The following is a 248,751-nucleotide window of genomic DNA, read 5'->3' as shown; positions in this document are numbered from 1 at the left end:
AAAAAAAAAAAAGAAAGAAAGAAAAGGAAGAAAAAGGATTAAGTGAAGCCCTGTCCTGTGGGATCCAGGAAACAATCTTGATGTGTAAATGCTACTAACAATGGTTCTAACATTTTGTTTTCAGTGGCAGGGTCTCACTGGGTAATTTTACCATATCAGTACACCTTTTCATTAAGACAAAAAGAAACTGCACTACTAGAATGATCCCTTGGTATCATAGCATCTCCCAAGTGCTGCCAAGGCTAAAAAGCTCACCCTAAACTAACATCCTAAATAGGTTATACCTAGTGACCTATCTCTTGATCTACTTTTACTTTAATTGGTGAAAGAAAAGACACATGATGGAGGAAGCAGAAAAATACTCCATTTTTCTTCTTCTGAGTGTGAGTCTTCCAAGGTGCCATATTTTTTATTTGTTTTCTTTTGTTTTTGTTGTCAGTGGGACTTTGCTACTCTAAGCCAACTTTTTTATTTAGAAAGAAAGAAACAGAGATAGGGAGACAGAAAGACATGGGGTGAAGGCAACCTGCATCATATACATAAGAATAGGCACACTATCCAAGTGAGCTGTCATTCTAGCCTGGTGCTATGTTCTAATATTAGCGCTCTGAAATTTATGTTTTCTTTATCCTCTTTTTTTTTTTTTTTTTTTGCCTCCAGGGTTATTTCTGGGGCTTGGTGCCTGCACTACAAATCCACTGCTCCTGGAGGTCATTTTTCCCCATTTATTATTGCCCTTGTTGTTGTTATTGTTGTTGCTATTATTATTATTGTTATTGCTGTTGTTGTATAGGACAGAGAGAAATCGAGAGAGGAGGGAAAGACAGAGGGGGAAGAGAAAGACACCTGTAGGCTGCGTCACCACTTGTGAAGCGACCCCCCTGCAGATGGAGAGCCTTGAGCTCAAACCTGTATCATTGCTCCAGTCCTTGCACTTCGTGCCATGTGATTTTAAACCACTGCGCTGCCGCCCAGCCCCCAATAATTTCTTTTTTATTTTTATTGAATAGAAACAGATAAATTGAGAAGGAAGAGGAGGGATAAAGAGAGAAGGTGAGAGAAAGAAAGACACCTACAGCACTACTTCAGTATTTGTGAAGCTTTCCTCCACAGATGGGAACCAGGGACTTGAACCCATGTCCCTAAGCAATGTAACATGTGCGCTTAGCTTAATCTGGTGTGCTACCACCCAACCCCCAAAGACTATAGACTATATATATATATATATATATATATATTATTTTTTCCCTTTTGTTGCCCTTGTTTTTTATTGTTGTTGTAGTTATTAATTGTTGTTGTTACTGATGTCATTGTTGTTGGATAGGACAGAGAAATGGAGCGAGGAGGGGAAGACAGAGGGGGGGAGAGAAAGATAGGTACCTGAAGACCTTTTTCACCTCCTGTGAAGCGACTCCCCTACAGGTGGGGAGCCTAAGGCTCAAACCGGGATCCTTAAGCTGGTCCTTGCACTTTGCGCCACTTGCACTTAACCCGCTGTGCCACTGCCCGACTCCCTGAGGATATATATATATATATATTTTAACACTGTTTTGGATTCTTATTGGTTTACAGTATAGTTATTGATACATGGGTACAACCTCTCATCTCCTTGTGGTAAGTGTCTGCAAAACACACAGCCCACATGTTTTCTTTTCTCTGGTTCCTTCTTCACAGTTTTCTTCCTCATACTTGATTCTTTCCATGAAGCACAAGTAAAACAGAATCTGTTACTTTAAGGGTGTCCAGCTAAGATTGATGGTGACTAGAATATGTTTGTTACCTCTATATAATTTTCCACCTGATAAAAATGTAAACTAAATTCAGTATGGTGTAACTTTGATGTTTGTGGACCCACATAAAGGGCACTGAGATCAACATGCATGTGAAATGTAAAAGAAATTAAAAAAAAAAAAAAAAACCTAACAGCTCAAGTAAGTTAAAATATGGAAAAATTTAAGAGTTAACAAAAGCTAGAAAACGTCAGCAGAAGTGCACCAAAAAATTATTATAACACATATTGCAAAGAACTTGATTAAAATATCTTTCTAGAGCTCTCATTTTCATTACTGCTAAAATGACGGTCATAATAATGCCTTCCCCACTATATTTAGTGAAACAGATGAAGGAAAACAAGAAAAGGATTTTGGGGAAATGTCTAACAAATAGCAAGTTTTCCTTCCCAACTTCTTTCAGTACCTAGTAAATTTTTAAAATATTTCTTTCAAAGAAATACTCTGAGATTGCAATCCTATCAAGTTTTTCCATCTCTGGACAAATTGGATAACATGTTAATAACTTGAACTATTTTAATATGCATTTTCATTTAAAACTGCCTAGTAGACATCTGTTGAACTGCCTAGAAAATGATGTTTGGAAAATAAACTACTGATTTAATTTAATAATGTGCAGGAAGTTATCTTACTATCAAATCTCAAACTTGACATAAATAATATTTTTGACGTGTATTTTTCCACTGTTACATTTTTAGTGAAAGGATCTATATTTGTGCTTTATGGAACACAACAAGAATTAGTAATATTGCAATTTCTTCTCTGAAAGTTTTATCTCAAATTATCTTCCCCATGTATTTTTGGTTTGATTTTTAAGAGTCAAAATTGCCACACATATACACACACACAAAAGTTTGTTTTTCTTTTCTTCTTGCTTTGCCCATCAGTCCTGAGATAGAAAACATAGCTTTCCCCAGTGCAGTGAAGGTTGAGATAAAGCCTGGATTGTGAGCACAGCAAATCAGGCCACTTCTCAGGTGAGCAACCTTGCAGGTTCTGTTTTTCTTTTTTAGCTGATGCCTTTTCTGGTTAAGATAGAAACTGTTCAATAAATTATGCATGTACTTGTTTTTGCTTTTTTTTTTTTTTTTTTTTTTTGCTTAAGTGTGTAACATCACACACTTTCTTTTCTTTTCTTTTTTGCTTCCAGGGTTATTGCTTGGGCTCAGTGCCTGCACCATGAATCCACTGCTCCTGGAGGTTATTTTTCCCCCTTTTGTTGACCTTGTTGTTGTATCCTTGTTGTGGTTATTATTGTTATTGTTGATGTCGTTCATTGTTGGATAGGACAGAGAGAAATGAAAAGAGGAAGGGAAGACAGAGGGGGGGGGAGAAAGACAGACACCTGCAGACCTGCTTCACCGCATGTGAAGCGACTCCCCTGCAAGTGCAGGGCGGGGGCTCTAACCGGCATCCTTATGCGGGTCCTTGCAAGTGGCACCACGTGCGCTTAATTCGCTGGGCTACCACCCGACCCCCTATCACACAATTTCTAAGGTTTATGTTAGCTAAATAATGTTTGTGTTTTCACTACTTCATTCTACTAATAGTAATTGCTGGTATCAGGAGCAAGTGTCCTATTCTGTTTTGTTTTTACACTGTACATGCTTCTACATTCATTAAATTCCTATGGTTTAAAAAAGAAGGGTTGTCTAGGTGAGTTAAATAACAAACAGAATGTGACATAACGTAATATCACAAATAACTAGACTTTATAAGTTTAGCATGGAATCTTACAGACTGAAGTGAAGGAAGGTGCTATATGAAACATGGGTAACATAAACATAGTTGCAAAGATCTTTTAACCTCAAATTGAAAACCCATATACCCTATGAAATGAATATTCCCTAAATCTGGAAGAGTTTCTGAAACATTAATATAGTAATATAATTTTTTACATATATTTATGGTTTAATCTCAAGCACATTGGTAATATGTGTAAATTAACTGCTAATGGAACTAAGAACATTCCAGTAAAATAAAAAGTAAGTAATCTACACTCTATACATTCTATTACTGCTGAGCCAGGGGTGGGGAGAATAGCATACAGGTTATGCAAAAAGACTTCAGTGCTTGAGGCTCCTATTTAGATAGATATTTACTCCCCAGCACCACCAACATAAGCCAGAGCTGATCAATGCTCTAGTGACAGCAAAAAAAAAAAAAGTAGCACATACTTAAATAAGTAGGAGAGTAGAGCTGGTAGGAAGGAAATTAATTTTATATAACATAAACATTTGGTTCCATGTTTATCTATCTCCTCTATTCCTTATAAACATTTTTATAATGTGATTATAAAAAGCACAAAATTTTTTTTTTTAATTCATAGGTGTCTGATGCAAACTCTGAGTAATCTTGATGTAGTTTCTCCATGCATGAATAAATGGTAATGAATCTTGCAGATGTTTTTTCCTCACATCCCTATCTCTATTAGTAATCACAAGTAATCTCACAAGTTTACTCCCAAGTTGTGATATCTGACTTCTATAATTATAGTTTACTAAGAAAAAAATCAAATGTTTTCACCCCACTGAAACTTAAAATCTAAATATTCTACCATTACCTATATTAAACAGATATTATTGTTATTATTATTATTCTTATTATTGGGTTAATTCTTTACAGAGCAGTCATTGATTGTATACAATTTAACTATATACCAGATGCCCAGAATTTTCGTTGTCTCCTTCCTCCCATTACATGCCCAGAGTCCTTTGTTTTGGTGTAACACACCGTGTCTAGTGCAAGTTTTACTCTGTGCTCTCCCTCCCCATCCCTGCTTTATTAAATCACACTAATAAGTGGGATCATGTAATATTTATCTTTCTCTTTTTGGATTATCTCACTCAACATGATGTCCTCAAGTTTCATCCAAGAGGATGCAAAGGAGACTACCTCATTACTTTCAACAGCTGAGTAGTATTTGTTCAAGTACATATACCACAAGCTTTTTAGATACTCATCTGATGTTGGATATCTGGGTTGCTTCCAGGTCTGACAATTACAAACTGTGTTACTATGAACAGTGTCCTATAGAGGTCTACAAGAGGGTTCATGATGTTGTTCCTGACAGAGGTGACTAGTGTTGGTGGAGAGAGGGATTTGTTAGAGGTCTAGGCCCATTATATCTATATATCCAAGGATTCCCTGACTAGAACCCCAGATGATAGGGTGGCCTTCTACCAGATCTCTAAGCCTATTCAGTCTAGGTCTAATCACTGAGGCCTAGTAAGCACTTTTAAGTATAGAATTGCCCCTAACTGGGAAAATATATACCTTAAAGCAAAAGTGTACAATAATTTTCAGTGACCCAATAAGTGCAGCAAGTAGAAAGACCTAAAAAAGAAATCATAAAGTACCTAATCGAATAGTTTCTACTTAGACCTAGATACCCTCCTTACCTACTTCCTATTTCACTTCCCTCAGTCACTCCAAGGCTATCTTTGTAAGACAAAGTAAGGAATACAAAAGGTGGATAAGAGCAAGAGACTGGCATACTGTAATAAAGTCTTTTTTGGTCACTACCAGGCTACCCCATCACCAAGGGCCTTAGTCAGGGAGTCCTGAGATTGCCACACAGACATGATAGGTCTAGACCTCTAATAGATCCCTCTCTCCACTGTCACTGATCATCTCCATCAGGAGCAACATAATAAACCCCTTTGTGGGCCCCTACAGGACCTTGCCTACAATGTGATAGCCCCATTCTCTGAAGAGAAGTTGGGCCAGAATACTCTATCACTCAAGGAAGAAGAGTCCAGCAGTGGTTGCAGCCTAGAATGTTTCTAGCCATGACCACTGAATGCAAGCTCAGACCTACAGAGATACAGAGGTTATATAGGTAGCTGCAAATATAAGCCCCAGATCATATCAATGGGGCTTACAGTTAATGGTATTTATATACTTTTCCCAGATTTGGGAGCTACTCTTTTCCCTAATCCAGCTTTCTAGTCCTATTTCGAACTCTGACACCATCTCCCTAGACAATACTGTAGGTCCACCTGAATGTTAATGTTGGGCTCAGGCAAAGGCAAGTAAAGTCATGGGCCCCTTGGAATATACCTAAAATAGACCTACTAGCTTTTTTCAAAATGGAGACCTCAAGTTGCATCTTCTATATTCTTGCTTTTAGGTTTCTGATTATTAAACAAGTTGTTCTGCTTTATATCTTAATGCTTTTCCAGCCACCAAGTTGCAGGTGCTACTATGATGCCAACCTGACTTCCCTGGGCAGATGACCTCACCAATGTGTCCTGGAACCCCACCTCCCAAGATCCCTGCCCCACTAGGGAAAAATAGAAACAGGCTGGGGTATGGATCGACCTGCCAATGCCCTTGTTTAGCAGGGAAGCAATTACAGAAGCCAGACCTTCCATCTTCTGCACCCTATAATGATCCTGGGCCCATGGTCCCAGAGGGATAAAGAATAGGAAAGCTTTCAAGGAAGGGGTTGGGATAAAGAACTCTGGTAGTGGAAATTGTGTGGAATTGTACTCCTTTTATCCTATGGTCTTGTCAATACTTTTTATTTTATAAGTAAATAAAAAAATATCCCCAACTTAAACCATATTATTTTTCCTTGACTTAGAAATCATTGAAGCATTAAGCTGATTTACTTTAAACCTAATAAAAAATTGAAAGGTCTTTCATTTACATTAGTAGTTCTATATCTCACCTTTAAGGTCTATATATAATTCTATATTTGTAATTTTACATGCTGTTTCTTAAAATTAGCATTGAAAATTATATAAGCCTCACATCCCACAAATCCTGATACTGCTCTAGAAGCACATGAGATAACATGTGTTTGCTTCTGCCTAATTCCCTGATATACAACAGCTAGCTATCCCTGATGATATACATGTGAACAGGAAATGAGTCTTCGTTGTTTCAAGGCACTTAAATCAGAAGTTGTTGCAGTAGATGACCTGGATTATCCTAACTGACACAATTAGTTAAATAACTCCCTACAAAGGTTAAATGTACTAGTTTATGAGAAAACATCTTAATTTCTTGAGAATTAAATTTCATATTATAATTTACTCAGAATTTGCATTTATAAATTAATTGTTTCAAAACTTAAATAACTTTGAGTGAGTACATCGATATTTAAATACCTAGGAGCTGGACAAAATCATGATTGTAACATACAGTGTGATAGACTGGATCTTGGAAACTACTTCACTTTAGTGATTGAAAGAGTCTATTGAGTTTTGATAGAAACACTGGCAAATGTAACTTAGGTGTCTGACAACAGATGAGTTGCTGAGTAAATTATAATATATATACACAGTGGAATACTACTCAGTCATTAAAATGGTAAATTCACCTTCTTCACCTCATCTTAGATGGAGCTTGAAGAAATCATGTTAAGTGAGATAAGCCAGAAATAGAAGGATGGATAAAGCTTTGGACTCTTAAGCAGTGGGTCTTGAGTTCAATCCCCTGAAGCACATGTACCAGAGAGATGTCTGGTTCTTTCTCTCTCCTGTCTTTCTCATCAATCAACAAATAAAAACCTTAAAAAATAAAATATTTAAAAATAATAATAATGGATGACCCCACTCATAGATAGTTGAAAATAAGAACAGATGAGAAAGCACAAAGTGTAACTTGTACTGGGTTTAGTGTATTGCACCAAAGTAAAAGACCCTGGGGGTGGGGTAGAGAGGAAGGGGAGTGTTCAGGTCCTGAAACATAATGAGGAAGGAGAACGTAGGTGGAGGGGTTAGAATGTTATGCAGAAAACTGAGAAATGTTACACATGTAACAAGTCCTCTAATTTAATCTCTACTGTAAACCAATAATCCCCCAAATAAATAAAAAAAAGGTCAGGCAGTCTGTCCTCATTAATAAAGCCTAAACTCAATCTATTAATATTTACCAGTTGCAATACTTCTTTCTATTTGCTTGTCCATTTTGTGCATTATTAAGTGTAACCAGTGAGTAATTAAATATTAACTCAATCACTTGTTAGTAATATAGTATATAATCATTTTCTTAACCCCCTAGTTCTCTATTTTGTCACCTGAAAATGAGATCAATAGCATAATTCCTTACAATTTTGTGATGATAATTAAGTGAAATCATATTAGTAAATAGAAAATTAATAAAGCCTATTACAAATAAAGAAAACTGGGGTCTGCCCCACACCTATGGACATCTAATCTTTGATAAGGGGGCCCAACGTATTAAATGGAAGAAGGAGGCTCTTTTCAATAAATGGTGCTGGGAAAACTGGGTTGTAACATGCAGAAGAATAAAACTGAACCACCTTATCTCACCAGAAACAAAAATCAACTCCAAATGGATCAAGGACCTGGATGTTAGACCAGAAACTATCAAATACTTAGAGGAAAACATTGGTGGAACACTTTCCCACCTAAACCTCAAGGACATCTTTGATGAATCAAACGCAATTGCAAGGAAGACTAAAGCAGAAACAAACCAATGGGACTACATCAAATTGAAAAGCTTCTGCACAGCCAAAGAAACTATCACACAAAGATATCTCCCTCACAGAATGGGAGATCTTCACATGCCATACATCAGACAAGAAACTAATCACCAAAATATACAAAGAGCTCAGCAAACTTAGCAACAACAAAGCAAATTACCCCATTCAAAAATGGGCAGAGGATATGAACAAAACCTTCACTTCAGAGGAGATCCAAAAGGCTAACGAACATATGAAAAATTGCTCCAGGTCACTCACTGGTTGTCAGAGAAATGCAAATAAAGACCACATTCAGATACCACCTCACTCTTGTGAGAATGGCATACATCAAAAAGGACAGCAGCAACAAATACTGGAGAGGCTGTGGGGACAAAGGAACCCTTCTGCACTGCTGGTGGGAATGTAAATTGGTCCAGCCTTTGTGGAGAGCAGTCTGGAGAACTCTCACAAGGCTAGATATGGACCTTCCATATGACCCAGTAATTCCTCTCCTGGGGATATACCCCAAGGACTCCATAACACCCAACCAAAAAGATATGTGTACAGCTATGTTCATAGCAGCACAATTCGTAATAGGTAAAACCTGGAAGGAACCCAGGTGCGCAACAACAGATGAGTGGCTGAGAAAGCTGTGGTCCATATACACAATGGAATACTATGCAGCTATTAAGAACAAGGAACCCACCTTCTCTGACCCATCTTGGATGGAGCTAGAAGAAATTATGTTAAGTGAGCTATGTCAGAAAGATAAAGACTAGTATGAGATTATGCCACTCAGCAACAGAAGTTGAGAAAGAACAGAAAGGGAAACTCAAAGCAGGATCTGATTAAATGTGTAGTAGGGCACCAAAGTAAAAACCTGGGTGGAGGGTGAGGGTGGATGTTCAACTTCATGGGGTGGGGGGAGGGGAAGGGGGGGGAGGAGAATGGGACATAGTCTTTTGGTGGTGGGGATGGTGTTTATGTATACTCCTATCAATTTGTTGCCATTTAAATCACTATTTAATTAATATGAGAGGGGAAAATTGATTGAATGTCTCAAAAATAAAAATAATAATTAAAAAAAGAAAACTGGGGTCTGGGAGCCAGCTCAGCAATATAAACAACACTTGCTCTTATGAGGTCCTGCGTTTTATCCTGGCACTATATATGCCAAATCTGAATGGTGCTCTGGTTTCTCTCTCTCTCTCCTTCATTCTCTCCTTCATGAAAGACAAATACATAGTAAAAAACAAAAAGAATGCTTTTAAAATGTACCACAATTTTTAAAAAGAAAACTGAAGATAATAGGTAATCATTTTTCAGCCCTCTGTTCAACAGTGTTTACAGTTAATCTTTAGCATTTGTGAGAAGACAAAATCCCAAATAGCACCATTTTCTGGTATTCACACCCTTATGTAATCCTCTTCCTCAAAGTATGAGAATGATACTCTTGACAGCAAACTATTGAAGAAATAACCGTACATGACCTCTAAGACCTAGTTAAAAGGAGAATCTTACTATTATCTTGTCTTTCCGATGGTTTATTGTGAGGAAAGTCATCAGGCATGTCATTAGGACACTCAAGAAGTATAAGAAGGAATTGAGGCTTGCTAAGAGCAAGCTCCACCTTGCTAGGCATGTGTGTTATTCATCTAAAAAGTGGTTCCTTCAGACCCAGGTAAGTCTTCACATAATTTCTTTCCCCAACCAGGCTTTTCAGTCAGCATCAGAGACCCTAAATATTGGTGCAACTATTGAGTTGCTCTCAAATTATTGACTTGTAAAAAACAGTTAACAAATGTTGACTTGAAGTATTAGGATAATTTGTTATATAGCTGTGAATAACATACATATATGTTCAATTTATTTTTCCTTAAGTAATAGTAGCATAACCAACTATTAAAATAACACTAAATGTGTATGCTCAGAGAAGAGATGAATGAAATTAAACAATGCTTCATAATTCTTCAATACAGTGCTTTGTTGAAAACTATAGTACTGCCTAGATCTCTGTTTGAAATTAAAGATCCAAAGCTCTCAGCCTCCCTATGGCATCATCTTTGTTTCTATTTTCTTGTCTTTGTTACATTAGCTGGCCCTTTCTATTTCAAACACAAGACTGTACAAAAGCATATCACTCTGGACTTTGGTTTTTCGATCACACTATTTCACTACCTAACTTGTAAATTGACACTTTTTTTCTCAGAATAAAAGCTTTTTGACAACAGAAGTTCCTGTAAATTGTCTACTATGGAGTTCTTTCAGGATAAAATTTAAATGGGAGAGGATTGGGATTCTTATCTGTTTCAAATTCCAGTCTTGGCATGGTTACCACAGGTTTATATGCCTATTTAATTCTCCATTCACTAACCACTAATTGAATGACTTTATGTACCAGGCAATATACTAGGTTCTAACATCTTGAAACCCTGACATCTTAAAGTTCTTTGATTTTTGCATTTATCCCTTTTTCAAAATTTAAGAGACAGGAGAAAGAAAATAAAAATGTTTTTTTCCCCCAAAGGAACATATAAAGAAAAAAATTCATGACTTTTTATAACATGTTTTATTTATTGTTCACTTCATAGTAGAACCTCTTTGGTATTAATGTAGGTGAATTACTATTACAACCTGAATGCAAATTGCAATTAATGTCAAAAGGAATTCTATTAGGAAACTATTAGTAAAGCTGGGTTATTTATGAAAAAAAAAAGAGAAGAAAAAGAAAGAAGGAAAGAAAGAAAGAAAGAAAGAAAGAAAAGAAGAATCACCATTATATGACCAATAAAAATGTCAATGAGGTGAGTACAATGGAAACTAACAGAAGTATATGAAAGTGAAAGAGTCCAAATGCCAACAGGGAGATGAGTGGTGGCTTACCCTGTAGAGCTCACACATTAACATGTGTGGCAACCTGGGTTCAAGCTTCTAACCCCCTAATTGCAGAGGATAAACTTTATAAGCAGTAGAGCAGTGCTGTGGACATCCCTCCTTTGTCTTCCCCCCCCCTTTTGTTTATCTTTGTCTCCTACCCTCTATGAAACAGAATGAAAGGGAGGGTACATGAAGGAGAAAAGAACATGCTGTTGTGATAATTTCCATACGAATAAAGAATAATCGGGGCCAGGTGGTGGCACACCTGGTTGAGCGCACATGTTACAGTATGCAAGGACCCAGGTTCAAGCCCCTGGTCCCCACCTGCAGGGGGAAAGCTTTGCAAGTGTTGAAGTAGTGCTGCATAAGTCTCTCTGTCTCTCTTCCTCACTATCTCCCACTACGCTCTTGATTTCTGTCTCTTCCCAAGAAATAAATAAAGATACGTTAAAAAAGAAGAAGAATCAAAAGACAGTCTACTGGGTACAATGGAATCATACTGACATCAAGTCCCAATGACAACCCTGGTGACAAAAAAGAAAAAACAAAACAAAGCCTTATTTATTGAAGGGGTGTAGTCATAGTCATATAACTTCATTATGCACCCAGCCCCCACAGTTCTCCTCCACCCTTCCCCTAGAGTTCCTTGCTTTAATGCAATACACCCTGTCCAATTTATGTTTCTCTTTGTTTTCTTCCTCCGTGTTCCTAATTATTAAGTCCTATTTATAAGTGAGATCATTCAGTATTCATCCTTCTCTTTTGGGCATATCTCATAGCAGGTCTATTTCTAGTGTTCTGAGAAACCTCCATACTGTCTTCCCCAAGGGTTGGACCAGTTTATACTCCCACCAGTAATGCAGGAGTGTCCCTTTTTCTCCACATCCTCTTCAACATTTGTTACTATCTTTCATAATATGTCATGCTCATAGGTGTAAAGTGGTACTCGTTGTTGTCTTTATCTGCGTTTCTCTGCTAATAAATGGGCATCGAAAGACTTGCTTCACCAAGAGAAGCTATACTATCTAGCTTTCCAATACTGAGACTATGTGAGTCTCATATAATAAAAATGTATCACTTTAGAAGCATAGTAACAGTATGGGAAGCAGAAGAACATTTAAACATTTAACGTTGTAGGTAACATTTAACATTTTAGGTAACATTTAACGAGGAGGGAAAATTCTGGAAGTTTCCTAAATGCAGAGTACTAGTCCAGGAAAATTATATTCCTGGCTTGGTGTAAGCAGAAGACATTTTTGAGTACTGTGTATACATGAAAGAAAGGTAAAAGGGAGCAAAATTCAGCAAGACATATAATATTTCCCTGTCATAGCAAAGCATCATTTAAGGTTTAACATGAGGTGCCAAACATTGCATTTTTGTTAACAATTAGAAAGCAATAAGGGAAACAGGGAACTTCCGTTATCATATCTTCACACCTAGTGTCTCCAGCTTGCATTGAGCACACGTTCACTATTATTCTTCTTATAATTAAAAAAACATTCTTTCCTACAAAAGCACTAAGAGGCAGATTCTTATTAGATCCAAATACACTGTTTTTGAGTACTCATTCATGTGTACACATATGATTTTATTTAGCAAATATTTATTGTGTGCCTACTTGACAATTTTTCCATTTTCAGGCACTTAGCATTGTGGATACAACAGAAGAAAAAAAGAAATCTTCATCTAGGCAGTGCACACACACACACACACACACACACATACCAACAATGATCTCTCTTCATTGAGTGTGCTCACTAAAGCAGGAAACCACAAGCAAAAAAATTAATGCAAACTTTAAAATTTAATGTGTGATAAATAGTCATTAGTGTTAAGGAAACAAACAAAATCAAGAAAGAAAAATAGGAACTTAAAAAGTAGAGAGAATTGTTAAGGACACTGATATAGAAAGATGAAGAAAAAACAATGTGTTGTGAGAATTCTTGTAGATTTAAAGCTTGTGCTTATGAGTCACAAATGTTGTGAAAGGTTTTGTGGCAAAGTTAAAAGGACAGTGGCATATCACTTCCCTTGTCTCATCCTCATTTCCTTATCTTTAAATGGAAGTACTAACCCTGGCCTACAATATGCATTATGTTTCAAAATGTAAAGCAATGTATATATGTACTTTTATTACAGAAAAGTTATCTATATTTTTGAAAACACCCCTCCTCATCTGTGTGTATAGATGAATTTACACACACATAGATGAAGACAGAATTTTTCTTTCTTTCCTTTTTAAAGATTTTATTTATTTATGAGAAAGATAGGAGGAGAAAGAAAGAACCAGACTTCACTCTGGCACATGTGCTGCCGGGGATCGAACTTGGGACCTCATGCTTGAGAGTCCAAAGCTTTTTCACTGCACCACCTCCCAGACCACAAGAGAGAATTTTTTCTATTGGAAGTGAGGGCACACGTATACAAACAAGAAAACATAAATATACACACTTGTCCAGTGCATCTATATACACTAATAATAATAATTCACAAACAAGGATTATAAGCATATCTGTTATGGAAGCATCTCTTGGGGCACCCAGGCAGGGCCTCTTCAAGACTCAGGACAACACATTCCTGTTCCATCCATGTCTCCTTGAGTTACTGAACTTTTTACAGAGCTTTTTTAATCACTTCCTGAAATGCTGGTTTCCTTCCTCTATCTAAGGTAACTTAACAAAATGGAACTTGTCAGCTATACTTATGGTAATAAATCTCCTTTCTAGCATTTCTCCTGACATTCTAATACCTTCCTGAACATAATTTAAAAAAAAAAAAAGGTCATTTTCCACCTTAATTCATCTTCTCCAAGCTACCTTATATTTCTGCAAATCCAAGTTTCAACATGTTCGATCTCACTCCTTCCACAGTATTTTGTTTGCTTTAACCAAGAGTCCCAACTGCAACACCAAACTCTTCTCTAATTGCTTGAGTGGGGATTACATTTTATTGGCTGACTGTATAATGTAGATACATTTTGAAAGCTGAACTATTCCTTTTTTTTTTCTTGAATGACAAGAACTAAATGCTTTCTTTCTGATATTGCCACAAAGATTTCTTATAATTTTGTTTCCGACACCAATTCAATAACTTTCTACATTTCATGCCAAGATAAACAGTCTCACCTAAATATTAAGCAATCCCCCAGAACCCCTCCAGACAGAAACACTTCTTTTACTTTGTGCAACCAACTCCAGCTATATGTATTGTCAGATATTTCACAACCCTATCTCCTATTTCCAGTGGAGCAGTGCTAGTAGGTTTCTAGAAATTACACATTCTTAGCTGCTGAAAACTTCCTTCTGAGGAAAATAGTTTTTATCCATAGTAGACCCAGGTGTTGATTTATGAGTGTGGTCATGATTTCATCGCAACATACTCTGGAAGATGGTGTAATTTATAGTGAAAGCTTATAGAAGGAGTGAGACTCCTCAGAATGCTCCCAAGCACAAATTTGAGCAAACCTTGAATTTCTTTTCAGTGCTAATGACAAGACATAAGATGCTTATTTAATGTTGTAGAACATATTTGTAGAATTCCTCTAATGCACAGGTCAATTGGTACAGAATTGCAATTAATGAAGCAACCGCCTTTAACCAATTGGGCAAGCTGTGTGTGACTCTTCCTGGAGGGACAGAATACTAGGAGAAACCTGGGGAACTAAACTTTCAAGTGGAAGGAAGCAGTGCTGGGAACTGCCGGACTTTATGCTGTTGGGTTTCTCAAAGACTGACCCTCAGCAGTTCATGGACTTTGCAGCCAGCTGTCTTGGGGCCCTTTGCTTGGTAGGTCACACACACCTGCCCCTTGCCTGCAGGCCCTCCCCCCAGAGGCAGGAAACACCTCCTCTCACCTGCAGACTCTGTCCCCAGAAGTAGGAAACATCCTTTGATGCAGGAAACGCCCTTTGAGGCAAGAAACGCCCCTTTTGGCCCACCAGGCCTCCCCTTGACATCACACTGGCTCTAACTGCTCTCTTACATGTCCCTCCCTGTCTTGTGCCAGTTCTTTTAAAAAAACCGCCTGCACGGTATCATTTAGATTTATGTCCAACAGTTTTCTGTTCACCCCTACACTGCTATTTTCCTGACAGAAATGGAGTCTTTTACAGACATTGACCCATTTATATATGGCCATTTAGAAAGAGGGAGATGTCAGGGAAATTATGAGGATGTGGTTGAGCTTGGCAGGGCTTGAACCTCAGGGGTGCATCCAATCCTGTTAGTCTCTCTCTCTACCGAGAGGTTGAACAAGGAGGGACAGTAGTACCCCAAAGGTGTGCAACTATCAGACTCCCTGCCTCACAAAGCACCCCACATTCCTGATACTATGGGCATTAGATAAAAAGAAAGGGGGCGATGTTGGGCATTAAACCAGCTCCCCCCCTGCTGCATTGCTGATAGTGTGGTCTATTTACATAACCATTGTTTTGCCTGAGACTCACCCTGCCAGCAGGGTATTGGTTAATCCCATTAGTTAGAACCTTCACAACAGCTGCTATGGAAGCTTTCTACCTTCACACTCTTTTCTCCACCCCCTCTCCTAGCCATTTCCTTTTCCCACTTGTCACTTCCGGCTTTTAAGATATAAAAAGCATTGTCTCTGATCAATAAAGGCATTGCATTACATTCCTGCTCTGCCACGAGTTCCTGGTCTCTCTCTCGCGTCACTGAGTAGGCAGTAGCCCAGGTTGGCTCCGGTTGAGTTCTCTCTAACCCAGAGAGCATGTGCCTGGGAAGAAATACCTGCAACACTAGCCCAGCAGAGGGGCGAGATAGAGAAGGAAAGAGACAGAGAGATACCTTCAACCCTACTTCACCACTTGTGAAGCTTTCCTCCTGAAGATTGGGACCAGGGGCTTGAACCTGGGACCTTGAACACTGCAATGTATACACTTAACCAGGTGTGCCACCACCTGGCCCCAAGTCTTACTTTTAATGTCCTGTGTGATCAAGTTTTCTCTATGTAAATGACTTCAGAGTACCTTTTTTTTGTTTATTTGGACTATCACTCCCAATGTTTCAGTCCTTCCTAGTTCAAGGGTTTCATTACTTTGAGCCCCTCCTCGCTCCCAGCTGGAACACACATTTTCATTATAAGCAACTTGCATTCCAACCCCTTGCTGGATTGCTGCTTTGCCCTGGGGCTCCCAGAACCATCAAAGGCCTTAGCTTTGACTGCCCTTAGACCTTGACACAGTGCTTACCAGTGAGGCTTCTCTCAAGACTGAAAATCTTCACCTTCTCTCCCTCACCCCACCCCCCCTACACACACACAGCAAGCCTTCTGCAATTCCTGATTTAAAAGAAGAAGAAGAAGAGAAATCTTTGGGCAAAGCTATAATGTAGGGTAATTTGACCTGTACTGTGAACTCCCAACACAATATTTTCCCCTTTTCTCTGTCCTTACTTCAGTTCCCTCCTCTACTGTCAATCAGCACCTCAGTTTCTGACAACCCAAAAGTTAATTCAACATCATGAACTCAGATATGAGAAGAAATGATATCTGTCATTTTAGCTGTGCTATAAAAATAGCAACCTTTCATTCAACAAGCATGTCTGGAGCAATTTCTGGGCTGCTGATTCTGGGAACTGAGCTAGTTTCTCTTCTCCTGCTCTCCTACCTCATCAAACACCATCATCAAGATCATCTTGTATAATATTCATTAAGCCTCTTAATATGGCAGACATAGGGGTGAAGGTTTTACAGCCATATATGTCTTTTAATCTTTATAAGGAACTTTACAGTGGACTGTACTATTTGCATTTTATAGATGAGAACATTAAGGATTAAAGAAGTTGTGTAGCTTCCTCAAGCTCACACATTTTATATGTGTTGATGCACAGCTTTGTAAACCAGACAGTCTGACTACAGACCAGTAGTACATCACTACTAAGGAGTCACTGTTTCTGTGGAGGAACTAGACTTGTAAACAGATAAATATCATTCAAAAAGGTAAGTGTGAGCACTATAGAAATTCAGAGGCAGCATGACTAACACTGCCTTGGGGACTTAGGAAAGGCTTAAAAGATAACTTGACAAGTGAAGTGGGTCTTGAAATATGAGTAGGAGTATCCTGGGAAAACAAAGGGATGGAGGTGGGTGGAGCATTTCAGACAGAAGAAACTAGACTATATAATGCACAAGTTGAGAAATACTGCCATGCTTTGTTTAGGAAACAGTGAGGTCAATCTCACTGAAGCATAGGTTCCTGAGAAAGTGTTGTGATATGAAACTAAGAAGGGAAAATTGAAACTAGAGGTCAGAAAGTCAAGGACTTCAGAGATCTAGCAAAGGTTAGCTTGCATCTGGTAGGTAAAATGATTCTAGCAGAGATTTTAAAGAAAGGGAGAGACCATCAAATTTGTGTTTCAGTCACTCTGTCTATGTATCTTAAGATGGCCAGGGGAAAGGACAATGAAGAATAAAGCTGGATAATAGGTAACTGAAAAAAACAAACAAACAAACAAAAACCTTGTTGGCAGGAAGGAGAAAGACCAGGAACAATGAGGGGTTTTGTTTGCTAAAGAACATTGGCACAAAAACTTCTGGTATGACACCAGAGAGCTGGCTCATCAGTTATGGTGCATGGTTTGCTATGTGGGTACCTCCAGGTTTAATCTGTGCATGTGGCACATGGCACATGGGAGATGCTATGGGGGGGAGTGATTGAGTACAGTGGTATTGTTTCCTCTTTCTGTTTCTCTATCTGATTGAAAAAGTGGTCCAGGAGTGATGAAATCACAATGTGCAAATCTCTCAACTCCAGATCTGAAGTCAAATTCAGGTTTCTATAGTGGTTCGTGGAGACTTAGTTCCATGAATGGTAGTGTGCTCATCGATGTTTAACAATCAGTATTTAAAAAAAAAAAAAGCATTCTTATTTGTAGTGTTTGACAATCAATTTCTGCAGAGTACAAATAATCTTAGAAAGGTAGCTTTCAAGTTGTTGATTGTTGAGCTAGCATGGGGGTGCTTCTTCCCAGGCATGTACTCTCTGGGTTGGAGAGAACTAGACTGGAGCCAGCCTGGGCTGCTACTCACTCAGCGATGCAGGACATAGAGATGACCCAGGAACCAAGCTTGTGTCAGTAGAAATACAATCTTTATTCATGCGGGTGCCCCAGAGTCTGGTGTCAACACACCTGGTTAAGCCACGTGTTGCCAACCGCAATAATTAAGCCACGTGGTGCCAACTGCAATGGCCTGTCCTCTTCCCAGTCTGCCCGCCTGCCCTTCTCCCTGTAGGGACATGGAAGAGACAAGACAGAAACGAAGTGGCTTTACAATCCATACATAGGAGAGGGGGCGGAGAAAAATGGGAGGAGATGGAAAGGCAGAACCTCCCTAGCAATGGTTGCTAGGGATTAAACTGGTGGAAACTAGCAATACCCTGCGGGGATTTAGGAAGGAGACCTTTAGTCATTTGTAAGACAAAGCAGAAGGCCCTGTATGTAGATAATAAAGGGACAGGCCATACTAGCATGGAAATAGGATGGTTTAGGGGGCAGGGAAAGGATGGATGTCCCCTCAAGTCAAGCCCTACCAAGCTCAATCACATGCTCACAATTTTCCAACAGCTGATGTGACATAACTGAAGGCCACATCAGGCAGCTTTGCAAAGCCTGCAGCATACAACTGTGCAGAGGGGGAAGAGATGTTTGGAATATGAGCTAAGAGAAGTGAAAGGGATTTGGATTAATTCTTGGAGAGTGAAGGTATGATGACTGGGAATGAGTGGATATTAAGTTATAATTAAAGAAGGCTGTGACATGGGAGGTGATTCAGCAGGTAGAACACCAGACTTGCATGCATGAGCTTCTGTGCTTGACCTCTAGCAGCACATGTGTCACAGTAACACTCTAATCTCTCTCTCTCTCTCTTCCTCTCTCTCTCTCTGTCTCTCTCTCTCTCTCTCTCTCTATATATATATATATATACATATATATATATATATATTACTTTAAAAGAAGGTAGATAGATTGTATGCATTGTGGTTAGATGAATTAGAAAGTATAATCTAGGATTAGATTGGGAGCAGCTAGTCATTTCCATTCCAAAGGGGTGGAAATGTGCTTGGGGGAAAAAGAAAGAAAGAAAGAAAGAAAGAAAGAAAGAAAGAAAGAAAGAAAGAAAGAACCTAAACATTGATTTGTTTTATTTGAAAATTTCAGTAGCATTTGTATTAATGCTTGCCAAAAAATCAAAACATACTTATGAGATTAAAATCAGTCTAACTGACTCAGTGGTAGACCACAGGCTTTGCAGTCATGAATTCCTGGATTCAGTTCTGGGAACTATACATGCTGGAGTTGAGTGATATTCTGGTCTTTCTTTTGTAAACAAATAAATAAATATGTCTTCAAAGCTGGGGCTAAGTGAATTAAGAAATTCGATAATATGAATGTCTTTCTCAGCTACTGAAAGTGAGTGGTAAGAACTGCAGCAGACTGACAAAGGGGATAGATTATTAGAAAATAACCTTTAACAAAAGTACAGAAAATACATTGGGAAAAGTGTTACTTTCTTTTAAAATTTCTTTTACTATCTTTGTTTATTTATTGGATAGAGACAGCCAGAAATGGAGGGAGCAAGGGGGAGATAGAGAGGGAGAAAGACAGAGAGACATGTGCAGCCTTGCTTCACCACTCTCAAAGCTTCCCCCTGCAGGTGGGAGCCAGGGGGTTGAACCCAGGTCCTAGTGCATTGCAACATGTGTGCTCAACCAGGTGCATCACCACCCAGCCCCTGGAAAAGTGTTACTTTCAAAAGCAGTGCATAGGAGATACCTCCTTGTTCTATCATACTGTCTCATTTTACATTATACTGATCTTGTATCCAGGGGAGATAAAAATATTTGCCAACACTTCATATTTATTTTGCCATTTTATTTCACTTTTTTTCTAAGAACAAAATAATAGCAATATTTCTTATTCCCCACATAATCATATAGTCCATATAAGAATAAGGAGAAAAAAAACTTTAGCTAATGCCTATGAATAATCCCTGTTTTCCCTCTTTGACAATAATGTAGACATTTAAAGGAAGGAAAAATAAATAACAATAGTTTGTATATGTGAGAGAACATATTTATTCCCTACACTGAACTCATAGTCAAAATCTCATGTTACAATCTGTAGAGAAATATAGACACAAAGGAATATATCTTTAAAGATTTATTTATTCCCTTTTGTTGCCCTTGTTTTATTGTTGTAGTTATGATTGTTGTTGTTATTGATGTCATCGTTGTTGGATAGAACAGAGAGAAATGAAAAGAGGAGGGGAAGGCAGAGAAGGGGAGAGAAAGACACCTGCAGACCGGATTCACCGCTTGTGAAGCAGGTGGGGGAGCTGGGGGCTCGAAGCGGCATCCTTACAATGGTTCTTGCACTTTGCACCAAATGAACCAGCTGCGCTACTGCCGGACTCCCACAAAGGAATAATTTTTTTTAAAAAAATCAGTATAGACACTCAGAAACTGACAAAGTGAGTAGAATGTTGGACCTAAGACCATGATGTCATGATGTCATAAGGTTGATTCCCAGCACCACATTTACTTGAATGATGCTTTTATTCTCTCTCTCTGGTTAATAAACATGTTTTTAAAAATAACATAAAGGAAACAAAGTAGATGTTTGCTGTTTTTGTCAGTTTTTGAGGAATGACTGTCATTTTTTAATATTTATTTTATTTTATTTAATATATTATTTTAATATTTTGTCTTTTTAAAATATTTATTTATTACCTTTTGTTGTTCTTATTGTTTTATTGCTGTAGTTATTATTGATGTTGTTGTTGTTGGATAGGACAGAGAGAAATGGAGAGAGGAGGGGAAGACAGAGAGGGGGAGAGAAAGATAAACACCTGCAGACCTGCTTCACCACCTGTGAAGCGACTCCCCTGCAGGTGGGGAGCCGGGGGCTCCAACCCAGATCCTTAAGCCGGTCCTTGGGCTTTGTGCCACGTGCACTTAACTCGCTGCGCTACCGCCTGACTCCCCAAATTTGAAGTCCTAATAGCTGCCACCTGTCCTCTTGTTTAAAAAATAGATATATAACTCAGATCTGCCCAATCACTGTCCTGAATCCTTCTAGTTTTATAGGAAATTTCCCAAGTGATATGTCCATCCAAACAAACCTTCTCATGAGTGAAATCATAGTTCTTCTTTAAGGATTTCAATATCTCTGGATATAGACACAAGTCTTAAAATAATCACACTTTCACTATGGAGGCAATTAAACTAGGGCTGAAATAAACGAGAAAATGGGAAAAAGCCAAGCGAAGGCATATAGAACTAAGATATGAGCAGAAGGACAAAAGCCTGGAGATGTCCTAATGATTCTTTACCCAAACATATACATGCGTACTTTTAGGCTTTTCAATAAAAAATATTAGGCCTGGGGCCAGGTGATGGCACACATGATTGAGTGTATATGCTATAATGTGCAAGGAAGGACCTGGGTTCAAGCCTCCACCGCCACCTGCAGGGAGAAAGCTTCATGAGTGGTATAGCAGTGCTGCAGGTGTCTCTATGTCTCTCTCCCTCTCTATCATCCCCTTCTCTCTCAATCTCTGGCTGTCTCTATCCAAGAAAGAAACAAAGAAAGTAAAAAGATATTAGGGGAGTCAGGCGTAGCACAGCGGGTTAAGCACACTTGCACAAACCACAGAGCAGGGACTGGCTAAGGATCCCAGTTGGAGCCCCCAGCTCCCCACCTGCAGGGGAGTGGCTTCACAGGTGAAGCAGGTCTGCAGGTGTCTGTCTTTCCCTTTTTGTCTGCCCCTCCTCTCTCCATTTCTCTCTGTCCTGCCTAACAACAACGACATCAATAACAACAATAATAATTATGACAACAACAATAAAAAACAACAAGGGCAACAAAAGGGAAAAATAAATTAAAAATATATTGGGCCCTCCCCACTTTGGTTAATTGAATGAGCTTCTGTTTTCATCACTTTCAGTTGAATTTTCCCTAACCATTACAAAACAATAATAAAAATTTCTAGACCTGATAAAAACTCCTGTTGTCTGACTAGGAATATATATATATGATATCCTCTTAGTCAGAGATAAGGGAGATAGGAACATATCAAGAACTAAAACTAAACTTTTCTTCTTAGGTTACATTCTAAAAATTCGCTAATTTAATTTGTTTCTAGGATCTTTGTCTTCTCTTTAGCTAGATCAGTTTTTCATTGGCATACAAACTACAGTAAATGTATTCCTTCATTCACAAATCATCATGGATGTACTATTCCAATTGAAATAATGAATCATAATAGAACAGGGAAAAGATAATTTATTAAGATGGGGGAAAGAATGATTAAAGGAGATAGTAATCATTTTAGAACTAGAAAGACATGTAGGCATTAGAGGAAGTTGTTGTCATCTTAAATTTCACAGTAGATATAGAATCGCCTCAAGATAGAGTAATCTGGGAGTTTTTCTTCATCTTTCTGGGAAGATTCCAGAAGCTAAAGAAGAAGAGAAGTGAGAACAAAAGATGACTCTTGGTGGTGTGGGGGAAAATATCTGAGTAACTAAAACCTTCTCAATCAGGTTAAGTAAATATGCTACTTTCTCTAGAGATACCCTTCAAATTTCTTTGTCTTTAGAGGTTAAATTTATGATCATTTAATCATGATCTCAGGATTTGTTTTATGCATCAAAACCTGAAGGAATGAACCTGGACCTTGAATTATTTTGAAATGTACTTGAGTTTAGGAAAAGTAATTGAGAGTTATATTCTCCTCTAATTTAATATGCTAGCCACTCGTTGACAAACTGTTTCACCCTATAACTTAGATGTTATTCTTTATAAGAAAGGAAACTAGCAGTTGGGGAGGTTGATTAGTGGGTATAAGGCAGGACTTACATACATGAAGTCCTAGGTTCAAACCCCCACATATATGTAGAACTTAGTGGTCCTCTGATCTATCTATCTGTTTCTCTCTCTTTTTCTCCCTCTCTGTCATAAAGTATTTTTAAAGTAATATAACTCCTTTTAGAGATTTATTAACAGGTTTTAGCAGAATTTCAAGACTGGAAGCAATAGTTATAACTCACTCCACTTCTTGACAGCTAGAAAACATCACAGATTCTGGTGATTTCAATTTAAAAATATGTTATGTTATATTATGCAATATATAATATTTTATCACATGTTTTTAATCGTGAGGTACAAATATTAAGTGAATGCCCTTACAAATAAAAGTAAATATATTGGACATTCTTATGTGATGTTTAGGTGCTGGACATTAAGTTAATTTAAAATATATGTCCTATAGCACTGTTAGCTCAGTGGTTATGAATCATCTATGTTTGTGGAAAACATTGTTTCACATTATGATTTAGCCAAATTCATCCTACAGGATGAATAAATTATAAACAGAACAAGTATAAAGAACAGTGAGATTTAAAACCTTGAGTGCTGAACCAACCACCTTAGCAGACTTTTCAATGTTGATACTGCATCCATAATCATGCCTTAGTGAAATGTTATACAGGACATTATTCAGAATGTATGTCCTAAAAATAGTTTAGATAAATGCACTGCACTTGAAGTTGATTAATACTGTCTAATATACATACAAAATTGTATTACTCTCAGAATTTGATTTAAAAGTTACAAGGTATCATTGTATTTACTCCTGGAAAGTAGCTCTATGAATTTTGGTTAAGTCTGGGGACCTCTATTTCCTAATCTGTCACATAATACAGTTAATCAGCCATTGAATTTCCTAGACAGGGAAACCTTAACATTTTTCAGTTCCTCCTATGAAGTAACAAGTTGTTAAACAAACTTTGGCAAGAAGATGCTTACCTGTATCAATTTATTAATTTTCCTTGTATACTGATTTATGAATTCTTGTATTGATGAATTGACACATTTATGGATCAAAAAGTACAGAATGCCTATAGGATGTCTGTCTGTTCTAGACATGTAACAGAGAATAAAACTGATTAAAAAACACTTCCACCTTGAGTTTTATTCTAATAAAGAGACAGGGAGTCGGGCAGTAGCACAGCAGGTTAAGCGCACGTGGTGCAAAGGGCAAGGATAGGTTGGGATCCCGCTTGAAGCCCCCCCCCCTCCACACCTGCAGGGGAGTGGCTTCATAGGCGGTTGAAGCAGGTCTGCAGGTGTCTCTCTGTCTCTCTTCCTCTCTGTCTCCCCCTTCTCTCTCAATTTCTGTCTCTATCCAATAACAAATAAATTTAAAAATTTAAAAAAGAGAATAATTCATATGTAAATAAATATTATGTGATGTTGTGATAGAGTCTATGAAGAAAGCCAGAAAGGAGCAGAAGGACCATTAACTTGAAAATGAAATTTTAAGGGAGTAGGCGGTAGCAGCAGGTTTAGCGCAGGTGGTGGTGCCAAGTGCAAGGACGTGTGTAAGGATCCTGGTTCGAGCACCCCCCCCTCCCCACCTGCAAGATAGTTGCTTCACAGGCGGTGAAGCAGGTCTGCCGGTGTCTGTCTTTCTCTCCCCCTCTGTCTTCTCCTCCTTTCTCCATTTCTCTCTGTCGTATCTAACAACGACGACATCAGTAACAACAACAATCATAACTACAACAATAAAACAAGAGCAACAAAAGAGAAAATAAATATTTTAAAAAAGAAAGAAAATGAAATTTTAAAAGTTGTTTATGAAAAATGTTCTTATAAGAAGAGAACATTTGAGCACTTGATGGAGTAAACTACTCAGACTCACAGAAAAAGGAATTTCAAGTATTAGAAATAGTGAGTGCAAAGACCTTCATGTGGAACTATACTTGTTATATTTAGGAATAATCAGGATACCACTATCATTTAAATACATCAAAAGAGAGGTAAAAGGAAATTGGACTTTAGAATAAGTCTACATTGGAAGAGATAGGTTTGTAGTAGAAAAAAATTTTAAATTCTTCTAATTTACTTGTCATGAAAATCAATGACATTTCTAAAGTTCTTATATTAGTGAATGAACTTACAGTGTTATTAATCCATTTTTTGCTGGTTAATATCATTCCATAGAGATTATATATGTTTTCAGATATAGCAATGCAATTTTTCTGTAAATGTGTTTACCTTATTTATTTTGGGAGGAAACAGTAGGGATAACTTGGGCCTAGTATTTAAATGAATTTAACTTTCCAGAATGTCATTAAATCCATTATGATTTGTTTTAGAAAATCAAATGTGGTGGGGCTGAGTGGTGGTGCACCTGGTTAAGCGCACACATTACAGTGTGCAAGAACCCAGGTTTGATCCCCTGGTCCTAACCTGCAAGGGGTAAAGCTTCATGAGTGGTGAAGCAGTGCTGCAGGTGTCTCTCTGTCTCCCTCCTTCTCTATCACCCCCTTCCCTCTCAATTGCTGGCTATTTCTATCCAATAAATATATAAAGACAATAAAAAATTTTAAATAAAAAAGAAAATCAAATATGTATTTTTGCACATACCAAGTCATCTGTCCACCTCAAATTCTTGAATTAAATTATCATAGATTATAATGGTATATAACAGAACAAGTAGTGATAACTTGGGAGAAGTTTCTGAGAATGCTTAATCAAGTTGAAATTTCTTTTACGCTATTTGAATAACCATACTATGACTCACTTCTGATTCTAAACTGAAAGAACTGTTTGTATAATTGAAAAGTGAGAACACTGAAAAGAAACTCTCAAGTTGTACCCTAAACCAAAACTGTTAACACTTTGAGTAAATGTCATGCACATATTGATAACATGAAAGAACAAACTATGGTTATACTGTAAGATTCATAGTTCAAATTTTAGTTACGCCCTTTCTCTGTTTCTTATAAAATGAGAAGGAAATGACTAAGTGGATTTTCCAGCAACTGAAGCACTAAGCATCTTTTTGTACCTAAACACTAAACAAGGTACAGTCTGAAATAAGAATATGATATTTATCTTAAGATTTTAAAGCTTTACCCTTGTGAGTTCAAAATAACTTACATATCTTTATAGTGCTACCATTGAGGATATAAGCTGCATAATTTTATTAATACAGTGACTGATATTACTATTAATAAACAAAGTGATTCAAGAGACAACTTCTCAGCAGGATGGATACCCCTCAGTTTATATCTGGTGTGATTTTAATAATCACTGATAAAAAAAAAATCTTGGATTTTTTTTTGGATAAATGAAATCTTGGATAAATGAAAGTTTTGATATATATATCCTATCCCTCTTCAAAATAGCTGTGTCTTTCTAGGCTTAAAACAAATTCCAATTAATCTGTTCTTTTAGTTTTTGTCACCAGGCACTAGGTTAGGTCCTTGCCCATATGCTGCTTGCACATCACTTAGAAATTTTACTATGCAGCTATTAAGAACAATGAACCCATCTTCTCTGAACCATCTTGGATGGAGCTAGAAGGAATTATGTTAAGTGAACTAAGTCAGAAAGATAAAGATAAGTATGGGATGATCCCACTCATAAACAAGAGTTGAGAAAGAATAATAGAAAGGGAAACTCAAAATTGATGGGGTTTATAGTGAACAGTATTTATACTCCTTTCCCATTTTGGGGAGCTACTCTCTTCCCTGATCCAACTTACTGGTCCTTCTGCCAGCCATGACACTACCTCCCCAGACAATAATTAGGATCCACCTGCATATCAGATTTCTGGCTAGGGCAAAAATAAATAAATAAATAAATAACATAAAACACTAGTATAGCCACAGGCCCTTTGGACTGTAACTAAAATATGCCTACTAGCTATCTACAAAATGGAGGGTCCCCCAACTCTTCATCAGCACTATTCCAGCCTTTAGTTCCATGATTGGTCAACAATTTATTTGGCTTTGTATGTTAACTCTCTTTTCAACCACCAGGTTCCAGATACTAGCATGATGCCTACCAGACTTCCCTGGACAGACAAACCCACCAATGTGTCCTGGAGCTCTGCTTCCCCAGAGCTCTTCCCCACTAGGGAAAGAGAGAGACAGGTTGGGAGTATGGATCAACCTGTCAACGCCCATGTTCAGCAGGGAAGCAATTACACAAGCCAGACCTTCCACCTTCTGCATCCCACAATAACCTTGTGTCCATACTCCCAGAGGGTTAAAGAATAGGAAAGCTATCAGGGGAGGGGATGAGATACAGAGTTCTGGTAATGGGAATTGTGTGATGTTGTACCCCCCTTATCCTATGGTTTACTTAATGTTTTCTTTTTTAAAAAAAGAATTTATTTATTTATTTATTCATGAGAAAGATAGGAGAGAAAGAACCAGCCATCACTCTAGTACATGTGAATGTTTTCTTTTTATAAATAAAAATTAAATTAAAAATTGAGAATGAATAACAAAAAGAAATTTTACTAATCAGACTTCTTTATTCTCAACATGGCCCCTGCTGTTTTATTCTCATTGATGGCAAATTGTTTCCACCAGTCTTGTCCTCCTGTAGATTACTCCCTTTCTTTATATTTTAGAGCATTCCTAAGATGACTAGCACTTGGTTTATTCTCTTTTCTTTTCCAAAATCTTAGTATGCCTAGTTGTGATATGGTGCTTGTCATCAGTAATCTCAGGAGCTGCCAAGCAGAAAAGAGAGAGTTTATTGGTGTGAAGACAACTAATGAGATGGTAAACTTATAGGCAGTACAGGTTATAAAGCGAGCTTCAAAAAAAACTAAAAGTTAGGACCTCATTTTAAACTAAGTAGTGTTACAGTGACCTAATAGTCTGTACTAATTAAGGGGTTTTTCAGGGGAAGATTTATGCTTATTTATGAAGAGGAAAACTTAGACATACTCAGAAAGGAATATACAATGACCATACAATGCTTATCCAGAAACTACCAGATGAACCCAGGAGGTTTTACAGCAGATAGAGTGCCAGACTTGTATGCTTAGATCATCAGCAACTCATATATACCAAAGGGTTTATCTTTCTCTCATTGGGCTGGAGGGATAGCATAATGGTTATGTAAAAAAACTTTCATACCTGAGGCTCCTAGGTCTCAGGATCAGTCCCCAGCACCACCAAAAGCCAGAACTAATCAATGAGCAAATCTTTCTTTTTCTCTTTGTCTTTCTTTCTGTATCTCTTTCTCTCATTAAAACAAAATATTTTTAATAAATAAATACGTATTTAAAAAGAAAATATTTGAGAGGAATCTCATCAAGGAAATACATTGGACCATATTGTACAGTTGCCACTGTCCAGTTATTCTTGTCAGTACCTGGAGTCTCTATAAGTTAAGACCCTAGTTTAATTCAGCCAAAGCCAGGAACTAAAAAAAAAAAAAAATCTGAGTGGAATGGTTGTCACATCTTCAAACTGTGAACCTCAGGTCAGTTTCTTCTTGTTTTTAACTCCAGAGACTTTATCTCAGTTTTAATGAAGAAGAGGCAAAGTTACAAAACGTTTTGATTATTTGATGGCATGATTTATAATAACAAGTACATATTTGATCTTTGGCCCTATTTCTGGCACAGATCTCCTTTAGGAATTCCCTAAATGAGGAGATAAAGGTGTTTTTTGCTACATTAATTAGATAAATTTTGGAAAGTCCCATAGAAAACGTAAAGAAGGAGGCTAATTGCCAGGGGATCTAAACCTGTGATTAATGGGTTGGAAAGTTTTTATTTCCTTTTTTTTTTTTTTTTGGATTGATTTAAAATAGATTTATAGGGATGGATCATTTTACTTGCATCCTTAACATGCTAGAAGAGAAGGCAGATGATTGAGTCCAGTTAAAACTTGTAAATACTAGTAAATTATTTAATCGCCCTTTCTTATGTATTGATATCCCTATACAATCCTAAATGATAGGACTGAGGGGACTTCCTTGTTGGTAAAAATATGGGGATTCCAGGACAGTGGCAAATTCAAAGACAACAATTACAGAATCCTTTCCCATATCCATTGCCCTATGCATCCTTTCTATCTGACTGATCCTATCTCTAGTTTGAGAGTGCTTAATTAATTTGAATTATGGAATGCCCAACTGGTGTTCCATAATTGCTTTATGGTAGAAAGGAAAGCCCCACACATCAAAATTGGTGCCAGAATCATATTAAACTAATACCTGAGGGCTCAATAGAAACTCTTTTCATCTTACATTACGCTCTCTGATAAATTTGTTTCTATAATTTACATTCTAATTATTGATTTGCTATTTATGTCTTATTTTATAAAGAAGAGCATCTTTGTTTTGTTTCAATTTTTTAATTATCTTTATTTATTTATTGGATAGAGATAGCCAGAAATCGAGAGGGAAGGGTGATAGAGAGGGAGAGAGACAGAGAGACACCTGCAGCCCTGCTTCACCACATATGAAGCTTACCGACTGCAGGTGGGGACCTGGGGCTCAATCCCAGGTCCTTATACATTGTGACATGTGAACCCAACCAGGTAAGCCACCATCTAGCCCTGAACATCCTTCTTTATGAAGAACTTTTTCTCCCTACCTATTCATTCATAACTATTGATGTTGGAGTCCCCAGTATATTTGCAAAATTGTAATCATCGAAGAAAGTGTGGTTCATTATCAGGGTTACCAGGAACCCCTTTGGACTTTCTGGCTTTTTGCCTGTGCCTTGGGAAAGAATTTCAGATCACAGAACCTTCAGCATATTGACATAAAGTTTACTGGGAAAAAAATGATGAAGATATTCTTAGCAGATGAGTGTCAGAACACTGCACCCAGGTCTGTGGTCTTCTGGGTCTTCCCTTAGTTCCATCCACATCCATAAATTGTCATGGATTAAAACAGCTCAGGTGACTGTGAATAGGCATAGTTTGCCATTTGGGATTTGCTCAGCATGAAAAAAAAATACATATGGCAGTGCAGTGTCCCAATTGACTTGACCCAAAATTGCATGCATCTGAGGGCTTCCCATCTTTTTCACATTCTTATGACAGAGGGATTTTTCTGTAGCTTGATGCCATTTGGAGTCCCTTCAAGCAAAATTCCTATATAGCATGAATTTAGCCATCTCCGAGTTTTCTTGCCATTCTCTATCCCTCCACTTTTAACAGGAGGAAGAAAGTGAATCAGACATGTTGCATGCCCTTGAATTGCACACTGGCTTTGCAGAACTGGAACAACACACAAAATACTATGATGTACTAAGGAATGCATATCATCAGTCTCTAAAGCTATCTTTGGTGAAATTTCATTTCCAAAGAGAAATTTTTAACATTAATTCAAAGAGGGTGAAAAAAAAATCAACTCTTCAAGTGTTTATTTACCTGGTCTAGTTATGTTGTCATATACTGATGGCTTTAGTACAAGACAGACAGTCCTGACCTGAGCCTCTGGGGCCTTGAGTGCTGTGCTGCTGTGTTACGGATGTCAGGCGAACGTGATAACCACTACACTACAGAAACCTGCACTGCTGTGTTACTGATGTAAAGCGTACTGTCCTGATTGATGACAAATTGTTTTGTATTTAAGATGCAAAGCTGTTCTCGTGTTTCAAGTAACATGAAATGTTTTCCCTGCCTGAACATTATTAATTTTAGATCTTGCAATAAGAAATACCTATCCTGATGCTCCAATGCATGATGAAACTGTCTAAAAAAAATACCAGTTTAATACTACTTTTCTCAGTCATAGAAAAAAATTGTTATCCAAATACATCTGCTAATGCTCTTCCTCTTAAAAGCAAACTAAAATGGATTTAATCTTTCCCAGATTTTGAATGACAAATACTTTATTCCCTACACTATATTTATTTCAGACTGTTAACTTAGGGCCAGAGAGATAGTTTACTAGTTTGGGCACTTGCCTTGTCATTTGTTCAGTTCAGGTTTAAAAAAAAAAAAAAAACCCATGCTATGGAATCAGAGGAAGCTCTGGTGCTGTGGTAATTCTCATTCTCTCTCTCTCTCTCTCTCTCTTCCTTTCTAAATGAAAAAGTGATTTAGAGTGATGAATTGTGCATGTGTGAGGCTTCCCCCTTCACAAATAAATATTTAAGCCCCTGGTTCTACCTGCAAGGTGGGAAGCTTCACTTGTGGTAAAACAGTATAGCAAGTGTTTTTCTCTCTTTTCCTCTCTCTTTCAATCTCAATTCTCAGTTTCAGTCCTTCTCAATTTCTCTATGTCTCTATCAAGAATTTTTTTTTTTTTCCTCTTCCAGGTGCCTGCACCATGAATCCACCGCTCCTGGAGGCCATTTTTTTCCCCCTTTTGTTGCCCTTGTTGTAGCTTCGTTGTGGCTATTATTATTGCCCTTGTTGATGCAATTCGTTGTTGAATAGGACAGAGAGAAATGGAGAGAGGAGGGGAAGATAGAGAAGGGGAGAGAAAAATAGACACCTGCAGACCTGCTTCACCGGCTGTGAAGCGGCTCCCCTGCAGGTGGGGAGCCGGGGGCTCGAACGGGGATCCTTACGCCGGTCCCTACGCTTTGCGCCACATGCGCTTAACCCACTGCGCCACCGCCCGACCCCCCTCTATCAAGAAATTTTTAAAAATCAAATATTTAAAAATAAAATAAACAAAAGAAAAATACTATCCTTATTAATTAGTTCAGACTAGAAATAGTCTCATATGTACCGTACCTGATTTATAAAGATAGAATGAAATGCCTCATTAGTTAATGTCCTCAAGGAAAATGTTTTTGAAGATGAAGACTTTATTAACATATTGGGAGGGTAGCAAATTAATGTTTAAGTCAAGCTACTCTCCCAATAAAAAAAAACATTTACTTATTATTTGACATATCTTACAAGCAGAGTGTATTATAATGAGTCCTGTGGATGGTGTGGATAAGAAAAAGAAATGTGATGCTGGAGTTGGGTAGCAGCACACCAGGATAAGCACATACAGTACCATATGCAAGGACCCAGGTTCAAGCCCTCAGTCCTCCACTGCTTTAATGAAAACTTCCTAAGTGGAAAAGCAGTGCTGTAGGTGTCAGTCACCATTTCTCTTTCCCTCTGTATCTTCCTCTCCCCTCTCAATTTCCCTCTGCTCTGTCAAAATAAAAGGATTTTAAAAAATAAATTATAAAAGAAGAAACAAAAGAAATGTGGTGCTCCTTTAGGTTCTTCAAGTCTAGGCAAATAAAGTAATCATAAAATTGGTTAATCGGGGGGAAAGAAAGAGAAATTTGTTCACGATATGTGTGCTATCATTTCACATGAGAGTCTCATGTATTCTCATTCTCCTCTTCTTCTCCTCCTCCCTCTTCCCCTTCCTTTCCCCCCTCTCCCCTCGCCCTCAAGAAAAGATGTTAATTTAAAAAAAGGTGTCAGTAACATAAAGCCTGCAAGAGAACTCAGTTGGATGGTGTACTTACTTGGTTATAGGTATGACCCAGGTTTGAGCCTGTCTCCTACTGCACTGAAGGAAGCTTTTTTTGGTGCTGTGGTGTTTTCCTCTGTCTCTCTATCTCAGTCTCTGTCTTTCTATCCAAAAAAGTTGGCCTGGTGTGGTAAAGTCTCAATAATGGAGGAGGAGGAGGAAGAAGAGGAGGAAGAGGAAAAGGAGGAGGAGAAGGAAGAGGAGAAAGAAAAAGACTAGTAATGTTTAGATTCCCCTAGAAGATGAAAGGTGTCTGGGGGCAGGTGAGGGCCCAGGATATTTGATCTCCAAGGTTCAAAATGGGAATTAGGGAGGGATGGCCTGGACTTCTGACTATCCTCCCCACATTTCTGCAGCTTCCACCCTGGGTCAGGCCCCTCCTCCCACCCTCCCACAGTGACTCCAGTCCCAGGGTGACCTCCCCAGGGTCCCTAAGAGGCTCAAGGTCAGTTCCTTCTCTCTTTACCAGGAGGGGTGGCAGCACAGATGGAAGCTGCCTTGGAGGAGTGGGGTGGTACAGGTACAGGTACAGGTACAGGTACAGGTACAGGTACAGGTACAGGTACAGGTACAGGTACAGGTACAGGTAAAGGTATGTTTTGTGGATTTTTTTTTTTTTGCCTCCAGGGTTATTGCTGGGGCTCAATGCCAGCACTGTGAATACACTGCTCCTGGTGGCCATTATTTTCCATTTTATTGAATAGGACAGAAAGAAATTGAGAGAGAAGAGGAGACAGAGAGGGAAAGAGAAAGACTGACACCTGCAGACCTACTTACCATTCATTCATGAAGCATTACCCCTGCAGGTGGAGAATGGGCTCGAACCTGGGTCTTTGTGCATGGTGATATGAGTGTGCCACAGCCTGGCCCCCATAGTGCTTTTTTTTTTTTTTTTGCTTTTATTTATTTATTTATTTATTTATTTTTATTTTTTTATTTAAGAAAGGAGACATTAGCAAAACCATAGGATGGGAGGTGTACAACTCCACACAATTCCCACCACCCTATTTCCATAACCCATCCCCTCCCTGATAGCTTTCCCATTCTCTATCCCTCTGGGAGTATGGACCCAGGGTCCTTGTGGGTTGCAGAAGGTGGAAGGTCTGGCTTCTGTAATTGCTTCCCCGCTGAACATGGATGTTGACTGGTTGGTCCATACACCCAGTCTACCTCTCTCTTTCCCTAGTAGGGTGTGTCTCTGGAGAAGCAGAGCTCCAGGGCATATTGGTGGGGGTCGTCAGTCCAGGGAAGTCTGGTCAGCATTATGCTGGCATTTGGGACCTGGTGGCTGAAAAGAGAGTTAACATACAAAGCCAAACAAATTGTTGAACAATCATGGACCTAAAGGCTGGAATAGTGCAGATGAAGTGTTGGGGGCGGGGTACTCTCTGCAGACTCTTTTGTACTTCTGCTTTCAGGTATATATTTTTCCCTGGTTTATGGACACGTGTGAACATATGCTCTATGCTCTACCTCAGGGGACCTAGTCTATATCTAGGTTTGGGGACTTTATTGGAGAGTGGACCACCTGGAATGGAATTAGAGAATACTGTGAAAGGAAAGGTCTCACCTGAGTGATGAAGCTGAAGGGTTGTCATTCCTCTCCTGAAGTCTCTGGACGCAGTCTGAAGTGAAGCATGCTGGGGTGGCACTCGTTGTGTTGACTAGGTTGCGATCGGTGGGTGCAATATCACTTGGTATGAATTGAGAGAAGCATACAGGAAAGTGAGACCCACCCTAAGTTTCCAGAACTGGGGGAGATATGGCTCTATAGTGGAAATGTGAGGTTCCTGCTGTCTTAGGGTTCAAGAAGACAATGGATAGTTATAGTTATCATCTCATTATTTGGTAATTGCGTTAACTTTGAAAAGTCCCTTTGCCAGAGTTTGCTGTATAATACCCAGAATCTTGTACATAGCGGTGCCACCGGTTGCTTCTGTTCTCCCTCTCTAGGCTTCTGAAAGAGTCAACATATCAAATACTCAGCCTGTGTATTAAAAAGACTCAGTCTGTGTTTTAAAAAGTTCCAGACATATGATCAGTTTTCCCCTCATATTAATTGAATAGTGGTTTATATGACTACACTTCAATAGGAGTGTACATAAACACCATTCCCACCACCAAAAGACTGTGTCCCATCCCACCCACCCACCCCCAACCCCAATCCCTGCTGCCTCAGGAAGCAGAATGTCTACCCTCCCCCTCACCACAGGGTTTTTAGTTTGGTGCCCTACTCTCAATTTAATCAGATCCTGTTTTAGTTTCCCTTTCTGTTCTTCTTTCTCAACTTCTGTTGATGAGTTGGATCATCCCATACTCATCTTTGTCTTTCACTTAGGTCTCTTAACATAATTCCTTCTAGCTCCATCCAAGATGGGTCAGAGAAGGTGGGTTCATTGTTCTTAATAGCTGCATAGTATTCCATTGTGTATATATACCACAGCTTTCTCAGCCACTCATCTGTTGTTGGGCACCCGGGTTCCTTCCAGGTTTTAGCTATTATGAATTGTGCTGCTATGAACATAAGTGTACACATCTATCTTTTTGATTGGGCATTATGGAATCCTTGGGGTATATCCCGAGGAGAGGAATTACTGGGTCATATGGAAGGTCCATGTCTAGCCTTGTGAGAGTTCTCCAGACTGCTCTCCATAGGGGCTAGACCAATTTACATTCCCACAAGCAGTGCAGAAGGGTTCCTCTGTCTCCACAGCATCTCCAACATTTGTTGCTGCTATTCTTTTTTTTTTCCCTCCAGGGTTATTGCTGGGCTCGGTGCCTGCACCATGAATCCACCGCTCTTGGAGGCCATTTTTTCCCCTTTTTTGTTGCCCTTGTTGTTGTAGCCTCGTTGTGGTTATTATTGTTGCCATTGTTGATGTTGTTTATTGTTGGATAGGACAGAGAGAAATGGATAGAGGAGGGGAAGACAGAGAGGGGGAGAGAAAGATAGACACCTGCAGACCTGCTCCACTGCCTGTGAAGTGACTCCCCTGCAGGTGGGGAGCTGAGGGCTCGAACCGGAATCCTTATGCTGGTCCCTGCGCTTTGTGCCACTGTGCCACTGCCCGACCCCCAGCTGCTGTCCTTTTTGATGTATGCCATTCTCACAGGGGTGAGGTGGTATCTCAGTGTTGTCTTAATTTGCATTTCTCTGACAATCAGAGACCTGGAGCAGTTTTTCATATGTTTGTTAGCCTTTTGTATCTCCTCTGAAGTGATTGTCTTGTTCATATACTCTGTCCATTTATGGATGGGGTCATTTGCTTTTTTGCTGCTAAGTTTGCTGAGCTCTTTGTATATTTTGGTTATTAGTCTCTTGTCTGATGTATGGCATGTGAAGATCTTCTCCCATTCTGTAAGGGGTCCCTTTGTTTGTGTGATAGTTTCTTTGGCTGTGCAGAAGCTTTTCAATTTGATGTAGTCCCATTGGTTTGTTTCTGCTTTAGTCTTCCTTGCAATTGGGTTTGTTTCATTAAAGATGCCCTTGATTTTTAGGTGGGAAAATGTTCCACCAATGTTTTCCTCTAGGTATTTGATAGTTTCCAGTCTCACATCCAGGTCCTTGATCCATTTGGAGTTGACTTGTTTCTGGTGAGATAAGGCAGTTCAATTTCATTTTCTGCATGTTACAACCCAGTTTTCCCAGCACCATTTAATACTCTGGGCTCCCTTATCAAAGATTAGATGTCCATAGGTGTGGGGGTTTAGATCTGGGCTTTCAGTTCTGTTCCACTGGTCTGTGTGCCTATTTTTGTTCCAGTAGCAGGCTATTTTGATGATGATGGCCTTATAATATAGCTTGAGATCTGGCAGGGTGATGCCTCCATTTCTGTTTCTTTTCCTCAAGATGGTTTTGGCAATTCTAGGTGTTTTCTGGTTCCAGATAAATGATTGTAGTTTTTGTTGTATTCTCTTAAAGAAGCTTGGTGATACTTTGATGGGTATTGCATTAAATTTGTATATGGCTCTGGGGAGAATATTCATTTTGATGATATTTATTCTTCCGATCCATGAGCATGGGATGTCTTTCCATTTCTTGGTATCAGTTTCTATTTCCTTGAATAATGACTCATAGTTTTCAGTATACAAGTCTCACTTCTTTGGTCAGCTTTATTCCTAGGTATTTTATTGATTTTGTTGCAACAGTGAATGGGAGTGATTTCTGGATGTCTTGGTCTTCAGATTTAGTGTTTGCATAGAGAAATGCCACTGATTTTTCTACATTGATTTTGTAGCCTGACACCTTGCTATATTGCCTAATAACTTCTAGTAGTTTTCTGCTGGATTCTTGAGGTTTTTTTTATGTATACTATCATATCATCTGCAAATAGTGAGAGCTTGACTTCTTCCCTTCCAATCTGTATTCCTTTGATTCCTTTCTCTTGCCTGATTTCTATGGCAAGAACTTCCAACACTATGTTGAAGAGTAATGGAGATAGTGGACAGCCCTGTCTAGTCCCTGATCTAAGGGGAAATGCTTTCAGCTTCTTTTTGTTTAATATGATGTTGGCTGTAGGTCTGCTGTATATGGACTCCACTATCTTGAGGAATTTCCTGTCTATTCCCATTTTTTGTAAAGTTTTGAGCGCGAATGGGTGTTGGATTTTGTCAAAGGCTTTCTCTGCATCTATTGAGATAATCATGTGGTTTTTGGCTTTGCTTTTATTGATGTGGTGAATGACATTGACTGACTTGCATATGCTGAACCAGCCTTGCATTCCTGGGATAAATCCCACTTGGTCATGATGAACAATCTTTTTGATATACTGCTGTATCCGGTTGGCCAAGATCTTGTTTAATATTTTGGCATCTATGTTCATCAGAGATATTGGTCTGTAGTTTTCCTTTTTTGTTGTGTCTCTATCTGCTTTTGGTATCAGAGTGATGTTGGCTTCATAGAAGGTGGAAGGGAGTGTTCCTGTTTCTTTGATCTTATGGAAAAGCTTTAGAAGTATAGGTATTAACTGTTTCCTGAAGGTTTTGTAGAATTCATTTGTGCAGCCATCTGGTCCAGGACTTTTGTTGTTGGGGAGATTCTTAATAACGGTTTCGATTTCTTTGTCTGTGATTGGTGCATTTAGGTTTTGTAGGTCTTCTTGGTTCAGTTTTGGTAGGGCATATGTTTCTAAGAATTCTTCCATTTCTTCCAGATTTTCTAGCTTGGTGGCATATAGTTCTTCATAGAAGTTTCACATGATTTTCTGGATTTCTGTGGTGTCAGTTATAGTGCTTTTTCAAATTGAACTCATTTTAATTTTTCCATGCACTTTTGAGTGTCAGTAAGCTCTCCTTACATTGGAAATACGTGCGCCTTCTGTGACAATTCTAAGGGTGGAGATTATATTGTCCCTCACAGAGATTTCTTGCTCATTTCGCATTATTATGTAAATCAACCATATTGATTGCTGAGATGAGGAATAAAACCAGGAAATAATGACAGAGAATCCAGGAGAATATGCCTGTTAGTCAAAGCTTTCATAGTCTCCTACCAGTTCATTGGCGTGTTAGATGTAGACTACTGGAGCACCTTGGATATGACACAGTTCATGACTGCTACATCCAGTAAAGGACAGTGACATAAAGCATTGGGAATACATGAAAGGATGGCTCTAGAAATCACAGAGCCCAGTAAATCACAATAACATCTTCTAAGTGACCCTCCTCCTATGTAACTAAACTAACTAAACTGTGGACCCCACCCCCAAGCCCCTCTCTCCCCTCTTCCTCCTCTCCCCCCCCCCCATGTGGGACATGCTGTTGACTTTTCATTTTTAATGTCAATACTAGTATTGACATTAAATATTGACATTTTTAATGTCAATACTTTTAAGTACATCTCTCTAAGAGAGATGTACTTAAAAGTCAGTCCAAAACATCACATTAGTAAGGGCATATTACAAAAGTCTCTGTGTGTGTCTGAACATGTGCGGTTTATTAAGCTTCGGACAACTGCCCTCACCCACCTCTAGTCCCTGATTCCAAGACATCAGATGAAAGCGTGAGGATGACTAGAGCGCATTCTCTGCTGGAGATCTGTCTCACACAGGGGTGATCCTAGGATACCCGAAAAGCTATTTAATGCCTTTGGGAATTTGTTCAGGGACCAATACTTTACTAAGCTTCGGGATGAGGAATCGAGGATGTGGTCCAGCATCCTAGATTTACAGCAATTTAGGACTTCGTCAGCACCCCCTTCGTCTTCTAGAAGAAAATCCTCCTTCACTCTGTCTGATCTAAACAGACACCGCTTCCTGATGTTCTGCACTGGACTGAGAAGCTGTTCCAAATCTACCGAGATACCTCACTTTCTGGGACTGGGAGGGGCTTGACTTTTAATCTGAGTAATTTGAGGATTTTCTGAATTTAAAATCATCATTTAATTCAAAGTAAGAGGTATGCATTCCGTCCTCTCTTGTTAGACACTGGGAAAATCCGTGTGATGAAGTATGGTCGAGAAATTCCTGATTTAATTTCCCCGGGGAAAGAGTAAATATTTTCGATTTGTTACCCAGCAGTCGGTGGATTCAAGTGATCTTATCTCCAAAGCAGTGTCCTAGAGGGTAGTGTTGGGGTGGGGGGAGGGAAGGTAGAGGTTGTGGCACTGGATTAGGAGTCAGTCCAGTCCCATCCTTCTGCTCCATTCCTGCCTTTAGACCCCTAGGTGCGCGTGCCCGGTGAGCGCCCCCCTCTTTCGCCCTGTGAGAAAGCTGCAGCTTTAAGGTCAAGAACATCCCAGAGGAGCCTGCCAAAGGGATGGACATCTGGGCAATTTGGCTTTTTGGCCCGCGGCCAGGTCGGCTGGGAAAGAGTGCAGTGGAAAGCCGCAGTAGCGCCTCAGCGCGCGCAAGGTTCAGGGAAGCGAAGCTGCGGCAACACACGCGGCGGGCGCGCGCGGCTCCAGTTCCCTCTCGGCGGGCGTGGCCACGGGCGGTGCGCCGACAAGTCCCCGCCCACCCGGGGCTCGCGTCCCGCCTCGCGCGGTTCCCCAGCGGAGTTCCAGAACCGCGCTCCGATTCGGACTCGGTCCTGCAGCGCCTCTAGGCTGCAGAGCCGCGCTCCAACCACCTGCTCGGCTCTGCGTCCAGGGAAGCGGGGAGGAGAGAGGAGGGAAGAAGGAGGCGGGTGGGGGAGGAGGAGAGAGGCAGCTTACACACACGCCTTCCAGTCGTCCCACTCAGCAGCTCCGAGACCGCCGCTGCCTCCGCTGCTGTCACTGCCACTGCCGTCCCTGCCACCGCTGCTGCCTCCTGAGGAGACCGCCGAGACCCGCCGCCCCTCAATTACCACCACCACCACCCCCTGTCGATTCCTTCCTAGCATTGGGCTTTTTTTCTTTCTTTTTTTTAATGCACACACTACCTTGACTATTCTTCTTCCGAGACACGGAACATAACAGATCAACCTAAAAGAAACACGTACACCTCTGCGAATTACTCAAGTGTCTTCTTCCCAGGAAGAAGGGAGTCGCTGGTCCCAGGAGGAGCTGCTTCCTAGGGCGCCTAGGGCGGGTTTGTGGAAAGGGAGAGGGGAGGAGTTGGGTCTCACTTGCACGGTGGAAAGTTGCGTGCAGCGGAGACCCGAAGGTGCAGCGCTCCAGCCCCGGGGGCTCAGTGTGCGGGGGAAGCCGCTACCCGCCGCGTCCCGACCCGCGAGCGCGCGGGCAGCTTGGGGCCCGGGACGACGCCCCCTCCTGCGGCGAGGACTCAGTCGGAGGTCCCGGAGGAGGAGGAATATGGCTTCGAAGGCGGCCCCCTCCAGCCGTCTGGTCTTCTGCCTCTTGATCTCTGCCGCTGTCCTCAGGCCAGGTAAGTGGGGGCCCTCGGAGTAGCCCCGGCTGCATTCGGGTGGGGGTGAGGGTGCTGGGGTGGGGTTTCGGGGCAATTTCAGGACTTCCTAGTCTGGGCCTTGCTCCCCACCCCCAGCGGTGCACCCCGGGGCGTCGGGTGACCGGAGCGCTGGCTGGGGTTTAGCCACCTGGGCCGCGTACTTGGACTCGGTGCGTGGAGCTCAAGTTTGCGGGGGGGCGCTGGAACTTTGGGTGCGGCCGGAGATCCGGCTGCCCGAGCACTGGGGTAGGATTTCTCTGGGTCTCTCCTCTCCCGCCGTGCGAGACCACCTCCTAGGAGACGAGCTCCTGGGGTCTGGGAGTCAGTCCCCCGGTTGCTGGCTCTCAAAGTCCACGTCACTGCGCTCCGGGCAGTTTTCCTTTCGCTTAGCTCTCGGAGGCTACAGAGCTGCCCGCTCTTGATCATGATCAACCTTCTGCTAACTTCCCCTTATGTTTGAGATGAGGGTTGAGAGGGGGGTAGAAGAGCGAGGGGGTAAAAGAGCGGAAAAAAGACTTGCATTACTCTCTCCAACAGCAACCCCTAAAGCTCACATCGTGCTTTAATGTCGCCCCCCCCACCCCCATCTACTCCCACCATTTTGTGGGTGAGTGGTGGGTGACAGCAGGCAGGCGACTCAGCCTGTATTGGAATTTGCAGTCAGATTTGTGAGACCTTAGTGAGGGGTTGGTAACATTTCCAGGGGCGCTTCAGTTCTCAGTCGTGTGTGTGTGTGTGTGTGTGTGTGTGTGTGTGTGTGTGTGTGTGTGTGTGTGTGTGTGTGTGTGTTTTGAGAGGGAGCTGGGAGCAAAACCCCCGACAACTAAAATATCTCGCTGAGAATCCCTATCCTCAAGCAGAGGGACATCCCCAGGTGCTGTCATTTGAGACCCACCGCGCGACTGACACCAGCTGGTCCTAACGGGGTTTTCTCCGGGCTCGCCTTCTCTGGATGGCATAGGCAGGCTCATTTCCCCACTACAGAGGAAGAAATATTGGGGAGGGGAGTTCCCCCCTCTTTCTTTGAAGTTTTGTTTCGTAGCCACACACACAGTGGCAAGTAAAACTCCGACTTCCTGTTACTTCAACTCCCATTTGGTCTCTTACCCTTTATTATTATTTTTTTTAAGTCAAAGAAGGAACTCTTTTTGTTGTTGGTGGTGATGGTTTGCTGCTTAATTTCCTGCATATCCCTTGGTTGTTGGCAAGCTAAAGGCAGAGGTTTAAAGTTTCTAGGTTTCTCCCAGGAAAAGGGAGGGGCAGGGTTGATTGGGGGCTTAGAGCCAGAGCTGATCGCACCTGCTTGCTGCCGTTGTATGTTCGTGTTTGGGGGTGGTGGGGGTGCGCTCCCCGGATCTCTGTATTCAAGTTACAGTTCTGGATGAAGTAATGAGCTCACCTGCTGTTCTAAGACTGGGGAAAGAGGTGCCTGTGACAATTCACTGGCTCCCGGGAGGAGACTGAAACTGGCGGTTGAACCCGGCTTAAAGCAGGTGGAGTGGAGTGAGCACACCAGGGAGGCGGGAAAAGGTGACCGTGACCCCTTGTGTTTGCCACTGCGCTACTGGCAATTTTTCACCATCCCAAACCTCCCAAGGGGGAGGGACGACACTCACTTTGGAGCTGAGAGGGAAGAAGGTAGGACTGGGGGCAGGGGATAGTTTGTAAAATGTAAAGATCCTTACGCCCACAAGATGCCTTTCTGTTGAACGCTCTGGCCACATTGAGCTGTAATCTCACCTACACCCCCTCTCTTCCACCCCAGACCACAAACACACCCAGTTTCCTTTCCATGCGGTGGCGCTGGAATTTATTTTCGGTTGGGCTACCTCGGAGGACAGGTTTTTCTGCACATTTAACTGCTCAAAGGGGAATGGTTTTGCTTTTAGTTCTACTTCATTGTCAAGTCCTCGGTGGTCCCAACAGACGCTGCTCATCTGCACCTGGCTGAGCGCATTCTGCGCGAGGGTAGCAGTCTCGCAGCCCAGCCAGCTGCTGCACATCTGGGATAGAGAAAGCCCTAGACCTCCAGATCAGATCCGTAGTTTTATTGGAGCCACGGAGCTGACGTTGGCGCGAAATTGTCGGCACGAAGGCAGGGTGTTTTAAAAATAAAGGATTATGGCACCCTTGGCGCTGTGTCTAGATTTAGGACATGTGCCCCCGGCCGCCAGTGGGCTTGGTTCCGAGCCCGCGGCCTGGTAGAGTTCGGTGGCTGCTGTGCCAGTTGGTGTTAATAGTGAAAGAGGCTGAGCCGCGTCGGTGCCCTTCATTTCCGGGGCACTTTTAATAGTGTGTGTGTCCAGACCTAGAAGATAGAGATTACAGTTTGTGAAAGTGCTCCTGCAGTTCTTTGGGTCTGTAAGCACTACCGAACCACTGATTTACAGGGGGTGGGGTGTGGGGGGTGGCATATCATGTAACCTATTTAGAAGGGAGGAGGAGGAAACTTTATCAGCCATGGGAACTGATTTCGGAGATAAAGGCAGTGAACTATGTGCTCAGCATCCATGGGGAGGTTGTAGAAAGAGCGTCAGCCTGTGGTGACATTTTGTATTGCTAAAAAAGAAAAAAAAAAAGGCTTCCATTGATTATTTACAGGGAAGTGGGATAGTGAGATCCTTCAATTAACTCTTTATTTGGTTAGGTCATCTGTGTGCACTCTACTAGGACTTTTAAAATTTTGTTCACTGAACATGTTCATTCTAAGTACAAGCCTCACCACCTTGACCACCACCACCACCACTACTACCACCCTGCCGAGTCATGCTTGGAATATTTCCATTTACCTCAACAGGCTTTGAGAAGGACCTTGAGAAAAACGAGAGTAATAACCATTTAGAATACCTTGTGTGGGACTATTAAAATTATTAATTAAAAAAACTGCTTGCTTACTAGTCAGTAAACATTGCTTTCCCCTCAGTTATTTAATTCAACACTACTTTACAATTTAAATGAGGTACAACTTTCAGAAAAACTGCTTTTCTAGGTTTGGCTCAAAACCATTGCCTTCAGGCACTTAAGCAAGTCATTTCTCCTTTGGGGTCATCAGTTTTCTTAAGGATGGACTGAAGCTACTCTGAGATTTCTGTCATTTGGAAGCACTGTTTCTTTTTTCTTTTTTTTTTTTAATTTTTCATTTATAAAAAGGAAACACTGACAGAAACCATAGGGTAAGAGGGGTACAACTCCACACATTCCCACCACCAGAACTCCTTATCCCATATGGCAAACTCCTTATCCCATCCCCTCCCCGATAGCTTTCCTATTCTTTTTTTTCTTATTATTAATTTTTTTATTTATAAAAAGGAAACATTAAGTAAGCCATAGTATAAGAGAGGTACAACTCCACACAATTCCCACCACCAGAACTCTATATCCCATCCCCTCCCCTGATAGCTTTCCTATTCTTTATACCTCGGATCCAGGGTCATTATGGGGTGCAGAAGGTGGAAGGTCTGGCTTCTGTAATTGCTTCCCGCTGAACATGGGTGTTGACAGGTCGATCCATACTCCCAGCCTGTCTCTCTCTTTCCCTAGTGGGAAAGGGCTCTGGGTAAGCAGAGCTCCAGGACACATTGGTGGGGTTGTCTGTCTAGAGAAGTCTGGTTGGCATCATACTAGCATCTGGAACCTAGTGGTTGAAAAGAGAGTTAACATACAAAGCCAAACAAATTGTTGACCAAGAAGCACTGTTTCTATTGCCTTCTGTAAACGTACTTGGGCAAGGAAGAGTAATTTTCTGATTGCAGTTTTCCTAATACATTCAGTCTGAATGAACTCAAGTTATATAAATGTATTCCTAAACTTGTCAGTGGACCCTGATTACGAACTATCCACCTCCCCACTTTTCCCCCCTTATGGTTATTGTTAACTCATTATAATATATGTGCTTTCTTCTCCAGACCTAAGTAAATCTACTTAAAAAAATTTTGATGGAGAGGAAGTGGGTCTCCCACAGTCTTGAGAAAAGGGAACTTCAATAGTGGGAGATATTTTGAGGCCTAAACATTGCATTTGTGTAGTCCTTTTCTCTTGGCAGATGGTTTCTAATGAAACTTCATATCTCATTTCTATAGTGAAATGTGATGGTTGTTGCCAAGATGTTCATGTGACAAAGTCTTATATTTGCATTCTAAAAATGCTTCTAAACAAAGAATTAGACACCATGGTTGTAAGTATAAGAAGAAAATAGAGCACCAGTAATTGTATGATGCTTAAAAACTCACAGAAATACAAAATATTTTCATGACCAGATTCCAAACCTTTTATAAAATACTTATTATTATTTTTTTTTAGTGTGGGGGAGGAGAGAAAGATCAGACCAGAGTATTGCTTAGTTCTGGTTTATGATGGTATTGGTGATTGAACCAGGGATCTTGGAATCTCAGGCATGAGAGTCTTTTGCATAACCAGTTTTCTCTCTCCCCAGCCCCAGATTTCAATTTTTTTTAAAAAAATTATTTATTTATTTATTCCCTTTTTGTTGCCCTTGTTGCTTTATGGCTGTAATTCTTATTGCTGTCGTTGTTGGATAGGACAGAGAGAAATGGAGAGAGGAGGGGAAGACAGAGAGGAGGAGAGAAAGACACCTGCAGACCTACCTCACTGCTTGTGAAGCGACTCCCTTGCATGTGGGGAGCTGGGGCTCGAACCAGGATCCTTTCTCCGGTCCTTGCACTTTGTGCCACTTGCGCTTAACTTGCTGCGCTACTGTCCAACTCCCAGATTTCAAATTTTTATGGTGTTTTAGAAAATTCAGCCTAAGAGGGCCAGTTGGTAGAACACTAAAAGAGCACATATGCATAAGAACCTAGGTTCAATCCCCTAGTCTCTACCTGTAGGGGGAAAGTCTCTCTGTTGGTGAAACGGTGCAGTAGGTCTCTTTCTATTTGCCCCTTCTCTCTCAATTTCTTTCTGTCTCTATCCAAATAAGTTTAAAAATATTTTTAAAAAGAGAAAATTTGGAGAAGCTTGTCTATTTAAACTGAAATTTGGATGCAAATGTTTATTTGCTATTGATATTAAAAATAAGAAAATCAGTTAAAACATGTAGTAGAAATACATATTACCAGAAAAGTCTTGACATTGGAATCAATACTTATGTTTTCAGTATTTAGGTATGCTGTACAAGAATGTGTGACTTTGCTTGGGAAAACCATTTTTCTGCTCTTTTTTAATTTCCCACCTGTAAAATTTTCATCTTGTAAAATACACTACTCTGTTTCTAATGAAGCTAGCAGTTCCTTTCCTCAGAAGTAAGAAAAATTTCAAGCAAAACATGCTATGTTAATTAAGACCTTTATTATATAATAAATAAAATGATGCTCTATAATCCAGTTAATTATCACTTTCATCATTTTATTTGAAGCAGACACAAGTGTTTCTTTTTGATTTCTATACTTTTTCTTCCTCAAGTTTTCATGTTAATAAACATAGGCCTTTGTAAAAATTGAGCACCAGATAAATTGTCAGCACTATTTGATGCAAGACAGCAGCATTTTGTTGGATGGTGTTTTAAGTGCTTTATATGATCACCTTGTCTTATCTACCCAAGCATGCCTCTTTCTGTAGTGGTCATTTATTCAGCATAAGACATCATCAAAGAGTTCAAGTTCCCTGAAGCTATTAACTCCAGTATACACATGCATTATATATGTTCTAAAAATGCAGAGGAATAATGCAGGTGTAGCTAGGAAACAAAAGAATTTTGGGGTTCAGTGTACACAGAAACTTAGATTTAACTGCTCTTAGTTTTAACTTTATTTTTCAGTGTTAGTTTACACTATCATCCATCTCATTTCTTGCACGGGAATGTATATTGGCATGTTAAATAAATTTATTGGAATACTAAAGAAAGTTTTCCTGGGGGTGGTGAATAATGAATAATATTTTTGAATATCAGTTTTAATTTATATTAAAAATGAAAAATGAACATATTTCCACTTCTGATTTTCATTTTTATTCGCATTAGGGATTTTTTTTTTTTACTTCTATGGAGAGCAAAGTCAACACTAAAATTTGTCTTCTGTGTTTAGTTAGGGAATATGATAGACTTTGATAAGGTTAAATGTTACAGCTACTATAAACATCTGGATGGTGTGCACAGTATATTTGGAGTTTATTATATTTCCTTCCAACTAATTTCTCTGCTTAAATATTAACATTTATATGCTTCCTGACTTTTCATTATTATTAGAGGAATACCATATATATTTCAGCTAGGGTTAGTTCCAAATATACTGTGATATTTGGTAATTGTTTTATGGTGGCCTAGTATCATAGCTCATTATTGTACTGTATGTTCCAGAAATGAAATTAGCTTTTAGTGCTTCTTCTGTTTCTCTTGTTTATCCAATCAATTCTCAATTATCCATTTTATTCAAGGGGGGATAAATGTTATGAACAATTAAAAGTTATTAATCTAAAGATTACTTAATTTGACTTTCAGTTGACGGTTCAGTGAACATGCTCTGTGTCTGATATGAGAATTTATAATACTGCAACATAATGAAGCTAAACTGGGGGCTAGGCGGTGGTGCACCTGGTTAAGGGCACACATTACAGTGTGCAAGGACCCAGGTTCAAGCCCCTGGTCTCCATCTTTAGGGGGAAAGGTTCACAAGTGATGAAGCACGGCTGGAGTTGTCTCTCTGTCTCTTTCCTTCTTTAGATCTTCTTCTTCTCTCAATTTCTCCATTTATAGCCAATAATCAAATAAATAAATGAATAAATACATAAATATAAGCTAAACTGAATAAAAATAAATTATTCTGAAGTCAGGCAGTTGCCCAACTTCCTAGCTTACCTTCTCTGACTTACCTTCTGCTTTATTTCTTCCTAAGGTTTTCTCCTTTACCACTGCTTGAATCATACATCCTGGTATATTCAAGACAATCTTGGTTTATGCTCGATGCTCTAATTCATTTGTAAATGGTACCCTATTTCATTCTCTAAAGTGCAGTTTGAAGGACAGGTTATATAGTTAACATAATCATTTATTATATTTGCCTTGGAATATTCTACTAGGAGAAATACATTTCTGATCCTAACAAAGTGTATATTTTTCACGTTTTAGTTTATGTATCAGCTAGTGAAGTATTAAGGTGTTATAGTTCTGGGTGGTGGCGCACATGTTACAATGCACAAGAACCCCAATTGGAGCCCCTATCACTACCTGCAGAGGGAAAACTTCGCAAGTGGTGAGGCAATGCTGCAGGTATCTCTCTTTCTCTTTCCCTCTCTGTCTCCCCTTACCTTCTCAATTTCTGTCTGTCTCTATCTAATAAATAAAGACAATAAAATAATTTAAATAATGAAAAAAGGAGTTATATGTCTCAACACCAGGTATAAAATTAATACTAGAGTATGTAGCCTGGACTCCCAGAACATTATAGTGGCATGGAGCATTAAGGGTCCTTTGATTTGAAATGGAAACCAAATTGACCTGAGATATGAAGATAATCATGGAGCTTGAAATTTCACTAGAATGTTGAGTATGGAATTATCTAAGACCCCGTTTCAGTCTGATCCTGAAATTTCTTCAGTTGCACAATTAACACCTTTTTTTTTCCTTCTACAACACTTCTTAGTTAATTCTACTATTCATATAAATTTAAAAGATAAATTACCAGGAGTGTTTATGAAACTGAACAACTAGCTCAAGTCTTTTCACACATACATGATATAGTTATATCAGTTAGAATTGGTGACTTGACTTGACTTGATATACAGCCTGATGGTATAGATGGGACAATTAATATCAAGGTTGAGACTTCATAGGTAGGAATCTGTGCATTATTTGATTCAGCTTTCCCTGAATTTCTTGAGTTCTCAGAAAGCTCCCCAAATCTGTGAAAGTAGGGAAGGTGAGAGAGTATAATCTAAGCAAAGAAGGTCCAAGATACTATAGTCTTGGCCTTGTTCAATGGGCAGAAGAAAGAAGAGGGCATTGGCCATTGTAGTTGTTTTCACCCTAAACTCAAGAAAAATCTTGTTAGCATATTTCCAAATTCTCCCTCCTTGGTAGCTGAAAAAAAAATTGAATATGAATTGACCCACCTCTAAAAAACATTTAGAAAGAGCTATCATTTACTCTATTAAATGTGTCAGTTCACTATAGTGAATAATAAAGAACTCCAAAACACAGTGATTTAAAACAGCAGCAGTTATTTTTCAGGTTGGCAAATTATTCTACACATTTGCTTCTCTGATTTTAGCTACATATCTTTATTGTAGTTTTCTGTAGGTTAGCCTAGGTAGCTTAGCTCTGCTGTTAACTTGTTTAGGGTAAATTTATTTCCCTCCATGGTCTTTTATTCTACACATGCTTCTAGACTTTTTCTCTTGGTGAAAGCATAATACTCAGAGCAAGCATTTTCTCTCTCTCTCTCTCTCTCTCTCTCTTTCTTTCTTTCTTTTCCCTTCTGGCTAGTCATCATTCTTGCCTCATCCTGTTGGTAGGACAATTCACAAGCCCGGCTAAGATTCAGAGGTGGAGAAAGTGCTGCAAAAGATGTGGAGACAAACACTGAGGGAGAAGGATGAATACTTTTGCAGTTAGTTCATTTTCACAATAATAGATGGGGGATGTGACAGCAGCAAGATCCATAGGGAAGAAATATAGCAGATTATAGATACTCAAGAAGTGTCTAGCAAGAATATTCTACTGCTTGGGCGTCCAGTGGTAGCACAGCGGGCTAAGTGCATGTGGGGCTGAGCATTGAGGACTGGCTTAAGTCCCCAGCTCCCCACCTGCAGGGGAGTTGTTTCACAAGCAGTGAAGCAGGTCTGCAGGTGTCTTTCTCTCCCCCTCTCTGTCATCCCCTCCTCCTTCGATTTCTCTTTGTCCTATCCAACAAGGACGACATCAATAACAACAATAACTACAACAACAATGAAACTCTTAAGGGCAACAATGAAACACTAAGGGCAACAAAAGGGGGGGGGAGCAAGCAGTTAACAAGCAGTGAAGCAGGTCTGTAGGTGTATTTCTTCCCCCCCTCTGTCTTCCCCTCCTCTATCAGTTTCTTTCTGTCCTATCCAACAACGACAACATCAACAACAGCAGCAATAATAAATACAACAACGAAACAACAAGGGCAACAAAAGGAGGAAAGAAAAAAAAAAGAATATTCTACTGCTCAAACCTTTTCTTCTACGATAAATTTTGAACAGTTCAAATGTGTATATGGGGGGAAGGTGGGAGGAAGAAGTTAATTTTGAAAATTTTGAAAGGCGAAAGGATACAGTTCATGTTCAGCGGTTAAAATTGATAAAAGATGGTTTGTTAGTAAAAATGATCATCTTACTTGTTCTTTTTTTTTTAACTGACAACTGGGACAGATGAAGCCACAAGTTTGGAAATTACCTGAAATTCAGCTGGAAGGTTTTTAAATAAAATGTGCTTAGTTTCATTTATGAATAGGATTCATAGAACCGAGTGTTTATCACTATGAAGAACCTTAAAATTACTAAGCTACCTGCCTGAGGTCTTATTGTGGATTAATCCAAGATTAAAACACATGTGAATTGACTATTCAATATACATAACAGTAGTCAACAACATATATTCAGAACTCAGTATGTACAAAGCACTCTGCTTGATAATAGCTATATTGCAATAAGCTAGTTATTTCAGTCAAGCCACTATGTTTTCAGGAAATTCTGTTCTCTCTGGGAACAGACATCGATGAATTAATTATATAGTTAAGTATTTGCTAGAAATTCTTCAAGCTCTATGAGAGTCAACAAATAACGTTTTATATATCAGATTGGCCAGCTTGGATTTGAAGTATAGGAAAAAGTCAGAAAGTTCTTAAAGTGTTTCTGTAAGTGGTATCTGTGTAAGGCATTTGCTAAATATTAATCAAACAAAAGGTGTGCATTGAGAAAATGACATTAGTCATGGTGTTTAAGGTAGAAAGAAACATGAGTTCTTTTTTAATTTATTTATAAAATAAAAATATCGGGGTACAATTCCATACAATTCCCACTACCAGAGTTACATATCCCATACCCTCCTTTGAAAGCTTTCCTATTCCTTATTTCTCTGGGAGCATGGACCCAGGATCATTATGGGATGCAGAAGGTGAAGGTCTGGCTTCTGTAATTGCTTATCTGCTGGACATGGCAAGTCAATCCATACCCCCAACCTGTTTCTGTCTTTCCATAGTGGGATAGGGGTCTGGAGAGATGGGGTTCCAAGGTACATTGGTGAGGTCTTCTACCAGGGAAGTCAGGGTGGCATCATGGTAGCATCTTCAACTTGGTGTCTGAAAAAACATTAAGATACAAAGCAGAACAAACTGTTTAATAATAAGGAACCTAAAGGGAAGAATAGAGCAGATGAGATTTGGGGGTCTCCATTTTGGAAAAAAGCTATTGGGTCTATTGTAGGTATATTCTAAGGGGCCTATGACCTTACTAATTTTTGCCTGATCCCAACAGTTCAGGCTGGTGATACTAAAGCTATTATGTGGGGAGATGCAGGTGGACGAAAGCTATTGTGTGGGGAGATGGTATCAGAGTTGAAAACAGGACCAAAAAGCTGAATCAGGGAAGAGAGTAGCTCCCAAATATGGGAGAAGTATATAAATATTGTTAACTGTAAACCCCATTAATTTGATCTGGGACCTATATTCAGTGCTCTGCATGCCTGTAGCTCTGAGCTCACATTCAGTGGTCATGAGTAGGAACATTCTATCCTGTACCCATTGCCGGACCCATCTTCCTAAAGTGATAGAGTGTTTTGACCTAACCTCCCTTCAGAGAATGGGGCTATACCTACCATTGTTGACTCACACTGAGAGCAAGGTACTGGAGGGACCCACAAAGGGGCCCATTATGATGTTCCTGATGGAGATGACCAGTGACAGTGGAGAGAGGGAGGTCTAGGCTCACCATGTCTGTGTGGGGATCCCAGGATTCCAGAAACATGACTTCTTATTCTTAGAGGTGCCCAGGAATTTACTGGAGTGGTTCAACTACTTTCTTGCAAGTTTCATAATTTACTTACCAGTTGTGAGATTCAGAGGAGACTTTCTTTGATCTAATTCAAATACATATATACTAGCACATATTTGCATTGCAGTCCCTCTCTTTAAACAAACAGAGTGGGAATAGACTTTTCACACCATAATGCATATTTTCTTTTTTTCACCTGGCAAAATAATTTGGAGATTAAGTGACTGCATCATGTCATCATATAAATAAATATATATTTCATTTTTAAAACAATCTTATTAAATGTACCACATTTAATTTAACTACCAGTAATTTAAACAGTAAAGTGTTTCTAACTTTCATTATGAACAACACAACAGTGAACATGCTCTTGCCTATGTGTGATCCTGTGATTCTGTTCATGGAGAAATAACCTGGAAGTAAAATTTCCTATTCAGAGAATATATATGTTTTAATTATTAGAAAGAAATTATGAAATAACCACTAAAGGAGTATTTTGCATTTCAAAGTGATATAAAAATAGTATATCTTCTGTTTGTAACTGAACCTTGTAACTACAGTTTTCTAACCTATTATGAACCACAAATTTCAAAATTAACCATTCAAAAAATGATGAAGTCAAGAAAAAATAATAAAAGAGTAGATCTTAAAAGTTCTCATAGTGTTCAGAAGACAGCATAATGATTATATAGAAAACAATTCATTCCAGCTTCTTTTTTTTTATATTTACTTATCCCCTTTTGTTGTCCTTGTTTTATTGTTGTAGTTATTAATGTCGTCATTGTTAGATAGGACAGAGAAAAATTGAGAAAGGAGGGGAAGACACGGGGAGAGAAAGACACCAGCAGACCTGCTTCACCACCTGTGAAGCGACTCCCCCTGCAGGTGGGGTGTCCGGTGCTCAATGCTCAAACTGGGATCCTTATGCTGGTCCTTGCACTTTGCGTCACAGGTGCTTAACCTGCTGCGCTACTGGTCATTCTAACTTATGCCTATGAGTGGGATCCTTCCATATTCATCCTTCTCTTGCTAGCTTATCTCAATACGATTCCTTCAAGCTCTATCCAAGATGCTGTGAAGAAGGTGAATTAGCTACTTTTAGTAGTTGTGTAGTGTTCCATTGTGTATATATACCACAACTTATTCAGCCACTCATCTGTTGGACACCTAGGTTGCTTCCAGTTTTGGGCATTACAAATTGAAAGTTGAAAAATAAGAACAAAAGGGAAAACATAAAGCAGAACTTGGACTGGATTTGGTGTATTGCACCCAAGTAAAGGACTCTGGCTGGGATGGCCATGGGGGTTGTTCAGGTCTTGGAACATGATGGTGGAAGAGGACCTGGGTGGGGTTAGGACCTGAGAGGGGGTTAGAGTCTTATGTGGAAAACTGAGAAATGTTACACATGTATCAACTACTGTATTTTACTGTTGACTGTAAACCATTAATCTCCCCCAATAAATAAAAAAAAAAATTTATTCCTGAGGTTTTAAGGTCTCAGGTTCAATTTTAGCACAACTCTAAGCTAGACCTGAAAAGTGCTCTAGTTGTTCTCTGTGCCTCTTTGTATATATATCTCTGTCATTAAAATAAAATATTGTTAAAAGCTTTAATGACAAAAAATCATAACTGTGTGTTGATGAGTATTAACTAAATTTATTAAGCATTTCATTATTTATGTATATATATGTGTACACATGAATACATATAGAATCATTATGTTGTACTACTAATACAGTGTTTTACATCAGTTATATCTTAAGAGAGTGTCTACCTATGTATGTTTACAATTCTCAACAAAAGTGTATGAAATTGTCCTTCCTTCTGTGTCCTCTTGTCACTATACAACGTAATTGTAACTTTTCAGACAAGTAAAATAGGTTGGTGGCTCTTTAGTTATGATTTATGAGAAGATGAGAACTGTAAGAATAATGTGCACATACTTTCACATGTAAGGCAAAGATTAAACATAGATTGGTGACTAATATTGTTATGCATGAGGTAGGACCAAAGATGGGAAAAATAAATGCATTTATCATTAATTACTCTCATTTTTTCTTCCTACTTGCCCTTGTAGTATCCTCATATGTGCTGAAATGGACAACAGGTTTATTAATATTTCACCTTGTATTTTCTCTTGCCTTGTTTTTTAATTAATTTGTTTTCCTTTCTCCCCTTTTTCTACTTGTTGGACAGAGACAGAAGTTGAGAGGGAAGGAGGAGATAAAGAGGGAGAAAGAAACAGAGACAGCTGCAGCACTGCTTGATTGCTTGAGAAGCTTTCCCCCTGAAAGTGGGGAGAGCAGGGCCTTGAACCTGGTTCTTTGTGCATTTAATTTGTGTTCTCAATCTGGTGTTCCACCACTCAGTCCTGTTTCTTAAATCTCACTTTATGAACGAGATATTTTAGTATTTCTCTTCCCTCAGACTTATTTTACTTAACAAATGTTTTTGAGGGTTTTTTTTTTTTTAATAGATACTGGGAGAAGAATTGTCAGACCATATGGTTGGCCTATTTATTTATTTTTTAACATTTTGAAGAATTTCTGTGTTGTTTTCCATAGGAGCTGAATGAATTTATGTTCATAATGTAGCTGGGTTTCTTTTTTCTCTTCCTCCTTTCCAGCACTTGTTTACATATTCTCAGGCATGTGAGGTAGTATTTTATTGTTGACTTGATTTTCATTTCTCTGGTAATAATTTATATTGACTATTTTATTTGGTGAAGAGCCTGTTCAGATCTTCTCTCCATTTTTTATGGGGCGTCTTTTCTTGTTGCTGGTGAGTTTTGTGAGCTTTTAACATATCTGATGGATGGTATGTGAGTATCTTTTCTCATTCCGTAGGGCATCCTTTTAGTTTTAGTGATGACTTCTTTTGCTGTGCAGAAACTTCTCAGTTGGATGTAACTCCACTTGTTTGTTTTTGGTTTTGTTTCTCCTGCTGTTAAATTTGAATCTCCAAAGGGACCATTGAGGTCAATATCAAGGAATGCTTTTCTTTTTTTCCTATGTATTTTATGGTTTCTGGTAAAATATATATATATATATCTTTAATTCACTTTGAGTTCATGTTTATTGGTGTTGAGATATAGCAATTTTGTTTCATCTTTCTGCATACAGCTGTCCAATTTTCCCAACACCATTTATTGAGAAGACTCTCCTTTCTTCATTTTGCTCCTAGCTTCTTGCTATAAATTAAATGCCCATATATTTGATGATTTCTTTCTGAATTCTCTTCCATTGATCTGTATATCTGCTTAATTCCAGTATAGCTTTGTCCTATAGCCACTTTTATATAGAAAATGTATGCATATAAAAAGTTTGTAACTAGTATGTATTAAATGAATGTATTTTAAATAAGTCAACAGGTAATCATAATGAATTAGCATTAGTATGCACCTGTTGCAATTTTATGAGTAAAACAGTTCCTGCCTGACATTTAGTTTTGAATATTTATCCTGTAATCATCTCTGCCTATCTTCTTGTGCCTCTACCTGGTGATAGGCATAACACTTTGCAAGAAAAATGTCTATGCTGGTTTTATATTTTGCAGAGGTGAGCATGACTCTAAATGTGAATAATGCTTTTGCTATCAGATCGCAGAGTGAAATGTAATTGTTGGATTTACCCCTTTAGACTAATCCCTCACTCATCCCAACCTCAGTGGTGGATGGTAATACAGATCTCAAATAGAAATTTTCTCTTGGAAATGACTGTTTAGTATAAAATTTCTTTTCTTTTCATACTCAGTGGTAAATAAGTATTTGTTTATTAAAACAAATCCTGCATCTGCTCAGCTTTTTTTTCTGTTTGCTGACAAGCAGTATGTCTCTATAAAATAAATGATAAAATAATAAAAAGAGTAAAGTTTCAAGATATAGGTTTGAATACTATCCTCTATCTTTTCTTATTTTTTGGAATTGATCCAAAATGGTGAGAAAGGATTTGAACTGAGTAGCGTTTATGTTTTTGTATATGATCCGTCTATATTCATGATATTTAAAAATAATTCTCATCCTAATTTTATAGAGTATAATGCATTTTACATACTACAACACCTAGCAGCTGAGGAACTTGAACAACAAATTAGAGCATTATTTATTTATTTATTTTTAATATTTTATTTATTTATTCCCTTTTGTTGCCCTTGTTTTATTGTTGTAGTTATTATTGTTGTTGTCGTCGTTGTTGGATAGGACAGAGAGAAATGGAGAGAGGAGGGGAAGACAGAGAGGAGGAGAGAAAGATAGACACCTGCAGACCTGCTTCACCGCCTGTGAAGCGACTCCCCTGCAGGTGGGGAGCCGGGTTTGAACCGGGATCCTTATGCTGGTCCTTGTGCTTTGCGCCACCTGCGCTTAACCCGCTGCGCTACAGCCCGACTCCCGATATGAATATATTCTAAGTGTTTTTCTCAGTATATGGTATCTACTTGTCTTTCAGGTAGAAATCACATGAGTCATTTTTCTAGTAGTCATATTATGCCAATTTATTTATGTCAGAAAATATGTGAACTGGCCTGGCAGGTGCCACAGTGGATAAGTCATTGATCTCTTAAGCAAGAAGTCTGGAGTTCAATCCTTTTTTAAAGAATGATGCTTTGATTCTTTTTTTCCCTGTCATTAATAAGTCTAAAAAACAAAGACATATTTTTCCAAATTACTTTATGGGGGTGGGAGGTTAATGATTTACAGTATAGTTGTTGACAGATGGGAATAATTTCTCACATCACTCTAAGTATTTGATTGTTTCTGGACTAACATCCAAATCTTGATCCATTTGGAGTTTACTTTTGTATGTGGTGAGATGTGGTGACCCAGTTTCATTCTTATGCACTTTTCAACCCAATTTTCCCCAACATCACTTCTTGAAGAGATTCTCTTTTCTCCATTTAATGCTTTGGGTCCCACTGTCAAAAATTAGATGACCGTAGAGGTATGAGAATAAATAAATCTATTTTTTTTAAAAAGAAATTATGTGAAATATTTCATTTTACTGACACGTTTAAGCTCCATCTATATATATTTTTAGATTAACAAAACAAAATTAAAGTTAGCATTTTTAGGCAGTTTCATAGATTTACTATCTGTCAAATAATATTTCTTTTATCAAGTTGAGGGAAATGAGAAAAACAACAAATTGAAAGTTATAGCTTTAAAATGCAATTTCTCTCAAACAGTGCTATCAATATTAAGAAAAAATAGCATATGTTCTACAATAATGACATATAACTACCAATAATATTCTCAGAAATTGATATCATATGTATATATGATTTTTTAAAAAGATAACAGACTGGAGAAAAATTGCAATATATCTATGTTTATATTAAAATTATTATTTAAAAAAAGGGTATATTTTCCCAATTATAATTCAATAGTGGGAACTCCACTAATTTACTTTCATGATTGTTATGGGGTGCTTCTTTTTACTATGATCTACTGGTGACCTCTCATTTAATGGTGTATTATTAATTTTAACTTTAGTGTATTGGAAACTAAATTGTAGCTTACTCTGATTAATAGGATCAAGAAAAATGCATCTACAAATAACGTATGTTTAAAACTCTAATTCTTATGTCTTCATACCCTTTGGGAAATGAGTCACTAGAAGAAATTAAAATGTGTATACTTTGAGAATATTTCACTCTTAATATAACAAAGCATCAAATGAGAACAAAAATCATTTCCCAGATAAAGTAAAGAGGATGCTATTTTTTAAGTAAGGAAAACAAGTAGAACGCTTTATTAAAAAGAAAAAGAAAAAAAATCACTGGCCAGTGAGGAGAATGGAGATACAATTCTAAAGTCATTTCTCTCTACCTCTCTTGTCTTTCTCATTCACATTTTTTCCCTTTTGTCTCTGTATATGACTCCAAATTCTTATATATATATAAAAGGTGAAGCCAGGTGTTTTAATAGTTAACTATTATTTTCTTCCAAAAGATATTCAGATTACTATAAACAATAATAGATATTCAAACTACAATAAACAGAAATAAATATTCCAACAGTCGTAAGTGCCTATAGATATATAGATCAAAATTCCTTCCCACTACTATGCCAACAGGTGTAAATTAAAATCTCTTTCTTAAGAGCAAAGTTCTATTCTTAACAATGTGAACATTAATTAGTTTCCCTCTCCACATCTGTGCTTGCTTTACTAAAATCTCTACTTCTCTTATTTTACCTTTATTCTTTTTTATGATTATTTTTATGTGTGATAAGAGTGGGTAACAAGATAGTAAGATCACAATGCATGAGTTCCACACCACACACACCACCCAAGTTCTGTGCTCCCACTCTCCCACCTTCCAAAGATAACCACCATAGCTCTCATAAGTCTTAGAAACAGTTTGCTTGCTTCTGGGTTTTGGTTTTCTTTGCAAGTTCATGTGTATCAGTTCTCCAGGTTCCACAGATGAGTAAAACTACTGGATATGTGTCTTTCATCTTTTTACTTATTTAATTAAGCATAATCACCTCCAGTTTCATACATTTTGTCCCAAAGGACAACATAAGTTTAATATTATTTATTTTTAAAAAACCTTAAAAAAATTTTTTTAATTATTTGTTTTTTTTGGATAGAGACAGAGAGAAATCCAGAGGAAGGGGAGATAGGGAGAGAGGAAGAGACAGACACTTGCAGCTCTGCTTCACCACCTGTGAGGGTTTCCCCCTTCAGGTGAGGGCTTGGTGGTTCGAACAAGCACATGCATTCTTGCGCATTGTAACATGTGCTCAGCCAGGTGTGCCACCACCTAGCCCTAAGTTTAATATTATTTTCATGAGACATATTAAATAGTTATATATTTGGATAGGAGAGGAAAAATTGCTGGCATTTTTCTCTATTACTCTTGTCTATATATATTTTACCATAAAATCATTCATTTCTTTTTTATTTTTTGGCCCCCAGGGGGTTATCACTGGGGCTCAATGCCTGCACTATGAATCCACTGCTCCTTCTGGCCAGTTTTTACATGTGTTGTTGTTATTGTTGTTGGGTAGGACATAGAGAAATCAAGGGAACAGGGGAAGACAGAGAAGGGGAGAGAAATATAGACACCCGCTTCACCACTTGTGATGCGACTCCACTGCAGGTGGGGAGCCGGGTGCTTGAACGGGGATCCTTGAACGGGGATCCTTGAGCTGGACCTTGCACTTTGCAATCTGTGCACTTAACCCAGTGTACCACCACTCAGCCCTCAAATCATTGATTTAAAATTTTAAAAAAATATTTATTTATTCATTTTCCCTTTTTTTGCCCTTATTGTTTTATTGTTGTAGTTATTATTGCTGTTGTTATTGATGCCGTCATTGTTCGATAGAACAGAGAGAAATGGAGAGAGGAGGGGAAGACAGGGGGAAAGAGAGACACCTGCAGACCTGCTTCACTGCTTGTGAAGCGACTCCCCTGCAGGTGGGGAGCCGGGGGCTCAATAAATCATTGATTTTTATGTGCAACAGTCTACACTTATATCCTTTCCCTCTTTTTTATTTTCCTAAATTAAATTTCCCCTTGATTTAATTACTCCCATCTATATTTTAATTTAAATTGATATCCATTTATTAAAATGATATCCATGGTGTGACCCATACAATATGTTCTGTTCATGAGATTTGCTTTTGTCAGATTTATATGAGTTTGATTCTTTTATTTGAGGCTTGATTACGAAATTAATATTTCTATACTCATAGATTCATGCATGTATATAGAGTTGATAGATATGGATCTTAATGTGTTACAAGAATGTATTTCAGGGCAGGAGAGATAGCATAATGATTATGCAAAGAGACTTTCATGCCTGATGCTCCAAAGTCCCAGGTTCAATCCCCTGCACTGCCATAAACCATAGCAAAGCAGTGCTCTAGGGAAAAAAAAAACAAAAACTTAACTGTAGAAAGGGTGAACTATTGAATTTGAATATACATTTATAACAAGTTATTGGACACTTGAAAATAAGAAATTTTAAATGATGCTTTTCATTTTTTTAAGTTTCAAAGTTAAGGTCCACAGAAAAATGCATTACCCCACACATTAAACCTCCTCATTTATTTAATATAAGATGCTTTCAGATAAAGAAATGGCGAAGTTCTCCAACATTTTTATATATTGCTATCACAAAGACAGCTTTTATAAATTCCATATTGAAATTAATTATCTGGGGAATCTTGTCCTTTGAGGCCTGTATCTTATTCATTGCGCCTTGAAAGTAAGTGCTCATTTTAATGTGTTTACTTGCCAGTACAGATTTAGAATTGGTTTCTGCAGTCAAGTCATATGCTTTTAAAACTTGTCACTCCACTTTCCACCTTCCTAGTCAAGTGATACTGGGTAAATTGGTCTATTCTGTATTATAGGATAGTAGTACCTGCATATGGGGTGGTTATGAAGGCTAAGTTAATGTACATAAAACTCACTAATAATGTCATTGTTAATTATTAAGTGCAATCTATTAGTGTTATTCAGATATTTAATTTCAGTTGATTTTTTTCCACTTTCATAAAAATGTGATTAAAGCTCAGTTTACTCCTCCAAGTACATAAAGTAGGGAGATATTCCACATTGTTCAAAATTATGAAATTGTCAACTTTAGTTCTTCCCCGCCTTACCTCCCCCCCAATTCCAGAAGTGGATATAAACAAGATTAATGTCATACTACCTACTGGGCATAAACTTGGATACATTTACTTTATAAAACAGGTAAGTCACAAGCTCTCAAAATTTATTCATTATTCTATCAGTGTTTATAAGAAATCTTATTTGGGAGCCAATAAGTAGCTCTCTTAGCAGAGTGCATACTTCACTATATTCGAGGACCCTGGTTTGAACTTTCTACACCAAATGGGAGCACCAAGTATGGCCCCCCATGGAATCTTCATGAATGATTGGGACAGTGCTATGATGTCTTTCTTTCTCTCACTGCCTCTATGTCTCTTCACTGTCTCTATCTGGAATTAAAAAAAAATTAAGACAGGTCCCATTTGATAACTAGACATCATTGCATTGCAACTTTGTGGTTGCAATCTAAATCTAATAGTAAATTTAAAGCTAAAAATGAGACCTTATGCAGACTATATTTCACATGTTTGAGAATCCATTGTGGTTTTAGGTCACTGGTGTCAGTAACTGGTGACACTCAGGCGTAAAAAGGATGTGCATTTAAAAGACAAATATACATAAGTTATACATTCAAAATAAAAATAGAGCACAATTATTTTAAGGAAGTGACAAAATATGCAGTCTAATGGATTTTCTAGAATTTATTCAGTCTAGCTCTTTTCCAATTTCTTCTCTTCTCTGCCATCAAAATAATTTGTGTATGAGTACACTATTATTCTTAAACTATTTCAACTGATCATTACTAGAATACAGATAAAATATACATTTCTTAGCATTGTATTTGAGGTTCTTCTTATATTTCTCAGCACTGTCTCAAATTCCATACTCTAGTCATGCTTCTATTTGTGCCATGGCCTTCTTACTCTCTGGGTTTTTATTCATATTTCTGTCTTATTCTGAAGCACTGCCTCTTTCACAGCCTCTTCCATATTCCTGACAACTTCCAGATGACAATATGGGTGAACATAAAGTTAAAGCTAGATTAAGTGTTTTCTTCTAAAACTTCCATGGACTTAAAACATTAACTGTAAGATACCCAGGACATAAAGAAATTGATCTAAATGTTTTCGATTTTCAGAATTATGTTACTTTTAGAGATTATTTCTGTTTATAGAGGAAAAAATAGATTCAGAGAAGCCAGAGCATATTTCTTCTATCATAGGAGGTGCTAAAAAATAAATCCAGGGCCTCCTTCATACAAATTCTTCACTTTACCCAGTGAGCCATCTCCCTGGTCACTGAACAGTATAGGTTATTGAAGATACTAAATCATTATTAAAAATTTTTGATAATCATAAGAACACATTGTCAGTAAATAAATGACTTGCTATTTTTATTTCCCTTTTTAAGAGTTACTTATTTTTATATGAGAAAGAGAGATAGATAGATAGATAGAGAGAGAGAGAGATGGAGAGAGAGTGTGTATGTGAGAAGCAGGCATGCAAAACAATACTAAGCTCTAGCATATATAAGTGCTAGGGACCTAAGTCCTCCAGCGTGTAAATCCCGTGCTCTTATATACATAGAATGTGCTGTACTGCTAAGCCATGTCCTAGACTTCATGCAGACAGTATTTGATATATATATATATATATATATATATATATGTAGATAGATAGATATGTACCAGACAAAATACAGAACATGCTGTTTTTAGTGAAATATTAAAGATGATTTAGAGATAATTGTGTTATTTTTGTAAAAGTATTTTCAGGTACATTAAGTATATGCTAACCAAAGAAAAATTCTTCAAAAATGAACAATTTCATCTTTACTGAAAAATAAAACTTGTGCACTTAAAAATAACATAATTTTGGGCCCAGGTGGTGGAGCACTTACATTACAGTGCTCAAGGATCCAGGTTCAAGTCCCTGGTCCTCCCTGCAGAGGGAAGGCTTCAGGAGTGGTGAAGCTGCAGATGTCTCTCTTTCCCGCTCCCTTTTTATCTCCCCCCTCTCAATTTCTCTCTGTCTCTATCCAATAATAAAAACAGAAGTTTTAAAAAATAACACCATTTTAATAAAAGATTATTCCTCATAAAAAGTGCAGAATTGGATGTATCATAGTATCATAGTTGGTGGCATTTGATAATTGAACATCTAATAGTATTAAGTCTGCATGATGTCTCTTCTCTAGGCAAAATTATCTTAACTTCTATTATCTTAAAGCTTTTGTTCTAGATTTTGATTTATCTCTTTGCTTAGGATCCATCACAGTCTGAATTTTAAATTTCATATTATGATTTTATTATATTTTTCCCTTAGATAACCTTGCTAGTAATTTTTTATTTCTATGGTCCAACAGTTGTTTCCTGAATTCTAATTTTTTTCAATATGCTATTTTATACTTGTCCAAATAAAACAATATAAATCCAATAATTTGTCGCTGATAGTTCTCACATACTGAATACCTGCTGTGCTCTTTACCACAGTAGCACTTTAAAAAAGAATGGCTTATATCTTTGTATTACTATTTCTAAGTTTAAAAAGCTGAACTTTTTATTATTATTTTTTTAATTTTTAGAATCTATTTTTCTGTGTGTGTGTATGTGTGTGTGTGTGTGTGTGTGTATGTGTGTGTGTTTGGAGGGTGGGGGTAAGGGAGGATTAAACCTGGGACTTTGGAGCCTCAGGCATGAGGGTCTCTTTGTATAACTGATATGCTATCTCCCCTACCCCAGAATGTAAATTTAAGAGTCTGTCACAGATTAGGAACTCTGATGGTATTAATTTGCTTAACTCTAGAGATAAGCTAACATGAAATTAAATAACACTATATAATATCATTTATTGTAAAAAAAAAATACACAAGAATACAATGTACTGATTGATTTCTAAGGGACTGTAGCTTATTATATTCAGATCAGTGGTAAATGCAGAAGACTTGTCTATGTAGGTTTAATTCCATCTCTGAACCAATAAGAATATAAAAAGGAGTGTTTCTAAAACTACTCTTCCACAGATGGATGCAACATGTACCTTTACATAGTAAATTTGCTATGATATACTAGAATAATCAGCTCTACACCCAGGAACCAGTGGGCCTGAGACCGAGTTTTTGAATCTCTTCAAATATGTACCTCCCAAGTTTTTTGAGAAAGTTGAAGTTAAAAAAATAAACCAAAAAACAAAATGAAAGTTAAAGTAAAGAAAGTAGTATAACAGAGAGGTTTGTGGGTGATTCCTCACATTCTGAAAAGGAATATTTAACAAGTGTAAAATCTGAATAACAAAAAATGGGTATTAGGGACAGGGTAGGGGGTAGATAGCATAATGGTTATGCAAAGAAACTCACCTGCCCAAGGCTCCAAAGTCCCAGATTCAGTCTCCCAAACCACCATAAATAAACCAGAGCTGAGCAGTGGTCTGGTAAAAAAAGAAAGGATATTAGAAAAGAACTGCCAAAAAGGCAAAAACAAAGCAGTTACATTTCTATCTTGGACTGGGTAGTTTAATGGTTATGCAAAAAGCCTTCCATGCCTGAGGCTCTGAGGTCCCACATTCAATCTCCAGCACCACCGTAAACCAGAGCTGAGCAGAACTGTGGGGAAAAAAAAGGGTGTCTCAGCATCTATTTCATATTAACTGTACACTGAGTCATGTCTGTGTCAAACTCAATTGAGACATTTCATTGCAAGCACTAACTTAGGCTTTCCCCCCATCTCAATGAAAGGCTTTCTCCTTTAATTTATTTACAAATACAGCCCAGTTAAAATTCATTGGCATTGATTTTACTCTTCATGTTTAGATTTGGTAAGACTTTAACCCCCTTCCGTATATATATTGTCCTGTGCTCCTTCCTACTGATATTAGACCCTGCTTCCAGACAGTTAGGTTAGTCTAGATTAGGGAAATACCTATATTAGCATATGTATTTAGTTGCTATTTTACTGGTTCATGGATATTTTTTCCTTTTAAAGTTTATATTGTGCAGAAAAAAAAAGTTATATTCTTTTGTATTAAATTAGGCAGATTTAAAGAAGGATTACTGTTTGCATACAAAGTCCTCCTTCTGGAACCACCAACTAACTATTGGGTTATCAGAAAAAGTTATGATGTATTTTTCAAAACAAAAATGCATCATGATTTTTCCAAAACCCCAATAATATCATTACATTTCTTTTTTTTAGCACCAGTGTCCAAGGTATGGATGGAATGCTGTCCTTCTGAAGTTAATCTATTAATGTGAAAACAAATATTAATGATGGTAAGAGCAAGTTGTTCAACTAACAGTATTTCCCCTCTAGTTTCAATCTCACTTGGATTAGTATATCGTGCAGATGATAATCCAGATTTTAAAACTTTTGAGTTTCATCCCATTTTTACCCAAGGTTAGAAATTTAGAGATATCTCTACAGAATATAATAACCAAGGAGTTATTTTCCACAGCAGTATGTTGTAGTCAGACAAGCCGAGCGTACAAATGAGTTTTCTATAGAAATGGAAAGAGGAAATAAAAAAAAAAGTAACCTTCCCCACCCATACACACACAAAAATGCATGAAACCATCAGGCAAAGCAGCCTAGAAACACTTCAACCATAAGATCAACTCTTACTTTTTTGTTCATTATTTACTTTGCCTTCTGGAAACATTGCACAATCTATTAGCTTTTTCTCTTTAGAGCTTTGCAGGATACCAAATGTTCTCCTAACTTAAGATAGTGTAGAATGAAAACAAAGTTAAGAAAACAGGCTCCATGCAGTCACTATTATTTAGTGATTAAACTAAAATACATGTAATAGTGTTGGCTTATCATTATTAAATGGATCATTGTTAATAACAGTGATGAGAAAATTTCCTCTCAGTGAGGACAGCCACCAATGGCAGAGTGATGTAAGATGTAGAGAAGGAATCAGATAAGGTTTCAGTTATGTTTTTTGTCAGGACTCCTGGAGTTTTGATTAGTCACTTCATATTTGTGTTCTCTCTTTCTTTGCATATTTAGTGACAATGTAACGTGTAACGGTAGAACAAAGTGACTCCCTTTCACATGATTATGAGTGTTGTGTGATTTTTATTCCACTGACAAAAAAATGAAAAAGAACTTTGCTATGACTCCTTTTTTATTCTTAAAAGTATGCATAGTTACAGAGCTTACCATGTCAGAGGAGGACCTAGTGAGGGTTGTATTGTTATGTGGAAATGTTACACAAACTATTATATTTTACTGTTGACTGTAAACCTCTAATCCCCCAATAAATAAATAAATAAATAAATAAAAAAGAACTTGCTGTGTAACATGTACTGAGATTTTTCAGTCACACTAGATCACAAAATAATTGAGACATACCGACATAAATGCAATATAGTCAAGCATTAATAAAGTGTGAACACACATAAAAGACAGATACAACTTTTTATTTAAAACTTTTAATAAATTATTTATTCATTTATTTATTTATTTATTTATTTATTTATTTTTGCCTCCAGGGTTATCACTGGGGCTCTGTGCCTACACTATGAATCCACTGCTCCTGGAGGCCATTTCCCCTATTTTCTTGCCCTTGTTGTGCTTGTTGTAGTTGTTACTGTTATTGTCATCATAGCTGTTGTTGTTGGATAGGACAGAGAGAAATTGAGAGAGGAGGGGAAGACAGAGAAGAGCAGAGAAAGATAGACCCCTGCAGACCTGCTTAACACTTGCAAAGAGACCCCCTGCAGGTGGGGAGCCAGGGATCCTTATGCTAGCTCTTGGCTGCCCTACTGCCCAGTTCCAAAGATTTTATTTATTTACTAATGAGAAAGGAGGGAGGGAGGGAGGGAGGAAGAGAGAGAGAGAGAGAGAGAGAGAGAGAGAGAGAGAACACCAGACATCACTCTGGTACATGTGCTGCCAGAGATTGAACTCAGGAACGCATACTTGAGAGACCAATGCTTTATCTACTGCACCATCTCCCAAAACACTTTTTAACAGATTTCATGAGTGATAGTGTTATATTTTATTTCAGTCTACAGTGCCCATAGTGTATTTTTTTTTTTTAGATTTATAAAGATTTATTTACTAACACAAGAGAATGAGGAGAGAACTCTAGATTATCTCTAGGGCATGCAGTGCCAGCGATTGAACTCAGGAGACTGTTTTTGAAGTCCAACACTCTAGCTATTATGCCTCAGGCTTGAAAATCTTCTGCATACAACATTATGCTGTTTCTCTAGTGCAACTTTTCTGCTTCTTTGTTGTCATTTATATTTACTTAATCCATAGGAATTTCTTTTCACTTCTTCAACCTGGGCTGATTTTGTAAAACCTATCTTTGCCTCAGATTTTGATTAGTTATCTCTACTTTTAAGAAGATTTATGATATAACACATACTTCACAAAGTACCCCTCAAATTAGTTTCCTTCTTTCAGAGTTAACACTGTGAATACAAGTCCATTATGTATACCATAAAAATGCAGTAAGTAATAAATATTGCTATTGTAAAGTTAATAACTGTGTTTTAAATCAAACTTAACTTATTAATCACAGATAGACAGGTAACTCAAGGGGCTGGGTGGTTGTGCACCTGGTTGAGCACACATGTTACAATGCACAAGAACCTGGGTTCGAGCCCTCAGTCCCCACCTACAGGGGGAAAGCTTTGCAAGTGGTGAAGAAATGTTGCAGGTGTCTCTCTCTGTCTTTCTCTTTCTCTGTCTTCTCCTTTCTTCTTGATTTCTAGCTGTCTCTAGCCAATAAATAAATAAATATAATTTTAAAAAATCATTTCAAAACCCCCAGATAACTCCATATCAGCCTGATTCTGGCATACGTGTTACTTAGGATATTTTATTATAGTGTCAGGAGTCTAAAGGATTTAAATTGAGCAATATTGGAGATACAATAATGGCATTACAACAGTAGGAGGTGGTGCAAATAAAGCATAAAAGTAATTAGAATCAAGGACATGGGCATTGCCATTTTTGTCTCTATCACTTTTGTTTTTGTGTGCTTTCTTTTCTCTTCCTACAGACTATCATATTTTGGTTTCCATGCCATATGGCAGTCTGTAGCTCCTGGATTTAGTTTGCCTCCATTCAATAAACTGACTGGTCTACTATGCCGAGTTCCAATTCTGAATTCACAAAGGATTCTGATGGGCTTAGATAGTTTTAGTTGTACTGATTCAGGACAAAATCAACTCTGACTGAAGGAGAGGAAGTTAGAAGCAATCTGTGCAATCTCATGAAAATTAGGAATGCAGTAAAGAAAGAAAAAGATAAAGAAAAAAAGAAAGAAAAAAGGAGAAAAAGAAAATTAGGAATGTAGTAACATAGGGATTGAATGGAAAATAGTACTTGATTTTTTTGTTATTTTATTTATTTATTATTATTTTAAAAATTTTCCCTTTTGTTGCCCTTGTTTTTTATTGTTGTTGTAGTTATTATCGTTGTTGTTGTTGCTGTCGCCATTGTTAGATAGGACAGAGAGAAATGCAGAGAGGAGGGGAAGACAGAGAGGGAGAGAAACATAGACACCTGCAGACCTGCTTCACTGCCTGTGAAGCGACTCCCCTGCAGGTGGGGAGCCAGAGGCTGAAACCGGGATACTTACTCAGGTCCTTGCACTTTGCTCCATGTGCGCTTAACCTGCTGCGCTACCGCCCATCCCCCAAAATAGTACTTAATTATAGGACTCTTACTTAATTTAATCAATCTATTATGTATTAGATGTCCATTATGAACAAGCCATGTATAGATGGCTGTTTTGCTTGTTAGAGCTAAGTAAGATTCAGTATATGCATTCAAAAAGTGTAAAATAACAGAAGCACAGCAGAAATCATTAGACAATACAGACAATAGATTTTTGGTCATTTTTCATAAGGAGAAAAAAATAAAGGTCAGGTAATAAAATATTTGATTATACAGAGAATGTTTGAAATAGAAAAGATATAACTATGTGTGTGAGTATGACTGTGTAGAACATCAGGAAGAAAAAAAAAGCAAATAAAGGGACAGAAGTCAACTTGGTAACAGATGCCATTGACTGGACAATATTAAAGCTTTAGGAGGAGGAGGAATCAAGAAGTGAACCAGAGCTTTCAGAACATGTCAAGCTTTTGCTCTCCTAAAATTAAAAGGTGGATAAAGGCCTTAGTCCCTGTTGAGGTTCTAAGTAAACTTGCACTAGATTTAATAATTTTGTGGATATTCTTTAGCCATGTTAACTTCCTAGCAGTTGAAATACAATGGATGCTTATTGCCTGACCATCTCTTTATCTCTTGAGTTCTTCTTCCTTGTCTATGATGCTCCTGTTGTCAGCAATATTGGCCTGGTTGATTCTATGAGTGGATTCAGGAAACAGATTGCTACTTTATGGGCTATCATAACTTTCCAAAGATCATGACTTCTGTCTACATTTTTAAAATAAGTTTTATGATTCTCTTGCTATAGATTAGCATATGAGGAGTTGACATTCCACGCCTGACATCTCTGGACACAGTCTGAAGTGAAGCATGCTGAGGTAGTACTCATTGTGTTGATTAGGTTGGGATCCGTGGATGCAATATCATTTGGTATGAACTGAGAGAAGCATGCAGAAAAGTGAGCCCCACCCTAGAGGTTCCAGGACTGGGGGAAATATAGGCTCTATAGAGGAAGCAGGAAGTTCCTGCTGTCTTAGGGTTTAAGAAGGCAATAGTTATTGCTATAATCACATTATTTGGCAATTGGGTTAACTTTGAAAAATCCCTTTGTTAGGATTTGCTGTATCATAGACAACATCACCATGATTTATGTGCTTTGACTTTATTTGTATATAGCTGTGCCACCCGTTGCTTCTGTTCTCCCTGGTCTAAGCTTTTAAGAGAATCAACATATCAAAGACTCAGCCTATGGTCTGTGCATTAAAAAGCTGGAGACATTCAATCAATTTTTCCTCTCTCATATTAATTAAATAGTGATTTATATGACTACAGATTAATAGGAGTGTACATTAACACCATTCTCACCACTAAAAAACTGTGTCCCATCCTCCCCCCCCCCCACCCTGACCCATGAAGCCAAACATCCACCCTCACCTTCAACCCAGGGTTTTTACTTTGGTGCCTACTCCAAATTAAGTTGAATCCTGCTTTGAGTTTCCCTTTCTGTTAATTCTTTCTCAACTTCTGTTTATGAGTTGGATCATCCCATACTCGTCTGTATCTTTCTGACATAACTCATTTAACAAAATTCCTTCTAGCTCCATCCAAGATGGTTCAGAGAAGGTGGGTTCATTGTTCTTAAGAGCTGAGTAGTATTCCATTATGTATATATACCATAGCTTTCTCAGTCACTCATCTGTTGTTGGGTTGCTTCCAGGTTTTAGCTATTACAAATTGTGATTCTATGAACATAGGTGTATACATATCTCTTTGGTTGGGTGTTAGAGAATTCTTGGGGTACATATGGATATATATATATCCATCCCTAGGAGAGGAATTACTGGGTCATATGGAAGGTCCATGTCTAGCCTGTGAGAGTTCTCCAGACTGCTCTCCACAGAAGTTGGACCAATTTACATTCCTACCAGCAGTGCAGAAGGGTTCCTTTGTCCCCACAACCTCTCCAGCATTTGTTGCTGTTGTCCTTTTTGATGTATGCCATTCTCACAGAATTGAGGTGGTACCTGAATGTGGTCTTTATTTGCATTTCTCTGACAATCAGTGACCTGGAGCAATTTTTCATCTATTTGTAGTCTTTTGGAGCTCTTCTGTAGTGAATGTTTTATTCATATTCTCTGCCCATTTTTGGATGTGGTTGTTTGCTTTTTTGTTGCTAAGTTTGCTGAGCTCTTTGTATATTTCGGGTGAGACCTTTCCTTTCATAGGATTCTCTAATTTCATTCCAGGCGGTTCACTTCCTAACAAAGTCCCAAAACCTAGATATAGACCAAGTCCCATGAGATAGAGCATGTGTTCACATGTATCCATAAATTAGGGCAAACTATATACCTGAAAGCAAAAGTACACAAAAGTATTCCGTGAGTCAGTATCAAGTTCATAATGAAATAGTGTCTACTTAGATTTAGATACCCTTCTCACCTACTTCCTATTACACTTCCCTCACTCACTCCAAAGCTAACCTTATCAAAGCAAGGACTGTAAAAGCTAAATAAGGGCAAGAGACTGGCATACTTTAATGATGACTCCCTAGTCACTATCAGGCCACCCCATCAGCTGGAGCCCTATTCAGGGAGTCCTGAGATCCCAAACAGACATGATGGACGTAGACCTCAAATAAATCCCTATCTCCATTGTCACCAGTCATCTCTATCAGGAACAACAAAATAGACCCCTTAGTGGGCCCTCATAGGACCTTGCCCTCAACTTGGACCTACAACGGTAGAGAATGTTCCATCCTCCGAAGGGAGGATGGACAATGTACTCTATGCTACACCTGAGGATGATGGATCCTGATATTGAGGCATCTTGGAACGTTCCTACTTATGACCACAGAATGTGAGCTCAGATCTACAGGGATGTAGAGGCCACATAGGCTCCTAAGCTGAATATGGGCCCCAGATCATATCAAATTGATGGGGTTTACAGTCAATAATATTTATACACCTTTCCCATACTTGAGAGCTAATCTCTTCTTTGATGCAGCTTTCTGGTCCTTTTTCCAGCCATGACATCATCTCCCCAGACAATAACTTGGATCCACCTGCATATCAGATTTCAGGCTCAGGGGAAAAAAAAAAGAAAACAAACACAAAAACTAGTATAGCCACAGGCCCTTTGGAATATAAATAAAATATGCCTATTAGCTGTCAACAAAACGAACCCCACCACCCAAACTCTTCATCTGCACTATTCTAGCCTTTAGGTTCATGATTAGTCAACAATTTGTTTGTCTTTATATATTAACTCTCTTTTCAGCCACCAGTTTCCAGATGCTAACATGATGCCAACCAGACTTCCCTGGACAGACAACCCCACCAGTATGTCCTGGAGCTCTGCTTCCCCCGAACCCTTCCCCACTAGGGAAAGAGAAAGACAGGCTGGGAGTATGGAGGCTGGGAGTATGGATTGACCTGTCAATGCCCATGTTCAGCGGGGAAGCAATGCAGAAGCCAGACCTTCAACCTTCTGCATTCCACAATGACCTTGGGTCTATACTCCCAAAGGGTTAAAGAATAGAAAAGCTATGAAGGGAGGGGATGGGATATGGAGTTTTGGTGGAGGGAATTGTATGCAGTTGAACCCCTCCTATTCTATGGTTCTGAAGTGTTTTCTTTTTATAAGTAAAACAAAATAAAAATTAAAAAGATTAGCATACGAAATAATACTTTTACTTGTTTATGGAGCTGAGACCTTGCAAATGCATGATTTTCCTGCTAGGATAACTTTTCATTTAGACAGATAAACAATGAGAGAGAGATAGAAATGGAGACAGAAAGAGACAGCCAGGGCACTGAAGTTTTCCTCTAGTGCTACAAAACTTTCATGTGGTGCTAAGATTTGAAGATGGGCTTTTCTGACCCTGTAAGCTTCCTCAGCTCCTGAGAAGCTACTTCTAATAAAAATGATTAGAATTGATACATCTTTAGGTAGCATTAAAGTATTTGTTAGCTTTCTCTTCAATGGCTTTTAGCCAATTTTAAGATTGTGGAGACAGGTTTCTTACTGCAGATAAATTGAATTAATTTTTAAATTATCTTTTGTGAGTCTATGTCAAATAATGTGCTAGTGAGAATATATATTACTTTGCCCAATTTCTCATGTACTATTAAAGCTTATAATTGAAACAACAACAATAAAAGCATGTCTCCTAAAATTGTACTTTTAAAATGATGATAGCCATTATTTTGCCCCTCGAGACTCATAATTTTTCTTCTTGGCATTTGTTCCTTTATTTAACAAATAATGTAAGTTTGAGTTTACAGATACAAATTCTATTAACTGTTCAAAGGCTTTTTATTGTTGTTGTTGTTCTTTCTCTTTAAGCAGTGATTTTTGAGAAATAAAGTCCATCTTTTGTAGGCTGATACTTGTGCATATGAATAGAACCAATCCAAAATTTTAGAGTTGTTTTGTGATAATTTATGAAAATATTATATTGAATGAAAATAATAGCTAAAAATTAAACTGAATTACTAAGTTAAAAGTCTCTGGTATAGAAATTAGTACATAATAGGTTGCATTTCTAAAACCAATCCCTTTTCAAATAATCATTCCCCATAAATATCAGCAAATAAACTATCCATCAATTCAATTTTTTGGTGTATGTGCAGTAATTGTTAAAGTATCATTTTAAGATTTATTTTGATTTTCAAAAATTATCAACTCTAAATCTGAATAACAATTTACACCTTTTAGTGAAGCTACTTAAAAGTTTAACTTTTATTCTAATAGTGAAATTATTACCTACTGATAATGTAAATTCTTAACATGAAATTTTGGGATGTCTTTATAAAAATTGTAAGAAAAAAAGAATTACTTTTAATTAATTAATGAATTCAGCAAATATTTATCGAGTACATACTGTGTCTAGTTAGGTTGAGTTGTGAAGGTATAGTAGTGATTGTATTATGGGTCCAGCAACTTTTATTTCAATTGTTTTCAAACTTTTCTGTTTGAATCAGAATTTGTAAAATTGGGTCCTGTCCCTTGAGCTTTCCATTCAGTACTTCTGATGGGGAGTGGGAGAGTCTAAAATTTACATTGTAACAAGTCTCCATCTGTTGTTGTTGCTGGTCCTAGGACCACACTTTGAGAACAGCTGTGTTAGAGGAAGACAATATTGTCTGTCCATCAAGTCTGCAATTAGCATATCCTTTACTAGTTCAAACCCACTTTGTAGTTATCTCCAGTAATAAAAAATGTATTCTATAAATCCCATGTGGTGAGGGGACAGCAAACAATTTTGTAGTTGTCTACTAGATTTTAAAGAAATTTACAAGGTCAGATAGATGTAAATCTCAAAGACAAAGCTTCTTTGTTTATCCTTGTAAAGATGTATCATCAGCATTATGGCCTGACTTCCAATTTAATCATCACTTTATTTTAACATAAAGCTTTTCTTTCTGATCTTTTGGTAACCCTCCAGTTTTTCATAGTCTTTTAAAAGTGATGGCCAGCAGTTCATTTATTGCAATAATTAAGATGGATCGCAGCATGCCAGCTGGAATGACTACAGTTGTGTTTGTTGTATAAATTATTTTCCTAGTATAAAAGCCTCTTTATGGCTTCTGCTTTGGCCATATCTTTTGTAACGCAAAACCATTAGCATTTATTAGAAATAGCGTGGTCAGGAGAGCTATTTAAAACGAAGCAAGTAATACTTACCAATTTTTAAACACCATTAATTCACATCTGCATTTTTCTTAGCACTTGAAATTGTTTGTTCTGCCAAAGCAGCTCCCCCCCCCCCCGCCCCTAAAGAAAACCTTCTAGCTCTTATAAGCATTTTTACTTTTGTACCTCCTGTATTTTGTTCTCTCAACCTTTTTAATTTTTTTTCTGAGTTCTAAGTGACTTTGGGCAGTTGACTCAAACAGACATACAAACCTAAATGTGAATTTTTTATAAATCATATTTGAAATTTCATTAGAGCATTTATATATACATATGCTTTAAATGTGTGTGTATATATATTTATATTTTATTTGAGTTTGATAAGTATTTTTTGTATATTTATTTTCCCTTTTGTTACCCTTTTTTTGTTGTTGTTATAGTTATTATTGTTGTTATTGATGTCATCATTGTTAGATAGGACAGAGAGAAATGGAGAGAGGAGGGGAAGACATAAGGGGAGAAAAAGACAGACACCTGCAGACTTGCTTCACCGACTGTGAAGTAACCCCCTGCAGGTGGGGAGCCTGGTGCTGGAACCGGGATCCTTACGCAGGTTCTTGCGTTTTGCGCCACGTGCGCTTAAACCGTTGCACTACCGCCCGACTCCCTGAGTTTGATAGTCTTTAGCATTTCAAAAATAAATGTTCTTCAGACTCAACAGAACTTATTTAGATAAAGTTTGCACTCCAGTTGTTTTATTTCGGCGTCCTTCATAATACCTAACAAATTTCAGCAAGCATATGCTGTCATGACTATTTTTGTTCTTTATATTTTAGCTCCCAAGGAAATTGCTTGTTTTCTGTCTTTGAGAGGCATAGGATAGTCACTGTAGATGCATTTAACTACTATTCTATTTATTTATTTTTTTTTTAGAGAAAGTGAGAGCAGTGTGCTGCTTAGCTGTGATGCATGGTTATGCTGGGAATGAAAGGTGGGTCTCCAGGCATGCAAGTCTTGTGCTTTAATATGCTGAACAATCTCCCCAGTCCCTTCATCTTCTCCATTTCAACCTTTTAAGCCTGGGACCAGACAATGACACACCTGAGTGAGAGTACAGCTTGCCATGTGTAATGGCCTGGGTTCAAGCTCTAGGTCCTCACCTGGAGGGAGAAAGCTTCACAAACAGGGAAGCAATGCTACAGGTGTCTCTCAGTCTCTCCCTCTGCCTCCCTCCCTCTCTAAATTACTCTCCCTCCCTCTTTCAATTACTCACTTTTACATTAAATAAAAGAAAAAAAAAGGAAAAAAATTACTGCTGGGAACAGTGGATTCATTGGGGGGGGGGTCGAACCTGGGTCCTTGCATATTATAATATGTGTGCTCAACCAGGTGCACCATCATCTAGCCCCACTGGTTTTATTTTCCAACAAACTAGTTAAATGATTCAGAGTAACTGGCAAGAACTGTCACACTACATTTATTTTTATTTTTAAACAATTGATTTATTTATTTTAGATAGAAACAAAAAAGTTGAGGATATATTGGGAGATAGAGAAGGAGAGAATGAGAGAGACTCCTGCAGCCTTGCTTCACTACTTGTGAAGCTTCCAGCCTGAAGGTGGCAGCTAAGGTCTTGAACTCTGGTCTTTGTGCATGGTGATCCGTGCACTCAACTGGGTTGAGTGCACCACTAAGCCCAATTTATTTTTACTTTATGATTTATTTATTTAATAATTTAATATTGTATGAGAACGAGAATGAGTGAAGAAGGAAGGGGCCAATCACCGCTCAACTATGAATTAAGATGATACTGGGGACTAAATTTGCGACCTCAGGAGTCTCAGGCATGAAAACACATGTTCTAACAAGATAAGCTATCTCCTCAGCTCACAATAAATATATGTTTTGGCCCATATGTACATTAGTTCTAAGTAGATTTATGGTATGCAACTTTAATAAATCTAAATAGATTTATGGTATGCAAGGAAATTTAAAATTTCCTTACCAGATTTGAATATAAAGAATAGTGAATAAAATCTATGAGACTATACCCATTGTCATCACTTTAATGCTACATTGTGATTCTTTTATGCTTTTGGTTCAGTCTTGCAGGTTAGACTTTTATGACTACCCCAAATTGTAAAAGCCTGCCCTTCCTGAAAAACCCAAGAGTTGTTCAGTACAAAGACAACAAGGGTCACTCTGTTTAGAAAACTGGCTCTTTCAACAGAGTTGCAATTGCCTTGAGAATACAGAGTATTCTTACCCGCTGGCTAAAATTAACTCAATTTAACAGACAGCCTGAATCTCTTTAAACAAAGATTTATAAAAAAAAAAGTAGCAAACATTGTCCTAAATTCCTTTACTCCTAACTCCACTGTCATAAACCACTTTCTGGTCATTGACTTTTTAACACCTTTGTTTCTATAAAGAGATTTTATGTTGTCACTTTGTCTGCTTTCAGATAATTGAAATTAAAGCCAGTTACTAGAAGGAGTAAATATGCTGTCCTGTGAATGCTGATAAAGTTAACTCAGATGAATTTAAACACAAAAAAGGAAGATAAAAAATAGTTAATGTCTCTACTTTGGATGATGAATGAGATAAACATTTAACTTTACAGAATGTTTGGAGATATTTGAAAGTTTCTAATTTGTCACTGAGAAATCAGGCATTTACTTATTGCATATTAGATTTCAAATGCAAATTTGACATCTGTAATGTGATTTAATGTCTAAGTAACAAACAAATCATTGATCTTATATGTAAAATACTTGTGTAAAATTTTATGTGTAAAATCTCAAAATACAAATTCAATTCAATTCATTACTAGTGTCAAAGTCAGGTTTTTGAGTAATAATAGGCCAATTAAGTAGACTATTTCTTTTCCCCCTGGTTTTATTAAGATGTAACTGACAGACAACATGCTATAAATTTAAGATACGCAACAGGTGGATTTGTTGATGTGATACACTTACAAGTTGCAAAATATTTACCTCCATACTGTTAACTACTACGTCTATTCTGCTACAAAGATACTTTTGGGGGTTCATCTTCAGAGATTCACTGCTCTGGACTCTTTTTCTTTCAGACAGAGGCAAAGAAGGAAGGAGATGAGAGAAACAGAGAGATCTCACAGTATCGAAGCACCCTTCAGCGTGGTGGGACCTGGGCTCAAATCTCGGTTGCACACATAGCCAGACAGTATACTGTCCAAGTCAAGTATTTTGCCAGTTCACCATTTTTTTATGGCACAAATATTTGAGCCCTATTCACAGCAACTTTTAAGCACAGGATACAGTATTATTAGCTGCAATCATGTTTTATATTATATCCACAAACTTGTTAATATTACAATTGGAGTTTATAGACTTTGAGCCAGATTTCTCCATTTTCCCCATATCTAGTAGTGTCTGCCAACTCCCACTCTATTCCATGTTTCTCTGACTTTGCCTTTTTTAGATAAGCTAAAGTGATATGAAAACAATTGTCTTTCTCAGCTTGACTTATTACTTAGCATGTCTTCAGTGTCCATTCTGTTGCTGTGAAACCATGAGAATGATAGAAATAATAGTTCTGAAGCTTACTAAACCTCCCCCTCATGTACTGACTTATATATAAAACAAAACAACTTCTTCGTAGATAAGCTACTGATCTCCTTTATACTTAAAAAATTTCTGTTGAGAACTGGGCCAGTTCTAGACAGTGTGTGTGTGTGTGTGTGTGTGTGTGTGTGTGTGTGTGTGTGTGTGTGTGTTGAGAGGAATTCTTAACCTTCATAATGAATACGTTACTGTGACATTCTGTGCCAGCAGGAGCTCTTTGATTAAGATAAATTTAGGCCAGAGTGATGTATATGTTTAAAGTAATAGTATCAGCACCTTCAGCTTTAAACGAGTAGCCCTAGTTTATCCTCACACTCACCTTTGCTATTCTAACAGGGCCATCTGAGCAGCTGCAGTCTCAGTCTCCAAGATTGCCAATTTGGGTGACCCAGAATTAGCACAATGGGAAAGGCCGGCTTGACAGGCTGTTTTAGAAATCACAAAGACGAGTTTATTTAGATTGAAGGATGAAGGTACTGTGTACTGTGCTATCTGCTGTGAAGTTCATCAGAGAATTAGAGTTAGGTGCAAAGAAAACCTGGGTAAAAGAACTAATATACATTCCTCTGTGTGTGTGTGTGTGTGTGTGCGCGTGTGCGTGTGCGTGTGCGTGTGTGTGTGTGTGTTGTGTCTTTGTGTACTCCATATTGCTTGTACCGCCATAGAAATTGGCTTTTTACTGACTTGGTTTATTTGTAAATCTAAGTACTAATTCATTTGTCTGTTTACCTTTCTAAGCAAACAGGTTTCAATTGACTTAACAGCATGCTAGCAACCCAGCAACTCAGAGTCTGTGAAATCTAATCACATTTTGACCCATCTTTATACACGTCATATCTATTTAAACTCTTCATCAAAGCGTTTGATGGTACTTTGTTTTAGGAGTAATTATTAAAATGATTGTTGGGAACACTGAAAATACAAGTTACTGTGAAAAGTTCATTATTTTCTAAGTTTCTTTCAGCATCAACTTTTAGAATGTATTTCCTTACTATGTAGACCTTCTAAAAACATTTAAAATTTATTATCCTTAAATTTTTACATTCTTGTATACAATATTTTTGATCCATTAGTGAAGATAGTAAATGTCAAACAGTATTTAAAGATATTTATATTAGAAGAAATTCCAATTGTTCATTTTAATGGAAGAACATTCATGCAGATTTTATGAAATGATAAGACTGTTGAAAGATCTAAGGAAAGATGAAGTACTAGAAAACCTTGATCTGTATAATTTTGCTGCAGCATCTTTGTCAACTGTGGATAATATTTGTCAGAGACCATACTGATCAGGGTTAAGTATAACTCAGCTTTTTAGTTAAGAAAAGGTGTGAATTGGGCAAAGGTTAGCCACAACCCCAGGAGGCATTTTTAGTTCACTCTGAATTCCTCTCCACAGAAGAAAGTGCAAATGTTAGGGTAAAATTTCAGTAGAAGTTAACAGTGGGAATAACAAGTGTAACAGTTTTAGTAGTATTGTGAAAGAGCAGTAGATGGTAGATACAGTGGCAGTGATGGTAGTAGCAGCAGCAAGAGTAATGGGCATAACAGAAATAGTATCAGTGATAGCAAAATCAATAACTAACTTTCATTGACTGTTTACTAGGCACTACTGTTCTGAACTCTTTACATATATTAACTCATTTAATTTCTCAATAGCCCTTATAACACAAGCTGTGTCCCATTTTATGGGCTATTGTCTATGAGATCATTATTCATCAATATCGGCAAAGAACCAAAGGACAAAATTGATATGCAGTGCTCAAAGCTTAGATGTGCTTCTTGCTCATCAGGGTAGCAGAATTGATCTGGGCCTTTTTAGCTTTGCTTTAAGGCATCAGTAGTCCTTGCGTGATTCTCTCTCTCTGAATTCTTGCAGGCATCGATAAAAATTCTGATACTATAGAGCAAAACATATAGAAAACTGCAGGTTTTTTTGTTGTTGTTTTTGGGATCTCATATCCTAGCTTAGACGTGTATATAACACATTTACCCTAAATACAAAAAATATAAAAAGCAATGTAATCATATATAATTATTTTGTAAACTGGAGTAAAGGAACAAAATCTCATGATAAAGACACTTTACAAACTGTGATAGATTATTGGAGGATATGAAATTGTTTCCCAGAGATGCTTTATTTCATAACAGCATCAATATGAATGGTATGAGAAGATCTGGAGAAAGAACAAATAAACCACTTGAGCTCTTTTCTGGCATATTTTAAAAATAATTCTTAAATTTTTAATATTTTAGAATTGTATTCATAATAGGAGGGAGAGAAATGTGTCTAACTTGGGTTTCAGTTTCCTTCAACATTCCCCCTTAACAGCCTTAAAGACTGTGGTGAAAGAAAAGATCAGGAAGGGCAAAAAGCGTTAGAAGCAAATTTAATTCATTGTGAAACTGATATAGTAAATAACATATGAATTAGATAATTATGATTAAATTGAAATATGATGCTCCAGATTTAAATATCTCAGTATCATAGAGGTAAAAGAAAGCTAAGTGATTTTATACTTAAAACTAGTAAAATTAAGGATTCACATGAACTATTTCATGCAAGTTATTGATCTTACATTGTTTTGTGTTTGGGAAATACTTGAATTTTAATTCAAAGTCATATTTTGAAAGTGGCATATTGTTTCTTTTACAAATGAGATGATCTACAATGTAAAATGTCATATTCTTCTGTAAAAAAAAGTCACCTAGCATACCAAATTCAACATAAATTGAAAACAAATGATATTTTTTGTCTTGTTTAAGAAAAAATTAACCTAGGGCCAAGTGGTGGTGCAGTTTTGTAAGGACCTGAGTTCGAGCCCTGGTCCCCACCTGCAGGGAAAAAGTTTCATGAGTAGTGAAACAGTGCTACAGATGTGTATGTGTCTCTCCCCACTCCATCTCCCTCTTCGCTCTCACTTTCTGTCTCTATTCAGAATAAGTAATAATAATAACAAAAATAATAAGTAATAAAAACAAAACTATGAAAAGTAAGATATAAAAAGAACAAAAATATCCTAGCTTTCTAATTTTGGAGAATACTAGGAGAATATGCTAATATAAATATGAAACATATATGAATTAATGTTTTATATTAGATATTAATTAAGAAAAATGGGTGCATTAGTAGATATGTTAATTTGAATTTATCCAAGGGAGCACTTTAAGGTAAAAAGATCATAAATATCATGCATATACACTCTTTATTATAAGCAATAATAAAATATTTAAATTAAATATATTCAGATGTATAAATTTTACTTGGGTTATATTAATTTATTTCTCTAGCTAAAAAATATATTTTACCATTCAGACAGGACTGGCATTATTTATTTATTTTTATTTTATGAAAGAGACTAGAACACTATTCAACTCTGCCATATGTGGTGTTGGGGTCAAACCTAGAACCTTACAAATACAAGTCCTGTGCTCTCCCTGGTTGGTTAGTCAATAATATTTTTACATGTTTTATTTTTTATCTGTAAAATATATTTAATCATATTATTTGCTTTAGTGTTCTTATGAGAATAAAGTCAATAAAATAACGAGAATAAAGTTAATGAATTAAATGCTTTGCATAGTGACATGTCAGTGAAAAATTGATATATCTATCTGTATCTATTTTTATCTACCTACCCATCTGTCTGTAGATATAGATACAGATATATAGACATATATAGTTGTCATTGGGCTTTACTTCTCCAGCTGTCTTTCAGAAAGAAAGACAGAGGGAAAAGGAGGGAGAATGGTACCACAGCACCTAAGTTTCTTACAGTACGCTGGGTGCCAATCTGGAGCCTGTATCAAGTCACATGACAAAGCAAGACACTAACCTTAGAAGCTGTCTTGCTGGTTCAAAGATAATACTATGTAAGTACTACATGACTAAAATGTGTTTGATAATAATGCCATCTATTTTTTTTTTTGACTGAGCTATTTGGGTTTTACTCATTTTAATTAACTAGCAAGTTAACTAATTAATTAATTAATTTTGGAGAGAGAGGCAGAAAAATGGAGATTGAAAGAGACCACAGCACAAAAAACTTTCTTCAATGTAGTGGAGGCCTGGCTTGAACCTGGGTCTTGCACATGGCAAAGTAGTACATTATCCAACTGAGGTCTTTCCTTTTGAGTATCCTTCAGTAAGTGCTGTCATCCTTCCTAGGATGACAAAAACTAAAAGTTGTCCAAACCAAAAGTTTCCCAAGCCATGGCGAATACGAAAGAAATGGCTCATAGTTCACAGCAATCTTCTAGAGAATTAATGATCAGTTATTTAGTTAATTTCCTTATAGCTGCTTATTCTTTTATGCTGCCTTTACCAAACTTACCCAATGGATGCCAAATTTGACACAAAAATTACATGAATTATAGTAATGTTACTGTTGACTTTATTGAACTGACAGATAATTATTTTCTCCAACAGCTGGTTCTTTTATTTTGAAACACTTTGCATTTGAGGAGATAGAAGAGCAAGGCACAGAATTGAACCCACATCAACTGTAGAATTTTGGGAATGTCTGCCAGTGGAACACATGACAGTGTTCCAAGAGCAACAGTATTGTTTCACACTTGAGCTTACAAAGCACAATACAAAGTTCAGTTTCAAATATGTATTCAAATATTTGGGAACTGATACCTACCATTTTGTTTTTGGAATATAACATACTTTATCAAAGTGGAAAAGAACAATTGTGATAATTTAAAAAGTGTACTTCTAGCAGGTCTGCAGGTGTCTATCTTTCTCTCCTCCTCTCTGTCTTCCCCTCCTCTCTCCATTTCTCTCTGTCCTATCCAACAATGACGACAACAACAACAATAACTACAACAATAAAACAACAAGGGCAACAAAAGGGAATAAATAAATAAAATAAATATTTAAAAAAAAAAGTGTACTTCTATTTTGATTTTGCTATGTAAATTCCAAATCATATGAGAGAACAATGATGTATGGAATATAAAGAATTGAAACACACGAACTTGCAAAAAAAAAAAAGTATTCAAATGGCAAAATATCTTTAAGATTTTCTGAGAACTATGGGGGTTATTGGCACATGTGTGGAGGTGGGTGGGCACAGAACTTTGTGGTGGTGAGTGTGGTATGGAACTATACCCATCTATTTTTATAATTGTGTGAGCTACTATTAAATCATTAATAAAAATAAATTTAAAATCAAGAATGCATAAATGTTGCCTTAGAACCCTTGGACTCTAGATGATTCATATTTACTTTTTCTTAAATTAATCAATGAAAAATTAGTGAAAATGAAAAAAAAATAATGTTATTAAAATTTCATATTTGACTGCATATTTTTAAATTAAATTCTGTTCAGTTTCTTTTAAAATGTTCCTACAAAGTTATGTCAAAAGATATATCCTTTTTGTAATTTCATCAATGATAAAGAAAATAAACAGATTTTGTAGAGAATATTCACTCTGTAGATTTAACTGTTATTGTGTAGGTTGTATAGTTAAAATATAGTCAGAATAACTCATGTATTTTGGAGCTTAAAGTAAGGATATGTTTCATTTTGCTCTTGGTATACTTTTAAGATTTTATTTATTTACTTATTTATTTATGATAGAGACATAAACTGAGAGGGAAGAGGGGTATAGAAAAAAAGAGAGAGAGACCTAAGGTACTGTTTCACCACTTGTGAAGCTTCTTCCTTGCAGGTAAGGCCCAGGGCCTTGAACTTGGGGCCTTGCACCCTGTAATGTGTAGACTCAGCCAGGTGCACCACTGCCTGGCGTGTGGCATTCTTCTCTATTGATAATGTTTTATAGCTTTTTTAAAGACAAAATGTTCTCATGTATTATTTACTGGCCAAAGATCAAGGGAGATGTTCTGGATCATGATCCTTGGGATAGTCCTCCAACTTTTCTGCTTGTCCTCTGCTTAGTTCTAAATTCAGTCCATTTCTCTAAGTTTTGACCTGGCATCTAATTCTTTGTTTCATTCTCAGTTTGCTAGTATCTGTTTCAAAAATGTAGTGTAGACTTTCCTGACCAGCGATTTGCATTGCATAATAAATTCATTAGGATATTCCAGGGACTTGGATTACTAAAATCAACCATGTAAGAATCTTTCTTTTTCCAAATGTAGCATTTAATCTTTCTTAAATGCATTCTTCCTATCTCCTTTTTGACTGACATGACACATATTAGCTGCATAAGTTACTAAACTTTTCAGTTCTGAAGTTTCCCACTTTTCCATTTATTAGGAGATAATAAGAATAACTAATTTAGATCAATATTATGAGAAAATGAGGTAACTAACAGTAATAAGCACAGTTTCTGGGATATATAGTTAAACCCTAACAATTGGTTATTATTAATGATAATTGTAACTATGTCATTTCTTTTTTTTTTCTTTAAGAAAGGAGACATTAACAAAATCATAGGATGGGGGGGTACAGTTCCACATAATTCCCACCACCCGATCTCCATATCCCATCCTCTCCCCTCCCCTGATAGCTTTCCCATTCTCTATCCCTCTGGGAGCATGGACCCAGGATCGTTGTGGGTTGCAGAAGGTGGAAGGTCTGGCTTCTGTAATTGCTTCCCAACTATGTCATTTCTATGAAATTGACTCATATTGTTCTTTTTCCCCCTGATGTTGATAGATGTTATCTTCATTTAGTCAATTCCTAACTAGTTTCTAAATTATCATTAGCCTATCTCCATTTGTCTTATTTCACAATCAGCTTCACTTTCTGTTGATTCTTAAGTATCTGTCATGTTCCAATACATTTCCTAAATGTTTATTCATACCCATACTCTAAGTTCAAGTTACAATAATTTCTTCCTTAAGTTACTGCAATAGCTTCTTTTTAAAATAATAGTCAATAATACTATAGAATAAGAGGGTTATAATTCCACACAATTCCCACTACCAGAGTTCCATATCCCACTCCCTCCATTGGAGACTTTCCTATTTTTTATCCCTCTGGGAGTATGGCTCCAGAATCCACTTTAAAAAAATATTTATTTTTAATTTGTGTATACTTTTATATTACAGAATTACATGTCGACAGGGGGTTGAATCCACACCATTCCTACCACCAGAGTTCTTAATCCTCACTCTCCCCACTGCAATCCCCCATAATCCTCCTAAGGTTGTAGACATGGGCCACCCATCTTCTCTACAACTATCTGTCCACATTTATACATAGTTGCCCCTTCTTTTTCTGATTCAATCCTTGCTTACCCTTTAAGCCACACATAGCATCTTAGCTACCTCCATATGTCTTTTCTTCCTCCCTCTCTCTCTGGTTGCTGATGGAGCTGGAGTCCTCTTATCTTCATGCTGTCACTTCTTCCCCGCTGGCAGTATGGATCAAGGTTGTTTAAGGGGGAGCAGAAGGTAGGAGTTCTGGCTTCTGTAGCTGCTTCTCTGCTGAGCATGGGTGTTGACAGGTCGACAGGATCCACTTCTTAATCCACTCATCTCACATTTTCTTGTAAACCCTACAGGTTTTTTTTTTTTTTTAAATATATAGCTGAAAGATTTTCAGAAAGTTCAAGTCTAGTCACATTACTCATTCCTGAAAATATCTCAACATTATTTCAAAAATTCCTATGTAAGTTAAAAATTCTTGATATGAACAGTAAGAAAAACACAGTAGACTATGGCTTTTCCTAGTTCCACAATGCCACTCATCTCCTCTGTCTCCACATTTCAGTGTTACTGAATTATCTTTACTTTTTTCCAGTTCCAGTGCCCCACTCCTTCCAAAGGCTCTTTTACTTCTATTTCCTGCACTATAGATTTCTTGTTTCATCTGGTTAATGTTCACCTTCATGTCTAGTCACTATTTCCAGGAGCTTTCCTCATTTTTTTTTCTCTTTCTCTCCACTCAACCTTATCCATGATCTTTGAGTTCTTTAGAATTGTTATCCTTTGTTTACACATTGTATAGAATTTGCTTTTTTGAGTAACTGACATTCTCCAACTGAGTTTTCACTTCCTTGAAGTCAGAGACAGTTGAGTTTTTCCCACAATTGTTGGCTGTATAACATAGCTAAATCATGAGATTTGGGAAATAATGGTTGAATTAAATGAAGGAGGGAACTACAGTGAGAAGATAATATAGATTTTTGCTGACCTTTCAAACCTGAGCTCAAGTCCCAACTAAAAACATTCAATAGAGTGTATGTTCTATAAATGTTACTTCTTTTTTTTTCTGGTCTGCAGGGTTAATGCTGGGGCTTGCTCCCGGCGGCATCATTTTTCCATTGTTGTTGTTGCTGATGTTGTTGTTGGTGAGGACAGAGAGAAATTGAGAGAGGAGGGGAAGATAGAGAGGGGGAGAGTGTTGTTAAAATTTCGGAGGCTCTTGCCGGGCCGGCCAGCTTCACATCGGGTAACAGAGACCAGACACACGGCTGGGCAGGGCAGCTGTATTTCTTTATTCAGGAACAACGATTCACAAACTAAGACAAACTAATCACCAAACAGAACTCTGCTGTCTCTTTGCGGCGGCGCAAGCACTCTCTCTTTTACTCTGGAACTCAGGAACCCTCTCCCTTACTCTCGAACTCAGAAACTCTCGCACCCTCGCACTCCCGAACTCCGGAACTCAGGAACTCTGTCACTGGGGAACTCAGGAACTCTCGGACTCCGGAACCCTCTCCCAGGGTCCCTTGGGGCGGGGCCAAGCAGGCCCGCGAAATTAACAGGACTCATCCAATTCTCTTGGAGGGGGAGGGCTAGAACAAGCCAATGTAAAGCATACGACAATTCCCCCTTTTCTTTTTAACTAAATGAACTTCGGGAAGGCTCTGGCTGGCCGGGCTAGCTTCACGGGCGGGTAACAGAGACGACCAGACACACGGCTGGGCAGGGAAGCTGTATTTCTTTATTCAGGAACAACGATTCATAAACTAAGACAAACTAATCACCAAACAGAACTCTGCTGTCTCTTTGCGGCGGCGCAAGCACTCTCTCTTTTTCTCTGGAACTCAGGAACCCAGGAACTCTGTCTCTCTGGCACTCTCTCTTACTCTGTAACCCTGAAACTCTCGAACTCAGGAACTCTCTTTTCTCTCGAACTCAGGAACTCAGGAACTCTGTCTCTCTGGCACTCTCTCTTACTCTGTAACCCTGAAACTCTCGAACTCAGGAACTCAGGAACTCTGTCTCTCTGGCACTCTCTCTTACTCTGTAACCCTGAAACTCTCGAACTCAGGAACTCAGGAACTCTGGCACTCTCGAACTCAGGAACCCTCTCTCTTACTCTCGAACTCTGAAACTCTCGCACTCTCGCACTCTCGAACTCCGGAACTCAGGAACTCTGTCACTGGGGAACTCAGGAACTCTCTTTTCTTTCGAACTCAGGAACTCTGTCTCTCTGGCACTCTCTCTTACTCTGTAACCCTGAAACTCTCGAACTCAGGAACTCAGGAACTCTGGCACTCTCGAACTCAGGAACCCTCTCCCTTACTCTCGAACTCATGAACTCTCGTACTCGGGAACCCTCTGAAACTCTGGCACACTGGAACTCTCTCTTACTCTGTAACCCTCAAACTCTCGAACTCTGGAACTCAGGAACTCAGGAACTCTTGGACTCATGAACTCAGGAACCCTCCCTCAGGGTTCCTTGGGGCGGGGCCAAGCAGGCCCGCGAAATTAATTGGACTGATCCAATTCTCTTGGTTTGGGGAGGGCTAGAACAAACCAATGTAACGCATACGACAATTCCCCCTTTTCTTTTTAACTAAATGACTATAGTATCAAGGGTGTGGGGTGAACAGAAACATATATAACAAAAACCAGCATGTTGCCAAGGGAAGGCCTGAGGGGGCCATATCTGAAAAAAAAAAAAATTTCTTGCCTCTGGGGGGCTACTTGCCTCGACGGGCAATTGCATGGGGGCGGGGAACGGCCTAGGGTCCCACAGGCAGCTGGCTGCAACTTACTTACTATGAAACAAAACTTGTTATTAGCATATCTACTGCAGGATCCAACGTTTCTAATAGAGAAGGAATTTGAGACTTTTACATATCAACAACGACTTTTAACCTTTTGTTACACCCATTCAAGATGGAGACACACCCTAGGTGTGGGCCGGAGAGGAAACCTCAGGCATGAGAATAATTAGCATAGCCATTGTGCGATCTACCATTTCTAATAGAGAAGGTAGTGTTTTACATATCAACAAGTCTATTTAACCTTTTGTTTAGACCAACTTAGTTGAAATATATTGATTGTTAACTAATTTTTACCTCAGACTTTAAATGTAAGTTAATTTTTATCTTTATGAGAATTACGTTGAAAACCTTTTTCATTTATCTTTGACTAGTAAGAATTTAGCCTTAAAGCTACTGTTTACCAAACTTTAAACATACACATAAACATAGTCATTAATACACGAGGAGAGAAACCTTTGTTACGAAGACATGTCATTTTAAACACGAATTTAAATCTATATTGTCTTAGTTGTCGGGGGGGGGGGGGTTTCACCATCCGGAGGTGGCTTCCCGCGCAGCTCCACTTCTAGGAATTGCAGGTTGCGATCTCTGCACAAATCTCTGCGTACTCCAGCTTGTCTGTCTTCAGACCGGACCGGCGGCTGGAGATCTCGTGTGCCCAGTTTTGGCAGGGAGCCCGGGGGTCTGGGAGGCCCGGGATGGTTCCAGAATTCATAGAAAGAGGGCAGGCAGGCCATCTTTGTAGAAGGCGTGAGCCTAGGTGCCCAGGGGTGGCGGCCATGATAGAACGCCGCGGCCCTGCCCCATGGCCCTGCCATGTCTGCTGCCCTGTTCGCAGTGGCCGAGCAGCGTGGAGGGATCACGCGTCCAGTGCCCTGCACCACGCGGTGGAGAGCCGGCTCCTGTGGGCTGGCCTCAGGCTCCAGCATGTTGGCATCGGGCTCCAGCATGTTGGCCTCAGGCTCCAGCATGTTGGCATCGGGCTCCAGCATGTTGGCATCGGGCTCCAGCATGTTGGCATCGGGCTCTAGCGTGCTGGCATCGGGCTCTTGCATGGTGGCGTAGGCCTCCTGCGGGCTGCGGGGCTGCGGGGTTGCTGGCGCGGTGCGCGGGGTTGTCTGGGCGCAGCCGGCTGGCTGGCTGTTTGACCAGGTGGAAACAGCAGCTCCGCGCCTTGCCTCCCGCCCGCTGGCTCTTCCCGCTGGCTGTTCTGAGTTCGCCCGAGCGAGTGGAAACCACAGAGTGGTCCAGAGATAAATGTTCCAGAAACAGCAAAACAGTCTCGTGAAGAAAGAGCAGAGGCCTTTGGAGATCTCTTCACAAGCAGAAGAGAAGGCCATCGTGCATAGGTAGCCAAATTGTCTTTACTTATCTGAGAGATGCGCAGGTCAGCCCCACGTTGGGCGCCATTTGTTGTTAAAATTTCGGAGGCTCTTGCCGGGCCGGCCAGCTTCACATCGGGTAACAGAGACCAGACACACGGCTGGGCAGGGCAGCTGTATTTCTTTATTCAGGAACAACGATTCACAAACTAAGACAAACTAATCACCAAACAGAACTCTGCTGTCTCTTTGCGGCGGCGCAAGCACTCTCTCTTTTACTCTGGAACTCAGGAACCCTCTCCCTTACTCTCGAACTCAGAAACTCTCGCACCCTCGCACTCCCGAACTCCGGAACTCAGGAACTCTGTCACTGGGGAACTCAGGAACTCTCGGACTCCGGAACCCTCTCCCAGGGTCCCTTGGGGCGGGGCCAAGCAGGCCTGCGAAATTAACAGGACTCATCCAATTCTCTTGGAGGGGGAGGGCTAGAACAAGCCAATGTAAAGCATACGACAGGAGAGAAAGATAAGACACAGCTTGTGAAGGACCGGCCTTAGAGGGGAACCCAGGCCTTGAACTGGGATTGTTCCTCTGATCCTTGTACTTCACACTCTGTGTGCACCACCACCTGGCCACCCAAATATTACTTCTTTTTCCATTTCTACTTAGAGTTGTTATTTTGAAGTAGCAGCCATGGTTTTGGTAAGTATGAAATATCCATAACCTTTTGATGTATTTTCTTCTAGTCATGAATACTATTTGTTCCTTCTTTTTTGTCAATATTATGTGAGTGATTGATGATGAGTCATTTTAGTGACTCTGAAGTGGAGGAATTATCCACACAGATCACATTTTCTCTCAGGAGTGAGTATTGTTTTCTTCAGTAATTTTAAGAGAGAGGGTGATCTAAATGTGCCAGATAAAAGTGATTCTTTTGCTGATAATTTGTGGGATCCGATTGTGTGGGTCATTGGTGCTGACTTACCCTGAGTCGAGGAATGTATTTCATTCTCATTTCTAGTGCTGTGTGACTCTGTCATTCTTTCATGCAAAGGTCTTTAAATTCATCAAGCATAAAATTAATGCAAATCCTGACTGTTATGAAAGTATTTCTTACTCAGTTTTTTTAAGGTAAATCAGAGAATAAAGAAGTTGAAGAGGTGACTTTTGGTTTTAAGAATACTCTAATGCAATCTTCACCAGCCATCCATTTTAAAATTAGATTCCTGTTTCTTATTTGGGGCAGTGTTGTATTTGGGCTAGCTTCAGAGTAAGAATTTAAATGTTCAAAAAGCTTTGAAGTTAATTCCCCGTTATGAATGAAACAGCTGAGAGGTTGACAGCCATTTTGCCTTAAATCTGCCTTCAAGCAGATGCTCTTCTTTCAGTCAGCCTATACTACAAGAAGATTAAAAAAAAATAATAATGACAGTTCAGTTCACCTACTGTAACATACTTTTCTAAAGCCCTGGATTGTGATGCTTTAACGTGTATATATATATACATATTTTTTTTCCTCTTTCTTTTGATGCCTGCTTCCTATTCCGTTGGTTGCCTTGGTTTGGTTACTAAGTTCATTTGATGCATTTAGTCTTATCTGTGTCAGGATTTGGAGGTGAGGTTACAATTAAATACAAGTCAGAGCTAGAATATATGGTAATATATTCAGGGAAAAAAAGGGAGCATTCGATATTCTAGATATTCAGATATATCTTCATTTTTTGGGTCTGCTATAGCTGAACAGATAAAATGCTACATGAAAAAAAAAGGAAAAAAATGGCCATGGCCACTGGGATGGTGGCTTCATAATTTCATAATTTCATAGTACTGGCACTGAATCTCATTGATACTCTGGTGACATAATAGTAGCAACAACAATAACGTTATATATCACAACTGGAATTTTTCTGGTTTCACATTTTTTTTTCTTTTGCCAAATCCTAATACATTTCCTTGAATTTCTAATGTGTTGCTGTATTCTTACTCTTTTCTTTCTACCATTTTGTTACCTTCTTACAAATTTCCATTTCTGTTTCTTGAAAGGGTTGGTATATTCCACCTTCTTCCAAGAATATTTCACTATCCTTTCAAATTCCATTATATCTATAGGACTTGTGATTTTGATAGCCCTCTAAAAGTGGGTGGTAGTAGATTTTAAAAAAAAACTTTAATTTAATACCTTATGTACAAAATAAAAATTCATCTTATTTTTCTAAAAGAAAAAAAAAAACCCACAAAACCAATGTAGTATAGTTTGAATCAGCACTGATTTTCCTTTTCCTTTTTTTTTTTTTTGCCTCCAGGGTTATTGCGGGTACTAGGTGCCTGTACCATGAATCCACTGCTCCTGGAGGTTATTATATTTTTCCCCTTTTGTTGCCCTTGTTTTTTTATTGTTGTTATGGTTATTGTTGTTGTTATTAATGCCGTTGTTGTATAGGACAGAGAGAAATTGAAAGAGGAGGAGAAGACAGAGAGGGGAGAGAAAGACACCTGCAGACCTGTTTCACCTCTTGTGAAATGATCCCCTGTAGGTGGGGAGCTGGGTGCTTGAACCGAGATCCTTCTGCCCGTCCTTGAGTTTTGCACCATGTGCACTTAACCAGCTGCACTACCTCCTGACCTCCAGTACTGATTTTCTTAAAGGGTGGAGTTAGGCTAGAACAACTAAATGCACTAGGGGAAGAATTCGAAAGTGTGCAAGTTCAACAGACAACTTAATCTGAGTCACACTGAGATTAGTGCCATATCTTTTTCACTACATCATTTGGGGAACTGTCTTAACAGTTAAGATTTAACTAAGCTATATGTAATAAAACAAAGAACGGGGGTTCCAGGAACACTAATGGTTCTAGATCATTAGTAGAAAATCAGGTAATAGAGGGGCCAGGTGGTGTCACACCTGGTTAAATGCACACATTATAGTGCACAAGGACACAAGTTCAAGCTCCCTAGTCTTCACCTTTGGGGGGAAGGTGGAGCTTCACAAGTGGTGAATCAGGGCTGCTGGTGTTTCTGTGTCTCTCCCTCTTCCCTCTCAAATTGTCTTTATCCAATAATAAATAAGTGAATAAAATATTTTTAAAAAGAAAATCAAGTAATAGGTCTAGAGAAATATCATTACATTTATTTTGGAAAATGGTAAATGTGTTGCCTTAAACTATAACAACCAATGTTTCAAAGATCATTTTGACCAGGAGGACGGTCCAGAGATAGAGAAAGAAAATGAATATAAAGTGTCGAATTTTGTCAGGTCTTAAAGTAGATGGTAATAAAACTTGCTATAGTTTTTTTTTTTTAATGTAGTATGCTAGTAGTTATGACTGATCTCAAAGAAAACTTATTTTTCCAGTTGAAGTACTTGGTACCAATCTGAGACTTAACAGTGTGTTATGGCCAAAAATTAAACAGCTATGAAAAATTTAATATCCATGGAGAATAAGTAAATAATAAAGACTTGTAAGTAATATTAGTATTACAGAGTTCGTGCGCTGAAGAGGGTCACATAGTGGAAATAGTATTCAGTTCCTCCTCCCCTTCCCCCATGGACATTTGTTGGGTGCCTGCTGTGTGTCGGGCACAACTATTAGCTCACTCTTCTAACAATATGGATCATATATATGGGAGCTGGATATGGAGCAGAGAAAGAAACAGTGCTTTTTATGTACAAAGCACAAAAATTATTTTGGGAATTTCTGAAGCATCACAAATGTGACTTAAAATTTTATAGTAACAAAAACTAACAAATATTAAATGCTTAACTTTTTTCCCTAAAAGATGTTTCAGATATGTCGTAAATGGTTGGCTTGTCAAACATTGTAGAAGTAACTGCTGCTGGAGGTCCTCTTTCCTCTCCTGTTTCTTACCTTAAGTTCATGAATTTTACATTTTAAAAATTATTTTATTTATGTATATTTTTGGATAGAGACAGAAAGAAATTGAGAAGAGATGGGGAGAGTAGGGGAGAAAAACAGAAACACCTGTAGCTTTGCTTCCCACTTGTGAAGCTTCTCCCCTTCAGGTGGGTGCCAGGGGCTTGAACCCCAGGTCCTTGTGCATTGTAACATGCATTCTACTGAGTGTGCCATAGCCTAACCCCAGTTACTTGCATTTTTTCTAAAGTAATTGTAACCCTTCATGAAAATTAAAGTTCCTTTCAGAATTAATGAATATACTGAGTTATATATATAAGGTTAAGTAGAGATCAGAAGTGATTTGAAATGGGAATAGATATTTTTGTAGCTGGTATACTATTCAACTCAGTTTGCCATTAATGAAATGCCATAGACTGGGTGACTTAAGCAACATACTTAAGTGCTCTAAGACATGCCAGATAGGTTACTTTGGATAAACTGCTTTGTCTTCTGCATGTTGCTGCTCTTATTAATAAAAGACAGTTGAGAATACCAAGTTACTTCTCTCTTTCTCTCCCCCCCTTGCTTTATTGAAAGGTTAACTAATGTTTGTGTATTTTTGCATTTGAAATGTACTTTGGGAAGAACTGGGTAGGAATTTTTTTTTTTTTTTTCCCTCCAGGGTTATTGCTGGGCTCGGTGCCCGCACCATGAATCCACCATTCCTGGAGGCCATTCGTTCCCCCTTTTGTTGCCCTAGTTGTTGTAGCCTCGTTGTGGTTATTATTATTGCCATTGTTGATGTTGTTCGTTGTTGGATAGGACAGAGAGAAATGGAGAGAGGAGGGGAAGACAGAGAGGGGGAGAGAATGATAGACACCTGCAGACCTGCTTCACTGCCTGTGAAGCGACTCCCCTGCAGGTGGGGATCCGGGGGCTGGAACCGGGATCCTTACGCCGGTCCTTGCGCTTTGCGCCACATGAGCTTAACCCACTGCGCCACCGCCCAACCCCCAGGAATTCTTATATTCCCCAAGAATCCCTTAAATTCCTTTATTCCATAAATATACTAGACACAGGGCCTAAAAAAATATACCCAGGGCCTAAATGTGGAAAGTGAAGTCTGCTTTTGTTTTTGTTTCAGATGGACACCTTTCCTACCAAGTTGCTAGGTATGAAAATCTGCAACACTTTAAACAAAACTTACTCTTTTCTAAATAGAAAAAAAAAGAAAGAGAATATAAAGGTATTGGCAGGATAAGGGTTGGGGAGGACTTAAAAATTTCAGTGCTTAGGTAGTAGTATCCTTTATTACATTCTCATAAGTTTGTATTGCAGAAGATTGAGAAGACCTTTTTAACTTAGAAAAATTTGGTGGGGGGGGGCCAAGATGGCAACTTGGAGGCAGCTGCTGGCATGAGCCCCAACAAGTAGTGGCTTGTGACCTAGGATTTGTAGGATACTGGGCCCTCAGCAGGAGGATGAATAAGGGGTCCTACGTGTGACACCAAGGAAGGGTCCTATAGCTCACTCTTGGGTTAGAAAACGGAAGACCTCCTGAACATTTTCAGAGTTCTTTACCGCCCAAAACTGGCATACACATTCTTTTCAAATCCACACAGCATATACTCAAGGATAGACCATATGTTAGGCCACAAAGACAGCATCAACAAATTCAAGAACATTGAAATCATCCCAAGTATCTTCTTAGATCACAGTGGAGTAAGCTAACATTTTACAACAAACAGAAAATGACTAAAAGTCACAGAATTTGGAAACTTAACATACTGCTTAAGAACCGCTGGGTCAGAGAGACACTCAAGCAAAAAATTCAAACGTTCCTGGAAACAAATGAAAATGAAGACACAACCTATCAAAATATTTGGGACACAGCTAAAGCAGTTTTGAGAGGGAAACTCATAGCCATACAATCACATATTAAAGAACAAGAAAACACTCAAATAAACGACCTTACTGCACACCTCAAGGACTTAGAGGAAGAAAAACAAAGGAACCCTAAAGCAACCAGAAGGACAGAAATCACTAAAATTAGAGCAGAAATAAACAACATCGAAAGTAAGAGAACCATACAAAAGATCAATGAAGCCAAATGTTGGTTCTTTAAAAATTAAACAAGAGTGACCAACCCCTAGCCAGACTCACTAAAAAAAAAAGGGAGAAGACTCAGATAAATAGAATTGTAAACAACAGAGGAGATATGACAGCTGACACCACAGAAATCCAGAAAATTATGTGAAACTTCTATGAAGAACTATACACCACCAAGCTAGAGAATCTGGAAGAAATGGAATAATTCCTAGAAACATATGCCCTTCCACAACTGAACCAAGAAGACCTACAAAACCTAAATGCACCAATCACAGACAAAGACATCAAAACAGTTATTAAGAATCTTCCCAACAACAAAAGTCCTGTACCAGATGGCTTTACAGATGAATTCTACAAAACCTTCAGGAAACAGTTAATACCTATACTTCTAAAGCTTTTCCACAAGATCGAAGAAACAGGAACATTCCCTTCCAACTTCTATGAAGCCAACATCACCCTGATATCAAAAGCAGATAGGGACACAACAAAAAAGGAAAACTACAGACTAATATCTCTGATGAACATAGATACCAAAATATTAAACAAGATCCTGGCCAACCAGATACAGCAGTATATCAAAAAGATTGTTCATCACGACCAAGTGGGATTTATCCCAGGAATGCAAGGCTGGTTCAACATATGTAAGTCAGTCAGTGTCATTCACTATATCAATAAAAGCAAAACCAAACACCATATGACTATCTCAGTAGATGCAGAGAAAGCCTTTTGCGCCACCCCGTCACAACCACCAGAGACTGACAAAGTCATCTCCTCTGGACCTGCATTCAGACTTCAAAGAAGCTGGGCAGAAGGATGGAAATGGGTCAACGCATTCTCCCCCCGTTATTGCTACAAACAATTATACTGTCACAATTGATTAATAATGCTTTGGCCGTGCCTGGTGGGAATGGAGAGTCAGAAGCACCCCCTCTCCCTTACACAGGAGCATATTTGAAAGTTACATTAAGACTATTGTTATTTCTTTATGAGCTGGTTGCTTAGGCAACCTGAATGTAACCTGAAAAAAGTATAAAAGCTAATGCAGTTTCAATATTAAAACGAGTCCAGATTCACCCTCCAATAGAGTGTGGTGTCTATCTGTTCTCCCTCGCCGACTCCTGACCCACCTGGGAGGTTGCCTTCAAGACCCCTGACCCTCCTGCTGCTCATCCACTGAGTGGTCCGTGGCAGCCTTTGACAAAATCCAACACAAAATCCATTCATGCTCAAAACACTACAAAAAATGGGAATTGATGGGAAATTCCTCAAGATAGTAGAGTCCATATATAGCAACCCTACAGCCAACATGATACTCAATGGACAGAAGCTGAAATCATTTCCCCTCAGATCAGGGACTAGACAGGGCTGTCCACTCTCACCATTACTCTTCAACATACAAGGACCACTTCTATACATTGGGTCTATTCCAAAGCAACTTTTTGTGTTGTAATTCTATATTCCTTAGCTTATATAGTATTTTTTAAGAAAAGATTTTACTTATTTATTCATGAAGACAGAAGGAAAGAGAGAGAGAGAGAGAGAGAGAGAGAACCAGACATCACTATGGTACATGTGCTGGCATACATAGATTGAACTCAGGACTTCATGCTTAAGAATCCAATGCTTTATCCAGTGTACCACCTCCTGGACCACTAGTATTTGTTTCTTTAATGCTACTTCCAGCTTATTCAGTTCTGCAATAATTGAGGGAGAGTAGCATTTTCCAGTGAGTGCAGGTCCTTTCTCTAGATGCACTCACAGTGCAGTAGAAATAACACAATAGGTGCCAGGCAGTGGCGTATCTGGTTCAGTGCTCACATTATAAAGTGCAAGGATCCAGGTTCAAGTCCCCAGTCCCCACCTGCATGGGGAAAGCTTCACAAGTGGTGAAGTGGGGCTTCAGATGTCTTTCTGCCTCTCTCCCTCTCCCCATCCCCCTCCCCTCTCAATTTCTGTCTATATCCAATAATAAATAATGTAAAAAAAAGAAATAACATATATTCACAACTATAATGAACTGAGGATGAGCACTATAATGGAGATTTGCAATGAGAATGTCAATGAGAAAGTAATACAGTTTAGTGGGGGTACAGAAAGTCCCTATACATATCAGTATCTGTGCTGAAGAGAAGATTCTGTTAAAGGATATTTTCATCTTTGCAGAAGTTTGAAGTCTAAGAATTTAAAGCTTTTAGATAAAACTTATTGAAACTTTGATTGCAAATCAGAGGTTTGTGATTAGTAACTTTCACCTGGAGCAAATCATGTACTAAACATTTAGTTATTTTTCTCAGACTCCATTTGATTCATATTTTAAAATGCTAGATATTTTTTAATTCTTTTTTTTACAATAGAAATACCTCTTGAATCAAAACCTTGATGAAGTTAACAACATTTTCCCACTTCTAGTACTTTAATTTTGAAAATTTTTTTTTGTCTCTTCTGAGTTTGATGCTTTAAAAAAGTAATTCTGGCACTGTTTCCTATGGTAAATACTGGTATTCCAGTCAAGCAGAACATATGTTGACTTTCCTCTTTTTACTTGAATCAATATATTTTAGGGAGGCTGATAAGTGAATTAATCCCTCTAAATTTTTGCATTGCCTCTGAGATATTTTATAGCCTTACACAAAGTATGTGTTCTTTCTGACCACAAATAATAATAGAGAAAATAGTGCTTTTCTTCTCCTTTTGGAGACTATAGTAAATCATTTAATGTGTGCATCATACTGAATCTTATTATTATTGTGTAGTATTGGCTTTCTTTAGTATATTATGAAGAAGATTAATAAGATAAAAAGATAAAACAAGTAGGATAAAACAGATTTTCATGAAACTGGAGTTTTAGTCACTGATCATTGTGTAATTATACCAGATGAACTCAGTTTGATTTTATTTTCTTTCACCAGTTCCTAAAAAGTTAGGTACTTAGAAACTATACTATTGAGAAAAGCACTAACGTACAGGCAGACTGGGTATGATTATTATTCTAGGAGATAACATCGTTTAACATATTTTTAAAGTAATTTTTATTAGTGATTTACAAGATTATACAACAATAGTTAGACTTCCACATCATTCCCCTCACCAAAGTTCTGTCTCCTCCCTTCTGCCCTCCTCCTCCCCTCATGATAACCATCACAGTTCTCCAAAGGAACTGCATATGTCTTTGAGAAACTATTAGGCTCACAACAGTTGTACTTCTCTAAAAATGTAGTTTCCATCCCATTTTACAGCACAGTATATAGCTAAGTCATATAGTTTTACTGTGATCTTCGAATGTAAGTTCCTGTGGCTAGTAATGAAAGCAACTACTGACCACCAGTGCATTATTGAAAAAGCTAGATGAAACAGAAATTTATACTAATCTTCAGTCCTATATTACATCCGCTGCAGGTGGGGGAGGGAAGCGGAAACCTTGACCCTTGTGTGGGACCTTGCATACAGTACTATGAGTGTTTAACTGGGTGCTCCACTGCCTGGTTCCTTAAGATATTCTTTAAAATTCTGGGCAGTGTACTTTTAATTTTCTACCAGATCTGTTTCTCTAATGAGTTATGACTTGTATAAAAAAGAAGAAGACTGGTATGAGTTTATACTCATCAAATTACTCCTGTTGGTAGTATATTTTCAAATATTTAACTAGAAATACACATATACTCTTAGCATTTGTCTATAAATGAATGCTGTTCTAAATCTATAATGTAAACAGATTGTTCCCTAGTGTTTTCAGCTCGAGGAAATCATCACCTTAATAAACCTTGAGCCTATAGTAAGAGTTCATGAGCTTTTCATAGAGGGAGAATAGGTCTAGTATGGGTCTAATTATGTTGTTAGTAAATGCTTCATGGTGACAGTTTTTGTCTTGAATCAGATCAACTAAGATTATTTTAATAGTTTGGGCAAAATACAGTTAGAAGTTGTTTGTAGAAATGTATTTCTCCAGAGCTCTGCCAACACCCATGCCCAGTGGAGAAGCAATTACAGAAGCCAGACCTTCCACCTTCTGCATCCCATAATGATCTGATCTTGAGTCTATACTCCCAGAGGGATGAAGAATAGGAAAGCTTTCAAGGGAGGGGATGGCATGGGATGCAGACCCCTGGTGCTAGGAATTGTGTGGACTTGTACCCCTCTTATTCTCTGGTCTTATTGATCATTATTAAATCAATACAAAAAAATTCAGACCTATTATTCGTTCACTAGCATTTTCTGGTGTTTATACTAGCTATATGTTTTATTTTTGCTCACTAAGAGTGCATGCTCAGAAGCCACATACTATTCATTGGGAAATTGTTTTTTCACTCCATGATTAATTTCCCAATGTATGAAATGTAATATTTTTTACTACTTCTTAGTCTTATTGTGTTATTTATTGCATAAATACATGGCAAAGTTTAGTACTGACTTGAGCCAGTAATCAACAAATTTTATACCTTACTAGCCTTTACTATCTCATTTAATTACAAGTAGCCCATTGGGTAGTTGTTCCATGTTACAAGGAGTCAAGCTCTCCTAAGTTAGACATCTAATAAATCATCAGAGTTTAACATAACTTAAGAAATTTTGAACTTGGAAATCATATTCTCTTTGTCATTCTAAAAATAAAAGGGACTTTCAGAACAAAAACAAGCTGGTATTAGAATGTGATTTTTTTGTAGTATATTGAAGGATTAGATTTTAAAATAATGATTTTTGCTTGATTTCATAGTTGTATAATACTGAATAGTTGCAAGACCAGTTTACAAAATTCTTAAAAAGCAAACATTGTAATTTAGGATTTATTACGCTTGGTGTTTGCAAGCTTTGATAATGTTTAGGTATATTTAAAGGTAACAGAAAATGCAAATTTGTTCAGAAAAGCACAAGATTAGTAAGAGAGAAGTGAGAATGACTTTACAGAACCATGTTGTAAAGTCTTAGACTAGAATGTTATCATATAATGATCATTATCAGTTCAGAATACAATAGCCACTCAATTCAAAGAAGCAAATAATTTGGCTATAGATTGACAATGAAAGATGAAGAATATGAGAGAATAATTTATTTTCTCACCTGGGAGACTGACCTTACTTAGGAAACAAATCTAGGTAGAACAGCTATGTGGTAGCTTTTGTGCTAAGTACTATGAAGTAAGTTGTAGAATTAGAGCTTTGGGGCTGGTTGATGGCGCACCTGGTTTAGTCCACACATTACAATTTGCAAGGACCTGGGTTTGAGCCCCTGGTCCCCACCTGCAGGGGGAAAGTTTTGCAAGTGGTGAAGTACTCCCTGTGTCTCTCCCTCTCGATCATTCCCTTCCTTCTCAATTCCTGGCTATCTCTGTCCAATAAATAAAGATTTAAAAAAAAAGAAGAAGAATTAGAGCTTCAACAGTCAGGTGTTACCATTGTCTGTATTCTTAGTGTGATACTAACCTGAGTGTGGTAACATGCTGAGAGTTTCAAACCAGAAATGAATAATGAAGCTCAAAGATTAATGAGATCACAATTTATCTTAGCAATATATAGAACTGTTGCTAAAATTCAGAACTTTTGCAATTTTATTCAGTGCTGTGTGACCTTTAGAAACTTTAGGACAGGGAGTCAGGTGGTAGAGCAGCAGGTTAAGCACACGTGGCGCAAGGCGCAAGAACCAGCGTAAGGATCCCCCACCTGCAGAGGAGTCGCTTCACAGTCGGTGAAGCAGGTTTGCAGGTGTCTATCTTTCTCTCACCCTCTTTGTCTTCCCCTTTTCTCTCTGTCCCATCTAACAACGACGACATCGATAACACCAATAACTACAACAACAATAAAAAAACAAGGGCAACAAAAGGGAAAATAAATAAATATAAAAAACAATAATAATAAAATAAAGAAACTTTTAGGACAAGGAGAAGTTCTGTATATGTGAGGTTCTGGGTTCATTCTTTGGCACAGTGCATAAAAAAGTTAAAACCTCTACAACACTTAAAATTAAATTTTACTAGGGAAATAATGATTCACAACACAGTTATCACACAGATACAATTTTTCATCCTTCTATAAGTGCCTGAAAACTAATCCCACCACCAGTTTAGGCCCTGAAGCACCAATGGTGCTTTGGGTCTCCAGTACCCTCGCAGACCTCCCTCCTGACAATCCCCCACATCCTTGGTTTTGCTGCAACAGATCACAGCTAGTCCTTGTTTCACCCTGTGCTTTGTCTTTTTGCCTCTTTGTTTCTTTTTTTTTTTTTTTAATTTTTTATTTAAGAAAGGATTAATGAACAAAAACATAAGGTAGGAGGGGTACAACTCCACACAATTCCCACCACCCAATCTCCATAACCCACCCCCTCCCATGATAGCTTTCCCATTCTCTAGCCCTCAGGGAGCATGGACCCAGGGTCATTGAGGGTTGCAGAAGGTAGAAGGTCTGGCTTCTGTAATTGCTTCCCCGCTGAACATGGGCGTTGACTGGTCGGTCCATACTCCCAGTCTGCCTCTCTCTTTCCCTAGTAAGGTGTGCCTCTGGGGAAGCTGAGCTCCAGGACATATTGGTGGGGTCGTCAATCCAGGGAAGCCTGGACAGCATCCTGGTGGCATCTGGAACCTGGTGATTGAAAAGAGAGTTAACATTCGAAGCCAAACAATTTGTTGAGCAATCATGCCTCTTTGTTTCTTAAGTTTCATCTATAAGTAAGGTTACTTACATTTCACCTGTAAGTAAGATCACCTATACGTAAGATCACTTACTTGTTTTTCTTCACCTATAAATAAGATCTGGCAGTGCTTTTCCTAGGCATCTATACAAAGAAAACAAATACATTCTAAGTTCACAGAAGCACTGTTTGTAGTATCCTAAACATGGAAGCAACCCAGATGCTCCCAAACAGATGAGTGGTTAAGAAAGTTGTGTTATATATACACTAAGACATGCTACTCGGCTATTAAAAATGACAAAATTATCTCCTTTTCCTCATCATGGATGGAACTTGAAGGAATCAAGTGAGATAAGCCAGAAGAAAATGTATACCAAACTTCTGTAGTTTTTTTTTAAGTGTAAATGCTAGTATCTCTAAAAATATTGCTTCCTTTTTTGAGTTCAGGATGTGCTTTATGTTTGACGATCTATTAGTTTTTGCTAAATATGCAGCATCTAACTAGATGTGAACTGGGCAGGAGATCCACAATTCCCTCACCTTCTTGAGTAGATCCTCTCAACCTGTCAGAAAAGAAACCCCATCTGAAGAATTTTGTCCTTTTAATTCTTCTGCTGAATACTTTTGATTCTAGAGAACTATTTTTTGTTCTCAGGCAATGATTTATCATAAACATTGCATTGATTACGCTGTAAAAACCTTATTATTTCTGTAAATTACAGATGAAAGCAGGCACAGAAAATTATAGTGTACTTTTTAATTAGCTTCTGATTAGCTGTAAGCGTATATTTTGAATGTACATGCAGTACTTTTAATAACTAGACATACAGTAAATAGCCACTAATATGTGCTTGATAGAAAAATGAGTACCACAAGTATGAGGTACTTTTTTTGTTGGCTCAGTTCAGATAAATTTTACTCAAAATGAGAATGATTATTAGCATAGCAAAATAATCTTTCAGAACTTGGACAGTGGTCTGTTTGGTTGCTTTGTGGTTAGTGATTTGTTCATCTCTTAGAAAATGAGACTCTCCTTTTTGGAGCATGAGATCCTTGGAAGAGTTTTGCTTAGGTTCTTTCTTTTCTTAGAAGACTTTTCCCTAAGGAAAAGAAAATTTGAAGGAATGTTAACCTTGTGGTCACAGAAAAACTAAGCTCTATTTTGCTATTTTTGTAGGAACTGCTATAAACAAGAGACCTAATTTGAATGAGAATCAGGGTATTTTCAGTTTATACTTAGTAACATAAGCTTTCTGAATGACTTTGGGTAAGTCATACAAACTTTCTCTTACTTGCTTTTTCTTCATTTCCTTACTGTACAAAGAGTTGCTTTGAATTTGAGGGACATGTTGGAATGTATGGGCAGTGGTGGTATTAAGAATATTTTATCAAATTTGAAGGCACATATACATTCCATATTCATACTATTCACAATTGCCAAAATATGGAAGTAATCTAAAGGCTCATAGGCAGTTAACTGAAAAAAGTTATAGGATATATACACAATAGAGTACTATTTGATAATTAAAAAAGATTTTATTGTGTCCTTTGGACAAAGTGGATAGAACTAGAGGCTATTATTATACTTAGTGAAGTAGGTAGGAAAGTGAGAAGTGAAAAATGCCAGATGGTTTCTTTCACCCATATGTGAAATATAGAGAATTGAAATACAAGAGCTTCATGTATTTAATTCCAAATGAAAAAACAATCATTCAATTGCTTTCCAGACTAGGTTGTAAATTGCTTAAGCAACTAGTATTCCTCTGAATTAGACTTAGAATCTGATTAGCCAAAATGCCATAAAAAGTGTAAAAAAGGAGTCAGGCTGTTTTTAGGATCTTTGGAGACCTTTGCTGGTTAGTCTTTGGTGGGTAGGAGTACAGAATTTTAGTAGTGAGAATGATGTGGAACTATAGCCCTATTATATGATAATCTTGTAAATCAATATTAAATCACTATATATATAAACATATATATAAAGAAGACCGATTTTTCTCGTTGGATAGTCAGTTTTCTGAGTGGTAAAATTGGAAAATTGTGTGACTAATGTCAAATCAAAGATATATTTTTATATTCTATTTTGATGACTTTTTCAACAAATTATCATAGAATTAAAAAATACTTAGGAATATCTTCTAAAAGAGATCACTTAATATTCCAAATGAAAGAAAATTATACAATTGTTTCCCAGTCTAGATTAAGCAACTAGTTAAGCATCTGCTTAAGCAACTAGTATTCCTCCGAATTAGACTTAAGATCTGATTAGCTAAAATGTCATAAAAAGTATAAACCCATGTAATTTTAGTACATCTCTGTTGGCGCAATGACGATGATTTATATCTTCTTCGGTTACTTTTAGGATTAACAAAATAAAGAATAAGCAGCAAGAAAAGTTCAAGATGTCATGTTTTTATTTCATTTTTATTTACTTTTTTATTTATTGAAGTGCTGTGGTCTCACACATACACAATATCACTGCTCTCTGACCAACTTTCTGTCAGACGTGGACATGGAGATAGATGGGGCATGGGAGAAATACCACAGCATCACTCCACCATCTATGAAGCTCCCTTTAGTTTTGTGGTGGTAGGGTTTGAATCCAGGGCCTCCTGCAGATTAAGGAACATACTATACAAGGCAAGCTACCTCCCAGATCACTAAAAGAAACTTAAAAAAAAATTTCCTCAGGGATATAATTGACTTCAATATGTTAAAGAATGTCTGCCAATATAGAATTACCAATCACTTCAAAAGTGAAATACAAAATAGTATGAAAGTGTATTTTTCCTGGAGATTATCCATATGGTTATGATTAACAAGAATGTATTAGAATTATTTTTAAATGCATTTTGATTGCATTATTGATTAAATAAAAACATGATTTAATCAAATATAGGCAGTCTTATTACAATGCCTATGATATTTTTCATGTTTTTTTTTAATCATCTTTATTTATTTCTTGGATAAAGACAGCCATAAATCAAGAGGGAAGAGGGTGATAGGGAGGGAGAGAGACAGAGAGACACCTGCAGCCCTGCTTCACGACTCGCAAAGCTTTCCCCCTACAGGTGGGGATCGGGGGTTTGAACCCCTTTCCTTGCACATTGTAACATGTGCTCAATCAGGTGCACCACCACCCAGTCCCAAGATATTTTTCATGTTTGAACCAGCCTTTCTTCTAGAGATCCTTGGAGATTTAGATCATCCCTCAGTGCCATTCAGGATTGATTGCCGTGTTACAGAAAGTAGAAAAGATCCTTAAGTACTGGTGAATGAAGAAGGAAAGGAAATAATTTTCATATTGTCACTACTAAAAAAGGACCTTGTTTAGCTCTTACTGGTTCTTGACCCAATGTAGAAAATGGGGTAAAAGCAAACATAGCAGACAGAAACAATACAAGTGCAGAGAAATGCCAGGGTAACTATGAGAGCAGGATCACTAGCAGAGATAACAAAGATAAATAATTTCTTTTACCAAAGAACTTGTGTTGTTTATGCCCTTCCTTTTTTCTACCAAGCTTTAACTGAACCCACATCCTTGCCCATGGTAGCATGTCCACTTAACTGGATGGGCCATCACCTAGCCCTTGTGGTTACATTTTAACCTAATGTTAGAGTCAGAAAGCTATGATTTTTATACCACGCCCAATTCCAGATAGTAAATATTAGTTTAACATTTAAAATTACTTAATACTGTGCCTCTATTTGCATAATGTCTTTTTTTTTTAACTGTATTAGATTTCAGTCATACTTTGTGTCATTCTTTTTTTGGTTGCCACATCAGTAGACAAAGATAATAAAGGCATCTGCTTGAGGTAAATACGTTGTACTTAACTGTCAAACATAGATTCCCAAGAAACCAAAGGAGGGGCATGTTTTATTAAATGTCTTTTATACTTGCTTCCTTTATTTTTGAGACCTATTTACTGAAGTCCACTGGACATCCATGATTTGCTTTTAATTACATTTCACAAGCTAATAGTTATTTTTGTCACTGCATTGAACATTCATCTCTTAATATTTAATTGTTAAGGATAATAACCTAGCATTAAAAATAATAATGTTTAAGCAGGAGATCTCCATTAAAGTTGAAAAGCTAAAAAAAATAAAAAAGATTATATAGTTGCTAAGCAGATTGGTTATTTATTAAGATAGCAGTGTAAATACAAAGAATATTTAAACAGCTGGTATCTCTGTGATTCTACCATTTATCCTCTCCAGAAAGTATGGCAAAAAGTGATATTTGACAGCAGTTTTAGAAAATGTTAGTGAAAAACAACTGATTATGCAATTTACATTTTATTTTCAAAAGTGTCTAATCATTCAAATTTATTAGAATTAAATTATTTTAATGTGAACATTTTATTTTATGTTTTAAAGTGGGAGATACTGCTATTTTAATGATCTCTATTAAATTCTAAAATTTCCCTATAGTGTTTTTTTTTTACAAATTGTAATATTTTATGTTGCTTTAAAAATTGTGATTGAAAGTTTGTTAAAAGCCCAATTAGGTGATGAAAGCCAAAACAAATCAAGAACACATAAAGAAAAAATTCATGTGTAACCAGTCAAAACCCTTCATCTGTACAACAGGGAAGTGAAACTTTTAAAATCCATAGTTTAGTGAACACCGTAGTTTCACATAAATATTTGGCTATTAGGATACTTTTGGATTTATGGAAAGTTTGTGAGATGAGTATAATTTCCACAGACTTCATAACCAATTTCCCCTATTACTCTTAAACATCTAACATTGGTATGGTGCATTTGTCACAATTAATGAACCGGTATTATTACGTTACATAATTTTAAACAGAAATTCAAATAATATCCAGTCTTCCCAAGTTTTTTGCTAATGTCATTTCCTGGAACATTAAGATATCACATTACATTTAGTTAACATTACATTTTTTACAAAAGATTTACTTATTTTATAAGGGCAATGACAACACTGTTATAGCAGTATGGGGCTGGGAATCAATCAGATCCTGTGTTTTATGCAAGCAAGTCCCACAGTCTACTGAAGCTCTTCTTCTTTTTATTTTTATTAGTGATTTAATAAAGATCAACAAGATTGTGGGATGAGAGAAGTGCAACTCCACACAGTTCCCACCACCAAAGTTCCATATCCCATCCCCTGCATTGGAAGCTTCCTTATTCTTTATCCATCTGGGAGTATCGACCAAAGATCTTTATGGGGTGCAGATATTTATGGGGTGGGAGGTCTGGCTTCTGTAATTGCTTCTCTGCTGGACATGGGCATTGACAGGTCGATCCATACTCCCCAACTGTTTCTATCTTTCCCTAGTGGGGTAGGACTCTGGGGAGGTGTGGTTCCAGGACACATTGGTGAGGTTGTCTGCCCAGGGAGGTCAGGTTGGCATCATGGTAGCATCTGCAACTCGGTGGCTGAAAAAGCATTAAGATATAAAGTAGAACAAATTATTTAATAATCCGGAACCTAAAGGTAAGAATAGAGCAGGTGAGATTTGGGGGTCTTCATGTTGGAAGAAGTTAAGAAGTCTATTTTAGGTAGATTCTGAAGGGCCCATGACTTTACTAATTTTACTGAAGTTCTTCTTGACTATGACAATTGTTTAGACTGACCACCATCACCGCCTTTTGTGTGTGCGTGTGTGATTTTAGCAGTTTTGAGGCATTCTGGCCAAAGCTTTATTGGACTATTTAACTACTGGATCACTCTACTTTACTCATGATACTATGGAGAATGGAATTATGATTTGAGGAGGAAAATAGCAGGGATAGTTCCATTCTTATATTATGCCAAAGGTACATACTATCGGTATGACTTACTACTGTTGACAGCTGTCTTATTCAACTAGTTGAGTTGGTACTTGTGAATTTTCCCCACTGCATTTTTTATTTTTTCCTCTTTCCATACTGTATTCTTGATAGTCACTAAGTGTAGCTTATATTCATGGAGCAGGTTTTTATGCTTCACTTCCTTGTGTGTGGATTACCTGACTAAATTAGTTGAATTATTCTGCATGGAAGATATACCTCTTCTTCATTTAATTATCATTTAATTATATCACATAAAAATTATGAGCATTTAATTTATGCTTTGAATTATAGAATATTGCTACTTTTTAGATTTTTTTGATCAGATGGTTCCACACATTATCTTTTAGCTATTTATATTTGTATGTCCCTAGAACAGTCCCAGAAACGTAACAGATGCCCAACAAGTGATAATTTAATGTATATTATTTCCTAATTGAGGTAGAATGTGCATCTTATTAAGATGATCTTAATTCTTTATTTCAGGGTCCCACTTACATGCCCTTAGAAAAAGAAAAAATAACTCAAGGTAACGTAGTGTGTTATTAGATTTGCCTCAGTAATGTGGTAGTGTACACAACTATCAAAAAGAACAGCAAACACTAGAAACTTAATTAAATCATGAGTCTGTGGGCATCAATTGATCTATATTAAGTTTTACTGATTTGGGTGTGAATGTGTCTAGAATGTGTATGTAGCAGGGATGGGAGGGGTGGCATAACTGGGAGAGTCAGCTCTGTTCTGTACTTGCCATAAAGGAGGACAACCTGGTACGTTCTCATGGCTATGGTCCAGGGCAAATGTAAGCAGAAATGTCTAAGTGCTCTTCTCAAGTCTCTGCTTGCAGGATATATTCTATTATTCCAGTGTCCAAAGCAAGGTGCGTCTAGATTTAAGAAGTGGAGAAAGTGCCTCATTGGTGGAAGAAACTGGTCTTTGCCCTAGTGTATTAAACAGAAAAGAACAAATAGGATCATTAAAACAATCACTCTATCGAGCATAACTATACAAGTGGTAGCTGCTTAAGTTCTCATGGGTGTTTGTTTATTGTTTTTGAAATAAGTTTCCACTGTTTTTCTTATCAATTATGATAGTAAGTGGAAGTGCAGCTTTTCATTAACTGTCTATTTCAAAAACTGTTCATTCCAAACTGACAACCACATCATTTAAAAGTATAAGACAGTAATTTACTTTTCAATTCTGCATGCATCTCAAGTTATAATGAAATCTTATTGAGCAAATGCTTTTTAATAGGGTTGTATTTCCAATATGAATGAGAATTTTATGCAGCAAAACTTGAAGTGTAATAATGAACAGGCCTATAAAATGAAAGAATCAGCAAACCTATAAATCTTCATATACATTTTTGCCAGGCTTAGACATCTGAATAATCTGTTCTTAGTGAATATTCAGAAAGGGATAAATACCTTTTTATAAAGAGTATTTTATAAAAATATTTTTATAAGGTATTTTATAAAAATATTTTTATAAGGTATTTTATAAAAATACTTTTTTATAAAGGTCTCCATGGAAAAGCTTTTTTCAAGTAGAATTACTGACAATTGCAAAATACACAGCTTATAAATTTGAGTTTTTTGTTTGTTGAAAATAAAATAAGCCATCAAGAGCTCATACATCTCAAATCTTATTTTCGGTGGAAAATTAAAATAAAGAGATATCTTTTCTCAACACTTAAAAAATAATGTATGAGTTGTATACATAAAACTTTATGTTTTATGTATACATCTCATGTTGTAGATGTAATCCTAATGTAGTTTCTGTTATGTTTCCTTTAGAATGTTGTTTGAAGCAGCCTTTATTTCCATTAGAAATGGTTATTACTGAGTTCAGTTTCATTTATACAGATCTTCATTATAAAGTTGCTTTAGTATTCTCTTGATAACAAGTAAGAAATTCAGAAGAAATGATAGCCAGAGGGCTCTAACTCCAGTTCCTTCAAGATCTGGAGAGAGAAGAAAAAAAAAATCTACCTGTGAAAGCTGGCAACTATTACCTTGACATTAATAAAAGTATATTTATCAAGAACAGAAGGGAAAACACAAAGCAGATCTTGGACTGGGGTTGGTGTATTGCACCAAAGTAAAAGACTCTGGGATGGGGGGGTAGGGTTCAGGTCCCGGAACATGATGGCAGAGGAAGGGTCTATAGGGCGTTGGATTGTTATGTGAAAAACTGAGAAATGTTACATATATACAAACTATCATACTTTTTAATGTCAACTGTAAAGCACTAATCCCCCAATAAAGAAAAATAAATAAATAAAATCTCTGCAGTCAAGATATGTGTTACAGGGACTGGGTAGTAGTGCAGCAGTTAAGCACACAGGGCACAAAACTCAAGGACTGGCTTAAAGCTCCTGGTTGGATCCCGGCTTCCCACATGCAGGGAGTCACTTCACCAGCGGTGAAGCAGGTCTGCAGGTATCTGTCTTTCTCTCCTAATCTCTGTCTTCCCATCCTCTCTCTCAACTTCTCTCTGTTGAGAACAACAACAACAACAAACAACAACAACAACAAAAACAGCTGTAACAACAATAACAACCACAACAAGAGCAACAAAATGGGAAAAAATGGCCTCCAAGAGCAGTGGATTTGTAGTGCTGGCACCGAGCCCCAGCGATAACTCTAGATGCAAAAAAAAAAAAAAAAAAAAAGAAGATATATTTATCTATTAAAAAAAGATACGTGTTACAATTGATAGTTCAGTATAACACTGTTGTTCTTAAGTAAAATTAAATTTTATTTTTAAGATTTAAAATGCATATTTATCTACAAATTAAAAAAAAAAGAAATGGTAGCCACCACACAGGAGAGAGGTACCCAGCTAGCTTCAGTTATTCATATTTTCTTTTATTTATTTAAATATGTATTTATTTTTCATTGGTAAATTTTTTATTTGAGAAAATGTTGATTTAGAAATATGTGATTGTCAGGCTTGGTGGTGGTGCACCTGATTAAATGTGCGCATTACAGTAATTAAGGACCTGGGTTCCTAAACCTTGGTCTCCACTTGCTGAGGAAAGCTTCACAAACAGTGAAGCAGGTCCGCAGGTGTCTCTCTGTCTCTTGCCCTCTCTATTTTCCCTCTTCCCTCTAAATTTTTCTCTGTCCTATTAAATATGTTAGGGCAGAGAGTGGCTTCCAAATTTGAAAAAAATATATAAAGAAAATTAACTATTTACCACATGGTTCCGACCCAGGACTTGTGTATCTTTAGCACAGGGAGCCCACGTGACCTCCAAGTTCATGTGAGCTGAATTCACAGTCTATGGTCACAGAGGGGATCATTTTAGGTTGTACATGTTATAAGACCAGTCCTCCTTGAGTAGTAGATTACGATGACTTCCCTTCAGAGGGTGCAGTAGCCCTTACTGATGCTAGTTTATAGTTAGAATAAGTCCTTGAGAGGCCTAGAGATGGGGCCAACCTATCTCGTGGTTTATTTTATTTTATTTATTTTATTTTATTTTACTTATTTTTTATTTTATTTTATTTATTTTTTATTTAAGAAAGGATTAATTAACAAAACCATAGGGTAGGAGGGGTACAATTCCATACAATTCCCACCACCCAATCTCCATTTCCCACCCCCTCCCCTGATAGTTTTCCCATTCTCTATCCCTCTGGGAGCATGGACCCAGGGTCATTGTGGGTTGCAGAAGGTAGAAGGTCTGGCTTCTGTAATTGCTTCCCCGCTGAACATGGGCGTTGACTCCCAGTCTGCCTCTCTCTTTCCCTAGTAGGGTGGGTCTCTGGGGAAGTTGAGCTCCAGGACATATTGGTGGGGTCTTCTGTCTAGGGAAGCCTGGCCAGCATCCTGATGACATCTGGAACCTGGTGACTGAAAAGAGAGTTAACATACGAAACCAAACAAATTGTTGAGCAATCATGGACCCAAAACTTGGAATAGTGGAGAGGAAATGTTAGAGGGGTACTCACTGCAAACTCTAGTGCACTTCTGCTTTCAGGCATATATTTTGCAGTAGTTTACAGATACGTGTGAACATATGCTCTCTCTCACAGAAACTGGTGTATATCTAGGTTTTGGGACTTTGTTAGAAAGTGAACCACCTGGGATGGAATTAGAGTATACTATGAAAGGAAAGGTCTCACCCGAGTAATGAAGTTGAAGGGTAGTCATTTCACACGTGAAGTCTCTGGACACAGTCTGAAGTGAAGCATGTTGAGGTGGCAATCGTTGTGTTGGTTAGGTTGTGATCGGCAGATGCAATATTATTTGATATGGATTGGGCGAGGCATATGGGAAAGTGGGCCCTATCCAATGGTTCCAGGACTGGGGGAAGTAGAGGCTCTACTGTGGAGATGTGAGGTTCCCGCTGTCTTAGGGTTCAAAAAGACAATCGATAGTTAATGTTATCATCATATTGTTTGGTAATTGGATTAATTTTAAAAAGTCCTTTTGTTAGGGTTTGCTGTACAGTACCCAGTATTTTGTATATAGCTGTGCTATTGGTTGCTTCTGATCTACTTGGTCTAGGCTTTTGAGAGAGTCTGCATATCAATTACACAGCCTATATATTAAAAAGACTCAGTCTGTGTTTTAAAAAAACTTCGAAACATACAATTATTTTATTTTATTTTATTTTATTTTATTTTATTTTTTTGCCTCCAGAGTTATTGCTGGGGCTTGGTGCCTGTACCAGGAATCCTCTGCTCCTGGAGGCCATTTTTCCCATTTTTGTTGTCCTTGTTGTTGTTTTTATTGTTATTGTTACAGCTGTCGTCATTGTTGGATAGGACAGAGAGAGGAGGGGAAGACAGAGAGGGGGAGAGACAGATAAACACCTGCAGACCTGGTTCATCACCTGTGAAGCGACTCCCCTGCAGGTGGGGAGCTGGGGGCTCGATCAGGATCCTTATGCCAGTCCTCATGCTTTGCGCCAAGTGCACTTAACCCACTACACTACCCCCCAGCCCCTCGTGAATTTTAATGAGATTTAAGTGCAAGTTAAAAGGTTCAGCTTAGGATAGCACTTTATACTTAACAACTTCCTTACTGATATTTTGTTCTTACTGTCTCTAAAATGCACACTTTTACATTTAACAACTTAATACCCAGTAGATATTTTATAGAAAAAGTCTTGCTGTCGGGAGTTGGGCTGTAGCGCAGCGGGTTAAGCGCAGGTGGCACAAAGCACAAGGACCGGCATAAGGATCCCGGTTTGAACCCCGGCTCCCCACCTGCAGGGGAGTCGCTTCACAGGCGGTGAAGCAGGTCTGCAGGTGTCTATCTTTCTCTTCCCCTCTCTGTCTTCCCCTCCTCTCTCTGTTTCTCTCTGTCCTATCCAACAACGACGACAACAACAATAATAACTACAACAATAAAACAACAAGGGCAACAAAAGGGAATAAATAAATAAAATAGTTTAAAAAAAAAAAAAAGAAAGAAAAAGTCTTGCTGTCACATGCTGAGATACATGCACCTATGATTTCCCATTTTAAATTTTCTGCCATCCACCAGTGTTCTCACTCAAAGTGACATGGGGAAAGTGCATACTAAAGAGAAAATTGTCCTGTAGAGTCTGAACAAAACAAATGACACAGACAAGTGCGTTATTAAAAATGGATTTATATACACTCCTATGCTAAACATTCCCTGAAACTTAACAGGAGCATGCATTACATAGTTTGATATCACCAGTTTACCCCATTAATACCATTGTTAAGGAGATTTACTATATATCTGTGTGCCTGTGTTTATGCTGGGGCCACAGTGTGAGATTCTTTTCTCTTCTTTTTTCCTTTTCTTTTTTTCTCTTTGTTTCTTTTCCCCCACCAGTGTTATCATTTGGGGCTCTGTACTGGCACTAAGAACCCACTGCTCTCATCATCATCATCATTTTCCTCTTTCTTTCTTTCATTTTATTTGAGAAGACAGAAAAAAAGTTGAAAGGAGCTATAGGGAGAGAGAAAGCAAAACACCTGCAGACCTCTTCCACTGCTTCTGAAGCTTCTCCCTGACAGGTGGGGAATTGGGGACTCTAACCTAGATCCTTTCACATGGTAATGTGAGTACTCAACTGGGTGCATCACTGCCTGGCCCTGTGAAATACATTTCTAAGAACTATAATTCGTTTAATTTTCCTACTATTGGCAGATGCTGCTGTAAAATATTACATACAGTGTCAGGTCTTTATTTCCAGATCAGTAAAGTTTGTACAAAAAGTCTCAATAAATAGATGTACAATGTGAAATTTATTATTATTAATATTGTTGCCACCAGGGTAATTGCTGGGGCTCAGTGCCTGTTGTGAACCACAGCTCCTGAAGGCTTCTGGCTTCCTCTCTCTCTCTCTTTCTCTCTCTCATTTATTTGATAGGACAGAGAGAGTAATTGAGAAGGGAGGGCATCCTGGCTTCACAGTTTGTGAAGCTTTCCCCTTCCAGGTGTGGACCAGGAACTTGAATCTAGGTTCTGGAGCATGTTAACCTGAACTTTTCACCATATGAGTCACTGCCAGGCCCCTAATGTACAGTTTTAAAATCAGAGCTTAGCCTGGTTCAGTGAGATTTTTGGTATTCCAGTTGGAGTTTTCACTACAAAATCCTGAATATCATATTGCAGAGAATCCGAACTCATCTTTTTATCTCTTTGTGTAGTACTGAAGAGAAAGCCTAGTTTTCTAAACAGAACTTGACATTGTTTCTGTTATAGTAAGAATTGTATATGTACTCTCAGAGAAACTGACATAGTAAATTATGGCAGTATATTTGAATTTTGTGATGGACAGTTGTGATCTGGTCAGAGTGAATCAATGAAGTTTATCTCACTGCACAAAAAATGCTCCTGGGTCTGTAGGTAGGAAGAATGAGTTATTAGATGTTTTTCACATTCCTATCTTCCTTTGCAGAAATCCCTTACTTCATTGTGCTTCAACTAGGAATATGAAAAGGATTTAATTATAAGACTGATTGATCTTCAAAATCTAAGACTAAGGATGTCCCTGATACTATGAACTCCTTATGATTCATATTAACCTGAAAGCTTATTTTTCCCATGAAATGACTTTCTTCTTTAGACTTTTTAAAAAGTATTTATGGACTTAATAATTTGTTGCATTACCACAAATCTTTCATTTAGGAATTTCAAAGAGCATTTTATTTGTCACATACTATGGTCATTTCCTATGATTATACATTGATTTTATGATATTGAACTGAGAAAACATTATGAAAAACAAAGTATAATTTGGAAAAAATGTCAAGTATATAGGATTTAATCTGCAATGATTGTTTTAATTTGTCTGTAGCCCATGTTATATTAGTTTGAAATGTGTTTCCACTTAAATTAGTTCTGCTAAAATCAGTTTTTATTAGATTTTCATTTAAAATGGTTTGTCCTTATTTCGAAAACGTAATACAAAGAATGTTGTATCTGAGACTTTGAGTTACCTTCACTAAAAAGTTCATATCTTAATATATGTAAATGTATTCTACATTGGCCTTTTTATCCTCCTGGGTAATTACTAAAGTAATTCATAGACCTGTTCTTACTGGTAAGTAGGGATAAATTAAATTTGTCAGAACACTAAAGTAGCATTAGATAAATTATGCCCCATTGACCTAAAAGATAACTAATTCCCTAGAAATGAAGCAGTTATATCTTAACTCTTGCATAAGTTTATATTGGAATTTTGGAGAATGCTAATGAAATAATTGTTTAATGAGCTCTTACTTAGTAGAGCACACTATGAAATTCCTTTTTATTCCTCCATGGTAAGATGTGTATTTAGAAACTGTGAAGCAGTTTTATTTATGTGAATAGAAGCATAGGTTTACATGAATGCTTCCAGCCCTTATGTGATTGAAAAATGTGCCTCTGGAAAGAATGCTAGCATGATGCCGACCAGACTTCCCTGGACAGACGACCCCACCCCACCAATGTGTCCTGGAGCTCTGCTTCCCCAGAGTCCCACCCTACTAGGGAAAGAGAGAGACAGGCTGGGAGTATGGATCGACCAGTCAACTCCCATGTTCAGTGGGGAAGTAATTACAGAAGCCAGACCTTCCACCTTCTGCATCCCACAATGACCTTGGGTCCATACTCCCAGAGGGATAAAGAATAGGAAAGCTATCAGAGGAGGGGTTGGGATACAGAGATCTGCTGGTGGGAATCATCTGGAGTTGTGTCCCTCTTATCCTATGTTTCTGTTCGTATCTCCTTTTTTAAATAAATTAAAAAATAAAGAAAAGAGAAATTATATTAAACAATTTAAAAAATCATATTCTGGTTTGCTATTGTATGATAGTTTTTGCCTTTGCTATTAGCCAGTGATCTGATATTGGCAAGTCCCTTAACTATCTCGAACTATAAAATGAGAGCATATATAGATGACTTCTGAATTTTTTTGTTTCCATACAATTATTGTAAATCTTTCAAAAATATGGATTGTTCTTTCTTGGTTTCTTAGTTTTGACATTAGCATAAAAAGTATGACTAATTGAAACACTTTATTTCAGTTCTGTAGTCAATTGTGATGCAAATAGTCACACAAAAAACATATCTTTTAGGGTTGTTTACAAGTAAAAATTACCATAATTGTAAAATTTAGTCTGAATAGGTTAAAAGGATAATGTAAAAACAGCTGGATATTTCAGAGTATAGCTCGTGATTATTTTCATCCCTTGTTTTTTATTTGATCCCCAATGTCAAGCTGGTGCTATTCATTTCTTCAATATATTGGGCTTTAAATAATTAATACAGTGGCATTGAAGGATGTATTTTTTTAGTCTTTCAGTAATAAGTAAGAGGTTTATCTCAGATTTACAAAAAATATGATTTACTAGGTCACACAACCTCAAAATAATGGGCTTTAAGTGACTCCAGGCTTAGAATCAAGACTCTAGTTGATGCCAGAATATGAATTTTACCATTCTTGGCCTTGGTTATTATCTATAACTGAAGTAACATTATTTGGCATAATTATCTTTTTTAAAGATTTATTAATGTAGTTATTTGTTATTAATGTGTGAGAAAGAAGTAAGCCAGATCTTTACTTTGGTATATATAGTCCTGGGGACTTATTGGAAATCTGGCATTTTACCCACTCTACCATCGTCCAGTCTGCTGGTTTATATCATTGCATGCATTTCAGAATTGCTTTTTCAAAAGTACCTTGTAACACCGTAGCCAACACCTAAGTGTTTATATCACTCCACTTCCTTCTACTGAACTCCTTCTGCCCTATTGGTCCCATATTTCCTCTACTTCTAGAAACTTCAGTTCTGTGTTCCAAGTCCAGTTTTAGTTTGCTTCTTTTTTCTACCTTATGTTTGAATGAAATCATCTAGTACTTGCATTTCTCTTTCTGAATTATTCTGTTGGTATAAATTCTCCAAATCCATCCATGTTGTTATAAATGGTAATGTTGCATATTTTCTAATAAAAATTATATTTAAGTACTAAAATATATATATAAAACACCTTCATCCATTTTTCAGCTTTGTTTTTTTTTCCTTTTTTTTTTTTTTACATTTGAATTGTTTCCCAATCTTGGCTATTACAAATAACAATGCAATGAACACAAATATACATATATTTGTGCAGCATAGTTATCATATTATTTTTTGTTTTGCCAGAGCATTGCTCAGATTTGGTTTATGGTAGTACTGGGGGTTCAATTTGGGACCTCTGGTGCCTCAGTCATGAAAATCTGTTGCATAAACATTTCCTCCAGGTTCAACGTTCTTATGTCCTTTAAATAGATATTCTGAAGTGGAATTTCTGGATTATATGATAAGTCTTTAGTATGTTGAGAAACATCCATACGGATTTCTATAAAGACTGGACCAATCGGTGCCCTTTTTGCCATATTCTTCACTATGTTGTTGTTCCTAGCATTTGGTAAATGCCATTATCACAGCTGTGAAGTGACAGTGCATTATAGTTTTGATTTTGACTTTGTGATAAAAATTGTTCATGTACATGTTGGTCATATATATATATATATATATATATATATATATATATATCTTCTTTGGGAAAGCATATATGCAAATCTCTCTATTTGTAAGGGATTATTTTTTTATTGAGATTTTAAGTTCTCTCTAATCTTTGGGGGTGGACTAGCCCCTTGTTGGAAGTAAATACACAGATATATTCTACATCCAGTAGTATGTCTTTTAATCTTAGATAGTTTCTTCCACAGCTCAGAAGCTTTTTAGTTTCAAGTAGTTTTAATTATTTTTGTTTTATTTCTCTTCCCAATTAAATCAAGTCCCCAGTGACATCATGTCACCCACTTATTGTGGAGTGGTTTGCAAACATCTACTTCCATATATTTTAAGGTTTCAGGTATTATAGCCCACATCTTTAATTAGTACTGAATTAATTTAGGGTATAGTTGATAATTAATAATTTAGACCCATTAATTCTGTGTATAAGCCCTTTCACCTCTAGGTAACTGAGTTTTTTTTTTTAGTTTTCTCCTCTTTAAGTTTACTGCTTACATGTAGACGTGCAATAGATATTTTAATATTAATTTTGTAACATGAAACTTTACTATTTCAAAAAGTTTTTAATGGAATTTTGAATTTTCCATATATTATCTCCCAATTGTGATAGATTTGTTTCCTCTTTTCTTTTGGACTTCTATTATGTTGATAATAATTAAAATAAGCATCTTTTTTTTTTTTTACTCTTAGAGGAAAAAGTTATAGCTTCTTTTCAGTTTTTAATTTTTTTAAAAGTTCAGGGGAAGGGGTGGGATATGGAGATTGGGTGGTGGGAATTGTGTGGAGTTGTACCCCTCCTACCCTATGGTTTTGTTAATTTATCCTTTCTTAAATAAATAATAAAAAAACAACTAACAACAGCAACAACAACAAAAAAAGTTTAATGGTAGTTGTATATTTGTTTTCAGTGAACTTCATTATCATTAAGTTTGCTTTTTCCCCCCTTTTTCTTTTCTTTCTTTTTTTTTTTTTTTTTTTGCCTCCAGGGTTATTGTTGAGGTTTGTTGCCTGCACTAAGATTCCATTGCTCCTGGAGACTGGAGACTATTTTTTCCCTTTTGTTGCCCTTGTTGTTTATTGTTGTTTTTGAATAGCACAGAGAAATTGAAAGAGGACGGGAAGACAGAAAGGGGGACAGAAAGATAGACACCTGCAGACCTTATTCACCGTTTGTGAAGCGACCCCCCTGCAGGTGGGGATGGGGGGCTCCAGCCGGGATCCTTAAGTTGGTCTTTGAGCTTTGCGCCATGTAGCTTAATCCGCTGAGCTACTGACCGACCCCCCCCCCCTTTTTTTTTTAACCAGACACTGATCAACTCTGGCTTATGCTGGTGCAGGGAATTCCACCAGGGATTGTTGTTAAAATTCGGAGGCTCCAGCTGGCTGGGCTAGCTTCACGGGCGGGTAACAGAGACTTGAGGACACACGGCTGGGCAGGCAAGCTGTATTTTTTTATTCAGGAACAACAATTCATAAACTAACCCAAACTAATCACCAAACAGAACTCTCTTGCCTCCTTCCCCTGCGGTGGCGCCAAGAACTCTCGAACTCTGTCACTCTCGAACTCTGTCGGGGTTCCTTGGGGCGGGGACAGCGGGCCCGTGAAAACTAGCAGGACTGAACCAATTTTCTTGGCAGGGGGAGAGCTAGAACAAACCAATGTAAAGCATACAACAAGGGATCTTGGAGCCTCAGGCATGAGAGTCTCTTTGCATAACCTTTATGTTATCTACACTCGCACCTCTATTCCTTTTTTGGGGGGGGGGTTACAAACAAATATTGAATCTTGTCAATGTTTTTTCTTCATCTACTGATATGATTGATTCTGACTAGTTCTTACGTGTTCAGACTTTAGAATATTGTATTCATGGGTTCTGGGCGGTAGTGCACCAGGGCAAGGACCAGCACAGAAATCCCTGTTGGAGCCCCTAGCTTCCTGCCTGAGGTGGCGGTGGGGGTGTCGCCTCACAACCTGTGAAACAGGTCTACAGGTGTCTATTTATCTCTCTCCCTCTCTACCTTCCCCTCTTCTCTCAACTTCTATTTGTTCTATCCAACAATAACAACAACAATGAAAAAAAGATGGCTACCAGGAGTAATGGATTCATAGTGCAGAAACGGAGCCTCAGCGACAATCTTGGAGACAAAAAAAAAAAGAATACTATGTTTACATTGCTAATAACGAATAAGTTTAATAAATAAGGAGATTTTAATAGTTAAACTAAGTCTGAGCCTTTCAAACATAGCTGGAAGAGAATTCTAGTTAGCTCTAATTTTAAAGGAGCATTCTGCTCTAATACTATATTATCTTCCTAGAATAATGTTTTTTTCCCTCTGAATTGGATTTGTCACTTTTAAAAACCTGAAAGTGAATAAAGATATAAAGTGGCATAAAATTGTTGTTCTAAACCCCCAAATTTACTGTAATTGTATGTATTTCCTTACAGTTGACAAAATGAGAACATAGTACCAATTATACACAAACTAGAAGAAACCTGTATTTCAGAGAGATTCCTAAACTCATATTTCATAGCACGAAAATGGATTGTTTCTTTAATCTTAGATCACATTCACATTATAAAAGAAAAGTATAGCATAAATTAAAGAACTATTTGTGAGTAAATGATTCACAAAACAACTTGATATATAAAGGTATTAATTTTATTTCTGATGCTTATTTTTAATACTTTCTAAATGTTTACTCATATCTTTCATTTCCTTAAAAAAGAAGAGTGTCATCTTCTTTAAGATAAGATTTTAGGTGACATACTTATGTTATATTAATTTGATATGCTTGCTTTTTGCATAATGGTCCTCTGTTGTTCATATAGTTTATTTATTTGGTATATGACTCTTTGTATTTTATTCATTTATTATTCATATCTGATAAAAATCATTTTAAATGTCATTCAAATTTTAGAAATTCTTAGAAAAACAAGAAAAATGTCTTAAGTCAATAGCATTTTTTAGTTGGGAGAATTTAATCTGTAAATGTGTAAAAGAAAATGTATCCTTGTAGAAAATATACTAATATTATTTGTGAATATATTCAATTAATGTATATAAACATTTCATAGAGTATATCAAGCTTTGTTGTTTTTTTCATCATTTTATTGTGGGATTTACGTTTTATAGCACAGTTTTGAAATATGGGTTAATTTTTTTATCTCCCTGTGGTATATGTCTACAAAACAGATTCACCTTCAATTTAGGTCCTTTTCTACCATCATGTACCAACAACTCAATTTTGCATGTGATAGGAAGAGAGAGAAAGAGAACCAGGGTAAGTTGAGGAATGGTAGAGCAGTGCTGCATTATTTTTCCTTCTCTTTTCTCCCTCTCTCTCTCTCTCTCTCTTTACCAAAGCACCTCTCAGCTCTGGTTTATGGTGTTGCCGGGTCTGGATTGAACCTGGAATTTTGAAGCTTCAGGCATGAGGGTCTCTTTGCAGAATCATTATGCTATGCTATCTACTTCCCTGCTCTAGTGCCCTAGATATTATGCAAAAGTTACTTCATATGCCATCTTGATCACAGGAATTGGAATACGGGTTTATGGCCTCAAAGTGAAGGAGGTAATTCATCAGATAAAAGAAGTGTGTGTGTGTGTGTGTGTGTGTGTGTGTGTTTGTGTGTGTGTGTTTGTGTGTGTGTGTGTGTGTGTGTGTTTTGTGTGTAGGACTGCATATCTAAATTCTAGGGAGTAAAGAAGAGGTAAAATTTATCCTTGAGTTGTCTGGTTCTTGATTGCCTTTAGCTCAAAATAATTCACTTGCCAAAATCTGACAATTTGGAGAGGATTTTTTTGAACCCCTGACTACTAAGGCTTATCTGTAGAAAATATATGTAGTACATTATATACTAAGGTATATGGAATTAAAATGTTATGTGCAGTTGCAAAAGAGGTGAAAATGTTTCTTTTTGCCAGGATGAGTTGTTTAAAGAGACTCAGATAATGATACTCCAAGGTTTGAAACAGATACTCAGAGGTTGCCAATATCTATGGTAGTTGTTTAGAGAATTAGGATAAATGTCAAAGGGTTTGTAACTATCAGTAGTCACTGCCAAATAACTTTACAGTCATCAATTCAGAGTAAGTAGGTCTAAGAGGTTTTGTTATTTTACTTGTGGTCCCCAGCTGTTGAGTAGAGAGTACATTTATATGTGTTAAAACCATAGTTCAATCTCCAGTACTAAATATGCCAGAGAAGTGTTTGGATATCTTTCTTTATGCTCATTCATAAAATAAGTATTTTAAAGTGCTCCAAAACTGTTCTGCATGTATTCCTTTTTTTAGGAATAATAAAAAAAAACTATTAGAAGTCAGAGAGATAGCATAATGGCTCTGCAAAAATTTTCCTCCTTGAGACACCAAAGTCCTAGGTTCTGTCCCCTGCACCACCATAAGCCAGAGTTGAGCAGTGCTCTGGTAAAATACATAAATAAATTAAAAGTTTGGGTGATTGATCACCTAGGAGAGCACGTTACCATGCTTGAACCATGAGGTTCAAGCCTCCAGTCTTTAACTGCAGTGATGAAGCTTTATGAGTGGTGCAGCAGTGCTGCAGGTATCTCACCTCTCTTCCTCCTTGCTGCACCTAGTTAAGCACATAGTAGTACTAAGTGCAAGGACCTACTCTAGGACCCAGATTCAAGGCCCTGGCTCCCCACCTGCTGAGGGAATGCTGCAGAAAGCTACACAAATGGTGAAGCAGAAAGCAGCTCTGCAGGTGTCTTTCTCTCTTCCTCTCTTGTCTCCCCCTCCTCTCTCAGTTTCTATCTGTCCTGTCCAATAAAATGGAAAAAAAAAATAAGCTGTCAGGAGCAGTGGATTTGTAGTGCCGGCACTGAACCCCAGCAATAACTTTGGAGGCATAAAAGACAGACAGACAGACAGACAGACAGACAGACAGACAGGAAGAAAGAAAGAAAGAAAGAAAGAAAGAAAGAAAGAAAGAAAGAAAGAAAGAAAGAAAGAAAGAAAGAAAGAAAAAGGAAGGAAGGAAGGAAGGAAGGAAGGAAGGAAGGAAGGAAGGAAGGAAGGAAGGAAGGAAGGAAAAGTAATGACTGCTGACAAGAGTGGAGAATGGAATTTCACATTAATAACATAAATGGTTTGAATAACTTGTTAAATGTCATGTACCTTAGTTTCATTACCAATAAAAATGGCAAAATTAAACAAACACCTGTTTTTTTTCCATTATATAGAAAACCATATGAATTTCATCATCCACATACTGAACAATCAACAAATTATAATTACTATTATTTGGATATATCATTGGTCTCTTTCTTAAAATAAGTTTATGAGTTTGCACGACTGACAAAGTATTAAAAATGAACAGTAGGGGTTGGGGATGTGAAAATTTTGGGCTCAATGTGTGAATTTCCAGTATTCTAAAACAAAAAGTTGAAGCAAGTGTTTATGTGGAATCTAGAAGGTCATGTGCATGAAGATCAAGATTCAAGTGTACAGAGAACAGAATTAAGTTGATTCTCAGACAGAGTGAATAGATTCTGTGGTCCATTTTATATTTCTGAAGGGAATATTCCAGGCAGAAGGTCACAGTGCACTTTAAAGTGCTTTACAAAACAGAATTCCTGTGTCTGCCGAACTTGGTTTTGTTGTTATTTGGCTAAAGCGTAGGAATAAAATTGTGGTTACAAGGATATTTTCACAGGCAAGTTCTTAACTGTTTGTGTAAAAATAAAATTAATGTTTAAAATGCTTTAAATGCTATCACTTAATTATTTTCTGAACATTATAAGGCATAGCAGCTGTCAACCCTGGGACACTGAGATGCATGAATCAGGAAAGAAAAATCCCTTTTTGGTGGTAACACTTAAAAAAATAAAATTTACTAGCAAAAAAAGTAGAGAGAGATAATTTTATTTATCTTATCCATTCTAGAGCCACTAGGGTCTTCTTAATCTGTTTTATTTCACTTAATACTTTGTGTTTGTGGTTGAATAAGGGGAGAGAGGATGGATTAGGGGAAAGTATTTCCAAGTACAACTTCTCATGTTCAGGGACTGGATAGTGTCTCCTTTGTGTTCTTACCTTCAGTACTAAGTCCATAACCAGTACTTGAGAATTTTAAATTAAAAGCAGTTTAGTGCTTGGCAGTCCTTCAAGGGTTGCCAAGTTACTGCCCTCTTATCTGCAAAGTGCCCTCAGAAGAAGTTAGCTGGGAGCACTAGGTACACTACCTCCTGTAACTAATCAACATTCATCTGTGTTAATAATCCCCCTTTAAAAAGTCAGTAAGGTAGGAAATGTAAACCCATTCACACTTCTACATAAATTACCTCCATGAGATAAGCCAAACACATTGCTTTTCTTTTTTATGTTATCTTAGATCTCCTGCTCCAGGGTATTTGTTTCTGTCAGTAGGGGAGGATACTGTGAGTTTCTTTTGGAATCATTTTGATCTTGATGGTTTTGGTTGGGGGAACAGAATGAGGGCATGGAAACAAGAAAGATGAAGGTAAAACAAAGAGAAAGCGCTGAGGCCAATGTGCTCTCTAATTTTAACTTCTACCTTCAGTCTTTGTATTTGCTAGTAATTTTTTTTAAAGAACATGCTTTTCAAGTTGCTAACATGCTTTTTCAAGTTGAGCTAACATAAAATAAGACCAGAATTTATGAGTTGGCTCTGCATATCAGCCATAATCGCTGGCTGTGAGGAAGCTTAAAGTATTTAGTCTCATGACAACTTGTGATTAAAGAGGAATAAAACAAAATCATGTAAGTTCTTAAATATTTTACTTTGCTTAGGGACTTCATATTTTTGTTACTTTATTGGAGAGTAAATGGTTTGCAGTATTGTTGTTGGAACATTAATAATTTGTTTAAGCCCAGAAGACAGAATAGTCCTGTTTTTCGTGTTTGTGCAGTTTATTTAACTATGGTAACTAAATGATCTCAACAGTGTGTTGCTGCAATGGCCAAAGCTTATGTATCACCTGAGTTATGTATAACATGCATATGCAGTGAATTTCCACTCCCATTTTTTACAAAAGGGAGGATTGACTAGGAGAGAACATTAACACCTTATTCATTATGTATATCTCATTAGTTCACTTGCCAACTTTCTGTTCCTTTTAATCAATTGAAAGAAAAAGATCCCACAGGTTTTCATTTGGAAACATATGGTGCTGTAGTTCATCAGCTATGTGTGAACTTATATATATATATATATATATATATATATATATATATATATATATGTTTATTTCTAGTTGTAGTTTTCTAAATTTTTTTTTTATTTATAAAATGAAACACTGACAAGACCATAGGATAAGAGGGGTACAATTCCCACCACCAGATCTCTGTATCCCACCCCCTCCCCTGATAGCTTTCCCATTCTCTATCCCTCTGGGAGTATGGACCCAGGGTCATTATGGGGTGTAGAAGGTGGAAGGTCTGGCTTCTGTAATTGCTTCCCCGCTGAACATGGGTGTTGACAGGTTGATTCATACTCCCAGCCTGTCCCTCTCTTTTCCTAGTTGGGCAAGGGCTCTGAGGAAGCGGAGCTACAGGACATATTGGTGGGGTCATCTGTCTAGGGAAGTCCAGTTGGCATCATGGTAGCATCTGGAACCTGGTGGCTGAAAGAGTCAACATATAAAGCCATACAAATTGTTAACTAATTATGAACCTAAAGGCTGGAATATTGCAGATGAAGATTTGGGGTCTTCATTTTGGAAATAACTAGTAGGTCTATTTTAGGTATATTTCAAAAGGCCCATGACTTTAATAGTTTTTGCCTGAGCCTGAGGTCTGATATGCAGGTGGACCCAGGTTATTGTCTGGGGAAATGATGTCATGGCTGGAAAAACGGCTAGAAAGCTGGATCAGGGAAGAGAGTAGCTCCCAAATAAGGGAGAATTAGGCAAAATATATACATTAAAGTGAAAAGATATTTTAAGGTGCAGTTGACCTTGACTGTGCATCCTTCCCAAGTTAGCTTTTATAAATCATGTGATCAATAAATGAAACAGTATTCCAACCACTTTACCACTCAACCTTCAGATGTCTTTATTTCTTATACAAGAATACAAACCTCTGTAAAACATATTTTCCCATTGTAACTGGCCCAGTCCTCTTTATATTCTGTCTTATAAAAGAAAGGCTTAGCATTTCTCGTCAATATTAAAATGTGACTATAAAATAATAACCATGTGATTGGTAGTTTAAGAAACCCAGTGCTATTTAAATATCTAAATGATAAATGTCTTCTTTGAAGAAGTTATTCCAAATGGAAATAAGTTCATCCTAAGGGTCTTAACAGCACAAGAAGGATTTAAATGACATTTTAAATATGCTTTCACGTTTTTGATAACTTATAGTTGAGTCTTAATTCTTATTATTTGCTACTGATGAAGCTGTTTCATTATCAACATAAAAAATATTTAACATACTAAGTGTATTTTCTATTGCTCTATATTTGGAACGTTTAAGACTGGATATGGGTCATTCTTTAATTTGAGACTGGGTAAAAGTTTTTCTTGTTAGTCTGCTGAGCATTAAGTGGAGGTGATGTATGTTAATACATAATTAGGGGAGATCTGAATTTGTACCCCAAGACAACGCATGTAGCCTTTTAAAACAGCATTTCCTCAATAAAAATAAAATAAAGACTTGTACCAAAAAAAAAAAAGTAGGTGTGGGGAGGTAGCACACCTGGCAGTGGCACACTGGGGTTTAAGTGCTTAGTTCCCACCTTCAGGGGAATAGTTTCACAAGCCAGGAAGTAGCAATACAGGAGTCTTTCTTTCACTCTCCCTCTCTATCTTTCCCTGCTTCCTCTCAATTTCTTTCTGACCTATCAAGTAAAATAAATAAACAAGGGAGGCATGACTATGAAGTAGGAGACTTTTCAGGTTGCACTTTTGATAAACTAGAAAAAAAAAAAAAGAAAAATCAGCTGAAAACTCAAGAAAATACAACTAGGATGTTTCCAGAAACTCAATGTGCCACAGCTATCAAGTAGCAAAAGCTACTATGATTTAATCCTGCACTGCTTGAGCAGATGACATCACCAGTATGTCCAGTAACCCCACCTATCCAGAACCCTACCCCACTAGGGGAAGATAGAAACAGGATAGGGGTATGAATCCATCTGTCCATGTTCAGCAAAGAGACAATTACAGAAGCCAGACCTTCTACCTTCTGTGCCCCCAAAAGAATTTTGGTCCATACTCCCAGAGGGGGAGAAATGTTAGACGAAGATGACCAGAGGACTCTAAACTCCAATTCCATCAAGACCCAGAGAGAGAAGAGAGGGGAAAAAAAGACTACATGTGAAAGCTGATAAATTAGGAAAATATTACTTATTAGTAAAAGTTCACTTATCTAAACAAACAAATAAAATAAAATGTTTAATTAGCTGTCTTCTGGAGACCGATATGAGTAGCATTATTTAGTTGACTTTGCTTTTGGTTGTGTTTTGAGGATATTGTTTCCTGACATGATCTATTCCTCTATATTTTGTCAGGGTGTGACTATAGTATTAAATAGGATCAGAATGTGACCTATACCCATTTGCTTAAGTCTGTTATTCCCTCTCATTTTTGAGGTATAAAGGTACATTTATGGTCATCTGAACTTTTTTTTTTTTTTTTTTTTAGTTATCAACGGAATGATAATAACCTCTCCTGGCTTACTTTTTCAGATAGAATGGGAAAGATGGAAGTTTGTGTGGGGAGCTGGGAGTGTGGGTGGAGAAAGTGGGGATAGCACAACACTGAATCTTCCCTCCAGTTAAATATAGGCCAGACTTGAACCTGAATAAGCAAAGCAGGGCCACTATCCAGATGAGCTGTTTTGCTTGCTATGGCTTCAGTATCCTTGTTCTGAGAGACACCATAAGCTTTTGGAGAACAATTTTTTTTTTTAGCCTAGTATGCTAAAGCATTGAGGGATGTTGGCCAAGTAATTTTTAAAACTTATTTTTTTTACTGTGAGTGAATAATGAAATTATCTTTTCACTTTACCACTCATACAGTAAATGAGAAAAGTTATTAAATATTCCAGGTTTAGAAGACTTTTTTAAAAGAGCTACTCTTCGGAAAACGAGTACATTTCAAGTTTTCAAGTTGGAGGAAGCATTCAATATTTCAAAACATAATTAAAAGAGTTAGAAATTGTACTGTTTATTAAAATAGTTACTTCAACTTAAATTTTATTTCTAATTTGAGTGCATTCTTTCAAAGATATCAAAGTACTCTATTAAAATGTTGTGTAAATTATTTGGAAAAAAAGTTAAAGCATCATTTTTTTTAAATTTTTTATTAAATTTTTTATTTTTGAGAGAGATGCAGAGAGAGAGAGACACACAGAGAAACAAACACCAGAGTACTGCTCAGCTCTGGCTTATGGTGGTGTGGGGGATTGAACCTGGGACTTAGGAGCCTCAGGCATGAGAGTCTGTTTGCATAACCATTATGCTGTCACCCCCACCCTAAAGCATCATTTTATCACTGATTTGGGGCATGCTTAAATTGCTGGTGGTTAAATCATGAGACATGGAGGTATTTTTTAAGCTACATTCTTCCCTTCTCAGCTTTCTTCACATCTACTATTCCTCCTCATTTCTTCTTCTACTTCCTCTATACTAAAAACTGTGCATGTTACAGTATTTCTAAGTGAAGCATATTTTTAATGAGCTTTATAAAAGCTGAAAAGTATTAAGAACAAATGAATACACCATAGATGCCAAATATGCAGAGTAATAAGAAGATATATACAATAGAGTTTAATAATTTATTATTTAAAGCCATAGCTGGTGTTTTTTTCCTGAAGTAATAGACTTATGAAGATAGGAATTAGATGACATATATAATTTTAAATATTTTATTTCAAAATTATAATAAAACATGTATATAGGCTTTGATTTTAAGCACTGGACAAACGAGGATGAAACGTCTTTGTTATTTAAACTAAGCTAGACAAGTTTCCAGTGGTTCTGTATATAAACTTGCTGACATGCATAATTTCAAATACAGGCAGTTATAGCTTTCATTCTTTGAACTGAATTCAAAATGCTTTTGCTCTCACAGTGTCAGAGATAAATATTTCTTTAATGCCTGCTTTCATTGAGTCCACACCCAATTTCAGAACACTGCTGTCACCTAAAATATAAATTAAACTTTTTAGCTTCCTGATATTGTAAAGAAAATCTGTAGTAATTGTATAATACAACACAAGTACTGAAGTTGTTTTATTCCTTTAACTAAAAGCTAAATGAACACTACTTTCTTAAAGAATCTAAAGATAGTATGATCTGTCTATTATATGGTAGCAGTATTTCTTTTTATAATGTATCCAATATAAAGATGGTAGTGTTTACTTTTATAATGGTGTTGGCATTTATTTTCTATTTGTAAATAAAAACATTGAGGGCCAGAGAGACAGAAGTAATCTTATATTCCATGCTACCGTTCATGTTTTGTTAATGAAAATTTTGACTTTAGGTTTTTATAAAAGATAGAATTCTGTATTTATATATACATTTACTTAAAGCCCAGCTATTTCTTATCAGTTACACATTTGTTTATATATTTACTTTACACATGTATGCATACAACTAGTAGTATTAAATATGTTGCTCAATTAGTGACTAATCTGATGATTTTTTGTTAACTGAAAAATATTATTTTTTTTTTATTTTGATGTCTTTTAAAGAATTATTCCAATAAGCTCTGAATCCCTTCCTAGCCAACAACTCTGAAACATCTTGCCCTCTACACATGATATTGCTTTTTTTTTTTTTAAAGCCAATTCCAACTTAGAAAGATGAGTAACCATGGCTCCATCCAATTTTCCACATGAAATCTGTGGTAACAGAGGCATTCACAGGACTGCTGTCCTGGAGAGCTGTCCCTCAGGTGGAAGCTGAATTTCTCTTAAGAAAGTCATTGACACAGGAATCCAATCAGAACTCTGCCTTAGGAGTTGCTAGGGCTTTAATGCTGAAATAGTGGTTTTTCTTATCTCTGAGATTTCTTGCCCTTCCCCCGTGGAGCTCTGTTTCTCCTGGCTGGCAAGGAACTTGCTTTTGGAATGGAGGGTGACAGACCCCCTTTGATGATGAGCATCCACAAACACAGGCAGCAGACTCCTGCTATTCATGGAGCTGCACAGCTGTGGCAACTGGATCCTGTATGGTGTCAAAGGGGGCGGGGTGGGGCTTCAGTTAAAGCAAAATAAAAGAATTTAGTACAAATGAACTGCTGCTCTAGGCTTTCTGAATTTAGCATTTCTTAGTCACCCTAATTTAAGATCCATTCTTTATTTGCCTTAATAGTTATCAGATTGTGAAGGTAGCTCAACTTTAGAAAACAGGACCAGCTTTCTAAGGCCCCAGATTTGTTTTCTGTCACCACCTCATGGACAAACAGAGCAGTGCTTTGGTTTGTTGCTCTCTCTTGCACAAATAAATAACTAAATCCAGTGATGAGTGCTTCATAATTTAAAGTGACAATATTTTCCACAAGTTTACCTGAAAAATAAATTTCTATGCTTTCACTTCTCAAAAGACGTTTCCAAAGCACTTTGGATCTTTAGGAATAGTATTTTCAGTGCTATCTATCTATCTATCTATCTATCTGTCATCTATCTCTTTATTATTAAACCCTAGTTTCAGCATAGAATAGGTTCTAGTTGATTCCCTGCCGTATTATTGTATCCTTGATCTGATTGCAGAGCAGGTGGGATAATAATGATTCAGTAGACTTTTCAAACTTTTATAAATAAAAAGCTTGCATATTTAATTAACAAATTGTCCACATCTTGAAGGCATACAAGGGCGTTCATGAGGCATTTTTAGCAAAACATGTAGCAGGTGGCTATTTACAGTTAGAAAATCCTTGAAAGTCAGTAAAGAGTTAATGCAACAATTTAAATGAGTATGCTAATTAGGGGATAACATATCTCTGAAGAAACATGTATTGTGTCTATTTGATTAGATGGTTCAATGTTACTTAGTCAGTTATCTTTCAATATATTCCTGAGAACTGCTTAATTATTTTGTTGCAATGCAATCTTATTCATTCCAGCAATTTCTTGCCCCATTTCAAATGACAAAACCTAGGAACTATGCCATGTAAAGGCTTTATGCCAGAGTTAGGTGAAGGTTGATAAGTGACTGGCTTTTTTACTTTATTAGGTTAATCAAATCCATCAGCTGTATAGAATTTATATTTATCAAAAAACGTTTTACCAATTGAAGCTAACTAGCACTAGTGGAGAAACATCTCCGAAAGGATGGTGACTAACTGGCTTACATTTCAGTGGCAGCATACTTAATCTCATCAAATTATTTTTTTAATGTTTTTATTTTCTATGGCCACCAGAGTTATCACTAGGGCTCAGTACCTGCATGACAAATCACCACCCCTGGTGGCCATTTTTTGCTTTTTTCTTTTCTTTCTTTTTTTTTTATAGGACAGAGAGAAATTGAGAGAGGAGGGGAGATAGAGAGGAAGAGAGAGACACCTGCCGCATTGCTTCACCATTTTTGAAGCTTCCCCCTTGCAGGTGGGGCTTCAGTCCAGGTCCTTGTGCATTATAATGTGTGTACTCGACAGATTGGCATTGCTTGGCCCCCTTGATCTTTTTTTTTATATGATGAATTTAAAAAAAAATTACCTGATCCAAACGAGGCAAGTATGCTTCATTCACCTCTCTCCCTCTCTCTCTCTCTCTCTCTCTCTCTCTCCCTCTCTCCCTCTCTTTTTTTACTTGCTGGGTTATCGCTGAGGGCTCAGGTTGCCTGCACCACAAATCAACTACTCCTGGAACCCATTTTTTCCATTTTATTGCCCTTGTTGTTATTGTTGTTGTTGTTGCAGTTGTTGGATAGGACAGAAAGAAATCGGGAGAGGAAGGGAAACAGAGGGGGAGAGAAAAATACCTGCGGACCTGCTTCACCTGCTGCAGGTGGGGAGCAGGGGACTTGAAGGGATCCATAACACTCACTGGTTCTTGCACTTTGCAGCAACATGTGCACTTAACCCACTGCGCTACCGCCTGGCTCCCCAAACAATTTTTAAGCCACTATATTTTTACTATCTGGGAATTATTTATTATGTCTCAAATGCTATTAACAATAATAGCTATATTAACTTTAACTACCAGATTTGTATGACTGAATGTATTCCATTGGTATATGCCACTATTTAAATCACAGTGTCACAGGGTTTTTTTTTCTTTACCTTCCTTCCTTCCCACCCTCCCTCCCTCCCTCCCTCCTTCCTTCCCACCCTCCCTCCCTCCCTCCCTCCTTCCTTCCCACCCTCCCTCCCTCCCTCCCTCCTTCCTTCCCACCCTCCCTCCCTCCCTCCTTCCCACCCTCCCTCCCTCCCTCCCTCCCTCCTTCCTTCCCACCCTCCCTCCCTCCTTCCTTCCCACCCCCTCTCCCTCCCTCCTTCTGACCCTCCCTCCCTCCTTCTGACCCTCCCTCCCTCCTTCCTTCCCTCCCTCCCTGCCTCCCTCCTTCCCACCCTCCCTCCCTCCCTCCCTGCCTCCCTCCTTCCACCCTCCCTCCCTGCCTTTCTCCTTCCTTCCTTCCTTCCTTCCTTCCTTCCTTCCTTCCTTCCTTCCTTCCCTCCCTCCCTCCCTCCGTCCCACCCTCCCTCCCTCCCTCCCTCCCTCCTTCCCGCCCTCCCTCCCTCCTTCCCTCCCTCCCTGCCTCCCTCCTTCCTTCCTTCCCTCCCTCCCTGCCTCCCTCCTTCCCACCCTCCCTCCCTCCCTCCTTCCCACCCTCCCTCCCTCCCTCCTTCCCACCCTCCCTCCCTCCCTCCCTCCCTCCCTCCTTCCTTCCCTCCCTCCCTCCTTCTTTCCCTCCCTCTCTCCCTCCTTCCTTCCCTCCCTCTCTCCCTCCCATTTTCCTTCCCTCCCTCCCTCCCTCCCTCCCTCCCTCCTTCCTTCCTTTCCTCCCTCTTTCTTTCTTTCTTTCTTTCTTTCTTTCTTTCTTTTTTTGTCATTATCAGTTCTCTATGCTTGGGCTTTGCCTTTCATTTCTTTTCTCCTGTTAGTGACTGAAACTTAATTCTCTCTCAGTTTTCTCACTTTATGAGTGCTGCCAAAAGTGGTTTGCCAATCTTAGCTCTCCTTTATCTTGCTAGTAACCCTAGTTTAGCTTTCATCTCTCCAAACCACTTCACATAGATCTACTTGATATTCCAAGATGAATAAAAATTATGGTGAGTTATTCACTAACTTGGGCCCTTATAAGTATTATCTGTGTTATATTGGGTACAAAACATTTATTTTGACAGTTTTTCCCTGCATTTCCAGCAAAACCATATTCATAGGCTTTGTAGCAATTATTTGTTCAGTGTTGAATAAGACTTATCAATCAACTTCCTGATATTTGTCCCAACTTTTGTTTTTATTTTATGTGTGAATATACTGTCAAACCAGTCGTTCAAGTATAAAAAGGTGATATAAAAACAAGAGTGCATAGGTAGATATTTTAAAGCTCTCTTACATTAAAATAAATCAATTTCTATGTCAGATACTTGAAAGCTTTTGCTTGTGTTGCCCTCAGGGGAATAACAATTCCAGTTAGGCAAGAATTCTCTTTGTTTAAAGTTTAGTAAATTAACTTGAACAAATATTTACAAAATTGACCATTAGAAATAATCTAATTACTTAAAAATAATAAGCTTTATTTCAACTATGCACTGATCTCTCAGGCAGATAGTAATGAGTTCAGTGTTACAGTTTCTGGACAATATCTTGCATGTAGTAGTTATCTCCTGTTCCTTTAAATGAGGAGCTATTTCCTTCCTTCCTTCCTTCCTTCCTTCCTTCCTTCCTTCCTTCCTTCCTTCCTTCCTTCCTTCCTTTCTTTCTTTCTTTCTTTCTTTCTTTCTTTCTTTCTTTCTTTCTTTCTTAAAATTTATAAACGTGAGCAAGAGAGAATCAGTACATCAGTCATTCTAGTATATGGTGCCAAGGACTGAACTTGGAAGCTCACCCGTACTAATCTGGTGCACTACCTGCTATGTATACCATTTCTCAGGTCACAGGGCACTAGTTAATAAAGCTAGGTCGATCACTGGTGTTTCTAAGAAAGCGAGGCATATGTGAGTCTAAGCAGGGTTTTATTTAAGCATGTAGAGAAATGTTTTAAAAAAAAACATTGTGCATATTGTAAACAGTGAGAGTTTCGTTGTTTTTCCATTCATTTGAAAAGCTCATTTTGTTTTTTCTTTTATGAAGCTTTTGGCTATCATTTCCTCCAGCTCTATAAACACCTATATATTTGAAATTTTATTTCATCATTTATTGTATTAGTAAATTAGATAGTTAAGCTTTTTTTAAAAGTAAATAAAGACCAGATGTTCCTCAAATCAGTACCAGAGGACTTTCTGCTCAGCATGTGGTAACTGACGTAGATATTAAATCTGCCTCCTCTCATTACTATTTAGATATAGGCACCACCGGTAATTCAGTTATCCAGATTAAAAGTATGGGAAACAACTTCAGACTTGAACTCTTTCCTAGCACTTGATTTCCAGTTATTCAACAAACTATGCCATTTCACTCATGAAATAGTTATGCCACACTTTTTTCAATTGCCCTTTCTTTGGGGTTCATTCCATTCCGTGTAGACTGCTACAGGAATATTCTTTCTGGTCCCTTTGTCATAACTACAAACTGATTCCTCATTCTAGACATTGTACTCCCTTCTTAAGAAACTTTTCACAATGCAGTTCATCCTTTAAATTCTCAAACATTTCAAGTAAGAGCCAAACTTGTCTTTTATTCCTTATTTACCCTAAGACTCATTATATAGCGCACTGTGCTTAACACATAATACTTTCCAGGATCATATTTCTTCCCAGCTTCATCATTTAACTTACCCCCAATCAGATCTTATAAGTACAGTCATCATTCAAATTGCAAACTCTTCCAGAATACATAATGTTGTCTCATACATTATAATGCATAATGTTGTCTCATACTTCCAAACCTCTGCACATCTTGGTGCTTTTTATGAAATGGCCTTCTCTTTTATCCCTTCAAAACTCATTTCTTTCTCTGTGATAACTTTCTTGTCATCTTCTCATTCCTGGGCAGAAAAAGAAAACTTTCCCTTGATTGTCCGTAAAATAATGTATTTTTTATGTTTAAATGATTGTTTTAATCATTATGTATGTAACTTTGTCATACTTTCCTCATGTACTGTGAAGACAGGCATTATCTTGTTCATCTTGGTATCCCCAGGGTTTTTCATACAATCTGACAAATAAGTGAATATTCTCTTTAAGGTCTTTTGAAGAAATTACTGAATGATCATTTGCCTGCTTTATGTCAGCAGTGAATTTATGATGCTGTCTTGATCTAACAACTATTGTAAGTTTTGGTTTTTGTAAAAGTGTCTTCTGATTTCCTTTTTAATTATTTCACAAGCCCTTATAAGATAGGGAGTTCTCTCTCCTCTATAATTTACTAAAAGTCTTTGCACATTGTAAGTGCTTAGTTCATACTTGTGGAATCAGATTTTAAATTCATTTCAACAAATTTCCCCATAGTTTTTTTTTTTAACTTTGAAATGATGACCTCATTGCAGTGTGCTCATTAAAGAGGTATGAAGAATGGACTGGAAAACATTCTAGAGAAATAATTTCTCTTCTTAGTTTCTGTTGTGTGACTTCTTACGCATTCTCATTGACTAACTTCAGACCTGGCCAAAAATGTGGCTGAGAAGTGTGGGAGTAAAGCTTTACCATGCCAAAGAGTCTCTACAGAAATTAAAAGCTAATTTGAGTTTTTTGATAGCAAGAAAGAGAATGAAGGAAATTGTTGAAAATATTAATGCAAGGAGCTCGTTGGGCAAAAAAGGAGGCAGAATGGGAGAATAGGGGAAGGGAGGCAGCAGTCTAAGTAAGGCAGTTTTGACAGTCTGTGGTGGATACTCTCTCTGGTATGACTAATTGAGAATTGATTGTGCATGCAGAAAGGTTATGTTTTATTAAGGGCAACCTCTTTTCCCTTTTGTCTCTATGAAATCCACTTTTCTGTAGATGTCATTCACTTCCCATGCTAAACCCTCATTAATTTATAATTTACCATATTGTTTTAAAAGCACTATGCATATTTCCTGTTTCCTTCACATACAGTGCTTCTAATAGAGAAAGTCAAGTGGGATATAGGTTGAAGCTCTGCTTGTCTTAAGGGCTGCACGCCAGACTTGCTGGTGCCAAAACATTTCACCAATCTTCTCTTAGATCATTTTAAGTGTTTTGAAGTGCCATTTTGCAAGCTTCATGAAAGTGAAACTTGGATTCTAAAACAATTCCCTTACTATTGAGAATAAATTGAATTTGGTTTCTGGAATCTGTACTCCAAACTAAATAGAATTTCCTAATGGGTTCTGTTAATTTGAAGGATATGTAAGCTCACACCGAGAGGGACATCATTTCACCAAGTATATATACTCTGAAAGGAGAGGCAATAGGAATGAAGAGAAGAAAGTTAAAACCCTTTTCCATCATCCTAAGTGTTTTCCCCACCACTAAATTTCGTAGAAACATGGAAATCACTTGAGGTGGGGGGAGATAATTTGATATAAAAATCAGGAAAGACTAGTCAGAATTGACCAGCATTCCATTTGTGAAGAATGGGATTAAACTGGAAGCAGGATGAGCATCATTTTCATTTTATTGACATAGTATTTACATTTAGAAAACTGGAGGATACCATGACAATGTAGATAATTAAAAATTAGCATTAAAGGTGAAATATCTGAGATACATAAAGTGAGAACTCAAGTGTTTTAGGTAAGTGCAAGTAAACTTATAATGTGTATGTGTTGTATGTGTGTGTGTGTGTTGGGCTGGGTATATTGCAGTATCATGGAGCAAAAAAATATATATATACATCATAACTTTCAGAAAGAGAACATGAATAAAGAAAACAAGGTAAGGATTGGCAGGAATATATGACTGATGCAGTCAGTATATATTCAGCACTGGTTCAATTCAGTCCAGTTATTTTGTGTTTGTGTGTGTGTTTTAGTTACTGTAAGAGAAACTAGAAAATCATCTTATTATCTATTGTATACTTTCATATGAATATCTACAACTAGTTAAAGAGTGAAAATTTGTGGTCACAAAAGTAAAAATGTACATGAGAGAAATTCACCTGAAACTCTGAGATCTTTTCATTAGAGCCTTTTTGGGATACAAGATTCATGTTAGGTAATTTTACAGTATTATATGATTCATGAAATTCATGTTAGAGAAATGAAATGTCAATTGATAAAGTTCTACATTTACAGGGAAAAACTCTACAGTGGCTAGGGTTAAACTAGAATAATTTGAAGAAATGAGGTCTTATCTAAAACTTGAATAATAGATTGTCTATCAGTTATGCTAAGAAAGGGAAAAAACATTCCAACCAATAAAAGTAGTATGGAGCCTAGTGGTACCAGTTTGGGAAGAGTGGGTACAGGGAAAAATCCTGGGAAGTGTTATAAAGTAAATTTTAGTGGTATTTCTTATAGTTTGCTTCACTACTTGCCCTTTGAGAAGGAGGCATATAGATTTGCTAAGAGCTAGATAGAGAAAATTAAAGAGGGGGAAAATAAAGTTTTTTTGGCAGAGGTAGTGTTAATATCTCTTCTCCCACCCCCAAAGATCTCTGACTATATATTACACACAGTATTTCATTTTATGAAAAAGTAATTTTCATGCATAAAACTATTTAGCTCTCTAGTTTCATCAAGTGCTTTCAGATCCTCTAAAATATGATAATTTATAATTATAACTGAAATGGTTCATATATAACAAACCTGTTTGTCCATGTGAACTACATGTACGTTAAAAATAATTACACTGTTAATCAATGAATATGAGTAAGTACTAACGGGAAAATCTTTATTCAAATGTTCATTACTTATAGAAAAGTAGATTTCAGGGAATAAATCGAATAAAAGTCTATGTTGGTATTTGAAACTCAATATTACTCTTAAAACACCATCAAACAGGTGACAGACATTCCAAATGCAAAAGTTAAAGTCTAGGTGGCTCAATATGAAATATGTACTTACACAGTTTATTTTGCACAGTAGCAGTCAGTTCAAACATGCTGTATTGCTGGCCTAACCTTTCTATCCATTTCTCACAGTCTTACCTAGGCACTTTTCCAAGACACACAGAATATTAGCTGTGCACTCCCTAAATTTAACTTGATCACTGAGAGACATTAGATTCATATATATAAGAAAAATAATGGTGTCAGCATGACCATCTTAAATGTGTATCTTAGATATTTTTTTAAATGCTACTTCTCTGTAGTTGACATATACAACATAGCAAACATAGTACAGTTTAACCTTATTTCATACATTACACAAAATCCTATTTCAATCATGAAAAAAGAGTACAAATCATTATCTCTTAATAATTTTGACTAAAAGCAATATGTGAAGAGGAACATCCTGGTATTGGAATTTCAGTAATACTTCACCTCCTTGAGTCATATTTCTACTGTGTCAGCACAATGTTATCTCAGGCAGCAGCCATTAGGATGGTTGTCTTTCTAATGCTGGTTCTCACACATACATTTTGTTGCCTGGTGGAATTTTTATCTTTACAGAAATATTTCGTAATTTATATTTTTTATATCCAGTAAGTTTATGTGCTAAGAAGTACAAATATAATAACTTTGAGAATAGAATTTTCCAATAGTGAACAACTCAATTCACTTTCTTAAAACATTTTGATAAAAAATAAAACTTCATTTTGTTAATTTTTTTTTATTTGCAATTTGCAAGAATTGGGAATTTGGAAGGTCCTGAACAAAGAGCATTATTCAGTGGTTACCACCTACCTGCATTACATGACTAGACTAATTCTCTTGAAAACTTTAAAATTTGCAATTATTCTAAGAAAAATCCCTTGTTGGCTTTGAGAGGTAACACAGATATTTACTACATTTTTCATAGTGAATGTGTTATAATATGTAATTGTGAAATATTAAAGCCACGGATTTAGAGATGCTATGAAGCCATTTAGAAATTTAGGAGATTTTGTTACTAAAGTATTTCCCCTGAAACCACTCAGTCAGTGGAAGGAGCAGCAATTTACCAGGGACTGCAAATTACTTTATCTGTTTGATTGGCAATCTATAAAATCTGTATCCTTTATCAGGAAGACTTTTATAATGCATAGATAGTTTGTCCACAAGCAAGATTAAATAAGCTGACAAGTGCACAGCTCGTTTTGTCACGTTTAGTGCCTATGAAATATCTGCTGCTGCTGATCAGCCAGTTTGTCAATCAGTGCAAGGTAGTACATAGAAGAGAGAAAGTCATGTCTTAGGTAATTTAATACACTCTTTTCTCACCCAGAGTGTTAGTAAATGGCACACTTGTTATTTATTTTTAATGTTTTTTAAAATTTTAATATTTATTTATTGGATAGAGACAGCAAGAAATTGAGAGTAGGGGGATATAGAGAGACACCTGCAGCCCTGCTTCACCACTCAAAAACTTTCCCCCTGCAGGTGGGAACCGGGGGCTTGAACCTGCGTCCTTGCGCACTGTAACGTGCGCTCAACCAGGTGCACCACCACCTAGCCACCACCCACACTTTTTAACCAAGATATATATTGGAACTTTCTGCCTAGAGGGGATTTTTGACTCTGAAACAATTACTATGAAATTACTAGTGACTGAGAACATTTACTAAGTCAGTATTGTTCACATTATGTTAAATGCTTGTTACCCAAAATATGACTTAATATACAAGATTTTTCATGACAAAATATTTAGCATTTTAGGTATTTTTTTGCCATTTTCAAGCATGTATAGGTGACTTCTGATATATAAGGCAGGTAAATCTAATATATTGAATACAAAGAGATTATAGGTGTCTTCTAACAAGGATCTAGGTTTTTCATTTATAGTTTCTTTTGAATAGAATAGCACAATAGGAAAAATTATTTTAGTGCAGTATATAGCCATGAAATAATATAGTATAATTTCTACATTATAGGAAGATATTTTATTATCAAGGCAAACACAAAGAAAAGTATTATCAAAGTATATTCCTTCCCAGAAGTGGTGATTGTATTTGCTGATGACTAGAGATCAAAGTGTAAGAGCAGTCCTATGGAGAGAAATATTCTGAAGCATCAGAATATATGCTATGCTTTTCTCATATTTTTGATATTTAATTTGAACTTACATACTTAATGTACAGTTATTGTTTCATGAATTTTGGCATACACATTTAGCTGTGAAACCAGAGATGAAATTAATATATATAATATCCAACATCTCAACAAACTCCCTCATATAACTTTCCATTCAATTTTCCTTATCCTCTACCCTGAGACAATAAATATTACATGTTTTACCATCATGAAGTGGTGCTTGAATTTTCTATATACTAATTTAAAATACACTAAAAATTTGATAATGAAAAAATACTAATACCTAGTTGGTAGAAGATGAGGCAAGAAAATTTTCATAAAGACAGTCTAGACTTCTTGTTAATGGATTCAAAGAAAAGATTATTTGGCCATAAAAATCTAGATAATTCAAGAGCAAGAGAGCATTATAATAACCTAATTTGGAAAAAGTAGAAAATTATAAGATACATAAATGCAAATTCATAATGGTGCCAGTCAACACTATTACTTAATTTTTTTTCCAGAAAAAAATCTAGTAGGGAAATCAGAAGACAGGCTTTAATAAAATGTGTTCAACAGATGACCAAAGATACAGTGATAATTAGGGCACAATCAGTAAATATACAGATGAAAAAGGTAGAATTGTCAAGTATGAATGGAATGGCAGTTAACATTAGTAAGTCTTTTATACACACAAGTTATTTGTGGTTTAAAGAGCCTGTGACCATTTTATAATGTCTTAAAGTATAGTCTTCAATTTATACATAATTTCTCATCACAGTTTTAAGAGAATCAGTTTATCTAAACACAACATTGTAGATAATCCTTTAATTCTCATTTTAATTTCTACACCTACTGTTAATGTAGATAAGAACAAAAAATGCATCTAATGATGACAACCCCCCTCTAAATATCAATTGTAGTTTTTAATCCTTCACTAAAATTAAAATTATAAGGCTATTTTCCTTCAGGCTTCAATCTGCAATGTTTTCACTAGCAAAAGTGAAATCAATTTTGAAGGTGCTATGACACTAATTTTTTAGTTGTGTTTCATTGAAAGTTCTTATATACATGAATAAAATGATTTCATTTTTAAAATTTTTTCTACCTTTCTTACTTAGTCCTTAATGTCTAATTTGAAGAATCTGATGATAGTTACCTTTTTTTATCCTTCCTCTACAAATACACTTTTAAGTGTTCAACATTTTTGAAGAACTCTGCCCTTTTATGTCCAGATCACCTTAATTTTCAGTGCTCTCTTCAGCTAATAAATGACCTCCTGGTCATCTTGAATGTTCTCCAAGAAAGCATAGAAGAATAGGTCTGGGTGACTATACTCTTAAGTGCAAATAGCAGCTATTTCAGCAATCAGGGGCCAAAGATCAGGCAAAAGCCTTCTTTAACATTGTGCCATCTTCACATTTTTATTTAATGGCTACTCATTTATTAAAACTGCCTTGTGTTCTGAAGATTCTGCTCATTGTACCAGAAGCATTTAAGTGCTCTCCATTTATTCATTTTATATTACTTTATATAAAAAAATTTCCTCTCTTCTAGTTCCACTCCTTATCAAAGGCATTCTTTTGCTGTGTGCTGGGATGTTGTTCAAAGGTTAAGTTGTCCATCCAGTTTAATCAAGAGGTGACTGTGCTCTGGTATCCCTGAGACATGCAGAATGAAAAGGTTGTGAACCTTGAATGTTTAGAACATTGTTTCAGCACATATTAATTAGTGACAAATGACTTGAATTGATTCTTTCTAGATCTAAGTCAAATGGGCAGATAGTTGACTTCTTGTCTTAGATGCTAAAAGTCTGGCTGTTGGATTGTCCCAATAGGAGAGCCAGGATCTAATTTCAAGAACTTGGAGTAGCTAGACTTTTGATTTTATCAATCCTGAATGAGATTTAGTGACTAGAGTCTGTAGGCAGTTAAAAACTGATTTTTAAAGCAAAGTGGCAGTAAGTATAAATAATCCATTAGAATCTGCTTGCAATGTGTAACATACTATTTATGTTTTGGTTTCTTTTTCTTAACTCTTTCTGAGAACAAAACAATGTTTAATAAAAGTTTGGTGTTCTTGGAAATAAATTCCTTCAGAAAAAATCAGCCTACAGATCAGTTATTTTATGAACAGATAATTGCACAAAGGGTAATACATATAATCACAGCTTAATAAATTGATCATCAACCTAAAAATATTTTGACTAGTTAACTTATGTTGGACATTAACCTTAAAAAGTACTTCTGGACTGGGTAGTGGCATACCCTCTAAAGTACACATAGTATTATGACCAAGCAGTACTCTCTTTTCTTTCCCTGTCTCCTGCTTCCCTCTCAATTTCTTTGTATCTCTATCAAAAAATAAAAAAGAAAGTGGGAGGGGGGGACTTTTCCTGTGGAGATTCTGAAAGACAAATATAAAATGTTAACCTTACAGATCTCTTTTTAAGATATATTCCTTATTATTAGACATTTATATTATAATTTTTCTTAGAAATGTTATTCTAAGATAATATTTTGAGATATAATTCTGATTAGGAAAATAATTTAGCATCTTCAGTGAAGTTTGAAAACACTTTAAAATTTATAAATATTAGGGTGTAGTTTCTCTAGGTTTATATTGATTATTATTAACTTCCGTTTCAGATGGTCTTCAAGGCCTAATTCTGTAATAAGAAAGACTGTAAACTTACATTTACCTTCAATTCAAGTAAGTGATGCATATGCAAGATAGCTCTGTAGCTCTTTTAATCTAATGCATCTGAAAAGAACTGGCCGAGGAATCTTGCTAAATGTCTTTCCTTTTTAAAAAAAATTTTTTTACTTATTTTTTTTATCACTTACATTTCCTCTTTCTAGTAAAGGTTGAATACGTGTATCAAGTTTACAAAGCCTTTTTTTCACATGCTCCATGAAAAAAAAGCTGTGGTAATTTATATCAGCCCAAAAGTTTGAATCTGACATGATATGTAGGCAGTGAAATAATTACAGTAAAATTGTACTGATTTCATCATTGAGCTATGGATATGGAATTTCAGGTGATGAAGTTTTAAGTTTTGGAGAAGAGAAAAGAAGCTGACTTTTATTGAAGATCTATGGCAAATGCTAGAAGAAGAAGATTGAAGATCTATCTGAAATTTAGCCAAGAAATGAGACAACTGTTCACCATCCTCTCGGCTTTTCTGCTCTCTTTCTCTGGCACTACTGAAGATCAGGGTGATTACAAAATACGTAATAACACAACTTTTTAAATTTCCATTTAATAAAGGAAAGTTAGTAAAAAGTTTGATCAACCGACCTTTGGTTGGTTTACTAGAAATGTTATAATCAAATGACATAGCTTTGACTATTCCACACCCTGTCCAAGTAAATCCATATAAATTATTTTTAAATTTTATTTATAAAAAGGAAACACTGAAAAAAATAGGATAAAAGAGGTACAACTGTCCATATTCAGCTTAGGAGCCTATGTGACCTCTGCATCCCTGTAGATCTGAGCTCACATTCTGTGGTCATAAGTAGGAATGTTCCAAGCTGCCCCAATGTCAACCTGTCTTACTCAGGTGCAGCATAGAGTATGTTGTCCATCCTTCTTTTGGAGGATGGAACATTGTCTACTGTTGTTGATCCAAGTTGAGGGCAAAGTCCTATGGGGGGCCCACAAAAGGGTCTATGTTTTTGTTCCTGATAGAGATGACCGGTAACAATGGAGAGAGGGATTTATTCGAGGTCTAGGTCCATCATGTCTGTTTGGGAATCTCAGGACTCCCTGACTAGGGCCTCAGCTGATGAGGGTGGCCTTATAGTGACTAAAGAGTCATCGTTAAAGTATGAATGTATGTAAACTTGATGCATTGTTTATATTATCATTCATAAGGGAATAGAATATATTAGTAATTTTTTAAATTTTCTGATTATCTTTATTTATTGAATAGAGATAGCTGGAAAGTGAGAGAAAGCAGGAAGCAGAGAAGGAGAAAGACAGAGAGACACCTGCAGCACTGCTTCACCACTTGTATAGCTCTTCCTCTGCAGGTGGGGACCTGGGGCTCAAACCTGGCTCATTGTGCATTGTAGCATGTGTACTTAACCAGGTGAGCCACCACTCATGTACTATTGGCACTGTGAAGATATCTATCTATGAACCTGCATGTCCACCAGAAGAAGGCTATGGTTCTAGAGCTCTGACAGGCAATACATATGAAAGTTAACAAATACAATGTATTTTGTCAGTTCCATGCCATTCTGAAAAAAAAAAAAAAAGTCCTTTTCTGTACTGAAAAGCCTAGCAAACAAAACCCACATAAGTACTATTTGGTTCAGTTTCATCGTGTTCATGCTGAAAATGTGACTCTGGCATGTCTGAAAGCACTGATGCCAGGGTCTGGTGAGATTACTCACTGAGAATGGTACCTGCTTTGCTAGGCACCTAAACCCAAATCTGAGACCCTGGCACACCTCAAGGGGGGACTATGACACTAGAGGGAACTCTGATGTTGTGTCATTCTCCAACTCCACTCACCAGCCCCTGCACATCTCTATTTTCTGCCTACTCTCTCTTTATCTCAAAATTAATCATCCAGGAGCAGTGAAGCCTGGCAATGATGAATAAATAAATAATTAAATAAGATGAGAACAAATCCTGTACACCAACTCTACCCTCTTAAATCAGATATTGTATTTCTTGGTATTTCACTTTTATTTGGCTCATTTTTAATTTTAATGTCATTTCCTAATTGTTTATTGATTTTCATGAAAAAGTTTGTCTCTGTGCTTAGTTGTAATTACTATTCTAAAATACTTGCCTTCTAATTTAAACTTCTGGGTTTCACAAGGGCCAATTTCTATTTGTCTTTTTCTTTACATGGAAGCCCTATTACCCTGTTTCATCTTGTGTGTATTTAAATTGTTTACTTGGCTTGTGACTAATACATTGTGAAAGCTCTGGATTCCATTATGTTCTCTTGTGGAGTAAATTTTATTTTATGAGCTAATTAATTCATCTCTGGCAATATGTGTGGGCAGCAGCTGAAATGTCTGTTCAGATCTTTAAGCTAAATTGAATTTCTCAGTGTGTCCACTGCTTATGTACAGATAAGGGTTCTCTTATATATTAGCTAGAGTTTAACCTCAGCAGCTGCCCCCCCTATCTCAAAATTTTATTTACTTAGCTTACCCCCCTACCCACAACTCTACAGATGCTATGGTTGTAACAATAGCAACCCTCTAAATCAACATTGCCTCTAGAGTGGTATTGAAGTTGAAAAGAAATGATGCTGGGTAAATTTGGATGATAATTACACTTACTACTTGTAGGAAAGTTATTCTGTCTGGAACACTAAAGTGTTTTGAATATATCTTGAATTGTTAGTGTGTGTGTGTGTGTGTGTGTGTGTCTGTGAAACTGTACTCCTAAAATTTATAGTTATATATAAGTATGAAATGCTCATTTCATCATCTACCATTATTCCAGTGTCATCACTGTATCAGATGATCCTCTCTACTCATTCTTGTTACCCACCTTTATTTCTCTCTCCAGTAACTGCTATTTTTATCACAAGGCTTTTGTGGTGTATTACCAGCTCATTTGCTTTGGTCACTTATATATTGCATATTATGTTGTCTTAATTCCAGGTTTATTTCTCTTAGCATCATCACGGCAAATTTCACCCATGGTCTGTCTACTGTGGATTATGCTGCTATGAACATAAGCCATATGTGAATATTCTTTAACTTAGTATTTTTATATTCTTTATGTCCTATACACCTAGAATAGAAACCTGTGGGTAGTATTGTTGAATGCTATTATCTTACTGTTTTTAGTTTCTAAAGGAATCTCTATATCATTTCTCTGATGTAGAGGCTGCATCAATTTACAACTCTGAAAATTATGTACAAGAGTTACTTTTTCTCTGATCCCATGTTTGCATTTGTTGTTTTATATCTTTTTGATTTAGGTCATTTTGAAGATTATGAGATGATATCTAATTGTGGTTTTTATTTGTATTTCTCTAACTATAAATTAAATTAAACTTGTTTTCATGTGCCTGTGGACCATCTTAATGATTTATTTAAATAAGTGTCTGTTCAGGTATTTACTTTTTTTGTTTTTGAGTTGTTTGTTTTTACATTGTATCATATAGTTCTATATGTACTTTGACTATCAGTTTCTTGCTGGTTGTTTATAAATGTTTTCTAATCAATAGGTTATTTTTTGTTTTTAGAAGACTGGATATAGGTGCCAAAACTCAAGGGTGATTTACGCATTGTAGGCTCTGGTATCGTTTAATAAATAAATACACAAAACTAATTCTAAGAAAAAAGCCTGCCTTAATATATTCAGCTTTCCTATATGCTCCTTCAGATAAATATTCTATCACTCGTGTGCTTCAGATTAAGAAAGTACTGTCTCTCTCATTCAAGAAGTTCTTCATGAGGTTGGTAAAGAACTTCTATAACTAGCTTATAATTCACAATAACCCAGTTCTCTCTGTGTCACAATAAATAACTAGTATTTGAGTCAAGATGTGGAATTAAATAATAAAATAAACAGCCATATTGGTGGAAGTTATATAGCAAATAATTAATGTTAAAAATTGATATTTGGTAATTATCAATTGTTTATACATATAAAACTAGCTTAACATTACTGTAGATGATATTAGCTGCAGTTCTTAGCTTGTCAAAATTTAATAACATTCAACTTTCAAAGAAGAAAATGTGAGGGGGGGTGATGCAAGTCTTGAACAAAATGTATTCAAAATAAGAACTTTCTCTGACATTTCCTGAAGAATAAATATAATTATTCCAAACTCCTACACCATCCCATAAACACACAATGGGTATTGTTATTCATAATGAATCGGAGTCATAGGCTTTACCTCATCAAATGTGTTCATATTCCTTCTATATTATACTTAATAAGTCAACTAGGGAATTAAATAATTTCACACGATTTTAGAAAGGCTTGTTATTTATTTTTTTTATTTAAGAAAGGATAAACTAACAAAACCATAGGGTAGGAGGGGTACAACTCCACACAATTCCCACCACCCAATCTCCATATATCCCACCCCCTCCCCTGATAGCTTTCCCATTCTCCATCCCTCTGGGAGCATGGACCCAGGGTCATTATGGGTTGCAGAAGGTGGAAGGTCTGGCTTCTGTAATTGCTTCCCCGCTGAACATGGGCGTTGACTGGTCGGTCCATACTCCCAGTCTGCCTCTCTCTTTCCCTAGTAGGGTGGGTCTCTGGGGAAGCTGAGCTCCAGGACACATTGGTGGGGTCTTCAGTCCAGGGAAGCCTGGCCGGCATCCTGATGACATCTGGAACCTGGTGGCTGAAAAGAGAGTTAACATACGAAGCCAAACAAATTGTTGAGCAATCATGGACCCAAAGCTTGGAATAGTGGAAAGGAAGTGTTAGGGGGGTACTCACTGCAAACTCTAGTACTTCTGCTTTCAGGTATATATTTTGCAGTAGTTTACGGATACGTGTGAACATATGCTCTCTCTCACAGAAACTGGTGTATATCTAGGTTTTGGGACTTTGTTAGAAAGTGAACCACCTGAGATGAAATTAGAGTATACTATGAACGGAAAGGTCTCACCCGAGTAATGAAGCTGAAGGGTTGTCATTCCACACGTGAAGTCTCTGGACACAGTCTGAAGTGAAGCATGTTGAGGTGGCAATCGTTGCGTTAGTTAGGTTGTGATCGGCAGATGCAATATTATTTGATATGGATTGGGAGAGGCATATGGGAAAGTGGGCCCTATCCAAGGGTTCCAAGACTGGGGGAAGTAGAAGCTCTATAGTGGAGATGTGAGGTTCCTGCTGTCTTAGGGTTCCAAAAGACAATCAATAGTTAATGTTATCACATTATTTGGTAATTGGGTTAACTGTGAAAAGTCCTTTTGTTAGGGTTTGCTGTACAGTACCCAGTATCTTGTATATAGCTGTGCTATTTTGGTTGCTTCTGATCTACTTGGTCTAGGCTTTTGAGAGAGTCTGCATATCAAATACATAGCCTATATATTAAAAAGACTCAGTCTGTGTTTTAAAAAACTTCGAGACATACAATTAATTTTCCCCATCTCATATTAACTAGTGACTCATATGACTACATTTTACTAGGAGTGTACATAAACACCATTCCCACCACCAAAAGACTGTGACCTATCCCTCCCACCCACTCCCACCCCCCACTGGCCCAGGAAGCTGCATGTCTTGTTATTTTTGTTATTTTTAAAAATGTTTTTCCTTTCTATTACTCTTAAGTTTATGAGAAAACTTAACTAGCCACAGTGTCCCATTTTCTGAGCATTGTTTGATTAGTGTATACATTCTTATAAATCACCAAACTGCTCTGTGACACCTTATATTTTCTTTAATCCTAATTTCCCATTCGTCTAAACTTCAATAACTCCCCAATCCACAGAATAATAATGGCGGGGAAAAAAAAAGGCAGGAATAGAAAAATGGCTTTTTCCAATACAGTTTATAGTAGCCCAAACTTGGAAGCAACTGAGATGCCCAGTGACAGATGAATGGCTAAGAAATTTATGCTACACAGTGGAGTACTGTGTAGCTGTTAAAAATTCTGAGGTCATCTCCTTTGCCATATTTTGGTCAGAACTTGATTGAGACAAGCCAAAAAGAGTAAGAACAATACTGAATGATCTCACTTATAGGTGTAACTTAAGAATAAAGGTCTCCTAACAGTGGGATTTTAAAGTTAACCCAACTGCCAAATGATTTGGTTATAGCTATAATTATCTATTGCTTTCTTAAACCCTAAGACAGCAGGACCCTTCCCTTTTTCTATAAAACCTATATTTCTCTCAGTCCTGAAACCTCTAGGGTGAGGCTCACTTTCCTGCATGCTTCTCCCAATTCATACTTACTGATACTGCACCTGCTGATCCCAGCCTAATCAACTCAACCAGTACCACCTGGGCTTGTTTCACTTCAGACTGCATCCAGAGATGTCAGGCATGGAATGTGAACCCACCAGCTTCATTACTCGGGTGAGACCTTTCCTACCTCACAAGACTCCTTAAATTCATTTTGGGTGGTACAGTTCTTAACAAACCTCAAAACCTAGACATAGACCAGGGTCCATGAGATGGGGCATAAGTACATATATCCAGAAGAAAACATATACCTTAAAGCAAAAGTACAGTGTTTGCAGTAAGTGAATAAATGTAGCTAGCAAGCAGAAAGACCTAAAAAGACACCATAAAGTACCTAATGAAATAGTCTCTACTTAGACCTAGATACCCTCCTCACCTACCTTCTATTGTATGTCCCTCAATCACTCCAAAGCTAATCTTGTCAGACAAGGTAAGGACTACAAAAGCTGAATAAGAGCAAGAGACTGGCATATTTTAATGATGACTCTTTAGTCACTACCAGGCCACCCCAACGCCTGGGACCCTAGTCAGGGAGTCCTTTGATTCCCACACAGACATGATGAGCCTAGATCTCTAACAGATCCCTCTCACCAATGTCATTGGTCATCTCCATCAGGAACAACCTAATGGACCCCTTTGTGGGCCCCTATCAGACCTGGCCCTCGATGTGAATCAATAATGGTAGGGAATGTTCCATTCTCCGAAGGGAGGTTGGATAGCTTACTCTACCTATCACTTGCAAAAGATAGGTCCTGAAATTGGCACAGCCTGGAATGTTCCTAGCCATGACCAAGGAATGTGAGCTCAGACTTACAGGGATGCAGAGGTTACATAGGCCCCTGTGCTGAACATAGGCCCCAGATCAGATTGATGGGGTCTACAGTTAACAATATTTATATACTTTTTCCATATTTGGGAGCTACTCTCTTCCCTGATCCAGCTTTCTGGTTTTTTTTCCAACTATGACACCATCCCCTCAGACAGTAGCTTAGGTAACTGTCCTGTCCTGAGGGACCTTCAATGTGGGTAAACCTAGGAGAGGGAGTGAGGACAAGGAAAGAAGGGAGAGGGAAGGGGACAAGACACGTGAGAGAAATGAGACAAGTCAAGATTCTGATCCAGTCTGTTTATTAGCACCAAAGGTGCTGTTTTTAAGGCCAGGGCAAGGGGGGAATTAGCAGCTGGGGACTGTTGATTGAAGTGGTGTGTTGTCATGGTAATCAGCCATTATCTGGAAGGTCCTGGGTGATTCATGGGGAAGTGGAATCATCGGGAGACAGGAACTTATCTTGTCTGTGAACAAAGACTCTAAGGTGTAAAGAAGCAGGAACTTAACTTTTAAGCAAGGCCCTCTGTGAACAAAGACTCTGTGGTCATGCCAATAGCAACCTTGAGGGCACATGTGGCTCCCCACAGGTAACCTGCATATTAGATGTCAGGCACAGGCAAAAACTAGTTGGGTCATGGACCCTTTGGAATATACCTAAGATAGACCTACTAGCTTTTTCCAAAATGGAGACCCCAAATCTCCATCCATAGTATTCTTGCCTTTTGGTTCATGATTAGTCAACAATTTGCTCTGCTTTCTATGTTAACTCTTTTTCAGCCACCAGGTTCCCATCATGGTAATGATGCCAACCAGACTTCCCAGGGTAGATGACCGCACCATGTGTCCTGGAGCCCCACCTCCCCAGATCCCTTCCCCACTAGGAAGAGAGAGAGACAGGCTGGGAGTATGGATCAGACTGCCAACACCCTTATTCAGTAGGGAAGCAATTACAGAAGCCAGACCTTCCACCTTCTGCACCCCATAATGATTCTGGGTCCATACTCCCAGAAGGATAAAGAATAGGGAAACAATCAAAGGAGGGGATGGGATATGGAGTTCTGGTGGTGGGAATTGTTTGGAGCTGTACCTCTCTTATCCTATGGTCTTGTCAGTGTTTCCACTTTATAAATAAAAACTTAATAAAAACAAAAGGACAGTAAGGAAGGGCTTAGGGTGAAACTTGGACTATGTGTGGCATATTGCACCAAAGAAAAGGGCTCTGGCGAAGGAGTATAGGATGAAGGGATATTTGGGTTCTGGTGTATCTCCCAGATACAAATCAATGGGAGATAAGAGGCTGTCCCTATGTGTTAATGACTATACTGTAAACCATTAATCCCCCCAGTAAAAAATTATAAAAACATATAAACTCTTACACATAGTTGTGAATTTATTAGTTTATTGTTCTTTAAGTTGAATATTGCTTGAAATATTTTTTATTAGCATGGAACAAATCAAATGTGATCATTTGGGGAATGTCAGAGAATGGAAAAATAAATCTAAGTATAAGAAATCAGGGACCAAGGGATTATTCACCTAATGGTATTATGTATTACCATGTGCATTTGAGCCTCAGTACCACATGGAAGCACCACACCACTCGGGGAAGCTCCAATATTTGTATTTGTAGCAATGAAGTTTGATTTCCTTCTGGCTTCTTAAATTGAATTTTGAAGTTTTTAATATTTTACATCTACATGTAAGGATGTGTGTGTTTCTGTTGAGTTTAGTGTTGCCTGAATTTCTAGTGTGTTTTCTGTGTGTTATGAAATTGACACCATTATCTAAAGTTATATAAACATTGATAGCAAAGTTTTGCTATAATAGCTTATGCAATACTTAGGAATATTGAGAAAGAGTACAAACATAACTTTACACTGATAGAATCCATATCTATATTCTCCTCTAAGCAATGGAGCAAAACTGGTACAACACTCTGTAGGATTTTAATTTGGAAAGATTTTATTTTAACTTTTATGCTTAAAATTGGATATACTAGTTATCTAGGTGTTAGTAACTACAGGCTAAATACACATAATTTGCTGTTGCAACATAACATACATACATGTATCTGAAACTGAGGTTAAAGTGGACTAAGTAAAGAAAGCAAAATCCATTAGTGCAAATTCTTTTCTTGTCTTATTTCTTCTTGGTTATTCAGCAATTAGCATAGGTCCTGGTACAAAGGTTATCCTTTTTACCAGATCATTATGATTACTGTACATTTAAAATTTCTAGTTCAAACATTCCTATTTCTGAGCATAATGATGAATTCTTCTAGTTTATTCTTTTACCATACTATACAAAATGTTAATATGATATAACTCTACTATACTTTCTTTTTATAGTCTATTACTTTCCCTTATTTTGTTTTTATTTTCTAATTTACCAATTTAGACCCTATTGTCTTTTATTTTAATCAGATTCCTATAAACTTTGAGTTCCTTATCCTTTCTTGCAACTTGTGTTTTCACTAGGGTTTCAGTTCTGTACTATTCCACCACTTTCAATAATGAGACGGTGGGATGGGGAGGTGTGGAGATGAACGTTGGCAGGTTGATCCATACTCCCTGCCTGCTTCTGTCTTTCCGTAGTAGGGTAGGTCTGGAGAGGTTGGGTTCCAGGGTACATCGGTGAGGTCACCTGCCCAGTGAAGTCAGATTGGCATCATGGTAACATCTGCAACTTGGTAGCTGAAAAATCATTAAGATATAAAGCAGAACAAATTGTTTGATTATGACTAGTCTTATTTAAAATGTCTGACTACGAATCTCAGATGAACACTCAGTAGTAATCCTTTCATATGGCACCGTTAAGTTCCTTTTCCATATATTTATATATTCTCACAGTGCATTGTGATTAATTACTGTGTATACAATTCCCATCCACAGAATTTCATGGCACATTCCATATCTGTACTTTTGTTTTCCATCCTGTAAAGGTATTTAGGCCAAGTAAGTCATTGAATTTAAGTAATTTGAACTGCTGATAACAGAAGAAACAAGATAGGTTTTTCTAAAAACAAACAAACAAACAAAAAACAGTTGACCATATTTAAATGTACACAATACCTGCTTAAAGTGATTATGTTCACCTTTGAAACCATGCTTAGTTATCTCTCATTGTAGAGATCTGACGAGATCAGGTGTGTTCAGGGTGGTATGGCTGTAGACCTACATCTTTAACTTGATCAGTACTACAGTTAGTAGCTAGATTTAGTAGCATTTGACTTCATTCTCAATAAGTGGGAAGGTATCCTTTGAGATTTGAGAAATTACCTGAAACATATGCTGTTTTTCCAACAACATCAAATAGATTATGGAGACTCTGTTTTAAGAATTTTGATGCTGTTGTTACTTGCCCTCCCATAATTTTGAATTAAAGATGTAATTAGAAACTGTCAGAAACAGTGTTAGTATGCACTGTGCATGAAAACTCTGTTTTGGTGTTCATGAAAGCAGATTCATGTGTTATACACATGTTCCAGTTTATTCCATATTGCAATTTTGGGAGTAGATTGAGATGTTATATGGAAAATTTTATGAGAATGCATTTTTTTTCTGTGAGAGATTAAATTGTCCCTAGAATATAGGTTAATGACTAAGATATTTACTACAATTACATGATTGGTCTATTTTACTAGGTAGCACTGCTTACAATGATAAATTTGGATATTCTAATTTAAGCCTTTAATTACTAATAGATGAGGAAAAAATAAAGCTTTATTGTCACTTTTCATATTTGATAATGAAGAACATTGAGATTATTTACAGGTGGCATTATAACTTAAATTTTTTAATTACAAAGGTTGACAGGATAGCTCACCTGGACAGTGCACCTGCTTTGTCAGTCAGGAGTTGGAGCTTAGACCTCACCACACTGTAGGAAAATTTTCATATTGTAATGTCTTTCTCAGCTCTCCTTTTTAATTTTTATGTCTGTCTTGTTCTTCCTATTTTAACAATTTAGCACAGAGAAGTGACACCCTGACAACAAAAGTTTTTAACATTCACTTATTGTTATATTAATAAGAATTATTGTTTTTAAGTCTTATTTAGATCTCACTTCTTTTTATTTGTATTATATATAAATGACTTACAGATTTTAGGCCAAAACTAAGATTCATCTGATCAGCTGATCACCCCCCATGATAACATAATTACAGTATATTACATTTGTTTATTAAACTAATCATCTGCTATACCTAAAATCTCTAAATTGCTGTTTTTCTTAAGTATATTTGCTTATATTGCCAGTAAGCTTAGGGTCATCATTTTGAGGTCTGATTTTTGAATGTAAGCCATGAATAGTCGTAAGGCAGAGAGTTGAATGTTTATTCAACATTTGTATTTGAAATGTACAAATAACTCCACATAAAGTCTTTAATGTGAGCTTGGGTCTATGCAAGGAAATTTAAACTTGGATTAAAAAATGCTTATTCCCCACCTGTAGGGGGGAAGCTTCTCAAGTGGTGAAGTAGGACTACAGGTGTTTCTCTGTCTTTCTCCCTGTCTATCTCTCCCTTCTCTTGATTTCTGGCTGTCTCTAGCCAATAAATAAATAAAGATAAAAAAATTTTAAATGCTTGTTACTCTGAAAAGAATCATTCAAGTAAATATACAGAAATAAAGTAGTAATACTCTCCTAGGCATCTATCCAAAGAAGATGAAAAGAGTTTTCAAAGAGATTTATGCACACCTTATGTTCATAGTAATGCTATATGTAATGGACACATCTGGAAGCAATTCAAGTGCCTATCAAGAGATAAATGATAAAGGAATTTGTGGTATTTGTATACTATAGACTACTACACAGCTTTAAGAAGTGATGGCTTATCTTTTGGTACAAAAGATGGAATTGAGGGCAATTATGTTGCACCAAATAAGCCAGAAGAAGGAGGTGAAATTCCAAATGATCCCTCACATAGATGAGATCTAAGAAACAAAATAATGGACCATACAGAATGAAAACCTCAGTGGACTATACTCTGTTGAAGCAGATTTGAGAACTTAGTAGGAAGAAGGGAAGAATACTAAGGAGTGGTAGGGTGGGTAGCTCATTGGTGGAAAATGGTGCTGGTTGGGTAGAGGGTAAGTTGTATTGACAAAGTTCTTGGAAACATATGGAAATATGTAATCAAGATTTACTCAATAAAATGATACTGAAATCAGGAAATTAAAAAAAGGAAGAGAAGAGAAGGAACTACCTTTTGTTGAGTTGTGCTTTAGTATTAGAGAAGAATATTCACAGTTATCTGACAAGATTAGTGAAATTAATACTTGTCATTTTTTCAGTAAAATATGGTTGAGATCAGACCGTCTTTATATGCTTCAACCAACACAACAAATTGAGGTAGGTTGAACTCAGTAGCAAGTATAAAAATCCAATTGCTCTCCACTAAGCCAGTCATTATAGTGAGATGTCCAAGTACACCACTTCCTAGGTCACTGCAGTGTCTTTTTATTAAATAATTTCATTATTATTATGAAATTACTCTTGCATATTTTGTAATATTCTTTGCCTCCAATTTAGTTAATGTTGAAATATTCACTGCAAATGACTTTTGTGTTTACTATTTGAATAGTGAAATATTTCCCATATATCTGTTTGGAAATCATTTATTTCTTTATATTTGGATCAAATAGCCATTCTTTACAATTCTAGGTAATGAGTACCAGTCCTTTAGAATGCAATATTTACAAATTTACAAAATTTGCAAAGCTTGGAACTAGAGCTTGTACTGAAGGTATTCCACTCAGTTGTGGCCAGTCTAGGTCAGCCTTTATTCACAACATCCTACATTCGTTACTGTCCATCATAGCAATATAAATACATATATCTGTATGTAATCTGTTAACAAAGATGTCTGAAGAGAAATTACAGTGCAATTAAAAATAAGTTGAAAGAACTGGAAAAATAACGCACTTGGGTAGAGTACTGCTTTGCCATGCATGTGATAGAGATTCAAGACTGGTCCCCACCTCACTGATGGGGAACTCTGGCACTGTGGTCGGTCGGTCAGTCTCTCTTTCTCTCTCTCTCTCTCTCTCTCAAAAAAAAAAGAATTTCCAAATGTATTTATCCAGGACTGATGAAATACCTCATATGGATAGTGTGCTGCTTTACCATGTGTGTGATCAAGGTTTGAACCTGGCCTCCTCTGTCTCTAAAAAAAAGAAGTGTATTCATCCAATTGACTCAAATGTTAGGTGTAGTGTTTTTTTAAGCTGTTATTGCTGGTGGGGGTGAGGAAAAAGTAAGAGGGGGAGAGAGAGAGAGAGAGAGAGAGAGTGTGTGTGTGTGTGTGTGTGTGTGTGTCAAAGTTTAGAAATAATATCTAGAGGTGGTTCGAGATAGGAACAAAATTCCGAGCCATTGACTTAACAGGAAATCATAGTGCTCAGGAATATAAATCCCTCCAAAGCATGGCTTCAGTATGGCTTTCATCCGGGATTGTTGAAGGGGAATGCTAGGCTAATAGCAAAAAAAGAACAGGTCTTGGTATGGTGAAAACTTTTTGTTTTTCCATATATACAATAAAGCTTGACTTGCTTTTTAAAAAAATATCTGCTGTTACTTGGGACCTCTGGTTTTTATGAGATAAAATTTCATATAAACATATTTTATGAGAACTATTTATTCATGTTAGTGCTTACTAGAGATTCAAGCACTGTCATTCTCCCCCCCCCCCCCCCCCCCCCGCCAGCCCCGGATCTTACGTGGTAATTCAACAGAAATTCTTGTTTGGGAGTTTCTTTCCTTTGTTTCCACTCTATTGGAAAGAAGGCACCAGAGAGTGAAATCTTGTTGTCTGATTGATGAGATTTTGTTCAGCCTGTGACAGTGCATAACTCCTCTCATTGCCCTATCTGTTGACCTCCAGAGAGGCTGAAAGTAGCACAACTTCTGGACATAAAAAAGTTCTGATTTTTTTTTTCTAACCCCGTTGACAAGAATGGAAACTATCAAGTGCCATAATAGTAAAAAGTAGAATATATATGTATATATCAGAAAGCTAAATGAAAATTCCTGAGTTAGGTTATTTAATAGAACTAATAAGTCCCACCGGGCTTGGCACTTAGATAAAACATATAAAATCTTTCTTTCCACAGACTAAATAAAAGCTAAATTCTTAACTATAAACTATTAATAACTTTTCAGTGTACTCACTGACTACTAAAAGAAATAGGGTGTATTTAAGTTATGATAACATGATTCTATTCATTTCACACACTGGGCAATCATAGGAATTTAATTTTTTATTGGTAGAAATAAATTTTTTTCTTTCCTTTATAAAAATAAATTTAAAAAGGGGGGGACCAAGAAGTCGGGCAGTAGCGCAGCAGTTTAAGTGCACGTGCTGCAAAGCTCAAGGACCGATCCAGGAAGGATCCCAGTTCTAGCCCCCGGCTCCCCACCTGTAGAGGAGTCGCTTCACAAGCAGTGAAGCAGGTCTGCAGGTATCTATCCTTCTCTCTCCGTCTGTCTTCCCCTCCTCTCTCCATTTCTTTCTGTCCTATCCAACAATGACATCATTAACAACAACAACAATAATTACTACAACAATAAAACAAAGGCAACAAAAGGGAATAAAGAAATATTAAAAATTTAAAAATGATAGTTATGTATATAAGATATTAGGATGATTTTGTAGTTGTGTCAATTTTTTTAGATGTGGGTAATGAGGGTAATAGAGAAATCTAAAGTGATATCTAAGCATCAACTCAGATATCACTATAGACAAATTCATAACCAAGTAGAAAATGTAAACAAGCATGTCTAGGAATGGTCAGGTGAGGAGAATAAGAACATAATTGTGCCAGTTTGATCTCTGTTGGTAATTTATTATGTCTGTGAAACTTTCAAGCAGAGAATTTGTGACTAATTGGAATTATAAAAGGAGCATGTTAAAGGCACAATATATAGATAGAGATAATCCAGAAACTGCAGGTAGTTAATATAACCTACATGACGAGGCAATCAGGGAAAGCAAGGAATTACTCAGCAGAATGAAGGAGTAGCAGGAGAGCAAAATATTAGGGAAATAAGCAAAGATAAATATCAATATTCACATTAAGGTACAAGTGATTATAAGATACATCAGGGTAAAGGGTGAAAAAAAAGTGCATCTAACAGGGAAAATTTTTTTTAAATAAGTTTTATTTTCACAGTCACACAACAAGTCTAGAAAATAATTCCTCATATATTACATAAGTCCATATAGGAAATTTGGGGACAGTAAGAATCTAGGATATTGAATAGTGGCATTATCTTAAGCTTGTATGAAAGAGGGAAAATTACAGGAATCCAGAATAGAGGACTTTCGTGTGGCTCCACTTCCTCAATGAGAAATCTCAAGCAAGTGTCAAGTATCTCATGGCGTCAGAGCAACACATACAGTAGGCTTCATTCTAGATGTTTTCTCAGGAGATCACGACTCAGGTTCCTTCATTTGTTGCTATTGGTCATGTTTGTAAGATCAGGAAACTAAGATTATATGCCTACCTAAGGTCAAAATGGCTAGGAAGTCGCAAAAACAATTTGCAATGTAAAAGCACAAAATTCATCAGGCTGCTGACAGAAATCTCAGATACCAATCAAATATTTCTACTAATTTTCAGGGTTTCTTTGGGAATTTAATCACATAGACTATATGAGGTTTTGTAAATGGTAAATATTTTTTATCAGTTTATAGAATTCTGATTACAAAAGCTTAATCTGTCTGGGTTTCTATAAAACCCAATTAAGTCGTAAGTACTTTTAAACAAGGTTTATGTTCTTAAACAAATTTCAGTATCTATTTATCTTTTCTCTAATATTTTAATGAGTCAGTGAAATGATCTCTCTAGCTCTGATATTTTTCACACTGTATTGGAAATAAGCAGGATTACACTCTCAGTCAGAAGTGATTTCTTAATGAGTAATAGTACACAAATATAGCCATTATATGTCAAGTTCATATTATATATCAGAAAATCCAGTGTACAAAAATGTTGAAATTGTACAAATAGCAAAATTAGAAAGCAACTATTGGGTTTTTTTGTGCTTCTGGATGAATTACATTTCCTAAATAACATCAGGGAGGCAATATTAAGAATATCCATACACAGAAGGTTGTTTTGTTTTTTTCTTCACAAGCTTAATCCAAATGACATGTGATTGCTATACCAAGATCACAAGGGAAAAAGTTGTCAAATTCGAATGATTCCAAATGAACAAATGTTTCAGATTCACTTTTTAAATTAAGAATGAATACTAACACATACCCCATTGTAGGAAATGCCTACTTATTGAGGAACATATAGATAACTGAAAAATATTTACTCAAAACTCAAGCTTTATTAACCAAAGTCAATGTGTATACCTTTCAAGGTGTTATTAGTACCATGTAGAACTAAATATATTACTATGTAGTAACATCAGGATCAAAACAATCAAGAGAGAAGGAAGAAGAGGAATCATTAACACCCTAAAGGCATTTGTACATAGTGATAATTATCTTCACTGCTCAGGTTAATATGCTTCCAATGAAACATGTGGAATAAACAGCTGTTGTGGATATGTGCCACCAAAATGAAAGGTTTTCTCAGCCAGTGAAACATTTGGGAAGTTAGTGAACCAGCACATGCTCATAATTTAGGAAAACAAATTCTTTCCACTGAGCCCATTAGCAAAATTAAAATCTTGAAGGATTTCTTTGAAAAATAATAGAAATACAGTCTATACAAATTATTGGCATCAAAACTCATGTACAGATTGCTCCTGGTCAGTAATGTGCCCTTGTGTTTTTCCTTGAATACACCATTGATATATATCTGGAAAAAAGAATGTGGAAGTCCAGCAGTAGTGCAGAGAGTTTAATGCACCTGGCGGGAAACACAAAGACCAGTGTAAGAATCCTGGTTCAAGTCCCCAGCTCCCCACCTGCAAGGGGGTTGCCTCACAAGCGGTGAAGCAGGTCTGAAGGTGTCTATCCTTCTCCCACGCTCTCTGTCTTCCCCTCCTCTTTTGATTTCTCTCTGCCCTACCCAACAACAATGACATCAGCAACAATAATAATAACTACAACAACGATAAGACAACAAGGACAACAAAAGGGAAAATAAATAAATAAATATATATATATTTAAAAGAATGTAACAGTAGTTACAAAAGGAGTCCTAGTAGAGAGTTTAATTTTGAAACTGTAGACAGGACATGTGTGTGTGTATGTGTGTGTATGAGAGAGCATATATAGAACACTAAAGAAAGATAAAAGGTAAGATGATTGTGTACAACAGTTAAAAAAATAGAAAGCCATCTACTTCTATTGCTTCATAAAATGCAAAAGACACACTAGATCAATTAATCAATAATGCTATTTTTAAAAACTTTACTAAATAATGAAAGGGGTGGGGAGAAAGAGAGAGTAAATAGAGCATCACTCTAGCACATGCAGTGTTCAGGGATCGAACATAGGACCTCATGCTTGAGAGTCAAATGCTGTATTCACTGCACCACATCCCAGACCTAAACCATATTATTAAATTTAAGCAGTAGGTCTACAGGAAGACTAAATAGATAAATTATGTCAACTGTTCACCATTCATTCATTCAATAAATAGATACATACTTTATGTGTGATATAGACTGTATATATCTACCATAACCACCTATATTATTAAATAGTATTTATAATATTAATGGCATCACTACAAAGATTGATTTTAGACAAAACATTATGAAATGTGATAATATGTGATTATTTTTGCCTCAAATAAGGTGATTTTATACTGTAGAACCTTTTTTATGTACTACTGAAACAAAGTTATAAGAATCAAATAATGACATTCAAATTTAAGTTCTGATTCTTCTATACAGACTAGCACAAATTATATCAATACATCAAATAGATAATTCTTATAACAAAGTCAAACAAGAACTGGGTTCTCTTGGTGAATTCATCAGTAATCAAACTAAGAGTAATTTTCTTGCTAGAAAATTATGGCTGTAATATTTAGTTGTTTTTGAAAACTTTTAATTAATTTTTTAATTTTTATTTATAAAATGGAAATATTAACAAGACTATGGGATAAAAGGGGTACAATTCCATACAGTTCCCACCACCAGAACTTCATATCCCATTCCATCCCTTGAAAGCTTTCCTATCCTTTTTTCCTCTAGAAGTGTGGAACCAGGATCATTATGGGATGCAGAAGGTGGAAGGTCTGGCTTCTATAATTGCTTCCCCGCTGAACATGGGCATTGTTCAGTAGACCCATTCTCCCAGCCTGTCTCTCTCTTTCCCTAGTAGGGCAGGATCTGGGGAGACGGGGTTTCAGGACACATTGGTGGAGTCTGCCCAAGGAAAGTTTTGACAACTTTTAACTAAAGCATTAAAATAATTAATCTATTTGTAGCAACTTTGAACCTTTCTAAAATTAATATTCTTAGATGAAAGCATCTGTCCCTCCATGCTTCAGCTAATACAATCCTGCTGGGCAGTGCCATTACAATGATAGCCCTACCAAGTGAGATACCAGTCCAATTTATTGAATGAAGATCTCAATATTCTGATGGATAATAATAACTTCAAAAGCTCAGCATGATTTCTTTTTAAATGCTTTCATGCATTGAGGATACTTAGTAATCTATTTGAGATATTGCAGTACTGAATTTTTCAGATAAATTTGCTATGTTCTGAGTAAGATTATCAAACTAGTCCATAAAAACCTTACATATAAATGTATGTGTACGTAAGCATATTTACTATTTAAATGGTCACTCAACAAGCTTCATTTCTATTTTTAAATTAAGCATAGCTATAACTTACTAATTCTCTAAGGGGGAAGAGAACAGAAAATAAGCAAATTTCATGGCAAAGTTCATATTAGAGATAGGGAATTTCAGATTTGTTTTTAATAAGGAGATATGTATTCTACATCATTTAAAATTCTAGTATTTTCATGTTAGAGAACAAGCATCTGTTATAAATTCACTGGTTGCTTCCCCTGTAATTTACAACAGAGCAGGATACATATGCCAACAATTAAATTAATTCATTAAATGTGAGGCATTTAGGAAGGTCAGCTTCTGACAATTTATGGATCCAAAGGCATTCTTAAAAATATGGGTGAAAAAATAGCTTCCATTTTCCAACATTAATTTCAGATTGGCAAAGATAAGGTCTTAACTTTAAATTGAATGAATTATATATTATCTTAAATTTAATATTTGTTTATTCAATAGAGGCAGAGCAAAATTGATAGAGGAAAGAGAGGTAGAGAGGGAGCAAGAAAGAGATACATCTGCATCACTCCTTCACCACTCATGAAACTTTCTCCCTGTAGGTGGAGCACGGAGATTTGAACCCAGGTCCCTGAGCACTGTAACGTGCACTCAACCAGATGTACCACCACTTAAGCCCTGAATGAATTACATTAAAAAATAAACACATTGAAAATTATACTATTTTAAAATAGTGGATTATATTTGCTAGCCTAGTAGAGTGCAAGGCATATTTATTCTTTAAGTTGTTATGCTAGGTTAAGTTTTAATAAAGGTTAGCAGTAAAGGGAAATTTTGCCTATTTTTACAGTGTTTTTTGTAAGACCTACAAAAGTAAAGCATTCATTTAGAAAAATGAGCTAAAATTTGAAGATCAATGACTTTGTAGACAGAATAACTATTGTTATTTTTTTATCTAATTAAAATTGCCTGGGGTCAATTGACATTTTCAGAATAAAGGACTCACCCATAACATCTTCCTATATTCTGACAGAGAGGCAACACTTCCTAAATCCATATATAAAGTTATACCCAAATGATATTCCAAGGACATGAATAATGTTAACAGTTTAGGGTTTAAACTTAATCTCTCCATAATACCTGATCTTGGTTTGCACAAACGAAATTCCATCTAAGAAGTATATATGTAATATAAGACCTAGACTACACTCTTACTTTGGAGTTAGTATCAGCCCCTGTAAACTTTTTCCTAGTTTCTATCACGAGTTTATGAGAAGGAATTAAAGATTTCTGCCCCATGCTCTCTATTTACTTTGTGTACAAAGAAACAGGAGAACAAGACAAAACGGACATGTATTAAAAAGCTGTACAAATATCAAATGAGAAACTGGAAATAGAAGAACATTTTAAATGTTTTATATCTTTATTTACTGGCTAGAGACAGTCAGAAATCAAGAAGGAAAGGGGAGATAGAGAGGAAGAGACAGACACCTGCAGCATTGCTTCACCACTTGCAAAGCTTTCCCCCTATAGGTGGGGACTGGGAGCTGTATCCTGGGTAACGTGCACTCAATCAGGTTCACCAACACCTGCCCCGTGAAGAACATTTTCTGTTGCTTTCACCAGGACATAATCATGGCTTTGCCATGACTAATGTTAGTGCATCTTCATAAGAGTTAATGACTGGTCAAAGAAGGAGATGGAGTTAAGTTTATTGTCCTAAGTTCAGATGTGAGATGGTAAAATCTACAGGTGGAGAGGAATATTAGTACAGTACAGCTTAATAATAGGAAAGAATTTAATTGCTAGTTTAAAAAGAGTTGAAAGATTAAGTAAGCAAATTTAAGGGGTTTACATGAATCCATTGATCCAACTGTAAAAATCAATCCAGGTAGAAATGAAAATTAAGAACTCTAGCAGGAAACAAATAAAGCTTTTATTTACATATAGGCCTAATAGCAACGATAAAACTAAATGTGGGCTGGAGTAGGGCACCAAAGTAAAAACCTTGGGTTGAGGGTGAGGGTGAATGTCCAGGAGGGGGGGGGAGTGATGGGGGTGGGGAGGGACACAGTCTTTTGGTGGTGGGAATGGTGTTTATATACACTCTTATCAATTTGTAGTCATATAAATCACTAATTAATATGAGAGGGGAAAAATTGTATGTCTCAAACTTTTTAAAGCACAGACTGAGTCTTTTTAATACATAGGCTGAGTTTTTGATATGTTGACTCTCTTAAAAGCTTAGACCAGGAAGAACAGAAGCAACCGGTGTCACAGCTATATACAAATAGTGTCAAAGCACATAAATTATGGTGATGTTGTGTGTGATACAGAAAATCCTAACAAAGAGATTTTTCAAAGTTAACCCAATTACCAAATGATATGATTATAGCAATAACTATCTATTGTCTCTTAGCCCTAAGACAGCAGGACCTTCCCATTTCCTCTATAGAGCCTATATTTCCCCCAGTCCTGGAACCTCTAGGGTGGGGCTCATTTTCCTGCATGCTTCTCTCCTATCAAATGATATTGCATTTGCTGATCCCAACCTAATCAACGCAACGAGTACCACCTCAGCATGCTTCACTTCAGACTGTGTCCAGAGACTACAGGCGTTGAATGTCAACCCTTCAGCTTCATTACTAGGGTGAGACCTTCCCTTTCACATTATTCTCAAATTCCATTCCAGGAGGTTCACTTCCTAAAAAAATCCCAAAACCTAGATATAGACCAGGTCCCTTAAGATAGAGCATATGTTCACATGTATCCATAAATTAGGGCAAAATATATACCTGAAAGCAAAAGTACACAATAGTCTGTAGTGAGTCAGTATCAAGTTCATAATGAAATAGTGTCTACTGAGACTTAGATACCCTCCTCACCTACTTCCTATTACAGTTCTCTCACTCACTCCAAAGCTAACCTCATCAAAGCAAGGACTGCTAAAGCTGAATAAGGGCAAGAGACTGGCATACTGTAACAATGGCTTTTTAGTCACTGTCAGGCCACCCCATCAGCTAGGGCCCTATTCTGGGAGTCCTGAGATTCCCAAACAGACATGATGGGCCTAGACCTTGAATAAATTCCTCTCTCCATTGTTACCAGTCATTCCTAGCAGGAACAACACAGTAGATCCCTTTGTGGGCCCCCATAGGACCCTGCTCTCAACGTGGATCAACAGCAGTAGAGAATGTTCCATCCTCCAAAGCGAGGATAGACAACATACTCTATGCTACACCTGAGGAAGATGGGTCCTGATATTGGGGCATCTTGGAACGTTCGTACTTATGACCACAGAATGTGAGCTCAGATCTACAGGGATCTAAAGGGATACACCTTTCCCATATTTGGGAGCTATTCTCTTCCCTGATCCAGCTTTCTGGTCCTTTTTCCAGCCATGACATCACCTCCCCAGACAATAATTAGGATCCACCTGCATATCAGATTTCAAGCTCAGGCAAAACAAACAAACAAACAAACAAACAAAAACACTAGTATAGCCACAGGCCCTTTGGAATAAAACTAAAATATGCCTACTAGCTATCTAAACAATGGAGACCCCCTGCCCCAACTCTTCATCTGCACTATTCCAGCCTTTAGGTCCATGATTGGTCAACAATTTATTTGGCTTTGTATGTTAACTCTCTTTTCAACTACCAGGTTCCAGAAGCTAGCATGATGCTGACCATACTTCCCTGCACAGACAACCCCATCAATGTGTCCTGAAGCTCCACTTCCCCTTCCACACTAGGGAAAGAGAAAGACAGGCTGGGAATATGGATCAACCTGTCAACGCCCATGTTTTTAAAATTTATAATTTATTGAATACAGGTATAAACTGAGAGGAAAGGAGAAGGTAGAAAGGGAGAGAAAAAGATATGGACCTAAAGGCTGGAATAGTGCAGATGGACCTAATCATGGACCTACAGGCTGGAATAGTGCAGATGAAGAGTGGGGGGGGGGGAGGCTCCATTTTGTAGACAGCTAGTAGGCATATTTTAGTTTTATGCCAAAGAGCCTATGGCTATACTAGTGGGTTTTTTTGTTTGGTTGGTTTTTGTTTTTGTTTTGCCTGAGCTTGAAATCTGATATGCAGGTGGATCCAAGTTATTGTCTGGGGAGATGATGTCATAGTTGGAAAAAGGATGAGAAAACTGGATCAGGAAAGAGAGTAGCTCCCAAATATGGGAAAGGTGTATAAATATTGTTGACTGTAAACCCCATTGATTAGATTTGATCTGGGGCCCATATTCAGCTTAGGAGCCTATGTGACCTCTGCATCCCTGTAGATCTGAGCTCACATTCTGTGGTCATAAGTAGGAAGATTCCAAGATGCCCCAATATTAGGACCCATCTTCCTCAGGTGTTCCTTCCTTCTTCTTAATAAATCTTTAACATAAATTATTGACAATGGCAAGGAAGGTGAAGAATCTGAACCTCAAAGAACACAGTAATACAGAAAGCACTTAGTAGATGGCCCAGTGCACACTACTAATAAATATACTTCCCAAGGAATTCATTCTCTTAATTGCAGAACCAAAATTAAACAGTAATATCAAAAATAGGATAGATTATATTCAGCATAATATGAAATTTGATGGATAATTCAGTGAGGTGTGCAGTACATTTTAGGAAATTTTGTTAGACCTGCAGCAGGATAGCACCTTTTGGTGGTGCTTTCTTTACTATGCAGTCAGCCTAGGTTGGAGCCAGAGCTTCATCACACTGGAGGAAATTTTGATGCTGTGATGTCTTTTTTATATTCTTTTCTCTCCTTCTGTCACTCTCTGAAAAAGCCATCCCCAAAACAGCAAATCCCCAGCAATAACATCAAAGAAATTGTCACTGAAAATGTTAGAGCAATTTTATTAATATCATCTTAGAATTAAATGAGTATATTTTAGTTATCTTGAAATTTTTTCTCATCTAGAACATTTCATTCCTCTGGGTAAAATGTATTCAGAAAAGGTGTGAGGATACACACATTTATACTGCCTTCAGGCAATAATTCAGTCTATTATATTGAACTGAATATAAACGACATTCTCCAAAGACTGTTGGCATAGAGAAAAGACTTATTACTGTAACAAAAAATTATCTGGTTATTTTTCCCATATATCACTTGAATTCACTCAGTTGGGTCATCACATAATGATTTTCCCTTGTATTGTTTTCCCCTTCTAGTCATTTTGCCAGTATCATCACCTCAGAAATAGTTTGTATTGCTGTTATCCATTCCTAGCACTCAAATCTGACTCCAGTCTATGTTTTAAAGTACTTTGTCTTCTAGCAAAGTAACTAGGGAGTTTGGGAAAGTGAGGCATAGCTATATATTACATCTTAGATAGTAAATGATCTTTTGAAAGTTTTCTTCACTGAGAATTACTCTGTTGTGTCTTAGGCGCTAATATCATTTTTTTAAATCTTGCAATATCTAAATACCGGATGTTCTAGCCCCTTCAGCTTTGGCCCTTAACAGAGTTGGCTAATGCCTTAGCATAAGACTAGTAATGTCAAGTGATTATATTACATTCAATTATTTTAAATCTTAAATGAGAGAAATGTTAGAGATATCATTTCTTGCTTAGGTTTACTTTTGAACTCTGAATTCTCTTATCATGTAATACTTTTGGGGAAAAATGTAAAGGTATTTTTCTTTTTAAATTATATATTTACACCCTGTGGTTCTTTATTTCTTATATTGTTTCTGTTATTTAAGTTATAATCTTGTATGTGTACATTTGTGGTGAGAACTAGTGGTGTGCTATTTGGAAGGCAAAGTTGAGAAGAAAGAAGGATATAAGTTAGAATTTAGGGCTGTGGCCATTCATGTTCTTTCCATGTAAAATTGAATTTTAAATAATACTTCTACTGGTCTGATAATACATTATTCTCTGTATTGTAGATAATGAATCTTGGACATTCTTGGCACTACCCTTTCTGACTAGCCATTATGTTTGGTCCTGTATATAATCCTATAGATAAAAAATGAATTTCCAGGTAGTCGGGTAGTAACTGGTTAAGTGCGCATGGCGCGAAGCTCAAGGACTGGCTTAAGGATCTCTGTTCGAGCCCCCAGCTCTCCACCTGCAGGGGAGTCACTTCACAGCCAGTGACGCAGGTCTGCAGGTGTCTATCCTTCTCTTCCCATCTCTGTCTTCCCCTCTTCTCTCCATTTCTCTCTGTCCTATCTTAACAACGACAACATCAATAGCAACAACAATAATAACTACAACGACAATAAAAAATAAACAAGGGCAACAAAAGGGGTAAATAAATAAATTTCCAGTACCTAAATATCCAAGTTAATCTGTAATTTAAATAAAATTAATAAGAAATAGCAACTTGTAACCGAATAATAGATACTATGAATGTCATATAAGCATGTGTTTATATTCAGAGCATTTTTAAAATTTATAATTTATTGAATACAGGTATAAACTGAGAGGAAAGGAGGAGGTAAAAAGGGAGAGAAAAAGATACCTGCAGCATATCTCGCAGCTGGGGTCTGGGGACTTGAACCTGGGTCCTTGCACATTGTAACATATACACTCAACTTGGTGCACCACTGCCTGACTCCTTGGTGCATTTTTATATTGAAGAATTTTTATATAAGACATATTTCCATGAGCAAAAGTATTGAACATGGCTGGGACATGGTGGAAAAATATATTCACTATCATTTGCATGTATACCACAAATTTTACATGTATGCCTATTTTCAGTAGTTTAAGCCACTGCTAAACAGGCTTTTAATCAGATAATTTCAGATATTTCATTTGTAAAATAGCCATTTTCCAAAGGATACAAAGGGGGAAAAAAAGTAGAAGTTAGGAATTACTTATTCACATATTGATATAACTCTTCTGTCAATATTTCTTATTTTTCTGTTTACTATTCTTCTGTATCAGATGTCTAGAAATTTGGAAAATTTTCTTGGAAGGGGTAAGTGAAAATTAAAGATACTTATAAAGTTATTGGAGAAATGAGAATTGGGGCTGTCATATACATTATCATAATATGATGTCAAATGTTTTAGAGAATAGACACATCATTTTGTCTAGATATGTATAAAATGTTTATCTAGCCAATATAGAACCATTCACCTAGATTTGAATTATAATTTTAGTCTGCTTATTTCTATCTAGTTGTGTTTTCGGGTAGCTATTTTCAACTGTAGCCCTACATGTTCCAAACAGTTTTGATAAGTAGCCTATTTGAAGATACATGGTAACTTCAGAAGAAAAATGGAATAATAAGCTATGATGTAATGCTGTGATAAAATTAGAAATGAAGTATATGTCTTTTTTTCTTTTTCTATTTATTTATTTTGATGAAATTAACATATATATAATGCATTTGTTTATTGTATAGAGATAGAGAGAAATTTAGAGGGAAGGAAGACAGACAGAGAGACACCTCCAGTACCGCTTCACCACTCATGAGATTTTCCTCCTGCTGGTGGGAAGTGGGAACTGGAGGTTTAAACCTGACTTCTTGTGCAGTGGAATGTGTGCACTCAATCGGGTGCTCCACTGCCCGGCACCCACCCGTACCCCACCCCTAATATATTTTCAAAGCATGTCATCTCAAGTAGATTACTACTAAAATAAGTTTAAAATTTGAGATAAATAGAAGGTATATATTTTAGACTATGGTTCTCTTCTCTGTAATATAGGGAAAGTATGATGTCTCCATTCAAAATAAACAAATATGCTTAGCGACAGAAATACTTATTATGACTTTACTTTAACTTTTTTGGGGAAGATGTGAAATAGGAAAATATACCTAAATTTTGCAAATAAGAAAATAATTTCATAGCCAGTGATGTGTGTGTGTGTGTGTGTGTGTGTGTGTGTGTGTGTGTGTGTGTGTGTGTGTGTAAGGTTAAAGAAAGAAGTGTGACAGTGTTAGGACATAATCGTAACATATTTTATTATTAATTAATGTCATTCAAAAATATACCTCCCCTCAAAACATTTCATTTTGTATCTAGTATTTATTTAGAATTTTACTTTTAATTCATGTGTGCAAAGAAAGAGGAAAGATGGAATAGAAATAGATAGAAAGGAGAAGGTGGGGGTCCGGCGGTGGCACAGTGGGTTAAGCGCATGTGGCGCAAAGCGCAGGGACCAGCGTAAGGGTCCCGGTTCGAGCCCCCGGCTCCCCACCTGCAGGGGAGTCGCTTCACAGGCAGTGAAGCAGGTCTGCAGGTGTCTATCTTTTTCTCCCCTTCTCTGTCTTCCCCTCCTCTCTCTATTTCTCTCTGTCCTATCCAACAACGGATTGCGTCAACAAGGGCAATAATAATAACCACAACGAAGCTACAACAAGGGCAACAAAAGGGGGGGAAAAATGGCCTCCAGGAGCGGTGGATTCATGGTGCAGGCACCGAGCCCAGCAATAACCCTGGAGGAGGAAAAAAAAATTAAAAAAAAAAAAAAGAAAGGAGAAGGTGTACTTACGGGTTAGGTGTACTGAGCCAAAATAAAAGACTCCTATGGGGGCCGAGAGGGGTGTGGTCGGGTCCAAATGGTGGAGGGAGACCCAAGTGAGATGGGACAGTTAGTGTGTTTTGCAGAAAACAGGGAAGTTTTGCAGAAAACTGGGAAGTTTTGCATATGTACCAACAACCATATGCACTGTCAGCTGTAAACCTTTAATCTCCTCCCCCCCAAAAAAAATTGCTTTCAACACTTTTACCTAAGTAGACATTTTTTTTTAAAGCATCCTGTTCATCTCAGGACAAAAAAAAAGGAAATAACCATTTTATGTATCTCCCACTGTCTTCAGGTTTGTTAGACTTGGCATACCAATTAGCACAAACATTGCTTTGCATATTAATATCCTTCTTGTTCCCCTTTTACATTCTCTACAAGGTCCTTTGACATTATTGATTTAAGCACATTAACATCACAGTGACTGAGACAGATAAGACTATCTGTAAGTAAAGTTGTAAGAGAATTCATTATTACTAGAAGAGGTGCTTTCTGAAAAGATTAATTTTTTATCCTGCTTGGTGTGGTTAGATATTTTAGTTGTCCAGCTTACAAAAAAAGAAAAGTGTGAGTGTGTGTGTGTGTGTGTGTGTGTGTGTGTGTGTGTGTGTGTGTGTTGAAAATAAAAGAACAAGAGACAAGAATGACCTGTGAGGAAGTTTAAAGATTAGACCTCAAATATGAAATATACTGAATATGTTTTCCTATTTCTTCATTCACCCCATTAACTCTATTCTTAGTAGCTACTAGAAAAAGTGTTCTATTTTTAATTGAATCAATAAAGAAAATAAAGTTTCGTAGCTAACTTTATGGGGAAAAAAAATCAAATAGTGTGCTTCCCATCTATGCCCAGAAGGCTATGAGAATGCTTTTTTTTATATTTTTAAAGGACACTGAATCATTTTTACTATGAAGAGGAGACTTTTTAAAGGTCACCAAATATACTGAAGATAAGAAAATATTTCTCACTAGTCATGAAATAAAGGAGCTAAGAGAAAGAATCTTTATTCATTTTTTAAGTTCTGTTTCTGTTTATATTTGAACCTTCTTATCACATCCCAGTATTGATGAGCACTACAGTCTGCAAAATACAAAAGCTATAGTGTAGTTACATTTGTTTCGGAGAAATTATTTTATAGTTATTTGTTGTACTTCAGTCTTGTTTTTTTTTTTTTTCGTTTGAATATATGGTTACTGGACTTTTATCTTGCTAAACAGGACTTCCTAAGCCTTTGCAGTTTGAAAGGACTATCTCCTATATAAAGCACCTACCTTGTGCCAAAGTGATTGATGTCCTACATTCATATCTACTTAGTGCTGTAAGAAAGATATAGTTATTCTTATTTTATAGTTTGTGAAACTGAGAGATATAAAGTAAGAAATTCAAGATTATATAGATAGGATGTCATTGTACTAAGGTTCATAGCAGAATATTTTAATACCAAACAGGATTTTCCCCTCACTGTCTTTAATATTCTGCTTATCCGTTCCATATTCACAAATCAAGTAAACAATAATGTATAACATAACTAACAATTTTTTTTTTCCTCCTCCAGGGTTATTGCTGGGCTCGGTGCCTGCACCATAAATCCACCGCTCGTGGAGGCCATTTTTTTCCCCCTTTTCTTGCCCTTGTTGTAGCTTCGTTGTGGTTATTATTATTGCCCTTGTTGACGCAATTCGTTGTTGGATAGGACAGAGAGAAATGGAGAGAGGAGGGGAAGACAGAGAAGGGGAGAGAAAGATAGACACCTGCAGACCTGCTTCACCGCCTGTGAAGCGACTCCCCTGCAGGTGGGGAGCTGGGGGCTCGAACCGGGATCCTTACGCTGGTCCCTGCGCTTTGTGCCACATGCGCTTAACCCACTGCGCCACCCCCCGACCCCCAACTAACAAATTTTTTAAAAATTAAAATTTTCAAATGCTGTGCATAGAATCCAGACCCCATGTCATTAATTTCAACAATGAAGAAGCACTGTGAAAATGTCAGAACCTTGTTAATATTATGGTAGATTTGTCAGTTGATGGGTGGGGATGGGCAAAAGAGAGACAGTGAGACCAGAGCACCATTCAAGTATGACATATGCGGAATAGGGATTGAGCATGGAGGTTCATGCATGCATTTCCTGTGTGCCACTTCTGAGCTATCTCCTAGCCCTCAATTGTCTATTCATTTATGTAATATACCACTATCTGTCTGGCTTTCATTCAGGTCATTATGGCATAAGATATTGCCTCTGTTTCATTAATAAAGAGTCTAGGAATATTCCACTTCTATAATATCTCAATGCTTTGTACCTGCAGCTCTGTTCTCTGCAAGGGAGACCAATAATTTTTAAGGAATCTAGTAAAATTTGCAATTTACAAAACTTCAGTGCTGTAGTGCTTTCATATGGTATACCTGATACCTAAACCTGAATTATACTTATAGCCCTAAGTAAGTTATATCTCTGGACCTAGAAAATAATTTTTAAATGTGCATGTTTTTCATTCCTTCTAACAGCAAACAGCTTTAAACAAAAGGAGGCAAAATAGATCAACTGCCTGTTAAGACAAAAATATCAGCTAGAATATTAAAGTATAGCTTTAAAAGAATATTGAAAGATATATGTTTTTTCCATGCTATAATATTGTCAACTTAGTACATAAACTCACCAAAAGAGATGTTTACAATTTCTTCCAAATTCACAGCCAAAAATATTACATAAACTTAATATGATGTTGATTTCTAACTACTCATAGAAAATTACTTTTATCTTGCCAGAGAAAGGAATTAATTTTGCCTTCAAATACGTTCTACAAAACATTTTAGATCAATATTTCTATATACTAATTAAATTTTGTTCATTGATTAAAATCTACTGGTGTGAAGAGATTATTGTTTGATGTAACTTATCTATAAAGTTTAAATACAAATGATTAAGTAGAGCGAGCACGAACAGTAATGATACACAGAAACACTTTTCCTTGTGACTCTGTGGTGAGAAACTGGTGTGACTTCTTCAGAGCAAAGAGCTTACTCAAAATGATGTTAAGTTCCAGTATGGTTGCCCTTTTCTTCTCTATTCCTTACATTCTCCCTCCTTTGTCTCTACTTAACTTTAAAAATGAACTATTTTTTAAATTATATTTCTTTTTTTAAAATATCTTATTTATTAATGAGAAAGTAGGAGAGAGAGAAAGAACCAGACATCACTCTGGTGCTGCCGGGGATTGAACTCGGCACCTCATGCTTGAGCGCCCAATGCTTTATCCACTGCTCCACCTCCTGGACCACTTAAATTAGATTTCTAGAACTTCTCTTCTGGTGAAAACTGTTCTTTAAGCTAAATGCATTATATTCTATTTGATTTCACATTGTTTTGCCTCACAACTACTTTTATTTCAGAGTCTTTCTGTAGAAGTTTGTTGTGTTGTAGATTGGTCTTTTCCACAGTCTATTCGGGGTCCTCATTACAGGTTTTTTTTTTTTTAGGACTTCTAGCAATCAAAATCTCTTGGTTTATTTCTTCGATGGTTTATTTGTTTTACCAGTACAGTTTCTACACTTATCGCAGAATTTCCTTTCTAAAATTCCATTCAGAGACAAAGCTAAGTATGTAAATCATCATGACTATGTTAGGAAACTAACTCTGCAGAATCAGCCAGTTATCTCACCTGGAAAGGTGCCTGCCTTTCCCTTCTGCATTACCCTTCTGGAAAAAGTTCCAGGGCTGTGGTGTCTTCCTTTTCTCTTTGTCTTACTCCTCCTACTTATATCTGGAAAGTCAGTCTGGGTCCATTGAACCCCAGTAATGACAATAAAGAATAAATTGGATAGGGAGTCGGGCGGTAGTGCAGCGGGTTAACCACAGGTGGCACAAAGCGCAAGGACCTGTGTAAGGATCCCTGTTCTAGTCCCTGGCTCCCCACATGCAGGGGAGTCGCTTCACAAGAGGTGAAGCAGGTCTGCAGATGTCTATCTTTCTCTCCCCTTTCTGTCTTCCCTTCCTCTCTCCATTTCTCTCTGTCCTATCCAACAATGACAACATCAATAACAATAATAAAATAATAATAACTACAACAATAAAAAACAAGGGCAACAAAAAGGAATAAACAAAACTTTAAAAAAAGAATTAATTGGATAAATGTTAATATTTCTTGCTAATTTCTCCACGCCTAGGGAAAATGTGGACTTACATATTTTGTTGTTGTTAAATGAAAGCGTGCACTCCAACTTCAGAATTATGGAGAAAATACTATCCAATATTTGTGATTTAATAGTGAGAATGATAGTCATTCTTTTATATGATTCATTGCATGTCATAGCACATACACATGAAAATATGTTGTCTAGATCCTTTCATTTGTGACAAACCCCCAAAAATTCATACTTAGAAATAACAAAACAGTTCAGAACAAATGCCTGGTATGGTGTTAACTAAAAATATTGGCTTGAGAATCAGAAGATTGTTTTTCCTGTGCCAGTTCTTCTTCAACAACTAGTAGTTCTGTTATATTCCATATCCTTATTTTATTAATGAGTGACATGTTTAGAATATCTAAATTTTTTTATTATTATAATATAAAATGTCTTTAAAGCACCAGAAATTTCATTGTAAAAACTCAACAGTAGAAATATTTCATAAAATCAGAAATTTGTTATCTGCTGATCTCAATAGAGCCCACTCAGAAACCTGTGAACCCAAGGGAAATACAGTGGTCCTGAGCAGTCAAATTAAATGTTAATAGGGGGCTGGGCGGTAGCACATAGTGCAAAGTGCAAGGACGGGCAGAAGGATCCCAGTTCAAGCCCCCAGTTCCCCACCTACAGGGGGATCATTTGTGAAGCTGTGAAGCAGGTCCGCAGATATCTATCTTTCTCTCCCTGTCTGTCTTCCCCTCCTCTCTCAACTTCTCTCTGTCCTATAATAACAGCAGCAGCAGCAGCAACAACAATTATAACAGCAACAACAGCAATGGAAAAAAGATAGCTTCCGGGAGCAATGGATTCCTAGTGCTGGCACCAAGCCCCAGCAGTAACCCTGGAGACTAAATAAATAAATAAATATGTAAATATTCATGAGTTAAACAATATTCTTTTAAAAATTATTTATAAAAAGGAAACATTGACAAAACCATAGGATAAGAGGGGTACAACTCCACACAATTCCCACTACCAGATCTCCCTATACCATCCCTCCCCTGATAGCTTTCCTATTCTTTATCCCTTTGGGGAGTATGGACCCAAAGTCATTGTGGGATGCAGAAGGTGGAAGGTCTGACTTCTGTAATTGCTTCCCCGCTGAACATGGATGTTAACAGGTGGATCCATACTTCCAGCCTGCTTCTCTTTCCCTGGAAGGGTGGGGCTCTGGGGAAACGAAGCTCCAGGACACATTAGTGAGGTCGTCTGTCCGGGGAAGTCTGGTTGGCATCGTGCTAGCATCTGGAACCTGGTGGCTGAAAAAAGAGTTAACATACAAAGCCAAACAAATTGTTGAACAATCTTGGACATAAAGTCTGGAATAGTACACATGAAGAGTTGGGGGGGGTCCTCCATTTTTTAGATAGCTAATAGGCATGTTTTAGTTATATTCCAACGGGCCTGTGGCTATACTAGTTTTTTTTTTTTTTCCCTGAGCCTGAAATCTGATATACAGGTGGATCCAAGTTATTGTCTGGGGAGATGATGTCATGCCTGGAAAAGGAACAAAAACTGGATCAGGGAAGAGAATAGTTCCCAAATATGGGAAAGGTGTATAAATATTGACTGTAAATCCCATTGATTTGATCAGATCTGGGGCCCATATTCAGCCATATTCAGCCTATGTGACCTCTGCATCCCTGTAGATCTGAGCTCACATTCTATGGTCATGGGTAGGAACATTTCAAGTTGCCCCAATATCGACCCATCTTCCTTAGGTGTAGCATAGAGTATGTTGTCTATCCTCCCTTTGGAGGATGGAACATTTTCTACTGTTGTTGATCCAAGTTGAGGGCAAGATCCTATGGGGGCCCACAAAGGTATCTACTGTATTGTTCCTGCTACAAATGAATGGTAACGATGAAGAGAGGGATTTATTCAAGGTCTAGGCCTATCATGTCTGTTTGGGAATCTCAGGACTCCCTGAATAGGGCCCCAGCTGATGGGGTGGCCTGATAGTGACTACGGAGTCATCATTAAAGTATGCCAGTCTCTTGCCCTTCTTTAGCTTTTACAGTCCTTTCTTTGATAAGGTTAGCTTTGGAGTGAGTGAGGGAAGTGTAATAGGAAGTAGGTGAGAAGGGTATCTAAGTCTCAGTAGACACTTTCATTACAAAATTGATACTGACTCACTACAGACTATTGTGTACTTTTGCTTTCAGGTATATATTTTGCCCTAATTTATGGATACATGTGAACATATGCTCTATTTTAAGGGACCTGGTCTATATCTAGGTTTTGGGATTTTTTAGGAAGTGAACCTCCCACAATAGAATTTCAGAATACTATGAAAGGAAAGGTCTCACCCTAGTAATGACGCTGAAGGGTTGCCATTCAACGCCTGTAGTCTCTGGACACATTCTGAAGTGAAGCATGCTGAGGTGGTACTCGTTGCGTTGATTAGGTTGGGATCAGCAAATGCAATATCATTTGGTAGGAATTGAGAGAAGCATGCAGGGAAGTGAACCCCACCCTAGAGGTTCCAGGACTGGGGGAAATTGTTGTATGCTTTACATTGGGTTCTAGTTCTCCCCCGCCAAGAGAAATGGATCAGTCCAGTTAGTTTCGCAGGCCCGCTTGGCCCCGCCCCTAGGAACCCCGAGAGAGGGTTCCAAAGTGGCAGAGTTTCAGAGTTCGAGAGTTGGAGAGTCCCTGAGTTGGAGAGTAAGAGAGAGTGCTTGCGCCGCCGCAAAGAGACAGCAGAGTCCTGTTTGGTGATTGGTTTGTCTTAGTTTACGAATCGTTGTTCGTGAATAAAGAAATACAGTTTCCCTGCCTAGCCGTTGTCTCTGTGTCTCTGTTACCCGCCCGTGAAGCTAGCCTGGCCAGCTGGAGCCTCCGAATTTTAACAACAGGAAATAATAGGCTCTATAGAGGAAATGGGAAGTTCCTGCTGTCTTAAGGATAAGAGACAATAGATAGTTATTGCTATAATCATATTTTTTGGTAATTGGGTTAACTTTGAAAAATCCCTTCATTAGGATTTTCTGTATCATACACAATATCACCATAATTTATGTGCTTTGACATTATTTTTATATAGCTGTGCCACCAGTTGCTTCTGTTCTTCCTGGTCTAAGCTCTTAAGAGAGTCAACATATCAAAGACTCAGCCTATATATTAAAAAGACTCAGTCTGTGCTTTAAAAAGTTTGAGCCATACAATCAATTTTTCCCCTCTCATATTAATTAAATAGTGATTTATATGACTACAAAGTGATAGGAGTGTACATAAACACCATTCCCACCACCAAAAGACTTAAACAGTTATTCTTAAGATATCTGGTTGGAGTCACCATTTTTTACAGCTGAGTAGTATTCCATTGTGTATATATACCACAACTTGCTCAGCCACTCATCTGTTGTTAGACACCTGGGTTGGACACCATACAAAAAGATCTGTGTACACATATGTTCTTGGCAGCACAATTTGTAATAGCCAAAACCTGGAAGCAACCCAGGTGTCCAACAACAGATGAGTGGCTGAGCAAGTTGTGGTATATATACCCAATGGAATACTACTCAGCTGTAAAAAATGGTGACTTCACCGTTCTCAGCCGATCTTGGATGGACCTTGAAAAACTCATGTTGAGTGAAATAAGTCAGAAACAGAAGGATGAATATGGGATGATCTCACTCTCAGGAAGAAGTTGAAAAACAAGACCATAATAGAAAACACAAGTCGAACCTGAAATGGAATTGGCGTATTGCACCAAAGTAAAAGACTCTGGGTTGGGTGGGGAGAATACAGGTCCATGAAGGATGATAAATGACATAGTGGGGGTTGTATTGTTAAATGGGAAACTGGGGAATGTTATGCATGTACAAACTATTGTATTTACTGTTGAATGTAAAACATTAATTCCCCAATAAAGAAATAAATTTTTAAAAAAAGATATCTGTTTGGGACCCTCTTGAGAGATTATTTTACTCTTTAAATAGTTTTGATTGTTTAAATAGTTTGATTATCTTGTGTTCACATCTGACACTTCAGCGGCATATGGGGAAGAGGCTGTAAGGCAATCACCAAGTGAGCGATGTTGGGCAAGGTGTTGACATACCTGGTTGAATGCACGTATTAAAGAAATAAATATTAAAACAAATGGAGCAATGCACATGAGACTGCTCAGTGACTCTGAAGTACTATGCAAGGGTAATAATGAGAGAAAAGATTAGTCATTTTAAGCACATGCAAAAATTTCAAAATTTCATTAGGACAGGGCTGCTCAGCCAGTGTACTGGGAGATAGGTGTCAACTAGTATATAGAGAAGTAGCTGAGTTATGAAAAAGTTCACTTAGATGCTGAAGATTTGATATAAGAAATGATGTACTTAGTGCATTGTTAAGCACCATACAAATATTTCATTATATTATTTCATTTTAAAGTCAGGAAAGTAGGAGATGTATTAATAAATACTTTCTACCAAAAAGAATTAAAAATTATATTGTACATAAGGCATTAGATTTAAATTACTTAGAAAATTATATCTGAATAATCCTGAGTACAGGAAATGTTATTCTACTTTTAAATGTAATTAATTTTTATTACCTGTAATGAATGTGGATAAGTTAATATTCTTATTGTTAAATATTTACCTCAAATGATTCTATGCTTGGTTCATCACTTTCTTCAACCTTATCTCTAAATGCATAGACTTGATATTATGGGATTATTAGAAAGATATATAATGGGATAAAGAATTATATATCAAATTTGTTACATGCTAAAACCGTGTACTAGTATATATCTTATATAGAAACAAAGAGTAGTGAAAGAGAATACACCAATAGAACTTTGGTAGAGGAAGTGGTATAACATTATACCTCTACCATCTTATAATTTGTAAATCACTATTAAATACTAGTAAAATGTAATAATAGTGGAGGCTAGGCTCAAAACCTAGGTTACATACATGCCAAAGCAGCACACTATCCAAATGAGTTATTTGGCCAGACTTATGCTAAAAATTTAAAATATACTGAAACATTAGTTATAACCTATCTAAAGTAAACTGAAATTACATCTAAAAATATTAATCAATTGATACAGAGTGTGTTTAATGTCAGCTTAAAAGAATTTTCAGTCTAAAGTACAAAGACCTATTAAATTATAAAAGGAAAATAAGAATTCTGACAGGTTCTTGTTTTTAATCTTGGATCAGTCTGGACACAAAAGTCCTATGACAGGGAGTTGGGCGGTAGTTTAGCGGGTTAAGCGCAGGTGGCACAAAGCAAGGACTGGAATAAGGATCCCGGCTCGAGCCCCTGGCTTCCCACCTGCAGGGAAATCACTTCAGAAGCATTGAAGCAGGTCTGCAGGTGTCTATGTTTCTCTCCCCTCTCTGTCATTCCCTCCTCTCTAGATTTCTCTCTGCCCTACCCAACAGTGATGACAATAATAACCACCACCACAAAAAACAATAAGGGCAACAAAAAGGAATAAATAAATATTAAAAAATATATATTAAGAAAGTCATATGACTTCAAAAATCAGCTGAAAAATAACTAAATGATGTTTTATTTTTTTATAGTTAATTATATAAATCCTAGAGTATTTAAGCTTTGCTTTTTTTTTTTCTTATGATAAAGTCACAGGAAAGCAAAATATCAATGTATATAGTTAAAGATGACACACCTCTGATTTCTGGAACTGATATTTTTGTGCTGAGATTTTTATATATCTCTTCATTTGTGGCGTAATACCACTGGGAGATAGCTGAAGAATAAAAGCTTGCGTGGAGATCAGTGATCCTGGAGCTTATGTGAGGTCACCATTTTGAAAAGTTTCCTATATGCTGGGTAATTTGAAAGTGAGCACACAATGTTACTGATTACTGCCTAGGAAAAAGGCCATCAGCAAGTAATGTGCAGGTTAGTAGATGGATTGACTTCCTGGCAGGCCAGATCACAGGTTACTCAATTACCTTTTTGTACAACTGGGAAAGAAAGATGAGAATACCAAATGCTGCTGACTCTTACCTCCCAACAATGTTGGGAAAAAATACTTGAAAATATTTAAGTGAAAGTTTCTACTCTCACCCTGTATAGTAGAAGTGTTCACCAAACCAGAACTGAAATTTAGTAGTTACTGAAGTTAACAGCAATACTATTTGACAACCATCTTTCTTCATACTGTCACTTTAACTGGAATAGTTTAAATAGTAAGAGCACAATCTTTGTACTGTATAGCAGAATAAACTCCTTGATCTATATATCAGTGCTTTCAGAACTACTTCTAGTAACCCAGAGGAATTAAAAAAAAAAAACTCAAAGTGAAAAAAAGGTAACTGATAAGTATAATGTCTTAGATCTTTTAAAAAATATGTATCTTTTATGTGTTTTTTTAATAAAAACTCTAACTGGTTTTTATTTAAAAAAAAACATAAAAAAACCCTCTAACTGGTAGCCCCACCCTACTAGGGAAAGAGAGAGACAGGCTGGGAGTATGGATCGACCTGTCAAAGCCTATGTTCAGCAGGGAAGCAATTACAGAAGCCAGACCTTCCACCCTCTGCATCCCACGATGACCTTGGGTCCCTACTCCCAGAAGGATAGAGAATAGGAAAGCTATCAGGGGAGGGGATGGTATACGGAGATCTGGTGGTGGGAATTGTGTGGAGTTGTATCCCTCTTATCCTATGATTTTGTTAATGTCTCCTTTTTTTAAGTAAATAAAAAATTAAAATAAAATAAAAAAAACTCTAACTGGTAAGCACAGAGCTTTGAAGAAAACAATATTACTTTCAAACTATTTAAATTCTAACTGTGGGATTTTCTCTTTCTGTAGTTTGTAGTTTACTGAAAAGGGCTTGCATGTGTTGAAGCCAAAATGCCCATTACATTAACAGTTACGGTTAGAAATCTAAGTACCTAACACCACTACAGTTAATATTTTCTTTGGACTGTTCTGCTTATTTAGTTTCAAGCGTTTTTCAAAAAGCTAACACAAAAAAGCAGCTTCCCTATTTGCCTAGTGAGTGTGTGATTCACACATAATATATGACGTGCTTCAACAGAGCCTAAGTCAGTATTAGCTTTTTTACTTGAGTAGTATTTGGCTTTGTTGGGAAAGGCGATCTTTGTATAATAGTTTCATAAGGTAGCAAGTTCAGTGAAGCCTATTCACTTATGTCATGCCTTCTTTTCATAGCGCTTCTTAATCTTCAATTCCATGCCCTGTTTTAGTGATTACATCACCTTCTAAACATTTAAGTGTTATAACAGAATAACCAACCCTTCTCTAATTCCTTCTCCAGGTGGCTTTCCTCCACCAATAAAGCTAACTTTCAAAATACATTTCAGAAGTGAAATTTTGAACACTTTACTGCCACTCTTAAAGCGCACCAAAACAAAACAAACAAACAAAACCCCTTATATTACCTCCACATCCCTTATAGGATAAAGTCCAAATTCTATAAATCATTATTAAAGGACTTTTAAAATATCACTCCCACAGATTCCTTGAGAGCTTGTTTGGAGGTTCTAGCAGGGGAGCGCAGCTACTCCTATACCCTAGATCAAAGACAGGTCAGTCTCTATTTGGGGAAGGCTTTCCAAGTGCTCAGCTTCGGGAAGGACACGCATGGAGCGGTGAGGGAGGAAGGGGACAACCGCCTAGCCAGCCAGATCAGCAGAATCAACCCTGGCGATCAATGGGGTGACAGATGTCACAGCCAGATGGCCCTCACATCCTCTCACAGATTCCTTCCCAGTTGTATTTATTTCCATATTCTCCCATATACCCTAAATCCCAGACATAATGTGCTGAACAAAATAATACTTTTTTGCACAGTCTTTCTTTATAATATCACATTCATTAATGAGACAGATGGGAGGAGAGAGGAAGAGAGAATCAGACATTACTTTGGTATATGTACGGCCAAGATTAAAACTGAGGACCTCATGCTTGAGTCCATCATTTTATCCACTGTGCCATCTCTTGGACTGCATTGCATGCAGTCTTTCTACTACATGGGATATCCTTTACTCTCCATTCACTTGAAGAAATCCTCATCTGTTGTAATCAGTATCAATGTCCCATTTGGGTCAAGTGACTTTATTCTCTAGTCTTTCTGCTTCTACCGTATTTGGCACATAATCCCTTTTATTTCTCTAAATAAAATCAGAAAATTAGAATAACTAGCATCTTGAACTTTATTAACCTATGAATGGCGTATGTGTTTGAGCACCATTTCAACCATCAACTAAAGTTCTTTCTCCATCATCAAGTACTAGGTCCCTCTTCTCCTCTCAATCCTTTCTCGTAACTCTGTTGAAGAATCCCTAGCTCTGCTGCAAAAGAGCACAACTGTGAGTGTTAACTTGTACAGCCTCTTTTATTTTATTTTTCCCCTCCAGAGTTATCACTGGGGCTCAGTGCCTGCACTACAAATCCACTGCTGGAGGCCATTTTTCCCATTTTTGTTGCCGTTGTTGTTGTTGTTACTGTTATTGTTGTTGTTGGATGGGACAGAGAGAAGGGGAAGACAGAGAAAGGGAGAGAAAGATAGACAGCTGCAGACCTGCTTCACCGATTGTGAGGTGACAACCGTGCAGGTGGGGAGCCAGGGACTTGAACCGGGAGCCTTATTGCCAGTCCTTGCGCTTCGTGCCATGTGCGATATCCTCTTTCTTTAAGTTTCACCTTTAAGTGGGGTCACCTGGCATTTGCTTTTCTCCTTCTGACTTATCTCACGTAATATAATTCCTTTAAATTCCATCCAAGGGGCAGCAAAAGAGATTTCATCACTTCTTATGGCTGAGTATTCCATTGTTTTTATACCATAATTTTTTAACCATTCTTCTGTCATTGGATATTTTGGTTGTTTCCTAATTTGAACCAATACAAATAGTGCTGCTCTGAACATAGGTGTGTACAGGTCTCTTTGAACAAGTGATTTTTATGTTCTTTGGATTAATCCATAGGAAAGGAATTGCTGGATTGAATGTGAGGTCCATTTCTAATAACCTCTCTTTTCCTCTTTGTAATTTAATTTTACAAACTGTTTTTCCATTTTTTTTTTAATTTTTAAAAAATTAGAGCTAAAAATCAGTGGATTTTTGAATACTGATTACCTAGAAGGTAGTTTAATTTATATTTAAATAAATCATATTTATTTGTTGGGACAGTGTGCAATAATAAAAAAAGACCAAATATGTTGAGAGGGGTTTCTTGTTGTCTGTTCTTTATGTATGAAAGAATTCTGGTTAAAGAACATGCACTTACCACAAATTATTATAGAATTCTTAAGAGAGAACTAACTTGAAAATCACAACTGAGTTTTCAGAGAGTGCAGAATCTAAGTATTTCTTTCTTTACTATTATCTTGTTCTTTTTTCAGTTAAATTCTTTCTTTTCTTTCTTTTTAAAATTTTATTTATTTATTACTGGATAGAGACACAGAGGAAAGACAGACAGAGAGGACACTTGCAGCACTGCTTCACCACTCTTGGAGCTTTCCTCCTGCAGGTGGGGACCAGGGGCTTGAACCTGGGTCCTTTTGCATTGTAATGTGTATGTTTAACCAAGTGTACTACAACCTGGCCCCAATTAAACTCTTTCTAAGGAAGGACTGAGAGTACTTCAGTTACATAACTCAAAAGAAAGGCATGATACAATCTAAAGTGTTCCTGAAATTGTTATAGTTTACTGCTGTAACTGGGTATTGTTTCAATGTGAACTTTTCTTAACCTTAACATCACTATTGTCTTTAAAAACTGTTCAAAATAGCATAGTCAAAGAGGTAATGTTATACTATTCAGTGTGTGGGAGGGTGGGGGGCGGAGGTTGTCTGTCATTATCTCCCTGAGTATTAACCATGAACAAATTATCAAAGGCATTGTTTCTTGAAAAGAGTAGACAAATGTATTAGCACCTAAATAGAATAGGGAATGTGTGGGAAATATCATAAAACAGCAATTGCTGTGTTGCAGCATGGCTTCCCATGACATTCTGTGCAGCAAAGATTTTAGCGTTATCAGCACCTGCTAAGTTTGTCTGGGCTTTCAACTACTCAGACTGATAGCACCTTTGCAGAAGAATGTAAAGCTTTGTTCTTGAAGATTTTCATGCTCTTTCCTCTACTATAACCAGTGACACTTGAATGAGCTGGTCTAAATACAGACTTCATTCCAAAGGCAGGGATATATATTACATAATAGTTTGTTTTAATCTTAGAGATAGAGAGAGTGAAAGAGACCACTGCACCAAAGCTTCCTTCAGTGCTGCAGGGACCAGACTCAAACCTTGATTGCACACATGGCAAAGCAGTGCACTATCCAAGTCACTTATTTTTCTGGCTCAATAGAATATTTTTATCTGTTTCAGATTTGCAGATAAATTGAACAAAATGTGTAGAGAGCTCTCATATATTCCATGTAACACTCCCTGCCCCTTCAGTTTTTCTATGTTAGCATCCTTCATTAGTGTGCTATATTTATTAGAATTGATAAACCAACACTGATTTATAAGTTACAGTAGATTTTAGTTTTATATTTTTATGGGTTTTGACACATATATAATGACTTGTATTCACCACTATACTATCAATAGTTTCAGTGCCCTGAAAAGTCACCTGTGCTCTCTGCTCATCTGTCCCTCTCTTTGATCTACTGATTATTTTATAGTCTCTGTAGCTTTGCCTTTTTTATGTCATTATAGCTGGACTACACAGTTTGTAGCCATTTAGTATTGATGCTTTCCTTTCTCCTCCTCTTCCTCCATCTTCTCCTTTTTCTTCCTGTTCTCTCTCTCTTTTCTATTTTTTAGTTGCCCCAAAGGTTATCTCTGGGGCTCTGTGCCTGCACAATAAGTCCACTACTCCTGGAGACCTTCTATCTTCCTTCCTTCCGTTCTCCCTTCCTTCCACCTTTCCTTTCCTTCCTTCGTCCTTCCCTTTCCTTCCCTTTCCTTTCCTTCCTCCTTCCCTTTCCTTCCCTTCCCTTCCCTTCCCTTCCCTTCCCTTCCCTTCCCTTCCCTTCCCTTCCCTTCCCTTCCCTTCCCTTCCCTTCCCTTCCCTTCCCTTCCCTTCCCTTCCCTTCCCTTCCCTTCCCTTCCCTTTCTTCTTTTGATAGGACAGAGAGATTTGGGTGTGTGTGTGTGAGATAGACAGACAGACAGACAGACAGACATGTGTCACTGTTTGTGAAGCTTCCTGTCTACAGGTAGGGGAGTGGAGGCTCCAGTTATGTTCTTGAGCATGCTAGCATGTGCACTCAGCTAGGTGCATTACCTCCTGGACCACTGGCATTGATGTTTTAATTTAGCAGTACTCAATTATGTGCTCTTTGTGTCTTTCCATAGCTTGATATTTTATTTTTAATTGCTGGATAATATTCAACTATATGAATATACATCACCTACTGATAAGTAACTTAGTTTCTTTAATTCTGCTCATTTAAACAAAATAGCTGTACTTTCACATGTAGGATTTTGTGTAAATTCTTATTTTCAACTCAAAAGTTGTAATTGTGAAAAATACTTTTGATGAGGAGAAAGCTCAGAAACTTTGAAGTTAAAAGGACTTCATTTGAATCCCAAACCCCTCACATTATCTATCAAATAATTTTTATTATTAATCTGATATATCTATTGTGCTCTGCATTTGAAATGCATAAAATACTATCATGTCAGTTAAATGTTTTTCTACACATATATATATGTACATATAGTCTCATAAATATTGGTTATTTCCAATTTTCTATACTATTTAGAGAATTAGATAAACTATAATGGAAAGGACTTTGTATAATTTCTTGCAGTGTATTTTCAATTACTATATCACATACCATTGGAAGAGTGGTACCTGGGGGGGATGATGGTGTACATGGTTGAATGCAAATTACTGGGCACAAGTAAGCACTTGGGTTCAAGTCTTCAGTCCCTACCTGCAAGGGGGCAGCTTCAAAATCAGTAAAGCAGTGCTACAGGTGTCTCTCTGTCTTCCTCCTTCTCTATCTCTCCATTCCTTGTCAATTTTTCTCTCTATACTACACAAATACATTTTTAAAAATAGCAATATTTTATTTCTGTCCCTCAAATCTATAAGGTTTCTTTTTAATATAAATCTAAATATGGGGAAGAGTTTAATAATTCTCAAACAACAATACTAAATTAGCCACAATATAACATGATACGAGTGTATGATAACTTTGTATATATTTTAATAAAAAGAGAATTGGACTTGAGAATTATCTTGAGGCTGGGCTCTACTACACATTGACTTAATGATCTCTTGAATTTGCAAGGTTAATAGTGTCTTACCAGTAAAATGAAGTATAATATAGTTTGTTCACCATATGTTAGGTTTATTTGCTGTGCAGTGCTTCTGTGAGACGCCTATGTGAAAATGTACAGTGCATATAAAAGAGCATTACAAACTATAATGCACCATTAAAGTTTCATCATTATTCTTGCTAATGTTCTAAGGTACTTTTTATTCTAATTTAGCTATTTTTCCCTTACAAAATTGAAGTATGGTTTCTTTTTGTAAAACTATATTCATATTATAAACCTATTTTTTCTGGAATCCAGTAGTTTACTAAAATCACAGAGTCGATATAGTTATGTTCTGCCTAATTTCCCTCATATGTTAGTTGGACTCCTCAGAGAATAGCTGCCAGGATTGATTAAACATGTAAGGATTGTATTAAGGAAAATATCTATGGAAGGGGAGACAAAGGCTGAAAGAATTAGAAGGTTAAGAAAAATGGGAATAAAGGTGGTTGAATGTGTCCTAGGTTGTTATGCAGTTTTAAGAAGATTCCTTGCATGTAGGGAACTTTCTGACCCTGTCACCCTTCAGCAGGGTTCTTTAATCCCCAGACTTGTGCCTATCATCACATCCTTCCCATGTTCAGTAATTAACTGGAATAGCTCATGAAAAGTGTACCTTTAGCAAAAACTTGGTGACAGAGTACATCAGGTGAAGTCCTCGATAAGTTACATTCCCTCCATTTTGTAGCCTATGATAGACATTTTCATATTAGTCATACCTCACAAATATTCTTCCCCAAAATAATAAGCAAAGAAAATGAAACTTATGCATAAATAAGGAAGTGAACATGTGAAGCAGTGGCAGGTGGATACATTTTTTCCATGATAATTAGTCTTCCTAAATCATAGGATAATTCAAAGTTATGATTGGCCTCTAGGACAAAAACAGTAAGCAATCAGAGGTGAAATCTTTGAGGAACAGGAAGTCTCAAAACTAGAGGCAAGTTCAGGTATGGATTGTATAAGAACTTTAAAGCTTTTCCCCACTCTGTCATCTTTAGAAGTGATAAAGCTATCTTTTAATACAACTTCCTATATTTCTCATCTCTACTCATTACCTTCCTAAATTATCTTGTTCTCTTTCCCACTTCTCCTCCCACACATCAATTAAGAATAATGACTTTCAGGGAAAATGGAATATGTGAAAAGTTATTGTTAATATTAATAGATGACAGTAATGCCTCTTGAAATTCTTTGCATTCCAGAGTTACTGCATTCGATTCTACTTTGGGTAGCTCATTTGAATATGATTTTCTGGCTAGGACAGGCTTTTATTTGCTATAGAGAATAGTTATGATTTAAACTTATTATTCAATAAATCACAAACCATTAAAGCAATTGTATTTGAATATTATATGTATAATATTTCAAAAAGCTTTCGAAAGTGGTTTTGAGCGAATATTTGAATTTTTCTTCTCCATCCATATTTTTCAAAAGGACCCTGTAGTAAATTTCACTCTTGTAGTAAATTTCATTCTTAAGTAAATGCTATAGAAAGCTATCATTTTTCTCTCTGTGACTTTTAACTTTCAATGTACCTCCTCTAGCAAGTTATCAATTAAAAGCATGAAATTTGCACAAGTCTAGAAATAAGCCAGTAATCTTCACTAAAGATGTGGAAAACCCCTATTAGATAGCTTTTTAACCTTTATTACTTCCCATATTTGACTGTAAAAATGTAGATCTTCTGGAGACATGGTAACTGCTAATTGGATTTCACATGAAGAAAAGAGCAAAAAATCTATTTTTGCTTATGTAAACAATTTTTGGTAACTACTTAGATAGTTGATATGGAATAGATATTAGCATTGAGCATACTAAACAGTATCCTTCAGCCAGCCCATTCCAGAACAAAAGTCTACTATTTTGGCCATCTAGTAGCCAATAAATTCACTTACTATCCCCAGAATTCACAGCCTGTTATCAAATTAAATTCTTTAACCTTGAATAGTATTTTAAATGCTAATGCAGTATGATTAACACAAGCTATCACTAAAGAAACCAAGAGAACAGTAATGATCTCAGTAATAATGTAAGACTGTTTTCAGGGGTTACAGTCTCACATCCTCCAGAAACAGACGCCAGGACAGCTTACTCACCACCAAATTGCCATCTCCCTCCACAGAGCACTGGGCATCAATTCCTTTCCAGCCCCTTTTCTCCACCCACTTTTGAATCCCTAAAGCTACTGAAATAGACCATAGTATATTAATGCTTCGTTGTGTAGTTACTCTTGCTTTGTTTCTTAAATCTCACCCATCAACCAGACAGAAAATTAATAAGGAAACATGAGCTTTAAATGAGGAGAGATAGGTTAGACTTAATAGCCTACTTTCTTATTGATAGAATTTTATGAATACAGAGAACCTATTCTTCTCATTAAAATAAGTTAATTGTATTCACAATTTCAATGGAACTTGCATGGCAAATGTGCATATGCAGCCAGGCAAATGATTTAGCCCATAGAGAGTAAGTCGTGAAATGTCTGGGGCCCCATGTTCAATTTCTGGTATCAAATATGCTGGAGCAGTGCTCTGATACATATTTCTCCCTCCCTCCCTCCTCCTCCTCATCCCCCTCCTTGACTTTCTCCTTCTTCTTCTCCTTCTTCTTCTTCTCCTCCTCCTCCTCTTCCTCCTCCTCCTCCTCCTCCTCCTCCTTCTTCTTCTTCTCCTCCTCCTCCTTCTTCTTCCTCCTCCTCCTTCTTCTTCTCCTCCTCCTCCTTCTTCTTCCTCCTCCTCCTCTTCCTCCTCCTCCCCTCCTACTCCTCCCCCCCCTCCTCCTCCTTTCTCTCTCTCTCTCTCTCTCTCTCTCTCTCTCTCTCTCTCTCTCCTGCAAATTAAGCTTTTTTTGGTCAGTGCTGGGGCTTCAAGCTGACTTTTTCAGATAGAGATAGACAAAGGAGTGAGGAAAAAAATAGCACAGCACTGAAACTTCCCCTAGAACAGCTGGAGCTGGACTTAAACTTCAGTCACACACATGGCAAAGCAAACACCTTACTAAGTAAGCTATCTTGCCAGCCAGCCCAGTGAAATAAATCTTTAATGAGGAAATATACTCATTGGAAAGATGCAAGAAAAATGTTCTTCTCTATTTAAATAGAACTGATACTCTAAAATGATTAAATGTGAACTTTGATATTAAGAAGATGTTCAGAACAAAATGCAAGAGTATGGTTGCATTTATCTTCTTTTGCATTATTTTAACCTAGGGGAGTGTTCAAATATTAGTTTTTCCACCCACATCTTTGATTAAACTAGTGGTGATATCATGTTGTCAAGATCTGGACACATACAAGAACTAATGTGAGAAATTGAATTGGAAGAGGATAGCAGAAGGCAAATAGTATTTTACTGATTATTTTCATTGTATTAACTCATTACATGAAGGGTCATCTTTAGATGTGAATATGAAAGTTAGGATCAAACCCTCAGTAATTAAGTATGCCAGCAGCAATAGTCAATTTTATGAACTTTAACCAACATGATTATATGTTTTCACTTTTTAAAAAACTTGATTTATTCATTCCTTTTATTGAGACAGAAAGAGAAAGAAACAAGTACCACTCCAGACATAAAAGTAACCAGGGATTAATTTCAGGGCCTCCCTCAAACAAAGCATGTATTCCACCAACGGAGCTACCTCTCCAGTCAGTGTTTTTATTTTAGGTAATTTGTTATTTATTTATTTTTCCACGAAAGTTATCACTGTGGCTCAGTGTCTGCACAATGCCACTATTCCCACTGGACATTTTTCTTCTTTCTCTCCCTTTCTTTCTTTTCTTTTCTTTCTCCCTTCCTTTTTCTTTCTTCCTTCTTTTTTCTTATTTGTTCTCTCTCTTTTATAATTCTTTCTTTCTTTCTTTGGATAGAAGGTGACAGAGATAGAGAGGGAGAAATAGCATGAAAGACACTTACACCACTGCTCCTCTGCTCATGAAACTTCCCTGCAGATGGGAAGTAGGGTCTTATCCCTGGTCCTTCCACATGATAACGTGCACTGAGCCACCAGCTAGTTCCTAAATCAGTGGTTTACAAACAAATGGGAGCTCAGTGTGCAGTACTGCCTCACAGAGCACATTTGTCATGGCTTGAGATTTTCTTTTTTTTTTTTCTTTATTTATAAAAAGTAAACATTGACAAAACCATAGGATAAGCGGGGCACAACTCCACACAATTCCCACCACCATTCCTTATCCCATCCCTTCCCCTGATAGCTTTCCTATTCTTTAACTCTCTGGGAGTATGGACCCAAGGTCATTGTGGGATGCAGAAGGTGGAAGGTCTGGCTTCTGTAATTGCTTCCCTGCTGAACATGGGTGTTGACAGGTTGATCCATACTCCCAGCCTGTCTCTTTCTTTAGTAGGGTGGGGCTTTGGGGAAACAGAGCTCCGGGACACATTGGTGGGAAAGTCTGGTTGGCATCATGCTAGCATCTGGAACCTGGTGGCTGAAAAGAGAGCTAACATACAAAGCCAAACAAATTGTTGAACAGAGGTTTTCTTATAGTTATTGTTAGAGTAGCTAGCATCTAGTGGACTGAGGCAGGGAGGCTGCTAAACATACACATGCCACCACAGTAATTATTCACCCTGAAATATCAGTAGTGGTGAAACTGAGAATCACTTCTATGAACTGCTGTTATGATGTATTGCTTAATGTTAATAGAGTTATGTATATTAATCCATTAAGAAGCAAATAGCAACACTAGCATTTTAATCTGTTAAAATCAGTGAAATAAATATAAAAATTAAATCAATGGATAATTTTCTCACATTTAGTTCCCCCTCCTTCTTCCCCCAATAATATTACTTCCAGAAATAACTTTCTGCAAAGTTGGAATTTTTCAGTTTGACTCTTAGCTTTGGAACTGAGAGTAATGTGATTTACCCTTGTATGGTAACTAAAAGAGTTATCAAGTTCAAGGAAATATGCTTTTTGACAAGCTAATCTCACTAAAGTCCATGTGAGATTAAAAACAATTTACCATGCTATGTTGCAAAATGTAAAAAAGAGGGGCCAGGCCATGGTGCACCTAGTTGAACCCACATGTCACAGTGCACGAGCCTCCATCCCCACCTGCAAAGGAAAAGCTGCAAGAGTGGCGAAGCAGGGCTGCAGGTGTCACTCTGTCTCTCTCCCTGTCACCCTCTACCTTCTCAATTTCTGGCTGTCTCTATCCAATAAATAAAGATAATTTTTAGAAAGGACCCAATTCATTCTATTTTCTATATTATTTGCAATTTTTCTGTTTGAAATAGAACATTCTAAAATTGAAAACTGATACATCTCAAGAATATATAGATCACCAAAACAAAGTTAATGGTAAATCAGCGTTTGATACTCCTTAAGAATTTTTCTGGGAGTCGGGCTGTAGCGCAGTGGGTTAAGCACAGGTGGCGCTAAGCTCAAGGACCGGCGTCAGGATCCCGGTTCGAGCCCCTGGCTCCCCACCTGCAGGCAGGTCCCTTCACAGGCGGTGAAGCAGGTCTGCAGGTGTCTGTCTTTCTCTCCCCCCTCTGTCTTCCCCTCCTCTCTCCATTTCTCTCTGTCCTATCCAACAACAATGACATCAATAATAACTATAACAATAAAACAACAAGGGCAACAAAAGGGAATAAATAAATTAAATTAAAAAAAAGAATTTTTCTCTCAATTCTTTTTCATTCTAATTAGGAAATTAATAGTTTACAGTCTAGTTATAAAGTTGACATAGGGTTTAATTTCTCCTCTCCTTGTGATAGTTGTCTACAACTCACTCTTACCTACAACTTAAGTCATTTTCTGCCATAACGCACCAGGAATTAAATTTTATAGAAAAAGCATGCCTTTACACAGCTCAAATTATAAGTGTAATTATCTCAATTAAAAATAAAAAATATTCACCTAACTTCAGAACTTTACAAGCCTAACTTCATTTTAAATTGCTTTTATACAAAATACAAAACGGTTAATGCCTCTTATTTTATACACACTTGCTTGTTCTATAAATGAAAATTATTTGATTAAGAAATTTTTCTTATGCTGTCTTTACCTCATTGTAATTTTATTGAATTCTCCTTTGTAGTCTTTCTATTTCTATTGTTCTTTGTCTCACAGCACTTCATAAAAACACTTAGTTACATACTACTTTATAAAATGTGCACATTTAAATTTTATCAGTACATTTTTAAGGTTTATTTATTTATTTAATTTTAGAACAAGAATTAGATCATCACTCTGATACATGTAACTGTGGAGATCATGGTCAGGACCTCATTCTGGATAGTCCAATATCCCATGAGCCACCTTCTGGGCTTCTTATTTTGATAGCAATGTAGACTGTAAAACTGAATAATTTAGGGGGGAAGTTTAGAAGGGGATTCTACAGAAGTAAGCTAAATTAAATTCAGACATCAAAATCCAAAGATTAAAGCTATTACTGCTATTAGAAGTGTAGACAGGTACTTTGCCACTTCATATCAAAGATTTGAGACATCTCTAAAATCAGAATTCATACTCATCTTTGAATCAGTTATCTTTGAAGCTGCTTTATCACAAGGTTGCAAATATTAGCTCTCCCACAAATGAAAGCTTCTAAGCTTTGTATAAAATGAATCTGGGATTTACTATATTCTTAGAAGGGGAAAGTTGATGTTTGCAATAAATTTGAAATTTATTTCTAAAATCATCATGATTGTGACTCCTAATATTAATCAACTGATTATCACTCCTTCTGCCCTTAGTGTGTAGACTACTGCTTCTATCTGTAAGCACTGGTCTTTAACCTGCTGCCCTTTTTGCCACATGACTTAATTTTGCTTGGTTGTTCAGTCCTAAAGAGTCCAATTCTGCCTAATTTTGGACTTCTGGCTCTTTTTAAGACTCGATTTGTTTTTATTTGTTGTTCTTGCTTGTTTGTTCTTACCAAAGCATAGCTCACCCCAGGTGATGGTGCTGGGAATTGAACCTGGGACATCAGAGTCTCACACATGAAAGCTTTTTGCATAACCATTATGCATGCTGTCTCAGAACCTCTGTGCATTTTCAAATACCTGTTAAAGCAAGTTACAGCTTTGTGATGTCATCAATAAGTAAAAAAAGGCTTCTTATAGAAGAGTTCCCAATTCACACAGCACAGATAATTTGTTAAATTCCTTAGTGGAAATGAGGTGGGTTCTCTCCTATAAGTTCATCCATGAAATCATAACAATGTTTTGCATTGTGTTTGTTTCTCTTCAAAATAGACTTACAATCTGAGCATGTGCCCACTTAACTTTACAGGTTGAAAACAATATTTTATGACAGCCTTTACAATATGTGCTAGGAATAGAAAAACATCAAAATTTTATTGTTATCTACACATTCCTGAACATCAAGTCTTAACTTGATAACCACAACTGAAAATTCAAAAGAGAAAGCATCATTTTTGATGTGCATTTGGTGTCAGTTTTTTTTTATTTAAAACTTTAAAAACATGGTTGCTTTCCTTTTATAATTGTGCTTTTGTCACGCAATACGTTGTACTAGAAGTTCACAAAGCTTTAAAAACCTGTAATAAAAGTTGGTATAGATAGACAGCTTAATAAAGTTCCACAGGAAAAATAAAATGAAAAATAAAAACTGTAAAGTAGCATAAATAATTTCTTTGAAAAATAATTTTTCTTTTTTCCCTATACCTGACAAAGGATACTTGTACTTAAGGTTTGTAAATTGCTTTTACTTTTTACCAACCATAGGTGTACCACCAGTTGTCAAAAGGTGTGCTTTTATAATGATAAGAGGTAGAAGTGCATGCTTTGCTATTGTTTAAGGTATGAATCTCATCATCTCTGAATTATCATATATCCAAGTGTATTGTTATATACTGATAAAACCAAAATACTAGATCACAAAATGATTTCCTTAGCTTGACATGCCTACCTCTTCGCAGGACATGAACAAACCTTAAAATGTATTCTGAAATAAATTAACTTCTTAATTCTGATTAGATTGCAAGTTTGCAGAAATATATCAAAACTTAAACCATTTTTTATTTCAACAATACTGAAGAGACCATATTTTCATGTACAGCTTTTGCTCTTCAGTGGTTTAAAATTAAAAGGAATTAAAGCTACCATATGGGAGACTGTATACAATTTAATGATTAAGAATTATTATATTGTAGTACTGAATATATAAAAAACAAGTTTAATAAACCTCAGTCAAATAATAAGTTTTAAAAATACATCCTTGTGAATACTTTTGTTTTTAGTAATATTAGCAATGCTAGAAATTAGTAATATGATATATTTAAATGAAATTTGTGTTCTTTGTGATGTTTATGCTCCCTGATACAAGACTGCTTTAAAGCTAAGCAATTCCTCAATTGAGAAATTTAAAAATAGTAATTTTCTTTTTTCTTTACTATGATTAATGAGCCTTATCTTTATCTGAAAACTTTAATGTGCTGTGATTGATGAGTAATGGTGAAAGATGGTATCCATCCTGTCATTTTTTTTCACAAGTCATAAAATTGTCTTATTTATGTGTTGCTAGCTACTTTAGCATTGCATACTAGCACCACCTGGTGGACATAATATCATTTTTTTTCTCTATTGCTTAAAGTCCCTTCCCAATCTATATCCATTTATGGCATCTTAATAGGAATTTCATTGAAATAAGTGTTTAATCTTAAGGATCAAAAACATCTGGCGTATTTCCTAATTAAGCGCCCAAGTTTTCTTTTTGGGGGGAGGAATTCTTTTTTTACTAGCTGTTTTTTCAGGGGTGAGGAGTTGGGGTGGGAGGTAAATGGTTTATAGGTCAGTTGTTGATGAGTTTTCAAAAAAAAAAAAACAACAAAAAACTATTTTTTTTATGAGAGAAAACCAGAGCATCACTTTGGTACATGCAGTGCTGGGAATTGAACTCAGGACCTCGTGCTTGAGAGTCTAGACACTTTTAACCCTTGCACCTCCCAGTTCACCAGATTTATTGTTGGTTTTCACCAGGCCACTGCTCAGCTCTGGTTTGTGGTCATGTGAGGGATTGAATCTGAGACCTTGGAACCTCAGGCATGAGAATGTCTTTGCATAATAACCATTATGCTGTCTCCCCCCACCCAAGCAACTGAGTTCTTTTAAGCTGCATTAATATATACAGGGCTACATGGTACATTAAATAAACATATGATTTTTACAATTTACTTGTTTTTATTATTAAAGAATTAAGTCTAGTAAGTTTTCTGTACCTTATTAGCAAATGTGATTTAAGTTAGATTACCTAGTAATTTTTTTTACTAGGTAATCTTTACTTATTTATTCCCTTTTGTTGCCCTTGTTGTTTTTTATTGTTGTAGTAATTGTTGGATAGGACATAGAGAAATGGAGAGAGCACGGGAAGACAGAGAGGGGGAGAGAAAGACACCTGCAGACCAGCTTCACGGCTTGTGAAGCGATTCCCCTGCAGGTGTGGATCCAGGGGCTCAAACCCAGATACTTCTGAGGGTCCTTGCACTTCATGCCACGTATGCTTAACCCGCTGCGCTACCGCCTGACTCCCATACCTAGTAAAAATTTAGCATAATGATTTAGCAACTAATATTTTAGGAAGAATTTTCACATTATGAATTTTAAGTGTGTTAACATTTTATGTACAATTCAAATCTAAACTAATTTCAGCCATGAAAATTAAAAAGTCATTTTTGTGCTTATTTGCTCCTTAAAATTCTGTACATTTGTTAGATTTTAACTTTTAATACTTTATTTTTTTCCAAAAGATATAGTTAATAATATTCAGTCTTAAAAAAATAATATTCAGGGAGTCAGGCGGTAGCGCAGCAGGTTAAGCACACTTGGCGCAAAGGGCAAGGACCAGAAGAAAGTTCCTGGTTCTAGCCCCCGGTTCCCCGTCTACAGGGGAAGTCGCTTCAGGGGCGGTGAAGCAAGTCTGCAGGTGTCTATCTTCCTCTCCCCCTGTCTTCACCTCCCCTCTCCATTTCTCTCTATCCTATCCAACAATGATATCAATAACTACAACAACAATAAATAAATAATAATAATATTCAGTTTTGGTCTTTATAGAGGCCTACATTTATGAATAATACAGTGAATTATTTTTTTTAACTAAATGTAGTGATTTATATTTCTTTGGAATACACTACCAGTCTATTCTCTGGTAAAATTTGATGTGTATAAATTTGAATTTTATGACAAAAGACTTAGTATTAAATAGCAAAAAGTCGTTGATATTTATTTAAGAAACAAGTTTTAATTTTATACTTTCTGTGTCCTTTAAGATAAAATTATAGTAGATTACATTCATTAAGACAGACATCTTGAACTGATATTATTTACTTGAATATTTCAAGAAAGGACTTTAGAGACATAGCTCAGCTGGAAGGATGCAGGGCTTGCATGTCCAAGGCCCCTGTTTCATTTTGTAGTACCACATGTACCAGAATGGTGCTCCAGCTCCTCTCTTTATCATATGAATTAAATAATAAAACAAACCTTTAAACAAAGCAAAGGGAAGCAATTAAAATAGATCTCTTTCTTTTTTCTAAAGGTCTTGGATTGTACACTGTAAACTCAGCATATGGAGATACCATTATCATGCCTTGCCGACTTGATGTACCTCAGAATCTTATGTTTGGCAAATGGAAATATGTAAGTGTGACCTACCTTGGACTTTGTTAATTGTCTCTACTCTTCAGATAAAATTTCTTCTGTGAGTAAGTGTGAATTTCAAATGAACATAATAGCAGTATACAACTCTGGATACAAATGTAGGAAAGTAGAATATGAGTAAGTGTGAATTTCAAATGAACATAATAGCAGTATACAACTCTGGATACAAATGTAGGAAAGTAGAATAAATTTTGACTATGTCCAAATAATAATTCCTGTCTTTCATAACAAATGCCATTTACTTAATTTATTTATCTATTTATTTATTTATTATTGGATAGAGACAGAGAGAAACTGAAATGGAGGGGGAGACAGAGAGACATCTGCAGCACTCCCTCACCACTTGTGAAGCTTTCCCTTTGCAGGTAGAGACCTGGGGCTTGAACATATGTCCTTGAGCACTTTAATGCGTGCGCTTAACCAGCTGTGCCATTGCCTGGCCCCCATGCCATTTTAAATTAAATAAACACATAATTCTTAGATCATATTGGTTGGAAAGGTTCAACCTTGAGTGCTACGGGCAGAAAAAAGACAGAGTTCCAGAGAAAAATCAGTATAGGACAGTTTAGTGAAAGTTGACAGCCTTTCTCTACATATGCATGCTTGATTTGAAGTGACCGTAGCAACGGCAAGGTATACCAGTAGTGAGAGCGCTCAAATATTTGTTCAGAATTTGTCATCAACATAATGAACCTACTTATGGTATTCAGTCTTACAACTGTATTGGTGTGGTAGGTACTTTACAGAATTTCTCATTATTAATTTTATTCTTAAAAACCATTGCCAATTTTTGTTTTCTTGAGTATAGAATTGTGTGGGGTGGGTCTGGGAATGGAAGGTAGACATTTGGTAGGAGAATGTGGAGTGACTAGGTAACTTTGACTGATAGAATATCTCAATCTAATGAGCAAAAACAGCAAATGGTTTCTCTGAGGTGCGATTTCCTAACATTTAATTTTATAAAACTCAAGGTAGTTTGTGAGATTAAAGTATTTCATTGAATATAATGACAAAATTTTGCTAATTCCTTGACCTGTTAAAAATATTTGTATAGGAAAATAATATGGCAGTCAAATTTAAAAATCTTTTTCTCTCAGGACTACTTAAAGCTTTTAGTATTAAAATATATTATGAATTGTCTTGAGTTTAATTCACTATTTAGGTTTTTTTAATCTTTATTTATTTACTTATTATTGGATAGAGACAAAGAGAAATAGAGAGGAAGAGACAGAGACACCTGCAGCACTTCTTCACCACTCGTGAAGCTTCCCCCGCAAGTGGGGATGATGGACTTAAACCTGCAACCTTGTGCACTGTACTGTGTGCACTTAGCCAGGTGTGCCACCTCCTGGCCTCCCAATTTAGGTTTTTTAACTACATATTGTTTACTCTTAGATATTTGTAGAAACATTTCTATGAACATAGTTTGGGAAATGTATTTAAGGTTCTCCCCCCCCACCCCCGCTACAGTGGTATAACATGCTCTGAATTTAGACTGACAGTGCTCTACCACATACTTACTGTGAGGTTAATCTCCATTTTAAATCTCCTTAAAATAAGATAATAAGGGGGTTGGGCGGTAGCGCAGTGGGTTAAGCACACATGGCGTGAAGCCCAAGGACCAGCATGAGGATCGTGGTTCGAGCTCCCGGCTCCCCCACCTGCAGGGGGATAGCTTAACAATCGGTGAAACAGGTCTGCAGGTGTCTATCTTTCTCTCCCCCTCTCTATCTTCCCCTACTCTCTGCATTTCTCTCTGTCCTATCCAACAACAATGACATCAATGACAAGAATAATAATAACCACAACAGCAATAAAACAACCAGGGCAATAAAAGGGGGAAAAATAGCCTTCAGGAGCAGTGGATTTGTGGTGCAGGCACCGAGCCCCATCAATAACCCTGTAGGCAAATAATAATAAGAAGAAGATAATAAGAACAGTCTTCTATGTGGCATTGGGAGAGTTGCATTAAGTGACACATGTCAGAATGCTTAAGTAGTACTTGATTATGTCAAAAATGTATGCTATTTTGACTGTAGGACTGCTAAGTTCTAATCACACTGTGTTTGAAGTGACATAGAAAGTTAGATAGCACATAGCATGTCTCTGTACTCTCCTGCTACCGACACTTTGGGTCATTCTGAACTATTTCTGGTTTCATATAAAAGTGAAAATACAACAGTAAGACCTATGGACAAAGTGTAATATAAACCCCCAAGTTCCAGGAATTGAGACACAAATATATAATTTATCTCCTATACTGAATTTATTGCCAAAGTAAGTGGTTCGTCAGTATTGGAAAACTTCAGTGATGACAGACATTTCTGACTATAACCCAGATATTAATTTTCACATAACCTGAACTGACACTGTAGAATAGAGAAAGTAATAGTAATCTTAAAGTTATCAGTTATCAGAAAAGCTTCAAGAATAAGATGATTGTATTTTGAGGTACCATTGTTGTGAGCTGTAGCAATAAACTTAATGTAATCTGAAAGGCAAATGGAAGGTTTGGAAAGAGTGAGTGAAATGAAACAAATCTAGACAGGAAGGGTTCCTTTCTCCTCTATCACATGGTAAAAAGCCCTTTGTACTTCATCCTCACCAGCATCTGCCCCGTGTTTGGTAGAAAAGAGACACTTAACATCCCCAATGTGGTTATAAAGAAACCAGGTCACTGAGCTCCAGCCTTCGCTTTGCTAAGAGATTGTAATGTGACCGTCTGTTTAGCTAGTGCATAATTTCAGCACTATCAAAGCCGGCTTCCCCCCCCGCCCCCCACAGAGTTAGAAACAGAGTGAAAGTGATAGAGAGTTAGAAACACCACAGTACCAGAGCTTTGCCTGGTGCCATGACGATCATATCAATACTCCATTTGTCGCATGTGCAGTAAGGCATGTGCCCTATCCAGTAAAATGTTTCCCCAACTCTAACAGGATTTGGGATAAATTATTAACCAAGCTCTGCCTCCAGGGTATAATCTATAAGTGAAACTACTACTGTAACTCTAGCATACAGGGTTGTTATGAATATTAAATCAATCAATGCATGAAAATTCCAAGTACGTGACATAGAGTTAATAACTATTACTTATTACATAAGTTTATGAATATGGAAGTTTAGGGTGTTAATCTAGCATATGTCTTTAAATTATAGGATAATACAGGGCAACTATTTGCATTTTAAACCTGTAACAAAAGTAAACGATTTTGGGAGTCGGGCGGTAGCGCAGCAGGTTAAGCGCACATGGCACAAAGCACAAGGACCAGCACAAGGATCCCGGTTCAGGCCCCCAGCTCCCCCCCTCTCTGTCTTCCCTTCCTCTCTCCATTTCTCTCTGTTCTATCCAACAACGACAACATCAATAACAACAATAATAACTACAACAATAAAAACAAGGGCAACAAAAAGGGAAAATGAATAAATAAATATTTTTTTAAAAAGTAAATGATTTTAGGAGAATGTTATTGATGAATTCAGATATTTAATCAGCTAAATTCTTTTATTCCCAGATTAATCATCTTTGCTGCCACTATAACACAGTACTATAGATGGAGTACTCAAGCAACAGACACTTAATCCTTATAGATCTGCAGTCTGGGAAGCCCAAAATCAAAATATTGAAAGGGTTAGTTAGGCCTTGGCTAGAAACATACTTTTAACTTAAAGACAACTGACATTTTACAATATGCTCACATTTTCACATTTCTTTTCTTTATACCCTTGCAGAGAGAAGGCATTGCTAACTCTCTTTTTTTTTCCCCTTTAAAATATCACTAGTAATGTCAGTAAGTTATCATTCCATGGCCTCAACTGAACCTGATTACCTCTTAAAGACCCCCATTTTCAGGATGGGTGGGTGGTGCACCTGGTTGAGTTACAATGTGCAAGGACCAGGGTTTGAGCTCCCAGTACCTACCTGCAGGGAGGAAGTGGATGGTTAAGGAGTGTTGCAGGTGTCTCTCTGTCTCTCTCCCTCTCTACCACCCCCTTCCCTCTTGATTTCTGACTGTCTCTATCCAATAAATAAATATAATACCAAAGACCCCACCTTGCAACATCATCACACTCGTCGGGTATAGTTTTAACATACAAATCTGCATGCACAGGAATATTTAAACCTATAAAAGAGCTTGTATCTTTAATAATTTTATGTAACCAAAGATCTACTCTTTGTAGCTCATACTCAAAACTGCTCTTCTTAGAGCTATACCTATTGTGGTGGAGGAATATGTCCAAAGACAATTTGTAATTCTAGATGCAATCTGACATAATCTGAATTTTAAAAGTGTATTGTCACTTTAATTTCTAGGAAAAGCCGGATGGCTCCCCAGTATTTATTGCCTTCAGGTCCTCTACGAAGAAAAGTGTGCAATACGACGATGTGCCAGAATACAGAGACAGACTGAGCCTCTCAGAAAACTACACCTTGTCTATCAGTAATGCAAGGATCAGCGATGAAAAGAGATTTGTGTGCATGCTAGTAACTGAGGACAACGTGTTTGAGGCACCTACAGTAGTCAAGGTGTTCAGTAAGTAGTCTGCAGTGCAACTGCTAAGTGGGATTGATGGCTGGTACTAGAAAATGTTCTTTCTAAGAAGACTGTTCTCTGTGTAGTGTCTCTAAACAGGAGAGGAGTTATTAGAGTTCTTCATTCTGTTCATGAATGCTGTCAGCAACGAAAACAAAAGGCCTGAAATTCAAAAGGGAGTTTTGCAGAGGAAGTAAAACAACATTCTCCCTTGTTTTGTCCAACAAAAATATTCTCTGATGTGAAGTACTGCTAAATAAAAACTGGCATATGATCTCTCGCTTTTACTGGCATATGCCAATAAAGACTCTGTGGTGGATAAATAGATATGTGATACATATAGTCAAAGATCTCTTACATATGTGTGGAAATATGAGAATGAATCACATAAAATTGTCATTTTGATGTGGAAAGCAATTTTCAAATGGAAAAATTCAAGCTACTCTATGGCTTAAAGAGTTAAGCACTCCTGTGTATGAAAGTAAACATGTGCGTGAAGGTGCACATACATAGCCTGACTTTTAATGCTTGAAGATTTACTTTTTCAAAATCCTCAATAGATTTTTTTTTAAATTACCCTAAAATGGAGAAATCTGACAGACCTGAATGTGCATATCGAATATACCCACAGGAAAATGAATAGGGCTAGAACAAGAGAAGATTGGTTGACGAAACTATTTACTATAGCCAGTATGACCAACTGACTTTACCTAATAATAATATATGTCACTATGCAAATCAAGGATTTGTGAAATACTAATTAAATCATTTTATCTTTTAATATTCAAATAAAATATCCCAACCTCTATTACATCATAATGTTTTAGCAATGACAGAGAGAAATATAGGCCTCAATAGTTCCAAAATACCAAACGTAGGACTGAAAGTCTCACATTTCAATTTTTTCTTTTATATTCTGACAGTTTGTCAGCACCTAGATATTATTAAAGGAAAGAAAGAAACCCAGAGGGCCTTCCGACGGCAGCAATCAATCATGGCTTTTTCTATTTCTTCCCCTTTTGGGGGGGAGTGGTGGAGTGAGTCACAGTGTACCTAAGTAAGCAGGACTTAAGTCTCTTATTTATATGGGCTTCACAGCTCCTATGGGCTCGTGACACAGATTCAAAGAGCACTTGGACTTTTAAAGGAAAGCCTTTGTTCTCCAGAAGAACCTTGTAAAAGCAGATTACATGTTTCAGTTGATTGCCTTGCAATTTAGCACTTTCTAATAATTACCCACCTTTCTCAATCATTTTACCAGTCATTTCCCTTTCCATTAAGCACTCTAAAATTTAATTTTTCTCCTGTATGTGCCAATGTCCTGTGTCTTATTTAGTTTTTTACATTTCATATTGATGTTATCAAAATTGTGATGAACTGCTTAGGACCATTTTTTCAAAGAAAAAAATTTATTCAGTTAAACCAGTAGCGATGATGTAATAAATATAAGCACAGGTCAGCTATGTACCACAGTAGGCACAGTGAGCTAGTCACAGCATCCTACAGGCTGTCTATATTAATCTGTCATCAGGTTTCTTTTTCACTATGTTAAATTACCAAATATCAAGGTGATAGCAAGTTGGGGATATATAGACTATTTTAGCTGAGAAGAATTATTTGTGACAAATCTTCAGAATATCCTTTTGTTTAAAAATGCCATACAGCAAGCTGAAAATAAAACATTTGTCTAATTCAATAGAACTTATGAGCTGTTTTGGAATATTGAGGGTTTCTATGATTGTGAAAACAAATTTACAGCCCGCCCACTGTCAGGACTTCTAACCCCATTCTCTTTTGAATGTTGTTGAAAACAAAGTGATTCTCAGAAACAGAATTTGCATTCCAGGCTCTAGGCCAACAGGAATTTAAATAAAGAAGTAACACACTCTTGAAAATAGCGTTTTGTACTAGAAACCGTGAGACCCTCGAAGTCCAGTAAAATAACTGCACAGCTCATGATAAAGAAAGTGTTTGCAAGAGCATATAGGGACTTTGCTTTTTTAAATGAATTTACTTGGAGTCACTTTTTGTAAAGCAAACAGCAACTATGACAAAGGAGGCTTTTATTCTATGCATGTACGTATTGCAGTCACTCAAGAATTACTAGTTTCATCAATCAGTTCTCTGTTTCCTTCTGTCAAATCACCTAGCAACATGCTCTATGTGCCACAGAATTGAGTATGGTCAACGTGAGTTAGTCTCAAATCAGCTTGCAGCATAGTGCTGTCCTCATGGCCAAAATTAAACTGATTTTATTCACACTGAAAGCCATGACTAATAATTTTGTTACTTCCAATGTAGCACAAGCATGGTTTCTTTCACAGGTTTTTAGGCTGTTCTTAGATGCAAGAATTCATGCCCCCCCATAAAAAGTCAACTATTTTGTCACAACTATAACCAATTTATTTACTAATTGATTGGTAATTGACTGGCATCAAAATCAAACTTTGCATTTAATACACATTTGAAGTTTTAAAAAAATTTCAGAAAGTAAGAGTAGATAGACCTTTAAAAGTCCCATGCCTCAAAACCATGCCAGTGGCTATGCAAAAGTCAAATGGGTGCTTTGATTGTCAAATGGTAATAAGTGCTGTTATTGGGGGGGGGGGGGAATAAACCACTGAGCTGGTCCTCAGGAAGCTATTCATTTCTGGTCTTGGGCGAAATAGTTCACCGGTCTGGGGCTAAAATTTCCTTCCTACCAGTAAAATCAGTAATTTGACTTACCTAAATGTTTTCTCACTAATATTACTAGGGTCTTCTTGAGAAGTTAATGAAAAGAGTTGAAGAGGACAGCCTATTTGACCAAATTTGTCAAAACTCTATGTCATCAGAAGTCTTTCTTGTTAACACCCCAGATAAAAAATACAAAATACAGAATACAAAATAGTTTACAGTTTAGACCTGGTTGGGATTTTCAAATGCTTTTCAAAAGCAGAAGTCCTTTTTTTCCTGAGCAAATTATTATAAAAAGAAACTTTAAAATATCAAGATATTTTTGTCTGTGGTGTTAAAACGAAACACTATTCTCATGACAAAAAGTTTGGTTAACACCTAAGCCAGACCTTTTCTTAGTGATGATCAATGCTGATTACTTCACTCACTTATTTTACAACTTTGATTTAGAACTTTATTTATTAGAATTCAGCTCACGCTAGTTGCTCACCTTGTCGGTATTGTTGGTACAGGGCTTCACGACACCAGGCTGATTACTTCAGACAGAGAGAAACAAGGGTGGGGAGAGCGACCAGGCACCACAGCACCAGTTTCCTCTAGTGCAGCAGGGAGGCCCTGAGTGCTTGAGCCTGGATCACACAGGTGGAAAAGCAGGGCACTACTCAGGTATCTTATTTTGCTAGCCACAGGTCTATTTTTTCTGAATCAAAGATGCAGAAAGTGAGCAACCTGTTTAGCTCTTAAACTACGGTATACATTTCATTTTCCTTAGGTATGTAAAATACTCTTTCCTGTATCGTCAAGAAAATAAACTACGATATTGTGTTCATTGTGTTTTGCTAAACTCTTCAGGACTTGTGAATGGTGGCCGTTGACAGAGTACTAGGTGAAGCACTCTAGACTCAGAATAATCAGTGCCACCTGCATTTTCTGATATCCAATTGAGCTATCCTCTGTGTAGTTTTTGTTAATAACTACACATGATGTAGTGAACTTTTGCATTCATCACTCCTATCATTATCCCTCTGTGTTAGCCTTGACAAAATTATTTTAATAATGCAAATAAATTGAAACCATGACTTTCTATTTCAATTCTGTCTTGATTATGAATTCTTGAATTATATTAAAGCAATTCATGTGAAGTTATTTTTTAACATTTTTAAATCAATATGCAATTTTGCTAAAATAGTACATGTCCTCTTTTATGGCCTTCCAAGTAATACTCATTGATTGTTACAAGCTAATATAAGAGAAAATTACATATAAAATTTGTGGTTATTACAGAAGATTTGAAACAAAAGTATAAAGAGCCTATAACTCAAAGAAATGCAATAAGTATTACCATTACTTCTACAATATCCACTGTGAGAGTACTAAACTATAAACACACTTTCATAGGCTTTCCCTACATTTACTATCATTTCATGTTACTTAAGCAAGAATGTATTTTTGAAATACTTATGGAAGCAAGATAGATCTGACCAGCCTTTATAACACACAGTATTTATGACTATATGTGCATTGATAAACCAGGGTTTGCAAAGTCAAGTTGAGAGACCCCTTAAACATATCACACATAAAAAGGAACTGAGTGCTCAACTTTCTTGATACTTAATACTGTGAACTAGATGGAATCGCAGTTTAGCAAAACAACTTGCCCACATTTTGTTTTAAGAACTTAACTTTTTGGAGGGTATTTCAGTTCTCTCCATATGTTCTAGGTGTGGACACTACAGAAAAATGAAACCAAAGAACCATTTGCAACTTTTTTCATCCAATTTTGACTCAGGACTAACAAATAAACAGTTTGCATCCCCCTTGAGAGATGATACTAAATTACTGTTTAATTCCCAAAGACTTTAACTTAGCTAAATTCCAAGAATTTTTGTGCTTCTGTTTAAGTGTTTTTGATGTAGCATTCTTTGAAATGCATTCGACATTTATTTATTTACTAATTTATTTTCATTTATTTATTGCCACCAAAGTTATCACTGGGGGACAGTGTCTTCAGGATGACTCCACCATTCCCATCAGCCGTTTTCTTTTTATGATAATGGCAGAAGGAAATAGAGAGGGTAAGAGAGAGGAGTGAGAAGGAGAGACACCTGCATCCTATTCTAGGAACTGGGGGCTTGAACCTGTGACCTCATCTATGGTAGCATATGCACTTTACTAGGTACGTCACTGCCTGCCCCTCACCTTTAATAATGTGAATTCTAAGCAGGATCTGTGTTATCAATAACTCAATTGTAAAAACTAATGACATAGTAGAGTGGATATGAAAAAAAGACCTTCATACCCGAGGCATCAAAGGTTCCTCATTCCAGGCCCTACCCCACCAGAAGCCAGAGGCTGTCATGGCTGCTGTTTTGGGGAGAAAGTTTTATTGTTTTTTTTAAGGTATGGAGGAGATAGCATAATGGTTATGCAAAGAAAATCCCATGCCTGATGCTCCAAAGTCCCAGGTTCAATCCCCTGCACCATCACAAATGAGAGCTAAGCATTGTGCTCTGTGGTGGGGGATTTTAATAAGTTATAATTATGAAATTGATAATGTTACATTAAAAATATCAAGAACATCAAGGTTTACTATGGAAGACTTTAACCCCACTCCATAATATATTTTTTCCTGAAAAATGGTGTTTGTTTTAAAGTTTTATGATCAGTGTGTTAATGTAATTGTCTCTGTTATGCCTTTGTATTATTCTGTTGTTTTTTTTTTCTCTTTAGTTTGCTTCTGTAAGTGTTACTTTTGAGCAATAGATATTGACTCTGGATATTTTATTTCTAAAATTAATAGTAAATAGGCCCTCCAGTTACATCCAAGCAGACCTATAACTATTATGCATTATTCTAATGAAATCATCACAGGGAAAATAGCTAGGTATTACGCTGAATGGGTTGCTTTTTTTCTTCTTTTTTTGCATACAGTGTTGGTGATATCAACTTTGTTGCTCTGAAGACATCTTGTTTTCATCCTTAGATTCTACAGTGTCCTTGAGAAGTACTATGTCTGATAACTGAATTTTAAGTTGAATAATACTTATGCAAAAGCCAAATTGATTTAGTTTAGTAATCAAAATTAAAGATATTTGAGAGGTAAACAATAATACTCTGAAAGAAAAACTAGCTGGTTGTTTTTGTCTATTTATATGAGAAAAGAATGATTCAGCTCCTGGAGGCTCAAAAATCAATAACAGTGAGACAATCTCCATTCTCCATAAACCACTTATTAGAACTAATTAAAAGTTGAAAAGCATCAATAATAGAAAGCTAGGAAGTTAGAATAAAGTGATTTACAATAAGTTTAAGTAAAACCTCTTTGCTAAAATTTTTAATCAATCTTTCTGAAACCTGTTAGAATTTATGCTTATAGAACTTCCCCTATTTAAAATGACTCTACATTTTTCAGGTTTCAACTTTGAAACTTTTCCTCCACATTTATAGTGTCATAGTGTGACTTTATTTAATATGTAATGCTTGAGATACATTGAAAGCCTCTATTGACTTTGCATTTCTCATGATGTTTGAGCAATGATTCTTAAACTCCCATGTAGCCAATAATTCCCTATGAAACTTGTTTAAAAAAAAATACAAGTTTATAGGACTTACCTTTCAGACTGAGTCAATAGACCATTTAGAATTCAAAATTCTGTGTTTTAAACATGAACTGCTATGGTTCTGATTCATGTGGGTTCATGTCTTCATCTATAGGGTTTGAAGTTACTCATAAGGGAAAATGAGCATGATAATCAATGAGAGATAATATATCTTACTTAGTGCATTAACCTCTTTTCACTATCAAATCCATACTGGTTAAGCATTAACAAAACATTCAGAAAGTATTATCATTTTTATTCAAATGTTATATGCACTTAAAATAATCTTTAAGATAATATAGCAAAAATTTGGATGGGGTGAATTAGTCAGATTTCTTAATTAAAATGTATATGAGAAATTGATTCATTACTTTGTTTACTTTGTTTCTGCTTTATGTAAATGAATTATCTTTTTATAATCCAAATCACAAATCTCCTCCTATGTATTCTAAAAACTTTTTCCTGCTTAACTTTAGAGCAACCATCCAAACCTGAAATTGTAAACAAAGCACCATTTCTTGAAACAGAGCATCTAAAAAAGGTAATAACTTGGTTGTGCTTAATTAGCCTTTGTTTAGTCTAATGTTAATGTCATCTCCTGAATTTAGAGGCTAGGACAAATAGGCAGACTTTGCTCTGGAGAGTTGGCACTGTTGTAGTTAGTTACCAGTCAAATTCTGCAAGACAGACAGAGACATAATGGAACTGTGGTTAATTTCAAAGGAAGAGAGGAGACCAGAGTAAAAAAATGGAATGTCTTTCTGTTTGAATAAACTGAGTGTTTAATAGAGTCATGAAAGATGACTAAGTATTCTTCAGTCCTAGGGAAAAATGCTTTTCCCACAAAATAGAATAATAGAATGTGAAAGAGTATGGCATATTTGGAAAACTTCACATTATTTGCAAATCTCAAACTGTAGATGATCAGACATTAACAAAAGTGTAGTGGGAGATAAATCTGGAGTTGTAATAAGAGTCTGGATTATGCCAAACCTTAAATGTCTTGTAGTAAATTTGTACTTATTCTACTGACAAATTAAAGTATTAGAAACTTGAAGTAAAAATGTAAGAGATTTCAGTGATCACTCAAAGAGAGGCTTGAAGGTAGACTGTATTGAAAAATAATTAAAATTGGAGTTCCATGTCTAGGCACATCATTTGACGAGTTTAAATTCATTGTCATGAAATTACCTGGATTTTTCTTTTTCTTTTTTTTTTGGGGGGGGGGTGAGAAAACAAATGCAGAGTTCTGTGAACATTAAATTTTACTATATAATATCCCTTAGTAAACACTGAGTATTAAAATAGTTAATTCACATTTGAATAAAAGTGGTGGGAATTATAGATTGTGGTTAGTATATGTACTAGAACTAGAGAGACCCTATTTTAACACTGTTAATACTTCTTGAATATATAGTTTATGAACCATGGTAATAGCCAATGTTAGTGTAGTTATGTTATTTAGTTAGGTGTGTTAATATTAAAAATTAATAATGTTAAATTGCACCTGGGGATGGGCAGGTGGTGGAGCACCTGGTTAAGCACACGCACTGCAGTCCGCTAGGACCCAAGTTCAAGCCCTTGATCCCCACTTACAGAGGGAAAGCTTCAAGAGTGTTTAGGCAGTCTGGGTGTCTCTCTGTCTCTCTACCTCTCCCTCCCCTTTCAATTTCTTTCGGTCCCTATCCAATAATAAGTAAATGAAATTTTTTAAAAATTGCAACTGGCAATGTTTTTGGTAAATGTGATTCTATGAACAGTGCAGCCAACAGTTGCACATTCAAAAACAGTCAGCATGTGTAGTATATTAAGACCATGAATTCAAGTACAAGGATTATTCTTTACACTCAAAAAAAAAAAAGCATTTATTCAGTCCTTAGTCAGTCCTTATAAAATTAATGGTTCAAAAAAACCTTTGCAGTAATTCTGCATTCCTTGAAAGGTCTGGGGCTTTCAAATTGACAATCACTGATGGAACCAATACAGTAACATTGCTTCATTTTGCAGTTGGGTGATTGCATTTCAAGAGACAGTTATCCAGAAGGCAACATAACATGGTACAAGAATGGAAAAGTGCTGCAACTCGTTGAAGGAGGTACATATGAAGTGGAATGTGTCAGTATTAATGATGTATTAATTCAGACATCCTACTTTGATTTATTTTCTATGTGGGCATTTCTTAGTCTATCCTGAAAGCAAATGTCTTACCCCTTTTGATCTATGGCACTATTTTTTATTAATTTTTTATATTAGTCCTTATGCAACAGAACCAAGAACAGAGAAAATTATTTCTGTATATAGCATGTTCTAGAAGTTAATTAAACTGAATAGGATTCCAAGAGTCTATTTTTATCTGTGTCTCTGATTCATGAGTTTGAAATCATCCTACCTTATTAGATGTCAGTTTCCCCTCCTGTTAAATACAGTTAGAAGGACAAAAAGCACTTCTCTAAAGTAGTGTGAAATTTAATTAAGGATTGTGATTTTCTGTTGAAAGGTCCTATCATTAATGTTCTTCTTTATTTTCTTCAGAGGTGGACATAAATTTTAAAAAGCAAATTGACCCAGAAACTCAGCTCTATACCATGACTTCTTCTCTGGAGTACAAGACAACTAAGGCTGATGTACAAATGCCATTCACCTGCTCTGTAACATATTATGGACCATCTGGCCAGAAAACAGTTCATTCTGAGCAAGCAGTCTTTGATATCTACTGTAAGTAACTTAGTATGTAAATATGCAATTCTAATTTATTAAAAAAATCAAATGCTAATATTTTTAAAGTTCATTTTAGATGCTTTTTGAATTCTACTTTCAAGTCCCATCCATTGCTTAAGACACCCAAATAATTTATTTTCTACAGTCAAGTTCCAGCTTTGTCAATTACTATTTCTAAGAAAGTAACTTAATTACTCTAGGCCTTCTCATAATGGTGTTAGGAAGACTAAATGAAATCACATATCTGAAATAACATCCTATATAGTACATTAAATGCTCATTATTAAGTTCCATTGTCATTATTACTATTAATTACATTTTTTTGGGAAAAATGCAAGAAATAATTTTAGTGTTATATAATAAAAATTATGTAAGTATATCAGACCCTTGTTTTGATCTCTACCTTCTAAAAAATACTGTGTTGGTGCAATATGTTGTAAAAAAAAAAAAAAAAAGAGGTGGGGAGATAGCATAATGGTTATGCAAAGAGACTCTCATGCCTGAGGCTCATAAATCCCAGGTTCAATCCCCCGCACCACCATAAGCCAGAGCTGAGCAGTGCTCTGGTGTTTCTCTCTGTGTGTGTCTCTCTCTGCATTTCTCTCAAAAATAAAATAAATAAAATATTTTTTTAAAGAAAGAGCACTTATGCATCTGTTCTAAAGGATATAAATGTCGGTTGAGCTTTCCAAGAGTGATATCTCATCTGCACTTCTGTTTTGGTTCCATTAAGTGAAAAAAATAAAATTGAAATTTCACTTGTTTTAATAAGAAAGAAAAGTTATTTTGCCTTAGACTTTTTAAAATAAGATTAAAGCTTATAAAAAATGAATATTCTAGATGATTTCATGGTATAACTATTAGTTCTATAAGTGAGGACAAAATCCTGTCCAAAAATATTCAACTGGAAGTAAGTGCAAGAAAGTACAAGATAGGAAAGAAGCTCAAGATGAGAAATTCGCTTAAAAAAACAGGAATGAGTGTGAGTGTCATACATAGAAGATGGATGAATGGACAAGGAATTATCTTTGGAGGCCCTGCTTCCCACCTGCAGGGTGGACATTTCAGGAACGGTGAAGCACATCTGTAGGTGTCTTATCATTTTCCCTCCCTTTCTATATCCCCTTCTCCTCTCAGTTTCTCTCTATCCTATATAATCAAAAAAAAAAAAAAAAAAGGAAAGGGGGAAGAAAAAACAAAAGAAAAATGCCAACAATTTCAACCCAGGTGGCAAAGAGAATCTTCGGATTAATTAGAGAAGAAACTATTTAACTATAATTGACTGTGTAAGGCACATTTGGCAAAGTTTCTGAAAATGCAGTGTTTGAAGTTTAGGGCTTCCTGTGAAGACAGAAAATGATTTAAAACATAGTCCTGACATTTAAGAGTTTTACTACCTCAGTAGAGAAATGATACACCCAGAGCAGAATGAAATTGTTTATTCAAGATTGCAAGTGGTTAAATGTCACAAGAACTTGACGCATAGTCCTAAAACCTCAAGTGCACAAGGATGCTGATTGTCAAACACCAGTGTATATCAGAGTCACCTAAACGACTTGTTAGAACACAGATCCCTGAAATCATTCTGGAATTTCTTGTCCAGTAATTTTGGGGGAGGAGTTTACAACACAGTGCCTAGTGATACTAATGTTCTAGAGACCACACTTTGAGAACCCCTGTCATACCATGACTTCAGGGAAGAGAAGGAGGTTACTAAATGAAAGGGACAAAAGATAAAGGAATTTTGTGAATTCATCTTGAAATTGAAGGCAGTGTTTTCTTTATGGTTTTTTTATATGAATTTATTGATTCCTTGAATTCTCTTCATAAATCTTGATGGGGAAAGATATCTTACAAGATGGGTGATTTTTTTCTTTCCTTTTTTTTGTATCTTAGTAATTTAATAATGATCAACAAGATTATGGGATAAGAGGGGTACAATTCCATATAGTTATCACCACCAGAGGTCCGTATTCCATCCCCCATTGGAAGGTTCCCTATTTGTCTCCCTGGGAGTATGGACCAAAGATCTTTATGGGGTACAGAAGGTGGAAGGTATGGCTTCTGTAATTACTTCTCCACTAGACATGGACACTGGCAGTGACTTTACTAATTTTTGGCTGGTCCTGACAGTTAACATGCAGGTGGGCTAGGAGTATTGTCTGAGAAGGCGGTGCCAGAGTTGAGGATAGTACTATAAAGTTGGATAAGGGCAGAGAATAGCTTGCAAATATGGGAAAAAATTATAAATACCATTAACTGCAAACGCCATTGATCTGATCTGGGATGCATGTCTATTTGTATTTAGCACAGAAGCTTGTGTAACCCCTGCATCCCTGTCAGTCTGAGCTCACATTCGATGGTCATAGCTAGGAACATTCTAGTCTGCACTCAATTCAAGACCAGTCTTCCTCGAGTGGCAGAGTATGTTGACCCAGGCTTCCTTCAGAGAGTGTGGCAATTTCTACCATTGTTCTATGTTGAGGGCAAGGTACAGTAGAGGCCCATACGAAGGTTGATATGTTGTCCCTGATGGAGATGATCAGTGATGGTGGAGAGAGGGATCTGTTAGAGGTCTAGGTCCATCATATCTATATGGATGGAATCCCAGGATTCCCTGACTAGGGCCCCGAATAATGGAATGGCCTAGTAGTGACCAAAAGGCCCATCATTAAAGTAATGGCAGTGTTTTCAGTATTGATTATTTAGACCTATACTGCGATAGTATTGGTGGGAACAGAAAGGGAATGTAATGTGCAAAATATATGAAGTAATGATCATTAGAACTTGGTGATTGACTCTTCAGAGCCTTATCCCACTAGGGAAAGAAACAAACTGGCTTGGGATATGAATCGACCTGCCAATACCCATGTTCATCTGAGAAGCAATTGCAGAATCCAGAACTCCCATCTTCTTCTGCACCTCATAAAGAATTTTAGTCCACACTCCCAGAGGGGGAGAAATGTTAGGGGAAGGTGGCCAGGGGGCTCTGAACTCCAATTTTATCAAGGGCAGGAGAGAGAAGAAGAATAAAGCAAGGACTTTCATAAGTAGTAATAGTTATAAGTGTGACTTAGAAAAGAAGGGAAGGCAGAAATATAGAAAAATGTATTTATAGAAATAATAGTCAACCCATTCCCGTGCTCTTGGGAGAACTACTGAAGTGTTCATTGGAGGGAATGGGGACACAAAACTCTCGTTATGGGAGCTATGTGGAGTTATACCTCTGTTGTCTCATAATTTTGTAAATCAATATTAAATCATTAGTAAAATTTTAAAAAAGAACTCCATGATTGGGTGGATAAGAAAAAGCAAAGAAGAAAACCATAATAACTAACAGAGTTTATTTACTAATAGAGTAATTTTCAAAAAATCAGAAGTTAAAGAAGAGCAAGAGAGCATTAATTTTCTTAGAGGCATGTTAGGGGACATCCATAAAGTTCCTGTTAGAACTCAGATTTACTCCATTAGTTTTCTGACCTCAGTTTATCTCTACAGCTTTTTAATAAAGAGCAGAGACTGTTGTAAAGGAGACAAGGAGAAGGGGGGTGCTTTAAATAGAACAGGAAGTCAGACAGATTATGATCTCTAGTAGTTCTGGTCTCGGCTTTGATCAGGTATTTGGCATAGTGATCTGCAACAGATTGAAAACTAGCTCTAGAAGGATCAAGCAAAAGTCTAGCAGGGAACTCTAGAAAGAAAATTTTATTTACTTTACAACCTTTTTGTGTGTGTGTATGAACTACCCAAGGAAAATATAAGAAACACACAGGTATAGTGAACTAATCACTACCTAGCCTCAGAAGAATCTAGGCACATATTAAGATATGCCCAGGTGGGGGAGATAGCACAGTGATGATGCAAATAGACTCTCATGGCTGAGGCTCAGAAGCCCTAGGTTCAATCCCCCGTAACACCACAAAGCCAGAGCTGAGCAATGCTCTGATGTTTCTCTCTCTCTCTGCATCTCACTCAAAAATAAAATACTTAAAAAAAAAGATATGCCCAAACATGAGCAAGTAACAAAACAAAAAAATCTAGAAAAATATGTGTAAGGTTTTTTTTGCTGTACTTCAATCTTATAAAGGTAAATTAGTGACTGCAAATGATAGGAAAAAAACAACTTTTGAATCTACCACTTACTCATCTGGCTTTATTAGATAATAGTAAAATGAGTTTTATAGATAGATTAGTTTGTCAGGTTTGGAAATATAAATAGTTATTAAACCTTATAGAAATGATTCTGTAAAAATATCACATGATTTTTAAAATGTATTACTCATTATCCAGCTATATAACAAACAGATACAATATAAAGTGAGTCATTTGTAACTTCTAATACTACCTCTTTTTATTTCCTGTCTTCTAGATGTGGTTCACTGTATCCAACCTTTAATTCCTTTAGTGTTTTTCTTTTAAGAAGTAGACTTTATGAAAGAATAACCTTTTGTCATATGTGCTCTGTAAAATGGCCAAAATGGAATGAAAGTTGTATTCAGTATATTGACATCAATGAACAGAAAAGACAGGCACTACATTTATAGTCCTGTTGAATGTTTTAAGGGTCTCCCTTGATTCATAGGATTTATCTTTTTGAAAATTTATCTATTCTTTTGCATGCCAAAAATCTTGCTTCTGCTGTTTAGCTCACTTCTCTTTTTATTTAGTCTGAGGTATTATTAAGTAATGTGAGTGCATAGGGTGCCTAATAGTTTCAGCTTCTTTGCTAGCTGGTCCAGTATTTCTATACTGTAAGATCTATATAATCTAGTTAAATGTCCTTATAATGGAATAATATCATGGGATTATCCCTGCTGATCTTTTACACATAAAATTATTATGGCCATTCCTACCTCAGTTAAAGACATTTTGTTAAGAAGTAATTGATTTTTATGTAACAAGGTCTCTTTTTAGTTTGCTTTAACCAAGATTAGTACTTAGTATAGCAAGTAGCTATTAACTTCAATCTTTTTATAAAAAGATACATTTAAGTAATTACCACTACTAGCTTCTTAAGAAAATTGTGTATAATTTAGTCATTTACATTGAATGTACAGAGTAATTTAGTACTTGACAAAAATGTTTAGCTTGTGCCTATGATTCTTTTAGATCCTACAGAACAAGTGACAATACAAGTGCTACCACCAAAACATGCCATCAAAGAAGGGGACAACATTACTCTTAAATGCTTGGGAAATGGTAACCCTCCTCCTGAGGAGTTTTTGTTTTACCTACCAGTAAGTGCCTGTGGGTTATTACTTGAGACAGACTACTTTATCCTATTGTTTGGCAGTTGACTGACACTAAGAACTGTCTACCCTTGGATAGCATAAGTGAGAAAGGATGTTTTTCTTAAGGATAAGGATACCTATAGAATGTCCTTGGGGGGGGACTTTTGTCATTTGACAGGGATCACTTTTTTTTTTTCTTAATATTAAGAGCTTTTAGGGAAAATAATGAAAAATGTGATTGCAAGAAACTAATCATTAAAACTCAAGATTTCATTATCCAAATAAACTAAGAATCTACTCTCAAGCAGTTAGCTACAAAATGAAGAATGATGATAGCACATGGTCTCATGAATATTCTCAAAGTACTCAAAGTGCCTCTCTTGAATTCATCTCTAAGTGTCTCAAATAGGAACAGCTCTACTGCACACTGTATTTAGCTTCATTGGCTAACACTGTGGGCTACATCTTGTCACCATTACTTAGCATCTTAAAGAACTAGTTCCTTGACTTCTGCCAGTATCATAACTGCAAGAAACGATACACATAGAGAATCATTTTGAAAATTCCACTAGGATATGTTCAAAATGTCACAGAGATTTGGAGCCATAATAGAAAAGAGTTCTTCCTGGGTCTGTGTTTCACCTAATCTTCCATTGAGAGAAGTGTCCCATTAGGATAAGAGTAAATTTACAAGTGTCATCCACTGTACCACTCATATTTACTTAAGATTATCAGCCTCTGCATTACTTAGGAAATGAATATATGGTCATTTCTTTTAGACTTAAATGTTAACAGAAAATCATTTTTCCTAATAAATTTGATGTTGTGTCCAAATAAAATTTCAAAATCCGTGTTTTCACTTTGCTATTAGGAGGACAAAACCAATTTTGTATCTTAGTTTTAGAAATAGTTAACTTGCTTTGTTCATATATACTCCTAGTTCATCTATATTTTTTCTTACTTTGCTATTAACTATTTTCTTTTGTTTTTTTATTCCTTCCCCCTTAATTTCAGCATCTCTTTTTTTTCTACATCCTCCTCTCCTTTCATTTTTCATTTCTTTTTCACTTGAATACATGATATGTTTAGGTTGCCTCCAGTCTTCTGTCAAATTAGAAAAAGCGTAAATACAAAAGCAAATATTGAAAAATCACTAAAATCTGGGGAAAAAAGCACCTGTTACTAAAACAGAAGTCATCAATGCAATGTAAACCTACTCCTAAATTTCCTTTAGAACCACAATATTATTTTTTGCAGAAATCAGAAGGTACAAACTGTGCTTCTGTTTGTCCAATCTAATAAACTCAGTACTTTTTCTTATCTGAGAATGTGCTATTTTCATCAAGAAACCCAACTATCCTCATTGTATCTACAAAGGGTAATCATCTGACATTTTGCTTCTCTCAAAAGGGACAGCCTGAAGGAATAAGAAGCTCAAATACTTACACACTGACAGATGTGAGGCGTAATGCAACAGGAGACTACAAATGCTCCCTAATAGACAAAAAAAGCATGATTGCTTCAACAGCCATCACTGTTCACTGTAAGTCACCTTATTCTTAATTACCAAGTTAACTTCAAAGGACTCTAGTTGTCTAACTTGGCTATCTTTCCAAAAAAAAAAAAACAATTGCGGCTGCACTTTTCCTAAATAACATAGTTTCAGTTGGCTGAAAGAGCATCAATCTTGGTTCAGATTTGCAGTACAGTATTAGAATCTTGCATGGATGTATGTAGTCGCTATAGCTTTAGGCCGTGGGAAACCTACATCTTTTTTCCAGTAGTCTTCCATATGTTATCAAAAATATTTACATAACTATGAATAAGTCATCTATTTTTAATTTTTTAATTATCTTTATCTATTTGTTGTATAGAGACAGCCAGAAATCTAGAGGGAAGGGAATAATAGAGAGGGAGAGAGACAGAGAGATACCTGCAGCCCTGCTTTAACACTCGCAAAGCTTTCCCTCTGCAAATGGGGATTGGGGGATTGAACCCTGGGTCCTTGTGCATTGTAACATGTGCGCTCAACCAGGTGGACCACCACCCGACCCTAGTCACCTTATATTTTAAGAATATATTTAGTTATCCTTGAAGTTCATGGTTTGCATGTGGACCAGATAAAAGGTAAATGGAATTTTTTAAAATTATAGGGTAATGTTAATACCCACCCACATAAAATTACTATACATTAGCAACTACTAAAAGTCATTAGGGAACAGTAGAAGTCATTTATCAGCTGCTGAATGTAAAGGTAGAAAATTTATGGAGAGGCTGGTTACGCAAAAACATGTTCATGCCCAGGGCACCAAAAGTCCCAAATTCAATCCACAGCCCCACCATAAGCCAGAGTTGAGCAGTGTGCTGGCCTGTGTATCTTTCTCTCTGTATCTCTCTCATTAAAAAATAAATAATTTTTTTTCAAATATTTTATTTTATTTATTTATTCCCTTTTGTTGCCCTTGTTGAATAAATAATTTTTTAAAAAAGAAAATTTCCAGAAACAGAAGCTCTTTAAAATATTGTGAATGTATCTACTTACTAACATGTTCTTTATACCCAGGTACTATCAAAGTTACATGTAATTCATCAGAGTAAAAAAAAAAAAAGATATGTATTGAAAATAAATACTTGTGTTCTTTATTTTGTAATTCCTGACAGTTTATTATTGGTTTACTGGTGCATCATGGGGATATACTAGGAACTAATTTGAACTGCTTCCTGATTGCCCTAGAGTTCAGAGTGCAGTGAAAAAATACCCATCTTCCTTGGAAGTACTGGGGAAACTCTAATAATTCCTTTTCACATAATAGTACAATCAGTAAGTTTCCTCTAGATATGGTCTACTACAGTTCCTTCTACTTAAAGGATTTCTTGCTTTCAAAATTGAAAGAAGCTTCAGAAATTGTGCTGAGAAATTAGTTCTAAATCTTTTGTTCTTGCTATAATGATTGGAAAACATATGGGGTGGGAAATAAAACACTGAGGGAGATATAGGTGATACCTTGGGAAATACAGTAACCAAATGGTTGCTTTGGACTGTCTGATGTCTGATGAACACCCTGAGGAATTCTGTAGAAATAGTGGACTGTGAAGAAATGTTCATAACTGGGCCACTTCTCTATTTGGGACAGTGAAGAAATGTGCATAACTGGGACATTTCTCTATTCGGAACTGTGAAGAAATATTCATAACTGGGCCATTTCTCTATTTGCTCCATATTCATATTACACAGATCTGCATATGTCTGCCATAGGGGTCAGCTAGAGAAAAAGCCATCACCTTTCAGAATAACAACAGTGATTTTTCTTTGATGTTCTGTCAGTCATAGGACCCTTTAGCCAGCTTCTTCCATGATGAAAATTGGAACGTGCAGAAATAAAGCAACAGGCAGAATTGCCTAAGGATTAACTCTTTGATGTCATTATTCATAGGATAGTTGGGCCAATAATCAGTATGCCATTGCTTAGAGATTGTGTAAGGTGTTTATATTTTAAAAGGTGCTACTTGTTTACACTCCTAAAAGGAATGAATTCTTTTTTTAATTTATTTTTTATTTTTATTTATTCCCTTTTGTTCCCCTTGTTTTATTGTTGTAGTTATTATTGTTATTATTGATGTTGTTGTTTTTGGATAGGACAGAGAGAAATGGAGAGAGGAGGGGAAGACAGAGACATCTGCAGACCCGCTTCACCGCTTATGAAGCGACTCCCCTGCAGGTGGGGAGCTGGGGTCTTGAACCAGGATCCTTACACTGTCCTTGCGCTTTGCTCCACCTAGCACTTAACCCACTGCACTACTGCCCGACTCCCAGGAATGGGTTCTTATCTGAAACACTTGTTGATCATGCAAGGTAGGATAGCAAATTAAAGTTGAAAAGATTTGGATGCAATTATTTAGATTACATGTGATATGGAAAAAAATAACAACAGCTGTTGTTTTATCTGGGCTGGCTTCATGGGCGGGTAACAGAGACGACCAGAGACACGAGGCTGGGCCAGGAAGCTGTATTTCTTTATTCACGAACAACGATTCATAAACTAACCCAAACTAATCACCAAACAGAACTCTCCTGCATCCTTCTCACATGGAAGCTCCAAGAAGTCTCGAACTCTGTCGGTTTCTTTGGGGCGGGGACAAGCGGGCCCGCAAAACTAGCAGGACTAAACTAATTTTCCTGGCAGGGGGAGAGCTAGACCAAACCAATGTAAAGCATACAACAATTCCCCCTTTTCTTTTTAACTAAATGACTACAGTATCAGGGGTGTGGGGTGAACAGAAACCTATATCATACAGGCATTTTCAAAAAAGAAACTGGCACAAACATGGAGAAACATGTAAGCAAGTAACAAGAACCAGTGTGCTGCCAAGGGAAGGCCTGAGGGGGCCATTTTTTGCCTTTGTGGGCAAAACTTTATCAGCTTAAAAAAAAAAACATTTCCTGCCTCTGGGGGACGTACTTGCCTCGACAGGCAATTGTTGTATGCTTTACATTGGTTTGGTCTAGCTCTCCCCCTGCCAGGAAAATTGGTTTAGTCCTGCTAGTTTTGCGGGCCCGCTTGTCCCCGCCCCAAAGAAACCGACAGAGTTCCAGACTTCTTGGAGCCTCCATGTGAGAAGGATGCAGGAGAGTTCTGTTTGGTGATTAGTTTGGGTTAGTTTATGAATCGTTGTTCGTGAATAAAGAAATACAGCTTCCTGGCCCAGCCTCGTGTCTCTGGTTGTCTCTGTTACCCGCCTGTGAAGCCAGCCCGGATAAAACAACAAAAAACATACAGCATTTTAGTCAGATATTAGTGCATTTTATTGGATTTGTGTGCTTTTTTGGTTTTGGTAGGTAGACTCTAACACTGAAATTAAAACTTATTATTGTTCTTTGAAAGCAACAAAAGTGTTGCCAGTAAATCAAGATTTTATTTTAAATTAGTGAACTGAAAACCAAAAAAAATCTTATTTTATCCATTTGCTCTTGATGTTTTTCAAAAAATGATTTATTTCACTTACAAGTATTACTAGAGAGATTATACATAAAAACACCAACCATGTAGCACAGCAGGTTAAGCATACATGGGGCAAAGTGGAAGCACCGACGTAAGGATCCCGGTTCAAGCCCTCAGCTCCCCACCTGCAAGGAGGGGGGCTTGTTTCACAAGTGGTAAAGCAAGTCTGCAGGTATCTGTCTTTCTCTCTGCATCTCCCCCCTCTCGATTTTTTCTCTATCCTATCCAACATCAATGGCAACAATAATGACAACAACAAGGGCAACAAAATGGGGGGAAATGGCCTCCAGGAGCAGTGGATTCATAGTGCAGGCACCGAGCCCTAGAGGCAAAAAAAAAAAAAAAAAAAACGCCAACAACAGGTTCGCAGAACAGAACTCTTAAAGGACTTTCATCTCACAGACTCACAATCACTAATTAAGCACCAGCTATCCTCTATCAGTTCAAGCATATGAAAAGTCTTTATCACATATTTCCAAAGGCCTTTGTCTTCCTTTAAGTAAATCGTCTTTTTTTCTCACTGGAAAGTTAATGGTATAGCTAGGTTTCTAATACACTTTAACTAGGTTTTCACCATCATAAAATTCAATGAATGTTTGGAAAAAATTCCACTTCTAAAAAAAATTTTAAATGTAATTAGTAATTTAGTAATGCTCGACAGGACTGTGGGATAAGAGGGGTATAATTCCACACAGTTTCCGCTACCAGAGTTCCACATCTGCTCCACTGCATTAGAAGTTTCCATATTCTTTATCCCACTGGGAGAATGGACCAGAGATCTGTTATGGGGCGCAGAAGGTGGGATATCTGGCTTCTGTAATTGCTTCTCCACTGAACATAGATGTTGACAGATTGATCCACACTCCCAGCCTGTTTCTGTTCCCTAGTGGGGCAGAGCTTAAGGAGGTGGGGATCCAGGACTCATTGGTGAGATTATCTGCCCAGGGAAGTCAAGTTGCCATCATGGTCATCTGCAGCTTTATGGCTGAAAAGCATTAAGGTATAAAGCAGAACAAATTATTTAATAATCAGGAGCCTAAAGGTAAGAGGATAGCTGATGAAATTTGGGATCTTGATGTTTGACGAAGCCAGGAAGTCTTATTTCAGGTAGATTCCGAGGAGCCCATGACTTTACTAATTTTTGCCTGAGCCCCATAGCTAACATGCAGTTGGGCTGAAAGTATTGTCTAGGAAGATGGTGTCAAAGTTGAGGATAGGACTAGGAATCTGGAATAGGGCAGAGAGCAGCTTGCAAATATGGGAAAAGGATATAAATACTGCTAATTATAAACCCCATCCATCTGACCAAGGACCCATGTCTATCCACACATAGCACATGAACCTGTGCAACTTCTGTAAAGCATAGCATTAATGGAAAACTAGAAAGCATTATTATTCCCCTTACTTATTTGAAAATAGTTTTTAAAATATTCATTTACTAACAGAGAGGGGGGGAGAGAACATGAACAAAGCCTCATTCTGACATATATGTTACCAGGGAGTCAAACATGGAACCTCATGCTTTGAAGTTCAGTGCCATCGTCATTATGCCACCTCTAGCTAGACCAATGCTAGTTTAAGATACTGCCATGCTTATGAAAGGCCCTGTGACCATAGTGACCCAGGAAATCATGACCCCTACTCTCCTGGTCATTACAGTCTACTAGGAAACACAAATATAAAAATGGAGATTGTGAAGAAATTACAATTATAACATGCAAAGAAAGCCAAGGCAAATGCAGGATACAATAGCAATCCCCACTGCCATAAAATTAAAAGCCCAGTTCTTAATATCGCGAGAACTGTCGCTAACTCTCTGGCCTCAGATAATTATATAGACTGACCTTTCACGTGGTTTCTGCGTTCATATAGTTCTCATTGTGAAATCTGCAAAGCTCTTTCACCATTTTGCTTATATGGCAGAGGTTTTTCATGTATCTTTACCTATCAAATTTCTCAACGTCAGGAATCAAATATAGGGCTGGAGAGATAGCATAATGGTTTACAAAACAATTTTCATGCCTGAAGCTCTGAAGGTCTCAGTTTAAATCACTGGCACCAGCACAAGCTAGAGCTGAGCAGTGTTCTGGTAAAAATACATACATACAAACATAAAACAAAGAAACCACATATATGTACTAAGTCTATATAGAAGCTTTACTAATGCTTTAAAGCCCATTTCAGTTCAGTTCTCCCTTAAGCCTTTGATTATATTTCTGCTGATAGCTTTTCATTTTTAACAGTTATTTAGCTTCTACTGTAAAGCATATTTGCTGCTAGTTGCTGACTTCATGTTGTTGTGCACTACATCCAGGTGAAGCTATATTTATTTATTTATCTTTTCTTCTTCTTTTTTTTTAATTACCACTATGGCTCTTGCTGGAGCTTGGTGCCAGCACTATGAATCCATTGTTCCCCACAGTCATTCCCCCACCTTTTTTTTTTCCTTTCTATTTTATTTGATAAGACTGAGAGAAATTGAGAGGGGAGGGAGAGATTTAGATGAAGAAAGAAAGAGAGACACCTGCATACCTTCCTCAGTGAAGCATCCCCCTGCAGGTGGGGATCAGGGCCTCAAATCCAGTTCCTTGTGCATGCTAATATGTGTTCCCAACCATGTGCGCCACTGCCTGGTCCTATTAATTTATTTTCACCAGGGCACCACTCACCTGGCTTATGGTGATTCTAGGGATTAACCTAGGCTTTTGATGTCTCAGGCTTGAAAGTTTTGTTGCTGTGGTATCTCTCCTACCCTTGTGAGTCTATATATCACCCTTAAAATGCAAATTTTACTATTCATCTCTGATAGTTCATCAATGCTTAGTGCATAGTAACTGTACAATAATTGTTCAGCTAAATTGGATTGTCCTTACGCAACTCATAGTGTGAAAGTAATACTTTTGTTCAAACTACTTTGCATCTGACAGATGATGTACATCTTTAGATGTATTTGTGCTCTTTTAAAAACCAAACAGTTATTATCTTCTGACAGTGTGCTCAGTAATAGATTTTATATAAAATTTCAGCTTCATAAGACATCAGATGGTAATGTTTTTCTTAAGATTACTATTATAGTCAGGGCTCTCTGAAGAAACACAAACTTATGGTTTTCAACTTATCACTTGCTGTCTAAATATACTTGATTTTTTTTCCCACATTATGTCTTAAACTTTTTATAACATTTATCTAGTTCTTAACTTTCTTTATCTCCTTACAGAAATGATCTAAAAAAATTTTTCTCCACAAGGTGATAGACCCCATGGGAATACATACACACAGTTGAACCATCAGTCATGTGAACTGAATATAAATTCATTATCAATTAGATTGAGCATTTATTTTTACAAAGTGGTCTTAAACCTGACTTTTGAAGTTTTAAATAAGTTATGCTGAGTTATCCGTTATTTCAATCACACCAGTTCTGAAATTTCAAGTGAAATTTGGGGATTTTGTTATTTTCTTTTCTTTTTTTTCTCCTTCTCCTTCTGACTATCTTACTTTTCTGGAGTTTGCATTTCAAGATTTTCTGCTTCACAGATTTGGATTTGTCCTTAAACCCAAGTGGGGAAGTGACCAAGCAGATTGGAGATGCCCTACCTGTGTCATGTACAATATCTGCTAGTAGAAATGCAACTGTGGTATGGATGAAAGTAAGTAATACTCCTTGCAAGTAATATTCTAATGTTTGCTCTGATGTTTGCTCTGATTCCTTTCTCAGTTTCCTTAGCAATTGATAAATTCAAGTGTGTACACTTAGTGATACTAATAGGTCCATACAATCATAATTATGGTTCTTATAATGCAAATCATATACATGTTCAAATAAAATATTAAAGATATGACATCCGTAGTTGATGTTCTGAAACTTAGTTTGAGGCATTAATTTTATTATATGTATATACTAAGTAATAATATATGTGTATTCATATGCACACACACACATACACATAAACAGTTACATACTTTGGGAGATGAGAATTCACAGTATGTTTTAACTCACATTATTTCCTCATGATACAAGAGCTCTACAAAATAAAAAGGACAATTATATCTTCTCACATTTTTATTAAAGTTAAATCAATTGAAATTCAAAATCTGTTAAGTTACAAAGATTCAAACTTGTGCCATATTAACTGTAAATACTCTGCTCTGATTTCACAGTAGTCAGCCTGTCTGCTTAAACTGATTTTATGCTTCTGAATGCTGATCCCACTGACTTAATAGTTTCTTTCATTTATTTTTATGTGCTGGTAGACAGGAAGGCTAGTTCACTGGGTAGGGTATGCTTTGCCATGTGAGCACCCCAGCATCACCTGTGAGCACTGTGACACTAGAGGAAGTTCCTTTGCTACGGTGTCTCTCCTCTCTATCTGAAGGAAAGGGAAAGAACGTACAATCTCACAGCTTCACAAAAACAATCTCTCCTACCCTTGTGAGTCTATATATCACCCTTAAAATGCAAATGTTACTATTCATCTCTGATAGTTCATCAGTGCTTAGTGCATAGTAACTGTACAATAATTGTTCAACCAAAACCTTATCTCAATTTCTTCACTGAGGCGATTTCAGTGAGATTCCATAGAGTACATATTTAATGATACAATTGTAGTAATTGACGGTCAAAGGACTAGACAAGTTTGGTCATCTAGATTACTCTTATAAATATACTGTTTTACTACAGGACTAGAGAAACTAGTTCACTTGACCAAATCACTTTCTACATTAATTGCAGCCACTATTGTTAATTGGATATCTAATGTATATAATGCTAGTCAAGTCTTTGATTTTTTTTATAGGGACTGGAAAAAAATACATAATCTTAAAAAATACATAATCTTAGCATTGGCTTTAGTTATTCACTTAAAAGCCTTTCTATTCTTGTCAAAAATAGTTTTGTTTTCTGTATACCAAGTGAGTTTGTAGTTAAATGTCTCTTCTTTAGTCTTATAAATTATGATAGTAATCTGTTATCAGGGGTTAGTAAAATAATTTTATCATAATTTCCATGACTCTAATGTATTCCTATTTCAATTATCGTATCCTATAAATTGCAAAGCACAAGTCTTCAATGTCTGTCAATCCTAATTCACCTACATTTAATGCAAGGAGTAGATGTAATGACTACCATCAGAAAACCTCATTATTGTTTATATAATTAAATTCTCAGAAAAATTCAGTATGCTAAGAGTATTGTCTCATTCTTAGGAAAATGAGACTCAACAGTTTATGAACTTGTTCCAAATTGGAAATTCAGTGAATGAATCTGAAATAAAATTTAGATTTGATAAAAACTACAAAGGAAAAAGGAATTGTGTTTTTGGAAACATTTTAGTTTACAAAAAGAAGCTTGCATTTTCATGACTCAAGAATAAGTTTTTGGCTTAATTATCATCTAATACATACATAGACTCACAGTTTTTCCTTGTAAAGTAACTGACTTTTTTATTTCATCAGGATAACATCAGGCTTCGATCTAGCCCTTCATTTTCTAGTCTCCATTATCAGGATGCTGGAAACTATGTCTGTGAAACTGCACTGCAGGAGGTTGAAGGACTAAAGAAAAAAGAGTCTTTGACTCTCATTGTAGAAGGTAACAAACTAACCACTTGAGCTCCAAACTCCTTTTTTTATTATTATTTATATTTATTTATTTTCTCTTTTGTTGCCCTTGTTATTTTTTATATTGTTTTTGTTGTTGATGTCATCATTGTTAGATAGGACAGAGAGAAATTGAGAGAGGAGGGGAAGATAGAGAAGGGGAGATAAAGACAGACCTACTTCACCACCTGTGAAGTGACTTTCCCTGCAGTTGGGGAGCCAGGGGCTCGAACCAGGATCCTTAAGCCATTCTTGCGCTTCACGCCACGTACGTTTAACCCGCTGTGCTACCACCCAACTCCCAAAACTCCATTTTTTTAAAAGACTTTGATAGCTGATTTATTTTATGGTATCAATTCAACATCTTAGTTTAATTGTAATGACATTTTAGGAAAACCTCAAATTAAAATGACAAAGAAAACTGATCCCAGTGGACTATCTAAAACAATAATCTGCCATGTGGAAGGTTTTCCGAAGCCAGCCATACACTGGACGATCACTGGCAGTGGGAGCGTCATAAACCAAGTAAGTATTTCTCTTGTTAAATACTGTCCACTGTGGGTCTTTATGGAAGTGTGTATACTGCAGGCTACCTCGTAATAAGCATGAAATTTACAATGTATTCTCAGAAGGTTTTGCTAACTTCTTAATTTTCTCAAAGGAAGAACATGGCTCAGAGAGAAAATTTAAATCCCAGGGTCACAGATAATGGAAGAACACTGATCCTGTGGTCGGTACCTGCATTTAAAAGAATATTAATCGAGTATTGTTCCATGGAAATTAAATCTTAGAACTTGATTAATTAAAACACTAAGGTACCCTTTTCTGCATCATAAACTTACACATCTGAGTACATGTGGTCTCCATTACTTATTAATGTATGTGAGGGGATATTTCTTTTTCAAATTGGACTTTAGAGAGTGATGAAAAACCGTCAGTTTAGGAACATATGGTCTGATTTACATATGCCAGGATTAGGACCAGGATAAGGCTAGCTAAATGTGTCCTGTGTAGGATATTTACTTCTGATAAGAAGTAGGCATAAACTAAACTTTAGTGATTATATCTATGTAAGGACATCCTCACTAGGTACCTATATAAGATAAAGATTGAAGAAATTATAAATGGTATTTTTGTTTTGTTTTAGCATAGCACTGCTTGCCTCTAATTTATGGTGGTGCCAGGGATTGATCCTCTTACTTCAGAGCCTTAGGCATGAAAGTCTTTTGCAAACAAAGACAGAAAGGGAAAGCACAAAATGAAACTGGGACTGGGTGTGATGTATTACATGGAGACAAGTGACTCTGGAGGAGGAAGGTAGGGAGGGGGTGGAGAGGGTATTGCAGTCTTGATGCATGATGGTGGAAAAGGGTCTCTGTTAAGTGAGTGTGTTCAGCAGATACGCATCACAGGGAGATGAGAAATTATACCTGTGTGCCAATAACCATACTGTAAACCATTAACCTCTCAATAAGATAATAAGAAGGGTGGAGGGTAGATAACATAATGGTTATGCAAACAGACTCTCATGCCTGAGTCTCCAAAGTCCCAGGTTCAATCTCCCCGCACCACCGTAAACCAAAGATGAACAGTGCTTTGCTTAAAAAAACAATATTTTAAGAAACAGGGAAGTCTTTTACATAACCATTATACTGTCTCTCTTACCCATAATAAATAATTTATATTGGGGGAGTCGGGCTGTAGCGCAGCGGGTTAAGCGTAGGTGGCGCAAAGCACAAGGACCAGCATAAGGATCCTGGTTCGAACCCCAGCTCCCCACCTGCAGGGGAGTCGCTTCACAGGCGGTGAAGCAGGTCTGCAAGTGTCTATCTTTCTCTCCCCCTCTCTGTCTTCCCCTCCTCTCTCCGTTTCTCTCTGTCCTATCCAACAACGACAACAATAATAACTACAACAATAAAACAACAAGGGCAACAAAAGGGAATAAATAAAATATTAAAAAATAATAATAATAAATAAATAAATAATTTATATTTAAGGAGAAATATAAAAATGACCTGTTACTGGGGGTTCAAAGCAATAACCTCATTTAGCTTGGATTACTATCATACTTGGTAACTATTTTTACCCTATAGTAACCTTCATGCCTTTCTGCACAGTGGAGTCAGTTAAAGACTTTTCAGGAACACACACAACTTCCATTTGATTATGTGAATCATCTGCACTGCCCTCTTCCCAGTTTTGATACAAATTGAACTCTATGAACATATTTTTAAAGCAGAGGTGCAATTTGGTTTTATGTTAAAAAATCCATTTTTGTTATTCAGAAATAACGTTGGTCTAGCTTACACAACTTACTGTGAATTTTAGATCTTCTACCTGTGGGTAATGTAATATATTTACAAAACTGAGTACTAAAGACAGATGAAGATATGGGAACACTTGAAGCAAATTACTCCTGATTTGGGTAGATGTTATGAAGTAAGAGTGCATACATGAGGATTAAAGAGATTGTGGATTTCTTAACTTTAAGAAAATAAAACTTTTAAGAATTCATAATGAATAGAACATGATTGGTGGCAATGTAGAAATCCATTTTGAGCAAGAAAAAACGGATGTTCCTATTCTACTCTATTCTGTTTACTCAAGTCAACAACAATAATAATTAATTATAATTAAATAATAAAGCATTACTTTAAGTAAAGATAATAATGTAGTATATACATATCAAAATATAAATCAGCACACCACACCTGTAATGAAAAATGATGGTAAGTAGGAGAGAAGGCAAAATTCTAAATTTACATTTGAATTATGTATGAAAAGCAGGAATATAGAATATATGGGCACATTTATGTGCACATAATGAAGGCATAGAAAATAGAAAAGCAATGATCAATGAAAAGATGCAAAGATATAAAAAGCTATCCTAGGAATAAGTAAATTCACTTTGCAGGGATAAAAGTAGCAAAAACAAAGACTCAGTAAGACAGTTATATGAAAAAATACTACTGGGAAGTGTAAAAATCACAGGTGAGTACTACAAGGACAAAAATAATAATGCCATTCTTCATTGTCACAGAGAAGGATTGATTCTGCCCCGTTAGGTGATATGTTATTTTTCTTGTTCTAACTTTGTGCTGATCCATTCATAATCTTTACGTGTTCCCTCCTCAGTCACATGGTGGAACTATTATATTACAACTACTCAGAGCTCTGTTGTACGAACTAGACAGTATCTTTAAGCAAAAGGCATGGTATTGTCCTCAAGGTCATTACAATATAGTTGAGAAGTAAGCAAATAACAGAACACTATAAGCTATCTTGTACATTATATGACTGAAAAAAGAGCACATATAATAACTCTAGTCACGTTTGATTAAAAAGCAAATGTTCTATGGAAGGCACCAAAGTGAAATGTCTCATGCTTAGAGGAATTAGATAAAAGTGATTGTCCTTGTTAGCCCCTTTCAAAACTCAAGTGAATTTACCAGTCACTGAAAATTAGCCTATTCCTCTACATCTACCTCAGGAAAATTAAGAAAAAAAGTCATTATTTTCTCATGAGCAAATCAGACATGCATGTACACTTGGATGTAGTGGTCTAAGATAAAGGAATTAACTACAATAGGGGAAAATGATCATCTAATTTGCAAGTAAGAATTAAATTCATAAGTTTCTGAAGGTAAAATTGATGGTGAGATAATTACTGATGAATTGCTTCAAGGCAAATATATTATGGAAAAAAGTTTGATTAGTTGTGAGAACGTACATTAGAAACATAAGAAAAAAATCAATTATGAACTCACTAATTTTTGTGTCAATACTGTATCTACAATCCTTAATTCATACTTTATTTTTTGTTTTTTTATTTATTGGGAAATTAATGTTTTACAGTCAGTAGTAAATACAATAGTTTGTACATGCAGAACATTTCTCAGTTTTCCACACAACAGTACAACTCCCACTAGGTCCTCTGCCATCCTGTCCCAGGACCTGACTCTCCCCACTATGTGCCCCATTTTATATATTTATCTTTCTTTATTTTTATCATATTTATCTTTGACCTTATATTTACCCATCCTTGGATACTCAGTAGTATTATAGAGTACCACCTCTATCCAATTTCACTTAATATTCTTCTTTCTAATGATTTTTAATTCATTACTTTTTCTAATTCCATCTTCCTTTTTTCTTCTTCCAGACAGAGGAATCTCCTTATGTCAATGGCAGGTATTATAGTAAAATTATCATTTCCCCTGAAGAGAATGTTACATTAACTTGCACAGCAGAAAACCAGCTGGAAAGAACAGTAAACTCCTTGAATGTGTCTGCTAGTGAGTATTTTATTTCTGACATTAAAAAAAGTAAGAAAGTTTGAAGTTATTCTTCATTAGCTTAATATCTTCAATTCCATCTTCCTGTACTACATCATGGTAAGTTTTATTTATTTTACATTTGGTATCATCGTCATGAGGTTCTTTTTATTTTTTTCTTTTCTCCTAATGTCCATCCTTATATTATTTTTGTCTTGATGATGAAACCATTTCATATTTTATGGGCCAGAGCTCTGCTCTTCTACACGAATATTTCCCAAGAGCAACTAAGAATGAAAATTGAATCCCACTTACATAATTTGTATTTTATATTCTAGGCAGAGATAGATATAATTCAAAATGATTTTCAAATATTTCTGTAGCAGCTTTTAAGTTTACTCATTTTTAATTTCTTTTAATCTGTTAATTTGAACTTCAGTTTCTTGTGACAAGTCAGTCAGCAAATTATTATCAAAATCAATATTAGAACTATGAAATCTAGTTCCAGAAAACATTACTTTTGAATGTCACATTTAAAGCATAACTTAAAAATCAGATAAATGGTGGTCTGGGAGGTGGCACAGTGGATAAAGCGTTAGACTCTCAAGCGTGAGGTCCTGAGTTTAAACCCCAGCAGCACATGTACCAGAGTGATGACTGATTCTTTCTCTCCCCTCCTATCTTTCTCATTAATAAATAAATCTTTTTTAAAAATCAGATAAATTAAATGATCTGTTAAAAAGTAAAGCCTGTCAGTACAGGAACCAGAGTAACACACATATATATATCAATGGCAGCACTCTCAAAACAATTATCATTTCATTCAAAAATATTTTTTATCTTCAATTCTGTAGTTTTTCTCAGTTGCTATGGCAACCATAAATTAAGTGCAGTCCAATGAGTCTTGATTCCAAACAAGATAGCAAATGATTCCTATCTCTAAGTAGAGAGAAATATATCTATCTGTATAACTTAGGAACAACAACAACAATAAAAAGTTATATTTGGTTCTTAAAAAGAAACGAGAGTAACTGACCTTTCAAACCTTTATTATTAGTCATCTACAGGGGGTCTTCTAGCTAGGAATCACTGCAACAGGGAGAAAATAATAATCTAAAAGTAAAAGTTTCTTACAGATTATGACTGGGATATAATAACTTTATGTATTGATTCAAGAACCAAACTTAATTATAAAACAGAAGCACTGACTTGTCAGAATTTTATCCAACCAATATTGATTTGTCCTACATAGAACAAACACTCCTTTCTTTCTGAATGCAAGTTCTTCTCTTTATTCTAGCCCATTGAATAGTGATTTTCTAGGCCTTGCAATGAATTGATCAACATTTGATTCAAATTTTTTTAACTATCTTTCTTTACTTATTTGATAGAGATATCCAGCAATTAAGAGGAAGGGGAAGATACAGAGGGAGAGAGAGACATCTACAGCACTACTTCAGCACTTATGAAGCTTTCCTCCTGCTAGTGGAGAGTGGGGGCTTGAACCTAGGGCCTTGTGCATTGTAACATGTGCGCTCAACCAGTTCTGCCACTACCCAACCCCCAGATATAGACTTTTTAAATTCATTAAACATCTCCTGATAATTTAATTTGTATGTATAAGGATCTATGGAATGTGCATTTTAACAAACACCGTATTTTTTTATTCTAGTTCAGACACATAGAGGAATATACATATATATTAATATATTAATTCAAGTAATCATCCAGCATGGTCTTAATCCAGAAAGTCTTAAAAGCAGACTGGGAGATTGGTGCTGAGTCATTTTGATGGCTTTTGCAGTATAGTTTGCCTATTAAGCTCAGAGACACCCCTAGTTTTAACCACTACTCCCACCGCTTTGCACACATTTACTGCTAAGTCTCTGACACTTGAGGATGAAGATGCATTCTCCTGTACTGGGGGCAGGAAAAGCCCAGAAACACAGCACTACTGACATCATATGCAGCTACTCATTCCTCTGAAAATTCTGATAAAAGGTCACAGAGTGGAGAAATTTATGTGGACTTTTTAATGCTGTAGTTTGTAGTTGTGAAATTTTGTAAGGCATATTACTATCTTTGAAGTCTTAACTACTCTCTTTTCCTTAAAACCAGATTAATTTCTTTGTAGAGAAGTTCTTGTTCTATTAAGTATGATTTTTTTTCTCTCCTTAGCTATAGAATACATATTCTGTCTTTTAGTATTTTTACATCATACTGTAATAGTAAAGGTGGCTTTCATATATCAACAAATTTTGTTTTTAATTTCATATTAACATTTTTCATTTCAGTAAGTATTCGAGAACACGATGAGGCAGACGAGATAAGTGGTAGGTACTATGCTGCCGACTCTTTCCTGACTATCAGCTCAAGACTTATGAAGTGTCATTGCATAAGTAATTTTCTTAGCTGCCACAATTTTCACTTGGATTAAAATAGCAAATGAGACGAGATAGTAACAACGCTAAAATCTTATCCTTTAAAAAAATCACAAATTTGCATGTACTAATACTGGGCTTTAGTTATCCTTAATAAAAAAAAATAACTAGATTGATTTATTTTTATAAAAAATGATGATATTGTCTGTAGTTGCATAGACTTTTCTTCTTTATTGTAGATGAAAACAGAGAAAAGGTGAATGACCAGGCAAAGTTAATTGTGGGAATCGTTGTCGGACTCCTCCTTGCTGCCCTTGTTGCTGGTGTTGTCTACTGGCTGTACATGAAGAAATCAAAGTAAGTTGTGGGGAAAAGAGATATTCACGGTCCCTTCACTTTTACTAATGTGCATGTAGTTTATAAAATAGGAGAGACACATACCCCAAATCAGTCCTGTCATGCTTTGCTTTCAGTTCACACTGACTACATTGCCAACATTGGGAATGTTGCCTAGAATGTGATTTCACAAGTTCCCTTAATTTTTCTCATTCAGTAGTCTGAACTCAGTTATTTTATTTTTAATACCAAAATGGATTTTTAAAAAGTGTATGCTGTCAAAGGTTAGCCTTTATAAAAGTGTTGGCTGAGGTTGGTGGAAGTTAATTAAAAGCAGTTATTAACATCCTACAGTCATGACCAGTTGTCTTCACAATGACAGATTTGGCTAGCAGTGAAACTGTTAGTAAGGTAGAATTCTCTTGTTGTCACTGCTCCTCTGTTCTAGTCAGGTCACGTTGCTCCAATCAAGGAGTTAATTTAAAGGTAAATTTATCATTATCTTGCCTTGAATTAACAAGAAAAATGTTTAAACAAATACCAAGATATTTAGTGCACCAAATCAAAGAAGTCTGGGGAAGGCAGGCAGAAAGAGGGTTGTAGGGAGGGTGGCTTTCAAGTCCTGGTAGATGATGATGGGCCTAATCTGGAAGTGAGGGTCTTTTGCAAACACCTATCTTGGTGAAAAGAAAAACTGTGCCCATGTGCCAGCAACCATACTGTAAACCATTACCTCCCGATAAAAAAGGGGGGAATATATATAAAACAAACAAAAAAACTACTGATACTTTAAACTTATTTAAATGGCATTTAGAGTAAAAATTATTAGTTATAAAAAATATAGCTAGCACAACCTTAGCACCCTAAAACAACGATTTATAATGAAACCTCAATTTAACAAAGGAACGTTATTTTTAATGTAATACCAGAGATCTAACACAGGCCCTCATGCATGGATGTTCTCAATGAGCCATCACCTGGTCCCATTTTATCTCTGTTTTTAGATCAAAGGCTAAAGAGCTAAAGACAGTTAGCAAAGCGTTGCTTTAGCACCTGTGGAGTTCTTCTTGCTTCTCCTATATGATGCTGGGAATTGAACCCAGGCCCTCAGTCACACCAGGCTGCTAAGCCACCTCCTGGGTCCCTTACAAATAGTCTCAATATATCACTATATATGCACCTGCCTAGTTCCTTCACCACCCCATTGCTGACACTAGATTCAGAGGTAGGGAAGCAGAGATAGTGTCGTAGCGTTTGTAACTTTTAAGAGTTCCATCAGTGATTCTGTAGGATGCCTTTTCTTTTTTTAGATATGGCTTTTATTTTTATCTTATAAGTAAGGAAACTGACTGACCGATATTTGCATGGAACTATGTGGTGGCAACATTGAGCTTGATTTTATATGTTCTTGATGTCTGCCATAATTCCTTTCAACAACGTAGGTAAATTAACTTAAAAGAATAAGCAGAGTCAATCAGGATCTAAAATTATCTTGTAAATACAGCAATTTCAATGAAGCAGTACTGGGATGGTGCTGCCTTCAAAGGGAATCAGTAATTCAGAGATTTCAGTTAATTAAGATGATCTGTTTTATTCTCACAACCACTCTTTTAAGTTAATATTATTATTACTGTTCACATTTTACATTTGAAAAAAACTGAACTCAGGTCCTAATTAGGGGGCTGGGCTGTGGGGCACCTAGTTACATGTACACGGTTCCTTTTAGTAAAGTAGGGCTACAGGTGTCTCTCTTCATGACTATCCCTGCTCTCTGTCTCTCTGTCTCTCTCCTCTCTCTCTCTCTCTTTTTTTTTTTTTGCTTCCAGGGTTATTGCTGGGGCTCGGTGCCTACACCACAAATCCACTACTCCTGGACGCCACTTTTCCCATTTTTGTTGCCCTTGTTGTTATTATTGTTATTGTTGTCATTGCTGTTGTTGTTGCCAGATATGACAGAGAGAAGTTGAGAGAGAAGGGAATGACAAAGGGGGAGAGAGTCTGACACCTGCATACCTACTTCACCCCTCATGAAGCAAACCCCCTTGCAGGTTCCCTGCTCCCTCTTAATCTCTATTTTATCAAATGAAAGAGAGATGGGGAAAAAAAAAGATCAGTGGGAGGAGTGGATTAAAAAAAAAAACTCAGAATATAAGCACTGTTCTAGGCCTCTGACTTTTCATATCTAGTTTCCTCCCCTCAGTTTTTCTTTGTAATAATAAATAGGTAAATCAGGAGTTGGGTGGTAGCACAGCGGGTTAAGCGCAGGTGCCGCAAAGCTCTAGGACCAGCGTAAGGATCCCGGTTGTAGCCCCTGGCTCCCCACCTGCAGAGGAGTCGCTTCACAAGTGGTGAGGCAGGTCTGCAGGTATCTTTCTCTCCCCCTCTCTGTCTTCCCCTTTTCTCTCCATTTCTTTCTGGCCTACCCAACAAAGATGACAACAATAATAACTACAACTATAAAATAATAATAATAATAATAATAAATAGGTAAATCTTTTAACTTGTTTTTAAAAGAATTGTTATGAGCTGACAAAATAGCTCACTTGGATAGTGAGAAAAGAAAGAACTCGAGTATCATTCTGTCACATGCAGTACAGTGGACAAACTGAAGAACTCATACCTGTACTTGCTGTGCTCTGGTTCCTGCACCACATCCTGGATCACAGAAAACTTTGTGTTGGAATTTTTTAAAATCATTGACATCTTTAGATAATGATTATGGATGACTGATAAATTTCTCTGTGTTAGAATATTGACCAACAGTGCCATGCAAAAGACATTAATTATGCCCACTTCATGCCTAATTGTTTAACAGAACATTAAAGAACTAGAGATAGCTCAGTAAAGTGTTTTAATATTATTTACTACATTCCTCTTTATCCTGTCATCTGAACATTGTTTTTAACACTGCAGAAAGTTAATGCTATTATTTAAATTCTTTTTTATATCCTATAATACATGAGGTAATGTTTTTAATATTATTATTATTGGATAAAGAGAGAGAATCAAGGAGGGAGACAGAGAGAAGGGAAAAAAAAGAGAGACACTTGTATCACAGCTTCACCATTTCAGAAGCAATCCTTCCTGCAGATAGTGACTGGGAGGGCTTGAACCTTGGCCCTTGCACATGGTAATATGTGAGCTCAACCAGGTATACTACTGCCTGACCCCCTTTCCTCACACCCCAGAGCACTGCTCAGCTCTGGCTATAATGAGGCTGATGCTGAAGAATTGAACCTGTGATTTTGGAAGCCTCAGACATGAGTGTGTGTGTGTGTGTGTGTGTGTGTGTGTGTGTGTGTGTGTGTGTGTGTGTGTGTCCCTTATGCTATCTCACCTGGCTGCTAATGAAAATATTTTAAAGTAAAATTGTAGGGAAGGGGCTCACTGACGACCCCACATAAAAGGAAAACGTAAAGACAGAATAATATATTGACATGTCTATTCATTAGTTTATTAACATAATAATTTCTAGGTTGGCTTAATAGACCTCTGACCACCATATTTCTTATTACTAAACCGACAGTAATCATTAATCAGTTGTTTGTAATATGAAAATATACAATGTGTGACTCTTGGAAACTTAACAAAAGCTGTAACTTTCACAACTGTGGGACTCTTAACTATTTCATGGACATTATTGTGTAATATAGAACCTATGTGGAAAACTAAAGATCACAAGTATCCTCTGATAACCCTGCTGACCTAATGCTTTACTATTCATTCTACTGCTGCCTCACGATGAAAATAGAATAAATCGATAGAAGGACTAAGGAGGGCCAGCCTACACAAGAAACAGTGTTATTCTAAACAGTGTTAAGCCCTCCTAAAGCCTTTTTCACTAGTAGTTTTTGATATATGAACTAAATCTGGTAAGACATTTGATTTTAACTGACTTTTTCCCTAATCAATACTCACTCTGAAATCAAATATATGTTCTCAGATGGCAAAACTGACTTACTATTGAATACATAGAAAAGAAGAGTGCTCAGGGACTATTGGTAGTCATTTGTAATGACTTTCCTAATTTTATCAGAACCTACTACTATTTATTTTTGCAGTTTTTTTGTACTGTAATCATTAGCAGTTTAATGAGGTTAATGTAATTTACCATATTTCTTAACATAAAAGACTCTGTGAGATTAGCCTGTGCAATAGGAAGTGTCTTTCTCCATGTCTTGCAAACATATTTCACAATACATATTGCCAACATGCTCCATTACCTCATCAGGGTTTCTTTGAAAATAAATTTTCAGCTCTGACTTTGATTGTATGCTGTATTTAATGGAGTAGAAAGGTATGCTCTAAAATGTAGGGATGAAATGGCCTCTCCCTTTCTATTGTAAGTGGGACTAGAGAGAGTAGGTGTACCCAGTTGAGTGCACAAGGACTCTAATTCAAGTCCCCAATCTCCACCTATAGTTGGGAAGCTTCTCTCCTTATTTTTCTCCACCTCTCTCATGATTTGAACAACAATGAAAAAAAAATGCTCAAGTGGGGCCAGGTGGAGCACTGGGTAGAACACACAAGTTCTCAGGAGCGGTGATCCAGCCTCAAGCTCTGGTCCCGCCTACAGAGATGAAGCATCACAGGTGGTGGAGAAGTGCAGCAGGTGACTGTGTCTCTCCCACTCTGACTTCCTCTCAGTCTCTCTCTTTCACCGTCTAGAAGAAGGAAAAAGAAAGAGTAGATAGGGGCCAGGTGGAGGCACACCTGGTTGGGTGCACATGTTACATTGCACAACAACCCAGATTCAAGCCCCCGTCTCCATCTGCTGGTGGAAACTGCAAGTGGTGAAGCAGTGCTGCAGGTGTCTCTTTCTCTCCATCTCCGTCTATATATATATGAAAAAGTAGGGGTCAGGAAGTAACGGAGAGGGTTAAGCACACACGGCACAAAGTGCAAGAACCGACCAAAGGATCCCAGTTGGAGCCTCAGCTCCCCACCTGCAGAGGCATCGCTTCACAAGTGGTGAAGCAGGTCTGCAGGTGTCTTTCTCTCCCCCTCTCTGTCTTCCCCTCCTCTCTCCATTTCTCTCTCCTATCCAACGACAACGACATCAATAACAACAATTATAACCACAACAAGAAAACAAGGGCAAAAAAAGGGGGGGAAATAGCCTCCAGGAGCAGTGGATTTGTGATGCAGGCACTGAGTCCCAGCAATAACCCTGGAGGCAAAAAGAAAAAAAGAAAGAAAATGTAGATAGGCAGTGGAGCCCTGCAGTGACATAACCTCAGTGATAATTCTGATGGGGAAGAAAAAAAAAATCTAGAATGCCATCAAGTCACTGACAGTCATTGGCCACTCAAGGGTAACAGCAAAACAGAAGTGTCTCTTTTCTGAATAAATGTCACCTGAAGCATTTCTGAAGGAAAATGATTGCAGCAAATATATAACATTTTCAAATTTTTGAAAGTTAGTTCAGTTATCTGTTTATCTGCACCTTCTTTAATTTTTCAAGGGTTTGTTTTTCATTATTCTTATCTTTTCAAAGGTGGAGGGAAGTTCTGTTGCCTTAAACATCTGCCATGAGCTGGACTGAGCTGTACCAATATCAGATACCTTAAAGATATACTTTGCACCATGATGCTGTGCATTCAGTTGACATATTTTTTGCATGTTTAGTATTATTACATTTATTTTGATCCCCCAATCTTTCTAATTAATGATCCCCATATTTGCTACTGACCTAAGTCAAAAGACCGTTTACTTTCTTTCTCTCCATTTTGTTTCTCCTAAGGAGACCCTCAGTCATAAGGAATTTGAGTGGAGAATTTCTTTGGAGAGTCTTAGAAATTTGAATTTCTTGGAGATAGCATAATGGCTATGCAAAAAATATTTTTGCCTGAGAGAGGAAAGTCTCAGTTCTGTCCCAGCACATCCATAAGCCAAAGCTGATCAGTGTTCTGACTGAAAAGAAAAGATTGATGCTATAAAATTTAACTTGCAGTAAGACCAGCTGCTTATTCTTCTGTGTCCTTCTCTTCAAACCCATAAATTACTTAGGGTATGCAAGGATTATAGTGTCCTCCTCATTCCTCTAGCTTTTTAGGAAACTCTGCCCAGGGGGCCAAGCAGTGGTGCACCCAGTCAAATGCACATAGTACCAAGCACAAGGACCTATGCAAGGATCCAGGTTTGAGCCCCCAGCCCTGTAGGGGGGAATGCTTCACAAGTGGGGGTGCTTCATAAGCAGAGAATCAGGTCTACAGGTGTCTTTCCCTTTCCCTCTCTATTTCTATTTCCCACTCCTCTCTCAATTACTCTCTGTCCTATCCAATAAAATGGGGAAAAAAATGGCTACCAGGAGCAGTGGGTTAACAATAACCCTGGAAGCAAAAAAATAAATAAATAAACTATCCAAGAAAAGACTGTGTTACACTTGTTATACATATGTCTTCTTTCCTTTTGAATTGTTTCATGTACAAATCATTTTAAGTAGAGACTTGTTATTTTCCAGCTATATAATTCAATTACTGTGTTTTATCTATTTTTTTCAAAGGACAAATAATCCCAAGAATATGTTCACCATTCATTTCACTCCCATTCCCTTTCACAGTTCCTACTTCCTACACTAAATTATATATTTTTTAATTCCTTTGTTGGGAGACTAATGTTTTACAGTCGACAGTAAATATACTAGTTTGTGCATGCATAACATTTCCCAGTTTTTCACATAACAATACAACCCCCACTAGGTCCTCTCCCATCATGTTCCAGGACCTGAACCCTCCTCCCCACACCCCAGAGTCTTTTACTTTGGTGCAATACACCAACTTTAGTACAAGTTCTACTTAGTTTTTTCTCCTCTGATCTTTTTTTTCAGCTTCTGCCTATGAGTGGGAGTATCCTTGTTTCTGTATCCTTGTTTCTGACTTACCTCACTTAATATGATTCCTTCAAGCTCCATCCGAGATGGACTAAAGAAGGTGAAATAGGGAGTCAGGCGGTAGCACAGTGGGTTAAGTGCACACGGCGCAAAGCACAAGGACAGGCATAAGCCTCCCGGTTTGAGCCCCAGGTTAAGTGCATGTGGCACAAAGCACAAGGGTCCCCACCTGCAGGAGAGTTGCTTCACAGGCAGTGAAGCAGGTCTGCAGGTATCTATCTTTCTTTCCCCCTCTGTCTTCCCCTCCTGTCTCCATTTCTCTCTGTCCTATCCAACAATGACGACAACATCAATAACAACAATAATAACTACAACAGTAAAACAAAGGCAACAAAGGGAAAATAAATAAATAAAAAGGTGAAATAATCATTTTTAATAGCTGAGTAGTATTCCATTGTGTATGTATACCACAGCTTGCTCAGCCACTCATCTGTTCTTGGACACCTGGGTTTCTTCTGGGTTTTGGCTATTACAAATTGTGCTGCTATGAACATAGGTATACACAAATCTTTTTTGGTTGGGTATGTTTGGTTCCTTAGGATATATCCCCAGGAGTGGAATTACAGGGCCGTAGGGTAGGTCCATTTCTAGATTTCTGAGAGTTCTCCAGACTGCTATTCACAGGGGTTGGACCAATTTACATTCCACCAGCAGTGCGGGAGGGTTCCTTTGTCCCCACAGCCTCTCTAGCATTTATTTTTGCTACGGTTTCTGATGTATGACATTCTCACAGGAGTGAAGTGGTATATCATTGTTGTCCACTAAAATACTTTTTAAGTTAAGATAAAATTGGCATACAACATTGAGTAACTCCAAGGTATAACATATTTATATTCTGGGATTGTTTATTATGTTGCTTAGATTAACACCGCCATCACGTAATTATAATTGCAGTTCTGGTGACAGCATTGCAGGTTTAGTCCCATAACAAATTTGAAGTATTAAAGTCAGTCTTAGATTACACCACCAAATTAGTTCCTTGTGTCCTTTGAAGGAGATTTCCAACAAGTACAAGTTATTGAAGTAATATCACTTTAAAAAGTTAAAGAATCTTGTAAAAATGTCTGTAAAAGCAACTGGAACCATTAAGAGTCCTAGACCTAGGGATATAGCACATAATGAGTAGAGATTTTTTTTACTCCCTTTACTACTGAGCAACAATATGGCTTGGAATAATGGCTCTATAAATAAATTCCATGAATCTCTGTCAACTACTGGGGAGATGAAGTGGAGGTAGATAGCATAATGGTGGGAGTTGGGCAGTAGCACAGCGGGTTAAGCGCACATGGCGCAAAGCGCAAGGACCTGATTGGTGTGAGAATCCTAGTTCAAGCCCCCAGCTCCCCACCTGCAGGGGAGTCACTTCACAAGCGGTGAAGCAAGTCTGTTGGTGTCTTTCTCTCCCCCCTCTATCTTCCCCTCCTCTGTCCATTTCTCTCTGTCCTATCTAACAACAAGGACAACAATAAAAACAACAAGGGAACAAAGGGAAAATTAATTAATTAATTAATTTTTTAAAAAGATAGCATAATGGTTATGCAAAGAGACTATCATGCCTAAGGCTCCAAAGTCCTAGGTTCAATCCCCCACACCACCATAAGCCAGAGCTGAGCAGTATTCAAGTTAAAATAAAAAAATAAATAAAACATCTCCTGGGAGCTTTCACATATGCTATACCACTTATCCTAATACTAGTCTTGTAAGTGGATTCCATTGTTTCTCATAATCATAAAAGAACAAGCTAAAGAGGAGGAACTTGTCTGAGAGACTTGACATACATGGACAATACCCCTGACCCCCTGACCCACTGACCCCCAGGCCAAAACTCTCTGCCTCTCAGATGAGATAAGAGGACCTAGGGCTTCTTACAGCATTATTTTTGTGTGTGATTCTGTGACTAAATATTCTCTTATAATTAACATTTCTTAATAAAGTATGTACTAAGTATCCAGGAGGTGGCACAGTGGATAAAGTAGACTCTCAGACTTATATAAGGTCCCAAGTGCTATCTACAGCATCACATGTGCCTGATGCTAGTTCTCTTTCTTCTCCTCTCTCTCATAAATAAGTTAACAATAAACGTTTTTAAGATACACAGATGAAAAAAGTTTAAGACAGATAACCATTATAATTTATACTTTTATGCAAGTATTCTTTCTTGGTGACTATCTAACCTTGTCCCTCAAAATAAATTGCCTGAAAAACAATTAAAGGAGATAATTTAGATAAGTATTTAAATTAAAAGTATATGAATGTATGTATGAGAAAAATAGGGAGAGAGAGAAAGAGAAAAATAGAACGCTACTTAGGCACATGAGATCCAATGACCAAACTCAGGACCTCATGTTTGAGGGTCAGTATTTTATCCACAGTATTTTCCAGGCTTCAATTTATAAACAAGTTTTTGTTCTCTTCCAGATGGATTTCTAACTTCTGTAACTATTTTGGAATCTCTAAAATGTTCCAAAATTAAAAAAAAAAATACATTTATTCCCTAAAGTAGATTATATTTACTCTATTACTCAAAAACAAATCAGAAATAAACAGTAAACGTTTTGGACTTTGAGGGTTTTTTATTATTGTTGTTGTTGTTTTCTTGTTTGTTTTTTACAAAAGCACCGCTCTCCTCTGGTTTGTGTTGGTGTTAGGGATTGAACTTTATCCTATCTCCCCAATACCTTCCCAGCCCACATCCCACACACACCCACCCCACCCTTTTTTTTAAAAACAGAACACTGCTCACCTATGGCTTTTGATGGCTGGACTGAACCTGGAACCTTAAAAGCCTCACAGCATGAAAGTCATTTGCATAACTGTTATGCTAGTTCCAGACCTCCAGCAACACTATCTTTACTTTTATTTTAGTAAATTTCACCATGGTTCATACTTAGCAAATTTGTTTAACTGTGTAACTTGTATAAAAGTTGAAGCCAGGCTGCTGGAGTTATAATCAAATCCAAGCATAAAATTCTTACTAGCTGTGTGATCACAGGCAGGTTTATTAGTTTTGATGTATAACGGAGTACTGTAAGGAAAAAAAATAATGTAGTGTCTGTGCAACATTTGTAGCACCTCCTAGCGTCTGCATTATCAGTCTCAGCAGCTAATATTTTGGAGAGTGAAATACGGGAGGGGGGTTACTTTATATCTACCGTTTTTCTTTCTTTTTTTTCATTTCTTTAAAATAAGAGAAGTAGTCATTTTAAAGTTGCCCAACTTTAATTCTACAAATGTGTTTTCAGATCTTATATTGCCATTAACAACCCTTTTTCTCCAGTTTCAAACTGAGCAGTGATAATTTTAGTCTGTTATTGCTTGAACACATAAATATACTGAGAGATCATGCAAAAACTCACCTAGCAAAAATTCCAATAACTCCCTTTCTCTGTATACCTCCTTTGGTTTGATACAACTTAATGAAGTATTAGACACAACTCTGGACAAACATGTCCAAATAGAAAGTAAATAAAATGGGAAGTGGAAATGGTTTCCAGCATCTTTTTTTCTCGTCAATCTCTAGACACAAGGACCATGCTTTTAATTCTCCTCTGTATGATATTTGTCTACTAAAGTAACAGTTATTCATGTTAAATATGCAATTAAATCTGTGCTGAAGAATGGATTTACTTCTGTAACCTTTACTCTAAGCGTGCTAGTCAAACTCTAGTGAATCCTATACACACCCAACATTTCCTTGGAATCTCTTTCCATAGGCCCACCATCCCTGACCCCTTTGGTAACCACTATGCTATTGTTATTATCTCCAGAGCAAAGTTGCTTACTCTTGAATATCCCCAATTTATTCTCATTTCTTAAATGCTTGCAATAATTTAGTGATGGATCCACCTAGAGCTATTGATTTCTTTAGGAGAACTTGCTTTAAAACAAAAGTTGTACTCCAGTTTTTAGAACAGATACAAGACTGCTTTACCTTCAATAAATTTTGGTAGTTTTTCAAGGAAAATGACCCTTCAACCACAGTTGTTGACACTTTTGCAAAATAAAAGGTTATTCCATTCCCTTATCCATTTTGTCTGTGGGTTTTGTAGTAATTAATACTTCTTTGTTTTCTAATAAGGCTAATTTGATTTTTGTTGTTTTATATTGCATTCTCCATTTTAGGAAGTTGACAGTATTCTAAATAACTAGCTTTTGATTTTATTTCTATTGCTGATTGCAAGTTTAGACTATTTATGCTCTCATCCTTACAACTTTCTTCTAGTTATCTATACTTTAACTTACTGTTCTTTCTTTAATTTCTAAAAGCACATTAAAAAAATCAGATGATTAGTGTTAAATTCTGTTTTGTGCATAGCATTTGAACTATGAATTTCACTCTTCACACTAATAATTTTTCCATTAAGATAGTTCACAAGATTTTAGTTCGTTAAAATGTGTTGAGTTTATTTATTTATTTGGCAGTTTAAATTTTCTCCTCTTAAAAAACTTTCAATGCCCATCTTCAGCGGGGAAGCAATTACAGAAGCCAGACCTTCCACCTTCTGCAACCCACAACAACCCTGGGTCCATGCTCCCAGAAGGATAGAGATTGGGAAAGCTAGTGGGGAGGGGACGGGATCTAGAGATTGGGTGTCGGGAATTGTGTGGAGTTGTACCCCCATCCTATAATTTTGTTAATGTCTCCTTTCTTAAATAAAAATAAATAAATAAAAATAAAAACTTTTGTTCAAATTGTAAGCAATACTTCAGACATAGTGTATGTTGTAAGCATGCACTTTCATTTTCTCCTTTATATAGTTATTATTGTAAGTCTAACTTCTATATATCCATAAACCTAAAAATACACTGTCATATCTTATAATCTCAATTCTGTTACTTTTTCCAAATCAAAAAAACCTGTATATTTATTACTTCTAAGCACTCTTTTGAATGAATCTGAACTTGTTTTCCTGTTAGCATTTTGCTTCAGTCTGAAGAGCCCCTTTTAACACTATTTATAATGCATACTGAATATTAGCACATACTGAAATTGTGCTATGTATGCAATTGTTATTATTTCAAATTCAAGTTTTAGATATTTTCACTGGGCACAAATTTCCAATTAGGGCTTTATTTTTTGTTACATTCTGGGGAGTATTATTTTTCTTTTTTTAAATTTTTTATATTTATTTTATTTATTTATTCCCTTTTGTTGCCCTTGTTGTTTTATTGTTGTAGTTATTATTGTTGTTGTCGTTGTTGGATAGGACAGAGAGAAATGGAGAGAGAGAGGGGAAGACAGAGAGGAGGAGAGAAAGATAGACAACCTGCAGACCTGCTTCACCGCCTGTGAAGTGACTCCCCTGCAGGTGGGGAGCTGGGGTTCGAACTGGGATCCTTATGCCGGTCCTTGTGCTTTGCGCCACCTGCACTTAGCCCGCTGCACTACAGCCCGACTCCCAGGAGTATTATTTTTAAAAATAATTCACTGGATATTCTCTTTCACTGTCAATTTTTTAAAAATTTCAGCCATTAGTTATTCAAATGTTTTGTACCTTCAAGCCTCTTCATATGGCTTCTGGCATTTGAATATTAGCCTTTTATATAGTCTTCCTGATCACTAAGACTTAATGGTTTTAAATATTTTATTTATGTATTAGAAACAGAGAGAAACTAAGAGGGCAAGGAGAGCTAGAGAGACATCTGCAGCCCTGCTTCACCACTTGTAAAGCTTTCCCTCTGATGCAGGAACCAGGGCCTTGAACCTGGGTCCTTGTACACTGTAATGTGAACGCTGAACTAGATGCACCACCATCCAGCCCCCAAGACTTAATTTTTTCATCCTTTTTTACTTGCTAAAATTCATGTGAATAATTTGTTACTTTATTTTATTTTCTATTGTAATGTCTAATCTGATAATAAATTCATACAATGATCTCTTAATTTTTCTTAGTTCTAAATTTCCAACCCTATTTTCCCTTTCTCTTATAACTGTATACAATTCTTCTTTCAATTATTCTAAGTACTGGCTGTTTTATATAGCCCTTGTCAGCTAGTTATTTGTGAGTGTGGTTCTATATATTTCACCTGATTATGGGTCAAATTCTCCTGCTTTTTAGTAATTTTTATGTAAATGTGGGAAATTTTCACCTCATGTTAGGGAGGTTTTTTGTGGGGTAAGATGGGGGGAGAAATCAAGTCCCATATGGGTCAATTTAATCCTCTCATAGTTTTCTTTAAAATATGATTAGAGGCTTCAGGAGGTGGCCAACTAGGTACTACACCTGCTACCATATGCAAGGACCTGGCTATGAGCTCCCTACAACCATCCAGAAAGGGAGAGAAGCTTCAGGAGCAGTGGAGTAGCTCCTTGTTTCTCCTCCTCAATCCATCTCTCTCTCCCTTTCTGTCTTTCACCCTCCATCAAAGAGGGGGAAAAATTGCTGTCAGGGGGCAGTGGAGTTATGTAGGCACCAAACCCCAGTGATAACCCCGTAGACAAAAAAAAAAAAAAAAAAAAAAGACCACATCCAAAGATATACTAATCACAAATATAAAATAGTCACCACCTGAAATTTTACCAAAAAATACCTCTAATAGAGAGCATTTAATTCAGTCTTCTTTGCTTACACAAATACAAATTATATAGCAAGGAACATAAACAATCTATTACTATAACTACAGCACCATCATATTTGAATGTTTCAAAGTTAACTTTGAAAGGGTTGAGTGCACATGTTACAATTCACAAGGACCCAGGTTTGAGCCCCCAGTCCCCACCTGCTGGGGAAAGCTTTTGAGTGGTGAAGTAGTGCTGCAGTTGTCTCTCTGTCTCTCTCCCTCTCTGCCCTCCACTCCCCCTCTCAATTTCTGACTGTCTCTACCCAACAAATAAATAAAGGTTATTTTAAAAAGTTAACTGAGTAAAAATAAAAGGCAGACAGAAATTAATACATGTGGTATTGATTTCATTTACAAGAAAAAAATAGATATAACTATTTTGTACAAATTGCGGATTGTGATAACTTCAGAAACCACGACAGTAACTGGAAATATAGAGGACTTCTGGATATACAATTTCCTCTCTCACTCTCTCCTTATTTTTTTCCCCACAATGGTTATTTCTTATGGACTCAGTGCCTACAGGCCTCCCCTCCATTTTTCCCCCTTTTTCTAGAAAGTAAAAGACAGAGAAGGATCCAGGGGAAGAGTGAGGCCAAGAGAGAAGGAGAGACACTGTAGTACCACTCCACCATTCTGTGAAGCATCCTCCTTGCAGGCACTCCAGTGTTTTGGCCTGGTGCTTGAACGTGTTAACATGTGCTCTCTACCAGGCAAGCCACCTGCTTGTCCCATTCTCCTTTCTGAATTGGGTACAAGTTACATGCTTGAATCCAGTTTTTAAAATTCACTGAATTGTACTCTGTAATGAGTCAGTTATCTTGTACGGATATTATTCAGCAGAAAGTGTAAAGGATTCATAGATTTGTGTAAAGTTCAGGATATTTTTTAAAAAGTTCTGGAAATCATTTCCTTTAAATTGTACTATGGAAGTGATTAAAACTTTATAAATTATTAAGTAACTTCCTTAAAATAGACTAGACTCCAGACAATGATACATACGTATACACACATACACACACAAACACATACATATATATGTATGCGTGTGTGTGTATATATATATTTTGTATCCAATGTATTGTATTATATTATAATGTTTCCAAACCTTTGTCATTGTGTTTATTCATATGCTAGATACATTTTTTAAATATTTATTTATTTTCCCTTTTGTTGTCCTTGTTTTTTATTGTTGTCATAGTTATTGTTGTTATTGATGTCATCGTTGTTGGATAGGACAGAGAGAAATGGAGAGAGGAGAGGGAGACAGAGATGGTGAGAGAAAGATAGACACCTGCAGAACTGCTTCACCACCTGTGAAGACTCCCCTGCAGGTGGGGAGCCGGGGCTCGAACCGGGATCCTTATTCAGGTCCTTCCGCTTTGCACCATGTGCGCTTAACCCACTGCGCTACCGCCCGACTCCCGCTTGATACATTTTATATGCCTGGAAAATAGATATGATAAAGAAGGTATAGTTTGCTGCTATGTACCATTTTAACATGAGATAGAAAAAATGTATTTGGGGCAGGGAAGATAGCATAAAGTTCATGTGAAAATCTTTTATGCCTGAGACTCTAAAATTCTAGTTTTAAGCCCCAGCATCACTATCAGGCAGAAATGAGCAGTGCTCTAGTATTTCTCTGTCTCTTTCTCTCCGTATCATTCTTATTAAAAATATAATAAATTATAATTGTAAAAAAATAACTGAAGACATAGACATAAATTTATAGCATAGTCTCATTAACATGTTTTAATTTGTAAAGATTATTTTATGAGTGATAGAGCAGAGCACAGTCCTATCAAATGTAGTGCCCAGGGCTTCACATATGTAGAGTCTGATCTCTATGTCCTATCCAATTTCCCGGTCATTCTCTTACCTTTTTACCTGTTTTTCTGTAAAATGTTACCACATTGTATAGTGTTTAGTCATGTTACCAGACTTCTGGACTACTCTCTTGACTTAAGAATAGATTTGTAAGGTTGTATTTTAAATTAAGGATTTTTAAATCCAAACTAAATTCATATATAATGAATGCCCCAATCTGAACAAGCCATATGTCTTTCTCACTAGAGCTTATATCATAGACCATCCTAATCCTCTTCCTAGTAAGGTTTTATTCTTAGTGAGTTAGAGAATACTATTTAAAACATGTAAATACTTTAGGGAAACATGGTTTCTTACCTCAAACTCCCGAATCAATCATTGTACTGCTATTGAACAATTTCTTAGAAGTAGTATTTCCACAAATTATATAGTGATGACAATTTGAAGCATCATATCACTGTGGTTCCCATGTCGTACTTCTGGTAAAGAGAGAGGCAGGAAATTAGAGAAAGACGGAAGAATGAAGGGAGGGAAGGAGGGAGGGAGGGAGGGAAGAAGGAAGGGAGGAGTAGCTGTACACCTTTAGATATAAAGTTATGATTTCTCCCAGGTGGTCACAAGACCAAGGAATTTAACTGTGTATTTAAACAACAACAAAAAAAAGTTTCTTTAAAAATAGAACCTGGCAGTGTGTAACCATTGGCAGTTACTATCACAGGCTCAGACACCCTGTAACAACAGATTAAACAGGAGGTCTGGTTTATCACAGATTGCAAACCCAGCTCCAGAGTTTCTGTTTTCCAAACTCTGTCTGAGGTGTAATTACCTAGGACACCTCTGTAAAATTCCCAAAGGAACTGCAGCTTTGTCTATTCTTTCTTCTGTGGCAACATTCTGATGTCTGGGTCCCTTTCAATTCTTTTAATTTATCTGCTATAAACAGAATCCATAAACATTTTACTGAACTTGGACATTTATTAGGGAATGTCAGAAGAGAAATTCCATCAGAAAACTTGCACAGTAATCATTTGCCCAGAATGAAAATTTTTACTCGTGATATATATTATTTCTCACAGTGAAGAGGTAAACAGCCTAGCCAAAGACATGATGCTACTAAGTATGCATAGTCTTTGTTCAAAACAACTTGTTTCTATTACTCTTAGCACATACTCAATGCATCTCTATTACCAACATAATTCACTGGAACCTGTTTTTTTATCAGTCAAGGTTTACATACTTAGAATTATTCTCTTTAGTTGTTATATCAGAATTGAATGTGAAACACTTGCTTTTCAAAAATACATTAACATGATATGCTTATTCAATGGTATGTAGGACTGCATCAAAGCATGTAAACAAGGACCTTGGCAACATGGAAGAAAACAAAAAATTAGAGGAAAACAATCACAAAACAGAAGCCTAAGAGAAAAACTACTTGTTGTCCAGGTGAGTAGGCACTGTCTGATCTACTGATAGAATTCCCAGGGAAATATGAAACAAGCTAGCAGATGAAAGAGAAAGCCGGATTCAGCTGTTTTCATAGCTTCTGATTTCAAAACAGAAGAATTTTTATAACCCAGAAATGTATTCTAAAAGAAGGGATTCCCGATATTCTCCCCATTTTGTGAAATGTGATCCTGTCAGCT

The 248,751-nt window shown here is 36.9% G+C and overlaps 1 protein-coding gene across 2 annotated transcripts; it reads left to right on the top strand.

Moving 5' to 3' along the window:
- The first annotated feature begins 39,379 nt into the window (after positions 1-39,379).
- On the top strand, positions 39,380-248,551 carry ALCAM (activated leukocyte cell adhesion molecule). 2 transcript variants are annotated; one of them, XM_016187703.2, is made up of 15 exons: positions 39,381-40,189; positions 195,359-195,459; positions 199,793-200,012; positions 206,764-206,828; positions 208,295-208,382; positions 208,820-209,002; positions 214,115-214,242; positions 215,647-215,779; positions 222,774-222,886; positions 224,691-224,826; positions 225,226-225,359; positions 228,997-229,129; positions 231,403-231,441; positions 231,729-231,846; positions 248,441-248,551. In XM_016187703.2, the coding sequence occupies exons 1-15, from the start codon at positions 40,117-40,119 to the stop codon at positions 248,526-248,528; spliced, it is 1,752 nt and encodes a 583-aa protein (XP_016043189.1). In that variant the 5' UTR covers positions 39,381-40,116; the 3' UTR covers positions 248,529-248,551. The 2 variants fall into 2 exon arrangements, with proteins under 2 accessions (XP_016043188.1, XP_016043189.1); XM_016187702.2 differs by lacking the exon at positions 231,403-231,441 and having other exon boundaries at positions 39,380-40,189.
- The last annotated feature ends 200 nt before the right edge of the window (positions 248,552-248,751 follow it).

This window comes from Erinaceus europaeus, chromosome 9, assembly GCF_950295315.1.
Source record: "Erinaceus europaeus chromosome 9, mEriEur2.1, whole genome shotgun sequence".
Classification (NCBI taxonomy): Eukaryota; Metazoa; Chordata; class Mammalia; order Eulipotyphla; family Erinaceidae; genus Erinaceus; species Erinaceus europaeus.
This window is presented reverse-complemented; position numbering and strand designations above follow the sequence as displayed.

Excerpts from the sequence above, each read along its gene's own strand:
- ALCAM (XM_016187703.2), top strand. The coding sequence starts at position 40,117 with ATGGCTTCGAAGGCGGCCCCCTCCAGCCGTCTGGTCTTCTGCCTCTTG. Across the intron at positions 195,460-199,792 it reads TGTTTGGCAAATGGAAATAT|GAAAAGCCGGATGGCTCCCC; the intron begins GTAAGTGTGACC and ends TTTAATTTCTAG. Across the intron at positions 200,013-206,763 it reads TACAGTAGTCAAGGTGTTCA|AGCAACCATCCAAACCTGAA; the intron begins GTAAGTAGTCTG and ends GCTTAACTTTAG.